Source organism: Panthera pardus, unplaced genomic scaffold, assembly GCF_024362965.1.
Source record: "Panthera pardus isolate Hobbes unplaced genomic scaffold, ASM2436296v1 HiC_scaffold_17, whole genome shotgun sequence".
NCBI classification, from domain to species: Eukaryota; Metazoa; Chordata; class Mammalia; order Carnivora; family Felidae; genus Panthera; species Panthera pardus.
Window position 1 is genome coordinate 51,185,244 of NW_026526732.1, and position 250,632 is coordinate 51,435,875.

At 37.4% G+C, this 250,632-nt stretch overlaps 3 protein-coding genes and 1 non-coding gene across 8 annotated transcripts; 2 read left to right on the top strand and 2 right to left on the bottom strand.

Annotated features, from left to right (window-relative positions):
* The first annotated feature begins 21,326 nt into the window (after positions 1-21,326).
* Positions 21,327-192,631, top strand: REV3L (REV3 like, DNA directed polymerase zeta catalytic subunit). 5 transcript variants are annotated; one of them, XM_019443107.2, is made up of 32 exons: positions 21,522-21,785; positions 76,526-76,715; positions 84,333-84,407; positions 89,126-89,286; positions 93,188-93,284; positions 98,049-98,143; positions 98,917-99,021; positions 99,991-100,075; positions 100,163-100,311; positions 109,006-109,125; positions 112,399-112,636; positions 116,180-116,322; positions 116,996-121,163; positions 125,006-125,916; positions 127,688-127,767; positions 129,098-129,223; positions 133,907-134,099; positions 135,570-135,681; positions 141,756-141,871; positions 144,538-144,656; positions 151,146-151,264; positions 160,122-160,263; positions 162,141-162,385; positions 163,614-163,722; positions 165,543-165,749; positions 174,377-174,486; positions 179,261-179,375; positions 183,720-183,857; positions 184,783-184,973; positions 185,849-186,095; positions 187,732-187,941; positions 191,460-192,631. In XM_019443107.2, the coding sequence occupies exons 1-32, from the start codon at positions 21,647-21,649 to the stop codon at positions 191,598-191,600; spliced, it is 9,396 nt and encodes a 3,131-aa protein (XP_019298652.2). In that variant the 5' UTR covers positions 21,522-21,646; the 3' UTR covers positions 191,601-192,631. The 5 variants fall into 5 exon arrangements, 4 of the variants coding, with proteins under 4 accessions (XP_019298654.2, XP_053760545.1, XP_019298652.2 ...); XM_053904569.1 differs by lacking the exon at positions 21,522-21,785 and adding an exon at positions 31,221-31,345; XR_002078270.2 differs by lacking the exons at positions 174,377-174,486; positions 179,261-179,375; positions 183,720-183,857; ... (2 more) ...; positions 187,732-187,941; positions 191,460-192,631 and adding an exon at positions 164,963-165,089 and having other exon boundaries at positions 21,518-21,785; positions 165,543-165,652.
* Positions 57,490-57,593, bottom strand: LOC128777860 (U6 spliceosomal RNA). Its single transcript, XR_008423177.1, has one exon. It is a non-coding gene; the product is annotated as a U6 spliceosomal RNA (small nuclear RNA).
* Positions 192,632-219,985: 27,354 nt separating the features above from the next.
* On the bottom strand, positions 219,986-228,866 carry MFSD4B (major facilitator superfamily domain containing 4B). The gene is given in 5 exon segments (XM_019443104.2): positions 219,986-222,508; positions 222,510-223,717; positions 224,926-225,042; positions 226,764-226,932; positions 228,533-228,866. Coding segments are annotated over 5 exon segments (1,581 nt in total). The 5' UTR covers positions 228,584-228,866; the 3' UTR covers positions 219,986-222,472.
* On the top strand, positions 228,582-229,100 carry LOC128777773 (uncharacterized). The gene has a single exon (XM_053905304.1). The coding sequence runs from the start codon at positions 228,582-228,584 to the stop codon at positions 229,098-229,100; it is 519 nt and encodes a 172-aa protein (XP_053761279.1).
* Positions 229,101-250,632: the final 21,532 nt, after the last annotated feature.

The window sequence follows — 250,632 nt, forward strand, 5'->3', positions numbered from 1 at the left end:
CTCTTTAAAATATAGTTTAACAAAAAAGCTACTTCTTAAGATATATTTTTATTAAATTCAGAGTTAAAACATTTACTCTTTAGATATCTGCAATCAGCTAATAAATCTTCTGTAACATCCTTTCATAGCTTTTATAAACAAAATATTTTGAAGACCTACAGCGACATGATAGAAAAGAGCAATAATTATAGTAGACAAAATAATAATAAGTGAAAATAATAAGTGAAATATGATATAGCTTCTGCTATACACCTATGAGTTTTACAGAATAATCATTACAACAGATGTCCCTAGAGAACAAAGAGGAATGAGAAAGTAAAAGGTGAAGGAAGGCATGGAAGATATTTTCTGTTATCTTCTACTGTGTGGTCTCTCGCTGCACTATTCTTTAAACAAAAAAAGGTCTCCACAAGGGCAGGTCCTGTTTCAAATGTCCCCTTACCCTTCTGACTAGAGAATAATGTGTTTGTGTAGTATATGATTACACCAGACAAGGCTGTGAACACATGTGACTTACTCAATGATCCTATTCTGCTTCCTTTTAAAGATAAAGAATGCATTTAAGTCGATTGTGTATGAGACTCTAGTAATTCCTTAGAAGGCTCCATTCAAACAGAGAATAATATTACCTTACTTTAAAATGTTAGGAGCATGGCCATTTCCTCAGTCTTCATTTTCATTCCAGACAATATGAATTAATACTTTCATTTATTTTGAAGGAGAAAAATAGGACACATGTAATTACTTTAAAATAGTTTTAATTTTTCTTTATATAAGCAAAACACCCCCATAAAACACTTACTTTCAAAAGTGTTTATATACAAATAACTGTAAGATGGAAGAAACAACTAAAAAAAAACACAGCCACCAATACAACTCCTAACAGTAGGCCAAGTCAGGGTGCAGATCTCATGAAAACAAGCTGCTCACATTCCCAGAACCACAATCTCCTGGGAGGAATCTTGTCCTGTTTAACTCGCTGGGTGGTGGAGCCCAGAGGAATTAACTCAAACTATGAAAATCCCAAAGCATGGTCACCTATGGGGAAATGAGGAGAGAGATATAACTCGAGCATGGTAATTATTTTCTTGTAGTAACAATAAAGAAAACAACTGTAAATGGTAAAGGTTTTGTGGGCCCCAACCTCCACAGGTAGCTAATTGTGTATTTACCAAACATAAATTTGTTGGCTATGGTGGAAAACATACCATGTATGATTGCCATTTGTCTTTAAAATGATATTCTCTAGAGCACTAACATTTACTGATTATAGATGCATGTAAGTAGTATGTAAAATAATAAAACACAGCCCAACATTTGAGGGTTTACTGTGTATCAGACATACTCTTCTAGGTTCTTCATATGGTTTGTTTCACCTAATCCCCACATGAACCCTAAGGGTAAGAACTATTATTATTCCTATTTTTACAAAGAGCTAAGGCATGGAAAAGTTAAAGGTTACACAAATAGAATGCAAAACCAGGTGCCTTGTCTGCAGAGCTCTTGTTTTTCATTTAGGGCCAATGCTGTAATGTGAAACTGGATTTTATTTTTACTTTAAAAAAAATGTTTATTTAGGGGCACATGGGTGGCTCACTCAGTTAAGCAACTGACTCTTGATTTCGGCTCAGGTTGTGCTCACACCTGATGACAACAGTGTGACAACAGGTTCAAGCTCTCCCTCTCTCTCTCTGTCCCTCCCTCTCCCCAAAATAAATAAGTATTTTAAAATAAAATAAAGTGTTTATTTATTTTGAGAGAGAGATTGAGAGAGCAGCACGCGGGAAGGGTCAGAGAGAAAGGGAAAAAGAGAAAATCCCAAGCAGGCTCCATGCTGTCAGCACAGAACCCAACACAGGGGTCAATCACACGAACCGTGAGATCATGACCTGAGTGGAAATTAAGAGTCGGATGCTTCACTGACTGAGCCACCCAAGCGCCCCTGAAATTGAATTTTAAACCCCATTATCATACAGAACTGTTCCTCCACAGAAAGTCCATTTCCTTGTGAACTTCTACCTCCTACTACCACTCTGACTCACTGTTCACCTTCTGCTTCCCAAGTCACCTTCTGGTTTCACCTGCTTCCATATACAACCTGGACCCCTAGTCATTTCAATTATACCCCAAAGTCCTGCCCTGGCCTCTCCTACTGAAGTCAAGCCAAGGTGGTGGCCTGCACCAGCAATCTCTGGTGCTATTACTGCTCCCTAGCAGTGAAACATTACTGCTGATTTAATTCAAGAAAAAGTCATGCTTCCTCTTGCTAAGTGGGCCTTCACTGCTGCTCAGCAATCCTTTCATTGACACTTCATAGCATCCACAGCAGCTGTTCCCAACTTCTTCCAGAATTAAATCCCCAAATGCACCCATCTATCCCTTTGTAGATTATTTTACTATGGATTTACTTAAAACTCATCCAAAGTAGAGTTGCCAGATAAAATACAGGATGCCCAATTAAATCTGAGTTTCCAATAAACAAAGAATCATATTTTATTTTAGTATAAGTATGTCCCAAATATTGCATTATAGAAATATTTAAATGGCATGTAAAATAATAATAATAAAAAAAAAAAACCAGCAAGCTAGGTACTGAGAGCCTGCCAAATATTGTACAGAACATACCTAATACTAAAAATTTGCTCATTGTTTATCTGAAAATCGAATTTTACCTGGCATCATATATTTTAATTTGCTAAATCCAATCCAATAAAATTCCCTTCTTTCCATTCCCAGAAGTACCCTTCCTTTTTTCAAAGGTTAATTCTCCTCTGAGCTATGGTACCGGTCTCTCTCCTTAGTTCACTTTCTTCTTCATTCTACATATTCCTTCTTTTCTACCTTCAAGAATGCTCAGGTCATCCCTACTACAGTATTAATGATCCTAATTCTATACCCCTCCAGGAGTCCACCCATGCCCTTTGCCATGTCACTTTGCCTTTTCTCTGCAAAGGTAAGTTCTACTTCCTTAAACCTGAACTTAGCCATATAATCTGATCTGGTCAGTAGAATGAGGCAGAAGTGCCAGTGTGTCAGTTTGGAATCCAGGTTTCCAGGGGCCTCGTGTATTTCTGCTGATCTTCTTAAAATTCCTTTCCACCTCCATGAGAAGAGTATGCCAGGGTAAGCCAGAAAGGAGGAAGATGTCAGGTGAAATAGAGTCAGCATAGAGCAAAGTCCCCCAGTAGGCTTGTAGATGCACAAGCAAGCCTCACTAAGATCAGCCAACCCTCAGGTATGAGCTATAATTACAGTCTCAAGTCAGTGAGTTTTCAAGTGTTTGTTATGCAGCAAAAGCTAATGGAAATATCTACCCTGAAAAAGATCTTCTTGACCTTACTATTCTAACTTTTCTTTCTTGCACCCCCGAACTGCTGTAAAAAGTATTATTTTTTTGTACCTCTGCTCTCTCACCACTTATTTTTGTTACCTGTACCATTTCTCTTAATTGACACCAAAAACCTCCCTAATGGGTGCTCCTATAGCTTTGACTCTGTCCTGATCCACCTTGGCCTCTGTATAGCACCTGACACTGTAGATCACCTGACACCTCTGTTAAATTTCCCCCTCCCTGATTGTACTGCACTGGTCTCAACGTCTTTGATTATACTGTCTATGTTTATTCATTCCCCCAACAGTAACTATCATACATTTGACTCACACATCTTTATCTCCACCCTAAATCTCCTTTCAAGCTCTAGTTGAATTGGTTCTCAAACTATAGTTTGAGTGCATTAGACTCACCCAGAGGTCATACTAATATTCAGGTTATTAGGGCCCTACTGCTTGAGTTTCATATTCAGTAAGTCTGGAGCAGAGCCTGAGAATTTACCTTATTAACAAGTTCTCAGGTGATGCTGATGCATGACTTTGAGACCCGCTAGTTTTATAGTTCCTACTACATAACAGTCTCCACCTGGTTACCCAAAGGTGCCTCAAACATTACATACAGGGTCAATTCGGTTTTTTGTTTGTTTGTTTTAACTATAAGCCCTGGCTGGGGCGCCTGGGTGGCTCAGTCGGTTAAGCGGCCGACTTCGGCTCAGGTCATGATCTCTCGGTCTGTGAGTTCGAGCCCCGCGTCGGGCTCTGTGCTGACAGCTCAGAGCCTGGAGCCTGCTTTCGATTCTGTGTCTCCCTCTCTCTGACCCACCCCTGTTCATGCTCTGTCTCTCCCTGCCTCAAAAATACATAAAAAAGGGGGCGCCTGGGTGGCTCAGTCGGTTAAGCTGCCGACTTCGGCTCAGGTCATGATCTCGCGGTCCGTGAGTTCAAGCCCCGCGTCGGGCTCTGTGCTGACAGCTCAGAGCCTGGAGCATGTTTCAGATTCCGTGTCTCCCTCTCTCTGACCCTCCCCTGTTCATGCTCTGTCTCTGTCTCAAAAATAAATAAACGTTAAAAAAAAAAAAATACATAAAAAAAAAATTAAAAAAAAAAGGGCCCCTGGGTGGCTCAGTCGGCTAAGCGTCTGACTTCGGCTCAGGTCACGATCTCGCAGTTCGTGGGTTCGAGCACCACGTCGGGCTCTGTGCTGACAGCTCAGAGCCTGGAGCCTGTTTCAGATTCTGTGTCTCCCTCTCTCTCTGACCCACCCCGTTCATGCTCTATCTCTCTGTCTCAAAAATAAATAAACGTTAAGAAAAAAAAAAAAATTTAACTATAAGCCCTGGGAACCAATTTGGGCTAGCCAAAACAAGAACCAAGAATATATCAGGAAGCTCACAGAATCAATGTGAAGGCAGGTGAACCATGCTCCAAATAAGGAAACCAGAAAACAGACTACTTGACAGTAGGAGCTTGACAGTAGGAGCTGTCTTTAGTACTTCCTCTAAATCTGAAGAAGTACACAGTGTTTCTTGTGTCTTAGTCCCTCTGTTCAAGATTCAATTCCAAACAAGAGTCCCCTACCCATCCCTTAGTTGTACCAGGGCAGGGATAGAAAGGATTATAGCGGAAGTAGCTACCAAGGATTGCTCGTCTTTCATACTGTCTTTATTCGGGCCCTCACAATCAAGCGAGTGGATTACTACAACAACCTCTTAACTGGTTTTCTTGCCCCTAATCTAACCTCCAATTCATTCTCCACATCAACCTCACTTATCTCTTTAAAACACATGTCATTTTCTTCTTTGCCTTGTCTGGTAGTGTTCCTGTCTTATCTTGTTTTAAGTAATAAATTGCTTTTCTTTATGTGCAAGTGGATGGGATACTTCTGCCTTAGCAGACTCATAAAATGGAAAAGTAGTTTTAAAGGGTAGGAAATACATTTCGTTGTTAAATGAGGACCTAATTCCTTAGTATCCAGGCAAGGGTCAGAAGTGGTCCCAAAATAGAGACCCTTCCAGGAGCCTTTAAAAGATCAACGCCTCACCAGATTGAAAACCCCCTCATGACATGGACTAGTCCTCATTGCATTACCAGCACCTAGCTTATAGCAGGCACTTAATGAGATGAATACAGTCTTCATCTCTGGGTCCTCCCTACTTCAGATTACTGTATTAGTCTCCTGACTTCCTGGTCTGCAATCTCTGCCTGCCTATCTCCTCACTACCAACTCCTTCCTGTATACCACTGTTAATCAAGCCAGTTATCATTTCCTGCTCAAAACCTTCTGACTTCCAGCTATGTTTGCCAATTCTAACCTTCTTTGTACTCAAAGCCTTCCATTATAATCTGGTTCCAACCAGTTTCTCTAAGCTTTCTTTCATTTCGACTTATACTGTCCACTATTCTAGATGAATATTTTTTAAGCACAATTTACTTTTTCTGTTCCTGTTTGCTTAGTTCTACTTTTTGGGATGCCTTTCTCCCATGGTGTTTATCCTACCCTACCTTCAAAGTCTGTTAGCTTAACCTGTCAGTATTCTCAATCTTTTTAAATCCATAACCCACCAGCCCAGGTTCTTTTGGTCGTGTCCCCTGGTACCCCATATCCCTCATTCCCTGGTTAGAAAGTTTTCTATTTGAAGCTTTTGTTAATTGATGTCTTATGTGTATACATACTTCCTAAGAGTTGAACACATACTATCTTAAATTATCACTATATACTTTTGTCTATTTGTCCTACCCAATTTTAAGAGCTTTCTATCACTAATTAATCTTCTATATTCCTCCAGAAACTACTCTGGTGGTTTACACATAGCAGTGATGAATGAAATCTGTTGAGCAGATGAATAAATGGATGTTTAGATTATGGGCTAGTATTTGGGGCTGGTCTTGAGGCAGCAGCCAGTGGCTATGCTAGGAATTCCAGAACTGCTAGAATCAAGGGGTATAAATCCTGGCAGCTTGGAAGTAGGTGAGTCTAAACCAAAGATGATCAGATTGAGCACAGAGTCAAGTGCCAACAAGCCAAAAGCAAGCATCAAGTAAAAAGATCCGAAGGTCAAACCTGACTTGAAGGGTAGAGCAAAGGGTTTTGGAATCAGGCAAAGACACAGTAGAAGCAACAATAGTTTAATATTAGGTTGATGGGGATCTGGAAAAGTGGACTTCTTTTAGGGGCTTGTGCAGAGGATTTATGGAATTAAAATGAGTGGTTTATTAGCAAAATGGAGTTGCCTAGGAGTCAGAAGTTGAGTGGGCAGCCATTTATCATTTCTAGCAAAGAAATACATGGAAACAAATTTATAATAGCAAATATGGTGAAATATAAATAGACCTGCTTTGAGAGTATTTCATCTGAGCTTCATTTTCTTGCTTCTGCCCTGTCATTTTAATTTGTTTCACACATTTGCATAAGTTCACATCCAAGTTCTAATGCATTTTTGATCCCTCCATATTATAGGTAAAGAAAAATATATTTTAAGAGATATAATATCATAGTACCCAATACCAAACACAAAAACTCACAATGTTTTTGCTGTACATTTTAAACTTTTAAAGTATCAGTCAATAAAGCTACAATAAGAACGCTGTACCTAATAACAACTGATTTTTTTTTTCCCTACACTAACTGTTCATAGACTGGAAAAGTCTAAGAATATTTTACAAAGGTTTAAAAAATAAAATGTAAAACAAAAAAAAAATCCTATTTATAAAAAATGCATATTTTACTATTGAGAATTCTAAAAAGTTTAATTCCTACACCTACCTTTCCCTATAAAGAATTTGTTTGCTTTCAGTCTGTGAGGCTGGATCGAAGAGCTCTCTGCCACACACAGTGTTTCCTTGTACTAATTAGCAGCAAGCATTGTGGCAAAGACTAATGTCTACATGAAAAGCACAGCAAAATTCACTTTAAATCCTACTGTAAATGTGCAATAGTCCTTTGCATGAATTATAAAATAAATTTTGTTATTTTGAATTAAACAATGAATAAAGTACACTTTTCAAGCCTATTTTATTCTTCCTGATAAACTCCCATATTAGTTCCTTGATAAGTTAATATATTTTGGCAGGCAACATAGAAGAATAGTAAAATCACTTATCCAGGAGCTAGGTGACCTTGATCCTACCAATTATATGGGGTCTTAGGCAGGTCATTTATTCTTTCTAAGTCTCACTATCCTCATCATAAAATATAAAGACTTGAATTACTCCAGTGGTTCTTGCAAGGAAGACTGCATTGGGATTGCCTGTGGACATTTTATTTTGACTTGGTAGATGTGAGAAGGGAGGGCCTCGGTAACTGGAGCTTTACAACACTTCATAAGTGATTCTGATGCATAAGATTGGTTAAAAACCAATGGTCTAAATAATTTCTTGACTCTTCTGCAATTCTAAAAGTCTACTTTTTACATCCAATTAATGGAATTTTAATAGCTCCTAGCTTTCATCATTAGTCTCTTCTTGTAATGAATAAATGTATTTTAAGAAATAGAGAAGCTGCCTCTAAATTATGAATAATAGCTTACAGTTACTGAGTACTTACCAGTTCTAAGGTATTAACTCATTTACCATATGGAATTCAATCTTCACAACAACATTGTGAGGTTGGTACTAGTATTATTGTCTATGTATCACAGATGGGAAAACTGAGGCATACAGACTAATTTGCCCAAAGTTACAGAGCAGGTAAGTATAGAAACTGGGTCATAGAGCCTGCACTCTTAACCAGTATGCCACGGCCATTCAGTAAGTGACCTACACCTGCAAACAGTACCCACCACTGTTCCCTACCCAAGTAGCACTGTTTTCTCTGTCACTTGCAGAAAAAAGAGGGGTCTGTTTTTAGAAAATTTGTGGGATCAAAAATGATGGGAGGGGGAAGCTGGGAAAGGCAAGAATGAAATGACTCGAGGGAGCTGAGCCGAAGGCCCTTGACTTAGAGATTACTTAGATTCACAAAAGCCTTGCTTTCTAGGGTAATCATCTGCGGGAGTGATTTTCCTTCAGTTATTACTTCATCCCATAATGTTTAAAACATGTCCTTTTGGACTGGTCAAATATTAATTTAAAAAAAAAACATTAGAAATTCACCTTATTGGGTGAACTAGACCCAAAACTATAAAGTTAAAACAGGAAAGGGGCGCCGGGGTGGCTCAGTCGGTTGGGCGTCTGGCTTCGGCTCAGGTCACGATCTTGCGGTCTGTGGGTTTGAGCCATGCGTTGGGCTCTGTGCTGACAGCTCAGAGCCTGGAGCCTGCTTTGGACTCTGTGTCTCCTCTCCCTGCCCCTCCCCTGCTCACACTCTCTGTCTCTCCCTCAAAAATGAATAAACATTAAAAAAAATTTAAAAAAAACCCAGGAAAGTAAGCACAAAAGCTAGGATAGAGAGTCAGGGAGAAGGTAATGACAATTGAAATTATTCAGTCTGTTATTAATTTGGGGTATATAAAAGAGAATTTATGACAACTGTACTTTGGCATATGGAGTAGAGTCTAGTGCATTATAAGGATAACCTTCCCTTCCCAACATCATGGACACAGTGACCTAACTGGTCTGTGGTCCTGGATGTGCAGTGTTAAAGGCCAATCTGCACAGCCAAGCTATTTCTTCCTAACTGGGTGCATGCACTTAGCAATCTGGGTGAAGGCACCCAGTTAGAGCTGGTGTTTTGCCAGGTCAGTGACAGCAGGGCAAAGGAGATGTGGTTTTTGGCAACAGAGGCAATTTAAACTAGAATGCAGCAAAAAAAAAAAAAAAAAAAAAAAAAAAAAAAAAATCAAAGGGAGTGAAGGAAGGAGAAGGCTGATAGGGAGACAAAAGTGAAGTCTGGATCAGAGGTCTCATGTCAGAGAAATCTGAGAAGGACAAAAGGCTGAGGTAGACAGAGGAAGAACACTGGAAACATCAGGGAACTGAGAATGATGTACTGGGAGGAACAGAGTGAGAGAGCTGGGATGAGTGTTGTGGCCAGAGAATGTGAAGTCTGCGTTTATGGAATTAGAGGGGAAGCAGACTGGGTGTATGACAAGATCTAGCGTGTGGCAACAGAAATGAGTGACTGAACATCACTGGAGATGAGATGTCAAGGAACTTCAAGACTGGTATTCTGGCTTTTTCAGTGATGCATTCACTCAGGATAGTAGTTAAGGGAAACAGGAAGACTGTAAGCCATGTGTCAGACTTTAATAATTTAAGTCTTGAAAGACTTTGGATATGCTTAGTATAGGGGACTGGATATTCTAGAAAGGGGATCATTCCCCCCTTATCTATGAGTTTTCAGTCTAAAAACAGTTGATACTACTGCAGAAGCAAGCAGCAGCTTAAGAAAAATAAGTAATGTTTTCCTTCATTCTTAAGACTAATCTTTGCTCCACTTTTCAGACTTGGTAAGAATCTGTGTTTCACATTTTCACATTTTCATCCTAGGGCTAGCCCAGTATTTTGCTAAAACTGAATAGAGAATGAAATTAACCTGCTAATTCAGGCAAGAAAAATCTCCGTTCCCTGCTCTCATAAGTTTGTGAAAATAAAGTTTAAAAAATAAATTACAACTCAGTTGCCCCAGTCCTGATTTGAAAACATCTGGTGAGGGGCACCTGGGTGGCTCAGTCGGTTAAGCGTCCGACTTCGGCTCAGGTCATGATCTCACGGTCCGTGGGTTCGAGCCCCGCGTCGGGTTCTGTGCTGACAGCTCAGAGCCTGGAGCCTTCTTCCGATTCTGTGTCTCCCTCTCTCTCTGCCCCTCCCCCGCTCACGCTCTGTCTCTGTCTCAAAAATAAATAAACATTAAAAAAAAAAAAAAGAAAACATCTGGTGAGATCACTGGGTATAGCTTCCCACCACTTTTTTAAGTGTAAAAAACACATGTACAAAGGTTTCTTATAATCTTGAAAGAACAGGGTGGCATGCTATTTACTGACAGGTTGACCTTTACACAAAGAACCTTCACCTTCAACAAGCTGAAATTACTGTTACTGATGCCTTCAGAATATCATTGCCTCAGAATGAAGCATGTTTTGTCCAAGCCATACAGAAGTGTCTAGATAGACACCATTTGGTCACCAAATGGTGCAACGCAGAGGGTAGGGGCAAATTATTTCTACAGTACCAACCATATGTCTGATGCTGTGCAAAGAATAAAAAAGGAAATGTCAAATATGATTCCTAATACCAAGAAGCTTACAATTTATTGATCAATTACATAATACTTGAGCCCAGACCCATGTCTTACATTTTTGTAATTACTCACAGCATCTAACATAGGAATTTATATATATCAGTAAGAAGTGAATAACAAAATAACAATACAAAGAGTTTAGAATTAAGTAATAAAACACACGTTTAACATAGGTGACTGAGAAAAGAGAGAGAACAGTTGAGCTAGTGTCATTGTAATCTGTGAGAAATCTTGTTCCTATTCTATTTTGAGCAGGTACTGACACGGGAAGGTCCCTGTTCCTACTCACTGAAATCTTTAGGGAAGAAAAGAATCAGCTTTTCCTACAGGTAGAAATTGAAGGTCAGGTTTATCCTGCACTAGGGCATCAAGAGGGGCTGTGTCCTTACCGGCATCTTTTCCCAGTTAGCCAAGGAAACTGGCCTTGAGCAATAGCTCTTTTAAATATATAAAACTATTGGCCAACCTGTTATTGAAATCCTTTCCCTCTTGGATTCTTTGATTTTACATTGTTAACCTTTCATTCATTTATCAAAAAATTATTGAGCATCTACTATATACCAGCAATGTATTCCTATCTTTTTTACTTCTGATTCCTTTGCTACCTCTTTTCTACTCTATGACCCCTCCCCTCCACCTCTTGTTCAGCTCTCAGCTCTATTCTTTCTCTATGTATCCCATCCTTCAAAAGGTGAAGTTTGCTGAGGTTCACGTAGCCTTTAGGCTGATATCTACCAACCAACATATCCTACACATACAGATGGAAGAGGAGGTTTGAGTGTCTCCAAGGTCTTAAATTTCCTGCTACTGGTATGCTTCATTGATCGTTCCTTCTCAGTCTTTCCTACTGGCAATGCTTCCTCTAGAGAGTATTAGTTTTTGAAAATTTGTCAATACTCTGAATCTGTCTTTGCCCTCTATACTTTATCCTTACACAATTTCATCTCCCTCTCCCTATCACTCTCCAAGCTTAAGAATGAATTTCTTTCTATTCTTGTTCTTTCTATACTTTGGGTCTTCATTGAGTCTGTTGCCCCTGCTTTATCCAGGTAGTTCCTCTTAAATCTTAAGTCCTATTCCTTAAGGAAGTCTTTGTTCTTCTCCCTCAACTAGGTTACACAGCTCTGCCATGTGACTTTATTGCATCCTGTCCTTTTCTTTTGAAGTATTCATCATCTCATGTGATCTGTTTAGTGGTTGTCTTGTCCAACAGACCAGGAGTAAACAATAGCCTATGCATCAAATCCAGCCCCACTGCACGTTTTATTGGAACACTCTTATGTATTGTTGACGATTGCTTTTGCATTTCAAAGGCAGAGTGGTTGTAAGAGAGTCTATATAGCCTGAAAGCCCCAAATATTTATTATGTGGGCCTTTACAGGAAAAGTTTGCCAAATGCTCCATTAGACTATAAGGACCATGAAGACTAAAATCATGCCTGTTGTTCTCATTTCTATATTCCCAGCACCTAGAATAATGCCTGACACATCAGTATTTCTGGACTAACTGTATTTCAGACTCAAGCTTTAACCCATCTTGTCAGTGATCAGAATGAGATCACATTAATCAGCCTGTGTTTATAACAGCATTATAATCACTGCTTATCCAGATAATGATTGTAGTATTGTAGTCTAAGGGAAATTAAGTAATATACAAATGAATAGATTATTACAACCAGAGATAAGTGCTATGGAAAAAAGGAACACTGTACAATTAGAATATATAACAGAAAACCATAATCAAATAATAAGTTTGGGAAGACTTCCTGGAAGAAGTGGCCTTTGACCTGAAATCTAAAGAGTGAACTAAGTGGGCAAAAAGAGGTAGACAGGAGGAACATGGTATGTACAAGGAATTGATGCTCATGTCAAATAATACACTATAAAGTAAGTTCCTTGAGAAGTTAAGGGTAGGGTTCAAAATGGAGCAAACGCTCAGTGGGACATTTATTATAATGTAAAACCTGAAACACTGTTGTTGGCCAACAGTGGCAAAATGGTGAACTATCAAATGTCCATAGCCCAGTATATTTTGTATCCATTAAAACAATGGATATGAAGAATTTTAATGTATGGAAAATGATTTTACTATAATGTAAAGTTAAAAAAACTGGGACATTGTTTCAGCTAGGTAATATATTCATAGAAAAATTTTCTAGAAGAAAAATGGACTAAAATGTTAATTATAACTGCCTCCAAGTGGGAATGAGTATCCTATATTTTCTTTATGGTTTTCCATATTTTTTATTGAGAAAATAAATAAAAGCGTTGATCTTCATGCACACATGAGGACAGTCTTTCCTGAACCCTGGAATGAGGATGTAAAATGACAATCAAAACCCAGGAGAGTTCACTGTCAATAAGGATTATTAGTGGAAGTTTTCTTGGAATATGATTTAAACTGTAGGTATAAAAGTGCAATAGGGACATTAGGACCAGGAAAAACTACCCTGAGATATGGTGCTGTATATAGACACCTTGCTTCTGGGATTCTGTATCTTGACTAGTTAAATTGGGAACTTAATCTAACCTTACTCTATGTGTGTTTGGTCTCTTCCTGCCTAGCCATAATCCATCAGAAATGCTCAGTTTCAATTCTGGATACATAATTTAAATGAGGGTCCTGGAGAGCTCATGCATCAGTCCTAATACTACTCTATTCTGAAGGCTTCTTTTATTTTTTGTTCTGCAAATATCATCTTTAATTTATAGGCTCATTGGTCTCTCCCTTAAAACTATTACTGCTAATTTATGGAAGTGGGTGAGTTGAGAGTTGTTTTTAAAAAGTTTTGCTTCTTCCTGTAACTGAAATAAAAAGAGAAGAACAGAAATTCTCACCACAATGATTAATTTGACTTCCCTCAAGTTAAAAAAAATAATAAAACTCCATTCTTCTGGTTAAAATATATTTTATTAATCATTCAGGCAATACATATTTATGTGCCTATCTTATACCCAGGCAGGCACTATGAATCCTTTGGGGAAACCTGCATGAAGTCTTTTGATAGTGCGTAGTTATAGCAATTGCCTCCAGAGTTTGCCATACAGGGCTTCCAAATCCCTTTTGGGAGGGAGATGAGTTTCTTTTCCATCATGATTTCCTACAGGCAACAGAGTGGATGAAGGGCTTAGTAAAAACTTCCTTTAGACTAGACTAGATCAAATTTGGCACTACTGACATTTGGGGTCAGATCATTCCCTGTTATGGGGGCTGTCCTATGCATAAGATATTTAGCTGCATCCTTGGATGCTTACCTACTGGATACCGGTAGCAATCTTTCTGATATGATCATCAAAAAGGTGTCCAGACATTTTACCAAATGTCCTCTGGGGGTGGGGATGACTTTCACTGAATTTACTGGAAAACAAACAAAAGCAAACAAGCAAATTGGAAGAAAGAGAATACACATTTTGCCAGATCACTATGCCCTTCTGGTTGTTCCCTAGATTAGAGGTGAATGGAAAGACACTGACAAGACAGGCTGTTGTACAACAGAAAGGATTGGCATTTAAACACTATTCAGAAGATTCTCTGCAGTAAGGAGTAAAAGCAGTAGATCTGGAGTTAGAAGACTTGGGTTCTCAATAAATAGCTTCATTTCTTTGGGACTCAGTTTCCTGATCTGTAAAATGGAGGTGGAGGGGGAAGGCAGTAAGAAGAGTCGTAAAAAGATCTTTTAATTAAAAAAGAAAAATTATGTTTATTTATTTTTTAACGTTTATTTATTTTTGAGACAGAGAGAGACAGAGCATGAACGGGGGAGGGGCAGAGAGAGAGGGAGACACAGAATCGGAAGCAGGCTCCAGGCTCCGAGCCATCAGCCCAGAGCCCGACACGGGGCTCGAACTCACGGACCGTGAGATCGTGACCTGAGCTGAAGTCGGCCGCTTAACCGACTGAGCCACCCAGGCGCCCCTGTTTATTTATTTTTTGAGAGACAGAGAGAGAGTGCAAGCTGGGAGGGGCAGAGAGAGGGGTGGGGGGAGAGAGAAACCCCAAGCAGGCTCTGCACTGTCTATGCAGAGCCCGATGTGGGGCTCGAACCCACAAACCGTGAGATCATGACCTGAGCTGAAACCAAGTCGGGTGCTCAACTGACTGAGCCACCCAGGCACCCCAGATCTTTTAATTTTTTAATTCCATTAATGTTTAAGACTTATTCGAGCCACTATACATGTATGTGAAAGATAAAAAGGGTCTCTTTCTTCAAGGAGATTATAGTCTTTTAGAATGACAAATAAATAACTACAGTAATCTAAGAGTCACAACAGAATCATGTACAAAAAGCAGTGGAAGCCTGGAAAGAACACCTAAATTTGCTTGCAGAAATGAGGGAGACCTTTACAAGGGAAGTGGCATTTTAACTAAAACTTGAAAGATGAATAAAAATTTTGACATGAGACAAGGGGGAAGACATTCCAGTTAGAAAGGCAAAAGCAGAGAAATCTGATGCTTTTTCCGAAAAAAAAAAAAAAAAAAGAAAGAAAGGTGTATTTAGGGAAATATAAGTACTCCAGTGGTGCTAAACGATATATGGAAAAGGCGAAATGACATATTCTACTGTAGATGATAATTTAAAATTTATGTGATCTATCACCCTTGCAATACTATAGAAAATAATTTTGGAGAAGAATGAGCCAAGAGGCCAATCAAATGACTATTACAATAGTCCACCTAAAGATAGTGAAAGTCTACAGAAGGCCAATTATGTGGGTAGGAATGGAGAATATTCAGAGAGAGAATGGGCAAGATTTGTAGTCAGAATGTTGGAGGGATTATAGCTAAGACTTATTGAGCATTTTGGTAACCACTTTTTGTGTGTGTGCAATAGCTCATTTAATCCATATAATAAGACTAATAGGTATTTGCTAAAAGTTAATTTGCCAAATGATCAGGTAGTTAAATTTATCAAATACTTGTTTTACAGAAAATTCACATTAAATTTATTGAACAAATGTATTCTTTGGTAAGATTACTTTTTTTAGTGCATTGGCTTTTGGTGAAATGATAACCTAAGATAATATACTATTATCCTCATTTTACTGAGGAGAAAACTGAGGTTTGGCATTAGCAAAGGTAAGACCAGGTCTATAGAGCTAGTGCTTTTAATCTCTACGTGGCTAATAATAGTATGGCGATAAAGGAAACAAATGATCTACGATATCCTGTTTCAGCTCTAATATGCTATGATTTTAATAATCTTTTTTTTTTAAGTTTATTTAGAGAGAGGGGAGAGGCAGAAAGAGAGGGAGAAAGAGAAACCCAAGCAGGCTCTGTGCTTGAGTTCCCAAACCGTGAGATTGTGACCTGAGCCTAAGTTGGATGCTTAACTGACTGAGCCACCCAGGTGCCCTATGATGTTAATATTCTTAAATCACAAACCAAAACTTAAAAAAACATAGACATAATGAAACTAAGTTCAAAATCTATTAAGAGTACCATAGCTTCTTATGGAAACTTCCTTAATTTTTCTGGAGAGCATTTAAAATTTTTCTCCCTTCAGCCCCTTGACGAAGATAATGACAGTAAGATGGTTTTACTTTTCTGTAGTTCTCTGCTCTTTTTCTTAACTATCAGACATTGCCATCTATCTGGAGTCAACTACCATCTATACCCATGTGACACATAAAAACCCACTGATCACCTTTAAACTGTCATCCCAAATATCTGTTTCATCACCAACGCAGATGGTATTATTTTTCTAACAATCGGAAGAAGGTCACCATAATTCTGTTCTCTCAGATATGAGACTTGTGAAATTTTAAAAACTCAACTTTGTATTTTTCCCTGCCTGAGAATCACTAGCAAAAACTGCACATGACCTTTCTTGGATCTGTAATGACCATGGTTCCCAGCTGCGGACAGTGGAGTGCACTCCAGTTCAGTGGAAAGCAGTAACTCCTATTTGGGCACATTTTCGTTATAGTAGCATGTAGTGCCCAGGGGCCAGGATGTTAAATATGCTGCACAATGTAGAATTGTTTCACCTAAAACATCAGGAGAAGCCCCTCCCCCCCCCCCCCCCCCCCCCCGCCCCTTGAGAAACACTGAGCTCAGGGTCCACTTCATGGGCATGTAAACTGTGCAGTCCTACAGGGCACAGTGCTTGGTTTAGCGTTCTGCAGTCACCGTTTTGAAGATCTTCATATTATGTTTGAACATCTATTTTATAAATGAAATCCAGTGGTACAATGGATCACATACGCAAGCAGAGGAGCAGAGGAAGTGAGGGAATGTATGCCTCTTTTCTTCCTTGCCACCCCGCTTGCATATAGTCTTCATGGTGTCTCATAAACACAGGATTCTGATGGACCTAATGAGGTGTAGGAACTCAGAGAGTCACAAAGTGATTACAAGGCAAGCATATTACATCTATGGCTGATTTAGTGGACTCTCCCAAGAGGCTACACTTTCCATTTGAACCAGAACTTGCTTCAGATGCAAAAAGAAGGCAATGGCATCCTAAAAAATACACGTGACAAAAGAATCCTGTCATATCCTTTCTTACTAGTGCATATTACTTCCCTGTATTACTATTTACATTGAAAATGATGACACAGAAGGAAGGGGAGAGGTAGAACAACCCATGGTTCCCTTTCCTTTCAGTCCTCCCATATTCAGATTGGTAGGATGTATGCATATCAAAAAGGGAAACAAAAACAGGTGAGTTGGTTTTGTGCAGCATTTACGCATTCTGATAAGCACAAAATGCATATACATGTAAAACTAGGATATGAATTGTGTACTTTTAATGATTTTGTGTATGAGTTAATTGGTTTTTATATTTGCATTTTAAATGGCATTGCACAAAATAAAGATGAATGGTAAAATTCATTCTAATAATTTAAAATTCTAATTTTCCTTTACTTAGAATGACATTAAAAAGCAAATAAAACACATCATTACAAGTCAAAAGACAGATGACAGAAGAAAGAAAAAGCTTTATATTTCAGTACATACAATGGTACTTTTTACCTGCTTTTTGAGCACGGGGCCCCACATTTTTCATTTTGCTCTGGGCTCAGCAAATTATGTAGCTGACCATGACAGAGCTAGTTTAAGCAGAAAGGGATTAAATGATAGTACTTAGCTCACAGATCTCAGAGAGGACCAGAGAACCAGGCTTGGATAATACACAGCTAGCTAGAAACAACATTCAGGAAAAACCAAACCAGGAAGAACACTCATCCCACCTCACCAAGCTCTTCTAGTGGAAAGCTATCCAAACACCAACCGCTAGTCAGCACCTATGACTCTAAAAATGTGAGAGCCCTTCCTCAGCTACCCAGAAGAACCAGACATCTCCACTATGGCATTTGCCAGAAAATCCCATATCCCTGAATGCAGTTGCTCACCTTCACAAACATGTCTTGAATGGGTGCATCTGATTACTGGAAACTAGGTCACATGTACTGATATGCTGAAGCCAGCTAGTGATTGTTAGCATCTTGTCCAACTAACTCCACATTCAGTGAAGTCATTTTGGTAGCTTGGGAGTATTCACACCATGAAAACTGGTCAATGCAACAAATCAGAGTTTTTTCCCTCCCCCAGCCGTTAGTAAACATTTACCAGCACACCATCATCTACAAGCAGCACTCTAGATTCAAGGGAGTCTAGAAACTGTCGTTTTTAACTTGCTAGCTTCTAATGTACAAGCTAGACAGGGGCTGGATGAGTGCTGGGTAAGCCATTGTATAATACCTGCTGAAAGATTACAGCATCCATTGCCTTCTGCTCTAAATTGCTAGTAGGCAAATAAATACTAATAGAAGTTGAACAGTTGTGGTACAGAAGGTTGGGCAGGCTTTTACTAAAAGCATGACATGATGAGTATACATCAGTGGACTAGAAGAGATATACATCAACTGATATGACTAAAATACATTTCTATGATGCTAGACTATAAGCTCTGTAAGAGCAGGGGCCATGTCTGTTTTGTCTTTCACTATATCTTATATATCACCTGGCAAATAGAAGCCACTCAACAATAACAACAACAACAAAAATAACTTTAAGAATAGAGAGAGTTCAATTTTGGCATTTCCCTTATTCTGTGCACATAAGACAATGCCATATGATTTTATTTACTCCTTTTAGATGAGTTAAACTTTTGGATGTCAACAGTTTACAATGATACTTTCATAGGTTATCTCATTTGCACCTATACCATCCCTGAGAAAACAGGAATTACTATCCATTTCATAGATGAGGAAACAAACTCCAAAAAATAAAGTGATCTTTCCAAACTCATTTAGCTAGTAAATGATTTAAAATTTTCATTTCCTAACTCAAAATTCCAGAACTCTTTCTTATGTCAGGAGACTGTATTTATAAAACACATTTGATAATGATTAATTAGGGAAGTATTGTCAAGTTTTCAATTTGAGCAACAACTTAAACTCAGTTACATGCAATGGACAAAATATCCTGATTTCATGCCACAAATGTTTTTCTTCAAAGTGAACATTCTTCCCTTGGCACTTTAGAAGGATTAGAATTGTGGTTGCAATTATCTTTTCTTAAAGTCAATGATGTTGATTCAAGAGGTAGGGGGAAATAAACCCTCTTCTAGAAATAGCTAATCCATGAATTCTATGCTTTTACTTTTTTCTAGCTAGGAATAGTATAACTTAAATGTTATGATGTACTTGGATTAAAATATAGTACAGGGACTCTCAGTTTTATATTACTTTAGAATCATGAGTGGTGGGTGAGGAGGTTGCTAATACAGATTTCCAGGCCTCATCCTAAAAATGTGACTTTGTAAAGGCCAAAATATTAAATTCTAAAGAACACTCAAGAGCCCAGAATACTAAGAATGGTGCCTCTGACATTCAGGTTGTACAAGAGTAGCTATTTTACCAGAAAATGCATTTTAGCATGGTAGTGCTATTTTTAAATCACTTCCATAGCCTCCTAAAACTTAAACCAATTTAAGAGATTTGCCTCTTAAAATTATTAGGTAATTTCCTGTATATTAGAAATCTTGCTACCTATGTTATTATAATCATGCTCTGAGGTTGAAAACTGCAGGTTAATTTACTGTCCTAATCAGTCTCAAATCTCTTTGAGTATAAATTCTTACTAGCATTATATGTCATGGAATTTATAGACAGCTTCTTACCAGTGATCTGTCCCTTTGAGCCTTTTGATTTCCCATCTGAAGAGACACAATGGTTCCAAACGAGGATCTCTTACACCACTTAAAATACATGGCAAACTACTAACCATTAAAATACACCAGTATAATACATAAGAGTGGATGCATGATCTCTAATTAGGGCAGACTGAAAATGACTGTCAAAAGTCCTTTATTCACTGCCATACTTCGAACTTGAAACCATGGTTTCTCTCTCCTGCTTAAACCGTTTTGATAAGGTTCACCTAAACCGTTCTGGATTTAAGTAAAACTCTCGTTCCAGGGAGGAGAAAACTAAGGTTCCAAGAACCTAAATTATTTGTCCAAGGTCACACCCAGTATTAGTGACCAAGTCAGACAAAAATCCATCGATTCCAATATAATGGCCAACCCAACTCCTTCTGTTAGTACCCCCTTTTTTTTTTTCGATTTCACAACTGCACCCCATCTCCCAACCTCTTTTTGGATAAAGTTGTTTTGTTTAACAGTCCTTCCCCTCCCCACCCCACCCCACCCCCGTTTGCTTTTATGCCTTTGCATGATAAAACCTCCCATAATCAGTTAGTGAATAACACTGGGTGTCCATATCTAACGCGATGACTTTCACGGGCCTTTTTCTTTGGCCGAATATTTCTCTGAAAGGCTCTCAATCCTGGATTCCGCCGGGGGAGGGAGAAGGGAAGGGAGGTCACCCAGCGCTGACAAGTCCGTACATGTACAACGCGCGCGCGGGACGCAGCCTGCGGGGCCGAGGAAGAAACCGAGGAAGGATATATTAGGGCGGAAGGGCAGAGGCGGAAGAAGAACACCGTGGTGGGAAACCCCTGTGCACGGGATCTGCCAACCCCTGGCAAAGCTGAGCAGAGCCGAGCGTGAACAAACCCTTTTAGGTGGCCAGGCGCAGACACTGCAGCACAACGCAAAGGGAGGGGGTGCGGCGGCTGGAGCCGCACGATCGGGAGGGATCGTCCGGGCGGCCCTTTTATAGGCCGAAGCCCGCGCTCGCGCGCCCCCGCCCCTCGCGCCGCCCCCGGGCCACGCGCGGAGCCGCGGCGTTACCTGAGAAGGGCCGGCTGCGTCCGCGCCCGGCCCCGCCCGTTCCGCCGCCCGCCCTCCCGCGAGGCCGCGGCGGCACGAGATCTGCGCCTCGCCTCCCTCCTCCCGCGGGCGGGTTTTCTTACCTTGTGAAAAGCCGTCTCCGCGGCTGCCCCCGCCTCCTTCGCAGGATATGAAATGGCGGTCGGCGAGGCGAGCGCGAGCACCGCAGCTCCGGCCAATCCCGCCTAGCCACCAAAACGGCCCCGAACACTGGCGGCCCCCTCCCGCAAGCCCCTACGAGCCCATCCATGACATCGGCGATCCGCCGCCCCCCCCCTGCTGCCCCCGCCCAGGTGGCCGTGCCCACCGGCCGAGTCATCGATTCCTCGCGCCAGGCGCTAGTCCCGCTTTCCACCGGCCTCCTCCCTCGCTGCGAGCCTGGGGGCGGGGGAGAAAACACCTTCTCGGCCCCCGCCTGGGTGTCCCGCTCGGGCGCCCGCCCTGCTCCCTCCCTTTCCCGCCGCGTCCCCTCCCCCAACTACTCACCGCCCTCCCTTCGCCACACACACAACCCCATCTCCCCTCCCCCAGTGGTTGCGTCCGTGACATCATCATCATGGCAACAAGAGCTGCAGCCTGGGACCGAGGAGCCCGTGTGATTCCCGGCGGCGGCGGCAGTGGCGGCAGCACCAGCACCGACGATAGCGCCAGGGCTTCTCTCCTGCTGCCCCTCGCCAGGTGCTCCTGAGGAGGCGGCGGCAGCAGTGCCAACACCGCCCGGCCCGCCGCCGCTGCTCCCGGTGTCTGTGTGTGAGGGGAGGGGGCCGAGCCGAGGAGGGGAGGGGGCGCCGCCGCCGCTGCTGTGGGGCCGTCGCTGCGGAAGAAGCCGCCGCCGCCGCCGCTGCTGCTGCCGCTGCCAGATCGCTCGTGAAGAGAAGGCGGTGGCGGCGGCGGCGAACATGTTTTCAGTGAGGATAGTGACTGCCGACTACTACATGGCCAGCCCGCTGCAGGGGCTGGATATCTGCCAATCCCCCCTCACCCAGGCCCCTGTCAAGAAGGTGCCCGTGGTGCGAGTCTTCGGAGCGACCCCGGCAGGTAAGCGGGCGCGGGGCGCGGGCGGGAGCCGGCGGGGCGCCCGGGCTGCCCTCCCCGCCGCGCACACGCGCGCACACCGCCGGCTCTCGGTGCATCGCTGCCGCCTCTTCCCTCCCCTCCGCCCTCCTCGCCTTTCCCCCGGTGCGTGACAAGAGGCGCAGAAATGTGGGTCCGCGCGAGCGCTGCGCCCCCTCCTCCCCCGGCGGGGAGGCGGCGGGCGCTGAGTGCCGAGTGTTTACACTGCGTGCGGCGGCCGGGGGCCGGATCCGCACTCGGGGTCTCGGGCAGGGGGGAGCGAGCGCCCACGAACAGCGCTCTGGCCCTGCAGGATGGGCCAGGTGGCCGCGCCATGTCCTCCGTGAACGGGTTCACAGGGCTGCGCTCAGAGGTCGGTCGCTGGTGGGACTGCGGACAGCCCCCTGCGTCTCCCAAGTGCCCTTTCTGGAAATGGCTTTAAGAGGAGTAAGGAAGTGTCAGCTCTCTGTGCTCTGCCTCTCCTCCTCGCTTCTCGCCTGCGCTCTCCTCTGCCCCTTCCGGAGGTGCCGTGGGCTGAAGAGTGGCGCCTGGGGCCAAATAATCTTTCTCATTGAAGTGACCATGTGGTTCTGCTGTGAGTGCAGGTCGTGACTCCTTAGAGTTTAAGCCTCAGAGTCTGGGGACAGGGCAATATCCTCAGGTGCAATGCTTTGAGGGAAACGTGGATCCATGGAAGTAGGAAATGTGTGTTTGTTGCCCAACGTAAAATATCCCACCCGGTGGCGTGAATTTCTTATGAACCACAGCTGAACTCAGCAACACAAACATTTAGAAATGCTCTATGCTGAGTTGCAGTATTGCGTTTTAAATGCACGTATCTTTAAAACGAAAACTGTTTTGATGAACGAGTGGGGTGGGGAGACAGCAGTGACAGAATCTGCATTCTCAAAAGCTCTTGGGGACTTATGATAATATAAATAAGTAGTGGCCAAATTTACAAGGTTTTAAATTGTTTTGGTTTTCTACATGCTTTGAACTGTCTGCATGAAATAACGGAGCTGCCTCCTAGAAAGGGATGCACTTACCTCTAGCGATGTATTATTGCCCTATGGGATTTTAGAAGGCATTTCCCACTTGATGCTTCTTGCCCTAATCACCATTCCTCTTATTACTACTGTTTCTGTGGACTACCCAGATAATAACACTTTCCCAAACACAAGCACTCATTTTCAAGCAGTTATCTTTTACTGTGAATTCTCTTTGTTAAAAATTTCAGCGGTGTTAGTGAGATTTGACAGAGCATTCCTTTTTAAAAATAACGAAAACGATTTTGATGATAGGGACCCTTGTAAGATGGGGAATTTGAGTGCTGTTAATTTGTTGAAAGGATAACATCTGAAATTTTGGATGCTGGAAAATAGAGGCAGTAGAGTTCTGAAGGATAGATTTTCTGCCCTTTTATGTGTTTATCGGTGCTGTCTTTGTTTCTAATTGGAATTTCAGTGTAATATACTATTTGTTCTCACCTCAGCTACAGAGAAATAATAAGATAGTGACGTTGATATAGCTCTGTTTAGCCAGATTTCCAAATCGTAAAGTGACACGTTAATAGGATATACTGTGGCATCTCTGTGTATTAAAGTTTGTATGGTTTGGATTATTTCTACACATAGTTTTTGTTTTTTTGTTCCCCCCCCCCCCCACAAGTCATTAAATATGTATCCTTGAGTGATTTTCAAGCTGTTTTATAGAAAACTTTTGTTTGTGGAAATGGGTGAAGATCTACTGTGATCTAGCAGTAATTCTATAATGTGAGAAACATTCTTCAAGAAATGATGATGAGGTACTTTTGTGTTTCTTAATATAAAAAAAAATAGACACAGGGACTATTCTGTGATAAATATTTATTTCTTCCCTCCCGGACATCTTACAATTGATTACCAGCTCCCTTAAAAAAAAAAAAAAAACTTTTAAAAAATATACTTTGAAATGTATAATGTAAATGAATATGAAATACTTTTTTGTACATACATTGAAAGATAAGAAACTTAATACAAAGAAACTGAAGCTTTTAAAGGTGTATCAAATTGAGTTTGCTGTAAATATAGTTCAGTTACAAACAAAACTTTTGTGTTTCTTCAACAGGTGAAAAATTTGAAGTCACTGGCAAACATTTAGAGTTTATAGCTTCCAGAAATTAAGCCAGCATTTTTAACATGTTAGAAACTCCCAGTAAAATGAGTATTAATCATAAACAAAAAGTGTACAATATCTGCTTCCAAATTCTCTCCCCAAAGAAAACTAGTCCAGTTCTCCTAGTAAAATAAATTTGAAAATAATTAACATAAAAGGTCAATCTGGCTTAGTAATAAAAGTCTGAGTGCTAGAATTTTTTAATGAAGACCGTTTTATCGTTTGAAAGTATAAACTATGTTAATATGTTTATGAATTATATAAATTAATGAAAAATAGTAACACATGATAAATCTACGTTATATAAAGTACCAGAAACTTAAGTCTTTCATATATAATAGGTAATTTTGGAAGTCCCTAATTCTTTATCTTGGTTTGGAGAAAAGCTGTTTTTAAACTGAGTTTACTTTTTGTAAATGAGTCCTGAAAAGTAGAATTTTCTCCCAAATAATGAGGCCATTTCATATTTGTATTATAAATTCTGAACTGATTGATTTCTCACATTTTTACTAGTTCAGTTTTTCTATTGCATAAAAGGTGTTTTTCTGCTTTAGAAAACAGTCCAGTTGACTTCTGATTGTCATGCGTTTTGAGGGCATATCTTGAGTAATTTAAGAAATAAATTAACTATCTTAGGTTTAAAAGCTCTTGTATCTTGTGTTGCTGAAATTTGAAAAGGTATTTAAAAAAAAAAGTGGCATAGTCAAATTTGAGTGGTAAATCCTGACTGATTTAATCCCTGAGGATGTTGATTCCTGAGAGAATCACTTAAATTTTCATGTGAGTGAGTGATGGAATTATTTTTACAAAAACCAAAAAACCTGCTTTTCTTCACTCATTGAAAAAATGTCTTGAGCACTGTTTTGATGTCACAGTGTATTGAGCAATGTTAACAACAACGTTTTGGTAATGTGTTTTAATGGAGAGAAGCAAGGTTATAAATAATTAAAGTACAGGGCAGTGTTTTTTAACTTGGATTTGAATACGGGTGTAACTGCTCTGGGAATTCACTTCAAATGAAATCCTAAGGCTTCATTGTGAGGACCTGACTCAGGTGGATCTGAGTTTCCATATCCCAACTCTTGCTTATTAGTTGCTTGACATAACTCCATGTTGAGCTTAGAAAGCTCTCTCAGTTTTCTCAGCACCAAGTTAAACAGAATTATCCTCTCAAAAAGCTTCCCTGCTGAGATGCAGAGTAGGAGTAAATAGAAGAGTGTGAGTGAGATGTTCACATAGCAAGTAATTAAACAAAGTAGGCCAAACAGACTATAGAGGGAGCTGCTTGTCTTTGAGATTACTGTACAGAACTCTGCCACTCCCCCCCCCCCCACCCCAGTCTTCCTCCAGATAATGAAAATTTTAGTAGATTGTTCTGGATGCTAGCTGTTAAACATGAAATCAAGTTCTTCAACATAAGAAATTGGTTATTCTGAAATGCTATATATGAGTTTATGTCGTTGCTTAATACCTTCACTTTTTTTGTGAAGTGGCAGATCAAGTTTGAGGTGAGTACTGTTTTGAAAACTATAGCATTTATCGACAACTTAAATTACAGATAATTTCTCTAATAATAGTCTTGTTTGTTCACAGCCTTTTAAAATTTTTTTTTCACTTAGACCATCTAAAAAAATTTAAGATCACATAATACCGATTTGATACAATTATTAGAAAGGTTTTTTTCAGGAGCACTGCTGAGATTTAGTGATTTTCCACAAACAAAATTAGTCACTCTATTTAGTAGGCATTTGAAGCCCTGAGTACCAAATTTTATTAGCTTTAAAATCACAATCAGTAAATTAGAGGCTAAAGCAGGGAGGTCCCTCTTAAATCTGGACACAGTAGAATCTGGTAATACTCAGTTCATTCAGTGAACACTTAATGAGAACTTACTACGTATATTGAGCTATTTTTGGTGTGGTCATTTTAAACAACTTTTATCCTTTAGACTCTCACAATATAGTAGAAATGATAGACATGTAAGCATAAGTCAAATGTAGTTTGATTATGACAGATGTTTGTAAGAAAGCAAGGACTCAAAGGAGAACATGTTAGTGACCAACTAGCAGGCAAAAAGGGGAGTCAGGGAAGGCTTCATGAAGGAAGTATGGATTAAGTCATTTTAAAGGAATCTCAAAAGAATTTTAAAATTCTGATAGAGGAACAGATAAAAGGTAATTCACGAATGAGTAAACTGCTCTTGGCAGGGCAGCTTGGCAATGCATATCATAATCCTTGAAATGTTGTTTTTTGACCCAATAATTCTAGCTTTAGGGATTTTAATCTATGAATGTAAATCTTTTGGCAAAATCTGATTATCTTTTGAATCCATCTACTTCTTTTCATTATCCATCACCACCTTAGTCTAAACTACTAGCATTTTTGGATGCATTTACAACAGTAGCCTCCTAATCTTGGCCTACACCCAGTCCACTCTGTTCCCTTCTAATCTGTTTTCTACACTGTAATCAGAGGGATCTTTTCGAAATGCAAACCTGATTATATCACCCTACTACTTGGTATGCTTCAGTAGCTTTCCATTGCATTTAGGATAAGGACAAAGCTACATGTCTTATGTGGTGGCGTCTACATGTCTTACAAGGTCTTGCATAGTCTGGCCCCTACCTTTCTATCCAGCCATGGCTTGAGCCATGTTCTTCTTGCCTTGCTCTTTGTGTTCCAGCCATATTGGCCTTATTTCAGTCCCTTATTCTTGCCATGCTCCCTTCCACAATGAGGCCTTTGTACCTGCTGTTCCCTCTGCCTAGAATGTTTTTCCTTTTCCTTCACCTAAACTCTGATTTACCTTTCCTCAGGGAAGCCTTCCCTATCATAGACTCTCAGAATTCCATAAACTCTCCTTCATAACACTTGCTATAGTTGTAATTTTATATATGTTGGAGATTAATGTCTGTTTTCCCCAGTAACCTCCATAAATGCTGGTAATGTGTTCATTTTTTGCACACTGTTATACAATCAGTACTTACCACAGTGCTTGAAACTCAAATATTTTTGCAAGAATTAATCAATAGATGATAGTTATCACAGGGCACAACCTCAAATATTCAACAATTGGGAAATGGTTATATAAATTGGGCACATTCATATAGTAGAACTTATGTCATTAAAATGATATTTTAGAAGAATATAGAGTAATATGGGATAATGCTGTTAGTATATTATGTGAAAAAATCAGCTTGCAAAATAGTCATTTATTAAAATCCAGAAAAAAATACACCAAAATATAAAGGTTCGTTATCTCTGGGAGATGTGTTTTGAATTTTTTAGATTGTCTACAGAGACTATGTATTGATTTTATAATTTGGGAAAAAACTATGTACAAACTTAAGGAAAAACTGGCTTTTTAGGTATGGTACATAAATATAGCAAGAAAGACTTGAAGTTCATATTGGGCTCCAAAAAAAGTATCAACCACAATGCATGATTGATTGCATAATGATAGTATGGAACTTTATTCTATAAATTCAGTTTAGGAACTGCAAAATGATTCTTACATTAAAAAAGCCAATAAATTCTGGCTTTTTAATTTTACCATTTATATGTAAATTGATTTTAATTTTAAAATGTTTTGAAAAGTAATGCAGTTTTGGCACATGGCAGCAGTGAAACAGAGTGGAGGCCAGAAACTGACTTAAACATAAATAAGAACTTACGGTATCAAAATGTATGCTACCCTTACCTATTAGTATGGAAAAGAGTTATTTAATAAACAGTGTTGAGATAGCCAGTTAATCATCTAGAAAAATAGAAAGTTGGCTTCCAGGTGAGACAGAAGATTTAAATGTGAAAACAAAACAAAACAACATAGGATAATTATTTGTAATGTAATCTAGGAATGGCGAAGACCTTTCAAAGTATAAAACAGAACTGAAGCCAGATTGCTCACATTTACAACATAAATGAAATTCTATACAGAGAAAAAAAATCATAAAGTTAAACAGATTAGTAATAACTGATTTGTATACTTTTCACAAAGGAGTCCTTTCCTCTTGATACATAAACAGCTTCTAGAAAATAACTCAGTAGAAAAAATGAGCAAAGAGAATTCATATGAAAAGATGTGCAATTTTATTTATAAAGAAGATATAAGTTAAAACTACAACATACTATTTATCACCTATCAAATTAGGAATAATTGATTACATAATATAACTTGGGGAGGTTGAGAGGAAGGGGAAATGGGCATTCTCATATTGCTGGTGGGGATATAAAATGTTCATTTTCTATGGAAAGCAATATGGAAATCATTTTAATACAAGTATATTTTGATTTAGCAATTTCATTTAAGGATTTCATCCTCAAATATTTTACATATGTGTTAAATGAACATATAAAAATATTTGTGGCAGCATTGTTTGTCATTGCAAAAAATTGGAAACAACCTACACATAAGTCAGTAGGGGAGTGGTTAAGTAAATAATGGTGTATCTTTTCAATGGAATACTAGGCAGCCTTTAATGTAATGAGGCAATACTATGTATTTGGCTATGGTGCCATGTCTAAGTTATATTAAGAGGAAAAAAAGCAAGACAGGAGACTCCATGTTTAGTATGTTGCTATTTGTGTGGTTTAAAAAAAAATATATATATATATAATATAGGGGTGTGTGTGTGTATGTGTCTGTGTGTGTGTCAAAGGATACATGAGAATTTGATAACAGTGGTTGTCTGCAGTGAGGGGAACTGGTAGTCTAGAGGACAACGGTGGGAGACTGTAATTTTGGAATATTTTTTACCATGTGCATGTAATACCTCTTCAATTTTAGTTTTTAAAATTATGTTGTGTTTCCAGGAATTGGTAAGGAAGAACAAAAACAAAAGTCTAATAGTTGTAAACAGTTATCAAATGATTACTCCAATACTGTTTAATTTTAGATTTTGCTAGAGGTCTTCTAATCCAGTGCTTCCCATTGATGTTATGTGGCTCACTGGAGGGTGGCCCTAGTGGAGTGGGATCTGAAGGAAGACTGTGGGGTTCCTTTGAGCAGATAACTCGATGAGCAACAACCCGCAGTTACTGCTCCTTTTGATATTTTCAACGCATTAGAGGAGGTGCTTTATTATTTGGAATCTACTTCAGCTAACTACAGAGTATGCAACTGCCTCTTGTGGAGAAGGGATCATGGAGCTACTATTGGAGTTTATATTCCCGGTGCCTGATGAGCATGTCACACAGCACAAGATGTAGTCCGCTGTCAATGAGAGCAGAGGGTAGCAGGGATGTTGGTTGCCCTGGGAAGCCCAGCTCTAGGCCTGAATTTCTTTCTGTATTCACCTGTGTTGGATTTCCTAGTCATGTGCATCCGATGTGTCATTTAGCTTGCTGCAAGATGACTGCTAATAGTGCATGTATATTCTGCAAAAATAAACACCATTGTTATTTTGAAATATTGTTCTTGATGTGAAAAAGGTTGGATTTGAAATTAATTCATATTACTACAAACCTCATTTAAATTTTAATTTTCTTCTATAATTATGTAAAGGAAATGTGATAATTTTTTCACAAAATACCATGTTGATGCCTCCAAATGCTCTTCTGTTGGTCTGTGTGCCGAACAAATATTATTTACAATGTGAAAAAGATTGGGAAACACAGTTCTGGTCAAATCTTCTCATTTTATATAAAGAAAACTGGAATCTAGGTAGGTAAGCTCAGAGATCTGTGCAGTGTCCAATAGTTGCTTGTGTGGGCTAGGTCTGAAAACTGGGAATCTTGACTCTCAGCTCTCACTGGCTCCCCAAATCTAAGGGGAAATTAGAGAAAGGCATTGATGGTAATTGAAAGGCGAACATACTGTACCTTAGAGGAATTATGAAAAGACCCACATGTGCACAGTTTAGAAATCTTTAAGGGCCTACAGTGTCCAATAGTGCTTAGAATCTTCCTGTAGATAGGTTATAGTGGGATTTGTTTTGTGATGACTGTAGCTATCTTCTTTAAAAAATATATAGTAAAGGCTAGAGTATAGTAAGAGGAATTTAGGACAAAATAAACAAAAATTGATACTAGACGTATGTGTATATAGTTTTCCAAAGAAAAAGAGAATGTATCAGGAGAACTTTCAAGTTCCTCTGGTGCTTTAATTTTCTCTCACCTTGTTTTTGATTGGATTAGAATTTGTTCAATAAAAAAATGAATGAAAATTGATTCAGGTTTAAGGAGGTTGGGGTTAAATAGACTTCAAAGGGTGTTGTCATTAACCCTAGACATTTCAAAGAAATACTTAGCAACTTAGTAAGATATGGGATATGGTATATTGTATGTTACGTTGGTACCTGGCTGCCATTTCAACACCACAGTGATACTAAATAAGAGAGGAAATAATGAATGTTAAGGTACAGTAAACTTTGGGTAAAATGTGTTAATTAATAGTTTCCAGGTAAGATACAGATAGGGAAGGAGGAGTAGGTGTCTTAGGCAATTAAAACAAAACTCCACTGTTAAAACATAAAGTAAATACATTTTTGAGATCAAAACAAATCATAAGTAAAAATCAAACCCTCTTAATAACAGTCTATTTAACCTTTTGGTGTGCAGGTGTGGTTTTTATTTTTGTTGCTTTTTGGGTTGTTTTTTTTTTTTGTCATTTCTTTTAAGTTTTTTCACATGATCGTCTATATTTCTTCCAGTTGTCTGTAACTTTTTAAATATTTTTTCAATGAAAAATATTTTGTTAATTAGTATTGGCAAACTGGACTGTTTTCTGCAGCAGAAATTGAATATATGCCTAGCACAGTAAATTCTGAGAAAAAAGGGTAGTAATTGTCATTGTAAATGTTAGGGTTTTTGTTTTTGTTTTTTTGGTCCAATTCTATTTTCTTTTTAGATGATAGTTGTGGGAAATACTAAGAATTTGAGGTCAATTTCCTTGGGGGTAGTTATTTAATTTTCTTTGGGTTGAGAGAGCATTTACTATACAAACGATTCAATAATGAAAGAAAGCGTGTTACCTCAAAATGCTTGTGTAATATATAACAATATAACGAGAGTTTTCTATTTTTCTTCCATTTATTACGATTACCAAGGAAGTATAATTATAATTAAAAGAAATATTTTATTTTGCATATATTTACACTTCAAAGCAATTTATATATTAAATTAGGTTTTGTTTGAGATGGTGAAATGAAAGATTTTTGTGAGTAAGAATACATGTTGATATGTGAAAAAATGTGAAGTTAAAACATGTTGGCATACTCCTAGTTTCTCAGAACAAGAAAATGACTAATCTAAATTTCATTTCAGAATAAAAACCAAGACAAGCCACATAAAAGCAACCTAAAAATTAAACTGTCATCATATTATTTGTTTTAAAACTATGGAATAATATATCTGAGGAAGATTTCTCTCAAAATTGTTTTTCTCAATTTCAAGTAAGTAATTTATTTTGGTTAATATATTGGGGATGAGGGGGGTTGGGGGTGAGCCTTGGCATTGAAGTTGGTAAATCCTACTCATCCTTAAAGTAACAATTAAAATATTAACCTCTTTTAAAGCCTTTTGTGACTCCTTTGCCCATTCCCAAAAGGTTATCTCTTTGGTTTCCTGTAGTTTTAGCCCCCTTTCACATTGCTGATAAAGGACTTCCTACACTGAGTGTTGTGTTTGTCTGTAGGGATAGTCACATGGCACTACCCTTGTGTGCCTCCCTGCCCCCTCCCCCCGTCCTTGTACCCCCTACACTGCCTTCTGTTCAGAGACCCTCAGCAAGTTACTTTACTTCTATGAGCCTTAATTTCCTCCTCTGTAAGATGAGTTTTAATAATTTTTACCTCATTGGATTATTACGATTAAATACAATAATCATCAAATGTGTGGCATAATAGTAATATGTTATTTTCTTTGCCCTTCTAATTCCAGAATCTGCCACATTACTTCATATGTAATAAGCTCTCTTTAAAATAATTGAAATTAAAAATGGAATATTTGTAGCATTCCTTTCTCACAATAGGGCAAACTAGAATACCTGCACATTGTGGAATAAAGCTTTTTGCAGTTGGTCACTGACTCATATATCTTCAGGCTAGATAATTACCTGTTTACAGTACTTTTTTTAAAAATTGACTTTTTTTTTAACCTACTAGGCCTGATTTTTCTTTTTTAACTCTTGATGTATATATAGAGATAGAAAAGTGTCCAGGCCTGATCTTGCCTTGAAAAAGGGCAATGTTAAGCCGTTGATCCAAGGAGTAACTATGATTTTCCAATGCTACAAATTAGGTTAAGTTTATTTCTTGTGAAAGAGCCTTATTTTCCAAAGCCTTCAGTAATGCCTTCTTTTTTAAAAATGATGGTAGAATGAATTGAAAGTGTGTGTTCCAGAGATCACAAAGGTGGCAATAGAATTTATTCATCTCTTATTTTTGCCTTTTGTGAATTCATAAGACACAAGAAGCCTTTGGTATTTAAACCTATGTAGGATTGTGGAATGTGGACCAAATGAAGTAATTCATTATTGCCTAGAGTTTGAATTTCTTCACCAAAATTTTTTATACGTATTCCCAGGTTTTGTTTAGTTTTGTTTTAATAATGTTGTCTTTTCAATTTTTCATGAAGTCATTAGAAAGATTTTCAAATTAATTTTAATGAATCACAGTTTGTTTGATGATGCTTAATGATTTTACAGTAGAAGCCAGGAAGGAGCACCTGGGTTGCTCAGTCAGTTAAGCATCGACTTTGGCTCAGGTTGTGATCTCCCCTGTTTATAAGTTTGAGCCTTGCATCAGACTCTCTGGCTGTCCATGCAGAGCCTGCTTCAGATCCTCTGTCTCCCTCTCTCTCTGCCCCTGCCCTGCTCATACTCTCTTTCAAATAAAAATAAAAAAAAAATAATTAAAAAAAAAAATAGAAGCCAGGTTGGTCAAAAGACATTACTTTTACATCATTTTACTGACAGAGGTTATAGGCCATTAACTGACCCCTTACTATATGCCCAATGCTAAATTGTTTTAATCTGTACAACAACTCTATAAAGTGAGTACTATTATCCCCATTTTAAAGTTGAGGAAATGAGGCTTGGAGAGGTTAATTAACTTTTGCTTAAAGTTATTCACATATTTACCTCATAGCATGTGAGGATTAAAATGAGGGAACGTGTATTAGCCTAAACAGAAGGAACAAAGAAGCAAATTATGAAATGTATGTGTCCTAGCGCTGTGGAATTTGATGATAACCATTATTGAGACATGACAGTGACCATGAATATATTCTTATTCACTTTTTTGCGTGTGTATGATAGTATACCCTGCTATTCTATACTGACCCTTTTTTTTCCTGAGCAATATTAATGTCTCTTCTCAAACTCATGTTCCTATTTGGACTGGATTGTTTTGTTTTATGTGTATGTTTTTGTAAGGTGTTAGTGGGACTTTGTTATCAGTCTGATACAAAATATCTTTGTAAGTTTAGTTTGATTAAACAAGTAATGTATGAATATATTCTCGTCGTGAAATTTAACAAACAGAAACAGGTAAAACATAAATTTTCCTTAATCGCCAATCCGACTGCCCTCTCCACTTGTATGAGTTTTTGCGTAATAAACCTCCCCAAAACATAGTGGTATAAAGCAAGCCTTTTGTTGACCTATGATTCTGGGATGGGCTCAGTTACGCAGTTTTCCTGCTGCTGGCTGGGCTGCTTATGTGGCTCAGTCGGCTGAGAGTTCAGCTGGACGCTGGTTGGTCTAGGATGGCTTCGCTCACATGTGTGGATATTGGTGCTCGCTGTAGACTAGGATGGAAGGCCATGTGTCTCCAATAGGCTAGCCTTCACCTGGAGGCAGTAGTAGGGTTTACAGAAGCAGCAAGTAAAGGCAAGCCCCGTATATTTTATCTTGTCCCATGGGCCACAAAGCACATCACATGGCCAAGCTGAGTCCGTGTGGAAGGGGTTTCCTAAGAGTGTGACTCATTAGGGGGCCACTATTCCAATAATCTACTATATCACTGTTGCTGGCTGACTCATTTTTCAGGAAACGTTTGTCAGTGTGACAGTGTCCTGCTCTTCTTGAAAGAGTATAGTGTTTAAAAATTTATTGAACAATTCTGATAAATCTAGCTAATTCCTTGTTCTTAGTTGTTTTATTCCATTCTCATCACCCCTCAGCATCATTCCTGGTCCCGTTTACCCAACAAATACTTACTCTGAGCACCCACTAAATGCACAGTAAGGTATCAGGTGAGCAGTAGATGGAGCAAGACCACTGTGATCATCATCCAGGTTTCTTTTTATTTTTTTAAAGTTAATTTTGAGAGAGAGAAAGCATGAGTGGGGGAGGGACAGAGAGAGAGGGAGAGAGAGAGAGAGAGAGAGAGAGAGAGAGAGAGAATCCCAAAGAGGCTCCACACTGTCAGCCCAGAACCTGATGAGGGGCTTGAACCCATGAACTGTGAGATCATGACCCAAGCTGAAATTGGACACTTAACCGACTGAACTACCCAGGTGCCCCAATCATCCAAGTTTTTAAAACTTGCCTACCTTTCTGCTTCATTATATGAACAGAATTCTATAAAAGCAGGCAGTTATAACCATTTTTTGAAAACGACCAACAGCCTACACTAGGCAAAATATATCTTGTGTACTAAATTTTTTAAATGTCTTACAAGAATATCTTCAAGAGAAGAATAAGTGTAACTCAGAGATTGTTTTGATCTGTACTCCCACCAGCAATATGAGACTTCTTCCATCCCCTTACCAAGATTATGTTCTCAAGTGTTTTGATCTTTGCCAATCTAATAGATAAAAACATGGATCTCAGTGTAGTTTTAATTTGCATTTCTTTTATTATGAGTGAGATCGAGTGTCTTTCCATATGCTTGAGAGCCATTTGTATTTCCTTTTTGGTGTACTACGTGTTTATTTTTTATCTACTTTCTGTTTTTGAGTTTTGGTCTTTTGTTTATTGATTCCTAGGAGCTTATCATGTAATAGGAAAATTGGTCTTTGTGAATGGACTTTCTGATATTTTTTCCCAGTTTATTCTTACGGTAAATACATTTTATTTAAATAATTTTTTCATTTTATAAAGAACTTTTTATATCTTACATGAGGCTTTAGATCACATTTAGTTGAAATTAGTTTTAAAACATTAGGCATGGGAAGGGAAGAAAAAGATCCTGACTTTATCACTTCTTCTTTAAAGGACTTACTTTTTAAAATGTTATGACTCAACTTAAAATGAACAGTTTCAAAAGGATCTTAATTTTGATTTGTTTCTTTCTAAGTTTGGGTCTATTGTGAGACCACTCCTTTTGGGGCTATTTTTAGATGATTAGACTGTGTAGCATAGGTGGAGAAAATTTGTGTTACTTAGAATAACTTGTTAATAATACTGCTTTGAGTCTTGTTCAGTGTGTGTGTGTGTGTGTGTGTGTGTGTGTGTGTGTTTGTGTGTGTATAATGTGCACACATGCATAAATAACAGCGGTTCAGGCAATGCTCTGACTCATATATAACTCTTTACCTATTTAGCCAGCCTTTACCTAATCAACCATGTAGCTGTATTAGAGTGGCTAGATTAGACTAGCCTTTGCCCGGTGGGCCAAATAGAGGAAAGACAACAGACTCTGACCTTTTTTGAGAAAGTAGTAATGCTGCCCACTATCTAAACAGTGTCATTTTTAATCAGATTGTAGGGAGGTAGGAAGAGGGTAGCAGACGCATCTATGATCTCCTGTGTGGCATCTGACATTGTGAAATACTTGGACTTTTCCCCTTGACTTCTGTATAAAAGGGGATTAGAAGACTGCAAGGCTGTAGACATGAATGTGTCTTGAGTCATTTAATGTAGTTTTCAAAAGTTTTTAAAGTTGTCAAACCTTTTCTTCATACATAATTTTACCCAGCAGGATACAAAAACAGAGAATCCTAAGTGACGTATAGTGGGAAATGGTAGAAAACTAGTTTTTGCCACGCTTTAGTTTTTAATTTTTCAAAGTTGTTGAAATGTTCTTTAAGGTCTGTTATATCATCAGTATCGTTATAAATGTTTCATTGACAATTACAAGGTTTTCCAGATGGTAACTGTAATTAAATCATAGTGAGCATTTCATAATGCATATAATTGTTGAATCATGGTTTTATACCTGAAACTAGTATAATATTGTATGTCAGCTATACTTCAATAAAAACAGTTGTCCCTTTATTTGATACCAAATTGTGAACATATAATTCCTTGATTAAAAGAAATTTAGGTATTTCTGAGGTTGTAATACATCTTGCAGTGTGTACATTTAACACAGTAATTTTCCATTCTGAAAAGTTAATATTAAGTTGATGGGACATCTTCTAATGGACGACTTCCTAAAAAATATATATAACATTTCATGATATGTTTTCATCCTCTGTATACTTATATTTTTACGTAATTACATCATGGAATGAAATTGCTTCTCACTTCATTTTGTTCTTCATTTTTGCCTGACATCTCTAATTGTTTTAACTTTGTATATTTTGTATATTTTGATGTTGAATTATTTGGCACATAAAACTTCACAACTAATGGGTCTTTTATGGCAGTGCTTTCAAACTGTAGCAAAGAATCAAATTTTTTTCTAATACATTAGAAAATGTACTTTAAAATACATTAGAAGTGAATTACTAGAAAAATGAAACAAGAAAAACCAAGCAAAATACAAGCTTCCTTTTTTAGCATTATATTAAACAGGTATGCAATTCCCCTGTCCGGTTGCACTAAGAGTTTCTACATGCTTACTTTCAAGTTTTAAACTTTTCTTGTTCCAGACCAATAACAAACAGCTAGTTCATACACTGTATTTGAATAGCTTTGTAAACATTGTTGTCTCAGTTTACAGAGACACTTTAATTCTTTTCTTCTTGAATCCTACTTTTTCTCCAACATCAAAATTGTTATTCCTGTTTCCTTTTAGTTTTACTATTTCCATGATAGTATCATTGTCTATCACTATTTCTAATCTTTTTTTATGTCGTTTCATTTTTTAACCCCATCTGAGGATTTTTCCAATAGAAAGGGTTTAAACAAAAATTTGTTGTTATTGATATTTTTGATTTTTACTCCTATAATTTTGTACATTTTATTAATTTTGTTTCACTTTTGGCTTTTTTCAGGATAGATTGTTTTATGTTTTATTTTAAAAAATACAAAAATCATCTTAAAAGCATAAGTACAGAAATGTAGTTGTAACTATATAATTTAAGAACAACTCAAAAATATTTTTTCTTTTATGTAACACAGGGAATTTAGCTTTTTTACATTGTTAGCTTCCCAAGTTAATATTTAAGACTAACTTATAAATGTTGAATATTTTAGATTGTATATCTTCTTTTTCAAAAAATTTTAGCTTATGTATTAAATTTCAGTAGAACAACTTAGACTCAACTCTACATACTAACTTGGTATGGAGTACCACCACTCATCTATTTATACCATACCACTTATACTCATTCTTGAGTTCCAATTTAGACTTTTTTCCTTTGGTTGCCATGAGTATGTTTTCAGGTACTATTTTTCGGAAGATATTCTTGTGGGTTACTTTTCCTGAACCCTTTGAATATCTGAAAATGGCTTTTTGTTGCACACATGTATTAATGAAAGCCTGACTCAATATGGTATTCATGTGTCCCATGCTTTTCCTTTATAATTGTCTAGCCATTATTCTGGTTATCTTTTATTTTTGACTGAGACAAGAAAGTCTTTCTGTTGTAGAAATGCTGGTGCTTTTTATTTTAGGATAGTCTTCTATTATACCTTGGAATATCGCTTTCATTTCATTTGTTAAGCCTTTTTTTTAAAAAAAATTAAATACCTCTTATTGGTGGATTGGTTCACATTTCTTTTTTATACCTATCTTCTTATTTTTAACATTGTCTTTTGCATTCTCGGTGAACATTTTTATTTTCATCTTTTGCATTACTGATAGGTTTTTTGCAATATTGATTCTGTTCTTTCTCATCTCAAGTGCAGAATTTAATTTTGTTGTTTATTCCTGTCATTTTTCTTATTTCTTAGAGTATAGGTTTGTATCTTAGTCTGCATACATCTATTATGTTCTCATTTCTTCTTGGTGTCTTTTTAATGGATTATCTTTCCTTATGGAAGATATTTTATAGGAAATTAATTTTCTTGTATTTTACTGAGACACACAGCAGATACTGTCTACGTTTCTTTTGTTAATGTAACAGTTGACAATTTAAGATGTTTTATCTATGCTGCCATTTGTATAGGTCCCTTGTTTATCCTTCTATGAACAAGAGGCCATTTATTCATTCCTGGTGTTTGCCAGGAGGCAGAGTATGGAAAATCTGGTTAATTGTCTTGTTTTCCACTTCTAAGCTGATAGAACTGCCCTTCCAGATACACAAAATTAATAATTGTGCACAACATACTTAGATGAAAACATTCATCTAATAGGTTGTGGTCAAGTCTTTCCTCTGTTCTCACTGTGCATCCTCTCTATCATGTGGAAGAAGAGAACTTATTACTGGATAACGTGAGATGGTGTTTTTGTTTTTAATCAGAGCATTACTTGAAAGTCTCCAGATTGTAAAGGCCCTTAGGACTTTTGGTGATTTCATCAGTGATGGAAACTAATTTAACATCCGGAATGAAGAGAGCTATGCTCCCATCAGTTACATTTTTAGGTGTGAAACATTCCCTGAGTTTGATAACTCTTGTAATTGAGCAAGTCTGTTGTGAGGCTCAGGAGACAGTCTGTGGAACTGGAGATAGTGGTTGCTATTTGATATTTCTCAGCTAGGGTGGTTATTACACCAACCCTCGTGATCTCATCCTCTCATGCTTTACCTGCCTCCTATGGAGAGCCAAAAGAGTATCTCTGAATTGCTCTGCAGACTCCTGATGAAGACTAACTACCTGACACTGCCTTGCTGGCATGTTATGTCATGTTTTATATCCTGTTAAGTATAACCATGTGGCCTTTTTGAGTCATGTGAGTGTCAGTGTCTAGTTGGGCCTAATGTATGTATTTGTATTTCGTGATTTTTTTTTTTTTTTGGCTTGTTTTTAATATTTGCTGAGTGAATCAGTATTTATTGCTTATTCTTTGTAAGCATTTTAAGTTATAAATATATAAAAACATGAGAGTATCTATAGTACATACAGATTAAAGAATATAACAATTATCTGTTTTAATACCTATGGTGAGAAACAGAATATTATAGATATCTTTGAAGTATTTGATTGCCTCCTTCTCTCCTGTCTAATTTTGGTTTTGAATTTTGGTTAATCATTTCCTTGATTTTCTTTATAGTTTTACCTCAAATATATATGTCACTAAACAATATGTTGTTTTATCTTTCTGGAGTTATTTATAACGTGCTTGTTCTTCTGTGATTTTTTCCCTCCAACATTATGTTTTTGGACATTATCTTTGTTGAATTATATAGCTGTAGTTCATTCATTTTCACTGCTATATAGTATTGTGTTATATATGACTGTACCACAATTTTATTTTTTCATTCTCCTATCTTTGAACATTTGAGTTGTTTCCTGTTTTTCTTCCCCAATTACAAACAATGATGTTATGAAAACTGTTGTGCATGCCTTCCAGTGCATGTGTATAAGAATTTATATGGTTATACTAGGGGTTGAATAGTTGAGGTAAGAGCATGCACAACTCTCCTTTACTAGGTAATGCCAAATTGTTTTCTAAAGTGGTTCTACCAAAGTGTATTCCCACCAGCAGTGTGCGAGAGTTCGGATGTTACACATCTTCACCAACATTTAGAATTGTCAGACTTAAGTTTTAAATTTATTCTTATAGGCATAAATGATATCTCACTGTGAGTTTGTATTTTTTTCTCTCACTAGTAAGGTAGAATTTTTCTTTATGTTTATCTATCAAATATTGAGAGAGATGTGTTGAAGTCTCCAACTGGTAGATTTGTCTAATTAATTTCTCTTTTAGTTCTCAGCTTTTGCTTCATGTATTTTGAAGCTTAGTTAGGGCCTTACATATTTAGGATTATTATGTTGTCTTGGTGAGGCCGCCTCTTTATCCCTGCTAATGTTCCTTGTTCTGAAATCTTCCTTGTCTGTTGTTGATATAACCATTCCAGTTTTTTTTTTTTATTAGTGTTTACATGATGTATATCATGTCAAGAATGAAGTGTTTGAAATTTTATCTTCTCGCAAACTAATGAATTAACTTGCCACAAATTTCATAGATACTGTTACTAGACATGAGATTTCTGGGATCTTCATTTTATTGACTGCAGATGGGAGATGGTTGCAGATAAAGTATGGAGAAGTAGATTGAAAAACTGCTACCCCAACAGAGACCAGTGTAGAATCGTCTCCCAAGACATCTTTTTTCATCCATTTACTTTCAACCCATTTATGCTTTTGTATGGGTTTCTTGTAGAAAGGATCCAGCATATAGTTGCGCTTATTCATTTAGTCCAGTAGTCTGTCTTTTAATTTGTGTGTTTAGATTGTTTACATTTAATGTGATTAGTAATATGGTTAGACTAAAAGTCTACCACAGTCCTAGCTGTTTTCTACTATTATCTCTGTTCTTTGCCTTGTTTTCCTGCTTTTGGATTACTTGGATGTTTTTTATTCCCTTTCTCTCCACTTTTTGCTTATTTATGTATACCTTTTGAAATTAATTTAGTGGCAGCTGTTGGTTTGAAATACACATTTGTAACTAAGCAAAGTCTTCTATCATACAATAGTACATAGTTTTATATGTACTATAAGGGTACCCAATTCTTCCTGCTTATTTTTTGTGCTTTTGTTGTCTTACATTTCACTTTTATATATACTATCAACACACAATATGTTGCTACTATTTTCGCTTTAGACCATTATCCTTTTTTAAAATTTTTTTTGATGTTTGTTTATTTTTGAGAGAGAGAGACAGAGTATGAGTTGGGGAGGGGCAGAGAGAAGGAGACAGAATCCAAAGCAGGCTCCAGGCTCTGAGCTGTCAGCACAGAGCCTGACGCGGGGCTTGAACTCATGAACCGCAAGATCACAACCTGAGCCGAAGTTGGACGCTTACCCGATTGAGCCACCCAGGCACTGATAGACAGTTACCTTTTAGAGCAATTACAAATAAGAAATAAATGAAGACTTTCATTTATGTCATTCCTAGTGTTGTTGATTTCTTTGTGTGGATCCAAGTTTCTGTCTTGTATCCTGTTCCATCTGCCCAAAGAACTTTCTTTAACATTTATTTTATTGTAGTGTAAGTCTGGTGGTAATAAATTATCCCAGTTTTACTTTTGTAAAAGAGACTTATTTTTCCTTTATTTTTATAAAATATTTTTGCTGAGTATAGAATTGTGGGTTGCTTTCCCCTCCCTTTAGATACCACTCTGCTGTTGTCTGGCTTATGTAGTTTTGCTGTGATTCTTACCTTTGATTCGATATATTACGTGTCTTTTTTTTTTTCTATCTTTAAAATTTTTTGTCTTTGCATATGATTTGCCTTTACTTTTGAACATGATATGTCTGTTTGCTTTTGCTTGGTGTTCTCTGAACTGCTTGGTTCTGTGGTTTGGTATCTTTTATTGAATTCGGAAAATTCTCAGCCATTATCTCTTCATGTATTTCTCTCGAACTGTTCTCTCTCTTCTGTGTGATTTCAGTTAAGTGGATGTTAGAGCACCAGGTACTGTCTCATAGCTCTTACATGATTTGTTATGATTTTTTTCTTATTTTCCCCCACTTTTTTTTTTCTGATATGAGATTTATCTTTTAGGGAGATTTCCTTGATGATAATGATTGTTGCTATTCCTGAAGTAGTGATATTTCAGAAGGTGACTCTATAGTATAAAGTCATGTACTTTTTTTGGCATATCCTGAGATCTTTCAGATTATTAGTAAAAGTGTAAGTTTATAATAAATTTTGTCCCTCCTAAAAACAGTCTGATTAGATTTGAGGGCCATGAGATTGTGGCTATTGTTATGAAGATAGAATATAATTCTAATGACTTAGGGACCACAGTATGTTTTAATTTTATGTTTTATGTCTTATTTTTCTACCTATGTTAATCCCTTGAAATTCACTAGATTTTTATTCTGAGCCTCAGTTATTGTGATAGTACATATTTAATTTGGAATAAAAAATTAATACTACATATTATGAAGTAGCTAGACTCACATATGTTTGTTTATTACGCTCCTAGGACTATGTAGAATTTTTTTTAGGATTTTATTTTTAAGTTGTCTTTATTCCCCAGGGTGGGGCTCATACTCACAACCCTGAGATCATGAGTTGCATGCTGTACTGACTGAGGCAGCCAGGCACCCCTGGGACTATATAGAATTAAATAGACATGAGGTACAGTACAAGTAAGAAATCAGTATGTTTTGGTTTTTGTGGTCAGTTAATTGAGAAAGTGTTGGAAGTTACTGGAAGTGTAGATGGAAGCTTTAAGATCACTAAAAATTCATAAACCTACTAGTATAAATAAAACTTGGAAATTTCAAAGTATGGGAAAGTTTTTTGAATATATATATATGCTTTGAATTATCAAAAGTGATAAAAGGCTTCTAGTATTTTGTTTTATTTTATTTTTGTATTATTTTTTAATGTTTGTTTATTTTTGAGAGACAGAGAGTGAGTAGGGAAGGGGCAGAGAGACAGGGAGACATGGAATCTGAAGCAGGCTCCAGGCTCTGAGCTGTCAGCACAGAGCCCGACACAGGGCTTGAACTCACAAACTGTGAGAATATGACCTGAGCTGAAGTCAGATGCTTAACTGACTGAGCCACCCAGGCGCCCCAGAAACTTCTAGTTTTTTAAAGAATTATATGGTAGATGAATAAAAAAAGTATTACTCTCAAAAAGAAAGTAAGATATGCTAATTTTTTTCTTTTACATCAATTGAGATGTGTCAGATTTACTAAATACAGAATCTTTGTATATGTGTGATTCAAGAATTTAATATTTAATTATAAAAAATCCTTACTTTTGAAATCTGAAGCTTAATGGATATTAGTATTTAAAAAAAAATGTTAGGTGGAACTTGTTCATGGTAAGCATTTTTATGTGATCTCAGCTTTACCTAGTAAGATTCCTTGTCATGATACATTACACTTTTTCATAGAAAGGAAAAATGTTTTGTTTGACCCATGTTTCAGTAGCTGGCAGATTTTGAAACGGGGAGATCTCCAAGTTGATATTGGACACTAGCCACATGAAAGGACGAGGAGCCAAATGCATGAAACATTTGCTTTTTTGGCAGAAAGCCCCAGTATATGCAGATTCTTTTTAAAAACTGAAGTAAACCTGATCACGGGCAACTTCTTGTGTAGTGTGTTAAATTCCCACTATAGCCCCAGCTTATAACTTGAGAACAGAGGGTCAAGCTTTTGTTGACAACTGTGACTCTTTCTGGCTCTACTTTTGCAGTTGTACATTCAGAATAGGGAATTGTTTTTCCTCTGATGAAAAGGAAGACTCTAAATTACTTAAATGCAATTGGAATCCTGACCCTATGCATGCACATATACACAAATAAAAGAAAGTGCAAATGCGTAGTATTCTAGTGTATTTTTCTTGGTAATCATTCTTTGATACATTGTCGGGCTTTGGTAAACATTTATTGAAGAAGAGGAATTACTTCTTTGTATATAATCTTAAACAGATGACAAATCTTTACATGTAGATTGTAGACTATCAAGTCCACTCTCTGTCCATTTCTATTATTACTACTTTGAGTAAAATTTTAGGCCATAGTAATAGCCTCTCAGATTATCTCTGAATTCACCTCTTTTCAAATTCAGCCCTTATGATGTCACTAGAGTGATCTTTCTAAAACCCACATTTTATCCAAATGTTGACATATTGACAGTGGTATAGGAAACTAGGCGAAAAATTGCTAATAACTTAAGTACTTAAAAAAAGGGTAGTTACATCTATATGATGCATGTGACCTGCCAGATAGCCATCAAAAACCTAAGAATAGAAAGAGGACATGTGCACATGCATGACTAAGTGAAGAACATAGAGTTTAGTCTGTATAGTATGAACCTTCTGTTGAAAAGTTTATATAGGGGCGCCTGGGTGGCTCAGTTGGTTGAGTGTCTGCCTTCGGCTCAGGTCATGATCTCGCGGTCCGTGAGTTCGAGCCCCGCGTCGGGCTCTGTGCTGACAGCTCAGAGCCTGGAGCCTGTTTCCGATTCTGTGTCTCCCTCTCTCTCTGACCCTCCCCTGTTCATGCTCTGTCTCTCTCTGTCTCAAAAATAAATAAACGTTAAAAAAAAAAATTAAAAAAAAATAAAAGTTTATATAATATAAACATTAGGAAAATAATAAAATACTGAATATGAAGGTTATGGATTTGAGTGGTGTTTTTCTTTTTTGGGCTCTTTTATATCTTATAAAAGCATGCATTACTTTATAAATGGGGAAAATTAATAAAACATATAATCTGTTCACATTATTGTCTTCTTTGAAGCCATCTTTAGTTTCCTGTTTTCTACAGAGGTATTTCCTGAAAAGTAGTTCATGGATGTACTTGTTTTAGAATCACCTGGGGTACTCATTAAAAATGCAGATTCCTGGGGCTCCTAGGTGGCTCAGTTGGTTAAGTGTCCGACTCTTGATCTCAGGTCATGATCTTACGGTTCATGGATTTGAGCCCCATATGGGGTTCTGCACTGATAGTGCAGAGCCTGCTTGGGATTCTCTCTCCCTCTCTCTGCTCCTCCCCTACTCGCTCCCTTGCTCTCTCTCAAACACACACACACACACACACACACACACACACACACACACACACACACACACACAACATAACTTTAAAAAAATACAAATTCCCGAGGTCCATCTCAGACATATGAAATAAAAACCTCTGGGGTTGTCTAGGAATGTGTGCTTCTGGCAAGTGCCACTAATGATTCTTATATATTCTAAAGTTCTCAAACTGGCCTACAGTATAGAGTAAAACTCTGGATGACTTTTCCATAATCTGATACCTGAATCCTTTCCCAGCCTCATCTTATTTTTCCCCAAGCACTTTGCTTTTCAGTCTGAACTACTTAACTCTTCCTCGGATGTGTATCTCATGGTTCTGCATTTACGTTCAGCTTAGGGAAAGCAGGAACTTTGGCTCTTCTAGGTGTGGAGTGCTGGATATAGTGTTGTCCTTCCTTAAATGTTTGATGAGTGAATGAATGCCATTCCTCTGGAGGAAATGACCATTTCCATTCAATTAATTCAGTGAATATTTTAAAATGTCCTGAGACATTACCTCCATTATGAAACTTTCCTGAGTTAATTAGTCCTTTGTGCCACCATTGTACTTTGTACCTCTGTTAGAGCTGTTATCACACTGACTTGCAAGGTTTTGTTTTTGACTTGTCTGACTTCCCTATTAAAGTGTAAGTTTCCTGAGGACAGATTAGTATGCTGCCAGTCTTTGTGTCCCTCAGGGCTTGGTCCCTAGAGATGTATTAAGAATTAGTAGAAAATACTCATGATGGAGGGACAAATATTGTATGATTCCACTTATATGAGGTATGTGGTATAGAGAAAGAAAGCAAATTAGTGGTTACTAGGGCCTGAGGAAGGAGGAAATGGGGATTTAATGTTAAATGAGTTTCAGTTTGGGATGATCCAGATGTTCTAGAGATGAATGGTGATAATGGTTACACAGTATTGTGAATGTGCTTAATATCACTGAATTGTACACTGAAAAAGTTAAAATGGTGAGTTTTATGTGTATTGTAAAACATACAGACACCACCTCATGAAGGTAAAGAACTTGGCTATTCACTCAGCTTTGTTCTCTACAGTTCCTAACATTGTTTTGTTTCATTATTAAATTGTATTTTCTTTTGACGTGATTTTAAAGATGTTTGAAATTAAGTTGAATATACAGAGAAAGCCCATAGGAAATTCTTTAACAAATCAACAGAATTTATTAAGAGGAAAATATAGCATATGCTTTTTAAAATCACATATTTAAAGAAACTATTGTGATTTGCAAATAGTAATTAAAATCAAAGTGGCTATCACCTGCTACTAACAACTAGATAGTGGTGAAACAGAAGCAATATGGCAACATGGAACTTCAAACTTGGTATGGTCTCTGGTCTTTTTATTTTCTTTGCTTAGAAATTGTCTATTTAAGTCCAGGGTGATTGGAAGGCAATACATTGAGTACATTGGGAGTTTCCTAAATGGTTTTGGTAGATGATCTCTTTTGAGATCCTTGCATCTCCAGGAAGTAATTAAGGATGATTCTCTGTTCCCATAAGGAAATCATATGTTAGGGGCGCCTGGGTGGCTCAGTCAGTTAAGCATCCGACTTGCGCTCAGGTCATGATCTCACAGTTCAGGACTTCGAGCCCTGCGTTGGGCTCCGTGCTGGCAGCTCAGAGCATGGACCCTGCTTTGGAGTCTGTGTCTCCCTCTTGCTCTGCCCCTCTCCTGCTTATGCTCTCTCAAGAAATAAATAAACATTTAAAAAATTAAAAAAAAAAAGAAATCATATGTGCTGTTTAATACTATTGACTTGGAGCTTTTTGCAAATCTAAATTGGGGTATGTGTGTATGCAAGCACGTGTGTACATTCCTTCTAGTACAGTGGTTCTCTCTGATTCGGTTTGCAAAATAATTTCTGCTTTTTTTTTTTTTTTTTTAAGATTTTTTTTATTTTGGAGCACCTGGATGGCTCAGTCGGTAAAGCATTGGAATCTTGATCACAGCTCAGTTCATGAAATCACTGTGGTGAGACTGAGCCCTGGGTTGGGCTCTGTGCAGGGCATGGAGCCAGTTTGGGATTCTCATTCTCCCTCTCTCTCTGTCCCTCCCCAGCATATGTGCTCTCTCTCAAAAAAAATAAAAAAAAATAAATTTAAAAATATTAAAAAAAATTTTTTTAAAGGAGAACAGAAGTTTTTTGTTTTTGTTTTTTTTTAAGTTTATTTTGAGAGAGAGCACAAATGGACTAGGGGTGGAGGGAGGGAGGGAAGGAGTGGCGGGAGAGAGAGAGAGAGAGAGAGAGAGAGAGAGAGAGAGAGAATGAATCTCAAGCAGGCTCCGTGCTCCAGGCTGAGCCCTACATGGGGCTTGATCTCATGACCATGAGATCATGACCATGAGATCATGACCTGAGCCAAAATCAAGAGTCCAATACATAACCGACTGAGCCACCTGGCTGCCCCAAGATTTTTTAATTTTAAGTGATCTCTACACCCAACATGAGACTCAAACTCACAACCCTGATATCGAGTCATATGCTCTACTGTCTAAGCCAGCCAGGCACCCCACAAAATAATTTCTTTGGGAGCAACTTAAGAGGTAGACTGGGGACTGCACCTAGAGTTTCTGGCAGAGAAGGTCTAGGATACTTCTGATTTAGGTATCCCTTAGAACATAATGTAAGAAATACTGTTAACAACAAAACATATTTTGGACTGGTCAAGGTGTCTTTTAGAAGCTGATTATTCTCATTTTTGGAATGTTTGAAACCTAATAAAAATGGCATATTATTTCTTCATTTGATTGCATCATTCCTATCGACTCCCTATCCTTTCTTGTCAATGATTTCCATGTCTCTACTTTCCTACCTGCTGCCATTTTCTGTCAACCGTTGAGAAATCCCGGTGAGTGACAGATAAGATGAAGGAAGATGTGTTCATTATTTTTCCTTAATTAGTTTTATTGAGATAACTTGTGTACAAAGAACTGACCTATTTTAAGTATACAAATGGTGAGTTTTGGCAAATGTAGCAATCCTATAACTACTGTCACCACAATCGTGATATACAGAAAATTTATCACCCTAAGAAGTTTCCTTGTGTTCCTTTCAGTCAAACCTCTCTCCCCACTACCAGCAATCATGGATCTGCTTTGTCACTATAATTACTATAGTTTTGCCTTTTCCAGAATTTCATGTGATGGAATCCTACAATATGTAGTCATTTGTGCCTTTATCCATATTGTTGCATGTATGAGTAGTGTGTTCCTTTACATTGCTAAGTCATATTCCATTATATGGATATACTGCGATGGTAGATACTGGACATTTGGATTGTTTCCAGTTTGGACTATTATGAAAAAGCTGCTGTGAGCAGGCATGTACAAGTCTTTATGTGACTGTATATTTTCATTTCTCTTGGGGTAGGATTTCTGGGTCATATAGTAAATTTAGGTCATGAGAAACTACCAAACTCTTTTCCAAAGTAGCTATACCATTTTGCATTACCTCTAACAGTGTATGGAAGGTCCAATTTCTCCATATTCTCAACATTTGCTTCTGGTTTAGTCTTTTTAAAATTGTATCTTTTTCTGGTGGGAATGTAATGATATCTCGTTGTTTTAATTTTCATTTCTAAGGACTAAGGATACTGTAAATCTTTTCATGCGCTTATTTGCCATTCACATATCTTTTCTGGTGAAGTATCTATTTAAATCTTCTGCCCATAAAAAGAAGATTGTTTTCCTTCCCTCCAGTACTGGCACCCCCCCTGGCCTCCCCACCTGCCCCAGATTCCATTACTTGGCCCTGCTCTCTTTTTCTGTGTCCTTTAGAGATCTGATTTCTTACACTTAGAACTTTCCAAACTCTCAGCTCAGGCCTAGGCATTTCCTTACTCTTCATGTAGAACTGTGCATCTCTTTTATCTTATATGGGAATTCTTTGTGGTTCCATCTCCTTTCTGCAGTTCTTCTTATAGCTCATGTGGGATAAATTTAATAAATAGTTTCTCTGGCTCTTTCTCTTGTGAGCTGACTAAAATAGTTTGTAGTTAATATCTTATTCTGCTCTTGAGCACTCTTAAGATTTAAAGAATGAATAATTTGCTGTCCCCTTTTTAAAACTTAGTTGTTCTACCCAGGAGATGCTATCTTAGTTTTCTTGGGTGAATTAGCTTCTACATAACACAGTTTGGTTGGTTGTCTTTCCTAGCCAAAACAACATAAGCAACAGATTGAACAAAGGCAGATATGAGAACCCAGCTTTCTCTTAGCAAGCCAGACATTCGAGAGATGTACAAAAATGTAAAACAGTTTGTATCTTCCCACCAATGTTTTTCTTTTAAAAAACAAAATGTTATTCATGTGCACAAGTAATAGGTTTATTAATTTTAATGAATGAAAATGTCAATACTTTATATATTTCTCAGTTTTAATATCTAATATGGTAAATACTGATAGACTGCCCACATAAAATTCTTTGGGGTCCTCCATAACTTTTAAGAATGAAAAATAGTCCTGAGACCAAAAGGTTTGAGAACTGCAATAACCAGTATTTATTAAGCACTTACTACATGTCAGAGTACTTTCCATGTTTTAACTCATTTAATTCTCAAAACAGCCCTATTAGATAGGTACTACTATATTCTACAGTTTACTAATGAGGAAACTAAGGCAGAGAGATATTAAATAACGTCTCCAACTTCGTATAATAAGTAAAAAATCTGGGATTCAAACTTAGTTTGGTCCTTTTCGAAATTTAAACTTCTTAACATTGTCCTTTCCAGTATATAGTTAATCATGAATTCCTATTATTTCTTCCTTTAAAATGTTTTCAGTTCTCTCTTTTCTTACCATCACATCCTAATCTGGGTCCTTACTTCTTTCTTAGAGGCAGCAGCTTCTAGCTGTGTTACTTGTCTGCCATTGTCAGACAAATGCCATTGCCATTTCTTTCCTACTCTCCATAATCCATTAGAGCTTGCTCTTGTGTACTACTTTAAGCCCATACGTCCCTATCTTTCTCTTTCTCTCTCTCTCTCACTTTTTTTTTTTTTTTTGTAATTTTATATAGCACTTATCCTCCATCTTGAGGACTCAAATTACAAGTATATGAGACTGCTTAACTCATGTGTAGGTTACTAACATTTTCATTTTTTTCTTTCAGGCTTATTTTATGCCTCATTTTGAGTAATTTCTATTGCTGTTTTCCAGTTCTTAATCTTTAATTCTACCATTTCTAATATGCTATTAATTCCATCCATTGTATTTTTCATCTCAAACATTTATTTTTCATCTCTGGTAAGATGAAAATTTTGATTCACATTCTTTTTATGTTGTCCACATCTCTGCTTAACATGTCCAAGCATTCCTCTACCTTCTTCAACATACAGATTACAGTTATAAGAACTATCTTGATATTTTTATTAATTCTAGTATTTATCAGTTTTTGCCTTGTTTCTGTTGCTGCTTTTTCTTCTCATATTTTTCTATTTATTTTCATGCCTGATAATTTTTTATTACATGCCAGACATTGTGAATTTAACCTTGTGTTTGGGATATTTTGTATTTCTAGAAATACTTTTTTTTTTTTTTTTTTTTTTGAGAGAGAGAGGGAGGGAGGGAGTAGGGGAGGGGTGGGAAGGGGAGAGAGAATCTTGAGCAGGCTCACGCCCACAAAGATCCCCATGTGGGGCTTGATCTCAAAACTGTGAGATCATGACCTGAGCTGAAATCAAGAGTTGGAAGTTTAACCGATTGAACCACCCAGGCACTCCTAGAAGTAGTCTTTTTTTTTTTTTTTAATGTTTATTTATTTTTGAGAGAGAGAGAAAGAGAGAGACAGAGTGCGAGTGAGAGAGGGGCAGAGAGCGAGGGAGATACAGAATTGAAGCAGGCTCCAGACTCTGAGCTGTCAGCACAGAGGCTGACGCGGGGCTCGAACTCATGAATTGTGAGATCATGACGTGAGCCGAAGTTGGTCACTTAACCGACTGAGTCACCCAGGCACCCCACCCCTAGAAGTATTCTTGAGTTTTATTCTGGGACACTGTTATTTGGAAAGAGTTTGACACTTTCAGTGCTATTCTTATGCTTGTTCAGGTGGAACCCAGAGCAAACTTTATCTAGGACTAATTTTGTGCCACTACTGAGACATTATGATTGTTCTGCCTGATGTCCTGTGAAATATGAGATTTTTCTTTCCTTTCTAGATGAAACAAATTATTCTTGCCACTGTCTGACCCCCTGGGATTGTTCCCTCTGTTCCTTTTAGTTCTTTTCCTAGCTTTGGGTAGATTCCTCACAAGCATGTGCTTATACTATACTACTCAATAGTCTTGACGGGGCCCTCTGCAGACCAACTCTACTATCTCTCTGCAACTCTCTCCTCTAGTACTCTCCCAGGCAAATTCCAGCAGTCTTGGACTCATACTTTCTCAGCTCAGGGAGATTGTTGAGCTTCCACTTGGCTTCCTTCTCCCTCTGCTCCCAGGGTGCTGACTTTGTTTCCCTTCTGTCAGGGATTACTCTCCTATACCAGCCATTGTCCAATGTGTGGAAACTATTGTTTCATATATTTCTTCTGTTTTTGTTGTTGTTGTTTCAGGCAGGATTGTAAATCTGTTCTCTATTATTCCATGTAGACTAGAAACCCTGTCTTCATTTTTTAAGAATTCATCTCAGATATTAACTCCTCTCCAAAATGTTTCATAATCCATTTTCTAGTCAGGAATCATTTAACTGCAAAGAATAGAAGCCCTTTCAAAGAAGCTCTAATAAAAAGGAGATTTATTATAATAATGCAGAGAAATCTCTCAGATCTTCACTGCATGGTACAGACAGTTCTGTCTTTTCTTCCATTCCCTGCACACACATCTTCTCTGCAGGGTTCTTTCCACCTGCCTTTCACTCTCACTTGCCATGGTATTAATCCTGGCTTTAACTCAACATGACCTTTCAGCTCCAGTCCTTATACTATGTAATCAGATTACCTATTTATGTAAATGGCCTGGAAAAGCCAGAAAATTAGTATTAATCTTGGGTAGGCAGAGTTCAGTAGTGACATGATTAATATTACAATTAAAGTTTTTTTTAATGAAAAATATTTATATATTTTATGTGAGAAATATCAACCTATGAACTCTAACTAGAATAATAACTCAAATAATACTCAATAAGCACGATGTTTGTCCCATGGTAGCTCAGACATTTTGCTTCTTTTTTGATTACTAAATAATATTCATCTATAAACATTTTCAGAGCATATATTACGTACCAGGCACTATCCAAGACGAGTGATAAAAAGGAGCTTATATTCTAGAAAAGAGCTTATACTCTTATACAGCCCTGAGAACCAAATCCAATTGTAAGTAAAGTTTTACTGGATCACAGCCCTTTCCATTCATTTTCATATTGTCTGTAGTTGCTGTTGTGCTTCAGAAGGATAAGGATAGGGGTGCCTGGGTGGCTCAGTTGGTGGAGAGTCCAACTCTTGATTCTGACTTGGGTCGTGACCCCAGGGTCATGGGATCAAGCCCTGCATTGGGCTCCATACTAAGTACACAGTGCTCTCTGTCTCTCTTTCTCCTCTCCAGAAAAAAAAAAAAGATGGAGAGAGATATGGATACTTGAAGAGACTCTATGGCCTACAAAGCCTAAACAATTTACTATTTGTCCTGTTAGGGGAAAAGTTGACCAACCCCTGGCATAAGGTGATTATAAATATAAATATTTTTTAATATCAAAAGTTTTGACTTCTTTTTGTTGTGGCAAGACCTTTTTTATCTGGTCTTAGACTTTGACCCGAATGAATATTTAGAGAGAAGTTAATTAGGGGCACCTAGGTGGCTCAGTCGGTTAAGTGTCCACCTTTGGCTTAGGTCATCATCTCATGGTTCATGAGTTCGGGCCCAGCTGTCAGTCTCTGTGCTGACAGCTCAGAGCCCAGAGCCTCCTTCAGATTCTGTCTCCCTCTCTCTCTGCCCCTTCTCCGCTCATACCCTGTCTCTCTTTCAAAAAATAAATAGGGGACACCTGGGTGGCTCAGTCAGTTGGGCGTCCTACTTCTGGACAGGTCATGATCTCACTGTTCTTGAGTTCAAGCCCTGCATTGGGCCTTGTGCCAACAGCTCAGAGCCTGGAGCCTATTTCAGATTCTGGGTCTCCCTCTCTTTCTGCCCCTCCCCTCTCATGCTCTGTCTGTCTGTCTCTCTCAAAAATAAATAAATATTAAAAATAAATAAATAAATAAATAAACATTAAAAGAAAAAGAAAGCAGTTAAATTATTTTCCTCAAGTCCTGACATTAGATGTTCTTGGTTCGCTTGTTTCTTCCTTTCTCTGTTTTTCTTTCTTTCCCTTTTTCTTTCTTCCCCTTTCCCTTCCTTTCCCTCTTTTTCTCTTTCTTTCTTTTTCCTTCCTTCCTTCCTTCCTTTTCTTTTTTCTTCTCTCTCTCTTCTCTCTCTTTTCTCTCTTTTAGAAGTTCTTTGTTTCATTCATGAAGACCGTATTGTTTTGTCTCTTAACTTCTGGATGGATTTGAAATATCTCATATAAGGGCATCTGGGTTTACTGGTGATTCAGAACACATGTGATGTGGTATTTGGCAAGAGGTTAAAGGCCAAGTGTTGCAACCACCCACATAACAAACCATGCAGTGTTTTCTGTAATTTTAGCAGTAAAAACATTTTTTCTTTCTTGTAGTGTATTAAAACAAAAAGAAATATGCTTTGAGATGGTTGGTATAGTTGAAAATTAACCTGTTTTCAAATAAACACAGAAACTCTGGGAATACCATCTAAGTCTAAATGTGCTTTTGTGAGGTTAGTAATCAGTATGTAGTTCCTCTGTGTTCATGGTTGTTGTTAAAGAGGTCTTTGACAGATTTGCATGAAGTTATTCACCCTTCAAGTCTCTGTTACTATAAAAAGAATAGGTCTGTTATTCATTTTTAATGTGTGCCTATCTCTTTAAAATGCCATAGCCACTAATCTCAATATCAAATACTAGATTCTTTTCCTGCTTCATAGTAGGAGTTTCCCACTGAAGAGAATCTAAGAAAGAAAAAGTAAGGAGTCCCTTTGATTTGGGGAGTTTTTATAACAAGGTTAACAATCCACCCCAGTTTGCTTGGGACGTTCCTAATTAATACTAACATAATTAATAATAGTTCCCCGCTTGTATTCTGAAAAATCCCAGTTTAGATGACAAATTATATGGTTATCCTATTTATTCTATAATCATATTGACCATTGAACAGCTGAATCTATAAAATTTAGTGTTTAACTCGCTTCTGCATTTATTCTGATTCTAAATCTTGCAGGAGAGTTGGTGATTGATGGCTGTAAGATAACACAGTTGTTAAAGTGAAATTTAACTCGTACATAGGCTCATCTGATAGTGGGAACCTAGATTCTGTGTGCCTCTAAGGCTCAAAATAATTTGAATCCCCACTGCTAAAAATGAACTTTTTGTGTAATGTTTAGGGACTTCCTCAATCTCTTTTTCAATCTGCTTTTCTAGGCTTTGCTTTTCTTTAATTTTATTTATTTATTTTGAGAGAGACAGAGACAGCGTAACCAGGGGAGGGGCAAAGAGGGAAGGAGAGAGAAAATCCCAAACAGGCTCTACACTGTCAGTGCAGAGCCAGATGTGGGGTCAGAACTCACAAACCGTGAGATGGTGACCTGAGGCGAAACCAAGAGTTGGACGCTTAACCGACTGAGCCACCCAGGCGCCCCTCTAGGCTTTTCTTTTCTCATTTTTCTCTCTCATTACTATGAACCCTATATTCCGGCCCCACTTACATACTTGGATTTTCCTGAATATATCCTACACTTTTTCCTAACTTCCATACCATTCATATATTATTCCTTCTGTTTTTTTTCTTGCTTTACCTTTTTCTGTCTTTGCCTATTAAATTCTTGCCCGTCTAAAGCCCAGTGTAAATAGCACTTTGGTGAAATCTTTTTTGCCACACTCCCATTCTGCACTTGATCTTAGCCAAAAGGCCGAGAAGCGATTGCCACACTCCCATTCTGAATAATTTCTCTTTTCTCTAGGCTCCCTGGGCATTTTGTTTGCCATTTCTGTAATGTTTTATATGTGTCTTTGTGCCCTAAACCCTATCCCCAGTTGGGGATGGGGCAAGAGACTATATTTAATTCATTTTAAAATCCATATTACCTATAAAAAACCATTTATGTACTATGTGTTCAGTAAAAATGTATGGTTGATAGTTTATTCTAATTTCCGTACAATAGGCAAGAAAATATTTTTAAAAGATACTTTCTTTGTAAGCTTTGTAAGCATAATTTTAATAATCCAGTTTCTAAATTTATTTACTACCTTTAATTGTCTTGTCTTTATTTCACCTGCATTCTTAACACTTTTTTTTTTTTTTTTAACATTCAGATAGAAGTATATTCTCATCGACACTTTAACTGGGACCAAAAGTTTCCATTTTTCCTTCCCTTCCAAGGCAATTTGCTGTGTTCCAAGAGTTTATGTTCTTTTCTCATTTCTGTCTTATTATCTCCAGTTAATTCTGGAAGATGATGGGATGATCAGTTGCCTGACTACCTAGGTTGGTTCTCTGGATTAATCGTTGCCTTCTGTAAATCTCCCTTATTTTGGCCACTATATTTCTAGGGAAAGAAATAGGATGTAAATTATTACATTCTCTGCCAGTTGAGGAAAGTATGCCTTAAACATTAACCTACTTTGTAAAATTTTTCTAATAGCAAAAAGGAAAAATGAGCAGGTAACATTACAGGCCTGGCATTTTTTTTTTCTTTCAAGTAAGCCTAATTTCATTATACGTGGAGTCCAGCTGTTTAGACATGTTATCTTGGCTATATCAAAAATTTCAATTAAAGTAGAAGTTCACAGGAATTTTCAAAACCTAAAACCAAAAGATGAAGCCATATTCTAAACAGCTGTCTTTGCCATAGCTGTTAAAAATGAAACCATCATTTGTCCTTGATCTAGTGACTGGCATTGGGAAGTTTTGTTATAGAGTTTTATATTCACCACTCTGATTACATCTTAAATGTTTCATTTTCTTCACTTAAAATAATAATTGAATTTTATTTCATATAAATTATGAGCTAAGGGTTGTGGTTTATAAATGAAATAAGATAAATCAGTTGGTCTCATGTACCTTATTCATGTTATAGACTAAGTTCTTGGGCCATGATATATATGGTAGATTAGGTCTAAAGTTAATCTGTTCTCATGTTAGGAAAATTAGGATAATAATCCCTAACTTGTGGGAGCATTTCAAATTAAAATAGCGTCTACAAGTGCTCAGTACTTCAAGGTGCACTTTATACTTCACCATGTTCTTATGAGATAGATGTTGTTTTGGAACACCTGAGAGCTCTAGAAACCTACTAGAGGGGAACCATACAGTGGAACTTACACCAAATATAATAGATCCATAGATCCGTTCATATCTTCTGAGGAAGAGACCTCAAATTTTCCATTACTTCATGTTAAGCAAGTTCATTGAGATTGCGCCAAGATACAGGGTATGTATGTTTGGGGCAATAGAGGAGGTGATGGGACAACCCAACCTAACGGCAGTCTCCCTCTTGGTGGTCTACTTTTGACCCTTCAGTCTATGGCAGTGACTTAAGGTCATGTTGAATGGTGCTACCATAAACTTTCATCATTAGGGGAAAGTAGTAGCATTTCATACTACAGAAAAATTATCATTCTTAGATCAGAATTACTCAGTCAATTGTAGTTTGAGAAGGAGCTTAAAGATTATGGGTTGAAGAAGAACTGTCTTTTATGTTATGTTTTAAGGAGAGATAGATTGATGGATTTTCTAAGTAGGGAATTAAAAATGGATGATTTGGCAGACTTGAGAGACTCAGAAGGCTAAAAATTGCTTACAAATGTTAGAATTAGGAGAGTATTCTTCTTGGTAGTTAATAAGTTTAAACTGAATACATTAGTGAATATACAAATTACTTTCCTGTAATTGACTGAAGATAAGGTAAATGTTTAAGAGATATTTGAGAAATGCCAGGTAAATTTGAAATCAGCATTGGCAGAAGTAAGGATTAGGAAGGAGCATGGATTATGGAAGAAATGTCAGTGTTGTCACCTGTACAGATATTCTTAAAGATTTAAAAATATTTGATTCAATAACCTTTTAATTTTGGATATTTTTCATTTCCTACTAAGAATTTATTGAAAATTATCACAGTGATTTTTTAAAAAAATATTACATCTGTGATGTGATTATATAGGTATTTCCTTATAAATCACTAAATTTATATGATAAAAAAATATATCCCTACAGTTTTTGTTGTTACTTTGAAAATTTGTTTGAAGTGGTGCTTTGGTAAAGTGAAAAGAACACCACACTAAGGATCAAGAGTTTATAGTACTTGTGGTTCTGAAGTCCTTGGAATTCTTCTCATCCGATTAACTGTGTGACTTTAGGCACTTTGAATCTCTTGTCTCATATATAAAATGGGTAAACAAACTGATACGTCCATAGAAGAAGTTACTTTGGAACAACAAAAAGGAATGAATTACTGATACATGTGACATCCTGGATGAATATTAACATCACAGTGCTGGGCAAAAGGATTCAGGCACAAAAGAATATTATACAGTGTGATTGCATTTTTATGAAGTGCTAGACAAAACTATTGTGAAAAATCAGACCACTGATTGCCTCAGAGGAAGTGGGGATTGACTGAAAAGCAGTACAAGGGAATTTTGGAGGTGATGAAAATGGAAAATGTTCCATAACTTAATAAAGATACACACATTTGTCAAAATTAATAAGGTATAGTTATTGTGAATTTCATTATCTGGAAAATTTACCACTCCTCCCCCCTACAAAGGAAGAATAAACAAATTTGCCAATCATCCTTGCACGGGGGCCATGCTAATCTTCTCTGTATCATTCCAATATTAGTATAGGTGCTGCCGAAATGAGCACTAAACAAATACTTTGAATTTTAGTCAGTATATGTGCTTTTCTTAGTGGTAGTAGGTAGTAGTTCTGAAACTACTTTTTATGTTTTTTAGGATTATGCAAACGAATAAATATATTAGGATAATAAAAGCCAGGTTTCTCACTGTTGGACAAGAGAAAAACATGGATATAGGGACAGCTAGAATGTCTCTGGGGTGTTGGGTTGGATTTGGAGGTATGAGTATGAACTGTTTTTACCGTATGCAGAGAAGGATAGATGGATAGAGAAATATAGGATGTGTGTGTATGTATATAAATATATAAACTTCTCAGTGCGGTGCTTAGAGGTTCTAGAAGTAATGATACCCCCCATAGCAATGAGTATACTTTGTATCCACATCTTGATTTCTAAACAATATTCTCCACTAAAAGTAACCAAGACTCCCTTGAGAAAACTACAAGATGAATCTGGAACATCTTATTGTTCCAGAAAATAAAGTGTACAAGGAATGATGGAAAGACATCAAAAGGGCGTAAAAATTCTGGTTTCCACTCAGACATGAAAGAAAAGTCACCATTCTTGTCCTTAAAACAGGAACAAAGTTGAACAAACTAAAAGGCAACAATTCTTCTTACATACATCAGAGAACTGAGGTCACAGAGTAAACTAATGCCCCCCAAACTGGGGAGACAGGTGAATACAAAGAATCACAGCTTGCTGGGAGCATAAGCTAATGTAAATAGGAAGTGGTAGGAGAACTGTAACTGATGACCAGCCAGAAGCTGAGTGTGGATTAGCTTAATAGTTAAAAACTCCTGGGGTCCAGTTTTAGGAGGGCTCCCCACACTTTTGTAAGTTTTTCCTCCACAAGCTCCACCAGGTTCTCACAGTTAAGATTGGGGATACGGGTATTTCCTCATGCTTCCAGCAGGAGAGGAGTAGTCACCATGTTGCAGTATGCTCACAGCATTCTGTTCTCTCCTTGCCCAAAGGGGAAACTCCCAGAACCTAACCAACTTGGGGAAATCAACTTCCTCTCTAGTCTTGCTGTCTCTTCTAAGAGGGGAAAAAAGGCACTTTCAAAAGCACTCTAAAAGACTCAGACCTCATCATAGGGTTATGGAATACTTCCCTTCCCCCTACATTTTACATCAACAGGGCTCCTGTGTAATAATAAGGGATTACAGGTTAAAGAACTGTGAGGCTTGCACTTTAAGGAGTTTCTAGGGAAACCCAAAGACAACAAGGAGAGATAAAAACAAGGACCTTAGGGGGACCTGGGTGGCTTATTTGGTTAAGCGTCTAACTCTTGATTTCAGCTCAGGTCATGATCTTAGGGTTCATGAGTTTGAGCCCCACATCGGGCTCTGCACTGAAGGTACAGAGCCTGCTCGGTATTCTCCCTCTCTCTCTGCCCCTCCTCTGCTTGTGTGCTCTCTCTGGCTCTCTAAATAAATAAACTTAAAAAAAAAAAACCCACAGGACGTTTGAGGAAATTTTATACAGTAAATACAGCCTAATTCCTAGTGAGATATAGCAGAGATTTTGGAATTATCAGAAGGTGAATTTAAACTATGATCAATATGCTTAAGGCATCTAATGGAAAAGGTGTACAAAATGTAACATGTAAGAACAGATGGGTAATGTGAGCATTGGGATTGAAATCCTAAGAGAGAATCAAAAGAAACTACTAGAAATCAAAAGTACTGTAACAAGTGAAGAATGCCTTTCGTGGGCTGACTCATCAGAAAGAGGAAGGAGCAAAAGAAATACTTGAAGTAATAATGGCTGAGAATTTTCCAGAATTAATGACAGACTCCAAACCACCAATCCCGGAAGCTCAGAGGACACGAAATATGCCAACTACCAAATCTACATCTAGACATATATACAAACTGCAGGAAACCAAAGACCTGGAGAAAATCTTGAAGGAAGCCAGAAGGGGAAGAAACACCTTACCTATACAGGAAGAAGGTTAAGAATTACTTTGGAGTTCTCTTCACAAACCATACAAGGAAGAAGAGAGAAGAGTGAAGTGTTTAGTGTTGAAAGAAAAAGATCAACAACCTAAAATTCTGTATACATTGAAATTATCTTTCAAAAGTGAAGGGAAATTAAAAAGTTTCTCAGACAAAAACTGAAGAAATCTGTCGCCAACAAGAACTGTTAACTTGCCTTGCAAGAAATGTTAAATTCTTCAGAGAAAAGGAAAATTAGAGAAGGAATAAATGAAGGTAAAATAAAACCTTTTGTTTTCTTAGTTGATGTAATAGGGAAGTTCAAAATACAGAAACAATGTATTGAGCGATTACAGCTTATAGATAAGTGAAATTAGGTAGCAATGTTATAAGGGGCAGGAGAGAAGAATTTGGAATACTGTTTTAAGGCACTTACCCATGAAAGGCAGTATAATGTTATTTGACAGTGGAGGTAGTTTAGAGTAAATGTATACTACAAATTCTAAAGCAATCACTAAAAAAAATTCAGTTTTTCTTCTAATACTTTAAAGATGGTACTCCACTGACTTCTGGTTTGCATTGTGTTTGATAAGTTTGGCAATATGTTTTTGTCCAACACTTTAGAATTCTAATTTTCATGACTTATAACTGCCTTATTCAGGCCCCCAAGTAACCAATTTTATGCTTAGTAGAACTAATAGGCCTTATCAGTGTGGTACTGTTAAGTAACTAAACACAGTCCTAAGAAAACTTCCATTTAATTCATATACAAAGTTGTGTGACATTTGGGGGGGGGGGTGGTTTGAGGGTTGGGGAGAGGCTATGCTGCTTCTACCTTTTGACAGAGCAAATATTAAGTATGTTTGGTAGTTCAGTTTTATTGTTATTAAGTAAAGTCTGAAAGTTTTACTGTCTGAAAAAACTTTCTTACATTGATAGTTCTTAATCTTTAACTTTTTATCTGTTTCTGGTAATGATCACATTAAGTAGAACATCTCTCTGTAATTTGACAACATACCATAATGTGATTGAAGGTTTAAAGTAGTATACTTAGTGCATGATTAAATGGAAATAAAGATATGTAAGTTGTTTTAGTGGCTAATGTTCGTACGTCTCTCAATATATGCATGATTTCTGTGATGCAAATCTAGTAATTCATTTTAAAATAATTTCTTTTAATGTTTATTTATTTTGAGAGAGACAGAGATAGCACGCGAGCAGGGGAAAGGCAGAGAAAGAGGGAGACACAGAATCTGAAGCAGGCTCCAGGCTCTGAGCAAAGAGCCCAACACGGGGCTAGAACTCACGAGATGTGAGATCATGACCTGAGCCGAAGTCAGATGCTCAACCGACCGAGCCACCCAGACACTCTCCAATAATTCATTTTAATGTATGCATTGACTCTAATGGTATATTCAGAATTAGATCTTCTTATTAGAGACCTCAAAAAAACAAAAACAAACCATGACTGTGGGTAGGTTAAAAAATTATGTAAGAGCTTCATTCAGATACAGTTTTACAAATTTGCCTATTCATCCATGTTATACCATCTGTCAGTACTTCATTCCATTAAAATGGCTGAATAAACCATTGTATAGTTGTTCCACATGATATTTATCCATTCGTCAGTTGATGGACGTTTGAGTTATTACCACCTTTTGGCTATTATGAAAACTGCTACTATGAGCATTCATATACAAGTTTTTGTGTGAGTGTATGTTTTCATTTATCTTGGGCTATACACAAACACACACACACACACACACACACACACACGTATATACATCTATTCCTACATATATATACATAATATGTAGGAATATAATTGCTGGTCTTATGATAACTTTGTTTAATCTTTTGAGGACCTACCAATCTATTTTCCAAAGCAGCTACACCATTTAACATTCTTACCCCTAGTATATGAGGTTTCTAGTTTCTCTGCAACACTTGTTATTGTCTGACTTTTTGATTATAGCTGTCTAGTGGTTGTGAAGTGTATTTCATTGTGGTTTTGATTTGCATCTTATTGATGGCTACTGATGTTGAGCATCTTTTCATCTACCTATGTGCCATTCTTATATCTTCTTGGAGAAATGTCTATTCAGATTCTTTGTCCATTTTAAAATTGGGTTATTTGTCTTTTTAGTAATGAGTTGTAAGCCTTATCAAACATGATTTTTAAATCTCTTACTCCCTGTGTTGTCCTTTCACTTTCACTTTCTTATATTTAGGTAAAATTTTCAGCTCCTTCAGTGTTCAGCTACCATAGTGTGGTTGTGCAGTGTAATAGATTTGTATAATTTAAATTACCTGTAATATTTTATTTATGTGTCTTTGAAAGAAAATTCAGGTATTTATATACAAATTTGACTGGATAGTAGTAACTTTATCTTGGTTAGCTATTAATACTGTTTTTTATTTACTTATTTATTTATTTCAAATGTTTATTTTTGAGGGAGAGCATGAACTGGGGAGGAACAGAGAGAAAAGGAGGGAGGACAGAGGGTCCAAAGCAGGCTCCATGCTGACAGCAGTGAGCCTGATGGAGGGCTTGAACTCACAATCTGTGAGATCATGACCTGAGCCGAAGTCAGATGCTCAACCAACTGAGCCACCCAGACACTCCTATTAATACTGTTTTAAATCACCAGAGGTAAATTTTCAGATATTAATCAGATTATTAATTTTACTTCAACACCTTGAATTACTTACCTTTCAATTTAAATACCACAAAGATTAATATGTGTAACCATACTGGCTGTAAAACATCTGAAACTAGAACAGTATTTGTTTTTTTTTGTTTTTTGTTTTTTTAAGTAGGCTCGACTCCCATTGTGGGGCTTGAACTCACGCCCCTGAGATTAAGGGTCACATATTACCAACCGAGCCAGCCCGGCACCCCAAAACAATATTGGTTTTATAAGCCAGAATTTTATTCTTAGCAAAAGCTAATAGACACTAGTTATTTTTATGATATTTAGTCTGAAAGGTACACATTTTCTTGGAGATTCTGGCTTGAAACCACTGTTAGCAGTTTAACTTTTTAAGGCTAGACTTTTTAGAAAAATGTGATGATATACCATATTGTGTGAGCCATTAAGTAGTACCCAAACTGAGGTGACCAGTCACTGTGAAGGTCAAAGTAATTACTAGTTTCCTTTCTATGATAATTGCAAACTAAGTTACATATGAAATTTGGACATGTCATTTCATCACATTTTTGATATATTAATCATAAAAATATTTGTATGTTATATTTTATTGCTGGTTAGTTTACTGTTATTTATTATGGAAAGTTGATCCTTAATTCAATCCCTTCTAGTCCCCTTGCAAATATGGGAAGGTAGGAGAACATTTTAAATATCTTTGTTAGGTTTTGAAAAGAAATTGTAAGGAGAAAAAAGCAGTCCAATTTTCTAGACTTAGTTGAAAGACATCGTATTTTGTTGGTTTTCCAACAACAAATTCTCAATTCTCTGACATCACCTGTGGGTGCTTTGTAATTCAGTTCAGTTATGACTCTACTCAAAATTAGTGTAGACACCACAGGGTAAGGGATCAGCTCCACAAGACTGCTCCCACTTCAGATGCCAGCCATAATTGGATACCCATGCTACCTGCACTTCTGCCGGGCCGATTACAAATTTGGGGGTTCTCTCAACCCTTCCTCAGGTTCAATAAATTGCTAGAATAACGTCTAGAACTCAGGAGAACCCTGTGTTTGCACAGTTTATTATAAAGTGTACAATGAATAGCCAGATGAAGACATACATAGGGCAAAGTTCAGAAGGGTCCTGAGCACCAACCAGGAAGCTTTCCCAAGCCTTCATTGTTCCAGAATGTCTGTTGAAGTTTCATTACACAGGAATGATTGATCGAATCACTGACTATTTATGATTGAACTAAATCATAAGTCCTTCTCTTCTCCCTGGAGGTGAGGTGGCAGATGGGGAAATGGGGTTGAAAATACCAATCCTGTAATGATATGGTTGATTCCTCGGGCAAGCAGCCCTCTGTTGTGAAGCCATCTAAAGAGCTCATCATGGGTCACCACATTAGTATAAATTCCATTGTGATAGAAAGGGATTCATTATTAATAACCAAAGATAGCCTATTGTTCAGGAAATACCAAGGGTTTTAGGAGCTCTGTGCCAAGAATTAAGCACAAAGACCAAATACATGTTGTTGTTTTTTCTTTTTTATCAAACCACACATGCGTATCCAACATGTATCAAATACCTACTGTATTCTAGGCTCTCTGCTAGGCATTGACAGTAGGAAGAATAAGAAGACATGGTACATGGTGTTCAAGGAACTCATGCTGTAGGTATGGACACAAAGACAGTGAAGTTGCATCTTAGGTGGGAATTAGGTTTTGAAGCAAACGTATGAGATTAAAACCTTTTATAGGCAGAATTTCCTTGACAGTCTCTTAAATTGCATGAATTCTATCACACTATCTTTTAATAAATCCAACGGCTTAAATTTCCTTATATATAGACATAGGGGCACCTGGGTGGCTCATTCGGCTACACATATGACTCTTGATTTCAGCTCAGGTCATGATCTCATGGACAATAACCTCATAGACACTAATCACTTTTCTTCAGTTGAGCTCTAGTTGAAAGAGTTGACCCCCAATCAGGGCCATGTTTTATGAAAACTGAACTGTACCTTTTTTTTTTTTTTAAGTTTATTTATTTTGAGAGAGGGAGGGGCAGAGAGGGAGAAGAGAGAGAATCTCAAGCAGTCTTGGTGCTGTCAGTGCAGAGCCCAATGTGGGGCTCAATCCTATAACCATGAGATCATGACCTGAGCCAGAATCAAGAATTGGACACTTAACCGACTGAGCCAACCAGGTGCCCCTGAACTGTATCTTTTAAACAGAATCACACTTAGTTGCCTCTTTCAATAGGAGATGCTTCCATTTTAGAAGTACAAAGGAACAGAAACAAAATAAAGAATTATATAAGGATTTATATACCCCATCTCATGGTGCTAGATCATAAATTTGTTAACTGGGCACACTGCACCATTTAGTTGTGTTCTCCTATTCATTCACTTTGTCTCTTTCTCTCTCTACCTGAGTCTCTTCCCATCCCCCTTGATCCCTTCCTACCCAAGTAAATAAAATGCATATATGATGTGATTCTACTGTATATAAACATACCTGTCACATAAGAGCATAATAGGTTTATATATCATATAAATTCCTTAATTATTCACATAAATAAGGAAACAAGTCATACACTTTTGTAGGTAGAAGAGGGTGCGTATACTTGAAATACTTGCCATTTCAAGTAAGTAATAGCAAGTATTTCAAGTATATCTCTCCAGCCAGGGAGCTGACTCTTAATAGATGCAGTTACAGTATTTTCTATCTAAATGTTTTTTGTTTTCTTCAGAAAATACTTTACATCAAACTTTTCTATTTCCTCAGTGATGAGTCTTCTGGTTATGGAGTACGTTAATTAATTCAACAATGTATATTGAGCATGTTTGAGACATGGCTGAGACAAAAGATTCTGGTCCTCAGAGTTTTTTCTTTGACTTGTGATGCTTCTATAAGTTGTCTTCATTTTGCGTAGTACTCAAATTGTACTGGTGAATGTAAAGTGGGAAAATTGATCTTTCCCATTGAGTTGAGAGCTGTAGGGCAAGATATGTGTGTCCTTCAGCCACCTACCAGTTCTGGGTAGTTTTACACCTGCCATTTTGCTGTTTGTTTTCTCTGTGTCTTATGCTCTTTTGTTGTTTTATTCCTCCATTACAGTCTTCTTTTATACTAAATAGATATTTTTTAGTACATTTTAATTCCATTTCCCTTCCTTCCTTCCTCTCTCCTCCTATCTCTCTCCCTTTCTTTCTCTTTCTTTTAGTTATTTTCTTTATGATTATTCTGGGTATTATAATTAACATCTTAATTTAAGACACTTTAGTTTGGATTAATCCCAATTTAATTTTCATACAGGCATACCTCATTGTACCTCACTTTGTTGTGCTTTGGCAATACTGTGTTTTTTACAAATTGAAGGTTTGTAGCAACCCTGCATCAAGCAAGTCTATCAGTATCATTTTTCCAATGGCACTTGATCACCTGGTGTCTGTGTCATATTTTGGTAACTTGCAGTATTTTAAACTTTGATTATTCTATTTGCTATGGTGATGTGTGATCAGTGATTTTGACTTGCTAAAACCTTAGATGATTGTTAGCATTTTTTTACCAAGAAAATACATATTTTTTAAATATTTATTTATTTTTGAAAGAGTGCAAGTAGGAGAGGTGCAGAGAGAGGGTAGGGTGACAGAGTATTTGAAGTGGGCTCTGTGCTGACAGCAGGGAGCCTGATGTGGGGCTTGAACTCATGAACTGCAAGATCATGACCTGAGCTGAAGTCGGATGCTCAACCAACTGAACCACCCAGGTGCCCCAAGAAAATATTTTTTTTTAATTTTTTTTTTTTTAACGTTTATTTATTTTTGAGACAGAGACAGAGCATGAACGGGGAGGGTCAGAGAGAGGGAGACACAGAATCTGAAACAGGCTCCAGGCTCTGAGCTGTCAGCACAGAGCCCGACGCGGGGCTCGAACTCACGGACCGCGAGATCATGACCTGAGCCGAAGTCGGACGCTTAACCGACTGAGCCACCCAGGCACCCCAAGAAAATATTTTTTAATTAAAGTGTGTACATTGTTTTTTCAGACATGATGCTGTTGCCCACTTAATAGACTACAGTATAGTGTAAATACAACTTTTAGATGCACTGGGAAACCAAAAAATTCTTTTGACTCACTTTATTGCATTATTTGCCTTATTGCAGTGGTCTGGAACTGAACCCACAATATCAGTATACCTGTAGTATATTAAAACTTTGTTCCATTATAGCATCACTTATGCAGATTACATCATTACACATTATAAACCTCTTGACACAATTTTATAATTATTTTATGCACCTGTCTTAAGGTCTTAGGTAGCAGAAGGAAAGAATTATAAAAATAAGTGTTTATTATCTTTTTTATATACCTATGTAGTTACCTTGACTGGTACTCTTTATTGCTTAGTGTGGATTTAAGTTACTGCATATTGTCTTTTCATTTTAGCCTGAAATGCAATTTCCTTTAATATTTTTTGCAGGTCAGGCCCGCAAGTGACAAGTTCCCTTAATTTTCAATTAGCTGGGAATGTCTTGATTTCTTCTTCCTTCTCACCTTACCTAGGTCTCCTTTGTTTTCACAGGGTAGTTTTGCTAGTTACAGAATTTTTGGTTAATAGTCTTTTTTTTTTTTTTTTTTTTCATCACTTTGACTGTGTTATCCCTCTGGCCTCCATGGTTTCTAATGAGAAGTCAGCTTTTAATCTTATTGAGGAAATTTTGTACATGATGAATTGCTCTTCTTTTGACACTTTTCTTTTCTTTTGTTTTTTTTTTTAAGTTTATTTGTTTATTTTGAGGGGTGGAGGGACAGGGAGAGAATTCCAAGCCAGCTCTGCGCTGACAGTGCAGATGTGAGGCTTGAACTCAAAACCGCGAGACCATGACCTGAGCCAAAGCCTGATACTTAACTGAGATCCAGGTGCCCCTCTTTTGCCACTTTCAAGATTTTGTCTTTGTTTTTTGGCAGTTTGGTTATGATACATCTTGGCATGGATCTCTGAATTTCTCCTGCTTGCAATTTACTAAGGTTTTTAGATATTCAGATTAATGTCTTCCATCAAATTTGGGAATGTTTTTGCCATTCTTTTTTCAAATATTCTTTCTATCCTTTTCTTTCTCTCTTCTGCTGCTGAAGCTCATATTATGTATATGTTGGTATCCTTGATGGAATCCCAAGGATTCTGAGGCTCTGTTAATATTTTGTCATTCTTTTTTTTTGTTCCTCAAATTAGCTAACCTGTCTTCTGCCAGTTCAAGTATGTTCTTGACCCTCTTTAGTACAATTTTCGTTTCTGTTGTACTTTTCAACGTCAGAATTTCTGATTCTCTTTTATAATTTCTTTCTATTCATTTTTATTTTCTATTAGGTAAGACATGATTCTCAAACTTTCTTTTAATACTTTAGACACAATCTCCTTTTATTCTTTGAAATATTTTTAATAGCTGGTTTGAAGTCTTTGTCTAGTAAGACGAACGTTTGGGCTTCTTCAGGGACAGTTTCTATTGACTTCCTTTTTCCCCCTGTGTGTGGACCATGCTTTTCTTTTTCCTCGTATGTCTTATGTTGAAACTAGATATTTTGAGTAATATGACAGTTAAGGAAGTCATATTCCTCCCTAACCCCATGATTTGTTTTTGCTCTGTTGTTGGTGATGATGTTTGTTTCTTCAGTGACTTTTCTGAGTTAATTCTGTACAGTCTCTGTTCTTTGAAGTCCCTGTTCAGTTAACTTATTGGTCAGAATTTCCTTTAAATGTCTTGAGCCAATAGATCTCCTTCCAGCTTTTGTTGAGGGGCTCTATATGCATGTGTGTTGGTGCAGAGCCTCAAGGTCAGCCAGTATTGAAAGATTAGGGCTTTCTCAGCTCTTCCTGAGCATAACTCCACACATACGCATAGCCTTATGAATTCCCAGGACTATACTACACCTTTCAAGTTATTATGGACATTTCAGTCCTCAGTTTTTCCTTTTAAGCTTTTTTGTTTAGCCTTTTGTTAGCTGCAACTAGTAAACCCCCCCTCAGGCAACTGTAATGTTAAATGGTTGCTGCTGATTGTTTTCCACAGTATGTTGCAGACGGAACTGTCTGTACACATGGAGTGAGCTCTGCGTCTGATCAAATAAAGACAAGTCCTGAGAATGGAGCTTTTCATTTTCAGTGAGCTGCCAAGCAGGTCAAATAGTGACCATTTTCTGGTGATCGGGCTTTTGAGGAACTATAAATCTGTTCTCTATTCTGTAGTTGCAAAGCTTTGGTTTTCAAGGCTGCTCTGGAGCTGGGGAGGAGAGGGGATTGGATTAGGGCAAGTTAGAATACCACAAAGCTTGCTCTTCTTGCTAAGATTCAACTGGTTTTCTTGCATAAACACTCCTTGGACTGTCACCAGCCTTTTAGGTAATTTCCAAAGGGCTGAAAAAAGTTGATTTTGACAGAATTTGCCAGTGTTTTTGTTGCTTTTATGGAGGGGAGTGGGTTTTTAAAGGTTCTTCCTCTGCCATTCTGGAAGTGTCTCTTGCCATTTCTACATACTGTTATCTGCATCCTGCTTCCAGTCTCTGATACAGCCCGTCATTGCTTATATTTCTCTTATATATTTAAGTTTTTTTAAATTTTAATGTTTATTTATGTTTGACAGAGAGAAAGAGAGAGACAGAGCATGAGCAGGGGAGGGGCAGAGAAAGAGGGAGACACAGAATCCGAAGCAGGCTCCAGGCTCCAAGCTGTCAGCACAGAGCCCGACGCGAGGCCTGAACTCACAGACCGCGAGACCATGACCTGAGCTGAAGTCGGACACTCAGCCGATGAGCCACCCAGACGCCCCTCTCTTACACATTTCTAATGAGCCCTTGGAACTCTCTGGTTCCATGGCTAATACACTTGCCTGGCAACCCTCTCAGGGGCTCATTCTCTCATATCCCAACCACATAGATCAAAATCTTTTATTTCCTCCTTTAAATGTTTTTTTTTTTTTTTTTTTTTTAACGTTTATTTATTTTTGAGACAGAGAGAGACAGAGCATGAATGGGGTAGGGTCAGAGAGGGAGGGAGACACAGAATCTGAAACAGGCTCCAGGCTCTGAGCAGTCAGCACAGAGCCCGACGTGGGGCTCGAACTCACGGACCGCGAGATCGTGACCTGAGCCGAAGTCGGACGCTTAACTGACTGAGCCACCCAGGCGCCCCTCCTCCTTTAAATACTAGTATTCCTCAAGTTTCTGATCTATGCTCCTTCTCTTACCTATGCATTCTCTTGGGCATTTTTTACCTGTTATTCAGACTCCCAAATCTGTCTTCTTCTCTAGCTCAGACCTCTCTCTCAAGCTCTTTATCTCTGTACCTAATTGTGCATTTACCTAATGTAAATCTCCATTTGGAAATTCTATCAACATGTAAAATTCCACAAGTTAAAAATAGAAATCAGCCTACTCTTCTTTCTTAGTTTTCTTTGAAAGACATTCGCATCAGTCCAGTTGGCTAAACCAAAAACTTGCCTCATCTCTGATTCTTTTACCCTACTCCCAAATTCTAGTCAGTTTCCTCTAAATTCTGTGCCCTAAATCCATCTTGATGTTTTCTCCATCTCTACTGACTTTTCTCTCCTGAATTACTTCAACAACCTCCTAAACAGATTTTCCTATTAAAGTTATGTCCCTAGCTTTTGCACAATGTGTCCACAAGGAAACTTTATAAAATGCAAATCCACACAGGTCACAGAACCTACACATGCCCACATATACACACATACACACTTTGCCTTTCTCCCCATTGAACTTTTTGCTTCTTCCTAACTACATTTTTCTTATTCCCAGACCATGTATGTTCATATTTGCTTTCAGACTTTTGTATGTACGGCAACATTCTTTCTCACTTTGCTCTTTTGTTACTTACTCTGGGAAGCCTTTCTATATTCTCACAAATCTGAGTTAGATACTTTTTGATACTGTAATTGCCTGTTTACTCATCTTTATCTCTGAGTAGAATGTAAAAAGTTCATGAGTTCAGGGACTGTGATTATGAGCAGCCTGTGGTCTAGCACCTGACATTGGGCTTTCACAAAGTATTTAAAGAACAGAGAATTTATGCCTACATTTATGAATGAAGAAACCAGTGACGCTTGGGTGGCTCAGTTGGTTGTGTCCAACTCTTGGTTTAGGCTCAGGTCATGATCTCATGGTTCATGAAATTGAGCCGCGTCAGGCTCCACACTGACAGTGCAGAACCTGCTTTGTATTCTCTCTCTCCCTCTCTCTGCCCCTCCCCTGCTCATGTGTGTGTGTGCGTGCATGCGCACTCTTCAAAATAAATAAACTAAAAAAATAAATGAGGAAACCAATCGTGTTTAGCACTGGAGATACAAAGATCTATATTAGACAAGTGTGTAAATAAAATAGGCCTTTGAAACATCTGGTGTTTGAAAGATACAGTTCTGTTATTAATGTAGGATTGATAACTTAAAGCCAGTGATTCTAAATAAAGCCATGTATAATTTAGTTGAAGAAATAAAATGGCATGAATAAACGTGAAACCCTAAAGCGTTATTTACAAATGAAAGGAGAAAATGAAGAGAAAGTGTCAGGAAGTTATATACATACGCCCTTTGCATGGTTAATGATAATACTTAGGTTTTTTTTGTTTTTTAATTTCTGAGTCATTTAGAAGTAGATGACTTCTTCCTGCCTTTTTCTTACACAAACTGTATATTTAGAAAATATCCATAAGCAAAAAGAAAATAATAAAATCTTTATCTCATGTAATATTTTTTATATATATATATAAATAATTGAAATAAACCTGAATATTACCTGAAATAAATATAAACATCTCTTCATGCCAGGAAACATACTTCTACACCATCTGTTGCTGAAGTTGGCACACTTTTTTTCTGTAAAGGGCCATACAGTATATATTTTAGGCTTTGCAGGCTTGGTCTCTGTTGCAACTTCTCAACTCTGCCTGTTAGCAAAGCAGCAATAGCCCATTCCAAATAAATTTATTGGTGTGTTCCAATAAATTTGTATTTACAAAGACAGTAAGCAGGAATTGGTATAAGAGCCATAGATCTATGATAGAGATACATCATAATTAATCTCCTATTTTTGGAAGTTTATATTGTCTTCAATTTTTTTTTTTTTTTTTTTACTATTGGTAATACTGTCTTAGCATCTTAATATCTATTTATTTATTTTAATCATTATTTTTGAGAATGAGAGAGAAAGTGTGAGCAGGGGAGGGGCACAGAGGGGGGAGGGGCAGAGGATCTGAGGCAGTTTCTACACTGACAGCAGAGAGCTTGATGTGGGGCTCGAAGTCACAAACTATGAGATCAATGACCTGAGCTGAAGTCGGATGCTCAACTGTGACTGAGCCACCCAGGCGCCCAAGCATCTTAATATTTAAATCTTCATGTATATTCTTAATTTTTTTAGGATAAATTCTGAAAATGTAATTTCTAGAGCTAAGAGTACTTAAGATTTTTTTTTCTTAGATGGTAATGGGTGATATAACATTTGCTTTCTGCGACTAAGTTTTGCTTGGTTCATTTTGTGGTTTTGTGGGAATGGGGAAAAAAAAGATGGAGTGAAATTTTAGAAAGAAGCAAAGAAAGACTGCTTGGAGGGAAACAGATTGAGGTAATTACAGTGATATAAAACTTAAAAAGAGATATTCCAAAAAGTAAATATGAAAAATTCCATAAATACACATTTTCCTGTTCACATACCAAGTTTTTCTGTTTGATAGCTCTGTAGAGTTTTGTTTAAAATCTTGTGTATATTGAGTTTGAGATTTGGGAGATGGGTTGCAAGTTACAAAATAAGCATTTCTTATTCAGTCTCCTAGGATACTCTTAGGCCAGCATGATTTTGATTGTGGTGACCAGTCAGCTTGTTTTAAAAAGAAAAGAGAAAACATAAGCTTTTCTGTTCTGGATGATGAAGTCTAATCAGTTGGAGCAGGGATTGGCAAACTACTATCCATGGACCAAATTCCTCCCGCTGCCTGTTTTTGTAAATGAAATTTTGTTGGAACAACACAGCCATGCACATACTACTGTCTGTGGCTGCTTTCAGGCTACAGTGGCAGAGTTAAGTAGTTATATCAGACACAGTATGGCCCGTAAAGCCTAAAATATTTACCATTTCCCACTTTACAGGAAAAAAATTGCAGACCTCAGAATTAGAGAAAAGATACATGGTAGTTTTTCTGTTTATCAAAAATGGATCTACAAAAAAATATAGGTAATTTTGCTATGGATAAACTAAGATTTTATGCACAATTTAATTAAGAGACCAAATCTAGGCACTTAAAATATAGAAGACATTGTGGGAAAATGACATAAGAAATGTTGGAATACAGAGGACTTAATATTTGGTGTACTTCTAAGTTCTGTAAAAGATTAGCTTCACAGTGCCCGAGTACTCTGGCTGTTACAGAGACACCTACCTTTGTTATAGAAGCCCTACTTACACAGAGTTGGAAAGTAGCCAGCTCCACACAGTTTTGCCATGGTGTCTAAAAGCCAGCAGTTATGCTGTGACAAGTTTCTGTGGAGCTTTCCTGAAACATCTTTATTGCACTTTCTGTATTAGGCAACATCAGTCAAATTGCAAAGTCCAAACTCTTAAAAAATGTTGAAACCTCTGTGTGTGTGTGTGTGTGTGTGTGTGCGTGCGCGCGCGCACGCGCGCGCACACACACATGCTTATTCTCCAAATGGCAGTCTTTTTTCCTACTGAGTTTGCTGCTTTCATTCAGTTTGACATGACAATAAGAGAGGACATTCAGAAATCAGAGATATAAAGAATGCCGGTTGCTTGCTTTCTTTGGGTACATATGTTACTTAGAAATAGCTAATACTTTAAACAGGTTAAGAATCCCAAATCATTTAGCAGGGTTTCAAAATAGCATAGTTTTCACTAGTTTTATAAAAGCATTCTTAAAAAGAATCCTGTGTATGAAACTCTTTAGAGTATAGTGAAAAGGCCTCTGTATTGAAGATGCAAGTTCTTGTCTACAGCCATACCTCCCTGAATGCGTCCAGTCTCTCCTGAAGTTGCAAGTTCTTAACTAGGCAACTAACTAGATGTTGAAAAAATCCTAAGTGCCCAGTAGCAGCTGCCTACCTGTGGACTTAATTTATGAGAGAGAAGCCACTGACTGAATGCTGAAGGCACTGATTTTACGGTGTTTTTCTCATAGCTGAATCTGATCCTAACTGATGGGGGTGGGGCAGAATAGTTTATCTCCAAGGGACTTTACATATGTGTGGCCCCACACATTTGCGTGGGGGTAGAGCTGATGAAGGGAAATCTATAGAAGTTGTCTGTACCTTGTCAAGATAAAGTAATACAGTTACAGAACTACAAGTTTTACAATAATAAAAGACCTACTGTTGCCAAACAAATTGATTAACACATTGATTTTTACACATTTGTTTTTCCTTGCTTAACTTTTTGAACTTATTTTATCTTGTTTCTCCTCATTTTCTTTTCTATGATACTCATTCTATATTAGAGCCATCAGTGCAATGCCAAGAATTCTTTGTGCTGTGGTTGTTCTTCAGGAGGTTATTCTTGAGCAAGAGTGGTAAGGCACAGAGTCATCCCTAGCTTCTGGAGAACCAGAGGGGAATACACCTGTGTTGATGTAGTGACTACAGTGTAGCATGGGACTTTGGGTTATTCGGGGCAGGAAAGAGCAGTAAGCTGAGGACTCACCCCAACACCCATGTCCTTCAGTAACTCTGTAATCCTTAGTTGTATCAAAGTCCCTCTGTTTTTATAGATTCCTTTTTTCAGATACTCAAGGCTTTTATACCATTCCTCTCCCCAATAAATCTGTTTAGCTGAGGGTTTGTTCATGCATTTAATAAATATTTATTAAGTACATATTATACGCTCTCTGCTAGGTCTTGGGGATATTATGATCTTTCAACCACAGTACCAGCTCCAAGGAAGTTTCAAATGAGAGTCAGATAAGGAAACGGGCATTTACATTACAAAATAAGAGCTTAGGAGTTAAGGGAGCCAACATTAACTTTTTAAAAAATTGAACCAGCATGGTTAAATGAAAAGAGCATTGATTTTAGATTTTATTGATCTGCTTTTAAATTTTGATTCAATTACCTAATAGGTACGTGATTTTGGGAAAATAACCTTTGTGATACTTGTAAGGTTGTTGTATGTTTTAGAAATAAATACACGTAAGGCACTTAGTTCAGTGCCTGCTAAATAAATCATTTCTGCTTTTTTCCTAAATCATATACCTAAGTTTCAAAGCCTATAAATAGATAATTGTTCTGGCCCCTACTTCACAGGAGATGGAAAAGTGGGAATTAAAAAAAAAAAATTCTATGACCTTTGAATATCCTACCTGTAAAGAAACTTGGTAGAAATCAGATTTTATAATCATTCCTTGTAAAATTTGTCTAAATTTCCATTATTGAGATATAGGGACTATAAAATTAATACCTTAAGAGCTTACAGAATTGCTTGTAAAATACACTGTTACACTAAATCTGTAACCACTGGTCTTAGATCTGCCAGCTTAGAAGAGGATACTTCTGTCTCCACCTCCCTTACCCCCACGATGTAACATCCCAGTTGCTCTTAACCAGATTGAGGTTTATATCTTGAGTGGTAATGGTTGTAACATTTTTTCATGAGATGTTTAAAAAGCATTCAAGTAAATCATCAGTAAACTATTTAAATATGTTTTTAAATACTCATAATAAGAATTTGATTTTTTTCTATTTGAAGAATTAAAAAAACAGCAATATTTAGGAAATAGTACCATGTTTGAAATGAAACAAAATAGCCAATGAAGTTGCTTTTAACTGAAAGGGTTTTTTTTTCCATTTCTTTGAGATTAAGCAGCATAACTGCTGCTAAAAATAGAAAGTGGTCTAACAGCAGCGCAATTTGTAATTGTTCAAAAGTGTGAAAGTTGGTAGTTGAAATTCGAATTCCACACTTGTGAGGCTATAGATCTTATTCCATTGTGTGATTGTTCTTTCCAGTTTTGCTATGCTGTATGTAATAACTGTTCCAGATTTATTTGTTAATTCTGTTGTAGCCGTACCTTAAAAATAAGATAAGCTGATGTTATTCACTATAGAAAGTATGAAATACAACAGAATATAGAACTATTTTCTGGGTATTTTATATAATTCATTCTGAATTATAAATAGGAAATAGTAAGCAAACAAATAGTTACTTTCCTACCAAGAAAGAAAAAAAATCTCAGTGAAGCAGAGTAGGGTAAGGGGTGGGGAAGAAGCCAGGGCTTATGTTGGCAGGGCAGTGCAGGGATAGTGAGTGACAGCCTGAGGAGAAAAATGGATATGTTCTTCCATCACTGCCATTCTCTCTGTTTGAAATAGACAAATGGCATGTACCCAAGGGGAGCTAGGGACAGTGCTCTGAGGATAGGAGCCACTTCTGTACAGCCCTGCCAAATTCATGAGAGTAATGGTGCATCTGTTTTTTGTTGCTGCTGTTGTTACTTAACCTTGTCATGGATACATTACTGTTTCTGTGGCACTTCTTTTGTGGGTTGTTACTCATACTACTTTCTTTATCATGGCTGTGCTGGATTTTCTGTTGGCAACTCAGCACCATTTACCCCTTCTGCACCTTGCCTGATACAGTGGCTTCCTGGGAAGTGTACATGCTTGTTTTTTCACCTCTCATTGTGTCTACCCCTGTCCACCAAATGTGCAGTTTAGATATCCAGAAGTCTATTATAGACAAATGATATGTTTTTGTCTTTTTTGGTTTTGTTTTCTAATAGCAAAATTTCATTTTTACCCCTCCCAAACTCCCCTCCCCACCCTTAATAGCAAAATTCCACATACTGGAACTGCTTTTATCCTCTGAACAGCAAACGTTCAGAGTAGTCTGTCTCAGGAAAGTCTCTGGTTTGAAAACATTTATGCCAAGACAGATATTCATTGATTTATTTAATGAACTTTCAGTGACTTTTTATAAGGTTCATAACACTGTGCTAAGTGGTATTATTATAGGGCAATTCAGTGAAGTATATAAAGCTAGTTAGATTGTGAGGGTAAAATATTCAAACGTTTTCGCCAAAACTATTTAAATCATACTAGAATGCTTATGTTTATAAAATGCTTCTAAATGTTCTGTTGTAAAATGTTAGGTGTAAAATGTAAAAAATAGGTGGCTTTAATTATACGTTAATTTTCTTCAACTGTTAGTTATCCTAGATAAGCTGTGTTGTCATTAGAATGTTTAAATGACTTGCATTCTGTGCTTTGTAATGTTAAAAATTTTAAATGCATCTCAAGACTAAACTTTATAATGTGTTACATTTTAGGTCAGAAGACATGTCTTCATCTACATGGCATCTTTCCTTACCTCTATGTGCCATACGATGGTTATGGACAGCAGCCAGAAAGCTATCTTTCTCAGATGGCATTCAGTATCGACAGAGCACTTAATGTGGCTTTAGGCAATCCATCTTCCACTGCTCAGCACGTGTTCAAAGTGTCATTAGTATCAGGAATGTAAGTATATGTTAACATCTTTTTAAATTTCTTTATGTTTTTAGTACTAAGTAAAAGAAAAGCTATCTGATTTAAAGATACTGTTTATTTTTCTTCTACTTCTGATGGGAGTGGGGCGAATTTTATGTTGTAACTTTAAAAAAATTTTTATTAATGCTTATTTTAGAGAGGTGCAAGCGCACGCACGAATAGTGGAGGGGCAGAGAGAGAGGGAGACAGAGAATCCGAAGCAGGCTCCAGGCTCTTAGCTGTCAGCACAGAGCTCGACATGGGGCTTGAGCTCACAAACTGTGAAATAATGACCTGGGCCAAAGTCGGATGCTTAACTGACTGAGCCACCCAGGCGCCCCTATGCTGTAACATTTTAAAGTAAATTTTTGTTGCAGTGAAAGATAGATGGTTAACAGTGATTTTTGTTTTAACCTTTTCCATTTCTACACTTCTTAGACCTGTAGAAATTCATGTAATTTATTTGTCAAATACTTATTGAGCACCTTCCATGTGCTAGGCTCTGTTCTAGGTGCTTGGGATATATTGGTGAACAAAACAAAGATCCATGCCACCGTGGAGGTTACATTCTAGTAATGGGAAATAGAAAATAACCAATCGATATAACATGAAATAAATTTATTCCTTTATTATGTGATAGTGCTATAGAATAAAGATGTAGAGCAGGATAAGAAGTTTCAATAGTGTAGGGAAGAGAAATGGACTGGTGGCAGTTTTATATAGGATAATCAGGGAAGGTGTTATTGACAAGGTAAACAGACTTTTGAGCAAAGACTTGAAGGTGAGGGAGTAGGAACAACATGGAGGCCAGGTAGCTAGAATGGAGGGAAAAGAGAGTAGGACAAAATGAGGTTAGGGAGAGATGAATGGATGGAGATTGTGTTGGCCAATGGTTCTTAAAGTATGGTTTCCAGGATCACCAACTTCAGCTTTACCTGGTTTGAAAGCTATGAGAATGCACCTATCAGATCTCCGAATACAAGGAGCATAATTGAACAGTGGCCCCACTATTGCACTGAAATCAATCATTCCATATAAACTGAAGCTGCTTTCCATAAGCTACTTCCAGCCAATGGCTAAGCCTGGGAAGGATAGATACTAGGGCAGGCCTGTTCCTAGGAAGCACTTGAGAACTCTCTGAAAGCCTTCCTGCACTTAGTTTAGAATCACACTGCTAGAATCACACTTCTACATCGGTAGAAGATATTGCTACCCATCTTCCCTCTGTCCCTCTTTCTTTCATTTGGGACCAGATGTTATCTAATTTTGGTGGCTGTCCCAGCCTTTCCTGGGTCCTGCTTCATTTTCTCTCACAGGTGTTTCCCAAATAAATTTCTTGCACATATTGGCATCAACTTCTCAGAGGACTTAGATTAACATACTGGGGAACTTATTTAAAATATATTCTTGGGTCGGGGCACCTGGGTGGCTCAGTCGGTTAAACGTCTGACTTTGGCTCAGGTCAAGATATCACAGTTTGTGGGTTCAAGCCCCGTGTCGGGCTCTGTGCTGACAGCTCAGAGCCTGGAGCCTGTTTTGGATTCTGTGTCTCCCTCTCTCTCTGCCCCTCCCCTGTTCATGCTCTGTCTCTGTCTCAAGAATAAATAAACATTAAAAAAATTAAAAAAATATATATATATATTCTTGGGTCCCACCCTAGACCTAATGAATCAGGAACTCTGGTTGTGGGGCCCAGCAATTTGTGTTTTAATAATAAGCCTTTGTAATGATTCTGATGCATACTAAAGTTTTAGAAACACAACATTAGGCTGTTCTGAGGACTCTGGCTTTTACTCTGAGTTTTTTTGCAGGAATTTGAGTAGTCACAATCTAACTTAGACTTGAAAGGATTACTTAAGCAGTTGTGTGAAGGGTAGATCATTGGGGGATAAGGGTAGAAGTAGGGGAGAACATTAGGAGACTTTCATTAATCTGGGTGAGATGAGAAAATACAGTAGCTTGCACTTGGGGAGTAGTGGGAGTACTGAGCCGTGGTCAGCTTCTGGATCTGTTCTGAGAGTTGAGTCTATGAGCTTTGCTGTCTGATTGGATGGAGATTATGACAGGAGTCAAAGATGACTATAAAATTGTGAGTCTGGAAGGTGCAGCTGGAATAATAGGCTGGCAGGAAAGATTTGGAGCTCATACTAGAATGTTTTCAGTTTGATATGTGTATATTCATCTTAAATCTGTCTACTTTTTCCACCTTAATCTAGGCTTTCCTCTGGACCACCACAGTATCCTTTTAATTTAATTTCCTTCTATTTTTGTCTTGTTCCAGAGCTGCAAAAGTATTCTTCTTCTTATATAAATTGGATCCTTTTAAAATCATTTAAAATCCTTGAGTGGCTTCATATTGTTCACAGAGTAAATTGAAGCTTCTAACCACAGCCTGTGTGATCTGACCCCTGTTCACTACATTCCATCTAGAAACATGGGTCTTCTTCTTTCAGTTCCTCTGATGTGTTGAGCTCTTTCCCACCTTTGTGCATGCAGTTTGCTTTCCTTGAGTTCTCTACCCTTCTCCAATCTTTCATATCCTTCACTTCTCCAGAGAAGTTTTTTCTGACTTTCCTACGTAAAATAGGTTGGGGCACCTCGGTGGCTCATTCATTTGAGTGTCCAACTTTGGCTCAGGTCCTGATCTCACAGTTCATGGGTTTGAGCCCCGCATCAGGCTCACTGCTGTCAGTGCAAAGCCCGCTTCCCCTGTCCCCCCTCTGTCCCCCTTTCTCACTGCCCCTACCCTGCTTGCACTGTCTCTCAAAAACAAATCTAAAAAACATTAAAAAAAATAAGTTGTCATTATAATTACTCTGTATTTCTGTCTATTCTTGTTTCCTTTAGCACAATATAGTTGGCAGTTATTTTAATTTTTTGATTACTTAATTTTTATGTATTTCTCCCACCAGCATGTAAGCGCCATGAGAAAAAGGACCATGTTTGTCTTGTCCATCATTATATCCTTAGCACTTTGTTGTTGTTTTTTTTTTTTTTTTTAATTTTTTTTAAGTCTATTTATTTTTGACAGAGACAGAGTGCGAGCATGAGCTGGGGAGGTGCAGAGAGAGAGGGGGAGACACAGAATCCGAAGCAGGCCCCAGGCCCCAAGCCGTCAGCACAGAGCCCGATGCGGGGCTCGAACTCATGAACTGTGAGATCATGACCTGGGCCGAAGTCGGACACTCAACTGACTGAGCCACCCAGGCACCCCTATCCTTAGCACTTTGTATGGTGTTGGGCACTTAGTAGATATGGCTCAGTAGCTTTTTGGTTGACTAAATGAGATGGAAGTTCACACCTGTCCTATGATAGTAACAATTAGGTTAAAGACAATTATCAGTTTTATATTCCAACTTTTTTTTATGTTTAATAGTTTCTAAGAACTTTCCTATACATACTCTCATTTCAAAGTTGAATCTCTAGGGGCATCTGGGTGGCTCAGTTGGTTAAGCTTCTGACTTCAAATCAGGTCATGAGCTCATGGTTTGTAAGTTCAGGCTGCCTGTCGGGCTTTGTGCTAACAGCTTGGAGCCTGGAGCCTGCTTCAGATTCTGTGTCTCCTTCTGTCTCTGCCCTTCCCCTGCTTACACTTTGTCTCTCTCTCTCTCTCAAAAAACAATAAATAAACATTAAAAAAAAATTTCAAAGCTGAATCTTCAAACTGCCTAGTGAATTGAATAATCACCAGTCTTTTTTTTTTTTTTTTTTTTTAATTAAGCAAGCTCTGTGCCCAATATGAGGCTTGTACTCATGACCCTAAGATCAAGAGTCACATACTCTACCAACTTGAACCATCCAGGCACTCCAGCCACCAATCTTTCTGTTGTCATATTTTTAAGAGTCTGAGTACCTGGGGTGCCTGGATGGCTCAGTAGGTTAAGCGTCTGACTTCAGCTCAGGTCATGAACTTGCGGTTTGTGAGTTCAAGCCCTACGTAGGGCTCTGTGCTGATAGCTCAGAGCCTGGATCCCACTTCAGATTCTGTCTCCCTCTCTCTCTGTTCCTCCCCCACTCGCACTCTCTCTCTCTCTCTCAAAAATAAATAAAGAATAAAAAATTAAAAAGTCTGAATACCTGAGGCAAAAGATGAGCTGTTCTTTGGCTGCCATTCTTTCCTCTTACTCTAATTTTTTTCTTAACCTAATTCCCCTTTTCCTTACCATACATTCTAGTTTTGTGATTATTTTAGTCTTTTAGTTTTCCCTACTTTTTTAAGGTAGACAAGGTTGCATCTAGCTACCAAATTAAAATCTGTACAGGTTTGATTCCAGTCTTTTTAGATAATGCATTGTTCTGAGGCCAGGTCAAGAGATAGGATTATGACCTTAGGCTAATTTCTGGAATTCCTTGCCACTTAGCTACCATGATTCTAGAAAATATCCTATAAAGAGATTCTTAATCCATTTGAGTTAATTGAGTTTTTTGCTATCCATTTTCATTTTCCTTCTCACTGCCATATGAAAAAACTAACTCTTAATTATCAGTTATAATTTTTTTAAGCCTAAAATATCTATTCTCAAACTCTGTTCCATTCTACTTTTTCCCTCTAAAGAGTTTCCCTGTTGAGGAATTCTTGTGGCAGAATTAACTGAAGCCAACAGCAAGAAGTAAGGGTTGCAGGTTAAATTACACAGAAGCAGAAAACTGAATTTGTAGAATTTCCAGGCTATGTTTTGGGTCAGCAGATGTGAAAACAGAATCCTAGATGTACAAAGAATTTTAGAGGTTTGATAGTCTTACCATATTCAGTTTTTGAAATTTATGAGATTCTAATTGTAAAACCCTAAAAGATTCTTGCAAAATCAAAACAAGCAAAGATAACATGGACCACACTGCAGATTTAATTCCCCCCTCCTCCCCCATTTATTTGGCTTAAAATAACTCCTGTCTTCAGATAAATAGCTATATTTACCTACATGAAAAATACCATAGTAGGAGGAATAAATAGTTGAATTTTGCCAGTGAGACAGAATGAGATCATTCATGTAACGTGTCTTTGTTTCACCCCTTCCTTCGTGGGAACAAAAATGGAGTAAATAGCAAATTAGACAGGAAGTGGTTAAGTGTTACTAAGGGAAAAAAAATCAAAGAATAACGAAGGGTAAGGGATAGGGAGTGATGGTTAGAGAAGACTTTCTGAGGAAGTGAGTCTAAGTAGAGATGTGATTGAAGATTGAAAGCAAACCATGCCAGGGTTCAGGGCAGGCTTTCGAGGCAGAGAGTGGCAAGTTACTTGAGTGTAGATCAAGTTAGAGGGGCTAAAATGTTTAGAATGGCTAGAGGAAAACGTGATTGGAGTGAGTAGCAAGGACAAGATAACCTTGTAGGGGCGCCTGGGTGGCTCAGTTGCTTAAGCGTCCAACTTCGGCTCAGGTCATGATCTCACCATTCATGAATTCCAGCTCCACATCGGGCCCTGTGCTGATAGCTCAGAGTCTGGAGCCTACTTCAGATTCTGTGTCTCTGTCTCTCTGTGCCCCTCCCCTCCTTGAATGCTGTCTCTCAAAAATAAACATGAAAAAAAAAAAAAAGAACCTTTTAGACCTTGGTAAATAGTTGGATTTTTTTTCTCCAATGTTTGTTTATTTTCAAGAGAGAGTGCAAGTAGGTGAGGGGCAGAGAGACAGGGAGACAGATTCCCAAGCAGGCTCTGCTCGGTCAGTGCAGAACCCAATGCAAGGCTCAAAGCCACAAACCATGAGATCATGACCTGAGCCGAAGTCAGACACTTAACTGACTGAGCCACTCAGGCTCCCCTAGTTGGATTTTTTGAAAAATAGAAATTGCTTTACAACAATCATATAGAAGGCTCTGACTTAAAAGCTTGAAAATAGCTAGGGGGAAAAAAGTTCATACCGCAAATAATGACTGCTACCAGATTACTCCTGTATTTGATGTCAGCTACACTGTCAGACGTGACAGAAATGGGGTCCTAATGAGGGTAAGTTCTACTTAGTGCCCATTGGATAGGGACAGTATTTTTTATTTTTATTGATTTATATTTTTTAAAAGCTTATTTATTTATTTTGAGAGAGATAGAGACAGTGTGAGTCAGGGGCAGAGAGAGAGGGAGACCAAGAATCCCAAGCAGGCTCTGTGCTGCCAGCGAGATCATGACCTGAGCAGAAACCAAGAGTTGGATGCTTATTAACCAGCTAAGCCACCCAGACACCATGGGAGAGTTTTTTGTAAATGAAAAGTGAATAGGTTTATCTACCTAAAGATTTCACCAACCACTTATTTACAACTAAACTCTAGGGAGATACAAAACTTTTTTTGCATGCAAATTCATACCTGTTTATATATTATTTCTCACTACATCATCTTTGAAAGTGACAGTCTGGGAGTACCTGGCTGGCTCAGTTGGTAGAACATGTGACTCAATATCAGGGTCATGAGTTCAAACTCCCATGTTGGGCATAGAGCTTACTTTATGTTTTTTGTTTTGTTTTGTTTTGTTTTGTTTTTAAGTTTGTTTATTTATTTATTTTGAGAGAGAGGCAGAGAGAAAATCCCAAGCAGGCTTGGTGCTGTCAGCTCAAAGCCCAACATAGTAGGGCTCAATCCCATGAACCATGATCATCACCTGAGCCAAGAGTCAGATGCTTAACCAACTGAGCCACCTAGGTGCCCCAGAGCTTACTTTAATACATAAATAAATAGGGGTACCTAGCTGGCTCAGTCCGTAGAACATGCGACTCTTGATCTCAGGGTTGTTAGTTGAAGCCCCATGATGGGCATGGAGCCTACTTAAAAAAAAAAAAAATGAAAATGGTAGTCTGTATATCAGAGGTACTGGTGTAGTTTCAAATCCTCCTAAAATGATGTTACATGATATTCCAGCTTATTTTGTCTTGCTCTGAACACTTGTTTCTCTGCCGTGTAGATTTTTGCTTCTTCCTTTCCCCATTCTAGCTGATGCCCTAGAGAAAAAGCCAGCCTCAACATAATTAGGGTCCTTAAGTAAGGTCATGGTCTTCTTAATCTCTTACGTTCCTGTCTACACAGTTTTCATGGGCTTCATTTGACTTGCATGAGTGTTTTATACAAACACAAACACACACACACACATGTACATATATATATAATAGGCAAATTGTCTCTGCTTAGTGAATTTGTAAAAATAATAAGCGGACAAGCAAAGTGACATGAGTGCTGTTAATTAAAGGACTTTGTTAATGAAGAGCTTTAACATTTGACAGAAAATCAGAAATGGGTGAAGGTGCTTGAAAGGTCTCGGGTTTTCTCATACATGTTCAGAGTATAGAGAAAAAAAGTCATTTTTTAACAGTCATTATGATTGAAATTAAGGTGTAAACAGTTTTGCACTCCTTTTTGTCCCTAGTTTTTTGAAAGTGGTATTTTTTTTTTTGAAAGTGGTATTTTTAAAAGAAGTAACCAGATTGCAATATTTTATATGTTAATCTGTGGTAAGTTTAATTGAAAGGTTTTGGAGCAGTTTTTGTTTGTTTTTTGAGGTTTTGGGTAATATTAAATATAAATAAGGCTGAATTAGGCTAGCTGAGTCTAATTAGAGCAATAAGTTGCATTACTTCATCTCTGAATGATAAAAATAATTTGAAATATCTTTTTCTTTTATTTCAGGCCTTTTTATGGTTATCATGAGAAGGAAAGACACTTTATGAAGATCTATCTTTACAATCCAGCAATGGTGAAAAGGTACAAAGATAAAATATGAATAGCTATCACTTAAGTATTTTAATAATAAAAAATAAAAATCTGGAAGAAAGGACTGTGTCATATGTGGCATTATTAAAGAAAGGGACCATAATATGTGTATTTATGTGCAAAGAGAGATCCATGGCTTGGCCTCTGGGAAGGATGTTTTAAGAGTGAAGGAACCTTGCTTTTTATAGTCCCTAACTGCTGCTTTTCTGTTTTAGATTTAGAGAGCTTGTAGAAGTAGATAAGGAGAGATGATGGCTGCCTTGTAGGATCTTAGTGCTCTACTAGCCAGACCAATGTTCAGTACCAGGAGAAATCTACTCTTCAATTTCAAAGCAAAAAGAAATGTATGAGAGGCCAGAGTGTAAGGGCTTCTGAGATCTCAGAATCCTGTTGACTCTTTATTAATGCTGGTGAAATTTTATATCCCAGATTTTTTGTTTGTTTTGTCTCTGGTTGCTTTTTGTTTTTGTGTTTTTGTTTTTGTTTTTCTTCTCTCAGTAAGTCTGTCTGTCTGTATCTTATTCTGTCAGTCATCCTGGAGTCTAAGTTCCTGATGGCAAGAAGGGCACATACAGAGAAGACTTCATTCGTTCTCTAGGGCTCAAAACAAGGGTTTTCAGTCTGTGTGGTGACAAGCTAGGGTAGAATTCCCAGAGTGAATTTGGGCAAGAAGAGGAGCAACTATCCAGGATATGAGGTTTACCCTGAGTTAGGCCAACTGAGTGCTTCACTGAATCACTGCCCTAATTAATCCCTATGGTTATTCCCTTCTCCAAGTAACCAGTGAAAACTAGTTTTCTCTGTAATGTGCCCCTACCCTTATCCCAAACAGCTTCTGTTAGGTAGGGTACCAAAACCATTTTCCAGGATAGGCACTTAGAGACAATGATGTTTCTTGTACCACTTCCCTTTGGTCACACTTTCTCATATCCATGGAGTCCAGAAGAGTCCCTGTGAATTCTTAACCCTCTTTCTCATACACAGTGGTAGGAGAGTACACCTTAGTCATCCCAAGTCCATGCTAGAGAGGGAACCTTGAATAAAATTTGCATACATCTTTTATAAATAGCCTACAAACTGTTTTTGAGAGAAAATATGTAAATATAATCCGTTTTTCTTCCTTGTGACTATAGCAATCAAATATTTATTAAATTATTTGCAGTAAGTTTGCTTTAAATTACATAGTTTATCTCAGTCCTTATCTGAAATTCCCTGATTTATTGAGAGATACATTCATTTATTTATTCATTTCGAAATAAATATTTGTAAAATACCTACATTATTTAACGCACTATGGAATTTGCTGTAAACGGTGATAAAGTTTGCTTGGTTCCTGCCCTCAGGGATCTTCTAGCATATCAGAACATACAGACAGTAAACCTGTAACCCAAATATATAACAAAAAATTGTAATATATACTATTAAGAAAAAGGATTCTATGAAATAAAATACCTTCTCCCTTTTTATTTTTTTTATAATACCTTTATACATGAATCATTTGCATTATAGTATTAAACTAATACATAATGTAATAGTTAAGATTGTAGATTCTGAAACCAGATTGCCTGTATTCAAAATCTGGCTCTGCCATAACCAGCTGGGAGACTTTAAGCAAGTTATCTAATCTCTCTGTGACTTACCTTCCTCATCTGTAAATAGGATTGATGTTAGTGCATACTGTTTTCTTGAGTGAAAGTGCTAATATCTATAAATCACTCAGAGCAGTGCCAGGCACATTATAAGTGCTGTGTAAATGTTGGCTGTAGTATGTATGTAAAACGTTAAACTACAACGTACTCTTACCCTCATTCATAACCCTTTTCCCTAGAGGCAATAATTTTTAAGAGTTTGGTGTAAGTCCTTATATTTTTCGTAAATATATATGTACATATATACACATATCCTCTTTTTAAATTTTCCATATAAAATTGGTATCATGCTAGAATGTAAGTCCACATTTTTTTTCTGCTCTGTTTGCTGCTTAGTCCTCAGTGTTTAGAATAGTATCTGGCACATAATGGTCAATAACTGTTTGTGGAATGAATGAATGAATACTATAACGTATCATTTGGAGACTGGCCTCTTGATTTCTCTACTTGGCCATCTCCTATGAGCTTTACTTCCATTCTTCTTGAACTACCTACTCTCACCACACTCTAGAACTTGTCCTACCTCTGAGATTTTAAATGCAAACGTCTTGGCTTCTGACTGTAATCTTTTTTTTTTTTAATAAATTTTTGAGATATAATTTATCTACCACAAAATTCACACATTTTAAGTATACACAATTCAGTGATTTTTAGTAAATTTACAGAGTTGTTTACTTACGCACTATGATTCAGTTTTAAAACCTTTTCATGGCTCCAATAAGATCCTCTGTCTTTTTTTTTTTTTTTTAATCTTTTCAACTTTGTCCCTGAGTTACTCCTACTCTACCTGTTTTTAGGTTTTAAATTCTCTAGCTTCAGTACTACTGTCCCATTTTGTAGCCTTCTGCTGCAATTAATTTTTTTCCTTTCCATCTTAGATTCTATATCTTCCCAGCTCCTTTCTGCCAGGTGAAACCATCAATTCTGGGTTAATCCATTTATTTACTCTCTTTGTCTGCTAAACTGGCTTCTGAGTACTGTAGGATACAAAACAAAACAAAAACAAAAAAATCACAACAGAATGGTGCCACTGTGAATTCAAGGTCTTCAATTTCACCTGTGCCCTTCCCTGCCCTGCCTTTTTTCTGCTTTTCTCTAATTATCTTATCATTCTCTACCCTCTTTACTCAAATGTTAACCAAGCATGTCCCAAGGCTTTGCCTCCTACTTCATAGAGAAAATAGAACTCATCAGTCTAGCAAAGTGGTTGTCAAAGTGTGCACTGAGGAGTCCTGAGACCCTTTCAGAGGATGTGCATGGTCAAAATCATTGACCTCCATGTTGTTAAACTTAGTTAACACCTTTTTGTCCTTACCTTTTGAACTTGTGTCATTGTTTATAGTGCCTTAAAATAAGCCCAAGTGTTAAGTTTCTTTGATATAAACTTCCTCTGATTTTCCTCATACCATCTGATCATTCGTATTTATGTCATTTTGTTCCTCTTTGAACATCTGCAGCTGTTCTTGGGGTTGTGTCTTAGGCTTTCATCTTTTCTCTCTGTACTTCCTCCTCACTGTACAGTCTTATCTACTCTCTTGGTTTGTTTTGCCTTTTTTCTTTGTTGATCTTCATGCATTTGACTTCCAGGTATATATCAATAGCCTAAATTTTCTCCAGAGCTCTGGATTAATGGTATCATAGGTTTGTAGTGAGGATTACTTGAGAGTAAGCATTTAAAACACCTAACACAGGGGTGCCTGGGTGGCTCAGTCGGTTAAGCGTCCGACTTCAACTCAGGTCACGATCTTGCGGTCCGTGAGTTCAAGCCCCACGTCAGGCTCTGGGCTGATGGCTCAGAGCCTGGAGCCTGCTTCTGATTCTGTGTCTCTCTCTCTCTCTCTGCCCCTCCCCCGTTCATGCTCTGTCTCTCTCTGTCTCAAAAATAAATAAACGTTAAAAAAAATTTTTTTAAATAAATAAATAAAACACCTAACACTGTGTCCAGTACATAATGCTTAAATAAATATATAATGCTATGTATGTAAATAAAATTATTCTTATCTTCATCTTCATTGTCATTTGTCATTATTTTCATGGAAATATACCTTAATACCTTACTATACCTAAACCCCAGTATGTCTAAAACTGAGTTTATCCTTATTCCTCCTCCAAAAAATTCTGCAAAGAAACATGTTTCCTTCCAGTCCTTTCTCTTCCAATAAATGTGGCACCACCAAGAAATCAAGGCATCATCTTCATCTCCTCTATTCTGCCACACCCTCCACATCTAGTCAGTCATCAAGGCTTGACCATTTTATTCTTTGTATGTATCCTGAATCAACACATTGCCCTAATCTTTGTTAAAGCCACCATCATTTTAGTTTTCCACAGTAGCCTTCTCACTTGTATCTTTAGTACTGTGCGTTCTCTAGGTAACTTGGTCATTTCTCTTTTTCACTCTTCGGAAGCAAATTCTGCTATTTCTTGAGATGTCTTAGTAGTCTGTGCATGATTTGACTTTTCATTACCTCTCTAGCCCATCCCCTCCATAGACACACTCACCACAGCTTCTGTCACTAAGCCACACTCAGTGGTTTCAGTTCTCAAATAAGCCACATTTTCTTATGACCCTTTACATGTGTAATTTAATTTGTGTGAAATACTCTTCCCTTTCTTCACAGAAGTATCTTTAATTCATTAGTCTCTTGCTCAGAGACTTCAGGAAGCCTTTTCAGAAATAACCTCTATACCTTTATCTTATTAATATCCCTTCTGAATGTTTCATGTACTTCAATTCTTTTCTCAGTTTTTAAAAGGAAAAGCTCATATTTTAAAAACTTCTGACATTTTTGTTTTTTAATATAGTTAGTATTAAGTTGGTTTTAGGAGTCAAAATATTCTTCATCCAAGATTTTTGTCATGTTCTTTCAGAGTGTGCAGCTGACTTTAAAACTTGACTTAAACTTGTAATTTCTAACAAAATATAAATTTCCAGTAAAATTTAAATAAAAAATTTGTGTGCTAATGTGTTTCATTCTCTATAGTAGTGTAATTATTGTTGCACTTAACATTTTAGGAACCATAATTTTAGAATACAACTTTTTTTTTTTTCTAACTTAGGATATGTGAACTTTTGCAAAGTGGAGCCATAATGAATAAATTTTACCAGCCTCATGAAGCGCATATTCCCTACCTCCTACAGCTGTTCATTGACTACAATCTCTATGGAATGAATTTAATAAATCTGGCTGCTGTCAAGTTCCGAAAAGCAAGAAGGAAAAGTAAGGTTAATTTCTCAAGTTCAAATTAAAGTTTGAGACAAGTGTTAATGTAATTAATGATTTATAAAATAACATATACTTAGAAAATAACTACTGGGTGGATAAAGAATAAAAAAGAAATATGCAGAATGGTATTAGGTTTTATCAGGAAAAGGAATCTCAAAAGAAAATTTTTTGGTAATTGATTGAAGTAGAATTCACATACCATACATCTCACTCATTGAAAATGGACAATTCATTGGCTTAGTATGTTCGCACAGTTGTACAACCATCACCACAATCAAATTTAGAACATTTCCAGCACCTCTAAAAGAAAGCCTGTAGTCTTTACTACTATGTTTTACTGGGAAAAAACATTTTTAGATTACATATCTGATAAATTACATGTATCTAGAACATACAAAGAACTCTTTCTTAATAGTAAGAAAGCAAAAACCCAATTAAAAATGGCCAAGGGGCGCTTGGGTGGCTCAGTCAGTTGAGCATCCAACTCTTGATTTCAGCTCAGGTCATGATCCCAGTGTCGTGGAATTGAGCTCCATGTCAGGCTCCATGTTCAACTTGGAGCCTGCTTAAGATAGTCTCTCTCTTGTGCTCTGTCTCATTCCCCCCCCCCCCCCCCGTCCCTCCCCAACTGCCCCCTCTCCTTCTCTCTCTAAAATTAATTTAATTTAATTTAATTTAAAAATGGCCGAAAGACCTGGACAGATACTTTAGCAAAAAAAGATGTAAGGATGGCAAACACATGAAAAGATGATTGTTAACATTATGTATCATTAGGGAAATGCAAATTGACACCACAAAGAGCTTCCACTACATACCTATTAGAATGGCTAAAATCTAAAAACTAGCAATACATGCTGGTAAGGATGTGGAAGGAGAGCAACTCTCCTTTGCTGGTGGGAATGCAAAATAGTGCAACCACTTTGGAATACAGTTCGGCAGTTTCTTATAGTGTTAAACATAGACTTATTAAACATAACATTATAAACATAAACATTCCTTCTCATTTATCCAAGTGATTTAAAAGTTGTATCTGCCCAAGAACCTCTATGCAAATGTTTATAGCAGCTTTATTCATAATTGCTAAAGGTCTAAAGTAACCAAGATGTCCACTTTGTTGTGGACAATGGATAAACTGTGGGCAGTGGATAAACTGTGATGTAACCATACGGTGGAATACTATTTATCAATAAAAAGCATCAAGCTATTGATTCACACAACATTGGTGAGTCTTTAATGCATTTTACTAAGTGAAGGAAGCCTGACACAAAGGGCTACTAATTGTATGATTCCATTCATACAACATTCTGGAAAAGACAAAATGATAGAAATGGAAAGCATATTAATGGTTTCCAAGGATTGGAGGAGAAGGGAGTATTAACTACAGAGCAAATGTACAGAGGAACTTTTAGGGTGAAGGAAGGAATATAGACTGGCATGGGTCTATATATTTATCAAACGCATAGAACTATACCTTCCTTAACCAAATGTTGAAGGTTAACATCCCCAGTGGTGTCCTATATATTGTGTACCCCTCAGATGATGTGATGAGGATACTTCATCTCTGTGATATTCTTTCAAAAACCCATGACCATAGTCTAATGATGAGAAAAACATCAGACAAACTCAGATGGGAGTGAGGAGACGTTCTACAGGTTACCTCTCAAGGCCATGAAAAACAAGGAAAGACTGAGAAATAGACCAGAGGAGACCTAGGGAGACATGATAACTAAATGCAATGTGGTATCCTAGATTGGATCCTGAAACAAAGCAGACAACAGTGGAAAAACTGGTGAAAGTCAAATATAATGTCTAGTCTAGTTAAATATTAATGTACCGGTGTCAGTTTCTTTATTTTGATATAGGTACTGTGGTAATGTAAAATGCTAACAGTAGGAGAGACCTGGTAAACAATGTATGGAAACTCATACTATCCTTGCAATTTTTCTGTAAATGTAAAATTATTCCAAAATAAAAAGGTTAATGGGAGAAAAAAAGAATATAACAGGTTGGTTATCAGTATCAAATATAGATGAGAGTTCAAGTAGGATTGAGGATTGGAAAAGATTATAGACCGTGAACAGTAGGCGTTTATAGGAAAAGGAAGTAATTTTCATGAAAGTTTGTTTCCAGTAGGTAAAAAGTGTGAGAAAAATTTGAATTCTCAAATATATGTAAGACATTTATTTCAGTTACTGAAGTTAGATGAGTATTAGAATGTTAATTGGAAGGAATTTTTTTCAAAATATGGAAAATTTTTACAACGCAGAAATACATGAAATTTAGTTGGGGGAAATTAAAAGGAAAATTGCTGTGAGTATGATGAAATAAAATTTATATCTTAATTCATTATGCTAAATAGCCCTCAGGTTTTTGTTTGCTTTATTTTGCTTGTTTTGTATAAAAGATTATAGTGAAATCACGGGAAGAATAAGTGAATCACTTTTTGTATTTCATGTTTCTCAGACACCATTAAACTGACAGTAAACTTCTTATTAAAACTTAATTCCTACATATTACATGTATATATGCATAATTCAACATTTTTATCTTATAAGACAAGTTATCCTAGTACATAATGTAGTCTTACTTTTGAAAATGGAGTAAATTCAAAAGTGAAAAAGATGTAGAAATTTTAATAGTATATATGCATATACAATTTTTCTCTCAGTACTTCAGTTATATGATCATGTGTCAGATGAACTGGAAATGGTGCTAATTACTACAGTTGTTAAGGTGAAGTATGTAAAGTAAATAGAGTATTTTGAGCACATAGAGGCATTTTATATTTTTTACCATCCATAGTTGAAAAATTATAATAATATATATATTTAAATTAGGGAGTTTCCCTGTTCTTTAGGGAAATATGCTAAAACAACGCATAAGAAGTGTAGGTAAGATATGAATTTTTTATGATGTTATCAGTAACTCTGAATCAGTAAACTTGTATAGACTCTTTATTCACATAAATTTATTAGAAAATAATATTTATGGTAATGTACAACTCTACAAAGTAATTTCATATTAATGCCCTAGCCACCTAATAGCAAAGCCTTTAAAAACTTCTGAAGATATGTAGAATCAGTTTCATGTTTTGGCATATGTTTTGCTGAAATAGCAAAGATGGTGATACCTAATCTCAGTCTTAATTACACCATTTTGTGATCAAGCTAAACAAATAAGAAAAAGTATTAAATTTAGGTGGATTAGAAAATTGCAAATTTAGTGTCTTTCTCAATGGTAGGATTCTTTCTATGCTACTCATTTATGCTTTCTCTTAGAATTTAAATTCCCACAAGAGATCGCAAAACAGTTGCTAAAATTTAGAGAATACTTTCAAAGCATGACCCCAGGACTCAGTTCCTGAAACTTAGACAACTAAGCAAACGTACATTGTCCCCTTCTACTGGTGGTCAAATTGTATTTGCATTTCCACTCACTGTTAACTGCCATCACTTCTGGAATGCGTTGCATATTTTCTCTTTGTTCAAGGATTAGTATTAAAGTATGTTTTGAATTTTATCTGGAATTTGAATTCCATTAGAATTTTAGTTTAGACTCATACAGAATACCCTAGGAATTTAAAGTCTATAAACAATCTTAACTCTTCATGATTTTCAAAATGAGATTTTAATCCTACCACAATAGCACATTTAAATATATCATACTAGTATGTAAGCATTGTAGCTGTTTCTCTTTCATAAAGATATTAGAAATACTTTCTTCCCCTTTTACTTTAGAGCCACTATTCTCAACTGTGCATATGTGTTCCTGTGTGTGTATGAATTTTAAGGACACAATTGTAGGAACTAGTCATGTTTATATATTATTTTACTTAAAGGGTATTTATATGCAAGTTAAAAGTAGAACTTACCTTCTTTTACCTTTCTGTTCCTAGGTGATTCGATGCGTACAACTGGATCTTGCAAGGATCAGCTACCAGGAAATTCTCTTACTGGTACTTTATTTCGGTGGGAAGAAGATGAAATACCAAGGTTAGTTAATGTTGTAAAGGGAAAAAAACCTATTTGTGTATATCCTACTGTATTCAAAACTCAGTGGTTATTATAATTTAATTTTAATCTTTTTTTTAATCGATAAGCTTGTCAGAGAAGCACATCTCAACATTAGTGTATTACATGGAATCACAGATCACAGATTTTATTTTTATTTTATGTTTTTTTTCTTTTTATTATTTTCTTTTTTATTTTTTTAAACTTACATCCAAATTGTTAGCATATAGTAAAACAGTGGTTTCAGTAGATTTCTTAGTGCCCCTTACCCATTTAGCCCATCTCCCCCTCCCACAACCCTTCCTATAACCCTCAGTTTGTTCTCCATATTTATGAGTCTCTTTTGTTTTGCCCCCCTCCTTGTTTTTATATTATTTTTGTTTCCCTTCCCTCTTATGTTCATCTGTTTTGTTTCAAAGTCCTCATATGAGTGAAGTTGTATGATTTTTGTCTTTCTCTGACTAATTTCACTTAGCATAATACCTTTCAGTTCCATCCATGTAGTTGTGAATGGCAAGATGTCGTTCTTTTTGATTGCCGAGTAATACTCCATTTTGTGTGTGTGTGTGTGTGTGTGTGTGTGTGTGTGTGTGTGTGTGTGTGTGTATACCACATCTTTATCCATTCATCCATCGATGGACATTTGGGTTCTTTGCACACTTTGGCTATTGTTGATAGTGCTGCTATAAACATGGGGGTGCATGTGTCCCTTTGAAACAGCACACCTGTATCCCGTGGCTAAATGCCTAGAGGTGCAATTGCTGGGTCATAGGGTAGTTCTATTTTTAGTTTTTTGAGGAACCTCCATTCTGTTTTCCGGAGTGGCTGCACCAGCTTGCATTCCCATACTTTTATTTTTTTTATATTAAGTATAATTTATTGTCAAATTGGTTTCCATACAACACCCAGTGCTCATCCCAACAGGTGCCCTCCTCAATGCCCATCACCAGCTTTCCCCTCTCCCCCACCCCCCATCAACCCTCAGTTCGTCCCTCAGTATTTAAGAGACTCTTATCGTTTGCCTCCCTCCCTCTCTATAACTTTTTTTTTCCCCTTTCCTTTCCCCCATGGTCTTCTGTTAAATTTCTCAGTGGAATCAGATTTTAAACACTGACCTTGAAAATAGGATGAAAATGGGCCTAGTTATTACCTAATTAATAAAAGTAATTGGGTATAAATTTTTATACTTCTTTCCAACATATGTCTTCATTATGCATTCTGAATTGATATGCTATGACTTGTCAAATAAAAATCACATGATAAAATAACAATTTAAAATCTAAGAAGCAAATATTTTTGAAAAAATAACCCCCAAATTTCTAAATGTTTTTATGGAAAAAAGTGGGTTGACATACTGTATATGAATAAGTAATTTGCCATTTTTTTTAATGTTTATTCATTTATTTTGAGAGAGAGTCTACACGGGGAGTGGCAGAGAGAGAATCCCATGCAGGTTCCATGCTGTTAGCCTGATGCGGGGCACTGTGCTGTCAGCGCAGAGTCTGATACGGAAGTTAAGAAAGAATCTCATCAAGGGCACCCGAATGGCTCAGTTGGTTAAAACGTCCAACTTCAGCTTAGATCGTGATCTTGTGGCTCCTTAGTTCAAGCCCCACATTGGGCTCTGTGCTGACAGCCTTAGAGCCTGGAGCCTGCTTCGGATTCTGTGTCTCCCTCTCTCTCTGCGCCTCCCCTGCGCGTGCGTGCGCTCTCTCTCTGTCTCAAAAATAAACATTAAAAAAACAGAAGATGTCTAAGAAAGAATCTCATTAAATAATGATAGAAACACATTGTTTAGTGACAGAAATATTGTGCCAGAATAAAACTTCAAGGACTTCAAAGTGAAATGACACCCTACCTCTTGATTGACCTTGACAAGTATCAGGACTTTTTGACAAACATGCACACACACTTACACATATGCATACATGTGTACTTCTTGGTTCCTTCTCAGATACGGCAGAAGTATTTTTTAATCAGATTGAAATGGCATAATTTCTTTTCACATCAAATTCAAGTTCTAATCAGTCCAGACCAAATTGATCAACAAGCAACTTGCTTTCTTCATTTTTTTATGCCTGTGATACAGTTTCTCTATCTCTCTGAAATTGGAATACATCAACTTGACTCAAAATTTTACCTATTCACTAGAGCCCTTGATTTTCAGAGTTCTATATTTTTAATAACTTGTTTTTGCATGATCAAATAAGACCAGAGTTTATTAGCATTTGAAATCTTTTTGTAAGCAAACTATCTTTCTAGCTAGGTCATAGTAAAGCTTTATTGGTTAGAAGTAAGTTTGGGGAGACCCTACATATTATAATGAAAAGTTTACATTTTAAAATGTTTTTAAAAGAAACCTATTTTATTACTCTTAACGAATGACAACTTATTAGCAAAGATATGTGTAGGCAAACTAGTGAAATTAGACAAGGTATTCAGAATTAGAATCTGTAATAAATACAGTATAGCTATATATTTTTGTCTCAGATTATCCCATATTTTTGTATTTTGGAGATGCTTACATTGTAATAAACATGAAAATCCATTATTTCATCAAGTACAAGTAACATAATGTCAAAAAATTTTACTATAAATCAGTACTCTTTAGATTTTTATCAGTCTCATTTCTATCCCCAGTGCTGCTAGCACCATCTTGCTGGGTGCCTTTTTTTTTTTTTTTTTTAACAAATATTTTATATTCCTTCACAAACATTATTACAAGGACTATGACAAATAGCAGCAAACTCATAAGAGATGGGAGTGCTGAGTTAGCAGTTCTACTAAGCCTACTTGTTAACTCATTATAAATTACCACATATCATGGACCTTCAGAGTCATTTGCCAGAGTGTTGAATCTACACATGTCAAGTATGCTGAAGTAATCTCAACCCTGACTGCCCATCAGTTGATCAAAAGAGACGTTTTAAATTGTAGATGTCTGAGCTCCACCCTAAGTGATTCTAATTAGTAGGTCTGTTGTGTTAAGCTAGGAACAGAAATATTCAGAGAGGCACAATTGTCTAGTTACTGTCATATTACTTATCTATTTTTCATGACTATAATGAATTGTTTATATGTATTTGCTGACTCAAATTTTTACTTGTGGTGTTTTATCTACTGGAGACATTTTTAATTGTGCAAACTATTTCCTTTCCCTAGGAACACTTCCTATTCTGAATGTCTAAAGTAGTTTTGTAATAAGGGCAAGAAATGGTTATAAATTTCTACTATGAGATTGCATTTTGTGATGTTATTGTTACCCTCCTTTATCACAGATGTGCTACTCCTGGAAAATTCACTCTTGAAATTTACAATATAATTCTTCCAAAAATTGTGAAACTTTTTGATATAAGGAAAAAACTGTTGACTAAAAACTATTTTATCTACTACTTTAATTCATGGCAAAACTTATGTCATTAAATTATATGAATAAAAAAGACAAGCTACATTGAGAATTATTTTTTCTAAAAGTAAAAAGGGATATATTGTGATAGGTTGGCTAATATGTCCCTTCTGTATCAATGGTAAAAAGATATGTGTGTGTGTTTTATCTACATGTATATATGTATATACATACAGATTTATTTGAACTATAACAATTCTGTGGTTAAACAAATTTCTAAAGTTTCGTCAGATTTCTTGAGGGATAGACAACGGAAAATGAGGTTTTGCTAATATGTTTCTCTTAAAACATAAAAAAAAAATCTTTCAAATAAAAATGTTAATCAAATCTGCTTTCTAGTAAAAGTTCTCCTTTTCATTTGGGGTCTGTATTAGTAGAAGATCTAAATTTTGGAATGAGTAAACTGGTATCCACATTAGATGTATATTCATTCCTTCAAGCAGGGACATATATATGGTGTCTTCCTGATTTTATTTATTTTTTTTGTTTGTGGCTCTGAAAAACAAAATGCTTTTGAGTCACACAGCATTAATGGGGAATAATCCTCTGCATTATTACAATTATTACAGCTATACAATTATTACAATTATTGTTACAATTATTATTACAATTATGACAATTTTGTCGTAAAAATTAATGACCTCATGGTATCACCACTTCTCTTAGCCATGATCCCATTGTTGAACTCCTGTGATTTCTCAGTTTGCAGTTATAGAGACTTTTAAAGCATTCCTCAGCTCAGCAGTAGTTGAGGGCAGGGAGAACAGTATCATCTGCTCACTTTTCAGTATGTCACTTCCCCTGATCTCTTGTAGCATACTCTGTCCTCATTTTTAACAACTGTCTGTGATTGCTAAGAAAGATGTCTCTGGGCAAGTGATTTTGCATATGTATATGGTTTTTGATGTATCCCTCTGTTGTCCCTCTGTTATCTAATCCCATTCTACCCTGAATATGACTCACATGCTAAAACATTGTACATTCTTTATATATAAAATATAATGAACCAAAATATGTAAAATATACTGCAAAAGTATCTCAACAGAGCAGGTTTTGTATTTTTCTCTTCCTGTTTTTTATTTATATGTACACACAGAGTATCAGTTGGGTCATGAATAATTGTGACTAAACATGAAAGTTCTATAAGCAAAGTCTTCAGAAAATTTGCTCTTATGTGGTTATTATATATGTATATTTATTTAATCTGTTATTTTATTATTTTTTTTTAAATAATCTTGTGCCCAACTTGGGGCTCCAAGATCAAGAGTTGCATGCTCCACCAATTGAGCTGGCCAGGCACCCCTAATTATTATATTTTTTTAATAATCTTTTTAATACAGCTCTTTAATACTGGAAGGTGTTGAACCACGGAGTACATGTGAATTAGAAGTGGATGCTGTCGCTGCTGATATCTTAAATCGGCTAGACATTGAAGGTATGTGCACAATTAATGTGTTTGTATTTTTTTTTTAAGTTTATGTATATATTTGGGGGTCGGGAGGAGGGAAGAAGGGCGGAGAGAGAATCCCAAGCAGGCTGTGCACTGTGCAGAGTGCAGAGCCCAACATGAAGCTCGAACTCAACAAACCATGAGATCATGACCTGAGCCAAAATCAAGAGACGCTTAACCAACTGAGCAACCCAGGCGCCCCTATATGTTTTTATTTTTAAAATTTAATGACTAAAGTACAGTGGGAAAAGTAGGGAAGAAAACATTAGTAGAGAAGTAACATGTTATAGAAGGAGGATGCAAAATGTTATGAAGATTTCTTAACCTCTGATGAGATGGTCATTATTTTTTCATTAATATTTTCATTCATGTGAGTATGTTTGCATAGACATAAGCCTAAAGTAAGTGTGACACTAAATACATTAGCCATCATTAAAGAATTTAATATACTCTGTCTTTTAAACTTACAATTTTCAGTTTATATAAAAGGGAGGGGACTCTTAGGTATATTGGCTGTCATCAGATATTTTGGTCTTATTCACCACTTGCTGGGTTTTGGGGAGCCAGTAGGAGGAAAACAAAAAGGAGTAATAAATGTAGGTTGGGTAGTTTGGTCATTATGTTACACAAAACAGGTAAATGGTTGTTTTTGTTTTTTTTAAAGTCAGTACTTATTTTTTTAAAGTTTGAATTTCTTTTTTGGAGCAAGTATTTTTTACTTTGACCCTTGTCGTATTGAAGTATTGTTGTAATTATAGCTCAAATTGGTGGAAACCCTGGTCTCCAGGCCATATGGGAAGATGAAAAGCAACGGCGAAGAAACAGAAATGAAACTTCTCAAATTAGCCAACCCGAATCACAAGGTATAAACCTAATAGTATTCTGGTGACATTTTTTTTTTTACACCAGATATTCTAATGGAAAAGTTTAAGCCATTGAGTTTTTACCTTAACATTAAATTTTACTTTTCAAATTACCTTTCTGTTCTGTATATTTTTTCCTATTGTCATTGCTCTGAACTGTAATTCTTTATCTCCCAGGTGTCATTCATTGTTCTCTCCTTCTGTCCGCCCCTGCCCGCCCAAGAATTGGCATCCTCATTGTCCTTGGTTTTCACCTTACCTCTTGCCCCACCTCTTTGCTCCTTTTTTATTTTCTAGTATATTCTAGCCTTTTGTATTTCCAAATGAGCCAGAATACTCACAGAAGATTATGGGTCCCAACTTAGAGACACCACACTATTTTGTTCATATAAACTCCCACTTTAATCATCTTATACAGCTTTGAAGAAAATACTCATTTTATATATTCTACAAAAAGAATTTGAGGGCTTACATAAATGCCGTGTACACAACAAAAATTTTTAAATAAAAGTAAAAGAATAAAAGACCTAATTCAGAAGGTAAATATATTTGTAATATAGCAGTAAGCATACATTGAAGTCCAATTAAAATTTTTATTATGTCTTGGGCACTAAAAATGCTGTGGTAAATTTTGAATGCCTTCTAAAATAGAACTATTATATTTTACAGGGTAGAAGTTTCTAGGTTCAGAGTGTGCAATACATTTATAGGTACAGAACAGTGTTTTTGTTTTAGATTTAAGTTATAATTATAGAACTTAATCTTGAACTGACTTTAAGTGCTTAATTTTATAGCTTCATTAACAACCATTTCTCTTTTGTTTGCTGTTATGGTAGAACTACTTTTAGGTGGTATTATGTGTGTCAAGAGAAAGATAAGAAATTGTTACCATTTTAAAAGCTACTCTAAGAAAAAGGAAAATATGTCATTCATTATCTACATTTTTTAATGCACTTTTGAAATTCAAAGATCGCAGGTTTGTGCCAGCAACAGAAAGTGAAAAAATTTTTCAGAAGAGACTTCAGGAAATCCTCAAACAGAATGATTTCTCTGTGTAAGTCGTTATTTATTATAGATCTCAAAACTAATTTTATTGCTTTGTTATCTAGTTTGTTATAAAGGATATGTTTTAATTAACCAGAACATTATCAGGATCTGTGGACTACAGCGATGGATCTCAGGAGTTCTCTGCTGAGTTAACATTGCACTCTGAAGTTCTGTCTCCTGATATTCTTCAGTGTACGCCAGCTAATCTGGTAGAAGTCCACAAAGATACAGAGTTGAGCAAAGGTGAGGTTTTCAAGTATGCAGAAAATACTATAATAGACATCTGTATATCTGGCACGGTTAATATTACTACTTGGTTGAATTAGCTAAGTTTCTCCCATTCCTTTACCTTTTCTTGATCTCTAGATGTAAGCACTATTCTAAGTTGGTGTAAACTGTTCCCATATATGATTTTATATTTTCTTATATATGTATGTCCATGATATATACTGTTATTTTATATTTAAAATCTTACATAAAATAGGGTCCTACTTGGCATAAAGTAAGCAACTTGCTTTTTTCATTCGACATAGTTTTTTATTAATTGAGGTATAATTTGTATAATATAATATGCACTCATTCAAGGTGTACAATTGATTGATTTATCGGAAGTTTATAGAGCTGTGCAGGCATCCCCATAATTCCATTTTAGAACACCTGCTTCACCTCAGAGGATTCCTTGTGTCCATTTGCAGTCATATCCGTTCTCATCTCCAACCCCAAGTAACCTCTAATCCACTTTCTTGTCTCAAGATCTGCCTTTTCTGGGTGTATCATATAAATGAAATCCTACAATATGTGATCTTTTGTGTCTTCTTTCATTTAGCTTAATGTTTCAGGTTCATCTATATTGTAGTATCTATCAATATTTCTTTCCTTTTTATTGCCGGATAGTATTTCATTGTATGGATATACCATATTTTGTTAATTCAGTCATCAGTTGATTGATATTTGAGTTATTTTCACTTTTTGGCTCTTAATGCTGACGTGAACACTTGTATGTAGGTGTTTGTGTGGATGTAGTGTTTTCATTTCTCTCGAGAGACACCAAGTAGTGGAATTGCTGGCTCATTTGGTGAACTTGTATTTAACTTTTGCATAAACTACAAAACTGTTTTCCACAGTGATTACACTGGTTTACATTTCCTCCATCAGTATGTGAAGGTTCCAATGATCCTGCATCCTCACTAACACTTGTTATTTGTCTTTTTTTGTATAGCCATCCTAGTGTGTGAAATGGCATCTCATTATGGCTTTAATTATCATTTCCCTCATCACTAATGATGTTGAGTATCTTTTATGTCAACATATTACAACTTTGATCTATCTTTGTTCATACATGTTTCTAGTTCACTCACTTCAGCTGCTGATTAGTGTTCCTTTGTATGACCAAACAAGTTTATTAGCCCTCTACAACTATTAGATGATTTTCACTTTTGCACTGTTATTAATAGTGTTATTTCTGTCATTTTGTGGCTGTATGCAAGAGTGTCTCTATAGAAGACATATAGAAGTGTAATTTGCCAGGTCTTAGGGTATATGTACTCTACCTAGATAGCATATGTTCTAATAGAGTTTCTGTAAAAATGTAGTTAGCTTATACACAGTTGGTAAATAAAAGAATAATCAAAGTTTTATTCCATAGTCACATTGTTTCGTATGCAGTTTTTCTAAGCAAGGGAGCCAGAGTAGCAGGAGTAAAATTACAGCTTTAAGCAGTAATAGAAAAGCCTCTTTTATACTGCCTCATTAGCAGCAGAGGCTCTTTTGACCATATATATTTTTAAAGACTTTATTTTATTTATTTCTTGAGAGGAGGAGAGGGATAGGGAGAGAGCGCAGAGTCCAACATGGAGCTCAATCTCATGACCCTGAGATCATGACCTTAGGCAAAATCAAGAGCCAGACACCTAACCGACTGAGCCATCCAGGCACCCCTCTTGACCATATTAAACTACAATTCAAAATGAGCATCTACACTCAGGGCTTCCCCCTCCCTAAGAGATGCATCCCAGCATTGTGCAATCTCTGACTCATGGCAAGTTACACCTGAGATCTCTTGAGCTCCCCTTAATGGCAGCCTACTGGCTCAGAGTTCTGCTTGCATTTGCTTTTCTTAGCGTCTGCCAGCCGCACTCTAATAAAAAATGTACCCAGCATTTCCATACTGTTATTTTCAGAGCATTTTAATATCCACTATGACAGCTTCTAGCCACACTGGGCTGATCAGAGTTATCTCCTTGGGTGCCAGTTATTGGAATTTGTTAGTGCTGTGGTTACAAAGTTGCATTGGTTTTGCCTTAACCTTTCCACCCATAAGCTCTGTTATTTTTAGAGCTCCATTTTTCAGATTTCAAAGTATGTTAACAATAAAAACATCATTATAGTAGTAATGCCATATTACAAAAATTAGTCTGTAAAATGATTATATCTAAGTTTACATTCCCACAATGTATTAGAGCTTATATTTAAATTCTTTTATTTATTTTGAGAGAGAGAGAGAGGAGAGAGAGAGAATCCCAAGCGGGCCCCATGCCATCAGCACAGACCCACCTGATACAGGGCTCAAACTCACAGACCATGAGAGCATGACCTGAGCCAAGATCAAGAGTCAGACACTTAACTGACTAAGCCACCCAGGCACCCCTAGAGCTTATATTTAAAATTTTTTGGGGCGCCTGGGTGGCTCAGTCGTTTGAGCGTCTGACTTCAGCTCAGGTCATGATCTCGCGGTCCGTGAGTTCGAGCCCCGCGTCGGGCTCTGTGCTGACCGCTCAGAGCCTGGAGCCTGTTTCGGATTCTGTGTCTCCCTCTCTCTCTGACCCTCCCCCATTCATGCTCTGTCTCTCTCTGTCTCAAAAAAAATGTTAAAAAATGTTTTCTTTTTGCCATTCTGATTCTTTGAAATGGAATCTTCTTAGTTTAATTTGCATGTCTGATTGCTAATAACTTTGAGCATTTGTGTTTTTTATCTGAGAATTGCTTATTCATATTTGTGGCTCATTTTAAGTGTTTGCACATCTTCAATTTCGTTTTTTTGTTTTTGTTTTTTGACTGTAGTCACCATGTGTGCATTATGTTCTCATGACATTTTTTTGCTATTTATTTTTTTAATAATTTTTTAATGTAATTTATTGTCAACTTGGCTAACATACAGTGTATATACAGTGTGCTCTTGGTTTTGGGGGTAGATTCCTGTGATTCATCGCTTGTCTACAGTACCTAGTGCTCATCCCAACATGTGCTGTCCTCAATGCCCATCACCCATTTTCCCCTCTCCCCCAACCCCATCAACCTGTATTTAAGAGTCAGTTTGTTCTCTGTAATCATCAAGATTTGTTCTCTGTATTTAAGAGTCTCATCGTTTGCCTCCCTCCCTCTCTGTTTGTAACTATTTTTTTTTCCCCTTCTCTTCCCCTATGGTCTTCTGTTAAGTTTCTCAAGTTCCACATATGAGTGAAAACATATGATATCTGTCTTTCTCTGATTTATTTCACTTAGCATAATATCCTCCAGTTCCATCCACGTTGCTGCAACTGGCAGCATTTCATTCTTTCTCATTGCCAAGTAGTATTCCATTGTATATATAAGCCACATCTTCTTTATCCATTCATCAGCTGATGGACATTTAGGCTCTTTCCATAATTTGGCTCTTGTTGAAAGCACTGCTGAAAACATTGGGGGTACCTGTGCCCCTATGAATCAGCATTCCTGCGTCCTTTGGATAAATTCCTAGTAGTGCTATTGCTGGGTTGTAGGGTAGTTCTATTTTTAATTTTTTGAGGAACCTCCACACTGTTTTCCAGAGTGGCTGCACCAGTTTGCATTCCAACCAACAGTGCAAGAGGAGGGTACCCATTTCTCCACATTCTTGCCAGCATCTGTTGTTTCCTGACTTGTTCATTTTAGACACTCTGACTGGTGTGAGGTGGTATCTCAGTGTGGTTTTGATTTGTATTTCCCTGATGGTGAGTGATGTTGAGCATCTTTTCATGTGTCTGTTAGCCATCTGGATGTCTTCTTTGGAAAAGTGTCTATTCATGTGTTCTGCCCATTACTTCACTGGATTATTTGTTTTTCAGGTGTTGAGTCTAGTAAATTCTTTATAGATTTTGGATACTAACACTTTATCCGATATGTCATTTGCAAATATCTTTTCCCATTCCGTTGGTTGCCTTTTAGTTTTGCTGATTGTTTCCTTTGCCATGCAGAAACTTTTTATCTTGATGAAGTCCCAATAGTTCATTTTTGCTTTTGTTTCCCTTTCCTGCGGAGATGTGTTAAGTTGCTGCAGCTGAGGTCGAAGAGGTTTTTGCGTGCTTTCTCCTCTAGGATTGTGGTGGTTTCCTGTCTCACATTTAGGTCTTTCATCCATTTTGAGTTTATTTTTGTGTATGGTGAAAAAGTGGTCTAGTTTCATTTGCTAAAGAGAATGTATTTTTTCCATTGGATACTTTTTCCTGCTTTGTCAAAGATTAGTTGGCCATATATTTGTGGGTCCAATTCTGGGTTCTGTATTCCATTGGTCTACGTGTCTGTTTTTTCTGCCACTACCATACTGTCTTGATGATTACAGCTTTGTAGTAGAGGCTAAAGTCTGGGATTGTGATGCCTCCTGCTTTGGTTTTCTTTTTCAACATTACTTTGGCTATTCGGGGTCTTTTGTGGTTCCATACAAATTTTAGGATTGTTTATTCTAATGTTGAGAAGAATGCCGGTGCAATTTTGATTGGGATTGCATTGAATGTGTAGATAGCTTTGGGTGTTATTGACATTTTAACAATGTTTATTCTTTGAATCCATGAGCATGGAATCTTTTTCCATTTCTTTGTGTCTTCTTCAGTTTCTTTCATAAGTTTTCTATTGTTTTCAGCATACCGATCTTTTACATCTTTGGTTAGGTTTATTTGCACATCTTCAATTTTGATATCCATTTAACAACTTCTTTTTCCTTAATGGTTTGGTTTTTGTACCTGGTTTACAAGTCCTTTCCTACCCTGATGTAATGCAAGTGTATCCGTAAGGCTTATGTGTGCTTACAATTTGGTTTTTCACTTTTAGGTCTTCAATGCATCTGAAATGTTACTTGAATATAATAAGGATCTAATTGTATCTATTTTTCTAAATATAAATAGCTAGTTTTTCAACATATTTACTGAAAAAAATTTTATTCCCACTGAATTCTCTCACTTCAGTCATGCAGTCACATTCCCCTACGTTAATGTCACATTGCTGTAATTACTATTGACATGTAAGTGTTGATATATATCAAGGGCAGACCTTAACTTGTTCATCTTCAAAATTGTCTTATCTGCTTTTGATCTTTTTTTTTTTTTTAAGATTTTTTTTATTTCAAGTAACCTCTGCACACAACATGGGGCTCGAACTCACAACCCTGAGATCAAGACTAGTACACTCCACTGACTGAGCCAGCCAGGTGTCCCTACTCTTGATCTTTGAAAAAAAAAACAAAAAACAAAAAACTGTCCCCTATTAATTTTAGTTTCCGATTGTTCATTTCTGGGATTTTATTGAATTTATATACTGATTAATTAACATTTTTAATCTTTCTGTGTGCCAAATCATCTCCTCTATGAACATGATATATTTCTCATTTTACTAGGTCTTCTTTCGTATCTTTTAATAGAGTTTTGCCATTTTCTTTTGTAAAATTTGATATCTTTTATTAGAGATACTCCAGGTGTCTTAATTGTTGCACTTAGGAGTTTATCTTTCAAAAATCACATCTTCTAATTACTGGTATTTAGGAGCTTCACTGAACTTTTGTATGTCAGTCTTATATACAGCAACTTTTATTACCGCGAATAGTTTTTTTTAATGTTTCTTTTTATTTTGAGGGAGGGAGAGAGTGAGCATGCATGCACACACTTACGCAGGGGAGGGACAGAGAGAGAGATGGAGTGAATCCCAAGGAGGCTCCGCGTGCTGTCCGCATTGAACCGGACCTGGAATCGCACGGTCCATGAGATCATGACCTGAGCCAAAATCAGGAGCCTGATGCTTAACCGACTGAGCCACCAACACACCCTAGTACTAATAGTTTTATATGTCTTTTCTATTGGATATTTTGTGTGTAGAGTCATCATGTGTAAATAACAACTTTACTACTTCTTTTCCCATCTTCATACTTAAAATTTTTTTAATGCATTGTTTAAGAACTCTAGAATAATGCTAGTTAGAAATAATGGTCTTTTTCCTGGTTTTGAAGGGAAAGGCTTCTATATTTCATCATTAAATATGAAATTTACTACAGGATGTTGGTAGATAACTTTAATTAGGTTAATATCTCTCCTCTTTCTTTGCTATGAAGTTTAGTTTTTCAAAACTCATGAATGGGTATTAAATGAAATTTTACCAAATTTTCTGAATTTGAAATAGTCACTTTTTTTTCCCTTTTATTATCCCTCTGATAATATAGTTACATTAAAATGATTTTTATTTTCTAATGTCAAGTTATGTGTGCACTACTGAAATAACTCTTCTTTGTCATGGTGTGGTGTTTTTTGAAACATTGCTATGTCTACTTTGCTAACACTTTGTTTGGAATTTATACTTTTTGTTTTTAACCAAGAAAGATTCATACTTTGCTTCATTAAGTGAGTTGTGGAGTTTCGTTTATTTCGAACTTTTTTCAAGAATTTTAATGGTGTATAAAATTGTCAGATCACTATGTTGAAAACCTGAAACAAATATAACACATTATGTCAACTATACTGCAATTAAAAACAAAACACAATTTTTATTGGATTTGTATAATCTATTTCTTAGAGATTTGATAGATCTCATCTATAAAAACATCCAAACTGAATAGTGGGTGAATTTTGTGTTGGGACTGAAAATAGAGTGAGTGGATTTTGAACTACTAGTTCAATTTCCATAACTGTTACAAGTCTACTCAAGATTTCTATTTCTGTTTGAGTCTGGTTTTATATCATGTTTTTCCTAAGAAATTATTCATTTTATCTGATTTTTCCATGTTTTTGGTATAACGTTGTTCATAGTAATACTTTAATATCTCTCTTATTTTTGGTACTTTCACTCTTATTTCTAACATTATTTATGCCTTCTATTTTGTTTTGATCATTCTTGTCAGTCTTGTCTATTTTATTATTAACATTCTGAGAACCAGCTTTTGTTTTTACTGATCCTCTCAGTTGTCTTTTGCTTGGGGATGAGCTATTTTTCACAGTTTGTATATTTGTTCTTTTGTTTTGATGAAATACTCTTTATTAGCCCACTGTGTCCTAGGATGTGTTAAAAATATTTCTTCCTGAGGGGCACCTGGCTGGCTCAGTTGGCTAAGCATCCAACTCTTGATTTTGGCTCAGGTCATGATTTCACAGTTCGTGAGGTCAAGCCCCATATTGGGCTCTGTGCTGAGAGCGCAGAGCTTGCTTGGGATTCTCTCCCCCCCCCCCCGACCCCTCCCCACCTCATGCACATGTGAACACATGCACTCTCTCTCAAATAAATAAACTTTTAAAAAACTTTTTCCTGAAGACTTTAACTTTTTGAAAAACTGTTGAAAGCACTTAGTTTTAAGTCTGCATACCAGAAGTAGAAAAACAGAACTGTTTTCCAGTTAGCTGTAACTACATGCCCTTTTTTGCTGTAGTCTTTTTTATCCTACTACTATTTGCTTTTTATTGTTACTCTCTCTCTTTGACTAGATTATAATATGAGACTCATTTTATCTTTATTCTTTTTTTTTTTAATGTTTATTTATTTTTGAGAGAAAGAGAGAGACAGCATGAATGGGGGAGGAGCAGAGAGAGAGGGAGACACAGAATTGGAAGCAGGCTCCAGGCTCTGAGCTGTCAGCAAGGAGCCCAACGCGGGGCTTGAACTCACAAACCGTGTGATCATGACCTGAGCCGAAGCCGGACACTCAACCGACTGAGCCACCCAGGCACCCCCAATTTTATCTTTATTCTTAAAATTATTGAATCCCTTTGTACAATTAGACTTATAAAAATCAAATGTTGAAAAAAATTTTTATATTTTTTTATTTTTTTATTTTTATTTTTTTTTGGTGTTGTGAAACCGTTTTGAGTTCTTTTTTTTTTTTTTTAGTATATGAAATTTATTGTCAAATTGGTTTCCATACAACACCCAGTGCTCATCCCAAAAGGTGCCCTCCTCAATACCCATCACCCACCCTCCACTCCCTCCCACCCCCCATCAACCCTCAGTTTGTTCTCAGTTTTTAAGAGTCTCTTATGCTTTGGCTCTCTTCCACTCTAACCTCTTTTTTTTTTTTTTTCCTTCCCCTCCCCCATGGGTTTCTGTTAAGTTTCTCAGGATCCACATAAGAGTGAAACCATATGGTATCTGTCTTTGTCTGTATGGCTCATTTCACTTAGCATAACACTCTCCAGTTCCATCCATGTTGCTACAAAAGGCCATATTTCATTCTTTCTCATTGCCACGTAGTACTCTATTGTGTATATAAACCACAGTTTTTTTATCCATTCATCAGTTGATGGACATTTAGGCTCTGAAAGAAATTTTTAGATCATGAGTTGAAAGCTGAAAAGTGTAAAATTTACAGTTTTAAGCCATAGAGAATAAAGAATTGTATTACACTTTTCCCTTTGTATATTTTAATTTGCAATGATTTTTATCAGAGTAATATAACTGTACAAGCTGGGTAGGATTAATGAGATTGTAAATATTTAGTGAATTACAGATTCAAGGTCCTTGTTTATTTCTTTTTTTTTTTTAATCCACGTGACTAAATATTCCTGTGGCTTTTACTAAGTTTTATTATGTTTTTATTTAACATATATATCACTAATGCCTCAAATTTTTAAATAGGTTTGCATTGTCATGTTTCCTAATTTGCACAAATTCTTAACAATAAATTTTAGATTTAAGCCATTGCTTTAATGTTTTTGTATTTTTTGTCATCTTAAGGTCACACTATACACAAAGTGGAGGAAGCTCTTATTAATGAAGAAGCAATTTTGAACCTCATGGAAAATAGTCAGACTTTTCAGCCTTTGACCCAAAGACTGAATGAGTCACCAGTTTTCTGTAAGTAATGATTCTACCACAAATTTTCAGTATTTTAATCAATGAAAGTATGTATGTGAGGGGGGATTTTTCCTTTGGTTTAAAGAGGTTAATGTTGCATGTTCAGTAAATCCTTATTGTAAGTATAAAAATGAAGCCTTGAATTAAATGAAGTAGCTACACAGCTTTTCCTAAAAAAACAATTGTGAAAGAAAAGAATTCCTTTCCTTTCTTTTTTTTTTTTTTTTTTTTTTTAAGTTTATTTTGAGAGGGAGAGAAAGCACATGTCGGGGAGGGACAGTGGGGGGGGTGGGCAGTGAGAGAGAGAGAGAGAGAGAGAGAGAGAGAGAGAGAGAATGAATCCCAAGAGGGCTCCGCACTGTCAGCATGGAGCCTGACACTGGGCTTAAACCATGAACTATGAGATCATGACCTGAGCCAAAGTCAGACGCTTAACTGACTGAGTCACCCAGGTGCCCCCACCCCCACTTCCCTTTTTTTTTTTTAACTTCACTTTGGTTGGAGAACAGCCATATTGTTTTAGGGGGAAAATGCATTCATTTTGAATTCAAAATTCTCCACAAAGTTTAGTACATAATTAAATACCATAATCGAGTCTTCCTTTGTGAGTATCAGAAATTTCCTGAACAATTCTTTTTGAGTCATTAGTTTTTGGCTAGTATAGAACATGACAGTTATTTCTGTGTGTTTTTGCATTTCCCTAGATGCATTTTCATTAGCATCATAAGGCATTTGCTAGATTTCATTTCATTAATTTAGTCGAAATTACTGCCATCTTGTTCAGAAATTTATTTAAAATTTCATTATGGGGCATTGGGTGGCTCAGTTGGTTAAGTGTCAGGCTCTTAATTTTGGCTCAGGTCATGATCAAGCCCCACATTGGGCTCTGCACTCTCCTGCTTGAGATTCTCTCTTTCCTTCTATCTCTGTCCCTCCCCTGCTCATGCCCTTGCACTCGCTCTGTCTCTCAAAAATAAACATTAGGGGCGCCTGGGTGGCGCAGTCGGTTAAGCGTCCGACTTCAGCCAGGTCACGATCTCGCAGTCCGTGAGTTCGAGCCCCGCGTCAGGCTCTGGGCTGATGGCTCGGAGCCTGGAGCCTGTTTCCGATTCTGCGTCTCCCTCTCTCTCTGCCCCTCCCCCGTTCATGCTCTGTCTGTCTCTGTCCCAAAAATAAATAAAAAACGTTGAAAAAAAAAATTAAAAAAAAAAAAAACATTAAATTAAAATTTCATTGCAGAAAGTGATATGTCATTGAGTTTGATGCCTCTTGTTTTGCTTGGTGTCATGATTTTATGTTTCTTTTATTGTGAACTTTGTATTTTTTCCATTCTTACTGTATCAAATGAGAGATGGCATCAGTTGTGTTCCCAGCTTTCTACAGTGTCCTCTGTTATCTTCATTTTCATTCGAATGGAACACAAATTGACTAGGACCAGTTCCAAAATTATTGTACACAGTCATATTTCAAGAACAATTTAGACAAGAGTAGGAAACTTTCTTCTTTTATAAATGAATGGCATATCAAGAAAGAAATGATCCAAAGAAAAAATAGGCAGCTAAAAGAGAGGAACACAAAGAAAATGAAAGAATTGAAAAAAAGAGTGAGAGAGGTATATCCTTATTTCATTACATTAGGCAAATAAAATGTATCATTAGTAGATAAATTCCACCTTGCCCTAAGCTTGGAATTTATGTGTTAGTCACAAATGCATTCTCTGTGTTAGTCAAAGAAGTGCAAGTCAAATATCTGTAGTTCATTTGGTAATACTAGTCTTGTTTTTAAGAATGAGACAGGAAAAATGGATTGCAGTTCTAGGTTTAAGAAAGATTTTTGCCAAACTGGCTTTTGCAAGCAAATATCTTTTATTTTGGCCTTATGTTTGGTAGCGTATGTGAACCAATTTCTTTAATGTCAGTGAAGAAAACCTGAAACCTGGTATTTTAGTAAATAGGGAGTATATTATCTCATTTGACAGAGAAAAAAGTTATGTATTAGCTTCGAGCAAACCTCCATCTTCATGGTCTTTTTTTTTAATAATAGCTTTTATTGAAATATTTCACATAACCATAAAATTTACCTTCTGGTGTGTACAGTGAATTTTATCATGTTCACAGAGTTATGCAACCATTACCACTATCAACCCAGGACATTTTTAGCACCCCCCCCCCAAAAAAAACCCATAACCATTAGCAGTTACTTCTCATTCTTTCCTCCTCTCAGCTCTTGACAACCACTGATCTATTTTCTCCTTCACCGGATTTACCAATTTTGGTTATTTCATATAAATGGAAATCATGTAACTTTTGTTGGTGGTTTCTTCCACTTAGCATAATGTTTTTAGGTTTCATCCAAGTTGTAGCATGTGTCAGTACTTCATTCCTTTTCACTACTGAAGAATATTCCATCATAAGGATGTAACATCGTTCATTTATCCATTCGTAGGATGATGGATATGTGAGTCGTTTCCATTTTGTTTGGCAGTTATGAATAATGCTGCTGTGGTTATTCATGTGTTTTTGTGTGGACGTATGTTTTTAGTTATCTTGGGTATATATCAAGAGTGGAATTTCTGTATCTTATGGTAACTGTGTAACATCTTGAGGATCCATCAAGCTTTTTTCCAAAGCTGCTGCACCATTTTACACTGATCAACAGTGTGGAAAGGTTCTAATTTCTTTACTCCCTTGCCAGTACTTATGGTTTGTCTTTGATTTGGCAACCCTAGTACATATGAAGTGGCATCCTCATATGGCATCATTGTAGTCTTCAAGGTTTTTAAAATAATGTCATTAACCACTTAAAAGCTTTCTTGTGTTGTTCAACTGCAGGTTTCATTTGTCTATCCTGTGAGCTAAATAAAACTTAAGTGAGGATAAGATGTTCACATGTATTGTTTTTAAGGCACTTCTTGCTTAGCATCAATCATACATTTATTACATATTTTATGTTTGAACACTAGTGACTGGATGTTGTTTAGTGCTCCTCAAGCTTACTTGTGCAGTAACAGTTTGGGCAGCTTGTTAAATGCAGATTCCTGGGCCCTACCTCAGAAATTCTGATTCCTTAGATATAGGATGGGGTCTGGGAAGACACAAAATCATTCCAGTGCAAGTAGTCCAAAGACATCACACTTTGATAAAAGAGCTACATCAACAAAGAAGTCAGCTGTATTCTTTCAGTATGTGCCAGTATCTGTGATTTTGTTGTTTTATAACCGATCTGAATTCTGTTGAAAAGTTATTTGTTGGTGATGCTTCACTTGTTTTATAGTGGACAGTAGTCCTGATGAGGCTCTGGTACATCTTCTTGCTGGTTTGGAAAATGATGGATATCAGGCAGGAAGAAATAGGATGCCATCACAACGTCATTTCTTTGGAAACCCTAAAAATTCCCAAAATAGTGATGATGAAGAAAATGAACCACAGATTGAAAAAGAGGAAATGGAGCTTAGTTTGGTGATGTCTCAGAGATGGGACAGCAATATTGAAGAACCTTGTGCCAAAAAGAGGTAACGTTTTAGTTATTTCCATTACTTTAATAATTTCCTATTGTCATTATCACTCTCCTTTAATTAGAAATTATTATTTACTATTATTCGTAATGTTAAATACTTTACAAACTAATAGTCTTCTTTTAAATCCCTTTAAAGTAGTGCTTTGTTTTTCATGTGGCATAAGCTTCATATTCTAAGCAAAATAAAAGCTACATTTAAAAAGATTAAATCTAAGTGGGGATTTTTGGCAGTTTTATTGAGATATAATTATCCTACATCACTGTATGAGTTCCAGTTGTACAGCATAAAGGTTTGACTTACATACATTGTGAAATGATTACCAGAATAAGTTTAGTTAATATGCATCATCTCAGATAGATACAGTAAAAAGAAATGGGGGGAGGGGAGGAAACAAATGTTTCTTCTTTTAATAAGAACTCTCAGGATTTACTCTAACAACTTTCCTCTTTATCATACAGGAGTGGTAACTATAGCCACCATGTTGTATATTACATCCCTAGTACTTATCTTATAACTGTAAGTTTGTACCTTTTGACCACCTTCCTTCAATTCCCATTTCCCCTATAAACCTAAATTACAGAAGTCATCTGTTTATATATGTGTGGATCATAAATGGGACAAAGTAGAAGGCCTCCTTCTCTCTGAATTTGGGGAAAAAGAATACCTTCTGAGAGTTAAACTGTTAATGGGTTGGAGTTACAGTTATAGGGTCAGCTTGAAAATAAGAAAAAGCTTTTAGGCCTGATTAGACTGAAGGAATTAAATATTAAAAATAAAAGAGTCTCAGAAACAGACACTGATATTCTGGCTCATTTCTCAAGCTAAATGAATAAGATGGCTGAATGCATAAGATAGTTTTCCACATCAGTCTCTCTCTTTTTTTTAATGTCTATTCATTTTTGAAAGACAGAGTGTGAGCAGGGTAGGGGCAGAGAGAGAGAGAGGGAGACACAGAATCCGAAGCAGGCTCCAGGCTCTGAGCTGTCAACCCAGAGCCCAACGTGGTGCTTGAACCCACGAACTGCAAGATCGTGACCTGAGAAGAAGTCGGTGCTCAACCAGCTGAGCCACTCAGGTGCCCCCACATCAGTCTCTTGTGAGCCTGATTGCTTTGAGTTGTATCTCTGTATGTAGAAAAAGATTAGGCTTCTGAGACTGAAACACTGAGTATGCCTCTCCTTTAAAGTTATGTAGACAGTACTAAAACCTCCAAACTCTTTTGTTTGAAATTTTCACCCTCAAAGCCATTATTGAAGGGTGGAAGAGATTAATCCATAAATATTAAATATACATGTAAGATTTCCTCTAGTTTCTCAACACTACTTAAAAATAAAATTTCTGGCCCCTTGTTATCTGGGTGTATATCAGAATCCTTTCTTCTATATTTTCAAACTGTGTTCCTACAAAGAATTCCATTTTCATTCTATGAGTAGAAAATTCCAAACCTGCGTAATATTATTTTATACTTTTCCTAGCTTAATGTATTCAGCTCCCTTTGCTGTGACAGTTATAAATCATTCAGAGACTCAGCCCTTGACCTTTGAAGAACTAATGCTACCTGGTCCAGACAGAATCAGTGTTTGATTTCCTGAATCAATTCTGTGAAAACCATGCCCAAGTCAACCTTGGGAAAACAAAACCTTTCATTTCATAATATTTAATAAACATTTCATAAATGCATATTAGATAGAGATTGAAAAATAGAAGTATGGTGTCTAGAAAAAGACTCATTCAATTCTCTTGTATAGTGGATGTTCTATTCTGCCCTGAATACCATATTTTAAGAATCCTGAGAAAGTAAAGAGAAAAAAGAGGAAGAAAAGGAAGGATCTGTGAACATACACTTTTAAAGAGCAGTGACAAGGGGCACCTGGTGGCTCAGTCAGATGAATGTCCAACTCTTGATTTTGGCTCAGGTCATGATCTCATATTTGTGAGATCAAGCCCCAAGTTGGACTCCGTGCTATGCGTAGAGCCTGCTTAGGATTCTCTTTTCTCTTTCTCTACCCCTACCCTACTCACGCTCTCTCTCTTTTGGAATAAATAAATAAACATCCTTAAAAAATAGGGGCACTTGAGTGGCTTAGTCAGTTGAGCGTCCCACTTCGGCTCAGGTCATGATCTCATGGTTCGTGAGTTTGAGCCCTGCATCGGGCTCTGTGCTAGCAGCTCAGAGCCTGGAACTTGCTTCAGATTCTGTCTCCTTCTCTCTGCCCCTCCCCCACTCATGCTCTCTCTCTCTCTCAAAAATAAACATTTAAAAAAAAAAACAGTACGAAGAATAGATGTTTGGTCTAATTAGGAATTATGGGGCAAATGATAAATGCCTTCAAATATTTTAAAGGTTATCATGTGAAATATAGCATAGATAGGCTACGTATAGCAACACCAGACAAAAACAGGAATAATGTATGGAAATTGGAAAGTTTTGTGTAATATAGGAAGAAAATCACTAAAAATTAACAGTGGAAAAGATTAATTACCCTGTGAGACAGCAAGCTCCTTAAACTGAGAATGCAAAACTGGAGGTTTTAGCATCTATTAAAAATAAGGTTTTTGAGTAGAAAATTGGACCAGATGACCTCTAATAATTCTTTCAGCTCCTAAGAAAGTGACTTTAGGACAAATTGTGATTTGGTAAAGGCTTAATGGAAAATCTGTTCTGTGTATAATTAAGGGACATTTTCAAATTTTTGAGACAAGAGAAAGAAAAACTTAGGTATAGATAGAAAGTAAGTTTGCCCATCCGAATAGAAGGGAAAATATCAAGCCTAGGACCTAGTGAAAAAATTTTAATCAATAAAAGATGAAGTCATTCTGGATTTCACAGCCCATCTGAATTCCTTATTAACCCTCTTTACAGCCACTGCTGGGATTGACCCAACACCTTTACCACTTCCTAGCCTCTCTCTGATCCCTGTTGTTTTCTCTTTCAACCTGACCTGCGTACCCCCTTGCTTACCTCTTTGTTCGTTTCCAGTTCACAGTATAGAGATTGTATATTTGTGGAGACTTCTTAAAATATGCTGAGATTCCACCTTTTTTAGATGTTACTGGGTTCTCACCCATGCTGTTATATGTGTATATTTAATGATAGGATGAAGGGGAGAATATATGGAAGAACATAATTTAGGGGTGCCAGGGTGGCTCAGTTGGTTAAACATCAGACTCTTGATCTTATTTCAGGTCTTGATCTTAAGGTCATGAGTTCAAGCCCCGTGTTGGGCTCTATGCTGGGTTTTGTGAAGCCTATTTAAAAACAAAAAACATGATTAGATATGATCATCTAGGATATTACAGAGCTTGGATACAGAAATGATGTTGTCCTGTAGCTCACATGAAAAGGATTTTAAGTCTATCTGCAATAACTTTTTATAGGACGTGATACTAAAGCAAAATAAATCTGCTTTTATTTTTAAAGTTACAATTTTCAGATCTTTTTAGTTTTATTATTATAGCATCACATTAGGCAGCTGTTCGAATCTGACATGCTTTTTTCTATGATCGTACTCACTAGCGAATCTTAATATTCTCTAGATCACTGTGTAGAAATAACCATAGAAGCTCAACTGAAGAAGATGATTCGTCTTCAGAAGAAGAAATGGAATGGAGTAATAACAGTTTGCTTCTAGCCAATCTTTCTATACCTCAGTTAGATGGAACTGCAGATGAAAATAGTGGTAAGTAAACTGATACACTATGAGCATTTCATTACGTAGGGGCTAAATATGTATTTGATTTTAAAACTGTAATCAGACTTTCTTATGAAATTGGCTAACTGTGAGGCTCTGACAGTACTGTTACGTTTTGTCCTGCAAGATTTTTTGTTTGAGTATGTAGATATGTGATTCTTTCTCATTTCTAAGAGGATAACATTTGTAAATCACTGATTTAAAGTTTCATAAACTTTAATCAGTTGACCATGTTAACATTTAAGTAGCATAAGAAACTGCAAGAAATATGCTCAGATGTTAACTAACGAATTTAAATAAAAACTTGAAAAAAAAGAAATAGCTTATTTGAAGTGATAATGCAAAGAAGCATATTGCTTAAGGAAAAATTTTCAAGATGACTGTATTTTTCCCTATTCCCCAAAAAGGCACTGAATATGAATATAATTTATTTCTGATCAAAGGAATATATGTTTAAAATAATGACTAATAATCAAGTATGGCTGCCTCTTGATTATTTAGATTGAGTTATTATCCTAATGATAGGAACAACCTTTTTGTTGAGACAACCATTTTAAGCATAGAAAATTTCATACAATTTCTTTCATGGTGATAGCATGGGAAAAGATCTTAAAAATTAAAAGCACGGAGGTGAAATAAATTCTTTTTTCCCCCATTTCAGACAATCCATTGAACAACGAAAATTCTAGAACTCACTCTTCTGTGATTGCAACGAGCAAGCTATCAGTAAAACCTTCCATCTTTCACAAAGATGCTGCTACATTAGAACCCCCATCTTCTGCTAAGATTACCTTTCAGTGTAAACACACAAGTGCCCTTTCTTCCCATGTTTTAAACAAGGAAGATTTAATTGAAGACCTCCCACAGCCAAACAATATAGAAAAATGTCTAGATCATTCAGTTGCTTCTTTTACAAATGAAAGCACTTACTCTATGAAATACCCTGGATCTTTAAGCAGTTCTGTCCATTCAGAAAACTCTCATAAAGAAAGTAGTAAGAAAGATATCCTCCCAGTATCTTCCTGTGAAAGTAGTATTTTTGATTATGAAGAAGATATCCCATCTGTTACAAGACAAGTACCAAGTAGAAAGTATACAAACATTAGAAAAATTGATAAGGATGCCCCTTTTATCCATATGAACCGTCATAGTAGTGAAAGTACATTGGGCAAAAATTCTTTCAACTTTTCTGACCTTAGTCATTCAAAAAGTAAATTATCCTCTGAAGGAAATGAAAAAGGAAACAGCACAGCTCTGAATAGTTTATTCCCTTCATCATTAACTGAAAATTGTGAATTGCTATCATGCTCAGGAGAGAATAGAACTATGGTACATTCTCTTGATAGCATTGCTGATGAAAGTGGGCTAAATAAACTTAAAATTAGATATGAAGAGTTTCAAGAACATAAAACTGAAAAGCCAAGCCTCAGCCAGCAAGCAGCACATTATATGTTTTTTCCCAGTGTTGTTCTTTCTAACTGTCTCAGTAGACCACAGAAACTCTCGCCTGTAACATACAAACTACAATCCAGCAGTAAACAGTCCCGATTAAAAATAAATAAAAAGAAGCTTATAGGTCATCAAGAGACTTCTACCAAAACTAGTGAAACTGTATCCACAAAAGATAATTGTATACAAAATAATCCCTGTAATAGTAATCCTGAGAAGGATAATGTATTGGCCAATGATTTAATTAAAGTCACTCGTGGAGCTTTTGAAAATAAAACCCCCACAGACGGTTTTATAGACTGTCACTTTGGAGATGGAACCTTAGAAACTGAGCAGTCCTTTGGATTGTATGGAAATAAATATACACTGAGAGCGAAACGCAAGGTGAATTATGAGACTGAAGATAGTGAGTCAAGTTTTGTAACACACAACTCAAAAATTAGCCTACCTCATCCTATGGAAATTGGTGAAAGTTTAGATGGAACTCTCAAATCTCGAAAACGAAGAAAAATGTCTAAAAAGTTGCCCCCTGTCATCATAAAATATATTATTATTAATAGATTTAGAGGGAGAAAAAATATGCTTGTGAAGCTAGGAAAAATAGACTCTAAAGAAAAACAAGTTATATTGACAGAGGAAAAAATGGAACTATATAAAAAGCTTGCACCTTTGAAGGATTTTTGGCCAAAAGTTCCTGACTCCCCTGCAACCAAATATCCCATTTATCCACTAACACCAAAGAAAAGTCACAGAAGAAAATCAAAACATAAGTCTGCAAAGAAAAAAACTGGTAAGCAACAAAGGACAAATAGTGAAAATATTAAAAGAACTTTGTCTTTCAGGAGAAAACGGTCACATGCTATCCTGTCTCCTCCCTCACCATCCTACAATGCTGAAACCGAAGACTGTGACTTGAATTATAGTGACGTTATGTCTAAACTAGGTTTTCTTTCTGAGAGAAGCACAAGTCCCATAAATTCTTCTCCCCCTCGCTGCTGGTCTCCCACAGATCCAAGAGCTGAAGAAATGATGGCTGCTGCAGATAAAGAAGCAATGCTTTTTAAGGGTCCTAATGCATGTAATAACAAGACTGTTAATTCTCGTATGGAAAAAAATAGTCGAGCAAGAGCGCAGGTTAAGAAATCCAAAACTAAGCTTGTTAATCCTTCTGTAGTTACTAAGAAAAGGAACAAACGAAATCAGACAAATAAATTAGGAGATGATGGAAAAAAGAAACCGAGAGCAAAACAGAAACAAAAAACAAATGAGAAAGGTATGTCAAGAAAGCACATAATGAAAGATGAAAAAATTAAGTCTCAGTCTGGTGCTGAAGTTAAGTTTGTGCTGAAACATCAGAATGTGTCTGAGACCTCAAATAGTTCTGGAGGCTCTCAACTACTTTTTAAACAGAAAGATGTGTCACTAATGAGCTCTGCTGTAGATCATCCCCTTTCTGCTCCCCTGCCCACTGGAATTCATGCACAACAGAATTTATCTGGCTGCTTTTCTTCTTTCTTAGAAAGCAAGAAGCCTGATTTACAATCAGGCTTCCCCAGCTCACGAGATGATTTGCATTCATCAGTTGTTTGTAGTTCTTTGGGACCTGGAATCTCAAAAATTAATGTCCAGAGGTCTCACAATCAAAGTGCTATGTTTACTCTAAAGGAATCAACTTTGATTCAAAAAAACATATTTGATCTTTCCAACCATTTATCTCAGGTAGCCCAGAATACACAGATATCTTCGGGTATAATGTCTCCAAAGACGGAAGAGAATGCAAATACACAAAAAAACTATTTGTCATCCATCGGAAAGTTAAATGAATATCGTAATTCTTTAGACTCAAAGCCAGACCAGGCATATGCCCCTAACTTTTTGCATTGCAAAGACAGTCAGCAGCAGATTGTGTGCATGGCAGAACAGTCAAAGCACAGTGAAACTTGTACTCCAGGAAATGCATCTTCAGAGGAAAGCCAAATGCCTAATAATTGCTTTGTAACTTCTTTGAGAAGTCCAATCAAACAAATAGCATGGGAGCAAAAACAAAGGGGCTTTATTTTAGATATGTCAAATTTTAAACCTGAAAGGGTAAAACAGAGGTCATTGTCAGAAGCAATTTCACAAACCAAAGCACTTTCTCAGTGTAAAAGTCGAAATGTGTCAACACCTTCAGCATTTGGTGAAGGCCAGTCTGGACTGGCAGTTCTAAAAGAATTGTTACAGAAGAGACAGCAAAAAGCACAAAATGCAAATATTATGCAAGACCCATCATCTAGTAAACCTCAACCAAACAAAAATATTTCTGGCTCCCTTGAGCAAAACAAAACAATTAAACGAACACGATCAGTAACATCTTCAAGAAAACCTCGAACTCCTAGAAGTACAAAACCTAAAGAAAAAATTCCCAAACTTCTTAAAGTAGACTCTCTCAATTTACAGAACTCTGGCCAGGTGGATAACTCTCTATCGGATGACAGTCCCATCTTTTTTTCAGATCCAGGTTTTGAGAGTTGTTATTCACTTGAAGATAGCTTGTCTCCTGAACATAATTATAATTTTGATATTAATGCAATAGGTCAAACTGGATTTTGTAGCTTTTATTCTGGAAGTCAGTTTGTCCCTGCTGATCAGAATTTGCCACAGAAGTTCCTAAGTGATGCAGTTCAGGATCTTTTCCCAGGACAAACGATAGAAAAAAGTGAGTTTTTAAGTCATGATAACCAGAAGTGTGATGAAGACAAAAAACATCATGCCTCAGACTCAACCTCATGGATTAGATCAGGTACGCTAAGTCCTGAACTATTTGAGAAGTCATCCGTAGATAGCAATGAGAATCATCGCCACAACCAGTGGAAAAGTAGCTTTCATCCTCTAACAGCTCGCTCTAATTCAATAATGGATTCTTTCTGTGTCCAGCAGACAGAGGACTGTCTGAACGAAAAATCCAGATTGAATAGAAGTTCAGTAAGCAAAGAAGTGTTTCTTAGCTTCTCACAGCCAGGCACTTCAGACTGGATTCAAGGTCATACCAGAAAAGAGATGCAACAGTCTCTTGACTCAGTCAGTGCCTCTTTTACTACAATACTATCCTCCCCTGATGGTGAACTTGTGGATGCAGCCTCTGAAGATTTAGAATTGTATGTTTCAAGAAACAATGATATATTGACACCAACTCCTGATAGTTCACCAAGGTCTACCAGCTCTCCCTCACAATCTAAAAATGGCAGTTTTACCCCTCGAACTGCTCACATTTTGAAGCCACTTATGTCCCCGCCAAGTAGGGAAGAAATTATGGCAACTTTGTTGGATCATGATCTTTCAGAAACTATTTACCAGGAACCATTTTGCAGCAATCCTTCTGATGTACCAGAAAGGCCCAGGTAATCAGAATTATTTTTTCCCTTTGAGTCACTCTGTATATTGTAGCGAGTATAACGTTGGTACCTGAATGCTAATTTTCTGGCTGTAATACTGGATTTATAAGCAAATCATTGTAAAAGCTATTCATAATTGTGGACTCCTGAGAAAATTCACAAACTAGCTGGATGGTTGCCTCTTGAGAACTTTAAGTTGAAGAGTATTGGTCTTGGGTCTATTAACATTGTGTCAACCTTAAGGATTAGAGATGCAGAGGCTCACTGTGACTTGATACCAGATTAAGAAGGATGTCATAATACTTGAAAAGTATATTTATCATTTTAAAAATGCTATTTGTTTCTCAAAAGTGTAACTTTATAATTTTAAAAGAACTTTATTTTTTAAAAGTGAAAATGAGCATACATATGTTTTAAGTACTTTTATGATATATCTAAATGAAGATTAAGTTGTTTGTACTATATATCTCTTTCTTTTCACGTTGCCAACATCTTCAATCATACTGTTACTACTGTTAGTTTGTATAGTTATTAGGGTGCAAGATAGACTTCAGTTCCTCTTATTCCTCCTTTTTTTTTTTTTTTAAAGAATCTCCAGAGAAGCAGTAGACGGATACACACACACACGCACGTGCGCGCGCACACACACACACACACACACACACAGCCGATAGCAAAATGCAAAGGAATCAGTATTGGTTTATTTATTAACCAGTAAAGTAGGTATTGTGTATTACTTGCATCACCCAGGTAGAATATAACTGATAGGGGCTAAGTTGGAGAATATGACTTAATCCATGTGGTTTAAGTGTTGACTTTGGGTCCTACCTACCTGTGTCTTGATTCCATTTACCTAACCAGTTGCAAGAAGAGGCAATTCTTTTCAGCCATTCAGTCAGAAGCAGAGGAGGTTGGCTAGGACTGCAGAGGCCCACTTGGCTTAGTCTAAATGATGGGAAGAGATAGGAAGAGTCCGCTATATACACTAACCTGACCATGTTAGTAAAAGCACCATGTTCTTGACTCTAGTAAAAAAGACACAGTGAATGCCAGACTTTTACCGTCCAGATCAGCAATAACTCCTGCAGGAGTCCGTTTAAGAAAGGGTTGAGAAAAAGTGATCAGAAATATAGGGTAGAAGTTTCCTCTAAAGACTTGAAGTGGGAGACAGAAAATTTCCTTCCCACCCTTCCTAATACAGTTTTAGTTTTGTTTTGCTTTGCTTAGTTCCCATATGTGGTCTTTTAACATGAATGGGACTCTTTCTCTTTGTTTCACTGCCAGAATGTATGAATATCTGTTTCTTACACATTAGTTTCCATCATATGAGGGGCTTTGGCTTTATAGGTGGTAAATATGGTATATTTTTAATTGAACTATTTTTTCTGTCTCAGCCTTACTTACACATCTAGTTTTTAGTTCTCTGTTAACTTACCATGTGTTAGTCATTAACTCTGTGTTGCTGTTACTTGTCAAAATTTGAGACTTGTCGTGCAGCTGAAATAAAAGGATGATAGTCATCATTTTTGAAAAAAAAACAATTTTTATTAAGTTTATTTATTTATTTTGAGAGAGGGAGAGAGAGAATCCCAAGCAGCCTCCGCACTGTCAGTGGAGAGCCAGATGCGGGGCTCAAAACTCAAACTGTGAGATCATGACCTGAGTTGAAATCAGAAGTCAGATGTTTAACCAACTGAGCCACCCAGATGCCCCTGGCATAATATATATATTATATATATTATAATATATATTATAAAACATCATTGTTTTTAGTATTATATATAATATATATTACATATATAATATTTAATATATAACATTAAATGTATATAAATGTAATATTAAAAACAATATTTTAATATTAAAGTCTTCACTGTAGTAAACTTAGGAGGTATAGAAGCATAAAAATCACACCATTTCTCTACCTAGTAATGACCATTCTTAATATTTTAATTTTTTAAAATTTCTTTAAATTTATAATTTTTATTTTGTTTTATAAAATGTAATACTATAGTCATAGTATTACAGATTTTTTTCACTTAATATTATAAACATTTTCTAAATTTATGAGTTTCTTGAAACATTTTAATGGGTACATAATAATCCTATCATATGTATATATTATTGGACAGAAACTTTGTTCCTTATTCTAATATGATAGATAATTATGTGATTGTTTTCTTCATAAAGCATTTTTTGTATTTTGGGGGTTTTCCATATAGTCTTGTAAGTAGGATTACTGTTATATGTAAATGATGAATCACTAAATACTACTGAAACCAATGTTACACTATATGTTAACTACTTGAATTTAAATTTAAAAAAAAAGGATTTCTAAAAAATTTAAGGCTCTTAATATATATTATGACATGCAATTATCATGCTGCTGACAATATTTAAGAGAGCTGAACTTACTTCACCTCATCAATTTTGGGGTTTTTTTGTTTTGTTTTTTTACTTGATTATGATCTCTATACTATTAATGTTAGAGATGGGCATGGCATATAATATGTACTCATTTTCTTCAGTAGCAGTAATTCTTCTAGTTTTTCATATAGCTGGGAGGTGGATACAGGAAAGGTCTAGATTTTGGTTACAAAGTTAATTAATAAGGGCCAAAGTCTTACCATGTAAAGAGGAAAAGGAACTGTGGTAACCCTTCAGTCCAAACTAGAAAACGTAAATCCAGTTCATTGAGTTTTATGTAGGGAATGACTAGGATGTTTGGAAAATCATGCCCTAGAAGAAGTGATTGAAAAAACTAAGATCTATCTTCATATCCATGAAAGAAATACCATAAGGAAGAAAAAGTTGACTTCTCTTGCTGCAGATGACAAATAGTACCAATGGATGTATGTTAGAGAAAGAGAGAGGTTTAGCTTGATACTTGCAACTATTGGAAAATTAAGCCAGGCTACTATTTAATAGTGGTTCCCCACATACACAAACATTATCAGCATTTATGCTATGCATTCTGTGTACTCTGGTAACTCAAAGTTCGGATGTAGTGTTAAACTTTGCCATGTAAAAGGGAGAAAGAATTATGGTAATTTACTTCAATTCTGTGTGATTTTTTTTTTTAATGTTTGAGGGGATTTGGTCGGGGCAGGGAGTGTTACAAAGATATGTTTGAATTGACTGGTTTTGCTAAACTATTGTAGATATTAGAAAATGTCTAGAAAGGCTATAGATAAAATCCAGGCACACAGTCTCTAATGATAAATTCTTCCATTGTTTTTATTCATATGTGGTAACAGTGGAAAGTTATTTAAGATGAGTGAGGAAAGTAGAGGATCAGTTTGTGCCATCTCCTTGAAGAAAAGAAAGCTTCGTGGGTCACTTAAAACAAAAAATACCTTCTTTCCCTGGTATTGATGAACTTAATTTAGTCATATACCTGGAAATTAATTTAGTCATATACCAGTGAAGAAAAACGTATTAAGACTAAAGAGGCTGTACCTGCATAAAGTATGTAGGGGGAAGGTGTAGAAAGGGAAGATATGGGCATTTTTAAGAATCCAAAAGGGGCTTTAAAAAATCTCTAGAGGGGTGCCTGGGTGACTCAGTTGGTTAAGTGTCTGACTTCCATTCAGGTCATGATCTCACAGTAGGTGGGGTCGAGCCTTGCTTCGGTTCTGTGCTGCAGCTCAGAGCCTGGAGCCTGCTTCGGATTCTGTGTCTCCCTCTCTCTCTGCCCCTCCCCTGCTCACACTCTTGTCTCTCTATATCTCTCAAAAATAAGTAAAAATGTTTAAAAAAATTTTTAAACATCTCTATGATAGGGAGCTAAATATTTTGGTAATTGCTCTTTGAGATGAAACAGTTGTTCTAAAATATGTTGTTTGTAGGGAGATTGGTGGACGGCTTCTCATGGTAGAAACTCGACTTCCAAATGATCTGGCTGAGTTTGAGGGAGACTTTTCCTTGGAAGGACTTCGTCTGTGGAAAACAGCATTCTCAGCAATGACTCAGAATCCACGACCAGGGTCACCCCTTCGCAATGGCCAGGCAGTGGTCAATAAAGGGTCAAGTAATAGCTGTAAAATGGTTGAAGATAAAAAAATTGTGATTATGCCTTGCAAATGTGCCCCAAGTCGACAACTGGTTCAAGCATGGCTTCAAGCCAAAGAAGAATACGAACGTTCCAAGAAACTGTCTAAAACTGAGCCAGCTGGAGTCATAAAATCTGCTGAGAACTTCAGCTCTTCAGTTAACCCAGATGACAGACCTGTAGTGCCTCCAAAAATGAGTACAACTCCACATATACTCCCCACTACAGCACATACCAAGGAAGATGTTGATACTTCTCAGATTGCTTTACAAGCGCTAACCACAGGATGTAGTCGAACTGTAAGTGAAAGTCAGACACTGCCACCAGTTGCTTCTGCAAATGATCCTGAGAAAGGTGAAGATGATGATGACTATTATGTTAGTTACAGCTCCCCTGATTCTCCAGTAATTCCGCCTTGGCAACAAGCAGCATCCCCAGATTCTAAAACATTAGATGGAGAGGAGAGACCCGCATCACAAGTAGAGGAACTACATTCCCTGACTATTGAGAACTTCTTAAAACCAGTAAAAGATGATATACAGAAAAGCCCCTGCACTGAGCCTTTGGAGCCTCTAGTGATATCTCCAATTAATGTTAGGGCAAGAACCGGAATATGTGAATCACTTTGCCTTCATAGTACACCAATTATACAGAGAAAACTTCTAGAAAGGCTTCCTGAAGCAAGTAGCCTGAGCCCTTTGTCAACAGGTAAGGTTACAAAGAAGAGGAAGACTTCATAATTCTTCTTCAAAGATTAGAAGTTAAATGAAAACATTAGACTATATAATGAAATTCAGAGCTTTTTAAATGAAATTTTAACTCTACTAGTGAGATGTTATTATGACAATTTCTTGTAAAGTCATCAATCATCTCATGGAAACTTAATTTTTATCTTTCTGCTGTGAAATCTACTTATATATGCTTCCATCCTATCTTCTTACCTTCTGGGTGAAATATAGGAGGCCTCTCAGAAGTCTTCCTTTTTCTCAACTTGATTTTTCCCACTGGCTTTAATATATGCCCAAGTCTCTCTCACCCTTTAAGATATAAGGAAAACCAAAAACCTGCCTTCACCTTAGACCTGTAGCTTCTACTCTTTTTCCTCTTCTTCAAAGCCAGATTTCTTAAAAGATTTCTGTAATTTGACAACTCCCATTTCTTTTACCTTCATTTCTCAGCCCACTCAACATTGCATTCAACCCCCATCATTCCACCAGTATTGCTCTTGTAAAGAATTTCAGTAAGTTTCATGTAGCTAAAGCCAGTGTGTATTTTTAGTTCTTACTGTCACATGGCCTCTTAAACAGCCATTGTCCTGTTGACCATTACCTTGGAGCCTCTTCTACCCTTCGCTTTTCTCCTACTCCTCTGTTTCTGCCTACTTGATTTCCTTTGAAGCTTTACTCTATGTTTTCTCCCTAAATGAGTGAATTCCTGCCCACAGGATTACTACAGATAACCCACAAATTTAAATTTCCAGTTCAGAACTCTCAACCTCCAGAACACTATATCTAACTGTCTATTTGGGATTTCTACTTGAATGCTCAAAGGCACCCCAACCAAGGTCAATATTTTTAAAAGTCAATTCATGATCTACAGCATATACTCACTACCAATTGTGTGTACTCATAAACACAAACATGCATGCCTACACATAGAAGCCCATATGGTCCTTTCTGGGTTTTCCTTCAATAAATAGTACCACCATCTCTTTGTCACTGAGTTACGCAAGTCAGAAGCGTGGGGTTTATTTGTAACACCTATCTGATTCACCTCACTGCCCATCCTGTGATTCCTAATCCATTACTAATTTCTATCACTTTGTTTCCTAAATTACCCAAATCTCTACTGTTGCCTCTGTCTCTACCACCACAACCTCAGGTCAGGCTATCATCATCTGTCACCTGGACATCTATCCTAGCCTTTTTATTCACCCATAGTAATTTCCACTTCTTTTGCTGGGTAATCAGGGGAAATCCTCACTCTGTTCCTAGGTAATTACTACTCTTTCTCCTGATTTTTAGCACAAAAAAAGCCTTCCTAATCTCCCTGACGTGTAAAAATTCCCAATTATATTCCACTTTGTCATACTTACCCCAATTATAATTTTATTTTTCTGTATTGGATGAATATATGATTCTCTTTCTAGACCGTGTGAGAGAAGAAACTGTATCTTTTCTTCCTCTTCATATGTTCTCTATAAATAAGTAAATGAATTAAATGATTGCCTAGGATATGACTGAAGTAAAAACTCAATAATTAAAATAGAAACGTTTTTATTTAAAAATACAAAATTTTAAAGTTATTTTGCTGGAGATCAGAGATTTGAATTAGTTTTGTTTTTAAATTATGAAGTTTTAGGGAGGAATTAATAGGACAGTATTCATAGATGGTACTCAAGAGTTTGGAACAGCATTTTTTTTTTTTTTAAAGCAGGCAATTTTGATGTATATGTTAAATATGATCTTTCTTTCTACAGAACCAAAAACCCAGAAATTGAGTCATAAGAAAGGAAGTAATACTGACACTCTTAGAAGAGTACTCTTAACACAAGCAAAGGTAACTATGCTAAACATATTTAATGTTCAGTGGACGATCCATTCTTATCTTAGATTTCAGTTAGATAATTGATAAATTTGTGTCTCATTTTAAAAAATTTTATTATATTTTTACATCATTTTATTTACATATCTTTGAGACAACAAGAAATTGCCTAATTTTTTTTTAGTTTATTTTTTGTTGTTGGGATCTAAAAGATTCTTATATGTAAATACAAATATTACAGAGAAAGTGAATATGATAGCCAAAATGTGGATTATGAGGATACAAATACATTAACTGATTACTGGCAAAATCAGAACAATCCAATGACAGCAGAGCTCAAGTAAGTGATTTTTTGATCCCACCAAAAATATATCCTTTTTCTTGGTTTATTACTTTTTTCTCAAATATAACATTGACTTTTTTCAGTTCATTTTACTAAGTAGCAAAGGAAAGCAACATTGTTTACCACTGAAACTCTGAAAAATCATAAATATCTTTATTTAAATACTAAAAATATGGTAATACTTAGAAATATATGGCTGTATTAAAAAAGTAAACATTAGACATGTATCCTTGAAAATAGATGACAGAAATCACTTCCATATTGGCTACATTTCATTAATATTAACCACATGAAATACATTTCAGTATTTCTATTTTAAGACTATAAATACTTTTTTAAAACTTTTATTTTTAAATACTATTGAATTACAAGCTATTTATGTCAAAAAATAAATGCAAATGTGTTGTGGACATAAATCAGCACTTGGGGGAAATGGTTAATGGATTTGGAAATCAGAAAATATTTTTAAAAATAGATTCTATTTTTTCTAAACCCTTCAAGATTATATATATTTTCATTCATCTTTCAGACACATGTTGTGTTTGGGTAAAATACAAACCCAGAATTTCAAATCTTTTATAAACTTTAGCCAAAATTAGTTGCAAATATATTGCCTGCTTGTTTGCCATACTTCCCAGAATTTGGTCAAGATCAATGTCCATGTGGTGTAAATGTCAACTCTCCAACAAGACTATTAGTTTCGTTATTTGGGGTTTGTAAACTCAAAGATCAACATATGGTTTGCTTACAGATTGTATCAGATATTTCTAAATATATCCAGTTCTGCTATCTTGAATTCCTAGCATGAAAAGAATGTTAATAAAATACTTCGTTTCTTCTTGGGCCTAAAGAGGTGATACTAGTTTATCATGTATTATTTTACCAAACACATAAAGCAGATTATCTAGGTAGAAATAAGTGATTAAAAAAAAAAAAAAAAAAAAAAAAAAAAGATTGCTCATTTATCTTTTTCTGGCTATGTGTGTGTTTTTTCTTTGATAGAATCAATTTGCAGCAGTAAATACCCCAAAGAAAGAAACTTCTCAGATTGATGGACCATCTTTAAACAATTCTTATGGTTTCAAAGTCAGCGTACAAAACTTACAGGAGGCAAAAGCTTTACATGAGGTAAAACTGCAACAGTAAGAACACATCCACTGTTTAACTCTCATGTTTTATTTTATAGAACAAGTATGGAAATTTCTTACTGAGGGAGGAATACATTGAATTCTGTTCCTGTTAATCTTCATTTTGTTATTATTTATGTATCTATATAAAATAGACAAACTTTTAAAGTAGCTATCAGTTAGACTGCTTTGTGGTTTCACAGTTTTCACAAATCTTATAGCTGAAATTCAGGTTATAGAAACTAAAATTGGAAAAGCTTTTATAACTATTAGAAAATCTCTATATTATTCTGGGATTGTTATATTAGGATGTTATATCCTAAATGAGATATTTACTAGTATTTTCTGTTTGGTTGGTTCAGTGGATTAGTGCTTGCTAATTCATTTGCTACAATTCATTTGCTCACATAATCTCTATATAACCCAGTTCCCTTCACAGCACAGACCATATGCCAAAGAGTAGGAAGCTATTTTGTAAGAATGTATGTTGGTCACAGGATGGAGTAGAGAATATGTGCGAATGGATCACTATAAATTTATCTGTATTAAAGAAAACACAACTCAGAACACATATCTGACTGGCAGTAAAGTGGAAATTAGAGTATATTTTCATTGTTTATACCTGTGCTGGCCACCACTAGCAATGTGCCTATTGAGAATTTAAAATTTACCTTATCCATCTAGGAAGTGAATTCTATATTTTATTTAAATAATTTAGATTTAAAACTGATACTTGACTCGTTTACTAGAAAACTTTTAAGTATGTGTGGAACAACTTAGGTTTTTAAAACTACTTTTTCAACTGTAAGTTTTATGATATCTAAATACAGGTCGAGTATTTATTTCCACGCAAAAATTTAGCACCCACATTGAAATGTGCTATAAATGTAAAATGCACACTGATTTTGAAGACTTTAAACAGGAAGAAAGGATATAAAATATTCATTAGTAATTTTTATATTAATTACACATGTTGAAAGGATGATATTTTAGATGTATTGAATGAAAATATTTTTAAATTAACCTATTTTTACTTTTTTAAATGACTACTAGAAGATTTTAAATTATATGTGACTTTCACGTTACACTTTTTTTTTAAGTTTATTTATTTTGAAAGAGAGAGAGCGCACATGAGGGGGAGCAGGGGAGGGGCAGAGAGAGAGAGAGGGGAAGAGAGAATCCCAAGGAGACACAGGGCTGGATCTCACAAACCATGAGATCATGACCTGAGTTGAGACCAAGAGTCATATGCTTAATCAACTGAGCCACCCAGGCACCCCCATGATATTTCCATTGAACAGTTGTTTTAGGTCCTTGTCCTCTTTAGAGCACAGAATTCAATTTATTTTTTGTGTTTTTGTTCTCAAGTCAATTCTGTCTTAAACTGTTCTAAGGATGAGCATAAACTAAAAGAAATATTCAAATGTTGTCCTCATTTTTATCCTAAATTTGAACTAAGATTTGTACTTTTCTAGAAGTAGATTAGAACATAGTCTAATTGCCTAATTGTTTGTACATTTTTCCATTCAACAGCATTTCATTTAGTTCCTGAATTTTATCTACTTGGCCCTGTACTATTCTCTGTAGCCAAGATAAACTAAGTAATAAACTCAGGAATACATGTCTTAGTGAAGAATACACCCAAAATTAGAAAAATAAAATACCATGAGAAAAAAATCTTTTATTAAAGCAAATAGACCTTAGCAAATACTTGTTACATTTGATTATCCTTTATTTATTTGAAAAACTTAATCTTCTTCTTATGCTCTTTATTTCTACATAACCTCATCTCAGAATCATGGGCCCTCTTGAAGTTAAAATCACTTGGGAGGACTGGCAGGTTGCTCACAGCTTCTTCCCTAAGAAGGCCTCAAGGCATACTACAAACAGCCACCTGGTGGTCAAATAGGGAACGAGCCATAAAAAATCTGCACTGTGTATGCTGTCCTTTTTCTGGGAAATTGTGCCCTCAGCACTTTTTCTTCTGTGTCCCATTATGCTACACTAACTTCTCTCTCTTCTGCATATAAATACTCAGGGTAGAAGAGAAGGGGTATAATCCTCATCCACCTTTGTCCCCTACCTCTTTCTTAGTCGTACTCAGTAAATCTCTGCCCCATCTCTTCATTTCATATATTTGCTTATAAAGAAAATGCCCCTAAGATCAGTGCATTTTATATCAAAGAATAGAAAGGGCAAAATTTGAATGTGAAGTTTGACCTACTAAATAAATAAACCTCCACAAATCTTTTGACCTGAAATTGTCTTCAGTCTTCTCCATAGTCTTTGCACATGTTCATCCTTTTCTAACTAAACCAGTTTTTTGGTTTTGTTTTGTTTGAGTTAGGGAAAGGTTTTCCAGTTACATTTTTTTATTTGCTAAATTAATACGTGCTTTGTGTTAAAAATATATGCTCTTTAGGTTTATATATATATTTAAAAGTAGAAGTTCTTTCCCTTAGCTCCCCATTTTATTGGTTAGATTTTTTTTGACATTTATTTATTTCTGAGAGACAAAGAGAGACAGAGCATGAGCAGAGGAGGGGCAGAGAGAGAGGGAGACACAGAATCCAAAGCAGGCTCCAGGCTCTGAGCTGTCAGCACAGAGCCTGATGGGGGGGCTTGAACTCACAAATTGCAAGATCATGACCTAGGCTGACGTCAGACACTTAACCAACTGAGCCACCCAGGCGCCCCTTAAATAATTTTTTTTAAGTTTATTTTTATTTATTTTGAGAGAGCAAGTGGGGGAGGGACAAAGAGAGAGGGAGCAGACTCCGAGCTGTCAGCACAGAGCCCGACACAGGGCTTGAACCCACAAACCATGAGATCATGACCTGAGCTGAAATCAAGAGTCGGATGCTTAATGGACTGAGCCACCCAGGTGGCCCTGGTTAGATTGTTTTGTAATAGAAACAGCTATATTATAGGGGTGCCTGGGTGGCTCAGTCGGTTAAGCATCAGATTCTTGATTTTAGCTCAGGTCATGATCTCATGGTTGTGGGTTCAAGCCCTGTGTCGGGCTCTGCGCTGACAGCTCGGAGTCTGCTTGGAATTCTCTCTATCCCTGTCTCTCAAAAATAAACTTAGAGAAACAGCAATGTATAAGGAAAGTGGTAGATTTGTGGATATTTGTTTTATTATTCTTTATGCTTTCTATCTGCATGGTTAATGTTCTTTATAGTTTAAAAAGTACTTAACTACAAATTTACTAACAAATACACACAACATTACATGTATATGGTAAAAAAAATTCAATCAGGACCAAAAGATTTACAATGAAAATTAAGCTTCCCTCCTACCTCAGACTAAGTAGTCTCCTTCCCCAAAGGCAGTAGAAGTAGTTCTGTGTTGTTATGTCTCTTTGCAGACATTTCCTATGCATGTGCTTTAACATTTTTTACATACATATACACATACTACACTCACTGGTTCCACTTTTCAATGTATTATGGTGATCTTTTCGTACTAAAACATCCAGATCTGGCTAATTCTTTTGAAAATTTTAAAGGTTAAAGCGTATTCCATTGTATGTAGTCTTCATGCGATGTCACATAATTTATATAACCAGTCCTCAACTGATAGACATTTATGTTTTTAGTCTTTTATGACTTATGAAAGACTAGAAATATCATAATTTTTAATGCACATCCTCATACATAAATTTTGGCTACATGTATGATTATATCTGCAGGATATATTCTCAGGAATAAAATTGCTAGATCAAAGGATACGTCTATTTTTAATTTTGATGGATACTTCTAAATTGTCCTCCAAAGAAGTTTACTAAATTCTACTCACAGCACTAGTGAGAGCCTTATATTGATTACATTTCTTCAACAGCTGGCATGCAAAATAAATACAAAATACAAATCGTTCATTAAATCTATATGACTTCAATAATTACCAATATTGTAACAGTAGTCTACTGTTTTTCTATTGCCAGGTATTACTGGTACAGTGATGGTTATAATTCCGGCTATAATCATGAATCTAACTTAAGTTGTTTTTTTTACCCAGAGTTTCTACTCAATTACAGTTAAATCCTTTTATTTTTTACTAACATAGGAAAGTAGGTATAAAAAGCAAAATACTACCTTTTTTTGCATTTTTGCCAAAAAGAAAGTGTGTATGGGCAGAAATCTAGCTATTGTTGTAGTTGATGCCATAATATTCTTATGATATTTTTTAAAGAAAAACTATTATAAAAAAACTTGCCCAGTACATACAGAAGTAAATTGAAGTAGTAGAGAATTAATAGGAGCTTCAAACTAAAATACATCTCTCTTTTTAAAGTATAGGTGAAACCATAGTTAACTGGGTAGAAAGTAAAAAGTAGCAGACTTTGATTCAAATAAACAACCACTTGGACTAGTCATTCTCTTTCTCAAACAGGAATGAAAAAATTGAGAGGCACTTGCATGTATTTTAAAGAAATAGTTTTAAGTATGTATTGTCACTGAGAAATTATAGCATAAGCAGTTTTTCTAGAATAAAAACATGAATTAATTAATCTAATCTTAGAAGTGAAAATCCTTAATCTGTGGAGTATTAAACTGTGGCTGTGTCCTTTATGTTTTTTTTTTTCAATTTTACACATATTTCCTTGGAATCTTGGTGAAACATTTCTTTCAACATGTCCCCAAAAATAATCTAAAATCCTAATTTTTATTTCCTTTTATAGATACAAAATCTTACCCTAATCAGTGTGGAGTTACATGCTCGAACTAGACGAGACTTAGAACCAGATCCTGAATTTGACCCAATCTGTGCTCTGTTTTACTGCATTTCATCTGACACTCCACTACCCGATACAGACAAAACAGAACTCACAGGTGTAATAGTGATTGATAAAGACAAGCCTGTCTCCAGCCAAGGTATTTGTTCATTTTTATTAATTTTGTACCTACCCACCCTAGGATGAACCTTTTAATGGGGCAATTTCTGTGCTGGAGATCTAAGCCAAGCAAGTATAAGGAACTCCTTTTATATTTTTTATATTGTTCTAAGTATTGTTTTATAGTATATTAATTGCTAATACTGAATTAAAATGATAATCTGTAAGTTGGGTGAACAGTCTTCCTTATGTATGCATTGCTGGTATTTTGCTGCTAATACAGAGTTTCTCTTTGCTTTTAAGAAGTTATTAGTGTCAATTAATGGATTAAAAGAGACTTTTAAGATGTATTCCAATTTTGTTCATATGTATGTTTTTGGCTTAGATGTTCTTCATATAATATACCATATAAAGGCATTTTATAAAATATCAAGTGTCCTTCTGCAGTTTTGAATAATAATACATGAATTCAGTCAGCTGAGAAGGAAGTCTTAGCACAGAACAAAACCATGTAGGAATTTACAGTTTAATCAATGGTGTGCTTGAGCTGACTTGTACCAGCTCACAATCCAGTTACTAAATTTTTATGAATTCTTTGAACTAGTTGGTGTCACATTGGTAGTTTGAGATCAGCATGGAGAGGAGTCTTTTATGGAAAAAGGCAAGCACTACAAATCAGGTCTTTTTTTTTTTTTTTTTCCTTAGGAGGTAGTTATAAACAGTTACCAGCATACCATTGATTAAAATATTCTCTACTAGGGGCACCTGGGTGGCTCAATGGGTTAGGCATCTGACTTTGGCTCAGGCAATGATCTTGTTGTTCATGAATTTGAGCCCCCCATCGGGCTCTACTGTAAGCACAGAGTTCGAATCAGATCCTCTGCCCCCCTCTCCCTCTGCTCTCCCTCCACTTGCATGCATGTGTGCACACTCTCTCTCTCTCAAAAGTAAACATTTAAAAAAGTAAATAAAATATTCTCTACTAAACAAAGCTCTTCCTATGGGAAGAGTAAAGGCAGAAGCAAAGTAATGAAATTTTTTGAGGTGACACATTATTACTTGAGGAATTTGGTGACTGTAGACTTTTCAGGAAAATAACGGAATGAAATTTGAATTTTCAGTTGCATATTAAACTAGAAAAACTTTAGGAAAGTTTTTAAGAAATAGACTTAAATTATGTATTTACTTTGGGGAATGCTCTTTTTTTTTTTAATGTTTATTTTGAGGGAGACTCCATGTGGGAAGGGGCAGAGAGAGAGAGGGAAAGAGAGAATTCCAAACAGGCTCCACGCTGTCAGCACAGAGCCCAAGGAAGGGCTGTAGCTCATGAACCATGAGATCATGACCTGAGCCGAAGTCAAGAGTTGGACACTTAACCAACTGAACCACTCAGGCACCCCTGGGGAATGCTCTCTTAATTTAAAGTATTTCAGTAGCATAATTTTACTCAAAATTTAGGGTTTATATTACTTACACAATGTGTGTAATAAACGTTTTGCTTATTTTTTAGATATCAGGTATCAGACCCCATTACTGATTAGATCTGGAATTACAGGACTAGAAGTTACCTATGCACCTGATGAGAAGGCACTTTTTCAAGAAATTGCAAATATAATAAAAAGGTATTTTGTATTTTCTGATTTTTCCAGCTTTTGTTCAGAGGGTCCTTTCTTGCTCTTGATTAATAATATGGGCAAAGGTAGGAAAGAATAAGAGAATTTCTTCCTGTGGCCCTTAAAATTATCCTTGGAAAAATTTTGCCCTTACCTCTCATCACCATCCATCACCATTTCCAGCAGACTAGGGACGGCAAAACAATATTCTGTTCTCAAGATTGAAGAAGAAATATTGATTTAGCAACTCTGGCTTTCCCAGTTGGATTTTAGTGTGATTTTTCTATGGTAGTGAAATAATGGGGAACTGTACTAAACTTAAATTGTATTATTCATTAAATAGGCTTCTACCTTGGGAGTCAGCCACATTTCAATACATTTTTTTTTTATGTTTTCTGAGTTCTAAACCAATGTTTTCAAAAAGTGTTAGTATGCAATCTATTCGTAAATCTAGGATTATGTGGTCCATACTCTTTTGTAATACATAGTTCCTTAAAAATCTCTTTTGATCATTTGATGGTTGGCCTGGATGATTGATAGTAGAATCTTGTCAAATTTATGAAAAGGATTTTTTAAAACAGAAGTATTTTAATTTAAAAATAATTAAGTGAATCTTTTGCATTTTCTAAAGACTATAACTTTTGGTAACTATGGACCCTTCTGTTGAAGGCTTCATTTTTCCAGGCACTTAAAATTTCTGCCTATTGCTAGGCTTAGGTTTTTAAATACCTAAAGCAGGCTGGAAAATAGCCTTTGTATCTTTATGTGTGGATAAAAGCTCTCCTTGAGCGTGTCGTTACACTCACCCCTTTCTGTTTTGCTTTCTGTGGTTTGCTTTCTGTAGTTGAACTCTTTCCTGTAGAACTGAGACAGTATTCTGCATGAAAGATCAAGATGATATCCTACAGACTGAATATCTGATTCAGTCCCACCCAGATGCGTTAGCATAAACCATTTTGAAATTTAGAAAACCAGAACATGTTTTCAACAAAACAAAATTAAATTAAATGTCAGGACGTCAAAAATAATGCACTGCTTACCCACCACTCTAGGGAGGAAACAAGAGAAAAGTATTTTTACTCTTTATAGTACTGGTGACTGGATGGATTCCAATCCATTTGAGTCTTGCCATTGTCATTCCTACCTTTTATCTTCTCACAGAGGTTGTCATCAACATGTCAGATGCTTCAGTGCCCACACTTTTATTTCTGCAAGCAGCTTAGCAAAAAGAACGTGCAGAGTTTTAGTCAATACCATTTTGTGTGCCAGCACATGTTCAATAATGTCCCTGGGCTTTGTATGCTTGTGTACTCCTTGTTAGATATATTCCCAACAACAGCTTATCTGCCAACATTGAGAATTTTAGCAATCATTTGCAAGTGTAGTAACTTTCTTCATGTCCATAACATGAATTATATTAGTCATTAAGAAAAATGTAGTAAACAAAATAAAACTAATTTCTGGTTCTTACACTAGAAGATCATATGGTTATTAAGTGCCTAAATAACAACATTTCAGTTCTGTAATGTCCTTTATAATTATTCTAAACGGGCCCCTAAAAGATTATTTTATTCTTTCAGCCCCTTTGTTGAGTACCTACTCAACACAGGCTTTGTTAACAACATAGATTTTGGTTTGGGTTTTTTTCTTTTTTTTTTTTTTTGAAAATTAACAAATACATTTATTTATTTTTTTACTTTTTTTCAATATATGAAATTTATTGTCAAATTGGTTTCCATACAACACCCAGTGCTCATCCCAAAAGGTGCCCTCCTCAATACCCATCACCCACCCTTCTCTCCCTCCCACCCCCCATCAACCCTCAGTTTGTTCTCAGTTTTTAAGAGTTTTAAGAGTCTCTTATGCTTTGGCTCTCTCCCACTCTAACCTCTCTTTTTTTTTTTTCTTCCCCTCCCCCATGGGTTTCTGTTAAGTTTCTCAGGATCCACTAAGAGTGAAAACATATGGTATCTGTCTTTCTAAGTATGGCTTATTTCACTTAGCATCACACTCTCCAGTTCCATCCACGTTGCTACAAAGAGCCATATTTCATTCTTTCTCATTGCCATGTAGTACTCCATTGTGTATATAAACAACAATTTCTTAATTTATTCATCAGTTGATGGACATTTAGGCTCTTTCCATAATTTGGCTATTAACAACATAGATTTTGAAGTCAGCCAGCTCTGTTTTGTTTTTTTTTTTTAAGAATATGGCTATTTTATATGCTTCTGCATCTATATTTTAAACTTATATATCTTAATGAATGGAAGATGTTACTGGAAGGACAGGGTTTTTTTTAAGTTTTTATTTTAATTTCCAGTTCGTTAATATATGGTGTAATATTAATTTCAGGTGTACAATATAGTGATTCCATAGTTCAGTACATCATCCCTTGCTCATCACAGCAAGTGCGTTCTTTAGTCCCCATCACCTATTTCCCCCATTGCCCCACCCACCTTCCTTCCACTAATCATCAGTTCTCTATAGCTAAGAGTCCATTTCTTGGTTTGTCTCTTTTTTTCCCCCCTTTTTTCATTTGCTTTTGTTTCTTAAAGTCCACGTGTGAGTGAAATCATGTAGTGTTTGTCTTTCTCTGACTGACTTATTTTGCTTAGCATAATACTCTGTAGCTCCAAGTCATTGCATATGTTTTTTTGTCTTGAGCAAGTTACTTATCTCTCTAAGCTTTAGTTTCCTCATCTGTAAAATGGGTAATAGATATGAAAATTAAATGAGATAATGCACATAAAACTCTTAGCCTGGTCAGTACATAAATGTTAACTCTGAGTGTAAGGTATAATAGTAGGTGCTAAATTATAAAATTGAATAAAATATAGATGCACACTTTAAGAGTTTTATTGTTTGTATTTTTCCATTCTTAATATTATATGTCCTCAAATGGCAAACATAAAAAGTAGTATGAAATTATATTAGACAAGTAAAACCAAATCCATTGTGTTGTCACAATCCTTTTTTTTCCTCTGTATTTCCTTGAACTTATTAATAATTTTCTATTTTCCCCAGCCTTCCTAACTTGGATATAAGCTTTGATTTCTTCCTTTTTCTCTTTCCTGCATGCATATATTACATTTATCTAACCTCAGAATTATGTTTCAAGATCATTCCTTTCCCCCACCTCACCCTGCCATTGCCACTGCCTAGTTAGAACCCCCTCATCTCTCTTCTGTACAGATGTTAATGGGTTATTTAAAATGTTAGTTGCGGAAACAGCTTTTTTTTTTTTTTTTTTTTGCCTAAACAAGTAAATCATTTTCATATTTCTGCTGCTTCTGTTTTCTTCAGTTTTATTTTTTCCTTCACCACTAATCCCATCTACCCAACCTTGTTCTTTCCATAACTTTTAGAAACCAGGTAGAGTTGATAAAAGTCACCAAAATTGAAGAACAAGTCACAAAGATTTTGTTATTGTCACCAAATGTTTTCACAGAAGAAATGAAATTCTTGTGGTTTTGAACTTGAGTTGAGACCTGTCTTATCAGCCTTAAGAGTCTCTTTAGATGAAATGGCCTCTAGGTCAAAAAATAAATATACATAATAGATCTGGAAAATATTGAAAGGACTAAAATCTAATCAGTTAAGAGAAGCAGAGTGTTTTCTGGTTTTTTATTTTTTCAGCAGTCATCTCTGAGCAGTAGCAGTTTATAAAATAGACAACTTTTAAAAATATACATATTTTTTCAAAACATCAGAAAGTAAGTGTACTTAACGAACTCTGTTAGGTGCTGCAACATAGCAAATAGCTAACTGGAATAATAATCCTTGCAGTAATAAGATATTTTATGAATCTGGGAAATTCAGATAAAGAAGTCAGAACTGCCTTTATAGAAGAAGAAGGGCTCTGTAACCATCTGGCATCTTCTTCATGTACCTGTACTTAGAAATATATGCAGTAGGCACTCCAGCAACCTTCCACATTCTTAAGATCAAGGCCAACTGTGGCCATGTTGTAATGCCTGTTCTGGTCGTTCTTGGTATTGAGGCAGTCAACTGCATGGGTTCTGGTATATGTGTATGGGAATCCTTCAAATCTCCTATCCCTGATAATCCTTAGAGCCACTTGATACAGTATTTCTGCCCCAATTTCTCAAATTTAGATGGTGCATAGTTTTCAGGAAGATGCACTTGTCTGTCAGATAACTGCCCTGAAGAGAGTTTAACTTAATTGAAGAATTGATGAAATTGCTATCAACAAAGATATGTTAACCTATTAGATGTTATGTTAGAAGACTAATGAGCAGGAAGAGTGTTGAGAGACTTCTGTTTTCTTGGGTCCCCTAGGATCTTTCTGGACTTTTTGTTTAAGAATTAGTCTACCTTTTTAGCTTTTAATCTCTGAGATTGAATATTTGCCTCATTGTTGCTTATTGCCTTATTTTCCTTTGCTTCCCCGTACTCATGTCTTACCCCTGCCCTTTGTTCCAGAATTGCCAGCCATGAGGCACTTTCTTCCAAGAAAACACTTTTTTGTAGGTTGGTGAAAAGGTCCATTTGGCTGTTCTGTTAAATTGGTCAAGTGGTTTTCTCAGAAATTTCAACCCTATTTGTATAGAGAAAAACACATGGATAATATATACATTATCTTTTTCTCCTGACAAGTTTGAGAGCTATTCTGTAAGTCCATGGTATAATAGCAGGTCACAAGCAGATTACCAGATATTGAAATTTATATTATAGAATGTATTTTGATAGGGCCTTTAAGGGATGGAGAGAATAAAAAGAATGATGTTGCAAATGTTTGAACCTAATTCTTTTGACATCAGCCATTTAAATATACTCCAGGATTAAAAATGAGACATTTTTGTGACATTCTTGTATTCGTTGACTAAGTGAAAACTAAAGCCATTCAACCCCATCATTTTAAGAAAGCAGTTATGGAAATATGGTAAACTGTTAGCAAACCTGTTCTAAAAATAGATCTCATGATCTGCTTATGATTCATTGTTATACCAGAGACTTCCAGAGTAGCCATTTATAGCTTGCATCAGTAAATTAGTAGGATCCTACTACTAGGATACTTTGAGTGATACCTCAGGTGTTAAATAATACAATATGGACAGGCTGCACATTCCCCAATTCAGAGTGACTATAACCAATGAGGTAAAACCCAAATTTATAGGTTTTTACGATTTTTCACTCTGCTTTTTGGCTTTTATCAGTAAGAAAATAATCAGTAATTTAGAGCTTCTAATTGGGAGCATAATCATAGCTTTTGCTCTCAAAGTTTTTGTTCTCATACAATTTTTCCATCGAAGTATATCTTCAAGTTTATTTTTCCTTGCACTGTAACCAAACATTTTTCTGTGGTGGTCACTATGAAAGTCCTAAGAGGAGCCACAAAGAGGCTCTTTCTGAGTTGGATGCACATTATCAGTGCAGTTTTACCAGTGCAACTGTGTGACTGCAGTGAGCACCTTTTTCCCTAGTTTCTGTTGCTTAGCTTCCCCACATTAATCTCACCCCTGTTAATATTTCATTCTTCCATTAAGCTGAGTCACCTTCTTCTTAAGTTTAGAGGACAAACTTGTCATTACCAAGGCCTTACTTCCTGTAAGGAACAAGTCATTAATTAAGTGGGAAAAGGAAGATGTTTTCATTTTCTTTCTCAGCATTAAAACTGTTTAAGGACAATATAGGTTAGAGGGGTAGAGAAGTAGCAACAAAATGACCTGGGGGGGATCTTTTTCAAAACATGTGTCCACACATGCCCTCACACTTCACCCTGCCCCTACCCTCATGATATTCTCAATCATTCTCTCATTCTTGTACTTCAGTGGTAATGCCTCTCTCGTCCCAATTTCTATCAGCTTCTTTCCTAAGTCATATCAAATGAATATGTAGTCTCAGTAAAAACTATGTTTGCTTTATAAAAGTAGCTTCCAATCAGAAACTCTAATCTATTCCTCCTTATATAGGAAGTGTATAGGTGCCATTGTACCATCCCTTCTCCATCTGAGAAACCGAATAGATTTTTATCTTTTGCACTTTATATCACAAAGAAACAATTCTTCTGATTAAAGCTTCAAATGTGTGGTCCTTCTTCAATTTTTTCATTCCTTTAGGTATGATCCTGATATTCTGCTAGGATATGAAATTCAGATGCATTCCTGGGGTTACCTCTTACAAAGGGCTGCTGCCTTAAGTGTTGATTTATGTCAGATGATCTCTCGGGTGCCAGGTACGAAGCCTTGTGAATATTTTATGGTTCAACCACAGAGTAAATTACAAAGTGAATAAAGACAAGGTGTTAAAAAGTACTATTGTTCTAGCCTGATTTTAATACTAAATTATGTAAGCTCTAGATGTATCGTAACTCCATTATGGACAAATTCAAAAATCAAGAAAAAAGAAAAAACACCTCCATGTTGCTGTTATATATGCTGTTAATATATTTGTTGGTATCTTTTCTTTCAGTCATTTTTCATATACATATGTAAGCCTCTTTTATATAACTTTAGTCACATATTTCTCCCATTTTTATTATGCTTCTTTCATCTAGTATCTTGTGAGTATTTTTCTGTATTCTGAGATAGTCTTCATAATCATTATGAAGCACACAACATTTCTTTGGTTGATGTACCATAATTTTATTTTGTCTGGTTCTATGTTTTATGCTTTTGGTTGGAACGCTGTTTATTTTTATTTGGGTATCAGGCTAAAAAATTTGCATGAATTTTGAAGGCTGTTTCCCACAAGTCTGATTCTGTTCGAAGGAGGGAGGCAATAACATTCATACAAAAATTAAAGTTGATAAAGCACCTTTCAGAGTTATGTTTTTCCTTATAACTGTAGAATTTTTAATAACTTGGTTTTAAAGTCACAAGTCTGACTAGGACAACAGCATATACTTTGGGTATATTGATGAAAACTAATCAAGAGAACTCCTGGGAGAGGTTATGACTTCAGTACAATGTCTTAAGTGTTAGTAATTTTAAAGGGAAAGGCTGAAGCTAGAAGATTCAAAGACCATAAATATTTTGAACTATGCAAAAAGCTTGGAATAAAAAGGCAGAGATAATTTTGGGTTTTCACTGCATAAATTTCTTGTAGCTTTTGTGTCCCTTGGATGCTAGGAATAGTGTGGTATATCTCAATTTTCTCAACATTCATTTGGGATAGGTTTCTGAATATTCAGGAGAGGCAGCATGAATGTTCAGGTGTACATATTAGTTTAATTAGCTGTAACAGGTAAGGTATATGACTTAAGATCAGAAGAGTGAATGAAAGCTCGTCCTTTATTTATATACACACACACACATATATATGTATATATATACACACATATATAGACACACATATATATACACGTGTGTGTGTGTGTGTATATATATACTTTTTTTTTTTTTTTTTAAGTAGGCTCCATACCCAGTGTGGGGCTTGAACTCACAACCTTGAGATCAAGAGCCCCATGCCCTACTGACTGAGCCAGCCAGGAGCCTCAAGGTCTTGTCCTTTAAGAATACCACAGAAGACATTTTTATGAGGCAACATGGTACAGTAGAAAGGGGATGGTTAGGAAGGCAGTAAAGAGCACAGATTCTGGAGAAGGACTAGCTAGGTTCAAATCCTGGTGATCCTGCTAACTAGCTATGTGATGTCAAACAAGTTACTTAACCTATTTATACTTCAGTTTGTTCAGCTGTAAAACGAGAATGATAATACAACTTATCTCATAGAGCAATTGTGAAGTACTTAGAACAGTGCCTAAGACCACAGTAAACATTATGTAAGTGTTAGATGAAAAAAACTTGTAAACATCATCTCTTTAAATTAAAGAAGAGGGATGAATGTGTGTACATGGTCTCTCTGGAATCAGGTAACCCTGGTTTATAGTACTGGTTCTGTTTCTGTATGACCTGGGACAAGATATAACATTTCTGAGTAAAATTTACTACAATGCAAGATGCAAATTATACTAACATAATAAAGTGGCTAGGTTAAAGTAAAAGAAACAATAAAATTCTTAGAACATAATAGACATTCAGCATATAGTAAATATATTTATTATTCCAGATCCTCTAATGAACAACATTTGTATATATCCAGTGTCATATAAGAGAAACACATTTTAATTTCTATTCTAGGTAAAGTCATCACCTAAGAAACTAGACTCAGAACTCTACTCTTCATCTAGTGGTCCATGCAAAGTTAGAATTTCATTCTGAATAGGAATGTCATTAATTGATGTCAACAAATTTTCAGAGAGGTTAGGTTAAAAACTCTACCATGTTTTCCAGGAAGTGACCAGTGTAACTATAAACATATTCATCCTAATACTAAAGGAATGCTTTAGTGTTAGGTGTTCATAAAAATGGCACCAAAAATTAACCAAATTTAAAGTAAAAAGAGTATTATTTTTAAAATATGTGTGTATACACATTTTTATTATTTAAAAATATATAATTTTCAATTACATTTCACAAAATTCCTTCATAACTTAGAGTCTTTTTTAAGTTTCATTTGTTAGAGCATGAGCAGGGGATGGGCAGAGAGAGGGAAAGATCACATCCAAAGAGGGAGAGATTTTGCCAAGAGAGTCCGCTGATAGTGTTGAGCCCAGTGCGGGGCTTGAACTCACAAACCATGAGATCATGACTCAATCTAAAATCAAGTCAGAAACTCAACCAACTGAGCCACACAGGCTCCCACTTTCATAACTTAGAGGAAAGAAAATTGTTTTATTAATCAAAATAGTGATTATTCACTCTCTAAGTCTAATACAAAATAGTGAATTATGTTTCATCTTTAATCTTTCTCTTTCATTTTTATTCTCATTTTATTTGGCATAATTTGCTTGGAAATTTGGTTTCTGTGAGTCCTGATACAGTCTATTCATTTCTGTAGATGACAAAGTTGAGAACAGATTTGCACCTGAAAGAGATGACTATGGATCAGAAACAATGAGTGAGATAAATATTGTTGGCCGAATTACACTAAACCTTTGGAGAATCATGAGAAATGAGGTAAGGTGCTTCATCTAAAATTTCATTGGAAATAAGAGATTAGGTCAGTATAACTGTTTCATTTATTGTAGAGTATTAGTATAGTCCGCTATGTAATTTATGCTTCTTTGTGAATTACTTTTATTATACTTAAGTAGAGTTACAAAAATAAATACTACCTTCTAAAATGCAAAGCTACAAGAGTATTTAATGTTGTTGATGTGTTAATTTTTTTTTCCATTTGTGTCTAAGGTAGCAGTAGCTAGGAAAGTCTACAACTATCATGAGGTATTATGTTGTATGTGTCAAATGTTATATAGTTTCATCATTTTTTTCACTTAATACCAGATAAATTCAGCTTGGCCTTTCTGATTTATTAAGTAAGAAAAATTTAGTTTACACATAAGAAGGAACTAAGGATATTTAAAAACTGGGTCAGACGAAGAAGGTAAATTGGAGAGACAGTGCTTGGAAATAGTTAATAGCAGCTTCCAAGTGAGGCTTTGGGGGTCCAGATAAGGATTTTTCGTAGTATAAATTTCAACAAATTATCTCATTAGTTTGCAGTCACTCAGAAAAATAATTCTTTCACCAAAAATGTAAGATCATAGGATCTTAAAGTATGTTTGCATTCTTGAAGTTGCTTGAATGTAAACTTTTATTAAAATGTAAAAATGTAAAAAATTTTATTAAATGTAAAAAAGGATACCTACTGTAAATTGGTCTATTCTCAAATTTTGGACTTTAGGTAATATTAATACAGAATGTTTATATTTAAAAGAAAGCTGTGTTCTTCAGTCGCTTCTCTTTGAAACTACTTTCTCATTATATACTTTTATTATATACTCATCATTAACTATGATCTTTCTGACTCTTCTAGATTTACATAAAACATTTGACTTTCCAAACATGCCCTCTGCAGTTCTTTTGGGCACCAAGACACAGTAATCCTTTCACATAAAGAAATATATTCTTTATATAAAATTCAGGTGTCCTTATTTTTCTTATTTCCTCTCTATACCGTGAACCTAACATTATTCTCACATTTCATCCAATTTGAAAATGTTTAATATATGTAACTGCTTGAGGATGATTTTATGTTATTTTCTTCTCAAAATATTATCAGAGCATAAGAATCCCTAATGACTTCAAAATAGCTCCTAATGACACAGCATACGATATGGAAGGTACAAGAGATTGTGGTGTATTTGGTTTGTTTATTCCATTATATAATTTAAATTGTGGTCTCTGATATTGTCTGTGATGAACACATAAATTATGTAAACACAAAATTAAATTCTTGAATCTTAGTTTTATCCTTGAAGATCCAAAAGGCAGCTATACAGTTATTCACTATTAGCTTAAAATCAGAAATTGGAGAGTAATTTTTTTAATGTACAGCTTTCTTTAGTCCTTTCAGAGGCCTCCTCTAATTTTAAGCTTAATATATAGTCTATCTGATCTTTATTTGTAAATAAGGGAACGACTGTGAGAAAGTATGAATTGGATAATTTCCTAGATGGGCCAAACTGCCAAACCGGATAGTCGTTTTGTTGTTTTTTTTTGTTTTTTTTTTTTTTTTTTTTTTTTGCTAATCCAAAGTATTCCTGATAATTTGGAAATTTCCGGGAAATCCTGAATGAACCTATGGGAAGTACTATCTTATAACTTAAATTGTTTTGGAACTTTAAGGGTTATGACTTTGGACAGAAGCTGGCCCTGAGAACTTTCATATTAGAGATCCTCAAACTATTTTTTTCTGGATTTAAACAGTTCCAGAAACTCCTTTTTTTAATCTTTATTTCTTTTATCTATATCTTCCTCATGACACTTAGCAGTTTCTAACTAATTGATTATAATATGCTTTTTATTAAAAATAATTTGTATCCACTATTAAAACAAAATGAATGCAGACAAGTATGCAAAATGAAAGTGAAATCCTTTTGTCTCTCTAGGACATCTCCTCAACTGTTACACTCCCCTGATATAGTTTACAGTTGAATGAATATCTTTCCTTATATGCCTCGTTTGAGTTTTTTAAATTTTGTTTATTTTTTAATATAATAGTTTTCACTCTCCTGCTAACTTTAACATAAAATTACTGCTAGACTTTGAATCCTCAGTAACAAACACAGTGCCTCTTAAATAGTGCTCATGACGTACTTGTTGATTGCTTGAATAAAAGAATAAATGAGTCTTTCCCCAGAAGATGGTGTTTAGAGGCCTTCTGGATATCAACTGAATCTAGACCTTTCAAGAATTTGCCACCAGATACTTATTACATGCCATCTCTACAGCCCAAATTTGAGCCAGGGGTTAGATCAATTAAGAGCTTCCTCTATTTTAATAGGCAGAGAGGCATGTTATATGGATGCAGCTGTTGGTAGGTGGGTAGATGTAGCAATGTGTGGAAGTTCTCTTCTGACTGCTTCAATTTCCTCAGTGAAATAGCAGTCATGGTTCTCAACTGAGAGTGAGCATATTGGAGGGACTTGATGGGTTTGAGGGGAGAAGAAGAGTATGAACAAGTTATCTAGGAGAATTTGAGGATAGTTATTTAAGAAAATAAAGTATAAAAGCTAGGCAGTGTGGACAGCACATTTGAGATTCACATCAGAAAATTAAAGTGATACCTGCCAGCTATGTTCAGATTCACAGATACAAGCGTAGATAAGACAGGGTTAGATTCAACCACCACTCATAAGCAAAGGATTATGACTTTGTGAAAAAGTAATTAATTAATTGCAGAGCAGGTGAGGGGCAAAGAAGGAAATAGTAGTGGAAGGTTGTGATTATGATTGTGCAAATTGAGCTAGATGGGAGCTCGGGGTACGAGAGGGAGTAAACAAGAAGGATGAGAGATGGTGGTCAAAGAATGGGATGAGGGAGGGGGTAGTTATTGGTAATAATAGAACTTGGAGTATGATCATGGGAGTGGATGGCTAAGGTGGGATGGAGGCAGTGACAGGTGAATTTGCCTCATACCTCGCTCTCTGGTAGCAGTATGGAAGGGGACAAGAACAGAGGTAAGGAAACCAGGGAGAAGATTATTGGGGTAGCTCAAATGAAAGTTGGCAGTTGTGTAAGGATTTAAAAAACAATTTAGAGGATAAATCCACAAGAAAAAGATGAAGAGGAGGAGGTGTCAAGAATGAGGATCAGGGTTCTGACATAGATCATGTTTAGGTGGGAAAATGATTTAAGAATATAGAGCATGAGATATCAGTCAGATAACCAGGTGAAGGAAGATGCGCAGCAGGCATATACCTAAGTCCCAAGTATGGGGTAGAAGTCTAGATTAGAGATCTGATCTTGGAAGTCAGATCAGAGTAGATGAGCTCACAAAGAAGCAAATACAGGGAGTGATCGAAACTGAGCCAAGGACATTTTTGTGAATGAAACCCTTTGAGTAGACAGAGGAATCAGCTCCTAAGAAATAGTCATAAGATGAAGAACCTGGAGAGAACATTCCTAGCAGAGCCACTAAGGAAGTCTGATGTTTCCACATAAGCATGTAAGCCTCCCATTATCTCAATTTGGCAACATCAGAATCTGTTTGTAATATGTCCTATTAAAATCTCAGTCTGTCAATAAGCATGTCAGGTGCTTTTAAAAATGTTTTTTAACATTTTATTTATTTTTGAGAGACAGCACAAACTAAGGAGGGACAGAGAGAGGGAGACACAGAATCTGAAGCAGGCTCCAGGCTCTGAACTACTAGCACAGAGCTTGACATGGAGCTTGAACCCATGAACTGTGAGATCATAACCTGAGCCAAAGTCAGATGCTTAACCGACTGAGCCACACAGACGCGCCCAGCCTGTCGGGTGCTTTTAAATAAGACAATGTGATGGGCAATGAAGATTAGGTAGAAGTAAAATAATATACTTGCTACCATTCATATATTGTTTTATCATTTATAAGGCATTTTTACAGACTTGTCACTTTTACATTTTGCTACAAACTTGTGGTATAAATAAGACAACAGAGTAGTGAGGTACTATTCCAGATAGAGAAAACTGAAATTTACGGAGGTTAAGTGACTCGTCGAAAGCCTCATACCTAGTAAGGGGTCGAGACTCAGACTCATTGTAGGCATGCTGTCTGTCTTTAGAGAGCTTAGTGTACATTTTATTTTAAATATAAATATGCTCTGTCTCTCTCTGTCCCAAAAATAAATAAAAAACGTTGAAAAAAAAATTAAATATAAATATGTATAAAATATAAAATAAAATATAAGCTCTCTGAAGATAGCCTTCCAGTGTCCTAGAGATTTCTTACATCTTCATATTGGTACTGGTTACATGGTTGTGTGTGTGTGTGTGTGTATAAATGTATGAGTTGTTCACTTTAAATTTTAATACAATTCTTTATATAAAGTATGTGTCAGTCAAAAAAATTTTAAATTGGAGACTCAGGAAATGAGCAACTGAGGGAATAAAGTGATGGAGGATATAGGGCACAGGTGCTTGCTTATGATCTTCCATTTTTCTTTGATTTCATCTTTATTTCCTCTATTCCCCTTAACTAATTCTCTGCTTCTCCCAGTTCTGAGTAAGTTTATTTCTAAAGTGATTAACCATTGTGTTATGCACATTGACTCTGTGAATGGATAAGTGTAACCCACCTCTGTCTGACCATTACCTACCAATAAATAAATGGACAAGCATTGTAACACTTTATTTATATCAGTTCTGACTTTGATCTACATATTACATTTATTCAGTGTTGAAGTTACTTAGATTTCCCCTGAAAACAAGTTGCAAACTCCTACTTCATATTTCTGGATTCATGTTCCAACTTCCAGAGTAAATCACTCTCTATAGATTAGAATATTCCGAAGATAGATCATCTTAGAGTTCACGTTTCCTTCCTTTAGTTTTACTCACAGAATCCCCTAGTTAGTACTTATAGGTCAACCTACATGGCAAGCTTCAAAATGTTCCCTAATGAGAGAGCTACAGGACAAGAGGAACTTTTCTGAAGAGGTTTCTTTCTTTCTTTCTTTTTTTCTTTCTTTCTTTCTTTCTTTTTTTTTTTTTTGATTGCTTGTGTTAATGAGGATATATACTCCAGCAGAAGTTTAGATTTGGTCTAAAGTGATATATGTGTATTAGGTAATCATGTAACTACCTGAAATCAGATGTTTGGCTACATTTTCTATAACATTAAATGGGAATTTTTTTAAAAAACAAAAACCAAATGAAAATATTCACTAGAAAGTAGAAGAGTCACTCAAATATGGGGATTTAATAATAAAAGGAGTTATTCATTTATTTTTGAAAGAAATATTCCAGGTCATTACTGATTGTTGAAAAAAATGATTAACTTCCAAGGTGATGGGTTAGTATCTGCTTTATACTGGTGACTCTAACTGTGTGTGTGTGTGTGTGTGTGTGTGTGTGTGTGTGTGTGTGTGTGTGTGTGTTTGCAAGTATACTAATTCCAGTGCTGTTGAAGTAAGACCAAAGATCTTTTGATTCTTTTGGAGATGAGCTTTTAAAATTCAGTCCCTGTTTTACACCTGCTGGGTTATAGAAGTGGAAAAGAAAATATTTTAAAATTATAATACACAAATGTGAAGTGCTTCTGAACTATTCCTCAGAATCCCAAGCTGACCTGAGAATGAGGACTGCTGATTCCTCAGTTTCCATTATGCATTGAAATACCTGCCATTGTCTAGATTGCTTCTGTCCTATAGGTATTTTTGAGACATTGTCTAGGTAGAGGTATGTTTCATGAATTTGGACTTTTTTAAAAAAAGTATTCTTTTCCCATTAACATACTTTTCCCTACATATTTTGAAGATGGGGAAACATTTCTGCCATTTCCTTTCATCTTTTGCTTTTGGAATGAAATTAACTGACTCTATAATGTCCACGTATTGGGTCTTAGTACCAGTGTAATTCTTGGAAGCAGAATGAATGCCTGCCCTTAACTAGATAATTCATTCTTGAATCTGTGGAATTCTGTTAATCAGCATGTCATCACAGACCAAAAAGTAGGTGTGCAAAAAACAGAAAATTAGTGTGTTTAAAAATGCTTCTTAATGTAAGAGGCGCCTGACTGGCTCAGTGGGAAGAGCATTCAGTTCTTGATCTTGGGGTCATGCATTCAAGCACCACATTGGGTATAGAGTGCTAAAAAGGATAAACTTAAAAAAAAAATTTAATGCTTCTGTCAGTATTTGCATTGGTATAGAGTATAAAAAGAAGTGATGAAAACTGAGATCTCTGAAGTATGTCATGACCAAGTTGAACTCATCAGGTGTGATTGTTTTCCAATTAAATGGTAATTAACTCTAGACAAAATATTTCTCTCTAGAAGGCTATATATATGTAGTTTTAAACTATTTATAGTTCACTTGTAACATTTTCGCAGGTAGCTTTCATGCCTAGTATGAAAAGCTTCAAGTACTATTTTGGATCTCTTAGAACCAAATTTGCTCGTAAATACAAACATTATTATAATGAAGTCTTGGTTCTTTTGGTTTTTTGTTTTTTTTTTTAGGTGGCTTTAACTAACTACACCTTTGAAAATGTGAGCTTTCATGTTCTTCATCAGCGTTTTCCCCTCTTTACCTTTCGAGTCTTATCAGATTGGTTTGATAACAAGACAGATCTGTACAGGTAATGTTTTATAACTCTAAAGAGGATAATAACTCTTTGTTAGTAAAATCAGTATCATTAGAGTATGATTTACATATAATAAAATGCACACATTTAAATTGTATTGTGCAATGACTTTAAAAAAATGTATACACCCTGTAGCCACTACCCCAATCTAGACAGTGAACATTTCGAACACCCAGAAAATTCCATTGTGAGCTTTGCAGTCAACCTACCTATCCATTAATCACCCAGGTAAGTGCTAATTGAATTTCTGTTACGATAGATCTGTTTTGCCAATTCTAGAACTTCATATAAATAGAGTTATTTACAATCTACCACTTTTTGTCTGGCTTATTTCAAGAACTCAGCATGCTCTGTTTTGAGATTCAGCCTTGTTGCTGTGTAAACCAGTAATTTGTTCAGTTTTATTAAGAAGTAATACTCCATTGTGTGGGTATACCACAGTTTATCCAGTCACCTATTGATGGACAATTGAGTTGTGTCTTGTTTGAGGCTATTAAGAATAAAACTATGTGCAAGTCTTTGTGTGAACATACATTTTCATCTCTCAAGGAGTGAAATTGCAGGGTCCCATGGTTAGTGTGTTTAACATTTTAAGAAACTGCTAAATTGTTTTCTTTGGCAATTCTTCTAGTGCAAGTCCGCTGGCAACAAATTCTCTCAGCCTTTATCTGTAAATATCTTTATCACAACCTTATTTTTGAAGGATATTTTCAGTGTCTAATTCTGGAGTTGAGTTTTTGTTTTCTGTTTTTTGTTTTTTTTTTCTTTCACCATTTTAAAGATTTCACTCCTTTTTTTTTTTTTCTGGCCTCCATTGTTTCTAATGAGAAATCAACAGTCATGCTCCTCATTTTCCCAGTGTATGCAAACAGAAGGAATTACTCAGCTCTCCTGGTCCAGAGTCAGGTTTTAGAAGTTTCTATTCTCCTGAGGCTCAGGGATGAGTCTTTCTCAACATTCCTGCACTTCCCACAGTGCAGTGGACTTCTGCTTTGTACCTTGCCAGGTCTTGGCCCCAAGCAGACTTCTGACTCTCCCCCAGGGGGAGAGTCCTTCTCTCCTTCCTCAGCAGCGCTGTTTCTTTGCCTGGAATCTATGATGGGAGGGTCTCCTGCCTCTTTTCCAGTGGTAGACAGCTGCTGCTTGTTACTTAGTACAAGGCACACAGTTGGAACAGGGGAGGTTGCCTGCCCTTCCCAGCATTAGACATCTTTTGCATTTATTCTTTCCCCAGAGATAGTGGATCTCTGCTTAAATCCTGAGGATTAGAGTTTCTTGCCAGTCCCATAGCACCTCAAGCCTTTGCTTCATATGAGAGATGAGTCAGAGGAAGATTTCAATCCTTTGTGCCCTGCCCCCAGTTTTCATGGGGGGCCCATGGAAAACTACTCTTCTGGTATCTGGGGTTCCTAGTGATTCTAAACTATCATGCATCCCATGCATGACCTTTAAGAATTTATTAATATTTTAACTTTCATTCTTAAATGATTTTATGGCAGCTGCCTTGGCTGCCAGTGCTCTGCCAAAGATGAAATAAGTTATGTGTCCTCAGATGTGTTTGTCACCCTGTGAAATTTAGTTCACCTGATTCTCTTGTAACCGCAACTGTCAGATGGCTTCCAGAAAACATGATTGTGTAGATTTTCTTGCTTTTTATTATTGTTAGACTGGAGTGATGTACTTTATAGCTTTCAATATCTGAAGCAGAATTCTGTAATTTTTTTTTCCTGGCTGCTTTCAAAGTTTTTCTCTTTGCTTTTGGTTTTCAATAATTTCACTATTGTGAAATTTTAAAAATTTACTTACCTTTCTTGGTGTTTGCTGTGCTTCCTAGAGATTTAAGTTGATGTTTTTCATCAAATTTAGGAAATTTTTGGCTATTTCTTTAAATAATTTTTCTGTCCCAATCTCACTCTTTTGTAAGACTCCAATTACACGTGTGTTAAACTATTTGACAGTGTCCCACAGATTTTTGAGGCACTGTACAGTTTTCTTCAGTCTTTCTCTAACGACCTGTCATCAACTTCTGTCATCACCAGTCTGCTGTTAAGGCCAGCGAATAACCTTTTTGAATTTCAGTTACTGTATTTTTAGTTTCCAAATTCTCACTTGGTTCTTTCTTTTCAGAGTTTCCATATTTTGTTTCCCTATTCATTTGCTCATTAAGACCTTATTTTTCTTTTAATTTTTTGAATATTTTTTTCCTTAGATTCCTGAACATACTTGTAATAGTTATTACTAAATACAACATCTGGCTCTCTCTGTATTAGCTTCTGTTTAACTGCTTATTCTCCTAACTGTGGGTCATATTTTTGTTTGTTTCTTTGCATAATTATGTAATGGATATTTTTGATGTTCTGTTGTACAGATTCTGGAGATTTATTATCTTCCTGTGAAGCATGTTTATATTTGCTCTAGTTTGCAATTCAGTTATTGGCTGATCACTTATTGAACTTATGCAAACCTAGTTTTTATTTGTTAAGGTGGTTTTCTGGAAAGCCAAGGTGTTTCCTACATCCCTCAAACTTGGCAGGACTCTGTCTCCAAACTCTATCCTGTTGGCATGTTGCTAGTGCTTAGTTTGAGGTTTGTCTAAAGTAGGCCTTGCTCTAGGACAAAGGCTTCCGAAGGCACGGTTTTTCTGGGCTCTCAGCTGGGTGCCCAATTGTTAATAAAGGGATAATGACATCTCTCCTCTGGCATTGCTAGCCCTCCAACCCCAGCACTGTCTGAATAGTTTAATTCCAAACCCAAGCCCACAGCAGCTCTCCTTAGTAAGCTTCATATGGTTTCATCTTCCTCATTTTCAGTGCAGACCTGGGCCAGTCACTCACAGGAACCCCCCACCTGGATTACTGACTGCTAACCTCTGCTTCTTGCACATATACCCTGTCCCATAGATTCCAGCTACAAACTACATAACTCTAATCTCTGTCTCTGTGGCTTAGCAAGACAGCCACACTATACTTAGACTGTAGTATACTGCAGTATATTTTAGGAAGTTTTCTCCTCGTGGGCTGGGGTTCACCTCATGGGTTTTTCTTCTCTCGAGAAGCACAATCTTGCATTGCCTATTGTTTGTTGCCCAGAAACAATCATCTCAACTGTTATATCAAAGCAGCTTCAGACTAGTCCAGTACCAGTTGTTCTGTCATAGTCAGAAGTGAAAGTTCCCACCTCTACTTTTCCTTAAGTTGAAAGTAAAATGATAGTAATAAGCTTAAAAAATAGCTATATAAAGAAAAAAAGCCATGAAATTAATGCGTCTGATGTTTGAAAGGGATGAAGCTCTGCTTATTGAATTGGAAGGCCACATGATGATGAGGCTGGAAAGATGTAGCCTTAGAAATAACTTGATGTGTTTAGGGGAACTGCTTTCTGAGCATGTCATCTGCAGTCTCCTTTGAGGAATCTCAAGTAAACTGAAATCACAGAAAGCACTAAGCTTATAATGAAAGCCTTATAGAAACAGAAGTTTAGAAGAAGTTATCTACCCGTAAATAAAATGAAACTTTTATTATTTTTTTAATGTGTATTTTGGGGAGAGTGTGCATGTGAGTGGGGGAAGGGCAGAGAGAGGGAGCCAGAGGATTCCAAGTGGGCTCTGTGCTGACAGTTCAAACTCCCGAACCGTGAGATCATGACCTAAGCCAAAGTCAGATGCTTAATCGACTGAGCCACACAGGCACCCCTAAAGTGAAACTTTTAATGGTAATATTCAAGTTACCATTGAAAACTACATTTATTCGTTTATTTTTAAGCCCTAAAGTGCTGTAAATGCATGTTTTGCTACCTCTAATTAGGATGATAAATAATTGCTCTTGCCAAGTGAAATCAAGAGCTGGACCTAACATATTACATAAGGGACTTGAACTAGACATTAGACCATTTATGTTAGATGGCTTGTGTTACATGGAGAGTCCATACAGTCTTTCTTTGGAGATACTTTGGAAGATCTCACAATTTTAAAAATTTAAGTGGATTTTTACCAACAAAGTGAGTCATACTCTTTAATTTGCATTTGCTTTGTACAATATATATGTAAATATATATGTAAAAATATATATATTTGTAAATATATACATATTTTATAAATGGTCTCAGAAATTAGAGTAACTTGCTAGTCAAGAATTTCTTGTATTAAATCTGTTTGTAAAGCTTGGAGGAGCCCTGATTATTATCACTTTGTTTTTATGAATTCACATTCGGTCTCCTGAAAACCCTTGATTTATATAAACAAGTTATGTTCCTGAAGTTTTGTTGTTTGGGACTTAGAATGTATTTTTCCATAAAATACTATGTTTCGTGATTAGATTCCTCTATCAGTCTATAAAACCTCTCCTAATCCCTAATATTACTGATCTAGAGAACTCATAGTAGCATTCTGATTTCATCTGCTTTCCAAGCAATAGTTATTAAATACTATCCCAGTTTCTGAGGTAGGAGCTCTGTGTTGGTAGTAGAGTTACGTAGCTCAAGAAGATAACGTTCAAAATGTTTTTCTTCATTTCCTGGATGTAGATAGAGCCAATCCAAAGAAAAAAGTTCAGAATAAGAAATCTGTACTTAGAATTCTTAAATCTCCTTTTTTTGTCACCTTCTTACATGCCCTGTCCCAAAAAATACCCTGTACCCTCAAGATGCTCTAAGTTCACCACCTACCCAGGCCTATCATGAATAGCTTATACTTTATATTTCCCTTCCTCTTCCTCTTTTGTGTTGCCTGTCACACTTGAGTTTCACAAAGTGTTAGGAGGATGGCATAATTCTTTAACGACAACAACAAAATTACCTAACAGAATTCTGCATTGTCACACTATGTTTATTTTTTTTTTAAGTCCACAGTGTAATTCCATTCTCTTTTTATATCACTTGGCTAACCAAATAGGTCTAGAAGTTAGGGATGAAGGTGATTTTATGTTAAAAAGATTGCTTTTTTAATTTAAAAAGTCCACTTTTTAAATACTTTAAAAATATACATTAGGAAAGATACAGAGTGACATCAGCAAGATGGTAGAGTAGGAAATCCTGGGCCCTCCTTCCCCTATAAACACACTGATTCAGCAACGCTTCACAGACAGATTCCCTTTATGAGAAATCCAGAAACTGATTGAAAGATTCTTGCACCCTGGGTGAATGCAGGACCAGACTCAACAAAGCTGGTTGGAAGATTTGGGACACCCTCTTGCCAGGGACCCTGCCTCTGGCGCAGAGCCATATGATCAGGAAAAGGCCCCTAGCTTCTCTAAGGGAAGGGTATGGGAGGGTGGTTTGCATGTCCAGCACCCCAACTTTTCCAAGGAGTTTCTAACAACCAGCACAGTCTAGCTGGCAGAGCCGAATGGAGATGGTGGTATGGGCTGGTAGATGCCATAGATCCTTCCCCCTGCCCACAGAGTGAGTGGATGAAAAATCCTACCTCTCAGCTTACCCCTGGGGAGAGAAAGAGATACATGCATCCAGTGCCCCAACTCCTCCACAGCTACACAAAGAACTTCCATCTGTCTTTCTAGTCTTAGAGCTCTGACAAGTAGAACATGGTCCAGCTGACCAGAGGAGAACAAAGATAGTGGTTTGGACTAGCAGATAACATAACTCCCCCTTCTCAGCACAGTGGATGAACAGAAACCACAGCTGCCTGCTTCTTCCTGGGAAGGGAAAGAGTTGGTAGAGTTCCTCAGAATCTCTGGCAGGGATGATTGGACTATAAGGCTAGTCCATGAAGACTGGGAGAAACGCCTGCTTTGTCTAATGTTGGACACCAACATAAAGAGTCAAGGAAAATGAAGAATCAGGCAAAGATGCTCCAAACAAAGGAAGAAAATAAATTTCCAGAAACTGACCATAATGAAACAGAGCTATATGATTTACCTGACAGATGTCAAAATAGCAGTCATAAAGATGCTCACCAAGGTCAAGAGAACAGTACATGAGCAAAGTAAGAATTTTATCAGAGATAGAAAATATTTAAAAGTACTAAAGAGAAATCATGGAACTGAAGAACATAGTAACCGAACTGAAAAATTTATTAGAGGGGTCCAACAGTAGACCAGACTAAGCAGAAAAAAGAATCTGGGAACTCAGCAGGTCATTGACCATCCATGACCACAGAACGCATGAGTCATTAGATCTATTTTGTTTTATTTTAAAGGGACTGACTGAATCCACATATAATGTGTTATCTCAGATTCACATTTGCCAAATCTGTATTATTGAAGGATTACCTTAATAATCTGAAACAAAATACATTAAAATGTGATACAATTTTTTTGCCTATAAACTAGTAATAACTTAAAAAAGTATAATCCCCAGTATTGACAGAGATGCAAGAAAACAAGTACTTTATCATCTCTAGTTTGAATGTAAATTATTAAAACCCTCTGGAAAGTAGTGTGAGACTAATATTAAAAACAAAATCAGGGTTCCTGGGTGGCTCAGTCCGTTGATCCTGATTTTGGCTCAGGCCATGATCCAAGGTTGTGGGATCAAGTCCTGCATTGGGCTGAGCATGAAGCCCACTTAAGATTATCTCTCCCTCTTCTGCCCCTCTCCCCTGCTTGTGCACGCTCTGTCCCTCCTTCCCTCCCTCAAATAAAAACTTTAAAGAATTTAAAAACTAAATCATAGCAGACCTTTGACCATATTTAGGCATTTATTTTAAGGAAATATTTCAGCATTTGTACAAAGACTCAACTGCAAAGATATTCATTATAGCATTGCTTATAGTAATAAAAGATACTCAAAACCAAGCCACTAAATTATAAATGATGTAATAGTCATGTAAGGTAAATATCATAAACTCATATAATAGTCAATAGCTATAAAATACATAAATATGGGGAAACAGTCACAATATATTAGGTTAGAAATACAAGTTATAGAATAGTATTTCTGTTTATTTTATTTAAAAATTGAATAATTATATAAAGTTTTTAGGATAGGTTTTTGTTATTTCTTTTTAGCTGTTATTCAGATACAATTCACATACCATATAATTCACCCATTTAAAGTGTACATACATTTAGGGGTGGTGAGCGACTCAGTTGGTTAAGCACCCAACTCTTGGTCTCAGCTCAGGTCTTGATATCAGGGTTTTGAGTTCAAGCCACGTGTTGGGCTCTGTGCTGGGCGTGAAGCCTATTTATGAGTAGATAGATAGATAGTACAGTTAGATGCTGTTCGTATATTCAGTTGTGCAACCATTACCGCAATAAATCTTAATATTTGCATTATTCCAAAAAGAAATCCTGCATCTCCTAGCCATCACCCTCCAGTCTTCCCTTCTCTACCCCCACCCCTACTAATCTACTTTCTGTCTCCATAGATTTGCCTATTTTGGACATTTCTTATCAATGGAATCATATAATGTGTTGCCTTTTGTGACTGACTGCTTTCAGTTTATGTTGTCCAGATTAATTCATATTGTAGCATGTGTCAGTACTTCATTTCCTTTGGTTGCCAAGTAACAATTCCATTGTATGAGTGTAATACCACATTTTATTTATTCATCACTTGATGTATACTTGGGTTATTTCCACTTTTTGGCTATGAATAGTGCTGTTAAGAACATTCATGTACAAGTTTTTGTGTAGATGTATGTTTTCACTCCTCTTGGATGTATACTAAGGAGTGGAATTGGTGAATTACATGGTAACTCTATGTTTAACAATTTGAGGAATTTCCAGACCATTTGCCAATGCAACTGCGCTATTTTACATCTAGTTTTTCTACATGTATGAATCATGTATCATGACTTTTAAAACTTTATTGAACAGTTATGACTATTCTAAAAGATATACTTAAAGGTTGCAATATATTTGAACCTTAATAATCATTAAATGAATAAATTTTATTCTTTAAAACTTCTGTTTATGGCTTTGGGGGAAGGTTTATTGTTGTTATTTGTTTTCTTAACAAAAAAGGTAAGGAAGGAGCACCTGGCTGGCTCAGTCGGTAGAGCATGTGACTCTTAACCTCGGGGTTGTTAGTTTGAACCCCACGTTGGGCTTGGAGTCTATTTAATTAAAAAAAAACATGTTAGGGTAAAGAGTTTAATTTTTGTAAAGGTTTAAATCAAAGAACAGAATATTAGTATTTTCATAGAAAATACTGATTTGACATATTTACCCCATGTATAACCTCACTAAAGCTATTTTCCTAACTCACCAAATTATTGTATTTTTTCCCATTAACAGACAATGCATGCTGTTAGACTGGTAGTTACGGTGATATCCCAAAGCCCTTTTTTTAAATTATTTTTTAATGTTTTTATTTATTTTTGAGAGAGAGCGCAAGTGGGGAAGGTCCACAGGAGAGGGAGACACAGAAACTGAAGCAGGCTCCAGGCTCTGAGCTGTCAGCACAGAGCCCTACGCAGGGCTCAAACTCAGAAACCACAAGATCATGACCTGAGCCGACGTTGGACACCTAACCGACTGAGCCACCCAGGCACCGCCCCAGCCTTCATGTTCTTTAAGAACGTATATGTGATAAATTATAATTGTGTAATTATTGCATCAGCAGCAGTGGCATCTAAGAGAGAATGTTAATTTTTTATAACAAAAATAGAGCAACATCAAGCAAAATACTGAAAATAATTACCCTTAATCTTACCACCTTATCACAAGTACTATTTTAAACTTTGATATTTTCACTAGGTTTTATGCCCTTGAAGTATATGAAATTTTCTAATGTTTAACTCCTTTACATATTTTGCTAAAGACTCACACCATGACTCCCTCCTTAAATCCTCATTTTTAATGTGTAGGTTTTGGTAAGAATTAAAACAGTACTAGTTTTCAAGTGTCCAAATTTTTTCCTCATGTTCATAGCATGGATTCTCTTTTAACAGATGGAAAATGGTTGATCACTACATTAGCCGTGTCCGTGGAAATCTCCAAATGTTAGAACAGCTGGACTTGATTGGGAAAACCAGTGAAATGGCTAGACTCTTTGGCATTCAGTTTTTACATGTACTCACAAGGGGTTCACAGGTAGGAAATCAGATTTCCCTATATACCACGAAAGTTATGTGTGAGTGATAACTTGTGAGATGTTTGAGGTGATTTGATATTTTGAACTTTCTATGTGGTACGAACTAATATATAGCTGGTTAATCATATCTTGTAATTTATTTTCTGGAAAAGCTTTAATTTCACTTAACAGCTCCACTTTTTACTTTCTCTCCATACCAACTTTCTGGCTACTGCTAAGTTTTTTATGCTGTTGAAAAACTCAATGGCTGTGTCCGTGAGAATATTTGTGCCTGAATAATATCAGTGTCATCAGGGATGCCTTCAGAGGCCCCTTAAAACTAGGGAAGCATCAAAGAAAGTCAGCCTCTCTTTTGTTTTATATTCCTAATTTCAACGTCTCCTATTTCCCAACAAATAAGTTTGTGTTTTTTTTTTTTTTTTAAGTTTATTTATTTTGAGAGAGAGAGAGAGAGAAAATCTCAAGCAAGCTCTGTGCTGCCAGCACAGAGCCCAATGCAGGGCTCAAACTCACAAACCCATGAGGTCATGATCTAAGCTGAAATCCAGAGTCAAACACTTAACCGACTGAGCCACCCAGGCGCCCCACAAATAAGTTTAATATAAAAATAAAGAAGAGGATTTGGGAATCAATATAAGTGGCTGTATCACTTTTTTAAGAAGTTAAAAATAGGATCATAAAGTCATTTAATTCATATCTTTTTAATTAATTTCCCAGGGATATGAGAGATTTCGTCAGATGCATCACCCAAAAGGATTTCATGCATTCATTCAACAAATATTGATTTGAATACCTTTAGTGTGTTAAATAAACACTGTGCTAGACATCAGGGATACTACATTAATTCACTTAGGTTCCTTAACCCCACAGAGCTCTAATTTGGCGTGTTTATTAATAAACAAGTATGTTTATGGGGCGCCTGTCTGACTTCGGCTGAGGTCATGATCTCACAGCTTGTGAGTTTGAGCCCCGCATTGCGCTTTGCACTGACAGCTCAGAGCCTGGATGGAGACTGCTTTGGATTTTGTATCTCCGTCTCTCTCTCTCTGCCCCTCCCCGACTCGCACTGTGTCTGTCTGTCTGTCTCTCTCTCTCTCTCTGTCTCTCTCAAAAATAAAATAAACATTAAAAACATAAAATAAACATGTTTGTTTATTTAACTGTATTGCTTATAAGCTTTTTTTTTTTAATTTATATCCCCCCACAAGTTTTAATAACAATTTGAAAAGGCAAAGATACCTTAAAACCACATGAGAACATTTCTGTGATCCATGCTGGTTCTTGTGAGTGCTTTCTTTTTCTAATACTCCAAACTATCTGCTTATTGGTGGATGTTACAAACAGTCAGTAATTGCTTGATTCAGCTTTGTGAGGGACCATATTAATCTGACTACTGTTCAATCCTTGTGTTTCCTTCCTTCTCGGAAAATTGGAGTAACTTGAGATTTATCCATCTCAAGTCTCCTGACTTTCACTCTCTAACTTTCTCAAATCTGTCAAAGACCACTGGCCAACTTTTCAAATGAAATTGTTAAACTATACAGTCTTTCCTGTATCTGTTTATTATTAAATAGATGTATTTAAATATAAGAAGAAATCTAATTGTGTCTCTTTCCAAAATTGACTTATAAGATATTTAATGTATTTTACAGTTTTTATAAAAGTTATAGGACTACGAGAAAAGGATTTATGAATGCCTTCTCTGGCACCTGAAAGCTGACTAAGTAACCTATATTATATAACTGCATTGTAAGAAAGCAGCCTTCTTCTGAAGAGCAAAACATCCCCTTAAATAATTATCAGATATTCAGAGACCAATATATTTTTATTTAAACTGTTTCTTCTTTTCTTCCTACTTCCACCTCTCTGCTTGCAGTACCGTGTGGAATCAATGATGTTGCGTATTGCTAAACCAATGAACTATATTCCTGTGACACCTAGTGTTCAGCAAAGATCCCAAATGAGAGCCCCTCAGTGTGTTCCCCTAATTATGGAGCCTGAATCCCGCTTCTACAGCAATTCTGTTCTCGTTTTGGATTTCCAGTCACTATATCCTTCGATTGTGATTGCATATAACTACTGCTTTTCCACCTGCCTTGGCCATGTGGAGAACTTGGGAAAGTAAGTTTTTTTTTTCATATTTATAATTATGTTGTGCTTGTACTTCTTACTAAAATTAGACTTTCTTTGAGTGTCTCTTTGCATTTGAGACTTTCCTTTTGAGCAAGGTGAATGGGCTGTAGCATAGCTAATTCATTCTTTGTTGTTACCTTACTAATTGACCTGGATTTGGGTAACTGTATGACTAATTCAGCATCATGAATGGATAATTCATATGAAGAAGATTATGAATAGATCAGTCTTGCAGCTCATTTGTTTCATTCTCTGTGCATACCTATGCATGCTCTCTCTCTCTCTTTTTTTTTTTTTTTTTTTGAGAGAGAGAGAGTGTGAGCAGGGGAGTGGCAGAGAGAGAGAGAGAGAGAGAGAGAGAGAGGGGAGAGAGAGAGAGACTCTTAAGCAGGCTTCACACTTAGTGCAGAGCCCGACACGGGGCTGAATCTCACCACCATGAGATCACCACCTGAGCAAAAATCATGCTTAACTGACTGAGCCAGCCAGACGCCCCCTGTGGTCTCTTCAAATGAGAGTTAAATTTAATTTGTTGATATAAATCACTTTTCAGTGGAACAGTGTAAGGATTATGATCTTCTGTCTCCAGCTATCACCTCTTCTTGACTTTTCTTAAAAATAGTCTATGATTTTTTTTAAGTTAAATTGTTAAATGTTAGGTTTTATATATTCATGTCAACTGAATTGTATACTGAATGAGAATAACATTTTTAATACTCAAAGGAGTATGTATTTTTCTCATATAAGAAATAGTCTTCCTTTATAATGATTATTGTATGTGTAAAACCAAGCATTGTAGTGTTAACCTAGAATATACTCATTCCTTTCTAGAAAGCATTTGTGGAAATTATATTGGTAATCCTGTCTTTTTATTAAGAACAGAATTTGGAAAAGTTATTTATAATCTTTTTATTTAAGGCTTAAAATTTTTCTTTAAGGAACTTAGTGTAAGGTGATCATATGTTGAGTTGAAATCTGGTATTTCAATATAGATTACCCATAAATTTTAGGATAATGCCATTTAAGAAATGTTTCTTTTAATAATTTGTGAAAATTTGAAGAACTGCTATTTGGTAATTAACGATATTGCTAAGTAAATAAATTCATGCTTAGATACTTGAAAATGAATTTCTAATGGAATCAGATTCCTAAAATTGTCTAGTATCGCTATTCTATGATTTGAGAAGTATTTGCTTAATGTTTTCTTTCTTAATAGGTATGATGAGTTCAAATTTGGCTGTACCTCTCTAAGAGTACCTCCAGATTTACTTTACCAAATTAGGCATGATATCACAGTGTCCCCCAATGGAATAGCTTTTGTCAAGGTAATACTCTCTTATAAGTGAAAGGTATCAACTGTGGCTTAACCTTTGGAGAGCTAATGCTTTAGATGCTGTTGGCATATAATACAAAGAAAAAAGCCCAAGTCTGCTTGAATATCTTATCTTAAAAAGTAAAGATTATAGGAATTTTCTAAGAAATTATTTTTTAAAAACCAGTTGTCTTATTTTGCATGAATTTAGATTTAAAGTCTTTTGTTAGAATTTAGTTTTTAATAAAATACTGAAAGAAATGTGCATATGTGCCTTCTGACCTCTATTAGAATCTGAGACTAGCTAATTGACGATCACAACAATGTTAAAAGATTTAAATTGCTCTAATATGTAAATTCTAATTGTCCTACAGTATTTTAAAGTAAGACTGCCTTAGAAATGATACTCTAATATATTTATTGATTGCATTTTTAAGATACCCAAACCAGTAATAGGATCTCTTTTTTTCTAGCCCTAATCTCCCCATAAAAGAGACAAAGAAGAGCCTCATAAATGAATAAATTAAAGACAAATAGGAGAGATTCTAGGAGAAGAGTATATTGCCTCTTTTATGCCAACTTCATTCCTTTTTTGTTCTATTTCCTTAGCAGTGAGTCTGTATTAGAATCACGGTACAGTAGGGTGGTTGATGGTAGCATGGACCCCACAAGCCCTCAGATTCATTCTGGTGTACTTAGCAAAAGTAGCATCATTTTCTACCAGTAAGAGGATGCTGTGTTTAAAGAGTACCTAAAAATTAGCTATTTAGATAGGAGAAAATTTCTCACCAGAGACTCATGACATACTCCTCTTTGAAAAATATTACCTCTTTAACATGACATATATTACATCTTAACAAAAACATTGTGACTGCTTCATAAGGTACACAGAATGAATTAGAGGTTAGAATATGTTTTCGTTGTCACATATGTAGCGGCTTGTTATATTATCTCCCTTTAACAGCATTTTTAAAACTTGCATCTACATTTTGACCCAATATGTAAAGCTTAATAAAACTAAGATTTTTTAATATTCAGGAGTGTGATTATCCTATACCTAAGGTTTTAATTGTTCAGTCCGACATGCATTACCTTGCACGTGTCTGTGAATCATCTTCAAAGTTAATACTGTTTTGTGGTTTTCATTCCTACTGGAGTTCTCATAAATTCTCCCTAGTCTTGATTAATACAAATGATTTTTTTTTTTTGGCATCAACAAATTTTATCACCTCACTATTCATCCCCTCTTCCAGATTGCTAATAAATATAGGCCGGAGGGGATGGCTTAGTGGTCTAAGCATCAGATTTGAAATACCTAGAGTCCCTGGAACTACAGGTTTGAATGTCAGCAGAGTCAACCCAGCTCATCATTCTTCCAAGGTAGATAAATGGAGTTCCATGCAGATTACTGTGTGGGGTCATTAGGATGAGATCTTTAAAAACTGAGGTTTGTTATGAGTGATACAAATCCCGTGTGTCTTTCTGAAAGAGTGGGGGTTTGGATCAAATTTTTGGACAAAATTTCCCTCTGAACTTGTTGTATGATCTCTTATGCGCTAGCTTGACATCCTCCTTTCTGGAGGTCTCTGAACTCACATAATAGTGCTACATTAGATTTATAAACATTATAGGAACCTTTTAGGAAAAAAGTGCTCTTCAAAAGAAGGAAAATGTGATGATTTTGTATTGATGGCCACTGGCCCTGTGGCCACTCAATTGTTAGTATGTTTCAGTTCATGACAGTTGGCCATTGTTATACTTTGTACTTCCTTCTTAATTATCTAAATCTATAACTATTAAGGGATTTTAAATATTCTTTTTTCTTTACAATAGCCTTCAGTAAGAAAGGGTGTGCTACCAAGAATGCTTGAAGAAATTTTGAAGACTAGACTCATGGTGAAACAGTCCATGAAGGCTTACAAGCAGGACAGAGCCCTTTCACGAATGCTCGATGCACGTCAGCTAGGACTTAAGCTTATAGCAAATGTCACATTTGGCTATACAGCTGCAAATTTTTCTGGGAGAATGCCATGCATTGAGGTAAGTCATAGAAATCTGTAGTTTTTTCAAGATACTAAAGCAGCATTAAATGAATATCTGTTCATTAAAGTATTTTGTTTTATTTTAAAACTTGAAAGATTTTCATTTCCGTGACATAAGATCAGCTTTTCTCAAACTGGAACTTGTATACATAAAAAAATCTTCTGAGTTTTGGGCTTTTCTCTATGAGAACTCTTTATCATACATCTATTTCTACATAGCTCGATGAGCATACTGTAGCAAACTATTATCATGAGATTTTAGTGCTGCATTTATAGCAGTGTTTACAACAACCTTGGTACTGAATAATTCCTTTTAATGTGTTGACAAATCTGATGTTAGGTTGGCTTCTCCAAATGTCAGAATGACCAAACATTCCATGTTTACTAATGTACCTACCAATAGATGTAAAACAAAACCTTTCTTTTGCCGAGGTAGTTGCAATTGAAAGATACTTTTCATAGAATAAGGCTAATTTCTTGCTACTCACTAAATTAGGGTGTAAATTTAACATGAATACATATAGTGTGACAGAGTAATGCAATAACTTTCTAGTGATTGAGAAAAGAACAGAGTAGTATTATTTTATTGGTGCTCTTTTTATGCCAGATGAAAGCTAGAACATTGCAGTATACCATGTTAGTAGTTCAGGAAGGGAAAAGCAGTGGAAGGATAAAGTCCCACATAGCCCACAATAGGCAGAATAAACTTCAAAAACTTGTGCAAGGGACTTTCAATTTCAGGTCCAGCATATAAGAAACTCAGAGGAGCCACTCTCTCCCCACAAGTAAAAAGCTGAACATACTAAAAAATCAACCATTCTGAGATCTGTCAGAAGTGAGGTCACAGGGCAAAGTACTACCCCCAAAATTGAAAAGACCCAACAGGTAAATACAAAGAAGCACAGCTCACAAGAGCAGAAACCTCTGCAGGAACCAGTGCTTGAGGTAGGGAAACATCAACTGATGAATTGCTGGAAGTTCAGTGTGGACAAATCTGAGAGACTAAGACTCCAAGGGACCTAGTCATCAGGGCCCCCACACTTTTGTGATTTTTACCTCTAGGAGCTCAACCAAGTTCTCACAAGTTTTCTCTCACACAAGAAAAATTCCCTTGTGCTTCTGACACGGAGAGGGGAAAGGAGCCATTTTGAAATACACCAGAGCATCCTGTCCTTAACAAGGTCTGCCTTCAGGAGAAACTTTAACTGGAGCCTAACCTGCTAGCGTTCTGTCAGAGCCTAACTGACCTGAGAGAAGGGAAATACCCAGCTCCGAGTGCTCTGGCCTTCCACGTGGAGGAAGGGAAATACTCCAGCCTCTTCTAGCCATCCTGTCCCACCAAAGGTGGGGAAAAAGACTGAGAAGCACATGTAAAGTACATAGTCCAGAGGTACAGTTTCACTGAAAGACTAAGTCTTACTCCTAGAACTATAGAAGACTTCCCCTCCCCCCGCACAGATTACCACCGTATTACTAAAGGCCTATTTCTAGCAATTCCTTTTTACTTGATACTTCATGTCTAGCTGTCAAAAAAAAAAAAAAAAAATTACAAGACATCTCTAAAGTAAAAGACACAGTTTGAAGAGACAGAGCAAGCATCAGAACCAAACTTAGATGTGGCAGAGATGTTGGAATTATTAGACTGCAAATTTAAAACAACTATGATTAAGGTGCAAAGAGCTCTAATGGATAAAGTACACAGCATGCAAGAACAGATGGGCAATGTAAGCAGAGAGATGCAGATTCTAAGAAAGAACAAAAAAGAAATGCTAAGGATGAAAAACACTTGAACTGAAATGAAGAATGCCTTTGATGGGCTTATTAGCAGACTAGACATGGCTGAAAAAAGAATCTCTGAATTTGAAGAAATCTCAACCCAAACTGCTAAAACTGAGAAGCAATGAGAAAACAGACTAAAAAAAAAAAAAAAAAGAACAGAATATTCTAAAACTGGGACAACTACAGAAGTTATAACATACATGTAGTAGGGATTCCAGAAGGAGAAGAAAGAAAGGAAGGAACAGAAAAATATTGCAAACAATAGTGACTGACAGTGTCCCCCAAATTAGTGTCAGACACCAAACCACAGATCCAGGAAGTTCAAAGGAAACCAAACAGTGCAAAAAAATAAACCTAGGGATATCATTTTCAGACTACAGAAAATCAGTAAAAAAATGTTAGATCCTGAAAGAAGATGGGGGTCAGGGATAACTTACCTATGCAGAAACAAAGATAAGAATTACATCCAGCTTCTTCCCTGAAACCATGCAAGCAAGAAGAGAATGGAGTGAAATATTTAAAGTGTTGAGAGGAAAAAGTACTCCAACCTGGAATTCTGTACCCTGAAAAATTACTGTTCAGAAGCAAAGGAGAAATGAAGACTTTCTCAGACAAACAAAAATTGAGGGAATTTGTGGCAGCAGAACTGCCTTGCAAGAAATGTTGTAAGAAGCTCTTTAGAAAGAAGGAAAATAATATAGGTCAGAAACTCAGATCTACATAAAGAACAAAAGATCCTCAGAGAAGGAATAAGTGAAGGTAAAGTAAAATAAATACTTTCATTTCTCATTCCCTTTTTCTTTTTTTTTTTTTTAAGCTTATTTGAGAGAGAGAAGGGTAGGGGCAGAGAGAGAAGGAAAGGGAGAATCCCAAACAGGCTCCACACTGTCAGTGCAGAGCCCGACATGGGCCTTGATCTCACAAACTAAGATCATGACCTCAACCAAAAAAAAGAGTTGGACATTCAGCCGGCTGAGGCACCCCTGTTTTTCTTATTTTTAATTGATCTAACAGATAACAATTTGTTCAAAATGATAATAGCAACAATGAATTGGATTAGGTATATATATGCATATGCTTATGTATAAGTAAAATGAGTGACAGAAATGACATAAAGGCTGGAAGTAATTAGAATTATTTCATCATTATGAAGTACTTGCCCTGCTGTGAAGTGGTATAGTGGTATTTCACAGTGGTATATTGAAAGTAAATGTATTATAGCAAAATTGAAGGCAACCACTTTTACAAAAAATAAAAAGAAATGTGATTGATGTGTAAGAAAAGAGAAAAATGGAATCCTATCAAATAGAACCACAAGAGGAAGAAAAAGAGAAGAAAAGAAAAATAGGAACAAAAAACAAGGGCAACAAACAGGAAAAAATAAGCAAAATCAGTAAGAATGTAGTTGAACTCAGCAAGACAACCAAATGAATATAGTGGGCATTTATATATAGACTACTTCATTCAACACCGGAAAATGCATTCTTCTCAAGCTTGCATGGAACATGCACCAAGACGGATCTCATTCTGGGTCATAAAACACACCTTAACAAATTTGAAAGAATATGAATCGTATAATGTCTGCTCTCAAATCATGTTGCAGTTGATAGGCTAGATATCAATAACAGAAAGACAGCTGGAAAATCCCCAAATGCCTAGAGACATTCTAAAAGAAATTTTAAAATATTTTGAACTAAATGAAAACACAATTATCACAATTGGTGGAAATCAGCAAAAGCAGGCATAGAGTGAAATTTTTATAATATTGAATCCATTATTAGAAAAAAAAAAGAGAAAGATCTAAAACGAATCCTCTAAGCTTCCACCTTAGGAAACTAGAAAATAAATTCAAAGTGAACTGAAAAAAAGTAATAATAAAAATTATATCAGAAATCAGTGGAATTAAAAACAAATTGAGAAAAATCAAAGAACCCAAAAGCTAGGTTTTTTTAAAGAATAATAAAATCAATAAGCCTTTAGCCAGCCTAAGGAAAAAAAAGAAAGAAGACACAAATTACTAATATTAGAAATAAAAGAGGAGACATCACTTCAGGCCCCATAGGACATTAAGAAGATAATAAAAGAATACTATGTACACATATTTGATACCCTAGATGAAATGAACCAATTATTTAAAGGACATAATCTGCCAAAACTCACACAGGAAGAAATAGCCTGGATAGGCTTTATCTATTAAAGAAATTGAATCAGTAATTAATAACCTCCAAAATAGAAGGCACCAGGCCCAGATGGGTTCCCTGGTAAGTAAATTCTACCAAACATTTATGGAAAAAATTATACCAATTCTCTACAATCTCTTTCAGAAAATACAAGCAGAGGAAATACTTTCTAAGTCATTCTGTGAGGCCAGCATAATCATAATACTGAAACCAGGAAAAGACATTACAAGAAACTACACACCAATATCTCTCATGAACATAGATGCAAAAATTTTCAACAAATATTAGCAATTCAAATCCAACAATATATAAAAACAATTACACACCACAACCAAGTGGGATTTATCCCAGGCATGCAAGGCTGGTTTAACCTTTGAAAATCAATTAGTGAGATCCATCACATCACATGCAGGGAAAAGCCACATGATCTTAACAATAGATGCAGAAAGAGCATTTGACAGAATCCAGTATCCATTCATCATAAAAAGCCCTCTGTAAACTAGGAAGAGGGGAACTTTCTCAACTTCATAAAGAATATCTACAAAAAAACCTACAGCTAATACCATACTTAGCTATGAAAAACTTGAAGCTTCCCTACTAAGATCAGGTACAAGGCAAGGATGACCCCTCTCACCACTGCTTTTCAACATCATAGAAGAACTGGAAGTTCTAGCTAATGCAGTAAGACAAGTAAAGGGCATAAAAAATACACAGATTGGGAAGAAAGAAATAAAACTGTCTTTGTTACATATGACACAATCCTCTATATAGAAAATCCAAAAGAATTAGCAGAAAATCTCCTAGAACTAATAAGCAGTTATAGCAGGGTTGCAGGATGCAGGATTAATACACAGAAGTCAGTTGCTTTCCTATATACCAGCAATGAACAAATGAAATTTGAAATTAAAACTGTATCACTATTTAGCACCCCACAAAATGAAATATTTGTTATAAATCTAACAAAGTATGTATAAGATCTGTATGAGGAAAACTGTACAGCTGGTGAAAGAAATGAAAAAGCTAAATAAATGGAAAGATATTCCATGTTGATAGATAAGACGACTCAGTATTGTCAAGATGACAGTTCATCCCAGGGCACCTGGGTGGCTCAGTCGGTGAAGCATCCAACTTCGGCTCAGGTCATGATCTTGCGGTTCATGAGTTCCAGCCCAGCATTGGGCTCTGTACTGACAGCCTGGAGCCTGCTTCAGATTCTGTCTCCCTCTCTCTAACCCTCCCCTGCTTGTGCGCTCGCTCTCTCTCTCGCGCTCTCTCTCTCTCTCTCTCTCTCTCTCAGTAATAAATAATAAACATTAAAAATTTTAAAAAAAAGTCAGTTCATCCCAAATTGATGTATAGATTGAATGCAATCCTAGTCAAAATCCCAGCAAGTTACTTTGTGGATATTAACACACTGATCTTAAAGTTTATGTGAAAGGTAAAAGACCTAGAAAAACAATACAATTTTGAAGAGTAAACTCAGAGAACTGACAGTACCTGACTTTAAGCCTTACTGTAAAGCTACGGTAATCAAGGTAGTGTAGTATTGGCCAAAGAATAGACAAATGTATTAGTGAAACAGAATAGAGGTTACAGAAATAGACCCACGTAAATATAGTTAATTGATCTTTAACAGAGGAGCAAAGGCAACACAATGGAGAAAAGCAGAAGATAGTCTTTTCAATAAATGGTGCTGAGATAACTGGATATCCACAAGCAAAATAAGTGAATCTAGACACAGACCTTACACCCTTCACAAAAATTAACTCAAATCGGATCACAGACCTAACTATAAAACACAAAACTATAAAACTCCTAGAAGATAACATAGGAAAAAATCTAGATGACCTTGAATTTGGTAATGGCTTTTTACTTGGCAACACTAGAAGCATGATTTATAAAAGAAAGAAAGAATTGATAAGCTGGACCTCATTAAAATAATTTTCAGCTCTGCAAAAGACAGTCAAGGGTGAAAAGACAAGCCACAGACTTGGAGAATGCAGGAATTAGGGGCACTGACCCTCCCCACAGAGTTGAAAATCCACATATAACTTTTGACTCCCCAAAACTTAACTATAAATAGTCTACTACTGATTAGTAGCCTTACTGATAACATGAACAATTAACACATATTTTGTATGTTGTCTATATTATATGCTGTATTCTTACAATTAAGTTAGAGAAAAGAAAATGTTACTAAAATCATAAGAGAAAACACATTTACAATACTATACTGTATTTATTGAAAAAATCCACATATAAGTGGACCCATACAATTCAAACCTGTGTCATTCCAGATGATTTTCTTTGTGCATTCATCTGTCAGTGGCCACTTTGGTTGCTTCCATGTCTTAGCTATTGTAAATAATGCTGCAGTGAACATAGTGGTGCATATATCTTTTACAGTTAGTGTTTTCATTTCCTTCAGATATATACCCAGTAGTGGAATTGCTGGATCATAATGGTATTTCTATTTTTAATTTTTTGACGAACTTCCATATTGTTTTCCATGTTAGCTGCACCAATTTGCACTCCCACCAGTGGTGCACGAGAGTTCCCTTTATTCTTCATTCTTACTAACACTCTACTTATTTTTAGAAATTTTGTACTTAAATATTTTTCTTATTATGACTTTTCAGGATCCCAACCATTGCCTAAACTGTAAAACCAGTTCCTTTCCTCTTTTTAAATCTAATCTCGTAGCCCTATAGTGGAGTAATGTTCAAATTAGGAACCATGGCACAAAGTAGCAGAATCACTTTTAATTTAATTATCACTCCTTCCTTCTTCCATCTCCCACCACTAAATCCTTCACAATGCAAGGTCTTCAGGACAGCTGCAAGAGTTCTCTTTAAGAACAAGAGTTCTGTTCTTCCAGGTGTAACTTAAATGGGCCAGAGTAGGTAGCAGGAGGCAGACATTTAGGGTCAGTATGTGTATTTATTCATATGTGTGTAGCTTAAAAGCGTATTTGATTCTGACACTAGATGGTTCACCCTTCCAGCTATTTGCCATCACATATTTTTAAAGTTTATCTTGTTTTGAAAGTGGCAACAGATGACAAATTGACCATTTTATTCAAACATGAGTTTCAATTAGATAACATGACTTTTTTTAATGTGTCAGGATATATATAGTTTACATTCTCAAGGTTTTCTGATATACTAAAGGTCTCCATAGAATTCATGGTTCTTAATTTAAACCCAATAAGTTTCTGCTACCAGTTTAAATCTATTCCTTTGTTCATTTAACATTTCCTTTGTAAAGCAACTATAAAGAGCCTTTTAAACACTTACCCAGTCCTCCATTTAGTTCAGGTGATTCAAATTTTACAGTAAAAAGAGAAAGATCATTATAACTGTTGTTGGCTTCTTAATACAAAGAAAAAGTGCATAATTCTTACTTTAAAATTTTAAAAGGAATGCTCCATTTATGCCAAATGGCAGTTTTCCCCAGCCCTTAGTTTTAATGAGTTTAGTAAATGGAGGCACCTGGCTGGCTCAGTCTGTAGAGGATGTGACCCTTGATCTTGGGGTTGTGAGTTCGAGCCCCACGTTGGATGTAGAGATCACTTAATATATATATAAAGCAAGCAATAGTCCTATGCTGGTCTCCTTAATTTACTTAACTATAAAATATAATTAGCTTGTTGTATTTGTCAAGATCTGTCATCTTTTTGTTTTGTCATTATGCCATGATCTTTGTTTAAACTCACTAATCACCAATGAAACTGTCCTTGTTAGGAGAGCCTTGTTGGCTCAGTTGGTAGAGCATGCAACTCTTGATCTGGAGGTCACGAGTTCAAGTCCCATGTTGGATGGAGACATTACTCAAAAAAAAAAAAAAAAAGAAGTATTCTTGTTAGACATATCTGTGTACTTGATTTAAATTGAACACTTATATTTTCCATCATAGAATTATACATTTTTCATTATATTCTGTATTATCTAAAAATTATGTATAGCCAATGACTAGGATTGAAGTTCACCATTAACTTTAATGATATTAAAAGAAATTATCCTAATACTCCAATAGAAGAATTTTGAAAGATATACACACACATACTCATGCACATACACAGTGTTAATTTCCTTCTGAATTGGTTATAAAAGCATATATGAGGGGCACCTGGGTGGTTCAGTTGATGAGGTGTCTGACCTCAGCTCAGGTCATGATCTCACGGGTTGTGAGTTCGAGCCCTGTGTCTGGCTCTGTGCTGACAGTGCAGAGCCTACCTGGTTCCCCTGCCTCCCTCTCTCTCTGCCCTTCCCTCACTAGTTTGTGTGCTCTTTCTCTCTCCTCAAAAATAAACATTTTTTGGGAAAAAAAAAAAACATATATGAAAGTCCTTGAATAAACCAGACTTATTCTTCCAGGAATCAGATGTAACTGTATACCTTGTATAAAGTATAATCCATTGTACTTACTGATACACTCACAGGTGAGTCTATATATCGATTGATTCCTTTCTTTATATTCTTCACCTCATTTTCTTCATGAGTACTTGTAGAAAGAACTATGACACTAATGATTTTTCTTTTTTACGTTCTTTTCTCCTTGTTTCGTATTTAGAAATAGTAGTGAAAATTAAGTATTATATGTTAAAGTCTACTGATATATACTAAGCTGTGTTAAGAAATTACTTCCAATGTGTTTGTACCAACAGGTTGGTGATAGTATTGTTCACAAAGCCAGAGAGACCTTGGAACGAGCTATTAAACTGGTGAATGATACCAAGAAATGGGGTGCCAGGGTTGTATATGGAGATACTGACAGGTGATTAACTTCCTACTTTATAGTTGTCTTTTTCATCTCTTCAGATATTCATTTCAGTGTTTGAAATGGCTTAAGGGCAATCCTTCCTAAAAACAGAGTTCTACTTAAGTCTTCCTCAGTCCTTATGATCTTGTGATCAGAAGTAGCACAAGTCCTGAATTACCAGATATGATCTTAAGAGACAGAAATTTTAAGTGTCCTGAGCCACAGACTTATGGAGATTCCCATGGCATGCCTGCAGGTAGCAAAGTAGATAGTGATCTGCAAAAAACTGTATACACAGGGGTCTAGTCTAGTCTTTTTAAAAAACAATAGCTCTTAATGTAAATGATTCTTCATATAGCTTCAGCTCTGTGAATTTAAATACATATCTTAACTTTGGAAGATACCTGCCAAAGCTATGAGTGGTTAACTTTCCTTGGCCCAAAATATTTTTGACCTTCTGCAAAAAGTGCATGTAGGCAGATACAATTTTCCATTTGATTCCAGAGGGCTCACAGACTTCCTGAAGTCCATCATCCATGGGCTGACAAAGAATAGGACTGCCTCTGGGTCCTGAATTAATAACCTCAGCTTGGTTGCCTGCCTTGGTATTTTTTTAGGGCCCAGTTATTGATGTAACATCTTATTTGTATGACTTCATAAATTCTTCTAGATTATAAGTATTATGCAGATTTCTTAGAGTCTGATATTTTTCATATTGAAGGCTTAGATTCACAGTGTGATCATGCTTAGAGCACTTGCCTCAGGACCTCTGATGACTTTACAGCCCAATGAAGCTGTAGGACATAGTGCTTCTAATCATTAAAAATAGCTTCTAGGTAATCTTTGAAGAGCACTTAATCTTCTCCAGTTCTTTAATGCACGTATAATCAGCATAATCATATTAATGCTGAATGAGACTTGTCTCATACAGCAGCTGTTTCATTACTAACAGGTGGGTATACTTTCAAGTTATCCAGGCCCCAGCTGTCCATAGTGTCTACTGTTCCCCATCAAAAGCGACTCTTCAGCTTGACTTTAGTATTTCACTGCTCTGTAAAACCACTTCTGCTGAGTAGTCTAGCAAAATAAAAGTTACTAGAACATGGTTTTGTACCTTGTTAGCAGAGCTCCTTGCAAAAAATTTAGGGAAGAGGAAAAAGTTAAACATTGAATTGTTGAGTTTAATTCAGGGTCATACATGTCATGGTTGATGACACACACAATCAGAAGTTGGCATGGTTCTCATTGTAGTTATCTTTGTTTAGCATATAAGATCTTTAAGAATTCAAACCAAAAAAACACAGACGCACAGAATGTCATAACTGAAAGACAGCTTTGGTGCTATTTAGGTCAGCAGTTTTCACACTGCTGGAGGGAACCCTTAGAAGCATATTCTTATGTGCTGCTTAAAAGCACATTTCCCTAAGATAAGAAACTTGTCTAAGATCACCTGACTAGTCAGCAGTGGAGCCATAAATTAGTATTCAGTGTTGTTTGATTCCTAGCTGGTACTGTTTCATTACATCAGAATTCACAGGTGTTTTATGATTCCAATCAAAGAATTTGCAATATTATTAGAACTTTTGCTCTCCATTCACTAATTCGTTCAACAAATGATAATTGAAATATACTGTATGAGGGCAGTTCATTCTTGAGCATGCATTATCAATGGTAACAGTATCACCCTAACCCAGTACAAATTGGTTCTCAGGGAGCAAAACCTGTACTATCTAAGTGGATAGTACAATGGATTTTTGGCCCTACAAAGTTCAACCACCCAACAATATTTTATTTCTTAATAATTACTTTCTCTTATTAAATTTACTTTTGGGGCACCTGGATGGCTCAGTCAGTTAAGCATCTGACTTTGGCTCAGGTCGTGATCTCATAGTTTGTGGGTCTGAGCCCAATGTCAGGTTCTATGCTGACAGTGCAGAGCCTGGAGCCTGCTTCAAGTTCCGTGTCTCCCTCTCTCTTTGCCCCTCTCCTGCTCATTCGCGCGCTCTCTCTCTCTCAAAAATAAAATATTAAAAAATCTTAAGTTAAAAAAATTTTTTTAAATAAATAAAAATAAATTTTAACTTTTTTGAGAGAACAATAATGATAAAAGATTGAGAAATACTGCTTTAGGGATAATAGATAATGCTTGGTGAAATGAAAAAGTTCTTAACTGAGAGTGAGGAGATCTGGATTTGCTTTCTAGCTATACATCTATTCGATGCATGGCCATTAACAAGTCTTTTAGCTTCTCTGAGGCTCAGTTGCCTCATGATCAGAATAAAGGAAATCTGATAGATGATGGTGAATGATCATTGCCTCCCTCCGATTTCAAGACTGCTGATTTTATGAATCTTGGGATCTAGCTAAGGGCAATCAGTTACCAAAGCATCATAATTACTGTTACAGAAAGGTGTTTCTGTCTCTAAAGCAGTTAAGCATTATTGTCCATTTAGAAAGTATAATAAACACACTATTTCTTTTTTCAATTAAATGATATTTTTTATTAAAATATAACTGGGAGTGCTTGGGTGGCTCAGTTGGTTAAGCATCTGACCCTTTTTTTTCCCCCCACATTTATTCATTTTTGAGAGACGGAGCATAAGTGGGGGAGGGGCAGAGAGAGAGAGGGAAACAGAATCTGAAGCAGGCTCTAGGCTATGAGCTGTCAGCACAGAGCCTGACGCAGGGCTTGAACCCACAAACCGTGAGATCATGACCTGACCCAAAGTCAGATGCTTAACGGACTGAGCCGCCCAGGTGCCCCAGGTGTCTGACTCTTGATTACAGCTCAGGTCATGGTCTCATGGTTCATGAGTTCAAGCCCCATGTTGGGCTCAAGCCCCACGTCATACTACACACTGACAGTGCAGAACCTACTTGAGGTTCTCTTTTCCTCTCTCTGCTCCTTTCCTACTCATGTACTCTTGCTCTCTCAAAAATAAACTTTAAAAAATAAAATTGATATACAGTATTAGTTTCAGGTATACAATACAGTGATATGACCATTATATACATTACAAAATGCTCACCATGATAAGTATAGCTACCAGCTGTCACCATACAAAGTTATAATATTACTGACAAGTGGTTTAAACAGTTATTTTATAGAAGAGTGGTTCTCAGTCATATTTACTACACCCTAGTGGAATATGACCTACTCCCATCAGTTATAGGAATTCTCTATAGTAGTGGTAATAGCTCTTATATAGAGTGGCAGCAGAAGAGTGGTGTGGAGCTAGAATCCGAATCTCTAGAAAAATTCACCTGAGTATAATTGAGAAAGGCTTTCTAGGTTGTTCTAATATCCCCACTCACGCCCTACTATGTGAAAATCACACTCTGTATGTGTGCTTGGATCTCTCAACCCAAAGATGATTGTTACTTAACTAGATTAAAAGCACCAGTGACAGACAAACTTATTTTAAAACAGTCTTTCTCTTTTTGTAGGATAGTCACCTCCATTCTGTTAAGTGATCAAAAATTTCCATTAATCTTGGCCAGCAGTCTTGAAGCTTAGCTCCAAATAAAACTGGCCAAAGCAACATAGATGGACTCAAACCCACTAACTACTGGGTAAAATCTCATATATGTAGCCTATAATAATATTTTTTAAGATATCAACTTCATTGAGGTATAATTTTTAACAAAACACATAATTTAAAAAAATGTAATGTTTGTTTTTGAGAGAGAGACACACACAGACAATGTGAGCCAGGGGAGGGGCGGAGAGAGAGAAGGAGACACAGAATCCCAGCAGGCTCCAGGTTCTGAGCTGTCAGCACAGAGCCCGACATGGGGCTCAAACCCACAAGCCTTGAGATCATGACCTGAGCCCAAGTCAGACATTTAACTGGCTGAGCCACTCAGGCACCCCAGAAATCCTTCCGTCTTGACCTGCATATACTGCTGGTGGAATTGTACATCAGAAATTTCTTTCTGGAATTCAGTTTGACAGTATCTTTCAAAAAATATTTTTAGAGTATACCATTTACCCAGAAATTTCACTGATAGAAATTTGTTCTAAGGATACAACCAGAGGTGTGCCAAATTATTATATGTGAAATATTAGCAAAAAAAATTTTAAGTAACCTAAATTTCCAGTGATTGAGGTTTGGTTAAATTATGATATATCTGTACATTGAAATACAGTACAACTGTTAAAATAATGTAAAAGAACTAAGCAGTGTGAGAAAATGTTATGATGTACAATTAAATGAAAGAAGAAAGTTATCCAACAATCTGATCTGTGATCCCGAAGGAGAAGAGATTTACAGATATACAGAAAGGTTTGTAGTGCCTATTTTCTGAATGGTCAGATTAGGGGGCTGTTTTCTTCTTTGTGCTTTATGTTTTCTGACATTGTCTTCAGTGAACATATATTACAAAATATATGTGTGTCTTTTTTAAGTTGGGTGGTTCTGGAAGGAAATTTCCTCCCATATCACAAGTAAATTTTTCATTTCTTTATAATCACATTTTCTTTTATTTTATGACTGATGTAATGGTGCATCATATAAAGCCATTATTGTCTAGGAATGACCCAAGACCTTCTTGGAATCTCTGACAGCTGAGCTGGTCTGTGTGAAGCTAAACTAGAAATATTAGATGTTTTTAAAATCTGTAATAATACAAGGAAAGTATGATAAAGCAAGAAAGCTTAAACAGGAAGCAACTTCATAAGGAAAAGGGGCAAAAAAGCTTTCTTTGGTATTAGGGTATTATCCAGGAAAGTAAAGTTACTCTTGATGAAATTTTTTTGTTACAACGATCTCGTTTTTAACCCTCTTAGTATGTTTGTGCTACTGAAAGGAGCTACTAAGGAGCAGTCTTTTAAGATTGGTCAGGAAATTGCTGAAGCTGTAACTGCTACCAATCCTAAACCAGTGAAATTGAAGTTTGAAAAGGTAAGAGAAATATAATTAATACTGGAAATAACAGATGAAATTCACATACCTTCTGGAGATTTTGGTCTTGTATAATACATTTTCAGAATCAGTAACAGTATAATGCCTACAAAGTGTTGTATTTAAAATATTTTCCCTGAGTTTTGTGTAATTTTCTCAAAAAAAATCTCAAAAAAAAAAAAAAAACCTTTTGTTCCAATTAACTATTGCTGTGTAACAGACCCCCCCCCCCCAAATTTAATGATATACAACAGCCACTCTTTTATTATGCTTATGGATTTTATGGGTCAGGAATTCAGAAGAGGTGCAGCAAGGACACATGTCTCCGCTCCACAGTGTCTAGATCCTTAGCTGGGAAACTTAATGGCTGAAGGTGATACAACTTGAAGCCTGCTCACTCTGCTGTCTGGGGGTTGATGCTGGCTGCTGTTGGGAACATCAGCTGGGGCTGTCAGCTGGAACACCTACATTTGGCCTTTCCCTGGGATTATTTGTTCTTCCTCACAGCATGATGGCGCTGAGTTCCAGGAATGAACATCCCAAAGAAAAATAGACAAAAGCAGTTCTGTTTTTTATGACCTAGTCTCAAAGTCGCACCACATCACAGCCTGTCTAGATTTAAGAGAGAGCATAGATTCCCATCTCTTAATGGGAAGAATGTCAGAATCACATTGTAAGGTCATGTGGAATGGCAGATATTATTTATTTGGACAGTACAGTCTGCCATAAGGACCTTATTAGACTCTTTTCACTTTACCTTCCATATCATATATGTATTTAGTTCTTTCCATATAAAAGCTACTAAGATAGGAGAGGTGTGGAATGCAAAGAAGCATAAGACACAGTCCCACTAAGAGCCAATAATCATGAGAGCAGTCTCCCTAAACACTGTAAGAGCACAAAGAAAAGGAGGTATTATGTCATCTTGGGCTGGATGAGGAGACTCCATGGAGGAGTACTTCCATGAGGAGGTAATATTGCACTGTGTCTCAGAAAATGGTTAGAATTTCAATGGGCAGCCATGGGGCTGCAGTCACTCTGCATAGAAGAAAATGGCATGTAGGAGGATAGGGAGTTGGAAAAGCACAATATGGGAATATAGTGGGAGAGAACTCTAGAAAATAAACTTAAGACCAGATTGTAGAGTGTCTTGAATACCAAGCTAAAATGTTCAAACCTGATTCAGAAAAGTGTATCAAACAAGAACATGACATGATCAGAGCTGTTTGGGGAGGATTAGTCTCACAGTGGTATACAAGATGGTTTGGGAAGGGGAGAAGCTCAGGACAGGATGCAGCCTGTGTAACCTGAACTAGGGAAGATAAAGAGCAATTCAGGAGATACTGAGAAAGAAGGATCCGTAGGAATTAGAAATGGTTGATTTAAGAAAACGGGTGTGGGAAAAAAAAAAAGAAAAGAAAACGGGTGTGGAAAGGATAAAAGTACCTACTTTGAAGCAAGAATTGTCATAGAAGAGATTCAAAGAGGACTCAGATATGGTATCTGCCCTGAAGAGTGAGCATTCTGATTGGGGCAGAGATGGGGAGAACAGTTAGAAAACAAAGTAAGAATGAAGTACATGTATGGTACTATGGACACAACCCATCTGGCAAAAATGAAGAGTATGGCCTGCTTAGAAAATAGCACCAGACATGAAAACTTACCTGAAATAGATCACAGACCGAAACATAAAAGCAAAAAACTGCAAAACTTCTTAAAGAGAATAAACATTAGTTAAGAATTGTGATGTATAGGTTCTTGATGAATACTGTAGTTTTTTTCTTGTATTGTCTTTGGCTTTGGGACAAAAAAAGGAGGGGCTGGTTTCATAAAATGAGTTGGCAATATTCCCATTTCTATTTTCTGGAAAAAAAAAATAAGATTAGTACAATTATTTCTCTTAAAAGTGGTTGATAGAATTCATCAGTGAAGCTCTCCAGTCCTGACATTTTATTGGGGGAAAGGGTGGGTCATAGATTTTTAATTACAAATTAAACATCCTTGATAAATATTGAAATATTCAGGTTTTCTTATATCAGTGTTGATAACTTGTGGTTGTCAGCTAATTTGTCCATTTCTCCTAGATTGTCAGATTTGTTGGCATGAATTATACTTCCTTAATGTCATTTTGATATCTCTAAGATCCTTAGTGATCTCTCTCCTTTCATTTTTGATATTGATAAATTTTTTTGTTTTTTTCCCCACAATCATCTACCTAAAGGTTTATCCATTTACTGAACTTTTTGAAGAACCATTTCTTCAATTTCCACTCTTTATTCTTTCCTTCCTTATACTTACTTTGGGTTTAGTTTGCTTTTCTTTTCCTGTCTTCTTAATTTAGAAGCTTGAATCTTTGATATTAAACAAATATTTTTTAATGTAAGTGTTTAAAGATACAAATTTCCCTCTAAATACTACTTTAGCTTTGGGGCGCCTGGGTGGCTCAGTCGATTGAGTGTCCGACTTCAGCTCAGGTCATGATCTCGCAGTCCTTGAGTTCGAGCCCCGCATCAGGCTCTGTGCTGACAGCCCGGAGCCTGGAGCCTGTTTCAGATTCTGTATCTGTCTCTCTGCCTCTCTCTCTCAAAAATAAGTAAACATTAAAAAAAATTTTTTTAAATAAATAAATACTACTTTAGCTTCAATTTTTGGTATCTTGTATTTCCATTATTCATTTGTTTCAGTGATAAAGACCCATACATCATTTAGACTTGTGTTAAGTTCCAAATATTTAAGGATATTCCAGAAATAATACCATTATTTCTAATTTAATTCCATTGTGGTCAAAGAAGATACTCTGTATGATTTTAATGCTTTTATTAAGTTTATTGAAATTTCTCATTTGGCCCAGCCAGTGGTCTATCTTAGTGATTATACCCATGTGACCTTAAAAGCTTTCTGTATCCAGCCTTTTGGAATGTCCTATAAATGTCACTTAGGTTAAGGTAATAGTGATGTTGTTGAAGCCTTCTGTATTCTTAATGATTTCCTGTCAATTTCTAAGGGAGAGGTGCTGAAGTTTCCAAATATAATCATAGATTTGCCTTTTTCTTCCTTTTAGTTCTGCCAGTTTCTATTTCAGATATTTTGAAGTTTTCTTTCTAGGTACACACACATTTAGGATTATGTATCTTCTTGATAAATTGTTATTTTTATCTTTGATAATACTTGTCTTGAAATCTACTTTTTTCTGATGATAAAACTCTTGATTAGTGTTAGCATGTGTATCTTCCATTTTTTATTTTTAACCTTTTTATGTCCTTGTATTTGAAGTGGATTTCTAGTAGTTTATTGCTTTGTTTCATTTTTTGATCAGATCCAATCTGATCACTTCTGCCTTTTAATTGGGATGTTTAGACCATTTTATACTTAGTATAATTATTGATAATGTTTGAGGACAGAAGAAAGGACCAGTTTGGTAGGTCCATTGGACCCTTAATCTAGGAATTCAACTTCAGGGAATTCAGTAGATTAATCCATGCAAGATTGTTCACTGGAACACTATTTGTAATAACAAAAGATTGGAAACATCCTAAATGACCCACAGTAGTAGGTAACTGGTTACATAAATTGTGATATCCTCCCATCATGGACTACTATACCTACAAAATAAAAGGAGCTTTCTGTACAAGGATGGAATATTCTCCAAGATAAATTACTAAAATAAGCAAAGTACAAAATGATGTATACGGTAAGCTACCATTCATATGTATAAATATCTCTGGAAGGCTATACAGGAAATCAATAGAGGATGCCTCTAGGCATCTCTAGGTCAAAGACAGTAGAGGCTAGGGGATGAGGGCTTTTCATTATATAGTCTCATAACTTTTAATGTTGTACTTATTAGCTTTTAAATATATAAGTGTTATTTAAAGTGATTTTTAATTTTTAATAGACTTTTGAGAGAGTAGCATCAGTTGCAGTAGGGACAAAATTTGATAGTGCAAACAAAGGAGTTGAGTGGGAAGGAAATAAAGACAACTAATTAATTTTGTGTGCTTTATGTTTAAATGTTATATCATGAATTTCATTGGTGCTAAGCCATATTTAATGGGGGTTTTTGGAATTGATTTTTGATTAATTTGGTTAAAGAGAGAAAAAGGGCGCCTGGGTAGGTCAGTTGGTTAAGGATCTGACTTTGCCTCAGGCCATGATCTCATGGATCATGAGTTCAAGCCCCACATTGGGCTCTCTGCTATTAGCACAGAGCCTGCTTCAGATCCTCTGTCTCTCTCTCCCTCTGTCTCAAAAATAAACATTTTTAAAAAAGAAAAAGACATAAAAATAAGATATTCATGGTAGGGAAAAATGGTTATTTAGAGGCGTTTTGTTAATCCATCACAGGTATATTTGCCCTGTGTCTTACAAACAAAAAAGAGGTATGTGGGTTACATGTATGAAACACTGGATCAAAAGGACCCGGTATTTGATGCAAAAGGAATAGAAACCGTCAGAAGAGATTCCTGCCCTGCTGTTTCTAAGGTAAGGTTTATCTATCTTGTGTTCATCTTTAAGAAATAAGTAGGATTTTCACCAGATTCTTTAGCTTAAACACACATGAGGTGGTCCTCCTAGTCTCTTTGTGTGTAACTATCAGTGGAGGAACTATATGATTTTGAGAATTTCATTTCTAATGAAAATGACTTATTTGATTTTAGTCCTTAGTTTCTGACTTCTTCCCTCACCTTACCTTTTATCACAATTACTGAAAAACAACACATGAACTTGACAAGAATTTCCTGCCTATCACCTGGATGATGATATGTTATCATATAACAACACCCAAAAGCTGGGGAGCAGGATAAAGAAAACTAGCAATGGAAAAATTTTATAAGTAATCCATTCTAGATAAACTGAGTTATTAACACAAGTTAGAAAGATTTCTGAACAGTGGTACCATAAATTACCTAAATTTCTCAACCACGGTAATTTTACCCATAGTATTTTATATTTTTTATTTACTCAGGTCCAGACTCCTGTAACAAACTAAAAATAAATGGTATAAATGGGAATAGTACTCTACACACTGAGTTTTTTAAGAGCATAAAAAGCGTAATAGATGGACTATTGTCAGTGTGTCAGTATGTTATGCTATATATGTAATGTTATGTGAACTTGAGATATTATTTAATACTAGTCCCTGGAAGAGAAATCCACTGCATTCTTTCTCCAAGGGTAGAATTGTGCTTAAGCTAAATTAGCAAACTTAATGAGTAAATATATATTGGTTCCAGTATTCACAAAATACAGAACTTTCACCCAGAACTAATTTAAATTCAATCCATTCCATAAATCCACTGCATGTCATTCATTTCCTAGTAGAAATATTTCCAGAAAATATAGCAACAGTGATTAAATATACTAGGGGGTATTTTATCTTTATGAATGTATCTTTTTTTTTTTTAAGATACTTGAGCGTTCTCTAAAGCTGCTATTTGAAACAAGAGACATAAGTTTAATTAAACAGTATGTTCAGCGACAGTGTATGAAGCTTCTAGAAGGAAAAGCCAGCATCCAAGATTTTATCTTTGCCAAGGAATACAGAGGAAGTTCCTCTTATAAACCTGGAGCTTGTGTGCCAGCCCTTGAACTTACAAGGTAATGATGGGGGCACCTGGGTGGCTCATTTGGTTGAGCATCTGTCTTAGCTCAGGTCATGATCTCACAGTTCATGGGTTCAAGCCCCATGTTGGGCTCTGCACTGACAGTGCAGATCCTACTTCGGATTTTCTGTTTCCCTCTCTCTCTACCCATACCCTGCTCATGCTCGCTCACTCTCAAACAAACATTAAAAGGTGGGGTGGGGGGGGCAGTAATGATGCATACAACAGCACAACTCTGTACCTAACAAGTGTTGTCCTAGGATGCTGAGTGGTTTGAAATAGATGAAAAGATACCTAGTCCACAGGCACATAATTGTTTCTTCACCTGCCCCAATGAAGCCTCACTAATGGTAAATAGATGCTCCCCCATACTTTGTAAGCTCTGAAGAGGAAGAAGGAACTCCTTTTCTGGGCTTCTCTTGAGAAACTAAATTCAGTGAAATTTTAATCTTGTACAGAGCTTGAATTGTCATTTTCCCACATCAAAATCCATAGGTAGTCCTTAATAGGGATCTACCAAAGCACTTAGATGGCATCATTCTAGAATCAGATCATCTAACGAGCTAAATTTTCTCTTTCACTGTTGGATTTATGATCATTCTGACTCTTAGGAGATAGAAATTAATACATTTTAAGCTAGTTGATATATGGCAACTCATGTTGTTTTTCACAGCAATGATTTACAGATCAAGTTTTAAACTCTTAACATTATATCCATTTGGTGCTGAGTCAAATGTATATAGCTCTCAAGAAAGTTGTAACTTGAAGTTGTAATCTCTTGGTTTCATAATTATTTCACTCTCCCTTAATCTGCTAGTAAGATGCCTTCCATAACAGCCTTTGAGTGAATATTTATGTGGTTTTAAATAGGAAAATGCTTACTTATGATCGGCGCTCTGAGCCTCGAGTTGGGGAGCGAGTGCCATACGTCATCATTTATGGGGCTCCTGGAATACCACTGATCCAGTTGGTGAAGCGCCCAGTGGAAGTGCTGCAGGACCCGACTCTGAGACTGAATGCCACTTACTATATCACCAAGCAGATCCTTCCACCCCTGGCAAGAATCTTCTCACTTATTGGTATTGATGTCTTCAGCTGGTATCATGAATTACCCAGGGTAAGCCTACTAAATAGTATATACCTGTGCTGTGACTGTAGAGAGAATTCACTTGCAATTTCTAGTAGAACTAAAGATTTTAGTTCTGTGCTATGAGAGGCAACGTGGATACTCTATTATCCTAAACTGACAAAGGTGCCACACTCTTCTGGTTTCCTACAAAAAAAAAAAAAAAAGTTTTAAGTTTTCTATAAACACCTTCCCAGTTTCTGTCAGACTAGCCAGATTATAGAATATTAAAATAAATCCCACCACTATGTCAGTAGTAAATACTTAATAAACCAGCTAATAAATAAATGGAGAACCAAAATTCCTTAAAAGTGGGTGTTTAGTATATAGAATACAGTGTCTAGACATAGTGCTGAAGAAATCAAACTAAAGAAGTAATGTTAAAATAGCATTATACTAAAGTAAAACATGGAATGTGGAATCTTAGCAAAGGGAGTTTTGCTTGAACTCTTCTTAGTTAGCTCATTGGAAGCCTGAAGGAACTATAGGTGATTGTGTAATAATCTGCGCTACATTAGTCGAGGAGAGGAGCAGTTTCAGTCTGCTGTTGAGAATTAGATCTGCTCAGTCATTTGCTATTATCTCAGACTGTGAAAGACTGATGGTATTCAGGGAAACTGGTGAAAGTTGATCTTCAAATTACTTTTACTTTCTCAGCAAGCACATATGGCCTCACGGAAACTAATACTGAGGTTGAGGCTGTGCTTCAGAGAAGCTGTGCTGGCCAACATCTGTGATGCTGTATCCTGGCTTTGCACTGGAACGCTGTTACTGATTTTCATTTCGTCAGCAGGAAGAATGTTAAACCAATGGCATTTGTTAACAGACTGACCTAATAATCTCTATGAAGAGTGATTTGTAAGATACAGGAGGAGACACCAAGGGTATAATAACCACATGATAATGTTATTTCAGTGTAAAAACAGTTCCAGAAGTCAAGTCTCTGAAACTAGTATTAGCTTCAAATGAAGAATGCTTAGGTGACACAGCCTAATTACATTTGAAATTCTCCAGGTTTACTTTTGCTTGAATTTTGCACCCTACTGCCTACCAAGTTACTTTTAACCCTTTTCTTGCCTTGTTTCCATGGCCCAGTTGTGCAGCCTTAAACAGTACCCACTCTCAATATGGATTTCTTCCATTGCCCTCTCCAGTGCCCTGGATGATCTCACACATCTATGTATCTCAACCAAAAAACTGAGTGGCAGGAGACTGTTTTTTTCCCAAAAGAAAAAAAGAAAAACATCATATCTGACGATATTAACACATAAGCTCTGTAAAAAGGATTTAGTCCATTTCTGTAGCCCCATTATCTAGAACAGTACCTGACATAGAGTAGCTACTTAGTACTTGTTGGAAGAAGGAAATAGTGCCTTCGTAAACCTGCAGTTAGCATGAGAGCAGTGGCTCTACTGTGAAGCTGGGTCAGAGTTTCATTAACTTTTTAAATTTTTATTCCACTATAGTTAACATACAGTGTTCTTTTATTTCAGGTATACAATATAGTGACTCAACAATCCCATACATTACTCAGTGCTCATCATGATAAGTGTGCCCTTAATCCCCATCACCCACCACCCCCCCCCCCACTTCTCCAAAACTTATTTCTGAATTAATGTTTTCATAGATACAGAAAGCCACCAGCTCCTCTCGAAGCGAACTTGAAGGGCGGAAAGGCACTATTTCACAGTATTTCACTACTTTGCGCTGTCCTGTGTGTGATGACCTGACTCAGCATGGCATCTGTGGTAAATGTCGGAGCCAGCCTCAGCATGTTGCAGTCATCCTCAACCAAGAAATTCGGGAGTTGGAACGTAAACAGGAGCAACTTGTAAAGGTACGGCCTTCTTTGCTAGACCTTTCCGGGAAATATCATCAACCCTTGAGGTATAGTTTGAGATACGAAACTGGTATGAAAAGTAGGAGTAAAGATTCTAGTATCAAAATATATAATTTGATTATAATATATAATCAAAATATCAAAAATATAATTGAACTAAATTACTTAAAGATGGCTTGGTAAAGATTTTGGATACTAACCCTTTATCAGATATGTAATTTGCAAATATCTTCTCCTGGTCCATACATTGTCTTTTAGTTTTGTTGTTTCATAATTTATTTTTGTTTTTATGGAATAGTGTATTGTTTATTAAAACCTAGAACTACAATGTACCTCTACCCAATTTCTTTTATAATATTTACCAGTTTCTCTATCATGTCTATTTACCATTCTCATAAAAATCTGGTTGTCCTAGAGAATTGCTGGTAAACTTGAAAAGTTCACAGTCTAAGAGTCTAGATAGAAAATTAATAGTTAACATGATTGAGTCTTATTATATGCTAGAGACCTCTTACAAATGAGTAAACAGACACAAGAGGGCTAAGTATTTGCCCTATGTTATGCTGCTGATAAGTAGCCAGGCTGTGATACAGACATAAAATACAGAGATGATTTTTCAAATGTGGGAATTCTACCAGTAATAAACAGCAGAAACCTCTTTAAGTTGGAAAATGAAATCTGAGGAAACATTATCCTAGCACATTAAAAAAAAAAAAGTATTTCTTAAAGGAGCGATTGTACCTTTTAAACCATTGTATTGCCAGTACATTTTTTGCTTTCAGGCTAGAGAAGAACAACTTCGGAGTGAAGTTTATTTTGTGTTATAAGAGCATTATATAAAGTTATTGAAATGTTTAAAAACCAACCAGATAATTGAGAGGCAGTATGATTTAGTGGAAAATGAACCATAGGGCTCCTGGGTGGCTCAGTCGGTTAAGCGTCCGACTTTGGCTCAGGTCATGATCTTGCAGTCCCGTGAGTTCAAGCCCTGCATCGGGCTCTGTGCTGACAGCTCAGAGCCTGGAGCCTGCTTCAGATTCTGTGTCTTTCTCAAAAATAAACATTAAAAAAAAAAAGGAAAAAAATGAACCATGCTGATAATAAGGAGGGACATCAGGATTCTAGTCTGGACTTCATTATATTGGACTTGTCCTTCCTTGGTTTTATCAGAGTTCTTTCACGGGTCCTGTCTACTTCCGACATTGTAAATTCTCTTATAAAATCATTCCTCACAGTCCTAATAGAATTCAAACCAGGATGTGAAGGCCAGCCTCTGCACCTTGTCCTCAAGGTAAAGAAGCTTTTGAACCAAGACAGAGTATCAAACTTAGCTGCCATGAAGGTGAACAGGGAGAGAAACCATGTCTTAGGAGACTAGGCTCTTAAAAAATTTGAGCATCATATGAAGATGATTAAGGATTGATAAAGCATAGACTATTTGCTCTGTACCATTCTAGCTGCCACATTTTGTACTAGCAAAATTGTTAAGTTTTAGAGAATATAGCCAGTCATCTAGAATCCATTAAACATTTCATTAAGGATGGTAGAATCTTAAAGGTATGATTATTTTGATGCAACCACAGAAACCTAGCTGTTGAAATAAGTTGATTTTTTTTCCCCTCTCCCCTTTCATCTCCTATATACTTCTTAAATACCCTCACTTTTCTCCTTTCTTTTATCATCCTAGTCCAAACCACCATCCTCTCTGCCCTAAACTCCTGCAGCAGCTTCCTAGCCTGACCCCCTGCCGCTGTCTCCATTCTTAAAAAAATAGATCATTCTAGCCAGCGTTAAGTTTATTTTACCTATTTGGGGGGGGGGTGGGGCCTAGAATCCCAAGCAGGCTTTGCACTGTCGGCGTGAAGTCCAATGTGGGGCTCGAACTCAAACTGTGAGATCATGACCTGAAGAAATCAAGAGATGGATGCGTAACCAACTGAGACACCGAGGCACCCCCAAAATTACATTTTAAAAGTACAAGTCTGGTACTTTCTCTTTCTGTCTGATAAAATTCAAACTCTTTAGTATGCTTTATTAGTCTTTCTCCATTCTAGCACCTACCTGCTACCTTTCAGTCCATTGCTTAACCTTCTCCCTGTTACACTCTTCAATACAATGCTATAAAGCTAGAAATTCATTATAAACTCAAAACAAAATGATTGTTGCCACTTGGGGAAATTTTAACTCCCAATTAAACACTACACGTAAGATTCTAGACAGCCATAGCAAATCTCAGAGAAAATTTCCATCACCTCAAACACTTTTAATAATAAACAGAAAAGAATAAGGAATGAAATAAGCATCTGATTGGCTTATTTTTTCAAAAATTTTCAGAGGATAGCAAAAAGAAAGACTAAAGCAGCCTTTTTTTTTTTTTTTAAATGAGCTAAGTAAGTATCCCGGTTGTGGTGTTTTGAGTTTTTAAACATAAGCTGAATTTAGCTATAGTGCTCAGGGTTGAAATCACCAGTAACAGATCTTGAAACTCAACATTGAGTTAAATTTAAAGAAGCAAGTAATTCCATCCTGGCTTATTTATCAGACAAGCACAGAGAGTTGCATAAACATTTATCAGTTTGTCCTGACACCTGAATATAGCTGCAGTACGTATAGCCTCAATACAGAACTTCTGTATTTGGGGATAGTTTTGAGTCTCGTGGCAGAGATCTCCTTAGTGAAAGACTTCATAGAAGAACAGCATACTTTGTCATCAGAGAACACAGAGTAAGTACACAGTTTCTCAGCAGTTTGTTTGGACAGCATCATAATAATTGGTACAGTAACCTCAGGAAAACTCCTCTTCACTTGACTAATACAGATGAGAGAATGAACTAGAGCAGTTTGATTTTTCTCTCAAAAGACAAATCTAGAGCAGAAGCAGCTATTTGGTATCCCCTTTGGATAACTTTTTTATTGGCGTCTGAAAAGATAAATCTGAGTAATGTGAAAAAATATTGTTTATGGCTCATTTAAAAGACGGTCTTTAATGGTAATTGGATAGCTTATTATATGAATCTTAACATACCTTTGACCTTATTATATGAATCTTAATATACCCTATGAGTTACATAGGAGTTAGGGGTAACTACTCTCTCCTAGACAAAAATCCACATATGAATTTTGACTGTCCAAAAATTTAACTAATAGCCTGCTGTTGACCGGAAGCCTTACTAATAACAAACAGCTGAGGAACAATATTTGTATGTTACATGGATTATACACTGTATTTTTTCAATAAAGTAAGCTAGAAAAATCATAAGTTAGAGAAAAAACATTTATAGTACTGTACTGAGTTTATTGAAAAGAAATCCATGTATCAGTACTTACCTGTTAGAAATGCCTCAACATAGGGTAGGTGAGGCTTCAGGGATGAAAAGTAATGAAACTTCTTGTAATAAGTGTTATTTGTCTGCCAGTAATCTGTGGTGGGTCAGAGAGGAGGGACTATAAAAGTTTGTTAACACATATACATAGGACCTCTCCTATTGTTTTATGTATTCCTCTTATACTTTCAGATATGCAAGAACTGTACAGGGTGCTTTGATCGACATATCCCGTGTGTATCTCTGAATTGCCCCGTACATTTCAAACTCTCCCGAGTAAATAGAGAATTATCCAAGGCACCATATCTCCGGCAATTACTAGACCAGTTTTAAATTGTCAGTATCACAGAATTCCAGGTGCTATTTTTTCAGTGTTTACCACTAAACTGTTGTGCATGGTGCTTTTTCAACTTTCATCGAGTCAAGTATGTTCACTGTCTATTATCTGAAGACTATGAAGGCTTTTATGCTAACTGAATTAAAAATTGTTCTTATCGATCTCTGAATAGCTCACTTCTTACAATGTACAAAGTCTCCATCCTTACACCTTTTTAACATTGTTTTATAACGTATGTGTTGAATTTGCTCCGGTATGTGTAACATCTTGTAAATCCATTTGCGTAGATCATACTGACTTCCCTGTGGAAGGAGCACTGAAAACCTCTTTAAAAAAAAAACAAAACAAGACAAAAGAAAAAAAAAAAACCCATTCGTGTGTTTTCCTTGAACTGTCTGTATCAAGACGTGTTACTTAGAGATACTCATTCACTTTATAATTTTGACTGCGAAATATTTTGTAAATACACTTTTTTACTTTTCAGACAACTGAGTAAAATAATGTGCAATGAATTTTATACAAATGATTTTCAAGTTGTTAGGTATATTTCCTCTAGGTTTTGCTTGACTCAGAGTAGAGTTGTTATTTTGATCAAACTGTGCAAACAATAGTACCATGTGTAGCATTTTGAAACCTTATTTTCTAAAACCGCTGTCTTGCTTTAGCTATTAATGGGGCATTGTGAGGAACTGTGCAAAGACATTTTTGTTACAAACCTGTGGGCCTGTTGCAATACTTTAAAAATAAAAATTTTATTCCATTTTTGCTTGTTTTGTATAGACATTTCTATTGCTTCTAAATATGCTTAAAATATTTTCTTTCCTTATGTACTGTACAGTTAATCTTATTTGCCATCATCTTGAACACAAAATGTGTATTTAGAATATTTGTATAACTGTATAAAATTAAAAAGGAATTATGTGGTCAGTGCATTGTTTTCTAAACTGGAAATCATTTTGTTTTAAAAGTTAATAATGGAAACCATATTAAAATTGAATAAAATATGAAATATGGCAGTGTGATTTTATCTTGGTCTAAGTGGTATTTCTCCACCTGTTGTATTGTATTAGCCTGTGATGGTTGCATCTTAGTAATGAGGTAAACTTAATTCATTGTTATATTCCAATTGATGCTACAAATTCCTTCACCAAACCATGCAGATTAAAAGGGAGGAGGGCAGCACAAGTAGTCTAGTCTAGCTCTCATCCTTTTATAGTTGTAAGAAGCTACTTGTTAGGGTTTCTGTGTACATTTTCATTTAGATATGACTAGTCTTGAAGCCAGGACTTTGCAGAGGGAAAACAATAATTACATTATTCCTTTTAAAAAAATTAAACACCAATTTTTTTCAATAGAAAACAATATGGAAATAAGAATTACTTTCTCTTTTCTAAGTTCTGTGCTATTAGGATTCCCACTCACATCAGCTTTCCCCTTGAAACTGGACATAGTATTCTCAACAGAATAACCATTCTTAATATCTTTATTAACTGAACACTTTATAACTGAACACAACCAAACTAATCGTTGTTAAACCACAAGTGCCCAAAGCTAGCTAGGTTTACATTCTTCCCCTATCTCTGGATCCCTTTTCGGTAGGGAAGTATGTCCCTTGTAACACCGTCCTCCGAGTCTGTTAGACTACCTTTTTAAAGGAGACCCCTTTGCTGTTTAGTAACTGTCACCTGTGAGGGTACTGAAACTTGGACTTCTTTAACCAAAAAAATATTTTGCAAGAAGCTTGCGGCATACTTTCCTAATTACTTTCCCTGCCTTTTTGATCAGCTGTTAATACAAGTTTTGTATTTCACCCAGACCACAAAAAGAAAACATTCGAGTAATGCTGGAGAGTGAATGTCATTAACATTGGCTTAAGTTTGCCCACTTCCCACCAGTGTGTTCCTTTCCCTAGATGTGAACTCTTAACAAAAGTTACCCACAACTGTCTCTCTTCCCCATTCCCACAGCCCAGTCAAGAGTGGAAAACAGGCAAATGCTGAACCTATAGTACTCCATTCTGTATGAACTTCAGTTTCCTTAGTGTCTGTGAAGAAGGCTAAGACACTGGGAAAAACTGATAAAAATGTGAACAGAGAGCAAATTGGAGAATTTTGAGAGGAGGTAGTCCTGTGAGGGCTGAAGCAGGCCACCCAGAGAGTCTGTGGACTCTATTCAGCCCTAATTGTCACAGGTACATCTCCATTAGTCTCAGGAGGCACACAGTCCCTGCCAGCAATCACACTGCCCTGATGACCTAAAGGTCTCTTCCAGAGCTGTATTTTATCCAAGTCTTACAGCTATGTAATCTTTATCCTTCCATTTCTGTTGTTTACCTTTTCAAAATAACTATAGGGATATTCCTTGAGGGCCTATCAAATAAGCTTTCAAATTGATTTCTCAATTTCAGAACAGTATTTCTTAAAATATACATGTTTGATTTTATAAAGTAAAACACTTGGCTACAAATGACATTAGGGCTCTGCCATGAACAGAGGGAAGGCAGTGGTACACCAGTAGCTATTTTTAGGCTACATGTGTTCCATTCTCTCTCAGCAAGACCTACACCTCTTAGAGTACAGTCTGCCTAGAGCACCCCATATGATGAGACATGTTACCTCTAGCCATTTGGGGTTTTATAAAAGTGAATGAAATCTAATACCATTAATGCCCCTGAGTTCTGTTCATAATTGCTCTATATAGGAAAATTGTCATGGATTGCTTCTAGCATTTGAGATCTGAAGTCGTCAAAAGACAGCACTGAGTCCACTGTGTTTTCCTCGCCCATACCTATAGCTGTTTTCTCACTTTGGCAAAGCTCCAAGGGGGGCTAAAAAGCAAAATATCTTGTAGAGGAGCTCTCGGGTTTATAAAATCAGGTTTCTGCGTATATTTGGGGAGAAGAGAATGTGACCAGGAAGATAGTTGAGGCATTGTTAAATCAAAATACCCTCTTATTGCCTCAGAGTCTTTACCTGACTTGCTATTAATACCATCACAGGTGCCTTTGTTGGAGGGAAGCACTGGGAGGTTCCAGGAAAATAATATCCTTGGAGTAAAGAAACCCCATGCTCTGGTCTTTCTCATGATTGCCACTGGAAATGCAGCCCTTTTGAAAAGCTACGAATTTGGTCATAGAGATTAAGAAGCTTAAAAATAATCATTCTTTCAGACTTCAAGCTGTATTACAAAGCTGTAACCATCAAGACAGTATGGTACTGGCACAAAAACACGTGCAGATCAATGGAACAGAACAGGGAACCCAGAAATGGACCAAAAACATACGGCCAACTAATCTTTGCCAAAGCAGGAAAGAATATCCAATGGAATAAAGAACAGCCTCTTTAGCAAGTGGTGCTGGGGAAACTGGACAGCAACATGCAAAAAAATGAACCTAGACCACTTTTCTTACACCATACACAAAAATAAACTCAAAATGGATGAAAGACCTAAATTTAAGACAGGAAGCCATCAAAATCCTCGGGAAAGCAGGGAAAAAATGTCTTTGACCTTGGTCGCAGCAACTTCTTACTCAACACGTCTCAGGAAGCAAGGGAAACAAAAGCAAAAATGAACTATTGGTACCTCATCAAAATAAAAACTTCTGCACAGCGAAGGAAACCATCAGCAAAACTAAAAGGCAACTGACAGAATGGGAGAAGATATTTGCAAATGATGTATCAGATAAAGGGTTAGTATCCAAAATCTATAAAGAACTTACCAACCTCAACACCCAAAAAACAATCCAGTGAAGAAATGGGCAAAAGACATAAGTAGACACTTCTCTGAAGAAGACATCCAGATGGCCAACCAACACATGAAAAAAATGCTCAACATCACTCATCATCAGGGAAATACAAATCAAAACCACAATGAGATACCACCTCACACCTGTCAGAATGGCTAACATTAACAACTCAGGCAACAACAGATGTTGGCAAGGATGCAGAGAAAGAGAATCTCTTGCACTGGGGGTGGGAATGCAAACTGGTGCAGCCACTCTGGAAAACAGTAGGGGGAGGTTCCTCCAAAAAATAAAAATAGAACTACCCTACGACCCAGCAATGGCACTGCTAGGTATTTATCCAAGGGATACAGGTATGCTGCTTCAAAGAGGCACATGCACCCCAATGTTTATAGCAGCACTATGGACAATAGCCAAAGTATGGAAGAAGCTTAAGTGTCCATCAATGGATGAATTTGGATAAAGAAGATGTGATATATATATATATATGTATGTATGTGTATATATACACACACACACACACACACACACACAATGGAGTATTACTTGGCAATCAAAAAGAATGAGATCTTGCCATTTTCCAACTACATGGATGAAACTAGAGGGTATTATGCTAAGCGAGATTAGTCAGAGAAAGACAAATATCATATGACTTCACTCATATGAGGACTTTAAGATACAAAACAGATGAACGTAAGGGAAGGGAAGCAAAAATAATATAAAAACATGGAGGGGAACAAAACCTGAGACTCTTAAATATAGAGAACAGGTTTACTGGAGGGTTTGTGGGAAGGGGGAATGGGCTAAATGGGTAAGGGGCATTAAGGAATGTACTCCTGAAATCAGTTGCACTATATGCTAACTTTAAATGTAAATTGAAAAATAAACAAAAAGAATAAGTGAAGCCAAAAAAAAAAAAAAAAGCGACATGAGATATCACTCCATACTTCTTAGAATGACCAATATCCAGAAAACTGACACTACATCTGGTGAGGATGTGGAGTGACAGGAACTCTCATTCGTTGCTGGTGGGACTGTAAAAATGGTACTGCTACTTTGGAAGACACTTCGGCAGTTTCTTACAACGCTAAACAATACTCTTACCTACAATCCAGCAATTGCACTACTTGGTATCTACCTAAAGTTGAAAAATAAAACGCACACAAAAACCTTCAAGTGGATGTACATAGCAGCTTTATTCATAATTGCCAAAATGTGGAAGGAATATATCCAGACAATGGAATGTTATTCAGCACTAAAATTAAATGAGCTATAAAGCCATGAAAAGACACAGAAGAACCTTAAATGCATATTACTAAGTGAAAGAATACAATTTGGAAAGGCTACAAACTGTATGATTCTAATTATATGACAATTTAGAAAAGTTGGGGCGCCTGGGTGGCTCAGTCGGCTAAGCATCCGACTTCAGCTCAGGTCACGATCTCGCAGTTCGTGGGTTCGAGCCCCGCGTTGGGCTCTGTGCTGACAGCTCAGAGCCTGGAGCCTGTTTCAGATTCTGTGTCTCCCTCTCTCTCTGACCCTCCCCCGTTCATCCTCTATCTCTCTCTGTCTCAAAAATAAATAAACGTTAAAAAAAAAAAAAAAAGAAAGAAAGAAAAGGTAAAACCATGGAGGCAATAAAGACCAGTTGTTGCCAGGTTGGGAGGAGAAGGGGATGAATAGGTGGTGCAAGGAAGATTTTTAGGGCAGTGAAACTACCCTGTATGATACTACAGTGGTATATATGTATGTCATTATACATTTGTCCCAATCCATAGAATGTACAACAGCAAGAGTGAACCCTAATGTAAACTATGGACTTTAGGTGATAATGATGTGTCAATGTAGGTTCATCAGTTGTAACAAATGCACCACTCTGGTGGGAGCTGTTGAAAATAGGTAGCTATGCATGTGTATGGGGCAGGCGATATATGGGAAATCTCTTTACCTTCCACTCAATTTTGCTGTGCACCTACAATTGCTCTAAAAATAAGGTTGCTATAAACACACACACACACACACACACACACACACACACAATCAGTCTTTGAAAAAACACCTTCTGCCTTGATTACTTGATAGAGGCTTTATGAAGGGGAATATGAGTGAATGCAAAGATTTACACAAATGTAAATTATTAGCTGTTCAGTAAATATTTATTGAGCACCTAAGTTGTGCCCTGCATTTTGCTCATTTAAAGATACCAAAGTAACCCACTGCATCAAATATGTCACACTATTGGGAGAGATAGATAAGTAATGACATTATTTTCAAGATGATGACATAAAGATGTTTTGTCTCTTCCTCTTCTGTTGGATGAACCCAAAAATAAGAAAGAGAAAGCCAGCATTAGAGAACTCCAGAAAAGTTTAGGAACAGAAGACCCCAGACGTGAACTAATTATTTAAAGGGAGAAGTTAGACCTCACAGATCACCTAGACTCCACATACTCAGGTGACCACACCCTACACCCCCCCCCCCCCCCCCCGCCACACACACACAGTTGACTTTAGTCCTACTCTATAGCAAATGAGAACCAGAGAGACACTGAACTTGAGGATGCTGGGCACTGACAGGGACAGGACTAGGTATATACCACTAAGAACAGGGAAATGAAGTCTGAAGTGAGACCCTCTGCCCCACACCTCGCCAAGGTGCAAAATACCAAAAGCCAAGTCCACGCTCCCATATCACTGTGTGCTTCTTTGGCTTATAATAATTACAGTTGCTTATTTATACCAACTTTTGATATCAGTCTCTCCATTAAATTCTATATATCATGAAGTCAGAGATCATGTCTGATATGCTCCCCAACATAACCCACCACCAGCATAACACCCTCATATTACTGATAAATAACAGTGAATTGAAGGGTTTAAAATGCCCATCTGGTGAAAAACTGACAGTATTTCCCCTACTGTTATTCAGCAGAGTACTGGAAGTCCTAGCCACAGCAGACAAGAGGAAGGAATAAAAGGCATCCAAATTGGTGAGAAAGAAGTAAAACTTTCACTGTTTGCAGATGACATGATGCTATATATACAAAACTCCACCCAAAAAAAAAAAAAAGAAAAGCAAAAAATAAATATTAAAAACAAAAAAAAAAAATTTTTAAATAAACTCCACCAAAAAAACTACTGAAACTGATAAATTCAGTAGGGTTCCAGGATACAAAATCAATATACAGAAATCCATTGTATTTCTATACACGAATAAAGGAGCAGAAAGAGAAATTAAGAAAATACTATTTATAACTGAGTCAGAAGTAATAAACCACCTGGGGATGAACTGAACCAAGAAGGTAAAAGACCTGTACTCTGAAAACTATAACGTTGATGAAAGAAATTGAAGATAACACAAATAAAAAGATATTCCATGCTCATGGATTCGAAAACAAATACTGTTAATGTGGCTATACTACCAAAACCAATCTACAGATTTAATGCAATCCCTATCAAAATGCCAATAGCATTTTTTCACAGAACTAGAATAATCATAAAATTTGTATGGAACCACAAAGGACCTCAAAGAGCCAAAGCAATCTTCAAAAAGAACAAAACTGGAGGTATCACAATCCCAGATTATAAGGCATACTACAAAGCTGTAGCAATCAAAACAGTATGGCACTGGCACAAAAATAGACATATAAATCAAGAGAACAGAATGGAGAGCCCAGAAATAAATCCCCCATTATGTGGTCAACTAATCTTCTAAGAAGTCAAGAATATTTAATGGGAAAAAGCCTCAACAAATGGTGCTGGGAAAACTGGAGAGCTACATGCAACAGAATGAATCTGGACCACTTTCTCACACCATACACAAAAATAAACACAAAATGGATTAAAGACCTAAATGTGAAACCTGAACCATAAAAATCCTACAAGACAACACAGGTAGTAATTTCTCCAATAATGGTCATACCAACATCTTTCTAGATATGTCTCATGAGGCAAGAGAAATAAAAGCAAAAACTGTTGGGACTACATCAAAATAAAAAAGCTTCTACACAGCAAAGGAAACAATCAATCAAACTAAAACACAGCTTACTGAATGGGAGAAGATATTTGCAAATGACATATCCCATTAAGAGTTAGTATCCAAAATACATAAGGAATTTATATAACAACACCAAAACAAAAAAGAAATCCAATTAAAAAATGGGCATCAAACATGAACAGACATTTTTCCAAAGAAGACATCCCCATGGCCAATAGACACATGAAAACGTTCTCATCACTCATCATCAGTGAAATACAAATCAGGGGTGCCTGGGTGGCTCAGTCAGTCAAGCATCTGATAATTGATTTGGTCTCAGGTCATAATCTCACAGTCATGAGATCAAGCCCCAGATTGGGCTCTGTGCTGACAGCGTGTAACCTGCTTGAGATTCTCTCTTGCTCTCCCTTTCTCCCCTCTCTCTCTTCCCCCTCTCCTGCTGTCTCTCTCTCTCAAATAAACATTTTTTAAAAATTAAAGAAACAGCAAGTGTTGGCAAGGATGTGGAGAAAAAAGAATTCTCATGATCTGTTGGTGAGAATGCGAACTGGTGCAGCTGCTGTGGAAAACAGTATGGAAGTTCCTCAAAAAGTTAAAAATAGAATTACTATTTGGGTAATTTATCCAAAGACTGCAAAAACACTAATCTGAAAAGATAAATGCCCCCCTGTTTATTGCAGCATTATTTACAATAGGCAAATTATGGAAGCAACCCAAGTGTCCATCAATACATGAATGGATAAAGAAGTACATACATACATATATACAGACATATACACACACATATACCTACAATGGAATATTATTCAGTCAAAAAAAGAATGAAATTTTCCCATTTGCAACAACATGGATGGAGCTAGATAGTATAATGCTAACTGAAATAAGTCAGAGAAAAACATATGATTTCACTTATATGTAGAATTTAAGAAAGAAAGAAAAGAAAAGGGTCAAAAAACCAGCGGGAGGAAGGGAAGGTGAGAGAGAATCCTAAATGTATAGAACTGCTGGTTACCCGAAGGGAATAAACTGGTGGGGGAATGGGTGAAATGGGTGAAGGGGATTAAGATTACACTTAATGTGATGAGCAGTGAATAATGTATACGGTTGTTGAATCACTGTATTGTACACCTGAAACTAATGTAACACTGTATGTTAACTGACAACCAAGGCCTAGGAAGGGTTGAACAGTAAAGATCATCTCCTACAGGAGACCACCCCTTTAAGAAGTGGCTGTTTTATCTAGAAACCAACACAGAGAGTCAAGGAACATGGAAAATCAGAGAAATGTGTTCCTAACAAAAGAACAAGGCAAAACCCCAGAAAAAGTCATGAAACAGATGAATGAGTTACCTTGTAAGGAGTTATAATAACAGTCATAAAGATGCTCACCAAGATCAAGAGAATAATGCATGAACAGAGAATTTCAACAAAAAGATACAAAATGTAAGAAAGTACCAAACAGAAGTCACAGAACAAAAGAATACAATAACTGAACTGAAAAATACATTTAGAGGGGTTCAATAACAGACTAGATGAAGCTGAAAAAGAATCAGCTCAAAGACATAGCAATGTAATCCATCCAATCAGAGTAGCAAAAAGTAAAAAGAATGAATAACAGTGAAGCTAGTTAGAGAGACTGATGAGACAACATCAAGAAGACTAATATTTGCAGTAAGGGGAGGAGGAGGGAGGGGTCCAGAAAGAGGAGAGAAAGAAAGGAACAGAAAATTCATTTAGAGAAACCATGGTTGAAAACTTCCTTAACCTGGGGAAGGAAAAAGATATCCAGGTCCAGAAATCACAGAGAGTTCCAAATAACATGAACTCAAACAGACCCCACACAAAAACACATTATAATTAAATTGTCAAAAGTTAAAGACAAGGAGAGGATCTTAAAAGCAGCAAGAGAAAAACTTGTTATGTATAAGGACATCCTACTAAGACTAAAAGCGGATTTTTCAGCAGAGACTTTGCAGGCCAGAAGGGAGTGGCATGACACAAAATGCTCAAAGAAAAAAAAAAACCTGCCATACAAGAATCCTCTACCCAGTAAAGTTGTCCTTCAGAATTGAATGAGAGATAAAGAGTCATCCACACAAGCAAAAGCAAAAGGAGTCGGCAACACTAGACCAACCTTACAAGAAATTTTAAAGGGACTTCTTCAAGCTGAGATGAGGGGGTACTAATTAGTAAGAGAAAATATATATGAAAGTATAAATTTCAGTAGTAAAGATAAATATACAGTTAAATTCAGAATAATCTAATGTGATGGTGATAGGCTAATCACTTGTAAACCTAGTATAAAGGTTAAAAGACAAATATAGTAAAAATAATTATAACTACAATAATTTGTCAATGGATACACAAGATAAAAAGATTTAAACTATAGGGCACCTGGATGGGTTAGTCAGTTAAGCATTCAACTTCAGCTGAGGTCATGATCTCACAGTTTGTGGGTTCAAGCCCTATGTGGGGCTCTGTTCTGACAGCTCAGAGCCTGGAGTCTGCTTTGGATTCTGTGTCTCCCTCTCTCTGCCCCTCCCCCACTCATGTTCTGTCTCTCTCTCTCTCTTGAAAATAAACATTTAATTTTTTTTTTTTTTTAAGATTTAAACTGTGACATCAAAAACAAATGTGGGGTAGGGAGAGTAAAAATATAGAGCTCTAAAATGCATTCAAATGAGACTTGGAGGGGAAGACAGTGGCACAGTAGGAAGATCTTGGCTCACCCTCTCCCACAAATACAACTAGACAACTATCAAATCATCCTTAAATACCCCAGAAACTGATCTGAAGATTGCCAAATCTCTACAACTAAAGATAGAGAAGAGGCCACATCAAAGAAGGTAGGAAGTGTGGGGATGGGGCTTAGGAGAGAAACAGATTATGGCCGCTGTGGTGGGAAGGGAGCCACAGTCATGGAAAAGGGCAAGAGGTAGTCTAACACACAGGGAAGTACATGGGGGCAATAGAACCCACAGCACTGGCTTAGAAAGCAAGAGGGGCCAAATTTTTTGAGTTCTTGAAACCAGTGGGGCATAAAGCCTGGAGTTTTAAAGGTCAGAATGCTTGCCTGTGGGAGAACTTGGAAGACATTGGGGCTGCTCTTGGAGAAAAGGCAGGGCAAACAGCCCAGGGAAACATGGAAACAGCAATCTGAAGGGCACCTGTTGCACACAGTGGGGAGGTTAGTTGCCCATCTTGGAGCATGTCCCAGAGAGGCAGCATTCACAGAGAGATCTCTCTGGGATCAAAAGGACTGACAGGTGCTATTTCCCTTCCCTGCCCCTCAGCATAAATAGAGCCATCTGTGGGAGCCATCAGAGGGCCAACTCTCACTACCTAACTTGCTTACACCAAACCCGCCCCACTGCACTCCAGAAGAACCATGGTTCCCAGTCATGTTTGTCTCAGCCCCAGCATGACTGGATCCTTCCCCAAGAAGACCAGCCCAACCCCTGCCAACACTACATCCCCTGACTGGGGAGTTTTGCAAGGCTTCAGTTCCAGTGGCAGTGGCAGCAGGTCTCATTTCACAAGCAGACCAGAGCACACCTATTTAAAACGTACCACATTCAGGTCAGGGACCAAACACTGCCCATAGCAGGCATCTGTAGATGACTGGCCTGAAGGATAAAGAGGCCAGGACATAACAGCAGAGTGTAGGCAGCACACATTAAAGACACTCCCAGAATTGCCAGGGCCTGGAGAATAGCAAACACTACACAGCAGGGCACTATAGAACCTCTTCTTCACAAAGCCATTATCCTTGGGGTGCCTAGATAGCTCAGTTGGTTAAGCATCTAACTCTTGATTTCAGCTCAGGTCATGAGTTCACAGTTGTGAGATCAAGCCCTCTGTTGGGCTCCACGTTGGGCACAGAGTCTGCATAAGATTCTCTCTCTCCCTCCCTCTCAAAAAAAAAAAAAAAAAACCAAAACCAAAACCAAAAACAAAAACACCCAAAGCCTTTATCCTCAAGAACAGGAGACATAGCTGACTTTCCTAACACAGAGAAACAGGCACAGAGACTTAGACAAAATGAGAAGACAAAGGAATTTGTCCTAAATGAAAAAACAGGGTAAGGCCACAGCTGAAGATCTATAAGGACACTACAAGAAAAGAAAATTACAGGCCAATATTCCTGATGAATGTAATTACAAAAACTCATTAATATTTTTTTTTTCTTTTTTTAAAGCAAGGGTGTGCCTGAGTGGCTCAGTCAGTTAAACGTCTGATTTCAGCTCAGGTCATGATCTCGTGGTTCATGAATTTGAACCCCTCATCAGGCTACATGCTGACAGCTTGAAACCTAGAGCCTGCTTCAGATCTGTACCTCCCTCTCTCTGCCTCTCTCCTCCTTGTGCTCTTTCTCTCTCTCAAAAATAAACATTACAAAAATTTTTTTAGCAAATTGAATTCAACAACACATTAAAAGGATTATACACCATGACCAATGTACCTATCAAGTGGGAGGCAAGGATAGTTCATCATGTGCAAATTGATCAATGCAATACACCACATTAGCAAAATGAACGATGAGAATTATATGATCATCCCAATAGAAACAGAAGTATCTGACAGTTCAACATTCATTCATGATAAAAACTCTCAACAAAGTGGGTACGGAAGGAACATACCTCAACAGAATAAAGGCAATATATGACAAGTCCGTGACTAACATCATACTCAATGGTGAAAAACTGAAAGCTTTTCCTCTAAGATCAGGAAGAAGACAAAAGATATCCATTCCCACCACATACTACTGGAAGTCTTAGGCAGAACCATTAGGCAAGATATAAAAGTCATCCAAATCAGAAAGGGAAAGTAAAACCGTCTCTATTTGCAGATAATATACTGTAGAAAACCCTAGACTCCACCAAAAAACTGTTAGAATAAATGAATTCAGTAAAGTTGCAGGATACAAAATCAATACACAGAAATATGTTGCATTTCTATATACTAACAATGAACTTTTAGAAAAAGAAATTAAGAAAGCAATCCCATTTACAATTGCACCAAAAAAAATAAAATACTTAAGAATAAGTTTAACCAAGGAGGTGAAAGACCTACTCTCTGAAAACTGTAAGACATTGATGAAAGAAATTGAAAAAGACACAATAAATGTACAGATATTTCATGCTCATGTGTTGGAAGAATTAATAATGTTAAAATGTCCATATTACCCAAAGCAATATAAAGATTCAATGCAATCCTGAATTCCACATATGGCATTTTCACAGAACTAGAACAAAGAATGCTAAAATTTGATAGAACTGCAAATAGCCAAAACAATCTTGAGAAAGAACAAAACCAGGGGAATCATGATCCCTGATTTCAAACTATTTTACAAATCTGTAGTTATCAAAACAATATGGTATTGCCATAAAATCAGACACATCAGTCAATAGAACAGAGAAGGAGCCAAGGTGGCAGAACAGCATGGAAGTTGTTGGGATTTTTTGTTTTTTGTGTGTGTGTCTCATGCCTGAAATGCAGCCAGATCAACACTAAACCATCTTGCACACTTAGAAAACTGATTTGAGGATTAACACAACAATCTTCACAACCTGAACCACAGAATTCAGCAGGTACATGGTGCAGAGAGGTGAACTGGGGGAGAGAGAAGCCACGGAGGGCAGGGAGATGTTTTTGCTTGTGGAGAGAGGATGGAGATGGGGGGAGAGTATGAGAAAAGCAACCCCCCCAAAAGCAGCTGGAGAGAAAGTGGGAAATGGAAACAGCCACAGGGACTGAAATAAAAAGAGAGAAAGGAGAGAGTTTAAATTCCATTAAGACTCTATAAACAGGAGGAGTGCAGAGTCTGGAACTCCACAGCTCGATACCTGGCAGTGCTCTGGTGGGAAAAGCAAATCACCAGGAGCAGAGAGCGAGTTCCGAGGGGTCCTCCGGCCACACGGGGAGAGGTGGTTTCCCTGCTGGGAGGGCATTTGGAGAGGCTGTGTGACCTCCTCACAGGCAAAGGTCCCAGCGGACCCCAGAGAACAACCACATTCACTGGTGTTGGAACAAGGACGTAAAAGGTGAAGCCTGGTGCCAGATGTGTGTTGTCATTTGCCATAATCCCTGAAATGCTGTAGCTACATGATCACAAGAACTTTTTCTGGGATGGGCTGGAACCCACCCACAGTCTCGGCATCAGCAGCAGCACAGTCTTGTGAACGTTCCTGGGGGTGGGCTGGTACCCAGCCATTGCTCAGCGAGACCCTCCCCCAGAGGGTCTGAGTGGGTCAAAGCTGCAGTCCCTCAGAAGTGAGAGGTTGGGAAACGCAGCTGCATCTGAGATAAAACTCAGGAGGGAGGTGCCACCTAGCAGACTGACAGCCTGGTCACAGACAAAGTAGAAGCAAGAAGGAGATGGGAAGCCAGAGACAAAGGAGGGGTGCTTGATTGCCAGTCAGGGAGAACACAAGAGTTCTGATACTAGAGACTGGGTAGCTGGGTGACGCCATTTTCACCCCCCCTTGCATGTGCATACATGCCTACAGGCACCACAACAATTGACCCCAGTAAGCTAAGCAGCACTATGTAATGGAGAATGGAGCCATTACACTAAGCCCCACCCAACTGGGCCAACCACACTCTTAAGGAACACCACAAGTCTCTCTGCCTGCTTAGTTTATGGACTATAAAGTGCTTCATAGTCTGACTTCTAAGGGAAACCAGATGTAATCTCAATTGTATTTCATTCTTTTAGCTGGTCCATCTATTCAATAGTTTTTTTTCTTTCTTTTCTTATTCTTGAATACAGAAAGAAAAAATTTTTATTTTACATTTTTATTAAAACTATTTTTGTTTTCTACTATATTTTTTACTTTTTTGTTAAAATTTTAAATTCTATTTTACTTCTATTATTTCATTTTATTCTTTTTTATCATATTCATTTTTGCAAATTTTCAAACGTTTTCCCTCCCCCCCTTTTTTTCCTTATCTTTCCCTTTTTTCTCTAATCTATCAAGCTTATTTCAACAACCAGACCAAAACACACCTAGGATCTAGCATCATTTATTGATTTTTTTTGTACTGTTTTTAATTTTTAATTTTTTTTACTTTATTAATTCCTTTTGTTCCTTCAAAATGACAAAATAAAGGAATTCACCCCAAAGAAAAAACAGGAAGAAATGACAGGGATTTAATCAACACAGATACAAGCAAGATGTCTGAACCAGAATTTATAATTATGATAATAAGAATACTAGCTGGGGTTGAAAATAGATTAAAATCCCTTTCTGCAGAGATAAAAGAAGTAAAAGCTAGTCAGGATGAAATAAAAAATGCTATGATGGAGCTGCAATCTCAACTGGATGCCATAGTGGCAAGGATGGATAAAGCAGAACAGCTAATCAGTGATGTCGAGGACAAACTTATGGAGAACAATGAAGCAGAAAAAAAAGGGGGACACTAAGGCAAAAGAGCAGATATAAGAATTAGAGAACTCAATGACTCATTAAAAAGGAGTAACATCAGAGTCATAGGGGTCCCAGAAGATGAAGAGAGAGAAAAAGTGTAGAAGGTTTATCTGAGCAAATCATAGCAGAAAACTTTCCTAACCTGGGGAAAGACACAGATATCAAAATCCAGGAAGCACAGAGGACTCCCATTAGATTAAAAAAAAACCAACCATCAACAAGGCATATCATAGTCAATTTCACAAAATACTCAGGCAAGGAAAGAATCATGAAAGCAGCAAGGGAAAAAAAGTCCTTAACCTACAAGGGAAGACAGATCAGGTTCGCAGCAGACCTATCCACAGAAACTTGGCAGGCCAGAAAGGAGTGGCAGGATATATTCAATGTGCTGAGTTGGAAAAATATGCAGCCAAGAATTCTTTATCCAGCAAAGCTGTCATTCAAAATAGAAGAAGAGATTAAAAGTTTCCCAGACAAACAAAAATTAAAGGAGTTTGTGACCACTTAACCAGCTCTGCAAAAAATTTTAAGGGAACTCTCTGAGGGGAGAAAAGATGAAAAACAAAAACAGAAAGACTAAAAGCAACAAACTCTAGAAAAGACCACAGAACATCACAAGAAACTTCAACTCTGCAGGCAACACAATGGCAATAAATTCATATCTTTCAGTACTCACTTTAAACATCAATGGACTAAACGCTTCAATCAATAGACAGAAGGTAACAGAATGAATAAGAAAATAAGATCCATCTATATGCTCTTTACAAGAGACCCATTTTAGACCTAAAGTCACCTTTAGATGGAAAGTAAGGGGCTGGAGAACCATCTGTCATGCTAATGGTCGCCAAAAGAAAGCCAGAGTAGCCATACCTATATCAGACAATCTAAATTTTAAAATAAAGACTGTAACAAGAGATAAAGAAGGGCATTATATCATAATTAGCAGTCTATCCACCAAGAAGATCTAACAATTATAAACATTTGTGCTGCAAACGTGGCACCATCCAAATATATAAATCAATTAATCACAAACATAAAGAATCCAATGATAATACCATAGTAGTAGGGGACTCCAACACCCCATTTACAGCAATGGGCAGATCATCTAAACAGAAAACCAACCAGGAAACGATGGCTTTGAATGACACACTGGACTGGATGAACTTAACAGACATATTCAGAACATTTCATCCTAAAGCAGCAGGATATGCATTCTTCTCCAGTGCACATGGAACATTCTCCAGAATAGATCACATACTGGGTCACAAATCAGCCCTCAACAAGTACAAAAAGATCGAGATCATACCGTGCATATTTTCAAACCACAATGCAATGAAACTTGAAATCAAGCAAAAGAAAAAATTTGGAAAGATAACAAATACTTGGAGACTAAACAACATCCTACTAAAGAATAACAAGAAGTTAAAGAGATAATTAAAAAGTACATGGAAGCCAATGAAAATGATAACACCACAGCCCAAAACCTCTGGGATGCAGCAAAGATGGTCATAAGAGGGAAGTACAGAGCAATCCAGGCCTTCCTAAAGAAGGAAGAAAGGTCTCATATATACAACCTAACCTTACACCTTAAAGAGGTGGAAAAAGAAGAGCAAATAAAACCCCAAAACAGCAGAAGATAGGAAATGATAAAGATTAGAGCAGAAATCAATGCTATCGAAACCAAAAAAACCAGTAGAACAGATCAATGAAACCAAGAGCTTGTTCTTTGAAAGAATTAACAAAATTGATTAACCCCTAGCCAGTTTGATCAAAAAGAAAAAGGAAAGGGCCCTAATAAATAAAATCAAGAATGAAAGAGGAGAGATCACAACCAACACAGCAGAAATACAAACAATAATAAGAGAATATTATAAGCAATTATATGCCAATAAAATGGGCAATCTGGAAGAAATGGACAAACTCCTAGAAACATATACACTACCAAAACTGAAACAGGAAGAAAAAGAAAGTTTGAACCGATTCATAACCAGTAAAGAAATCAATTTAGTAATCAAAAATCTTACAAAAAACAAGGTCCAGGGCCAGATGACTTTCCAGGGGAATTCTACTAAACATTTAAAGAAGAGTTAACACCTATTCTTTCGAAGCTGTTCCAAAAAATACAAATGGAAGGAAAACTTCCAAACTCATTCTATGAAGCCAGCATTACCTTGATTCCAAAACCAGACAAAGACCACACTAAAATGGAGAACTTAAGGCCAATTTCTCTGATGAACATGGATGCAAAAATTCTCAACAAAATGCTAGCCAACCAGATCCAACAATACATTAAAAGAATTATTCACCACAAGCAAGTGGGATTTATAACTGGGGTGCTGGGCTGGTTCAATATCTGCAAAATAATCAATGTGATACATCACATCAATAAAAGAAAGGACAGGAAGCACATGATCCTCTCAACAGATGCAGAGAAAGTATTTGACAACATACAGCATTCTTTCTTGATAAAAACCCTCAAGAAAGTAGGGATAGAAGGCTCAAACCTCAAGATCATAAAAGCCATATATGAAAGACCCACTGCTAGTATTATCTTCAATGGTGAAAAACTAAGACCTTTCCCCCTAAGGTCAGGAACACGACAGGGATGTCCACTCTCGTCATTGCTATTCAACACAGTATTGGAAGTCCTAGCCTCAGCAGTCAGACAACACAAAGGAATAAAAGGCATCCAAATCAGCCAGGAGGAAGTCAAACTTTCACTCTTCACAGACGACATGATACTCTGTGTGGAAAACCCAAAAGATTCCACCAAAAAACTGCTAGAACTGATCCATGAATTCAGCAAAGTCGCAAGATATAAAATCAATGCACAGAAATCAGTTGCATTACTATACACCAATAATGAAGCAACAGAAAGAGATATCAAGGAATCAATCCCACTTACAATTCCACCAAAAACCATAAAATATCTAGGAATAAATATAACCAAAGAGGTGAAAAATCTATATACTGAAAACTATAGAAAGCTTATGAAAGAAATTGAAGAAGACACAAAAAATGGAAAAATATTCCATGCTCCTGGATAGTAAGAACAAATATTCTTAAAATGTCAATACTATCCACAGCAATCTACATATTCAATGCAATCTCTATCAAAATAACACCAGCATTCTTCACAGAGCTAGAACAAACAATCCTAAAATTGTATGGAACCAGAAAAGTCCCACATAGCCAAAACAATCTTGAAAAAGAAAACCAAAGCTGGAGGCATCACAATCCCAGACTTCAAGTTGTATTACAAAGCTGTAGTCATCAAGACAGTATGGTGCTGGCACAAAAACAGACACACAGATCAATGGAACAGAATAGAAAACCCAGAAATGGACTCACAAATGTATGGCTACCTAATCTTTGACAAAGCAAGAAAGAATATCCAGTGGAATAAAGACAGTCTCTTCAGCAAATGGTGCTGGGAAAACTAGACAGCAACACGCAGAAAAATGAACCTGGACCACTTTCTTCCACCATACACAAAAATAAACTCAAAATGGATGAAAGACCGAAACATAAGACAGGAAGCCATCAAAATCCTAGAGGAGAAAGCAGCCAAATACCTCTTTGACCTCGGCCGCAGCAACTTCTTACTCAACACATCTCCAGAGGCAAGGGAAAATCAAAGCAATAATGAACTATTGGGACTTCATCAAGATAAAAATCTTCTGCACAGCATAGGAAACAATCAGCAAAACTAAAAGGCAACCAACAGAATGGGAGAAGATATTTGCAAACGACATATCAGATAAAGGGTTAGTATCCAAAATCTATAAAGAACTTACCAAACTCAACACCGAAAAACCAAAAAATCCAGTGAATAAATGGGCAAAAGACATGAATAGATACTTCTCCAAAGAAGACATCCCAATGACTAACAGACACATGAAGAAATGCTCAATGTTACTCATCATCAGAGAAATATAAATCAAAACCACAATGAGATAACATTTCACACCAATCAGAATGGCTAACATTAACAACTCTGGCAACAACAGATGTTGGTGAGGATGCAGAGAATGAGGTTCTCTTTTGCACTGCTAGTGGGAATGCAAACTGGTGCAATCATTCTGGAAAACAGTATGGAGGTTCCTCAAAAAAATAAAAATAGAACTACCCTATGACCTGGCAATTGCACTACTAGGTATTTATCTGAGGGCTACAGGTATGCTGTTTTGAAGGGGCACATGCACCCCAATGTTTCTTTTTTAATTAAAAAATTGTTTTAAATATTTGAGAGAGAGAGCAAGGAAGCATGATCAGGGGAGGGGCAGAGAGAGAGAGAGGGAGACACAGAATCCAAAGCCGGCTCCAGGCTCTGAGTGGTCAGCACAGAGCCTCATGCGAGGCTCGAACCCATGTACCATGAGATCATGACCTGAGCCAAAGTCGGATGCTTAACCAACTGAACCACCCAGGCACCCCACCCCAATGTTTATAGCAGCATTATTGACAATAGCCAAAGTATGGAAAGAGCCCGAATGTCCACTGATGGATGAATGGATAAAGAAGATGTGGTACATACATACAATGGAGTATTACTTGGCAATCTAAAAGAATGAAATCTTGCCATTTGCAACTATGTAGATGGAACTAGAGGGTATTATGCTAAGTGAAATTAGTCAGAGAAAGACAAAAGTCATATGACTTCACTCATATGAGGACTTTAAGATACAAAACAGATGAACATAAGGGAAAGGAAGCAAAAATAATATAAAAACAAGGAGGGGGACAAAACATAAGAGGCTCTTAAATATGTAGAACAAACAGAGGGTTGCTGTAGGGGTTGTGGGAGGGGGAATGGGCTAAATGGGTAAGGGGCATTGAGGAATCTAGTCCTGAAATTATTGTTGTACTATATGCTAACTTGGATGTAAATTTAAAAATTAATTAAATAAATAAAATAGAACAGAACAGAGCCCAGAAAAAAAATACCACTCATATTGTTAAGTAATAAACAGTAAAGGAGCCAACAAGATACAGTGAGGAAAGAACAGTTTCTTTAATAAATGGTGCTGAGAAAACTGGACAGCCACCTGCAAAAGAATGAAACTGTGCCACTATCTTATACCATACACAAAAAGCAACTCAAAATATATTAAAGACTTAAACCTAAGACCTGAAACCATAAAATGTCTCAAAGAAAAAATAGATGGTAAACCCCTAAACGTCAGTCTTAGTGATGATTTTTTAAATTTGACACCAAAAGCAAAAATAATCAAGTGGGACTACATCAAAGTATAAAAGCTTATGCACAAGAAAGGAAACCATAAGCAAAATGAAAAGGCCATCTATAGGTTTAGAACTCATCTCTCAATGACAGAAAGTTTTTGTAAATCATATATCTGATAGGGGGTTAATATCCAAAATACATAAAGAACTTGTACAATTCAATAAAAAAGCAAAATAAAAATCTAATTTAAAAAATGGGCAGAAGATCAGAGAATCTGAACCGACATTCTTCCAAAGAACACACACGATGGCCAACCAGTACATGAAAAGATGCTCAACATCATTAATCATCAGGGAAATGCAAATCAAAACCACAAGATATCATCTCATACCTGCTCAAATGGCTGTTATAAAAAAGACAAGAAATAACAAGTATTGACAAGGATGTGGAGGAAAGGGAATCCTTATGGTGGGAATGTACTTTGGTACAGCCAGTGCGGAAAACAGTATGGAGGTTCCTCACAAAATTAAAAACAGAACTACCATATGACCCAGCAATTTCACTTCTGGGTATTTCTCCAAAAGAAATGAAATCACTTTCTCAATACTTAAGTATTGTGTACAATAGCCAAGACATGGAAAGTGTCCATTGACAAATGGGTAAAGAAAATGTGATACAGACACACACACACACACACACACACGGAATATTAGCCATAAAAGTAAGGAAATCCTGCCATGTCATACATGAATGAAACTTGAAGGCATTATGGTAAGTAAAATAAGTCAGATAGGGAAAGACATATCCTGCACAATAAATCCCTTTTATGTGCAATCTAAAAAAAACGAAAAAGCAAAGCCAAAAAACTCCTGAACTCAGAACAGATTAGTGGTTGCCAAAGGTAAGGGTCGGGGTTGTGTAAAATGAGTGAAGGTGGTCATTTCAGAATGCATACATATATCAAATTATGTTGTACATCTGAAACTAATACAGTGTTACATGTCAATTACTTCTCAATAAAAATAAAGCAGAATATATATTCATTTTATATATGTGCATATAAACACTTTTTTGTATATGCACAGATATCTCTAGATGATGCACAAAAAGGACAGTAAGAGCGGTTGCCTTAATGAGGGTTGGGGTCAAGGGTGAATAAGATCTACTTTTAATTTACCTTTGTATTGTTACTGATTCTATTACTGTACACATGCATTCTCCATTAAAAATAATTGTGTGCTTTTGCTGTTTCTCACTCTTTTATTGCCAGGGGCCCCATTTACCTTAGCTATTTGGTCAGGTCCAAGGAAGTCCATCCTTGGCATAGTACCTAAGCAGAGAGCTCCCAAGGCCAGGTGTGTGAACTCTCAGCCACCTGTCTTCTTACTGGTGTGGTGGGACAACTAAATAAATGTTCTTGTGACCCATACCTTGTTAGCTTAGTTAGGGTGTCCAACCTGGCCTTCCCAACCACAGTTATTAAGAATTCTTATCATTTCCATTTTGTTGGTGGTCTCTTTTACTAATCTAGTGAATATTCCTTTATGAATAAAATTCCCCATTTGTGGCTGCTTTATTTTTTCTTTTGGCTTAGTGGTTTGGAAACAATAATAATAAAAATAGTAATAGTAACTAACCTTCACTGTGTACTTATTATGTGTATTAGTTCACTGGGGGTGCCATAACAAAGTACCACAGAGTAGGGTGTCTTAACAGAAATCTTTCCCACAATTCTGGAGGCTAGGAGTCTGAGATCAAGGTATTGGAGGGCTGGTTTCCTCTGTGGCCTCTCTCCTTGGCTTGTAGATGGCAGTCTTCTCCCTGTGTCTTGACATAGTCTTCCTTCTGTGCCTGTGTCCAAATTTCCTCCTCTTATAAGGATACCAATCACGTTGGATTAGGGCCCAGCTTAATAACCTCATTGTAGCTTAATTGCCTTCTTAAAGACCCCATTTCCAAATATTCAGTCTGGGATACTGGAGGTTAGGACTTCAACATACAGATTGGGGTGGGGGTGGGGGGCGCGGGCATAGTTCAACTTGTAAATGTATGTATGATGCAGTATACTAGATGCATTCAAGTCTCACTGCCTACCCCATGAAAGAAAATAGAGGCCAAGAGATCGAGTAGTGTGACAAAGGTAGTAGGTGGCAGTCAGAATTCAAATCCAGGCTGACAGACTCCAGATTCCACACTTAACCATTACACTACACATGAACTTTTTTCGTGTGCTCTATAGGATCCATTCAAGTTTCCCAAAGGACAGAGAATGAAACAGTTGCTATAGTGAGCAAATAGAAAAATTCCATCCCCCAAGCCATTATCTTTTCCAGTGGGTGGTAGCAAGAGCCCCATGTCTGTGTCCTTGTAAACCACATCTCTCACCCTATCCTTCCCGCCCAGGAAACACTTAAGAGTGGGTGCTGTGGCCATTTAATCCATTCTCATGCCCAACCAAATCCATGGAAGATGAAGTAGGAGTGGAACTATAAATGAAGCCCTTGCTTCATCAGGGAAAGCATTGGGGACCCTGGATATCACCGCCAGTTCACTTGAAAGCCTATCCTATCTGGCCCAATGCCAAGGCTTCTAGAGTTTTGTATTTAGGAGGAGTCAGAAAAGGCTAAGCTTTGCCCAGAGTCCCTGGCATGATGCAAAGGTACAAGATCCCTGCCCAGGGCAAAGTGCACAGCTGTAAACTTAGATCACCGAAAGCTGAGATGGCAGGAGTCAAATGAGGACACCTACGGTGTCATTACTAACTGCTCAGATAAGACCAGGGAGAGTGTGCCATTTAGTTTCTCTCAGCTCAAATGCTGCCACTTTAAAAACGATCTTTTCCCAAAGACTCCAGTAAAGTGTGAGGGGATGGGGAGGCTGCTATACACCCGAATCACACTCTAAGTGAGAAGCATTTAACCAGATCACCACCACAGTTGTTTTAAACAAGACAAAAAGGGCTGTGGTCACTAACAGCGGGCTTTCAGCTGCAGGGCCCTGTATGAACGAGAAGCAAGGAGAAGCACCCCCGTCTCTGCTTGACGCACAATTCTGAAGACCTTTTTCCCATTCTGAGACAGAGATAGAACTGTAATCATCTTAATTAGGGGATTATTCTTCAAATAAAATATTAATGAAGAAAAAAATATTAACAAAGATATCCAGCTAGCAATAGCTTCTTTGGTGGACTTGGAAATTTAGAAATTGGATCATAGGGGCGCCTGGGTGGCTCAGCTGGGAAGCGCCGGACTCGAGCTCGGGTCACCATCCCACAGTTCGTGGGTTTGAGTCCTGTGTCGGGCTCTGTGCTGACAACTCAGAGCCTGGAGCCTACTTCGGATTCTGTGTCTCCCTCTCTCTCTGCCCCTCCCCCCCATGCACTCGGTCTCTCTTTCAAAAATAAATAAATGTTAAAAAATTAGAAAAAAAAAAAAGAAATTGGATCATAAACCTAAGAGAAGCTGAAGGGCCAGAAATGTTAGACATTATCAAAAGATGTTAGGTGTCATTTCTAAAATATCCACGTGAAGTGAAAAAATACATACTACTCACATTTTAGGAACTCAATACAACTACCATATATGTTTTGGAGCACTCACAATCTGAAGTCTGGCAATATTCTTGACTAATCTCTGGAAATGCCAAATTCATTCTTAAGCATCCATGAAATGAAACACCAATCTTATCTGAAGCCAACATTAGCATTTATTTATATCAATATTTTATTCAAATAAGCTTTACATTGTACAAAGCCATATAAGTAGTGAGCAGTCTTAAATACAGAGGTACTCAATTTACAAGGTCATCCCTACCACTTCAAGCCCCCCAAATCAAAACTAGTGAAAATCTGTCTAGAAGGGCAACCTCCAAAAGGTCCAGGTTTGGTTTCATTTCAGGCAGGATTTCAAACAAAGAGGCTCTCAAACACTTAGTCAATGACTGAATAATAAAAAAAAAAATTCTGAAGTAGAGATAACAAAACTTTGAGGTAGATGTCTGATAGAATCTTCCATCTACTCAGGATGTGGGTGATACTAACTTGATTTTAATGGGCTAGAAGTCTGCCTAGAGTTTGAACCCGTACTAACAAAAGCATGGGTTTCTCTATCCTCTTTCCTATAGTTGGTTTCTTCTGAAAAACAGATATCTAAGCCAAATAATGAAAGCACCCAAAAAAAATCAAAAACAGAACTACCATATAATCCAGCAATCATACTTGTGGGGACACCCAAAAGAATTACAAGCAGAAATTCAAACAGATATTTGTACATCAATTTCCATAGCAGCATTATTCACAATTGCCAAAAGGTGGAAACCCCAGAGTCTATATAATAGATACACGGATAAACAAAATATGCACTCAAAAGACTATCCCTTAGCCTTACAAAGGAAATTCTCACACATGCTACAACGTGGATGAAACCTGAAGACATTATGCTAAGTGAAATAAGCAAGCCATAAAAGGACAAATACTGTATGATGCCATTTATATGAGGTACTTAGAGACAAATACTGTGTGATGCATATATGAGGTGTGTAGAGTAGTGAAATTTGTAGAGATAGAAAATAGAATGATTGTTTTCAGGGCTGGGAGGAGGGTGGAATAGGGAGTTAGAGCATTTAATGGGTTACAGAGTTTCAGTTTTGTGAACGATGGCAGTGATGGTTGAACAATAATGTGAACGTACTTAATTAAAAATAAATAACTCTTTTAAAAAGCACCCTATAATCTCAACAAATTGTTCAGAGGCTAAAATGCCTTAAGTCACTCATGTCATCTAATAACTTCAACGTTTTTTATTAATATATATAAACACATCAAAGGCAATTTGCCATAAACTTAGAGACGAGACATGAAAGGCATTCTGCAATTAAAAATACAAGCCAAAAGGAAGACAATATATGAGAATTAACAGCCACAGTCTAAGAAACTAAGGGATCTTCTCTGCAAGAATTAAAAGAAATAAACAAGGCAGAAATCGAGGACATGAGAACACATAGTTAAGACAATTACCCCAAAAATGCTGGAATATATAGAAAAATTATCTCTGCAAAAATTCAATGTTATGAAACTTTAGAACTTATTAAATATGAAACTATTTATAGCTAAATAAAAATCCAAGTCAAGTTCAACTTAGCTCAAATGCATTCAGTGGGAGGAGCTTCAATCCTCCTGGCCACCAACATGACCCAGCCTCGGTTTGTTTCCTTAACACACATGGAAAGACAAACCTCTTTTAGATCACTGAACACCACTGTCTACCACTATAACCCTTTGAAACCAGGCCTTTCCTAAGTGCCATGATAATTTACATTATGCCGTTTGAGAAGGTATCTATGACAACTTTTCTGACCCCAAATAGTTGTTGATTTCTAATATAACAGAAAATAAAATCTTCCTGGAAACATCTTGTGTGATGTTTCTCCCACTTGTTTCTCCCACTATACCTGCGTTATCAAATATGGAAGCCACCAGCTAATGTAGATACTTAAACTAAAAATTCACTTTCTATGTCTTACGTGCCATATTTCAAGGGCTCAATTCACCAAATGTGGCCAGTGGCTACTGGGCAGCGCAGATGTAAAACGTTCTCATCATTATGGAAAACTCTACTGGACAGTACTGCCTTAGAGGCTAAGTTCCACGGAGGGAGGAACCTCCTGATCTCACCCGTGTACACATAGCATCTCCCCCAGAGACTGCCCAATAGGAGGCATTCAACAGACATAAGGAATAAATATTCAACAGCGAATACAGTAAACGGAGAGGACTGGAGAGTATTCAGAACAGAGTCCTAGAGAGTGTGTGTGTGAGAAAGAGGAGGGAGTACATGGGGACTATAGACTCCTACAGATTTAAGGTCAGATTTAGAGAAGCCAAAACAAAAACAAACTGAATTCCCCAACGCAGTAAAGAATTTGACATTCCCAAAAAGTGAATCTTGCAACCCAAAGTGGTCGGTCCCCAGGCCAATAGCTCCCTATCTCCTAAGAGTTTGTTAGAAACGTAGACTCTCAGCCCCTATCCCAGGCAGTACTGAATTCGAATCTGCATTTTAAGAAGCAACTCAAATGCACATTACAGTTTGAGAAGCGCTAGTCTAGTGCTCTACCCTTGCAGACTGAGAAAAGGATCCCTCACTCAGGAAATGTGAAAACAAAAAACAAAGAGCCACTACGTACAACTGCATGAAAATCTGTAATAATCACGATAAAAATTTCAGTTAAAAAAAAGGAACGTTTCTGGGCACCTGGGTGGCTCAGCCAGTTGAGTGTCTGACTCTTGATTTTGGCTCAGGTCACGATCCCAGGGTTGTGGGATCAGGCTCTGTGCTGAGCATGGAGCCTGCTTAAGATTCTCTCCCCTTCATGCTCTCCAAAAAAAAAAAAAAAAAAAAAAAAAAAGGAACATCTCTAACAAACTTGGAATCATACCTCAAGCTTTTTTGTATCCCTTCTCTGCCACCTCTACCCCCACTGCACCCCCAGAGTATAGGAAAATATCAAACCCACATGATATCTGTGAGTTCACATATGCAAACACACACACATTCACAGCACTGTGAACAAAACAACTGGCCCTTAACACACACAGATACAGGGTATCCCAGAAGAACAGATGTTCTTCCATTAAGAGCTTTAAGCTCGATTTTAGTGATAACTTTTAAGTGGCAAGACTGAGTGATACGTTGCTATGGTTTTATTTATTTTTTTTATATATAAATTACAAGTCTTCAAACTGACAACCAGTCCATCAACTATAGTGTCCATGTACTGTGGACACAAAATTCAAGTTGTTTCTGAAACTTTATCTGGTAGGAGGAAATTCTCTTTTTACCTCTTTACCCAGGAAATTACATTGATGAGAAATTAAGAACTTTTTTAGGTGTTTAAAATTATAAATTACTTATACAGGCCTGGCTGGTGCAGTCAGTAGAGCATAAGACTCTTGATTGCAGAGTCCTAAGTCTAAGCCCCACATTGGGCACAGAGATTACTTTTAAAAAATAAATTAAATAAAAACTATATAAATTACTTACACTTGTCCCTTACATTTTTATGTACTTCCCTAATCTTCCAGCATGACCTTTCTTTGTATAAATTACTTATACTTGACCCTCATTACTTTTATATAATAAAAACTGATTTTTAGGGGCACCTGGGTGGCTCAGTCAGTTGAGTGTCTGACTTCAGCTCAGGTCATGATCTCACACTAGTGAGTTCGAGCCCTCTGTTGGGGTCTGTGCTGACAGCTCAGAGCCTGGAGCCTGCTTCGGATTCTGTGTCTCCCTCTCTCTCTGCCCCTAACCCATTCACATTCTGTCTGTGTCTCTCAAAAATAAATAAACATTAAAAAAATTTACAAAAACTGATTTTTAAAAACAATTTTTCTTTAAAAAATAAGAGTAATTGAAAAATGCTCTCAACGTCTTCTTGGACTTTACTATGAAAATACAATTAAACTGAAATTCACCTATTTCCCTCATAATAAGCTGCATTTGAACAGGCTAAAAGCATAGTGGTAAAGGACATAAAATAAAATGTCAAGGGAAAAAAAGGCGTAACTCGGAGTTAGCCTATCCAGTGCTCCACAAACAAAAAGATTCTCCCCTATCGGGTTTGTTGGCCTGGCCTATGGGGAACCTTCCATCCCCACATTAGTTCACTCGGTTTGGTACCTATATCACTTTCAATGACTTCTGAGGGTTTCTTTTCCCCAGCTCAAACTTTTTAGTTCTCTTAAACCTGGTTCTATAGGTACCAGAGTGTAGCAAACACACTCTAAGGTGACCCCCTATGAGTCACATCTCTGTATTAGCCTCTCCCCTGGAGTTTGGGTAGAATTTATGACTTGCTTCCCACCAAGCGCAGATGGCAAAGGTGACGGGAGGTCACTCCTGTGATTATGTTATAGAAGATTCCAGCAGAGTGGACTCAGGTGAGAGGTTCTCCTGCTGGCTTTGAAGAAATAGGCTGCCATGTTGTGAGAGGATCTACAGAGGCCTGCTTGGCAAAAAAAAAAAAAAAAAAAAAAAAAAAAAAAACAAACCCGTGGGAGGTTCTGGGAATTGGTGCCGGTGCTGGCTGACAGCAAAACAACAGAGACCTCAGCCTACCACAGCAAGGAACTGAGGATTGTCAACCATCGCACACATGGCCCCGGAAGAGAACCCTATGCTCCAGAAAGGAGCACAGCCCTACCCGACGACTTGACCGCAGCCCCACGAGACCCTGAGCAGAGGATCCGGGGAAGTCATGCCCAAATTCCTGACCCAAGAAACTGTGAGATAATAAATGTCCAAACTGCTAAATCTGCTCTTCAGCAAGAGAGAGCTTCACTCTTGGTTACTCACAGATCAACAGACACTTACCTAAGAACTGCTTAGGATGAATGCTAATTCTTGGAATTGTACTAAGTCTTATCCTTCCAATATGGAAATACATCATCAAACTTTCACAATGCCTATAATCTCACATGGCCATTCACATTTTGGTTTGTGGAACTCTAGTGGATTTTCCAGTTTGGATTTCCAAATTTGCTGCCATGTTCTTATTACCATCCTTCTCTCCTCGAGCTGCATCTTCTACCCCTTAAATGTAGAGGCTGCAGACAGAATCCCTGTTCCAGCAAGCCTCCCGGCTGCCAAACAGTAGCAACTGCCTAAATTCCACCAACCTGAGAAAACGCACTAAATGCAGCAGTGGTGGTCTCCAAGTTCCAGCTGGAAGTACAACATAAAAAGAGCAAGAATAGGCGTTTTACTGTACATTTCTCCACCAGCCTTCTCCAAAAGTGCTAGATTATTAACATAAACGATTATCGCAGCAGGTAGAGAAGGTGAGTGGGCAGTGGTTAAGAAAGATACCGTATTTCGCTTAGGAAAAAACAAAGGCAAAATTATAGAAATGAGATAAGAGAAAGCAAACATACCGCAATCGAGTAGAAATTAACTGTTATTCACCATAAAACTAACAAAAACTATCATCAGTGCTAGTCATTTGCCACGCTCCTATGAAGTACCCTTTGTGATCTCTGGACCCCTAAGCTATCAAGCCACTTTCTACTCATTATTTTGGCTTCCCAGATATTTCAAACTCAGAAAGGAAGAGCCCTAGATGGGTGATACAAATATTCCCAACACTGGAAAAGACTGCGCCTCTTTGTAAATTAAACTAGCAGCCTAGTTTACGGTGTTAACAATGTGATTACCAGCCAGACTCAACGAGGAGCGAGTCCTGGAAATGCAAGGCTCAGACCCAGAGCCTGTTGCTAAGGTAGACACTGTCCACAGCTGTACTAACATAGTAACTCTGAAGAAACAGCTTTTCAAGTTGGAACATCGCGCCTCCAAATCCTGCTTGAACATCAAGAAAGTCAGCATATAAAAATAACTTTTCTCTTTAAAATATCTGTAAAAATAGTAAAATCTCCATAACTGAATGGATTACTGTTTAAGACACTGATTGTAACATGCAACATTACTTCGTATATGTACATGGACAACCATCAAATTTTGTCAGTGTTAAGAGACTACTGACTGTAAGACAAAGTCTGATTTCAGAGATGTTAAAAATGTGAAAATAAATGTGAAAAAAAGGTGCATCTTAGAATGGATGAAATACTAAAAATGTGTTTTGCAAATCATTATTAAACATGGAGCCTCTTAAACTGACACGTATTCACAATTGGTACTATGCTTAAAACTATCAACTTTGCTTCATTTCTCATTTGAAAGGAAGAATGGATGGCACTTAATTTCTAACAGACATCTTGCACAAACTTTTTTTTTTTCCCCTTGCATATACTTTAAATAAAAAAACTTATGGATTCCTAGTTTGAAAACCACCTCAGTTTCACTTTTGGAATCACAGGTCAGGAGAGAAGATAAATGAGGCCTGCGTAAGTTGAGTGACTGAGTGCAGGACCAGATAAGTAGGAAGCAGCAGTCAAGGTTTGAAGCCAGGTCTCTCGGGTCCCGTTCTGTGTTCTCTTCATAGAAATCAGAAATCAGAAATCAAATGAGGATTAGCGTTTTCTGGTGCACTACTACAGAGAGGGCAAAGCAATGAAAAAAATCCCTGTCCACTTGCAAAGTTGCTCTTTTATGAAACGACGCTTGTCAACTTCCCTGGCAGAATACTGATGACTGATCATTTGTTCGGCTCATCGATTCAACTGCTAGACGGTTTCACACGCTATTAGAATGGCACCCAACCTCTCAACAACAAACACCTTCTTTGCACGCTCTGAGGGATGGAGACCATAAAACATTACTGACTCAGCCACGTGCCAAACACTAGCCTCACAACAAGATCCTGCTGCATGAGACCATTTGTTCTTTATGGAAAACTCTGGGAATTACAGAACCTCCCAAAACGTTTTAGCATTTGCTAAATGTACTCAGAGCTAGAAATTTTGATTCCCCAAAGCATGTTGAAAATCCGTTAATGCTCTGCTCTGGCTTCTTTAGAACTGGAGACTATTCAAGGAGGTCAGTAAATAATCCATCTTCTCTAGGTGTTAGTCCCTTTTAGCCTGGTTTCTTGCAAGGTGATTCACAGGGGACTTGCCAGTATTAACTGGAGAGGACTCCAACACCACCGCACTGGAGTGGGAGTGACTGGAGACTTCAGCTAAGGGCTCCGTCAGAATATTTCTAGATGTCTCTATTACGGAATTCCTCATTGTATCATTCATTTCAATCACTTCAAAATCCATTTCGTTCCATTTTTCTGCATCTTCTTCTTCATTGTCTTCCTCGTAGTCATTTAGCTCAGAACTAGAAAGCAAAGCTTTCTGGTCCTCGCTTTTTCTGTGTTCTTTCCGCTGTTGATCAAGAGGTGAGGTGGCGAGTTTATAGAGCACAGGAAATAAAACAGCAGTGGCTATCGATGCCCCCAAAGAGGTATACAAAACTACAGGCAAATCAGGGTATTCTCCCTGAAGAATTCCAATTACCGCAGGAATAGCCATTTCTCCCAGGGCAGCACCAACTACAAAAAAAGCTGCGGATTTCCCATGGATAGTGGTGTATTGCTCAATCCAAGAAACACCGCTGGGAAACGTGGTTGCCATCGAGGCCCCATACACTGACGTTGCTATCCAGAGACAAACTGGGCTCTTGTCGAAAAGCACCAGCAGTAAAGATGACCCCAGGCTGCCGATGTTGCTTAACACAATCATGGTTCCAGGTTGTAAACACGTAGCAAAGAAGATTGCCAGGCCCCTGCAGGCCGCAAAGGTCCCCCAGAAGATAGAGTTCAACCCAGCTGCTTCACTCTCCTTCATGCCGGCGTGGGTGGTCGCGAATGAGAAAACGTAAGAGCCATAGGTTACCTCGGCCCCCACATAAAAAAAGAAGAACAGAAAAAGCAGACACAGAAGGGCGTTGTGATATTTCGCTCTTCGAGACCTCTGAGCTGATGCTTTGGTTTTTTCCTGCCTTGAGCTTTTCTTCAAAAACAGAGCCAAAAAAAAGACAGAAACTACAAAAATGTAGGTACCGATAACAGCGTAAGCCCACAGTAAATTCAGATTGTCAGGTACTCCAAGTAGAGATTCTGAGTCAGCTTCAGACGACTGGTTGAGAGAACTGTGAGAGTCAGCTTCTGTGTGGTTGTCAGCAGACCCCGTCGTGCCCAATGCCAGTTTAGCCAGTAGTGGAGCCAAGAAGGCACCCAAGGCAAAACTGAAGTGTAAAGCCTGCATATGTGGGGCTCCTTTGTCCCCCCATATAGCCAAGATTAGGACGTTACCACCTACCAATGAAAGATGAGGAAAATGATTTAATCACAGAAACTTGGCAAAAACCCGTTTCATTACTATCAGAAAGAGGAAGAGCCTACTTTACGTGGCACTAGGTTTATATAACATTCTAAATGATCAGATGTTACAACTCGCTCAGTTCTGTGATTAAGGCACTCTAACCTCCCACCACCAGAGAACTGGAAGCAGTGTAACATCACATACTCACAAATGGATTCCTCAAGCTAGTAAACCACTCCCTCCTAGAGCTAGGGACATTAGCCCAAGGCTTTTTATAACACAGTTCTAATACCAGGGTGGCAGGACGAGGGTGGATATTTATTTATAAACATTTTAAGTATATATTATCACCAGATACTGGTCAAATTACCAAGCAGCCAGTTGAGGGAAATGATTCATGTATATAACAGATGCAAAACACACGTTCAGAAACCTGAACACTATAGAGTTCTGCTGTGCCCATGACAGGTAACAAGGATACCTCCTCTACAAGGTGAAAGGGAAGAAGCATCAAGTCTTGGGTTTTCTTTCTGTTGTTTTTTTTTTTTTTTTTTAAACCAAACGAAGCCTAAAGTACAAAACATCCCCGATCTATTAAGTAACAGTAGAGCAAGGGATAAGAGTTGCTTTTAGGGGTGGACAAAAATGCCAAGCATATTATTTAGTAGGTTTTTAAAAGATACCAAGACCCATGGAGAGGATCTCCTGCAAGAAGGCAGGAGGTTTTGAGAGTAAACAAAAGAGCAGGAAAATAATACAGAGCACAGGTTGCTCAGAAAGGCAGAGTGCTTTTTAAAACTGGATAGCCGCTTCTAGGATTCCTCAGCCAGCTGGTTCAACCTAGTAACCCATCAATTCCTCCCATACTACACTGATAAAGTTCTATCCCAAAATGAAAGCCCCTTCACCTGCACCATAGTTACCCACGTGGCGGACCCTTTCCTGTTTGGATACCATAAAGCAATAATCCCTCACTGAACAAAGTTCTTTAAATTCACTCCATGGTTGGCTGCTCAAAAACAGGTACCCTACTTGGCAAGAAGAGTAGTTGCCAAAAGGGTGGTTCTGACTGGGTGACCCCAGGAGCAATTCAGTAGGCTGGTGTCATTTTACACTGCAAATAACCATTTGGTGTCATCCATTCTACTTTTTCTAATAGGAAGTCCCCACTCCCAGACAGGACACTGAAGGGCTCACCGACCTGTATCCAGAATGCCAATTGAAACACCAAAGATGGACATCATGACAATCAGTAATCCCGCTGTCTTACAGAACGGAACAAGATAGAGACCAACTGTGGTGGCCAACATTGACAGCCCTGAGAAGAAAGGTAAACGTCAGCTATAAAAAACAATATCCGCGAATCAAGTCAACATCATAAAAACTATAAATAGAAGTAGGTGAAATTACAATTAAGTAATAGTAAGTGGATGAGAGGTTCAGCATCTACAAATGGTTATTTCCTTTACAAGCTTCCATAATCTTTATGGACTATAAAATCTAAGTTGTCCTAACAGGAGTTCATTTCTGGCAACGCTAATAATCAAATTAGATACCATAAGGCAAAGTTTTATAGCAAACCAGACAGCTCAAGAGAACCTAGAGGGATTTTTAGATAGGAGGTAAGAAATTAAAAAGAGAAAAATAAGATGCAATTACTATAGTTTGTTGTAGAAGTGTATTAAATAATTAGGTAGGGAATAGGGAGGGAAATACCACACAGATATGTGTTCTCAACCCACTTTGGAAATCTGAGTGGTTATTCATTTATTCATCAATAACAGTAAATTATTCTCCTTACTTCCAAAGCAGTTTTATCACATTAATCCAAATTATTTTATTTTATTTTTGAAAGAGAGAGAGAGAGAGAGAGAACGCAAGCAGGGGAGGGGCAGAGAGAGAGACACAGAGACACACACACACACACACACACACACACACAGAATCTGAAGCAAGCTCCAGGCTCTGAGCTGTCAACACAGAGCCCAACGCGGGGCTCGAACCCACAAACCATGTGATCATGACCTGAGTTAAAGTCGGATGCCCAAATGACTAAGCCACCAAGGTGCCCCAATCCAGATTTTCTTTAAACATATCTATTTATTCAGGGGTGCCTGGATGGCTCAGTCAGATAAGCATCTGACTCTTGATTTTGGCTCAGGTCATGATCTCACAGTTTGTGGGTTCGAGCCCTGCACTGGCTCTGTGCTGACAGTGCAGAGCCTGCTTGAGATCCTGTCCCCCTGTCCCTCTGCCCTTCCCCCACTCGTGCTCTTTCTCTCTCAAAAAATAAACTTTAAACATATCTATTCATTCAAAAAGAGTAAGTTAAAAGCTTTGCCATCTATTCTGAGGGTGGGGTAGAGAGGTCTGGAGTCACCATTAACATGGGGCGGCAGGGACAAAAATTTAGCCTGTGTCATTTCACCCACCGTTCTCTCCCACCTTCATGCTCAGTCCAGGGTCTAGCCTGGGCAGGGTCAAGGAATTCATTCTGACCTATGGTGGCCCTAGGAGATCTGCCCTAAGCCCTGACAAGCCAAGATCTTTGGACAACTGGTATGTTGGCTGGTGGATCCAGGGGTGGTGCCTAAATTACAGTGATTGTCAGGAAGGCGAAGGACGGGTAGCACACCCTGGGGCTAATCTAAATTTCCAGAGGGGCCCAGCACAGATTCCCTATAACTGCAAAGATGAAAACAGGCATGCACCCATTTGAGTCGTCAACCACTCTGCAAGCTAGTATATTTCATGGTTGGTTTTTTTTTTTTAACGTTTATTTATTTTTGAGACAGAGAGCATGAACGGGGGAGGGGCAGAGAGAGAGGGAGACACAGAATCGGAAACAGGCTCCAGGCTCTGAGCCATCAGCCCAGAGCCTGACGCGGGGCTCAAACTCACGGACCGTGAGATCGTGACCTGAGCCGAAGTCTGACGCTTAACCGACTGAGCCACCCAGGCGCCCCTATATTTCATGTTTTAAAACAAACTGCGAATTCCATAAAAGTTGCAAAGAGCTACAATTGGTGTTGTACTTACCCAAGAGTAGAAAATGATTCATGGCGTCAAGAAGAACTCCGCCAATCACAGAGCCACTCAAATATCCAAAGGCACGGCCCACAAAAATCAGAGAAAGACTGCTAATATTGCGGTTCACATTTGTTGCCAGATCTTGAAATGTGGGTCCCAGTATAGCAACACTCATTCCCTAAAATTTAAAAAGACAAAATCTCTTACTTGCAGCCATTAAAATAATGTCTACGTGGTAGCTTTCTTCCCTATTAAAAAGACAGGAGGGGATTTCAATGTAACGTAGGGGAATATTTTAAGTCTTACAGCCAGGAAAATTTCAGGACGACAGTACTAGTTTACTGGAGCTTTAGGCTCCTTGTATCTGGTGTGTCAAATCCTACTGGTTTTCTAGTTTTGACAACTCTCAAGTTTTAAAAAAAATATATTTAATTTTTTTGGCTCTTTGCTGCAGTTTTGTTTCCTTTTCGAATACCACAAAAGACTCTGTTGTACCAACGGTAAAATGTAACATTAAAATAATTTTTGTCTTGGCATTTCAATATACTAGATTATATACAAATAATAGGAACTTAGAGGTTAAAAAATTTAATTATCAAGACATATTGTAATATTGTTCCTGTTTTTTTGATGTTGTTAAAACAGAGCAATATTTCTGGATGCACTTGGGGGTCCTTCCTCTGACACAACATCCGCAGGAGATAAGCAATTTAAATGTCTGAGTCTACATTTTTCTTCAAAGAAAACCCCGAGCCATCAGAGGATAGTTGCTGGACACATAAAAAAATGTTTCTATCGGTCTAGGCTTCAAGATTAATTGATTCTAATTGAACTGCTCTGCTCTAAAACTTGGGTGTGCCTCTTGCCCCAGCCAGAGCAGTCCCAGACTAAGGGCAGAGTGAGCACCTGGTATATGGAGGGAAGGCTGAGCTTCATCTCCAATCAAATTACTTCCCGCCTGCCAAGCGCTTAAAACAGGACCTGGCGCAAGGTGAGGACTCCCCAAGCGTCCGCAATGATTTTTCCTTTTTCCACATCAAAACATTCTAAGAATCCGTTGTGACTCCAGAGAAAGACGCTAAGTGACCAGAAGCGACTCTCCTCAGAGAACTCACCCTACCAAATCCCCAAGATCCCAATATTCCAGACAAGTGACGAGACGGAGAGGTCCAGAAATAAGGTAATGGCTGGAAGGTCAAGGGGTTGGTCAAAAGGCTCTTCTGGCCTTGCAGTTTACTCTTAAGAAAAACACCGAAGGATCTACGGGTTTGTTTTACATAAGATTGTGGGCAGAATAAGAGACACATTATTCCTGGCTCTACCACTTAAAGCCAGCTGTGTGGTCTGGAAAAGGCATTTTCCCTCTCTGGGTCTATTTCCCCATCTGCAAAAATAAGGAGGTGGCTATATTTTGTCAGACGAGGAAGAAGAGATCCCAGAAAAGCAGCTTTGTGTAGTAATATGGGGTCTGTGTGGGCGCGAGGGGCAGGGGCTATAAACCTGGCAAACCCCCTTGCAGCTCCCCACCCCACGTAGGAGAAGGAGGACGGTTGGCTGGAGCTGGAAAATATATTAGGAAAATCACTTGACAATAACCCTCCAAGATTAGAACCGTGCCCATTTTTCGGATTAGGAAACTAAGTCTGGGGGCAGATGAATGCGCCCAAGGTCGCAGTTTGCAAGAGGCAGAGGCGAGACTCGAACTCGGAAGACCGCGTTCTCTGCAGGACGCCTGCTCACGCCCCCGGCCTGGGAGGATTCCAGCCCCCGGCTCTCACCAGACCCAGGAAGGCGGCACACAGGATCACGGTGATGAACCAGCGCAGCATGCTTCCCGCCCGGCGGCTCCGCCGGGAACCCGCCACCGCCTCATTCTCCGCCGCGGCCTCGGCCTGGAGGAGCCGCTGCCCGGCACCCGGGGCCCCGGCCCCGCGGAGTTCCAGCTCCAGCTCCAGCTCGGCGGCTCGGGAGAAGCAGTCCTGCTGCCGCCCGGCTTCTCAGCCGAGCCTCGGGAACTGGGAGCTGAGCCAGGGCCCCGCCCCTCCAGGCCCGGCCGTCCCCGCTGGCGCCACCTCCCCACCTTCCTGGCCCCCTTCAGGGCCGGGAAGTCCAACTTCGGAACTAGCCGGAGGTTGCAGGCCCGCGACGCGCGCCCTTCAGCCCTCAAGGTGCCTGGCGTGGGGGTCACGTGGCGGAAATGTGGCCTCTCGCCAACCCCAGCCTGCCTCAAACCGGAAGTTTATGTGGTTGCCTGGGAGACCGGACTTCGCCCTAGGGCCTGGGCATCACACACAGCTGAGCCCACAGAGGCCCCGCGAGCGGGCGCCGCGTGGCGGAGTGAGCTGAAGCTGCAGCTTGGGACCCGATCGATCGTGAGGAAAGACGCGGCCACACTGTCCCGAGGAAATGCGGACCGAGGTTTGCAAGGTATGGCTTTGCGACCGCTCCCTGGGTCTCCTCGCTGGGCAAAGGAAGCCCGGAGGTCTGTGTCTTAGCTCCCTAGAATTGCTGCCCTCGTGCCTTTGAACTATGTCGTCCATCTGTCACTCCACAGCATTTGTTGAACCTCATGGAAGCGTTCACGGGTATCATCTCAATTAACGCTCATAACAACACTCCAAATTCCATGTTATCCTCGTTTTACAGAGAGGAGAATTAAGTCATAGAGAATAAGTAGAAACTTGCCCAAGGTCAGTCAGCGAGTAAGAGGCTGTACATACACAGTGTAACAATAGCTCAAGAGAAATCTGGACCCAAAGCCGAGGTTTCAAGCACACTCTGGCTTCAATCCCTGCGAAGAATACCGTTGTTGTAAGAAAGCGGAGCAGCACGTGGGTTTTCAGGATCCCTGAGTAAAAGGTATGCCGCCGGAGGAGGAAAGGCCTTGTCTTTATCCGATTCCAGCTTTTTGATTCCTTTTGCCCTTTGACCGGACCACAGCCTCAAAACGCGTAAATATTGTTCTTTATTGTCTATTGGAAATGCTCTTTTGCACCTGGTTTCTTTTACCCACTTAGGCTCCCGGACTACAAACCTGAGCCTCCTCATCATTTCCCTTCCAACCCATCTCTCCAGCCCCATCCATTTGGTCATTAAGCCCTTCCCAATTTACCTCAAAGTACAGATGCTGTGATTTAAGGGAACGTGTTTTAGATTGCAGAGTCCGGGAAGGCCTCTGAGAAGAGTTTGCTGTGGTTGAAGCAAAAGGGATGCGTATTAAAGAGAATAGAGGATGATAGAAGAGGTAGGTTAGGTGCACATTACCCAGGGTCTTGTACGCCATCCAGAGGAATTTGGTCTTGAGCTCCATGCTTCAACTCACTGAGATTTAATATATTCTGTAGGAATTCAAGCTTCACAATATTTTATCTTTATCACCTGAAACCGAACTCCTCCTTTTCCTAAAGAAATCTGCTCCTGCTCTGGGATACTCCATGCTGATACCACCAGCCGCCTGGCGATCTTTGTAAGGAATGTGAGATCCTGCCTTGCTGCTTCCTTCTTTCTCCTCGGTTTATCTCCAAGTCCTGCCAGTTTTATTTCCACAGATATTTCTAAAACTATGCATGATCACAGCCTACTTTTATTTTTTTTTAACGTTTTTATTTATTTTTGAGACAGACAGAGAGAGAGAGAGAGAGAGAGAGAGAGAGAGAGAATGAACGGGGGAGGGGCAGAGAGAGAGGGAGACACAGAATCGGAAGCAGGCTCCAGGCTCCGAGCCATCGGCCCAGAGCCCGACGCGGGGCTCGAACCCACGGACCACGAGATCATGACCTGAGCCAAAGTCGGATGCCCAACCGACTGAGCCACCCAGGCGCCCCAATCACAGCCTACTTTTAAAACTTGATCACCTCTCACCAAAACTATCCCCCTAAGCTCCTAATTAGGTTTCTCTCCGCTAGTCTTCTGTTCTCCCATCTTTCACCCCTGAGTAGTTCAGTGAAATGAAAACCTGCGGTATAAAACCCTTCAACTCCTCAAGAATAAAATCCATCTTCCTCTGCCGCAACCCACCTCTCTAGCTTTATCTCATTATTTACATTCCAACAGCATCAAAATTGCTATTAGCTCTTTACATGTTTTTTCTCTCTTCCATACCTTTGATCATATTGTCCCCTCTTGTCCAAAATGCCTTCCTCTTTCACCTGCTGCAGGAGAGGCTGCTAGCTATGCATCAAAATCCATTTGCCTTTTCTTCCTAAGTAACGAAGCTATAACCCAGTGTGTGACTCCCCCAGCTCCACTACATCTCCCAGCTGAATTTGTAGTTAGGATGCCATTAGAATGTGAGCAGAAAGGCCAGAGACAATGCCTCCCTCTGTGATATGAGAGAAAAAACCTGTTTTTTAAAATCACTGAATTTTTGTTACAGCACCTTAGTCTCCTGTAACTAAGAGCATCTGCCTTATTCCTGCCTGTCTTCTCAATAATCATACTTATTTTAAAGAATTTAAGAGAGAGGCACCTGGCTGGCTCAGTTGGTTAAGTGTCTGACTCCTGATCTCAGCTCAGTTCTCAATCTGTGACTTGCAGCCCAGCATTGGGCTCCACGCTGGGTGTGAAACCTACTTAAAAAAAAAAAAAAAGAATTTAATATAAAAAAATAAGGATTTTTATATTAACCTAGATAGTTAGATTTGCTGCTGCTCCTCCTCCTTCATTCCTAAACATCCACGTTTCCTTCTGGGTATCCTTGCCCTTCATCCTCAGCGTTTTTTAGGGCAGGTCTACTGACAGCAGCTTTTTAAGTTTTCCTTCATCTAGGAATGTCTGTATTTCACCTTCATTACTGAAAATGTTTTCACTGGATATAGGCTTCTGATTCTTGTACTTTACTTTCCACACCTAGAGGTGTTGTTCCAGTGTCTTCCGGCTACCCTGAGCTCTGCAGTCATTTGATCTTTGCTCTTTATGTAGTGTTTCATTTTTTCTCTGGCTGCTTTCAAGATTTTTTCTTTATCGCCGTCTTTCAGTAGTTTGATTTTGAGAGATCTAGGCCTGATTGTGTTTGAATTTAAGTGTTGGAGTCCACCAAATTTCTGGAATCTGTAGATACGCCCTTTACCAAATTTGGGAAGTTTCTAGCCATTACTTTTTCACATGATTTTTTTCTCAGCCTCCTTCACCTGTCTTTCTGGGACTCGAATGACTTATACGTTAGATCTTTTGATGTTGTTGCACAGGTCCCTGATGCTCCTGTGTTCGGTTTTTTTCCCCAGGCTTTTTATCCCCTTCTCTTCAGTTTAGATAATTTCTGTTGACTTATCTATGTTCAAGTTCACTGCTGCTTTCTTCCATCATCTCCATTCTGATATTGTACCCATCTAGTGAATTTGTTTCACATTCTGTACTTTTCAGTTCAAAATTTCCACTCAGTTCTTTTTTATGCTTTCTCTGCTGAAAATGTCTTTACATTTGTATCACGTGTGTTTATCTTTACCTCCTGCAACATGTAATAGCTGCTTTAGAGTCTTTGTCTGAAAACTCCAACACCTGTGTTATCTTGGGGTTGTTATGGTGATTGTCTTTTCCCCAAGGATTTGGCCACAGCTTCCTGGTTTTTTGTGTGACAGGTGTTAACCTTAAAACTAAAACAGCCAGTTGTTTTACCAGCAAAAAAAAAAAAAAAAAAAGGACTTATTTGTGACTAGCATAGAATTGCAGTCTGGAACAGGAAGCTACCACAAAACCATTGGCAAGTCCAGAGAACAAAGGGGAGGAATACTCATAGAGGAAAGAGGAGAGTTGGGAGAATTATTATGAACAAAATGTCACATCACTGGAGTAAACCGGGAATTCACAGTATGCTGGATTTTCATTGGCTGACTTGTGACATTCTGTCATTGGCAGGGCTGTTGCCAGAGGAGGAGGAAAACCTCTCTTCCTTCTTGCTAGGATAGTCAGGTAGTATTTAGAAGTAGTCCCCAACTTACTATGCAGCAAGGTATGTCTCCTGCTGTTGGATCTGCAATTAAGGATGAGTGGTGGGGTGAAAGAGCTCCCCCTGCTGGCCTCTTGACTCTATTTTATTTTTTTATTTTATTTTATTTTATTTTATTTTATTTATTTTATTTTATTTTATTTTATTTTATTTTATTTTATTTTATGTATTTATTATTGAGAGAGAGAGAGAGAGAGAGTGAGAGCACAAGCTGGGGAGGGGCAGAGAGAGAGAGGGAGACTCAGAATCTGAAGCAGGCTCCAGGCTGAGCGCTCAGCGCAGAGCCCAATGCAGGGCTCGAATTCACCAACCGTGAGATCATGACCTGAGTGGAGGTCGGACACTTAACCGACTGTCCTTGACTCCATTTTAAACAAAGTTTCCTTCCATTAATTTTTACACAGGTTGTTTTCTATCGTATCGTGGACATTGTGACAGTTAACATGGTGCTGCCCTTGGATCCTGTTAAAATCCTCCTCTGGAGAATATATGTTTGTTTAAGCAGACTTTCAACCTGGTTGAGTTCACATTACAGGTTTTGTATCACCTTCTGTGGGTGAGGATTTCATTCTCAGTTCGGTTTTCAAAGCCTCTGCTCCGTTGCTCTGGGTCTGTCCTGAACATGTACCGCTCAGGGGTTAGTCTGAGATTTTGCCTGTGGTTTGACTCAGTTGTCAAAGCCTTTGCTTTGCTGCTTTAGCTAAAAACAAGTGCAACTCAGCAGTGAACGAACCTAAGACTTAAAGTGGTTCCTACACAAAGTTAGGAATCACCTTCTGTAACCCTGTCCTCTCCCCCCTCCCTCCTCACTTTCCAACTCACAGGGGAACCTTTTCTCAGTATCCCTGGATACAGGACAGTGTTTCTCTCAGAGTTTTAGCTACTCAGGCAGCCGAACAGTTCCCTGGGGAACTGGGGCCTCCCCTCAGGACAAAATCACAAGAGAAAGGAAAAAAAGGCCACGAAACCCATCCCCCTTGCAGGTTTCTTTTTCAAGCTGTGCCTCTCCTTCACAGTCTTTTACTTTTCAGAATCCTCAGGCAGTTGCTGCCTGTATTTTGTGATGAGTTTTTAGTTGTAATCGGTGGGAGAGATGGACGAGAGTAGACTTACGATGCCAAAGCCATCCCAGAACTCTCCCTACCTTTAAGAACCTGCTGGGGTGCCTGGGTGGCGCAGTGGGTTAAGCGTCTGACTTCAGCTCAGGTCACGATCTCGCGGTCCGTGAGTTGGAGCCCCGCGTCGGGCTCTGGGCTGATGGCTCAGAGCCTGGAGCCTGCTTCCGATTCTGTGTCTCCTTCTCTCTCTGCCCCTCCCCCCTTCATGCTCTGTCTCAAAAATAAATAAAAACGTTAAAAAAAAAAATTAAAAAAAAAAAAAAGAACCTGCTTAGGTGTTCCCTCCTCTCCATCTCGAGGCTGTTTTAGTTTCCCTCCTTTGTGCATACTTTCTAAGAGCCCACCTACGGAATGTTCCTCTTTATGTATCATCTTTTCTACCCGTGCTCAGAGTGTCCGAAGGGCCAGTACTGTGTCTTATTTATCCTTCAGCACAGTGCCCGGCACACAGTGGGTCTTCAGTAAATATTGAACGTAGACTTTCTTTGGTTGCCCTAACCAAATATCTGAATTCCTGTGTAGCCATGCCGCTCCTCAGTTTTCTCACACGTTCTAGCTTGTGTTATAAATATTTTAGCACTTACCTTTAGTTTCCTGGGTAGATTGTAAGCTCAGAAAGTTTTGCTTCTCTATCTCCCGTGTAACATGTATTATATACTCAATAAATATTACTTAATTGAGGATCACTGAACTGATTTTAAAGTGTTTAAATTTTTTTTTAACGTTTATTTATTATTGAGTGACAGAGACAGAGCATGAGCAGGGGAGGGGCAGAGAGAGGAGGAGACACAGAATCCGAAACAGGCTCCGGGCTCTAGGCTCCGAGCTGTCAGCACAGAGCCCCATGCGGGGCTCAAACCCACAAACTTCGAGATCACGACCTGAGCCGAAGTCTGTCGCTTAACCGGCTGAGCCACCCAGGTGCCCCTCAAGTTAAATGTTTTAATTCATCATGATTAAACTTTCAAAAACAAACCTCCTCTAAATGGAAGGATCTATTTTCTAATTCTACCCCCACCCCGCCCTTTCACTCCTAAAAATAGCAGGATATTTTTTCCAATTGCCTCCAGAGGTCACTCACCACCTTTTAAGAAAAAAAAAAAAAAAAAAAAAAGGGTGTAAAATGGAGTATCGCTTCATGCAGTTTTCTCTCTAGGCCAATTTGTGAGAATAACTTCTGTGCGAGACAATTCAGGAGAAATAAAAATATTGAAGGGCTCTTTTTTTCAGTTGAAAATAAATATAGCTTTATTGTTTCCTTGAAAAAATTGGTATTTTACAATCTACATGATAATGTATCAGAAAGGAAAATATCTGGACCTTAGTCATTAATATGGTACTATATTGGCGTATTTGTGAAATGGCAACAAGGAGGGAGATTTTTTCATTTAAAAAAATTTTTTTACATTTATTTACTTTTGAGAGACAGCATGAGCAGGGGAGAAGCACAGAGAGAGGGAGACACAGAATCTGAAGCAGCCTCCAAGCTCTGAGCTATCAGCACAGAGCCCGACACGGGACTCAAACCCACGAACCATGAGATCATGACCTGAGCTGAAGTCAGACGTTTGACTGAGCCACCCAGGAGCCCTGGATTTTTCATCTTTTAACTTGAAATTTTATCTTGAGTAAGAGTGAGACGTTAGACGGATCATGCTTGGGGACTGCACATCACTGTTAGGACCTATTCAATCTAAATTCTCTGGAGGGACCATTCTTTTTACTTTATCAAATAATATCTAATTAGTCCTTAAAGCACATCATGGAAAAACGAGGTGTCATTAACTATTTCTATCAGTATGCTAAATTGTGGTGTCTGGGGCACCTGGGTGGCTCAGTTGGTTAAGCGTCTCTTGACTTCAGCCCAGGTCATGATCTCATGGTGCATCACCTGAGGCAGAACAAATGTGATAGAAGTTTATTGAATACATTGCAAGGGAGCGGCAGGCAGGACAGCAGAGGAGAGACTTCAACGAGGTGTGGTGGGGGGCTGTACCTAAAGGGGGAAGATGAGAAGATATGGTGATGTATGGAATTCTCCCTTTTTTGGTAACTGCCTGGTTGTAAGTAGCCCCTTGGTCAGTTGTGGCCTATGGATATTTTGAGGTGGGTCATCTGCCATGCCTGTCTGTATTTAGCCAGGGGGTCACTGTGGGCCCTTTCTACATTCCATTCATTGCTCAAGCCTGTTGCCTAAAAGCAGCCTCTATGTAAACGATCATTCTTTAACTTTAGCATTAAAAACCCAGTCTAGGTTTGCCTGGGTGGCTCAGTTGGTTAAGTGTCTGACTTTGGCTCAGGTCATGATCTTGCAGTTTGTAAGTTTGAGCCCCACGTCAGGCTCTGTGCTGACAGCTCAGACCCTGGAGCCTGCTTCAGATTCTGTCTCTCTCTCTGCCCCTCCCCCCTCTTAAAAATAAACAAACATTAAAAAAAAAAAAAAGTCTGTTACAACCAACTCAGAAAGATTTAATTTCAGCAAAATAACTTTTGTTTGTACTATATAGTTTGAAAAGTTTAAAATAATACTGAAAGGATCTGACTTCGGTGTCTGGAATTTTTTATCTCATTAAAAATAAAAACTTACTGATTTTTAAATTTCCTTTTTTTTAAAAAAAAATCAAAACTTAGAATTTCCTTTAGTTGGATTCATTGTAACATTCAAGGCTATAGAACTCTTTGATCTACCATCATAATGGTCTCCTATGCTGTTTAGATCAGATAAAATCTTTGGCATACTGTACTGTTATTAGCCAAACTCAGCTTATCAGGAGAATAAAAGCAACCCATGGGGCGCCTGGGTGGCTCAGTCAGTTAAGCGTCCGACTTCAGCTCAGGTCACGATCTCACGGTCTGTGAGTCCGTGAGTTCGAGCCCTGCGTTGGGCTCTGGGCTGACGGCTCAGAGCCTGGAGCCTGTTTCCGATTCTGTGTCTCCCTCTCTCTCTGCCCCTCCCCCGTTCATGCTCTGTCTCTGTCTCAAAAATAAATAAACGTTAAAAAAAAAAGCAACCCAAAGTTGAGAGCTTGCCTACTATAGGCTTAAATAGAAACGGACTAACATTTCTTAATGTACTAAGTGCTTCAGGAGCAATTAGAGTTGTCTGCATAAAAAAGGAAACTACTTTAGGGCTTTAAGTGCTCCGTAAGAAATATGATCTTCCCTGTGTCTGTACACAGAGGCAGCCACTTATCCAGAGCTGGATACTACTCTGCTCCAGAGCAAAGCCATTCTTGTTTAATCTCTGCCATCTAATATCACACTAGCTACTACCTGCTTGGAAAAAGTCCAGCTCCTTTGCAGAAATCCCTACAATGACAGGGACTACTGTGTTGCTAAACTAGGAACAAACACCAGGAACAGTATTTTTTTTTTTAATTTATAAGCAAACTAAATAAAAGCCCACCTCATCATTGATTTAGTCATTAAATAGTTATTAAATAGCTAGTCCGTGCCAGGCATTGATCTAACAGTGAAAAAACAGACAAAAATTCTCGCCCTCATGGACAAGGTAGAAAATGAACAAAGGCGTTTGTAATGTGTTGATAGTGATAGTAACTTACCGAAGAACAAAGAATAAAGGGGATAGAGAGTGATTGAGAGGGTGTATTTTTAACTAAGGTAGTGTTGCAGAAGGCTCCTGGGAGTGACATTTGGACAGAACCCTAACTGAAGTGAGAGAACCAGCCATGCCGAGCATACCAGAGAGAACAGCAGGGACAAGCCTCCAGGAGCAGGAGCCAGCTTGGTGTGTTTGAGAAGTAAAAAGTCTGGTGTGGCTGGAGCCGTATGAATGAAGGGAGAGTTGGTAGAAAATGAGGACAGAGCAAGCAGGGTTCCTGGGTACACACCCAAGCCTTATGTTAAGGACTTTCTGGATGTGTTGAAAGAATACACTAGAAAGGAGCAGGATGGAGAGCCGAGAGAATGGAGGTCTAATTGAGAGGTTATTTGGTTAGGTGCAGATACTTGTATTTGTGAGAGTGGTCAGATTTGGGAAGTTACTGAAGCTAAAAACAGTAGTATTTGCTAATTGTTAGAAATAAGCCCATCGACCCATCAAAGGAGGGATGCGGAGACTTGGAGCACAGTGAAGCGAGGCTTTAATCAATGTTCTTGAGAGAGTGGGTGTCTGATGGACAGGCACACTCAGGCAGTCACAGCAGACAATTTATCTCCTAGCATGCAAGTCCCTCCCCTGGTTCCTCATTGGCTGAGCACTACAGAGCTTACAGCCTTACCCAGAAGTCACCTATGCCCATATAAGACAAAAAGTAGTCTGATCGGAACAAGTGTACCTTCCCTGAGATGATGCAGAGACTTTCAGTCCCTCCTTTGTTCTTTGGAGCATGCTCATTGCAAAGCCCATGAAAATAAGCCTGCAAAATGGAGAGGGGAAGAAGAACCAGGAAGGGAAGTGTCTAAGGGTTTGGGACTCCATTGTGGGGGTTTGTACATTTTTCCAATAGGGTGTAAACCTACTGTTAATTAGCACAGCTTTTATTTAGTATGTCTGAAAATGAATCATCTGCCTTACTTCTCACACTAATGGACTGGGCATGTGAGACAAAGAATATATAAAGTATAAAAAAATGACTTCAAGGATTTTTACTTATGTCAAAGAAAAACTAGAGCTGAATAGTAGTTGAAGCCAAAAACAGATTTTACTCAGGGACTATTGCAATAGGGGGAAAGTATAGAACTGGGCTCAATTTTATTTATTTATTATTATTTTCAATGTTTATCATTGAGAGAGAGAGAGACAGAGAGACAGAACGTGAGGGGGCAGAGAAGGGCAGAGAGAGAGGGAGACACAGAATCGGAAGCAAGCTCCAGGCTCTGAGCTGTCAGCACAGAGCCTGATGCGGGGCTCAAACTCACAAACCATGAGATTATGACCTGAGCCAAAGTCTGATGCTTAACCAACTGTGCCACCCAGGCACCCAGAACTGGGCTCAATTTTAAATACAAGGAAAAGTGGGAATCTATAGCCAAGGGGCTTGGTGCAGGAGGAGGTTAGAAAATTACTAGGAGGAAACATCAGGGGTAAGGGGGGATTCTGGCTAAACCAACCTAACAGGATTCTTGCTGAAGGCAGGCCAGGGTGATCAGACATCACCAGGGGAACAGTAGAGATTGAGGGACCCAATCAGATGCCAACAGGATTCTGGCTAAAGTTGGGCAATTCAAAGATGGACACAGAAGTCCAAAGTCCAGGCCTTATTGGGAAGAGAATTCAGAAGAGCCTGACTAAAATTTGGTCAAGAGACTGTTCACTAAGCTACTGGTGAATAATAGTCCTCTTTATTCAGATGGAGAAGATTGTGGAAGGAGCACAAATTCTCCTGGGACATGGAAGAAAATCAAGAATTCTGGCTGAATGTGTTAAGATTATATTTGTATAATTAAATGAAGGCATCAAGTGGGCAGCCAGATATTCCACTCAATAGAAGGAGGAAACACTAGATATAAACTGGGAGTTAGCACGTAGATGGCATTTAATCCTATGTAACTGGGTAAGATTGCCTCAGTTGTGAGTATAGACCAAAGAGGGCCAGGGACTCAGTAATCCCTGAGGCCACGCCACGTGTAAAGGTAGGGAAGGTGAGGAGCTTCCCACAAAGGAGCCTAAGAGAAGAGGAAAATTAGGAGAGTGATTTTTAAAAGTTTAAAATCACTTTTAAAACCCAAGTGATCACCTGTAATTCCTGTGGAGAATACACTGGATTTAAAGGATCACGGTCATGTTGGATAATTATGTAATTTTCCTCAGCCTCCCTTTCCGAATGCATGGGTTAAAGTAGATAGCTCTGAGGTCCCTTGTAATTCTGACTTTGAGAAGAGCAGCAAATAACTTAACCCGTTTAAAACCATTTCTTACTCATTTTTGTCCCAATAGTAAGAAAGCAGCTTGAAACTGGTATACCAGTAGTATTGTTACTCCCTTCTTCAAACCTTCAGACTGTAGGTTATTATAAAAAGGGATTGTCTTAGGTGCTGTGTTTTGATAATTCTTTAACAAAATTGTTATAACCCAAGCTACAATATAAAGAGAGTCACTGAAAACTTCCATTGTAGACATCTAGGAAGAATTAATTGAGTGTGAACCCTGCGTCGGTGAAGGAAGGATTCGATGAAGTCTGAGGCAAACAAATTATTCAAAGTATGCCAAAGTAAAGAGTTGAGGCAGAAGAAGCTTGGGAATTTGGATAGAGGAATCATGGTGGAGTAGCTGAAGGGCCAAGAGAAAAGCAAGCATTGCGTGCACCAGGCCGTGTGGCAGGGGTTCAGGAGACATGTGCGATTTGAGTCAGGATTGAGCTCGGAAACGGCATGAAGAGAGGCCCAAAGGTGAGGACCGTCTAAAGTGAGTTTAAAAATAGTGAGTTGACCACCTTTACTAAGTGGAAGGTTCTTTGAGAGTAATAGGTAAGTCTGGAAAGACATTTGGGGGCTAGATTGTGAAGAACTTTGAAAACCAACTGAAGACATAATCTTTTGATCATGGTTTGACTCCAGGAAGCTGTAAAAGGTTTCTGAGTAGTAAGAATATCACGTGAATGCGGAGGACTAAGAACATGAGCAGGCAGTATTGGCCAGTTGAACTGGAGTAGGAAGGATCTAGAGAAAGGGAGATAGCTTTAGTGGTTTTATTACATAGATTAGCAAGGCGATCATTATATTTGCACCAGAGTGGTTTGGTGAGGATGGAAAGGTGGGTATGGGGGCAACGGTTCCCATGACCTTGTGTGTGTGTGTGTCTGTGTGTGTGTGCGTGAGTGCACATGTGTGCCCATGTGAAGGCGTGTATTTTCTTCTGCACATACATGCTCAGTGGTGGCTCCAGAATTTCTATAGAAGAAGGTGTAAGGTAGGGCTCCTGAGAGCTTCAGTCGGTTCAGCATCTGACTCTTGATTTTGGCTCAGGTCATGGTCCCAGGATCTTAAGATCTAGCTCCGAGTCAGGCTCTGCGCTGAGTGTGGAACTTAAGATGTATTCTCATTCTCTCTCTCTCTCTCTCTCTCTCTCCCTCCCTCACTCCCCCTCTCCCCTTCTCCCCCCTTCTCCCCCCCTCCCTCCCTCCCTCCCTCCCTCCGCCTGATTCTCTCTCTCTCTCCTTCTGCCCCATTCATGTGCCCCTGTCTCTCTAAAATGATAAGATAGATAAAATTTTTTAAAAAAGAAGGTGTAAGGTAACAATCCGATTGGAAGGTGGGGAGAGTTTGGGGACTTGTATTCAAGATAAACCATTTTTGGGGCCCTGGGTGGCTCAGTCAGTTGAGCATGTGACCCTTGACTTCGGCTCAGGTGGTGGTCCCGTGATTGTGGGATGGAGCCCCGCCTCAGCTCTGTGCTGAGTGCGAAGCCTGCTTGGCATTCTGTCTTTGTCTCCCTCTGCCATTCTCCCCACTTGCTCTCTCTCACTCTAAAATTAAAAATATATACATATAAAACATTTTCACTTCAATTGTAGCTTTATTTAGAGTGGCTGAAGGTAAGGAGCTAAAGGAAATTTTAAGTGAGCTAAACTGTCCCTGTCCCACTCCAAGGCACCCTTTGCTACTAATCATAATACAGGGAAGGCTCAAATGATGTAAGAAAATATGGCCCTAAGATCCTAGGTCTAGCTTTGAGGGCTCTTCAAAGAGAGAAATTATGCATAGTGGAAAAATGTTCATCCAACCCAGGCTGGGTCAGGGTCAGCTCTGACCATTAACTTGAGATGGAAATGCTTCTTATCTATTATTTCAGTGGGTTAGACCTATTGGGAACCCAGGGAAGGGAGCCAAAATAGTCAAAATCCATGAGAATGAGTCAAACTGAGTCATTAAGCAAAAGGGTCTAGTGTAGAATAGGAGCTAAACTGATAAGCCAAAACAAGGGGCTTGTGAAGCCATAAGAATGAGTTAAGGCATGCCAAAATAGCATATTCCTAAAGCCCAGCTTCTATCTGGTTTATACATCAGTTACCACCAACAGTTTATCATTTTACTATCTTCCTTGACAATTAGGGAACATTAATTACACACTCAAAACCATTACTGAGTAATTATTTATTGGAGCTCCTCGGTTAGGTTTTCAACTCTTTCAGGGCCTCTTTGATGACAATTTCATAAAGAAACAAAAATAATCTGCTATGGACTAAATTGTATTCCTTCCCTGCAAAGTTATGTTGATAACCTAACCCCTCTGTGCTAGTAGTTGGAGGTAGGCTGTTTGGGAGGTAAGTAGGTTTAGATGAGGTCATGATGGTAGGGCTCCATGATGGGATTAGTGTCCTTATAAGAAGAGGAAGAGAGACCAGAGCCAGTGAGCTCTCTTGTGAGGACACAAAGAAGGCAACCTTCTGAAATCCTGGAAGAATGCCTTCCCAAGGAACTGAATTAGCACCTTGATCTTGGACTTCCCAGCCTTTGGAACTAAGAAGAATAAATACCTGTTAAGACATCCAGTCTGTGGTATTTAGTTATGGCAGCCCAAGATGACGAAAATATAATCTTTCATAATACTTTGTGTTTTTAACGCAGATAACAACTCTTCATGATAATAGCTGAATTGTTAAAACTGAATATTTTCTCTTATACATATAGACTGATTACTAAACCTAAAGAAAAGCCTGTTTGGTTAGTAGTACATATTAAATGTTATTAATAATAAAAATAAAAATTAGTATATTGGTGCTGTCATTTAGAGATGGTGAAAAGAGGAAGAGAGATTGAGAGGGAGGGAGGGAGGGAGAGAGAGAGAGAGAGAGAGAGAAAGAGAATAGTAAATGAATGAGACAGATGAGCTACTCAGGCCAGACCCCAAGGTCAAGTCTCTTCAGAGATCAACTTTTCAAGGTTAAGAACTAAACTGTTAGTTCATGCAGAATGGATCAGTTCCCAGAAAACTGACTGATATGACCACACCCAAAGATGCTAATCTGTAAACAGAGCAATATGCCCTGCATCTAGTATTCCCAAGGCACCCCTTCCCAACTAGTTGGACCAGTCTGGTCAGATCAATGATAGGTTAGGTAAGAGGTCAGCAAACTGAAGCCCACAGGCCATATCTGGCCACATCCTGTTTTTGTAAATGAAGTTTTACTGGAACACAGACACATATATTTATTTACCCATTATGTATGGTCTGGATTTGCACTACAGTGACCAAATTGAGTAGTTGTGACAGAGACCCCCAGGGCCTGAAAAGCCTAAAATATTTACCATCTGGCCCTTTACAGAGAAAGTTTGCTGACCGCTATATTTCTTTCTTTTTTTTTTTTAATGTTTATTTATTTTTGAGACAGAGAAAGACAGAGTGTGAATGGGGGAGGGTCAGAGAGAGGGAGACACAGAATCTGAAGCAGGCTCCAGGCTCTGAGCTGTCAGCACAGAGCCCGACGCAGGGCTTGAACTCGTGGGGTGTGAGATCATGAACTGAGCCAAAGTCGGATGCTTAACTGACTGAGCCATCCAGGTGCCCCCTGTACTGCTATATTTCAAGTTTCTCTATTATAGCAAAAGATGGAGGAGAAGGAATTTCTATATGTCCTTAGAACTTTAGAACCAGATAAATTGCCCTTTTCCACTGTCAGGCTAATTTTTTGGCTGTATTAGCAAAATCAGAATCGTAGAAGTATTGGGGATGTAGGGACAAATTGTTACCCTCTAAAGCTCTTTTTAACAATATCCTTGACTTCTGAGTTGAGTCTTCCTATCAGTTTAGCCCTGATTGTTAGGATTTTAGATTTCTATCTTTCCTTTCAGGGAGATGACCTGGACCTGTCTGAGATTTAGATTGTACCCTACTTTTATCAGCAGCATCTTTATAAATCCTTACTCTGGTATGTTATTTTCACAGAAGATTTCCACAGATAGCTACTCCTATCCATTTAAGGTTGATTCTTTTTAGTTTCAAAATATAAATTCCCCCCCCCCCTTCCACTTTAGGGGTGAGATTTTCTGACTTGGTCCACAAATTCTCAGAATGGGTTACATTTGTGGCTGTCAGATCAAGGGTATCCCACAGCATGTACTGACCCTCTGAGTTTCTCAATATTTAATCATAAAAGGAAACTAATTCTCCTGTAGGTCAAAAGGCTGAAATGAGCAGTTATTGGTAGCTTTTAGCATCATGTCAACTAGTTATCAACTGATTGCCTCTGAGCTCCACATTCACCCTCAAGGACCTGCCCTGCACTAACAGACTAGACTCAGGCATTTCTCTTTTACTGTGAAGCGCACTGTTAAACCTCTCTGGAGGGGGCGCTGGAGGGACATTGTAGGAGGAAGGGGGTGGGCGTCTTCTCCTGGTTCCTCTTTGTTGCATTTTGCTTTCTCTTGTCCTTGTTGCACAGTCTAACAGCCGTGAGCGTGAGATTGGGGGGTAGCCCCGCAAATGGTGCTCTGCCGCCACTGTGCATAGTCCCTTGGCTACAGCAGTGGCACAGACCCGGCCTGGGCCCAGTGACCACCTTCTCCCGGTCTTCCCAGAAGCAGACCCCAGGCCTCAGGCTAGCAGTAGCTTGCGACCTCTGTTTGCACATCTACCTGCCAGCCTCAGCTCATTTGGTCCCCGGAAGATTGTTTTCTGCTGCCCTCCTGACATAGACCTCAGGCCCCAGGCCACACCAGCCTGCCAGCAAGCTGACCCCTGAAGCCTTCTGTGTCCACCTACCCTTGGGTTTATCAGTGAAGCTGTAAGTTAAAATATAAAAATATTTAAATCCACTAAAGTTTTTTTTTTTTTTTTTTATCATGTGATGAGAATGCACGCATTTGCATCATGTTTAGTATCCATTATTTAGATCGAAAACCTCAGGGGCTCCTGGGTGGCTCAGTCAGTTAAGCATCCAACTTCAGCTCAGGTCATGATCTCACGGCTCGTGGGTTGGAGCCCCACGTCAGGCTCTGTGCTGACAGTGCAGAGCCTGGAGCCTGCTTCGGATTCTGTGTCTCCCTCTCTCTCTGCCCCTTCCCCGCTCATGCTCTGTCTCTCAAAAATAAACATTTAAAACAAAAAATTTAGATTGAAAACCTCAGGAACCACATATGCATAAAAAAATGTAAGTATTCATTCATCTTACCTTAGTAATCCCATTCTGGGAAACCCAGTTTAAGAAAATTATCAGGAATGTAGAAGAAAATTTACATTAAAGTGGTCACAGCAGCATTCTGGTTTTTGTTGTTTGTTTTTTTAAGTAAACTCCATGCCACAGGTGGGGCTAAAACTCAGCAATGGCATGATTCGACCCTAGATTCTGCCATATCTGATGTCAGATGATACCTGAACTTTTCATTCTTTTGCTTGAAGCAGTTTTCATTTTTTGTCACCAAAAACAAGAACATGAGAAGATATTTACAAATACCAAGTGAAAAAAACATTTTGCAAAAAATTGCATGTTTAGTGTTTCTTCACTTTTGCGAAACATTTCCGTAGATATAGTCTTAAGGGATACATTCTGTAATTATAAAGGCAATTAATTATCTCTGGATGACGGATTGGGGTATTTTCTTCTTCTTTAATGTCTGAAAACAAGCTTTTCTCTTCCTATAAAATTAGGAAGTACTGTAAGATTTCCATGAGTGTCCCGTTCAGCTCCATTATGCTAGCATTGCATTTTACATTAAATACAAGGACGTCTATTTAGCTGAGTATCTGCCTTCTGAGTCCCTGCTGTTACAAGGTCGAATATGGAGGTATACTCATGGCTCCTGGAATATCATTGCTTCTAGGCCCTCTAGAGGGGCCTGGAGGGGCAGAGGTAGGAAGTAGACGTATGAGCACGTGTGTATCCCTGCCCCCAGCACAAGTGCACACATAACACACATATTCATACCACATTTTCCAGTTCCAGTCCATCACCACAGCACCATGTTGGAAGCCTCCCTTCTCCAACCGTGGAAACCTCAATCTATTCACTTATCTGTTCAAGCCCGATATATGGCATTAATCTCCTGACTGTGTAGGCCCTCTCCTTGGCCTTGGGGCAGCCATGCCAGCCAAGCTATCCTCAGTCCTGATCCTGATCTTGCCAACTCACTCCAGCTGCACTGGCTGAGTTCTCTAGGGGAATGTTCCCAAGATGGAGAAAGTCAATATTATAGTGTTGACAAGTTTGGAAACCATGTAGTCAACAAATAATTATTGAGCACCTTCTCTATGCCAGGCGTTTTTCTTTCATTGTCTTAATTTTTTAAAGATTTTATTTTTATCTTATTTTTATTTTTTATTATTTTTATTTTAGAGCAGGGGAGAGGGGCAGAGGGAGGAAGAAAGAGAGAGAATCCCAAGCAGGCTCCATACTCAGTACAGAACCTGACATGGGGCTTGCTCCCACAACCCTGGGGTCATGACCTAAGCCAAAACCAAGAGTTGGACACTCAGCTGACTGAGCCAGTCACCCCTGCCAAGCATTTTTCTAAGTGCTAGAGATAAAACAATAGACAACAACCTTACCCTTGTGGAACTTACAGTCTAGTGTAAAAGCCAGACAATAAAGAAGATAAAGCATAAATGACTAGTGATAACTGCTAGCTAAGGAGAAAAAAATTAACTTGGGAAGCAGGATAAGGAAGTGTCGGGGAGGGGGAATTAAATTTAAAAACATTTTTTTGTTTAATGTTTATTTACTTTAGAGAGAGACAGAGACAGAGCACGAGCAGGGGAGGGGCAGAGAGGGAGAGACAGAATCTGAAACAGGCTCCAAGCTGTCAGCACAGGGCCTGAGGCCAGGCCGAACTCACAAACCTCAACATCATGACCTGAGCCATCCAGGTGCCCTGGGGGTGGGGGGAATTAAATTTTAAATAGTTAGGGAAGGCCTCGCCGAGAAGACTTTTCAGTAAAGCCCTAAAGGATGTGACAGAACAATGCAGGTGGAAGGAACAGTCCAGCCAGAGGAAGAGCAGCCTGGGCAAGGGGCAGCAATGTAAGGATGGAAGTGGAAGGAGGCAGGTGGTTCAGGAGGCGAGAGCAGGAGATGCAGTCAGAGACATAACAGGTGCCAGAACACGTGGAGCTTTGCCAGTGATGGCAAGGACTTCGGCTTTTTCTGAGAGAGAGAGAGGGAGCCACGGGAGGCTTCTGAACAGAGGACTGACTTCACCTGACACATTTTGACTGGGTCATGCTGGCTGTTCTACAGAGAAGAGACAGAGGAGAAGCACCTCTGGGAACAAAGAACAGAAGAGATCATCCAGTTAGAGGTGTTAGGTTGGCAGTTGAATCTAAGGTCTGAAGTTCAAGGGTGATGAGGTATGTGCTCCAACAGCCTCTAGGTAACAACTCGAGTTGTGAGCCAGGGTGGTCACCTAGGGAGAGCATGTAGGTAGAATAGAGAAGGGGTTCCAAAACTAAGCTACGATGTGCTCCCAGTGTTTAGGGGTGGGAGACTGGGAAGGAGTGGCTAGAAAGAATGGAGGAACACCAGGTATGTGTGTGGCACCGGGAGCCTGATTCAGGGATCAGGGATTGAATCCTGTGCTGAGTGCTGCTGGTCATTCAAATAAAATGAGGACTGAAAAATGATGATTTCATTTAGTGACGTGGTGGCCAATGGTACCCTTGAGAAGGGCAGTTTCAGCAGAGTGGTGGGGGGGTAAAATCCTAACGGAGAGGACTTAAAAGCGAATAGGAGATAAAATCGAAGAGGGTGAGTAGAAATTTTTTCAAAGTTTTGTTTTTGGCCTTTTTTTTTTTTTTTTTTTTGGCCTTTTCTAAATGGATGGAAAGAAATGAGATAGTAGCTGCAGGGGGCATGCGAGTTTAAAAGAAGTCTTTTTTCCCTCAAGATGGGAGAAATAATAGGTATATAATGATGATGGAAATGATCCAGTAGAGGGGGAAAAATTGACACAGGACAGTTGAGGAAGCTAGAAGTGTTTAATGTGAGGAGTGGGGGGTGTAGGGGGAACTAGTGAGCTGATACTCGAAGAGCTGTTTGGTGGTTTTTAGATCCCCGGAGTAAGGGTAGGGAATAGACAGAGGGAACAGATCTGGTAAATTGAGAGGGAGTGGAGATTGGGAGAGAATGGAGTCAACGGGAAGATGAGCTCGGAGTTGAAGAGCAGGTCAAATGGAAGCGAGAAAGGGTTCCATTAACGTGACACTAAGTCATGAGAAGAGAGAGGGATGTTGATATTTGAGATTTCAAAGATGAAGGGCGCCTGGGTAGCTCAGTTGGTTGAGCATCCGACTCTTGATTTCGGCTCAGGTCGTGATCTCGAAGTTCATGAGTTCAAGCCCCACGTTGGGCTCCATGCTGACAGTATGGAGACTGATTGGGATTCTCTCTCTCCCCTCCGTCTCTGTCTCCCAAAATAAATAAATAAACTTAAAAAAAAAAAAAAAAGACTTGAGGCATCTGGGTGGCTTAGTTGGTTAAGCATCTGACTCAGGTCATTATCTCACGTTTCGTGAGTTCAGGCTCCGCATCGGGCTCTCTGCTGTCAGCACAGAGCCTGCTCCGGATTCTGTATCTCCTTCTCTCTCTGCCCCTTCCCTGCTTGTTCTCTCTCTCTGTCAAAAATAAATAAACATTAAAAACAAACAAAAAAAGACTTCATAGATGAAGCCACTTCCAGAGATGACAAGGTTTCAAGTGTTGCTTTTGGGTGTGAGTGGAAATAAAGTTGCTCCCCATAAATACTGGCTGTTTGCTGGAATCAGTAACTGACAGAAGTCCAAGAGTGGCGAGGGAGGTGGTTAAGCTGGGACAAGGGGACAAGGACAGGTGGTTAAGCTAAATGGGGTGACTGTGGGAAGCAAAGGGCCCAGCTACAGAAGAGACCACCATTTGGGGTGGGGGTAGTGAGCTTCCTATCCCTGGAAGGGTTCAAGAAGACACCGGTGACTCAGAGTTTAAAAAAAGAACTCTTCAATCTAAAGTTTTAGGTTCATTAGCAGGAGATTTGAGAACTTTCTAGCCTAAGTCGGATACAGTAATTATTTGATTTGAGCTATGCCTCTAGAAAAATGAAGTTTTCTATATACATTAGAAACTGTTTTCTGTAAAAATTATTTTCCCGGGAGAGTGAATTTTATCCTACTTAAGATCAGTAACAATCCGTCATACCTAGTCCCTCACAGTTCTCTCAAAAGCTTCCGATGGCCTGCACATTCTGGCACCTATGTGCAGGCATGTAAATAATTTTGGAGTAAGTGACACATCACAGATCCCATATTCTCGAGTTTAATGTATACATTCTCTTTAGCACCATTAAATGTAAATAATGATTGGCTTTGTAGTTAGGGCACATCAAACAATACATAACCCTTGACTACAGAGTCAGTTTTTCTCTAAGTGGGTCTCCACCAAAATGCCAGCCTGTTCTGGATCATCCCTTGAAAGTGTTAGCGAGGCAGGGGTCTGAAGTACCAGCTGAATGTAATACGTTTCATCAGTTTAAGTAAAACAGTAATGTAATTCAAACTACAAAAAAAGAGTGTCAAAGAGAACTACTTTGGGGACTAGCCAGTGCTTTGGGATTATTTCTATCCGTGTCGCTTACCAAGGAGGAATAACAATACCCAAACACACTTGGAATACGTGTATGCAGCTTAAAAAGCACACAGCTTATTTTTCTTTTATTCAACACAGACAGTTTCCTTCACCTCAGTAATTTTTCCTTCCCTCATCTCCCCGGGGAACTCTGTAAGTATAATCACAAAGCCTTAAAGAAATTTGCTAGAATTTTTTTATTGTATTTACTGAGAATATCACATTGTTCCACAGTAAATGATTTTCTTCTCCAAATGATTACAAAGCTCTTTTCATTAAAAAGGATTTGCTTATCTATATGAAATTGCACATTATAAAAAAAAATCAATTATAAATTATACTCCTTAAAAAGAAAAAAAACAGTCTTTAAAGGCAAATGCTAAAATACTGCATACTGATCAAATCCAGCATAATCATTTCACATAGTGATCTACACTTAAAACAACTGTGCCAAAAATGGCATCCTGTGTAGGTAGAGAAGCAGAGCCACGCTCTGGTGCACAGTGTGCACTTGGAATAATTTGGTTTTGAGGTCTAAGATACAGCATGTTTTTCTAACCTTGAAAACATGCACATAATTTACAAATTACTTTTTGAGATAAACATTAAAATAAGGTGACATGAAAAATGTCACATTATATGAGGAGATACTTAAAATATCCAAGCTGTCTCTTAAAACTGTAGGGTTCTGTTTATTGTGGCTCCAACTTTCAGGCTAAAATAAACCGATCGGAGAACGAACTGACAAAATGCAAATTTATCAAGCATTGTGCAGTGCCTTTGCAAAGCATACAGTTCTCCAATCACAATAAACTAAGTTACATCAGAAGTTACTAAAGGGATATTTAATCTCACTGGACAGTGACTTCTGATGAACAAGTCCCCATTCTCCCCTCCACATTTAACTCATGTTAACAGTAGAAAGGAGTTATCATTAGTTAGCAGAGAATCCGGTATACTCTAGTATGGTCTTCCTAATTTTCTATAGTGCACCATTTTCCTAATTTACATTTATAAAATCCTCATAGTTAAGCCAGTCTACAAAAGTCAGCAGGATTAAATAAAAACCTGTTGTCCTCACTTCATCTGAATCCTACTTACGAGACATTAAAACTCAGAGATCCATGTGGAATTTTAGGTGGGTGTCATACAATTGGCTACAACCATGACATGCTGAGAACCCTTAATAAACCATAGATCTGAGGTTTGCTGACACCCAGATGTGGTCCTTACTCACTCAATTCTTTGTTAAATCTGAAAGACGAACGATGATACTTTCAGTGAGAATTTTTTTTAATGTAACTCATTGTCCAAGTTTTGAGATTGAT

Bases quoted from the DNA above. Each gene is read 5' to 3' on its own strand.
- REV3L (XM_019443107.2), top strand. From the start codon at position 21,647: ATGTTTTCAGTGAGGATAGTGACTGCCGACTACTACATGGCCAGCCCG. The intron at 163,723-165,542 runs GTAATACTCTCT...TCTTTACAATAG, and splicing joins ATGGAATAGCTTTTGTCAAG to CCTTCAGTAAGAAAGGGTGT. The intron at 179,376-183,719 runs GTAAGAGAAATA...AATCCATCACAG, and splicing joins TGAAATTGAAGTTTGAAAAG to GTATATTTGCCCTGTGTCTT.
- LOC128777773 (XM_053905304.1), top strand. From the start codon at position 228,582: ATGCTTCCCGCCCGGCGGCTCCGCCGGGAACCCGCCACCGCCTCATTC.